The 288,358-nt window shown below is 38.3% G+C and overlaps 1 protein-coding gene across 1 annotated transcript; it reads left to right on the top strand.

The window, feature by feature from the left end:
• Window positions 1-28,480: 28,480 nt before the first annotated feature.
• STPG2 (sperm tail PG-rich repeat containing 2) lies at window positions 28,481-225,147 on the top strand. Its single transcript, XM_070949093.1, has 14 exons — window positions 28,481-28,586; window positions 29,786-29,895; window positions 32,477-32,632; window positions 35,681-35,842; window positions 44,398-44,513; window positions 46,942-47,053; window positions 65,859-65,963; window positions 68,269-68,428; window positions 72,251-72,414; window positions 74,829-74,918; window positions 104,981-105,146; window positions 139,980-140,116; window positions 223,182-223,333; window positions 225,114-225,147. Exons 1-14 carry the CDS (start codon window positions 28,481-28,483, stop codon window positions 225,145-225,147), a joined length of 1,770 nt encoding a protein of 589 aa, XP_070805194.1.
• Window positions 225,148-288,358: the final 63,211 nt, after the last annotated feature.

Here is a 288,358-nt window from a genome sequence, read left to right on the forward strand (position 1 = left end):
TCCATGCAGTTTGTGTTGGAAACATGAGCATTCTATTTCTGATCCTTTTAGAATTTTAAAAAGGTCTTAATTTGTTGATTTCACTTAAGTGCGTTAAGAGAATGCAACTAATTATTTATTTTATTTTTTTTATTTCAAATTTATATATCGCACCTTCTCCCAAGAGACTCAGGGCGGTGTACAGCCAGATAAAAACATACAATACAAACATTAAAAACAATTAAAAGAATATATATTAATTTGGCCCCAGTTTAAAATGACAAACCAATTAAAAATTAAAAATTAAAAAATATGTTAAGCCAGCCCGGCTTGATGAAAAAAGAAAGTTTTAAGGGCACGGCGGAAGGCACCGAGGTCTTGGATTCTCCTTATCTCAGGGGGCAGCTGGTTTCATAGGGTAGGTGCCCCCACAGAGAAGGCCCTCCCCCTGGGGGTCACCAGCCTACATTGTTTGGCTGATGGCACCCCGAGGAGGCCTTCTCTGTGGGAGCGCACGGGTCGATGGGAGGTTGTCGGTAGCAGCAGGCGGTCTCGAAGATAACTAGGTCCTATGCCATGGAGCGCTTTAAAGGTGGTAACCAACACCTTGAAGCGCACCCGGAAGACCACTGGGAGCCAGTGCAGCTCGCGCAGGAGCGGTGTTATGTGGGAGCGCCATGCAGCTCCCGTAATTATCCGCGCGGCCGCATTCTGGACCAGTTGGAGCCTCCGGGTGCTCTTCAAGGGGAGCCCCATGTCAAGAGCGTTGCAGTAGTCCAGGCGAGAGGTGACGAGGGCATGAGTGACTGTGCACATGGAATCCCGATCAAGAAAGAGTCACAACTGGCGAATCAAGCGAACCTGACAAAAGGTCCCCCTGGCTACAGCCGTCAGATGTTCCTCCAAGGACAGCTGCGTATCCAGGAGGACTCCCAGATTGTGCGCCCTCTCTGAGGGGGCCAAAGACTCGCCCCCAATAGTCAGCGATGGAGTCAGCTGACTATATCGGGATGCCGAGAACCACAGCCACTCAGTCTTGGAAGGGTTGAGCTTGAGCCTGTTCCTCCCCATCCAGATCCGCACAGCCTCCAGGCACTGAGACATCACTTCAAGGGCATCGTTGGGGTGGCCTGGGGTGGAGATGTACAGCTGGGTGTCATCAGCGTACTGGTGGTACTTCACCCCAAAGCCACGGATGATCTCACCCAGCGGCTTCACATAAATGTTGAACAAAAGGGGCGAGGGGACCGACCCCTGAGGCACTCCACAAGTGAGAGGCCTCGAGGTCGACCTCTGCCCCCCTGCCAACACAAACTGCGACCGGTCAGAGAGAAAGGAGGAGAACCACCGTAACATGGTGCCCCCCATCCCCAACTCTTCCAACTGGTGCAGCATGATACCATGGTCAATGGTATCAAAAGCCGCTGAGAGGTCTAACAGGGCTAGAACAGAGGAGCAACCCCTGTCCCGAGCCCTCCAGAGATCATCTACCAACGCGACCAATGCCGTTTCCGTGCTGTGCCCAGACCTGAAACCCGACTGGAACGGATCTAGATAAGACGTTTCCTCCAGGAATTGTGGAAACTGTCACGCGACCACACTCTCAACAACCTTCGCCACGAAGCGAAGGTTGGAGACAGGACGGTAGTTGGCCAATACTGCTGGGTCCAGGGAGGGCTTCTTGAGGAGAGGCCTCACCACCGCCTCTTTCAAGGCTGTGGGGAAGTAACCCTCACTCAACGAAGCGTTAATAATTCCTTGGAGCCAGCCTCGTGTAACCTCCCGGGAAGCCAGTACTAACCAGGAGGGACACGGATCCAGTAAACATGTGGCCGCACTAAGTCTCCCCAAAATCCCCAAAATCCAGCTGTACATCTCCACCCCAGAATTATAACTGATTCAGTATTTTGTGCTTAACAAAATCATTGGTATCTGTATGAGGTGACACATGTCTCACAATGCCATCACACACATACATACTCATGCTTTCATCGGACACACGTACACTATGATGGGAATTGTGTAGTGATGTCAACATGGGCATGCCGTCATTTTGACATGATCTTGGTTTGCTGCAGATGTCCATCATCTAACCCGGGACAAGTCAGCCTCCTGTATCTCTTCCCAACCTTTCCCTCAATAGTGAAAAAAACTCTATATCTGGATTCGAGGAAAGGAAGTCAGAAAACACAAAGACCAAAGCAGCTATAAGACATGCTACTACAGCTAAAAATAAAGTGTTATTACCAAAAATGAGCAGCAGTGTCTAGTTACATTATGAGGGATGCAAGTGTGACTATGAATATTTGCATTTGTCCCTCGATAACTTACCATTTGGTTGGTGGCAAGACGATCAGAGCTGACATCAGCAGGTTTTCATATGTTTGTCTTTAGGCAATGGAAAATTGCTGGCAGGAGCAGTGTTTGCCTTTCTTACTTTCTAGGGAAAAATCAAAAGAGTTAGATCAAAGCCTATAGTGCTGACTCTTCTTGCTGAGTTTGGCACTGTTAGGAGTCTGCTTTAGTACTATTGATATAACAATGCTTGCAGGCTTTAGTAGCATAAAAGATGACAAATGCTGGAAGGTCAGGATCACTGGAACGATTCTTTCTGATTAATTCAAACGTTTAACTCTATTTTGCAAGTTGTATATTTAAGAATCTTAAAAATTTACCATAACTGGTAATTATGCACCCCAATGGTTGCAAGAAAGTTTTGGAGTTATTAATAAAGTTAAAATTTTGATATCAAGGTTCTGCAACTGTAGACTAGAAGGGTGCTGTTGTTTAAAGCAACAACAACAACAAAAAAAACCCCAGGTAATCCTCAATTTATGACCACAATTGTCAAGTATTTGCAAGCCATTGGCACATGTGTCATATAGACACCAGTGGAGGCAGAGAGTTTCTCCACCCCTATGTGGAAAGGAGGGGCTTACCCTGATTATAAAACCCCCTCCAACCTTTTCTACCTTGCTCTCTCCACTCTCTCTTTTCATGTTTGTTTCTCATGAGACTTGATCTCTGTTGTACATAGTTAATATGCTTTATCATATGAATAAATACGTTTAAGACATTTATTTATGCATCTGCCTCTGAACTCTTCTATGCTCCTGGGTGTTTCTACGATCCCAACTCCACAACAATTGAGCCCAAAATTTATGTTGCTAAGTGAGAAATTTGTTAAGTGAGTTTTGCCCCATTTTATGACTTTTCTTGCCACATTTTGTTAAGAGAATTGTTAAAATTAGTAATATGGTTGTGGAGTGAATCTGGTTTCACCATTGAGTTGCAAAAGGTGATCACATGACCTCGGGACACTGCAACTATTATAAATGTGAGTCAGCTTTCAAGCAACTGAAATGTAAAACATGTGACCATGAGGATGGTCATAAGTATGAAAAATAGGTCACAGTACCGTTGTAACTTTGAACAGTCACTAAGCGAACTGTTGCAAGTTGAGAACTACATGTAAGATTTATGGAGAAGAACATTGAGTAAATAGAGACCATAGACCAGGGATGTCAAACTCACGTCGTCACGGCATCATCACATGATGTATTGGGACTTTTTTCCCCTTCGCTAAAACAGGCATGGGCATGGCCAGTGTGTGACACGGCCAGCCCATTGGCCAGGAGTTTGACAGCCCTGCCATAGACCATAATAACAAAATAAGCTGATAAAGTAGACAGTCAAATTAAAGATCTAAAAACTGAAGGGCCTCTTTTCCCCAAAAGTAAAGATATAGAAATGAAACCTAGGAGCTAGAAAAATATAAAGATACGATCTGTGAGTGTGCAGAAAAAAGTGACATGTGGGACAGAAGTCCAGCCAGGCTTGATACTATGATGATAAGGAAGGAGAAAGGAAGACTGCACATCATTCAAACATAGCCATAGACAGTTGAAAAACATTGGAAACAAGTGTTTCATAGAAAGCAAACAGATGAAGTTGATTGATTCTCAATAGAATACAAACTATTAATTGGAACCAAATGTGTTGCTTAAGCTAGAAAATCCACCTCATAAAAGGCCATCCTTTTCTCAAAGGACTTCAATGTATAGTCTTTTGAAATCAATTCATTACCTGGAGATCACCTGGAAATTAGTTTCTCCAGGAACATTATCCAAGTTAATCCTGTTCAATTAATTCTTGACTCATACATCACCTTTCTCTCAACCAATCTCCTCAGTCATAATTTCATCACTTTCTTCTCTATCTCCTGTCTTTTTCCTATTAGTCATCTGTAATATCTTATAGCACCACTCAACCATTGCTATGACAATGTAATGCCAGTCATAATTAGTGATACGCTGCCTCAACCATAGATGGCTGATTCTGTAAGACACTGTAAATATTAGCTAATGTGAAAATGGCCCAATTCTCTCTCGCTCTTGCTCTCTTTACACAAATATAGTTTTTCTCCACAAATATTATACCATCACAACACAATGGCCATTTTCATAAAGTGGTTGGGGGTTTATTTATTTATATTTTTACAAATAACTTGAGGCGGAAAACACACACGATACTCCTTCCTCCTGCTATTTTCCAGAACAACCACCCTGTGAGGTGGATTGGGCTGAGAGAGAGTGACTGGGCCAAAGTCACCCAGCTGGCTTTAACCAAAGGCTAAAACAGGACTTGAACTCAGTTTCCCGTTTTCTAGCTTCGTATCTTAACCAATATTCCAAACTAGCTAGATGTGGCTCAAGGTATCATGTACTGTATATTGAGCTTTCCATGTTTCAATAAATTTATACCCACCAAACTACATGATTCCTTCAACAAACGTTGTAGAAAAACAATGCTTGAAGCCATCCTCCCTTGAAGCATATAGGATGACCCCGGGAGAAGAAATTATTTATTGATTCATTAAATCTGTAGCAGATATATCCTTCAATTCACTTTGGCAATTCCCATGCTGTAGGTTGTATCCACTTTTGCCAATAAACATAGTAGATATGTAATTTTTTCTTCCTTCAAGACAGTTTGATATGTGCACAATAGATTATGCTGATTTATGTAAAATGCATGCAGTTATCACGGGTATTTTACAAGAAAAAAGGACAGCTTGGAATATCCTTTTGGAATTAAATAATAATTCTGCTGACATAGCAAACATCTCCAAAGCTTTATTCAGTAATAATATCTTAAAATTGTAACTGACAAGATAGTGATTTACTGAAGTGCAGTTAAGAGAAATGAATAAGTTAAGGATAATTAATTGCTGAGTTCTGGCATTCCAAGTTTAACTTGCTCTGTTGGCCAGATCCCTAGTTACATTATACATCTGTTTTTAACTTATGGACAATAATGTAATGCAACATATTCTAACCTATTGATGTCACATTGCAAAGTCAAACTTATATTGATTAAGAAAAACATATGGGAAAGTATATCATTAATATGTTATTTGATTTACTATTGGATTTTTAAGTTTGTTCCAACATTTATAATAATAAAACATTCCAAATAAAACTGCATTAAAATCAGCCATTAAAATTAACAGTTTGGAAAAAAAAGATGCATTTTTAGTCTGTTTCCTAATTCCCAGGCATGTAGAGTTTCTACAGAAAAAATACCATAGATAGGAAATCACAGGGGAGAAGCCAATTCCTATATACTTAATAGCTGAGCTTTTGGCAACAGAGGCATCCTTTGAAGCAGGGGTGAAATCCAAAATTTTTCCCTACCAGTTCTGTGGGTGTGGCTTGGTGTGCATGGCAGGGAAAGAATACTGCAAAATCTCCATTCCCTCCCCTCCTGAGGGAAGGATATTGCAAAATCTCCATTCCCATCCCACTTTGGGGCCAGCCAGAGCTGTTATTTGCCAATTCTCCGAACTACTCAAAATTTCCGCTACCAGTTCTCCAGAACCTTTTAGAACCTGCTGGATTTCACCCCTGCTTTGAAGGCATCTCCCATTGATCTAAATAAATATGCAAATATATAATGAGAAGGCTATTAGTCTCCAAACCATTTGGAGCTTGAAAAATAGTATCAGCACCTTAAATTCGGTCCATATTTATTTATTTATTTATTTATTTATTTATTTATTTATTTATTTATTTATTTTATTTTATTTATATACCGCCCTTCTCCCAAAGGACTCAGGGCGGTGAACAGCCATAATAACTGTTAATAACTGTTAACTAATAATAACATAGGCAACGGATATAATACTGTGCATTATACAGTATGATCCAATGCCTTGCACCCTTTAGCAATCCAGTTACCTCATTTTTTGCTATCTATGGCAATTTCTGAATACTTTTCAGGGATAGTCCCAATCTCAAGGAATGCTTTAAAGAACCCTATAATGAGGTCATGATGAACAGTTGATTATATATCCACACTAGCAGTTTATTGCATTTTTTCACTTGTTTCTGTGATGACACAGGTCTGATAGGGACAGTTTTTATATATTAACTGAGATGCCTGGATGATCTTACAGGTCTCTGTTGTGAATTGAGCATTAGTGACTATCAGGGAAGAGCGAAAAATTGAAAAGAAATGCATTCCTGGTAATCTGTCAGCATGGATAGAGATGATGGTAGTCCAACAATTTTGAAAGATAATTATTTGGAGAAGTCTGATGTACTGTCTGAAAGCCACTGCATATTCTCAACTTCCACTTCTTCGCAGGAGAGGTATCCTATTATCTCACATATCACTACTTGAATTTTTGCTCTTCAGGTATCTGTACAGTTGTCGACAGTCCGATTAGTGAGCCCAAGAAAAGTAAATATTCTCGGGAATTTTATAATCCCCAATGTAAAACTTTATTGGATACACCATTTTGGCACTGAAGAAATAAAACCAGCTCTGAGGTTTTCCTGCGGAAAGCTACACAGTTAAACATTAGTTTCCCCTCCTACCCATCCATAGTCATCACACTGTCCAATTATGAATCAGTCTCTGGTTTTGAGAACAGTTCATTTCTTTGTTGGACACCTGCAGTAGTGACCTTGATGGGTTCTTGGTTCACATGGTCTATTCTTGGATCGTTTGCATTCCTTCTCTGCAGTTCATTGGCAAGTTGAATAGTAATAAGTGTCAAATGGTTCAGAAGCAGTTCAAACTTGACATGTGCAAAAAGTTCAATTTAATTAATTTTGCTTACGTGCAGGTCACAGGAAACTAAAAGGGCCCACTGAAGAGGCTTCTTAATGACTTTTCCCATAGCTATTTGATCTATATGAGTTATAATGGTCCTTGCTTTTTTAGCTGTTCCTGACTTCTGTTGCAGCCCTCTGCCACATACACATGCTATGTATGCTATTGATTCCCAGTCTGTTTGAGTCCAGTCGATAATTTATGATGGATGCTTCCAATTAAAATAAATCACTAAAAAATACTTAAAAAGGCCAAAATCTTAGAAAATCAACAAATGACCTACAAAGTGATGCTTTCAACAGACTCTGTAAATCCATCTGAAGGTGTCACCTTGCATCTTTTTTAGGTTCATCTTTTTGGATCCTTTGCTGGTTGTTAATAGCAATATGAGCAGGTGGTACCTACTTGCAGCTTGGTAGACTTGAGAGAAGTGCAACTCTAGAGTTTCTAGGCCTTTCCTTGTTGACATTTGGCTTGCACACAATGCCAACAAGGATCTTGTTCATCTTTTGCAATGCTAGTAGTTGTTTGGCTTTATCCACACAGATCTTGACAAGGAATGCTGCTACCCCTAGGAGCTGACAATGGTTTAAAACAAATACTGGTTTTTTTAAATACTGAGGTCCTAATACAGTCATATGTACCATAGTGTCTGCATGTGCCAATTTGCCAATCTCTGACTCCTGTGATGATCCTCAAAATCTTTCCATGAAGTGGAAAGATTCATACGGGGATTCTATGTATCTCATTGGAGAAGCTAAAACCTTTGGATGTTCAGCTCAGAATTCCCACAAGATACTAAGCCAAACCCAAGCAAACCATGATATGGTTTAGCACACAATAGCTGAGCTACTGTAGCTATATAATGTATGGGTTCAATTGCTGGCTTTGAAATCTTATCTATATTGCATGCTTCTATATTTTTCTCTATTGGCACACAACCCCTTACCCTACTAGGCTGAGGTAATATTTAAGAGGTAAATGTAATCTCTAACGGTGACGTTGAGTTTTGATGACATCAATTTGTGCAGAAAAGTCTACAAAATCTAGGAGATTTTTAAACATAATTGTATGGCGATTCAATACTACATATTACACATTGTATAATAGTGTATATTATAAACAACTTCAACAAGCAGGAACAAGGCAATAGAGATAGTAGAAGTTGAATAATTCTCCCCCAGCTTCGTAGAAATGTTGGCTGTGACAAATACAATCGCAAGAGCAAACATGCAATAAAAATACCTGCCTTGAAGTTCCCCAGTCATTTTTAATTTCCCCCAATATCTGTCTTCCACACGTTATAACAGTTATTAGTTGAATTATTGCTTTTTAACAAATAAATTCTAAAGTGCTTGCATGAAGGTTTGAATTAATAACGCCTGGTATTTATCCATTTAAGAGTGCTGCAGCAACACTAAATCTTATACTGAACAATACAAGCAGCCGTTTTAAAAACCTGTTTTACTTAATTAACAGCAAGGTGCTACTCTTTTTGTTTTCTTGATTCAGAATTGTGTCATATTACTATATTTATTTAAATATATATAGCTTTCCTTTGTAGAAAAAAAAAATGCAACTAGAAATCTATCCGGTATTAAAATGACTCTAATAATGCCAGCTTTTAAAGAATTTGTAAAGATTCCATTCATTCATTTAAACTTTCCTCTGAATGCACAGGTAGTTCTCAACTTACCACAGTTCATTTATTGACCATTCAAAGTTACGACGACAATGAAAATGAAAGTGAAAGTGAAAAAAGTTTTCACACTTACGACTTTTGCAGCATCCCCATGGTCACGTGAGCAAAACTCAGGCGCTTGGCAATTGGCTCATATATATGACGGTCGCAGTGTCCAGAGGTCATGTGATCACCTTTTGTGACCTTCTGACAAACAAAGTCAATGGGGAAACCACTCTCACTTAAAAACCGTGTCACTAATTTACCAACTGCGGTGATTCACTTAATAACCATGGCAAGAAAAGTTGTAAAAATGGGTCAAAACTCACTTAACAAATGTTTCGCATTTGGGCTCAACTGTGATCGTAAGTTGAGGACTACCTGTATCTGGTGGTTCTGCTTATGGTTTCAATTAGAAGTAGGATTTCAGTATTTTGGATAGGAAGGGGAGTTTTAACTTTTGAGATGTTTGGTTTCAATCGTAATTTTATAACACTTCATTTCTTTGATGTCGCCTACAGGTTAGAGCTACCATATTTGGCTTGGAGAAAAAAAGCCTGTTACTATTAGATAAAAGCTTTTTGGGATCTACTCGGGGCTAACATATATGGCAGCAAGCTGGGGAAATTAATTCAAGGTGATGAAGTGGTGGAAAGATGTTTAGAAGCTGGTATTCCAATATTCACTTAATGGGAAGACAGCAGAGAAATAGAAAAGCAGTCGGAAAACTGGTATTTCAGAGACTCTGCAGTTTTCTAATCTAAATCAACATCACTCTGAATCAGCTGTCAACGTCTAACCCTTAGCCTGGAGCTGTTGTTCAGTTATTCAAATGCTTTTGACTCTTTATGACCCAATGAATATCATCCCAAAAGGGATCTGTCAGTAATGGCTTGAGTTCTTGTAATTTATGTTTTTGCACTATCAATGATAGCACCTAGCTGCCTAGTCTTCTGGCAGCCTCTTTTTCAATTGCCTTTGTTTTTTTCCATACATCAAGTTGTTCTGCAATGACTCCAATTGTGTCTTCGCAGCAACTAAGCTTTATTTCATGTGAGTGGTCTGGTTTTGGTTCATCTAGTACTGAATGATTTGTTCTTCCTCTACTACCTTGGAGCCGAACTACTATATATGGCTAGCAAAAATCAGAATAACCACTAGAAAGCACCAAGAAACGTATCCAGTAGTAACCTGGATTTTTCCCCCAGGTTAGTTATGATAAAACTCGAAAGAAAGTGGCCACACAAAAACTTAACATTGTAGCAGGAATGAAATAATCTCTTTTTGATTTGAAAAACCCTTCCAAGTATTAGGATGAGACTTTGGAATGGAATATTCAGGCAAAATGTTCAGAAATGTGCATGTTTTATTCCACTTTGATAAATGTCTGAAGCGCAATTATGCTAATTTATAAAGTTTGACTGTCAATCAATTAGCTACCAGGTGCATATGAAGTAGATCCTTCTTAATCACTACTTGCTTTTTTAAAACCAAAATTAAGAACATTGAGAAGCAATATTTAGGGATGATATTAGAGCAAACTGTCAGTTAATATTTTGGTGATGTGTGTTTAATATTGTGGGTATGTGTTATGTTCTTTGTTCAGTGAAATATGATTGGATGACAATTTATTTTGCTGTATAATATCACACGTAATATGTACAACCCAGAAAACAATACTGGGTTGTCAATTGCTTGGCCATAAACACATCCTTATAGTAGCCGTACTATGAATAGTAGCAGAGTAGCAGAGACCTATGGATACTATAGTGATTGTCATGGTACATTATATATAGTTTTGGGGTGAGTGTTCATCAGTATGCTGATGACACACAGCTATACATCTCCACCCCAGACCACCCCAATGATGCCCTTGCTGTGATGTCCCGTTGCCTGGAGGCCGTGCGGATCTGGATGGGGAGAAACAAGCTCAGACTCAACCCCTCCAAGACCGAGTGGCTGTGGCTTCCGGCGTCCCGGTATAGTCAGCTGGTACCATCACTGACAATAGGGGATGAGATCTTGCTCCCCACAGAGAGGGCCCGCAACTTGGGTGTCCTCCTGGATTCACGGTTATCTTTAGAAGATCATTTGACGGCCGTGGCCAGGGGTGCCTTTTATCAGGTTCGCCTGATCCGCCAGTTGCGTCCCTTTCTGGATCGGGACGCCTTGCGCACGGTCACTCATGCCCTAGTTACCTCCCGTATGGACTACTGTAATGCTCTCTACATGGGGCTCCCCTTGAAAAGCACCCGGAGGCTCCAACTGGTCCAGAACGTAGCCGCGCGGGTGATTATGGGCGCAGCTCATTACGCCCATGTAACACCTCTCCTACGCGAGCTGCACTGGCTCCCGGTGGTCTTCCGGGTGCGATTCAAGGTGTTAGTTATCACCTTTAAAGCGCTCCATGGCTTAGGACCTGGGTACCTATGAGACCGTCTTTTGCCACCAATAGCCTCCCACCGACCAGTTCGTTCTCACAGGGAGGGACTACTCAGGGTACCGTCAGTCAAATTATGTCGACTGGCGACTCCCAGGGGGAGGGCCTTCTCTGTGGGGGCTCCAACCCTTTGGAATGAACTGCCCCCGGAGATACGGAATATCCCTGATCTCCGTGCTTTCCGCCGTGCCCTCAAGACCCTGATGTTCCAACAGGCAGGGCTAAACATACAAACATGCAAATGATTTTTTAAATGTTATCTAATTCTGGGTTTTATTTAATTGACCAAACTAAGTAACAATTTTAATTAGCAATTTTATGATGTTTGTGTGTCTATATTTTTCTTGACTGTACACCGCCTTGAGTCCTACGGGAGAAAGGCGGTATAGAAATATAATAAATAAATAAATAAATAAATATATCACATAATAATTAAGCAAATAAAGATTCTTATGTGCATGAAAAAAATATCTGTACCAGAATTGTATCATATGCTTTTAGACCATTCTCTGGAGAAATATGAGCAGAGGTCATTATTTTTACTCTTTGCAGGATGCATCCAGCATAATCAAATTGTAAAGTTATTTTAACATTAAGCTAATTAAACTGATTCATGCACATATTGTGTGCCTTGATTAGATAGTCTGCATTCCACTTCAAACTTGCATTTGAGTCTGCATACATTAATATACTAAAGATGATATTTTCTAACTATTTATACATTATAATTGCAACCCCCCCCCCCCATTTCTGCCATGAAAGTTGCTAGGATCATCCCAGGTGATCATGTTGTATCTGAGCTTGGAGTTTGGACTTGTCATGGACTAATAATTCCTCAGCTGACCATTTAGTGAATGGCCGTTCATTCACACTATAACATTAGTGAAAAAGGGCCTGCCAATCTAAGCATTTGGTAGTATAAAAAGTCACTTCAAGATAAAGGAGGAACAAAATAGGTGTACTACAGGGGTGGGTTCTACTTACCTCTACTACTGGTTCGCAGCGGGGCCGTGCGCACGCTCTTCTGCGCAAGTGCAGAACTGGTGTGAACTGGGGGCAACCCACCACTGGTATACTACCACTATTCCAATCCTGTCAGAAATAATCTACAAGTGCAAGTAATGCCATCTTTACTATATCCCGGTTTAAAACTTCACTGAAAGGAGTCCAGATAATTTGCTTCCTCCAGGACCTTCTGAAGCTGCAAGTGTTTCCCCCAAGGACAATTTTTTCCCCATATCACTGGATGAAGCAATGTTTCTTGAGGATGGAATAGATCACCCTCTCCTTGAATGCAGACAGGACTACATTCTCACTGAAGATGAATCTGCCACTGTCTACGGTAGGCCCAACTACATGTCTTTTTCCAGACTGATTAGAAAAACGTCCAACCAGGGAGAATAACATAGCTGTATGGATTAAACCAACTAAGTTTCATAAAAAAAACCTGATGTAACCATGTATTTCCCTGGAGCCATGGAACATTGCTTTCTTGCATTCTCATTTCTGAATCCCTGATAGAGCACCGCAGTCTGAATGAATTTGAATAATTAGATCAAGTTTAATAGTGCTCATGCCAAAATTTCATAGCAGCTCTATATGATAAATATATAGTTGTTTCCTTGAATTTAAAGAGAAAAGATTTTCAAATTAAGTGTTCACTGGCGTCCAACATCAGGTACTAACTTAGAAAAATTACAGTAGCTCTTAGCATGAGTCAAATGCCAGCATCTTCAGAAGATATTAATATCTTCTTAAAAGGATGTTTGTAAGTAAGTAATGGCTGCATTCATTCTTCATGCTAAGCCACAGTATAGATTGCTTTTGGCTTAATGTGATATGTAAATAATTTAGCTGTATCTGTAAAACAGGCCACTACTTCTTGCTCAATGAATAATTTTTTTTCCTCTAAAAAAGAATTCTAAGTTATCATTGTGGTTGATATCTGCTATTTAAAATGCTTTGAGTACTTTGTCATGGATATTTATTGTTTGTTTGGCTATGCAATCTTTCTGTGTTTATTGCCCCAGGAGACTTCTATGAAATATGTAAAATCCATGTATTACAAGAATTATGTAATTCCTAGAGCCCTTTAAAAATAAAATGTTACAAGTATTAGCAAACAGCAAACAGGATTACCTTTTTTCCAAGTACCACGATGAGGACTCCATAACTATAAAAGTTTTGTGTTGTATACCTAGAGAAGAAAGATAAAGTATCTGAGATTAATTCATACTAGCTGATCTGAGCTGCAAAAATCTGGATGACCACAGGATGGCAGGAAAGAGACAAACTCTTCTCTATTTTTTGCAATCTGTGTTTATGGATTTATGTCTTCTTTAATGGCTGTGAAAATTGGCTTCCTAAAGTTCAAGATTGTGAAAAAAAATTTCACAAATTTTTTTTGTTTTTGACTGTTTTTGTCTCTGTTGTATCCTTGATATCAAATTTCTATCAATTATCTGAAAAGGAGAACTGCACAGAAAGTTCAAAGCAGTAGCCAACCTGAATGTAATAAAAAGCAGACAGCAAAAAGTGAATAGACCGTTCATTAGGAATGCCTGACAGTCAGCTTGTGAGCTGCGCAGAATTGTGTTCAAAATGGGTGGCAGTACAAATATTTTATATAAATAAATGAATCAAGTAATAAACCTAGTTTCATCGTCTTTAATAAAATGTGGAAACATCCCCATGATAGGTTTTGCATTATGATAAAAAGACTTATTCAAAAAGAAGCAGAAAACTTTGTAATAATTAATAATAATAATAATAATAATAATAATAATAATAATAATAATAATAATAATAATATTGTTATTGTACTTGTATACACAGTATACCCATACAACGAAATTCACTTAACACCCAAAGACCAGGTCCAACACACATAGCAATCCCCAAACACACTCCCACCCACCACAATTCCCCACCCCTAAACCACCCAAACATCCACACAACAGACCAAGTAATGCTGTCCAACAGCTCACTGATGGTGGCCTTTTAGTTCATTGTTGAGTGCAATTATAGCTCTGGGATAAAAACTATTCAGAAAACGTGTGGTCCGAGTTTTAATTGTTCTGTATCTTCTACCAGAAGGCAACAGTCCAAAAAGATTTTAAGCAGGATGGAAAGAGTCTCTGAGAATGTTATGCAACTTCCTCAAACAACGAGATTCAAAGATGTTGTCCAGGGCTGGTAGCTGGAGCCTGATGATATTCTGGGCAGTTTTAATGATTCTCTGTAGAGCTTTTTTGTCTGCTACAGAGCTGCTCCCATACCATGCAAGAATGTTGTATGTCAGGACACTCTCAATGGTGCTGCGATAGTAGGACAGAAGTAGATGCTGAGATAGATTTATCTTCCTAAGCATTGAAGTTCCTAGACTTAATAAGATTGCAGGTAGTCCTTAATTTATGACCATAATTGGGACTAGAACATCTGCTGCTATGTGAGGCAGTTATTAAGCGAGCTGAGCTTCCGGTTTCCGGTGCGCCTGTGCACCGGGGAGCTGCTTTTCTAGTTTCCGGCGCTCCCCTGCACTCGGTACGAAAAGGTTCGCTAATACTGCCCCTATTGGTTCTTTAAAATGGGTATTTTGAATCTGTCCAAATATGATGGCTAGAGACTAATGTACTGTGAAAATACCAGCGTTAGATTGTCAGGGCCCTGTTGCAGATACACAAATTTTGGAAAACTTTGTGAGAATTATATGCAATATGTCATTTTTAATGAATGGCTATCCCTTCTTGAAAGAAAAATCTATAAGATTTAAAATTATACTAATAATAGTAAAAACCCTTTGTAAACCTTGAGACCTATAAGAATGTGGGGAGGGGAAACCCACCTTTCCTAATTAAGACCATTTCAAGGAACAATATCTTATCAAGAAGCTTTGGAAACATAATTAAGGTTATGAACTGCCACATGAATACAAAAGACATTCTTTTTTAGTTTTTCAAATCACAATACATAATATGAATGTTATGACTTCGGTTTTGTCTGCTTGCATTTAGATAACTCTGAGCAATGGATGAGTCATTTCTTTTCATGTATGAATTAGTGCTATTGTGTTCCATAATCTGTTCTCAAAGATGAAGACTTCCTAGCTTTCTTTAAAGTTGTATATCTATGTGATATAGTCTCTCTAGGCGAGCTTTCAAAATAAAGAACATTTCTTTCAGAGGTTGCAAAGAACATTTTATTACTCCACTTAGGAAATAAAAGGAGAGAGAAGAGTAGATTTTTTACAGTTTTGTTGGAGCCAGAAATTCAGCTGCTCCCAGTAATAGATGTGCCAAGGCAATATCCTAGAATTGTGGGATTGGAAGAAGTCTCTAGGATCATCTAGTCCAACTCTCTGCAGTGTGCAGAAAATCCAATTAAACCATCCTCAAAAATAGCCTCTTCTTAAAAACCTCCAGAGATGGGGAACTTATAGCTGTAGGTAGACTATTCTACTGCTGCACAGATCTTATTGTCAGGAAATTTGTCATTAAAACAAAATCTAGTTGCAACTCAACTGCCGTTATTTCTAGCCTGAATTCTGTGGAACGATACAGTAATTTGGACGAAACATACCTACAAATAAAAATACATACTGTCAGTGTTTTTAGCAGCGTAACTAGTATTATGAGATAAACCCAGGAGCAAAACACAGCACACAGCACACAGAGCCTTTTAGATAAATAACAGTCGTTTTATCTACAGTTAAATATTTACAGACTTATACGTGGTTAAATACCTTATCATACAGCTACTGACACATGGACAGCAATGAGATACACAATGAAAGAGAACATGAGGAGAAGGCATGAGGAGAAGGAAACACACTCTAATGGCTTCCCTTATATAGGCAGCTTCTTACCCAGTTTCTTAAAGTGGCAGTAACCCTGCTGCCTCATCCCATCAGCTTCCGGTTGCCTCCGCTTACAACCTTCCATCAGCTTACAGCTATTAAATCTGCATACCCTGACACATACACTCTTTCCAAAAATAATTGTGATAATCTAGATGATGATGCAGGCCGCATATCTGCCAATGTTATTCTTCTCACTACAGTCTGCTTTGCAGGGCTGGTTTCTTTTCTTGTATCAGCCAGTGCTTCCAAAACTAGATAATGGAGGAATACCAAAAATAGAAACAGGTGGCTCTTAATTTTGGCACATTAACTTTCTATCTATGGCATGTCAAGATGAGGAAAGTAATCTAGCCACTTGGTTCAGCAGAAAGGGTGTGAGAAGAACCAAAAGATTGAAGTATTTGGCTTCTGGAGGAAGAATAGATCCTCAGAGGTGGAGGCGAAGTCAAAAGCAACCCACTGCTTTGCAGCCACAGAAGCAGCACTATGAAATTGTTGTCACAGCACTTCTTCTGAAGCTGGAATGGATTAATTTATGGAATTAATGAACTCATTATTCATTACCTCACTAAATGTCAATGTTAGCCTTTATAACATGAGTCCTGGTTCCTAGAGCAACTATCTCACCCCAATGGGACTGGCCTGCCCCACTCGTGCCAGCAAAAGGGCATCCTGTGGACCAAGGAAATCCAGCTGGCAGGGTCCAGGAGAAGAGCCTTTTCTGCTATGCCTCCCATCCTTTGGAACACTGCAGTCCTGGAGGTAAGTTCTGCCACCATCCTCTTGACCAGGGCTGTCAAACTCCCGGCCCAAGGGCTGGATGCATCACGTGCAAGCCACGCCCATGCCCAGTTTAGCGAGGGGAAAAAAAGTCCTGATACATCATGTGCCGCCGTCGTGAGTTTGACACCTCTGCTCTTGACCTTCTGAAAGGTCCTTAAAACCTGCCTCTGCCTATTGGTCTGGGGCTTTAGATCGGTGTGTGCCATTCTGGAAGTGGTTAGTGGATTAAATCAAAGATCCCACATTTATCTCATTTTATAGTCCCACATTGTAGCTAATTCTCTGCAGATTTTAATATATTTATTGTGCTTAATATTTTACAGTATGGTTTTATCATGTTGTAAGCTGTCCAAAGTCAATGTGATGGTGAGATGTAAATTTAATAATAATAATAATAATAATAATAATAATAATAATAATAATAATAATAATAATAAAAAATCTCCATACCTGCAACCAGTTTGTCAGATAACCTGATAGGTTCTAAAGTTTCCAGGGATACTTGCTTATCTGCACCGCACCAGTGAAGAGCAACTAGTGGTAATTTTTATACCTGACAGTTAATTCTTGAATGGAGAATGAAGCAAACTCAGGAAATCATCAATAACTTCTTCAATTTGTTCAACATTAAAACAGTAAAGAGAACATCATTCTCCAGCCTAATTATGGAGGCAAAATCAAGACCAACACTAATAGAGCAATTTATGCTTGTATAGGTTTCTGATAGCTCAGATTGGAGGATAGAACTTTTAAGGTGGCCATTTTGCTGGGCCCATAGTGAAAGATATTGGGTTTAACAAGTTCAACAACATTTGAAAGGGCAGGTGTTGTATCTTCCTAAGTATGTTAAATCTGAAAGTCAAAGGAAGATATAATGAGGTGTCTACCATTGTATATAGTATGTTTTATCAATAATGCTTAGAAGGTCTGTGACTATTCCCCTCACAAAGCTTATTTTAATGGAAATGATAATTCTGAAAAAAAAAAATAAGTGAAGTCATTATCAAACCAATTTTCCTGATTATTCAGGGAAGGATTTTGATTTGAAATGGAGATTATATTCATCTATTATTAATGTAACCTAGAAGTAATGTATTATAGCACTGAGTGGAGCTGAAAGGGATTGACTTCAGAGACCTGTTCATGATTGTGCATAGATTCAGCTGTACTGCAGTACTGTCCTCTAGAGAATCTACTAATTCCCTAAACTTAAATTGGATCACTTTATAGATCAAAGGCCAATATGATCTGCTTGATGATTAGTGATAGATCAGTTTCTTCCTAAAACTTTTATTTATGCTTTCATTAGTGAGTAGAAATATACAGCTCAAAAAAATAAAGGGAACACAAGCAGAAGACATCCGAGATCTGAATGAATGAAATAGCCTTATTAAATACTTTGTTCTTTACATACAGTAGTTTATACACTGCTCAAACAACTAAAGGGAACACAAAACTACTGTATGTAATGAACAAAGTATTTAATAAGGCTATTTCATTCATTCAGATCTCGGATGTCTTCTGCTTGTGTTCCCTTTATTTTTTTGAGCAGTGTATATATTCCTGCTATTTACTTCAGTTTTAAGTGTAGTTTGCAACAACAAAAAACCTACAAAATAATACAGACCAATAGTGTATATTTGTATCAGGCAACTTCAAGAAGAGATGGATGTTTTAAGAGACAATGGCAGGAGAAGAAAAACGATCTCCAAACTATAAGAAGAAAAATTCTTTTGCTATAGCCAATAGTGTACCATTGATTCTACATGTTTGTATTTAATTTTATGGTTCACATCTGGCAGAATAGGATGTGGATCAGTGGTGAAATCCAAATTTTTTTTACTACTGGTTCTGTGGGTGTGGCTTGGTGGGCGTGGCAGGGGAAGGATACTGCAAAATCTCCATTCCCACCCCACTCTGGGGCTAGCCAGAGGTGGTATTTGCCAGTTCTCTGAACTACTCAAACTTTCCGCTACCGGTTCTCCAGAACCTGTCAGAACCTGCTGGATTTCACCCCTGACGTGGATGCCTTCTGATCTACTCATTTGTATTTTGAGTAAATTTTGGTTAAAGGCAATAATGAGAACTGGACAGAAAGCTTGTATGCTTTTCAGCTGCAGAGAAATATGCCAAATGGAAAGGCAGTCAGTGTAGGCATTTTAAATGTCAGATTCTATAGACTTTCACTGAAGAGGTGGAGGTCTTCATACATTTTTACTATGTAGACTGCCTTTTAATCGAAAGAATGAGTCACTGGAGCCTCCTACTCTTCATTCACAATTGTCAATATGATACTGTGACTTTTCACAAGTGCAGAACTTCCCTTGGAAATAGGCATTTCTTTACATTTTCAAAATCTGTCATTGATTTTACAGCAATCATGAATAAATGTTCAAAGCTTGAAGTAAAGATAAAAAAGCAGCCACCATAAGCTCAGACTATATAACTACATATGAAAACTATTTCAGGTTTGAACATAATATACCCAGATATAATTTACCAGGAACATTCCTACTTTAATTTAATTTAATAATTTAATTTAATTTAATTAATTTAATAATTTAATTTAATTTAATTTAATTTAATTTAATTTAATTAATTTAATTTCCAATTTATATACTGCCCTTCTCCCTGAGGACTCAGGGCGGTGTACAGCCAAGATAAAAAACATAGAATACAAATATTAAAACATTTAAAAATATATATAAATTTTGGGCCAAAAGTTAAGAATCACAGACCAATTAAAAGAATTTAAAAATTTCTTCTTAAGCCAACCCGGCTTGCTGAAAAAGATGGGTTTTCAGGGAACGACGGAAGGCATTGAGGTCATTGATTCTTCTTATCTCCGGGGGCAACTGATTCCAGAGGGTGGGAGCCCCCACAGAGAAGGCCCTCCCCCTGGGGGCCACCAGCCTACATTGATTGGCTGATGGCACCCTGAGGAGGCCCTCTCTGTGGGAGCGCACGGGTCGATGGGAGGTCGTCGGTAGCAGCAGGCGGTCTCGGAGATAACTAGGCCCTATGCCATGGAGCGCTTTAAAGGTGATAACCAACACCTTGAAGCGCACCCGGAAGACCACCGGGAGCCAGTGCAGCTCGCGCAGGAGCGGTGTTACATGGGAGCGCCAAGTTGCTCCCATCACTACCCGCGCTGCTGCATTCTGGACCAGCTGGAGCCTCCGGGTGCTCTTCAAGGGGAGCCCCATGTAGAGAGCATTGCAGTAGTCAAGGCGAGAGGTGACGAGGGCGTGAGTGACTGTGCACAAGGAATCCCGATCAAGAAAGGGCCGCAACTGGCGAATCAGGCGAACCTGATAAAAGGTCCCCCTGGTAACAGCCGTCAGATGTTCCTCCAAAGACAGCTGCCTATCCAGGAGGACTCTCAGATTGCGAGCCCTTTCAGTGGGGGCCAAAGACTCGCCCTCAATAGTCAGTGATGGAGTCAACTGACTATATTGGGATGCCGGGAGCCACAGCCACTCAGTCTTGGAAGGGTTGAGCTTGAGCCTGTTCCTTCCCATCCAGATCCGCACAGCCTCCAGGCACTGGGACATCACTTCAAGGGCATCGTTGGGGTGGCCTGGGGTGGAGATGTACAGCTGGGTGTCATCAGCGTACTGGTGGTATCTCACCCCAAAGCCACGGATGATCTCGCCCAGCGGCTTCACATAAATGTTGAACAGAAGGGGCGAGAGGACCGATCCCTGCGGCACTCCACAAATGAGAGGCCTCGAGGTCGACCTCTGCCCCCCCTGCCAACACAAACTGCGACTGGTCGGAGAGAAAGGAGGAGAACCACCGCAACACAGTGCCTCCCACCCCCAACTCTTCCAGCCGGTGCAGCATGATACCATGGTCGATGGTATCAAAAGCCGCTGAGAGATCTAATAGGACCAGAACAGAGGAATAACCCCTGTCCCGAGCCCTCCAAAGATCATCCACCAACGCGACCAATGCCGTTTCCGTGCTGTGCCCAGACCTGAAACCCGACTGGAACGGATCTAGATAGGATGTTTCCTCCAGGAATTGCGGAAACTGTTGCGCGACCACACTCTCAACAACCTTCGCAATGAAGCGAAGGTTGGAGACAGGACGATAGTTAGCCAATATTGCTGGATCCAGGGACGGCTTCTTGAGGAGAGGCCTCACCACCGCCTCTTTCAGGGCAGCGGGGAAGTGACCCTCACTCAACGAAGCATTAATGACGCCCTGGAGCCAGCCTCGTATAACCTCCTGGGAAGCCAGTACCAACCAGGAGGGACACGGGTCCAGTAAACATGTGGCCGCACTGTCTCCCCAAAATCCTGTCCACATCATCGGGAGTCACAGCATCAAACTCCTCCCAGATAACATTCTCAAGACTGTTCCTCGTCACCCTGCCCTGATCTACCCAGTCAGAGTCCAAATCCCCCCGGATCTGAGCGATTTTGTCATACAGGTATTGTCCGAAATCCTCCGCCCTGCCTTCTAAGGGATCCTCCCGCACTCCCAGATGGAGCAGGGCGCGGGTCACCCGAAACAGGGCGGCCGGATGATTCCCTGATTTCCCTAGAGGTGAAAAAGTAGTTAGACTTTGCCGTCTTTATCGCCACTAGGTAGGCCTTAATATGCGACCTTACCAGTGTTCGATCAGATTCAGCGAGACTGGCCCTCCAACCACTCTCCAGGCGTCTTTTCCGGCGCTTCATTTCCCTCAGCTCCTCAGTAAACCAAGGAGCCGCACGGGATTGGCATCGGGTCAGAGGCCGCAAAGGCACAACTCGGTCCAAGGCCCCACCAGCCACCCGATCCCAGGCGGCTACCAGGTCCTCAGCCGAGTCATGTGCTAGATCCTCAGGAAATGGCCCAAGCTCCGTCTGGAACCTATCAGGATCCATCAGGCACCTGGGGCAGATCCATCTAATTGGGTCCGCCTCCCTGCGGCGAGGGGTCGTGGTTCGAAGATCTAGGCGAAGGAGTGAGTGGTCAGTCCATGACAAGGGTTCCATGTCTATATCCCCTATAACAAGACCACTCAACCACTGGCCAGAGACAAAAATCAAATCCAGAGTGTGATCTCCCCTGTGAGTAGGGCCATGAACTAACTGGGTCAGGTCCATGGCCGTCATGGAAGCCATGAACTCCCGAGCCACCTCAGACGTTTCACCGACGGATGGCAAGTTGAAATCACCCATGACTAAAAGCCTGGGTGTATCTACTGCCACCGTGGCTATCACGTCGAGTAGCTCAGGTAGGGCTGTTGCCACGTGGCAGGGAGCCAGGTACGTAAGCAACAAGCCCATCTGAACCCCACGAACCCACCTCACAAGGAGGGACTCACATCCGGCTATCTGAGGCACAGTGGTCTCCCTCGGACCCAGATCCTCGTTAATAATAACCGCCACCCCCCCACCCCTCCCCTGGGCCCTCGGCTGATGGAATGCTCTGAAGCCTGGTGGGCACATTTCAACCAGAGGGACGCAACCCTCCGGGCCCAACCAGGTCTCCGTAATACCCGCCAGGTCCGCTCCTCCCTCTTGTATAAGATCGTGAATGAGGGGGGCCTTATTGACCACAGACCTGGCATTGCATAACATCAGCCGAAGGCCCAGATCCTGAGTGTCTAAGCCACCTAGTCTCCGAGAGGAGCCATGGGGACCGGGACAAGCAATTGCTCTCAAACAGCGAGTGCGAGCCCCCAACACATGATATGGTCCCCTGCTCCCGCCATATCTGCCCCTCCCATCTACCGTGCTGATGGTACAGACCTCATAGGTATCGTCCCCCATCCCTTTCCCAGTCCCTCGACCAGCACCTCCCAAATCATTACCCTGTGCCGGGCTCGGCTCTGACCCTGGTGGATTTCCCCCCCCATCCCCCAGAGTCTTCTTCCCAATTTCTCTAGAAAGATCATTACAAACCCCCTCCCAGAACCCCTTAAAATCTTAAAAAATTTCCCTAAAAAACCCTACAAATTCTTCCTTGCTCCATGCCATCTCTCTGGACTTTCTTGGTGGTATTGGAGAAGACTGGGAAGACCTAATTGAATCATGCCTAGATTATTACAACTATATTATAATGTATTAGTATTGTTATTTTTTCCTAGTTACTGTCTATGGATATGATATACTGTGCAGACTCGCCCTTCCTTGATGAAACTCATTTTGCAGTGAAAGGTCTATTCTGAATAAAAAGAAATAGATTCCAAGCTGAGCTCAACTGCTGGTGACTTCGTGACATATTCATATAATGTTCTTTGTAACCACAGAAACATATTTTTTTTCCCTTAGGAGGAAGTTGTTTTTTTTCAACTTCCAATCTTCATATTTGATAGTACTCTTCCATCCAAATAACTTGCAAGATCAGTCAAAATCAACCAAATGTTATAAGAATGCCAATCTGGCAGAAGAGGAGTGTCATGTCAAAAGTTGGGTGTGTGTGTTGTGTGTGTTAATAGGTATATTTACTTATTTATAGTGTTTACAGGCTGCTACGCTTCAAATGGCTTCTGGAGGTTTCCAATATCATAATATATAAACACATAGCACAATAAAACAAAACAAACACAAATATATCAGCAGTAAAATACAGTAGTCTATCTTAGCAGTGATAAGGTGTAAGTAACTGTTGCCATGTTCTCCTGTTCTGGAAAGTCTGCAGCTGGCACATCAGCCAAACTTGCATAGGCTGTCAGTGGCAATCATAGCCAACACTCTGATTGCTTCTGAATTTCAGATCTTGACTAAATACTTGGCATAATTGCCTGCCAGGTTGCTGGGAGAATCCCCAACAGCCACCGGGGTACATGAGTTACTAAGGATTGGCCATTTGAACCCTGTAGAGATAATCAGTGACAAACAGTTTCATTCAGACCAAGAAATGATTATGGCAAAGGATGATGATGAGGATGATTAGGTTTGGAGGACGCTCATTCTAAAATAACTCTTGCTGGTTTACAGTTATACCTCATATACAAGCTCTCACCTCAAAAAACTAAGCAGCCAAGGTTTTGAAGACTTTCAGAACTGCACCAAGGTGGGAGTTACATGGATCTCAGGGAATGAGGGATATCATTCCAGAAGGAAGACTCCTTAAAACATTCTTCATCTTCAGATTGTATATTAACAACTCTGAGGTGAAAACTAAGTCTTAACATATGGTTGATTGTATGAGTCAAGTTTGAAATTTCATGGGATAAGTTGATGGTTTTCATAGAGGCCATGAATTCTTACCCTTCCCAGAACAACCTTTCTGCCTAGGAAGGGCGATTGAAAACCCCAAATAGCCAGGAAAACTCCAAAATCAGCCCAGCAATAAGTTCCGGGTATTAAGGAAGGGATACTGCAATGTAATAGTTAATCTGCAATAACATTTGAGCCTCAAGCTTTGTTAGAAAGAGCAGCAAAGCACAGAAATAATGGACACCTAAAAATAATGGGTAATGATAACAGATCTATATTATAGATCTTTCAATTGGAACATCTAAAGTAGCCTTTATTGGACAGCCTCTACATATTTTGAGCATTAGAAGAAAACAAAAGTAAATTCTTTCTTTTTAAAATTTCCTGTCTTTAATTATTCAATGCTGTCTCTTGTGGTCTACGGTACTATGAATAGGACAGTTACAACTGAACAAGCTGGTCACTGATTTCAAGACACAACCATAAATTACAAACCACAACAATTTGTTCGCAATAGATTTATTATAAAATGTTAACCCAAACACCATCATAAACATTATGATTTAATACAATACCATATGTGAAACCTAGATGACTCAGATGTTATGCAAAGTTATTGCTTATTTTACTATGGTTGATAAATACCGGTAATTGTTTTCTATTATAGTAAGCCAAACACCATAATAAACAATCAATAGCTAATTTCACAGAATACTCTTAAGTTAAAATCAAATAAACCATATTACTACTATGGTGGAATGAAATACTATGCCATAGTATGGTTTGATTTTGCCCTAGTATCTCATGTGATCCAGCCACTGTGGCTGGTAGACCATGGTTTAGGCAAGAGAGGTGGCAGTCACTTCTAGAATTAACTATTTTTGGCTGTTTATAATTTGTTGGGTATGTAAAATCCTTCATCAGTCTGCTTAGAATTTGAAAGCAATGACTGATTCCATGGTGACGTTCCCCATTTTATTAAAATAGCTTAATATGTTTTCTGTTTGCCTTGTAGAGCAGAAATGGACACCAGTGGATTAGCCATCTGGATCATAATGACTTTTGAAGCAGTTCATGATGATAAATGTTGAATGTCTTGTTATGCAAGCATAAAATAAGCCATGTTGTAAAATAGATTATTTAATTATGAATGCAAGCACAGAGGTAATTATGGTAAGCTAAGGTGTCTTTGGGGATATTTATTGGTTTTATTAGCAGAAATTTAGGAAAGATTAGTTGATAACCAAATACACAGAATGAATTCAAGTCATAGAACTAAAAACAACAACAACCCCAAGATTTAATTAAAAGCAGGCTCAGACTTCATTTAATTCATATTTGCGTCCATTCTTGCCACACTGTGTAATGATTTACAGTCCCCCCTCCTTTATCATTACACTATGTATTTAAAACATTTTAAATTATGGCTTCATATATTAAACTACATCACAGGCACCCTAGTATTACTGCAAAGAAACAGGGAAGAATTAATTGCTCTAAGTATTGATTGAAAACAATAGGAATAGATATCACCTACCACTGTGCTCATAATATTAAATGAAGTGATTTCCCCCCACTATATTAAAAAGTGACATCAAATAGATGGTGGATTTTTTTTTAATAGTGACCCTAAAGGCAGCTAGCTGGCAATCTTCCTACTGCTTTTATGAAGGCTAATCTTATTTTGAAGATTGCTATTTAATTACCAGTGAGAGAATCAGCATGGCATTGTGGTTAGAATGTCTGTGGGAGACCTGTTTTCAAAACTCTGCTTGACCATTAAACTCACTGGTTCAGTACTGATCCCTTCCCCAGGGTGACAATAAAATAAGTGGGAAGGAGAAAGTGAAGTATACATATAAATTAGTTTCCTGGTAGAATATAGGAAACTAAATAAAAGATATCTAATAAATTTTCCTTTTGGTTAGAATAGCACATTTTTCATTTACAAAGACAAATACAGATGATCAAGTCATGTATTTTAATTTACTGGACACTTTTCTTGAGAGACAGTGTAAGAAAAGGTGCACCAAAGCATGCTTTTAGTTTAACATTTCACAGCTTAGTTGTGCAAATATGCTTTTAAAGTAAATGCTGAAGGTCAAAGCTGTCCTTTTTTTCTCAACAGCTTAGATTTAAAGAAAAGTATCGATCTATTCCTTATGGAGTCATAACTGAGCACTAGAAGTTCAAATTTTAGATCAAAACAAATAAATTGTAGCTATAATCCTCAAGATATTTGGCAACACATCCATTAAATTCTGAGAGATTTAGTTCTAAATAAACAAGTGTACGATTTTATTGAATTTGAAAAATAAATTTAAATTAATTACATAAAAATTTAAATGCAAAATTAAAAAAGTTAAGCTGAATTTATGGCCAAACTGCCTGCAATGCCAGTTTACAGAGATTGTGCTCACTCAGATATTTCTAAACCCAACATATTGTTTGAACCAGTGATGGAATTCAAATTTTTTTACTACTGATTCTGTGGGCATGGCTTGGTGGGCGTGGCAGGGGAAGGATACTGCAAAATCCCCATTCCCTCCCCACTCCTGGGGGAAGGATATTGCAAACTCCATTCCCACCCCACTCAGGGGCCAGCCAGAGGTGGTATTTGCTGGTTCTCCAAACTACTCAAAGTTTCCGCTACCAGTTCTCCAGAACCTGTCAGAACCTGCTGAATAGCACCCCCTGGTTTGAACCTAGGAAACCAAACTATTCTGAATCAAGAGTGGGACCGTTCTAACCCCAAAATGAATTGCTAACCAAAGTACTTCTGGCTGGTGATCCAATACTGACTAGGCCTAGGGTCACTAATTCACCAAGCATGTGAGACTAAAAATGCAAACTGTCCCATTACAAACTCACCGGCAAGGCCTAGCAGTCACAGGACATGACTTCTAAAGCCTTGACTGCAGCAGCTGGGAAATGGCCAATGGCCAATGGCCATTACTCTTTTGGCACAACAATCATAGGATACAGGTAGTCCTTGACTTATGACCACATTTGATCCCAAAATTTATGTTTCTAAGTGAGAAATTCGTTAACTGAGTTTCCCCCCATTTTATGACTTTTCTTACCACATTTGTTAAGTGAATCACTGCAGTTGTTAAGTCAGTAATACCACTGTTAAGTGAATCCGGCTTCCCCATTGACTCTGCCTGTCAGAAGGTTGCAAAAGGTGATCACATGACTCCAGGACACTGCAACTGTCATAAAAATATGAACCAGGTGTCAAACATCCGAATGTAAATCACCTGACCATTGGGGATGCTGTAATGATTGTAAGTGTGAAAAATAGTCATAAGTGTGAAAAACAGGCAAAAGTCAGTAATGTTGTTTAGTGAATCCGGCTTCCCCATTGACTGCCTGTCAGAAGTTTGCAAAAAGCGATCACACAACCCCAGGTCACCACAACCATCATAAATACAAACCAGGTATCAAACATCCGAATGTAAATCACGTGACCATGGGGATGCTACCACAGTCATAAGTGTGAAAAATAGTCATAAGTCAGTATCATGGTTGTTAAGTGAATCCGGCTTCCCCACTGACTCTGCTTGTCAGAAGGGTGCAAAAGGTGATCACATGACCCCAGGACACTGCAACCGTCATCAAAATACGAACCAGGTGTCAAAACATCTGAATCGGGGTGGGTTCTACTTACCTTTACTACTGGTTTGCAACGGGGCCGCACGCGCACGCTCGCTTCTGCACATGCGCAGAAGCATTTTGATGACGTCGGGGTCGGTGGGCGGAGCCTCCCGCCGGTTTTACTACCGGTTCTATACAACCAGTGCGAACCAGGGGCAACCCACCACTACTGATCTGAATATAAATCACCTGACCATTGGGGATGCTGCAACGGTCATAAGTATGAAAAATAGTCATAAGTGTGAAAAATAGTCATAAGTCAGTAACATGGTTGTTAAGTGAATCTGGCTTCCCCAACCTTCTGCCTATCAGAAGGTTTGGCAAAGGTGATCACACGACCCCAGAACACTGCAACCCTCATAAATACGAACCAGGTATCAAACATCCGAATGTAAATCACGTGACCCATCATAGGGATGCTGCCACGGTCATACGTGTGAAAAATAGTCACGAGCCGCTTTCTTTCAGCGCCGCTGTAACTTCGAACGGTCACTAAAGGATCTGTGGTAAGACGAGGACTACCCGCAAGCCTTTCACCTTGTTAGTAAGATGGTGTACGCTTCCAGCAGCATCCATGAGGTACTGCGACATGAGAGGCCGCCTATCGCCGTCGACTAATCTCCCCCCCCAAAAGGGGCGCGAAGGCAGCCGGCGGGCCATAACGGGGCTTCTCCCTCCCACTCCACCCCCCCTAACCGTCTCGAGGGGGCGGGGCTCGTTTTCGGGCTCTCCTGACAGCGGCGGCGCGTGAGGCGCGCGGTAGCCATGGCGACGGCTGCGCCTGCCGCCCGCGAGCCGGCGGCATGTACGACCGGACTCCCCGCTCCTTCCCTCTGACGGTGGGCTGCACGAGCCCCCACCTAGGCCCCGGCTGCTACGACTTGCCTTCCCAGAACAGGCAGATTCGAGGTGAGCGGCGGGAAGACGGGGCAAAAAAAAAAAAAACAGCAACAAAAAACCAAGCCTTGCCTTCACTCCCGCCCGAAACGTTTATCTTTTTTTTTTTCCCCTCCCTCGCGCGTCTCTACGTAACATGCCAATTATGTAGTGGCCGGGAAGGGTGGGTGGAATGGATGGCTGAGGAGAGAGAGAGGGCTTTGCTACCATTAACCTGGCAACGCGACATCGGTTCCCAAACTACAGTAGCCATCCACTAAAACGGGGGTCTCCAACCTTGGCCACTTTAAGACTTGTGGACTTCAACTCCCAGAATTCCTCAGCCAGCTTTGTTGGTTGGAAACCCCTGCACTAAACTTTAACTTTCAGACTGTGCGAACAAAGGGGTTCCTGGGAGTTGTAGTTCCAGTATACCTGGAGCTTTAGGCTGGAGAGTAATTTCCACTATGCCTGCCATGAATTTAGAGCAGTGTTTCTCAAACTTGGGAGTTTTAAAATGTTGGATTTCAACTCCCAAAATTCCCTGGCTGGGATATACAGGGATATACTTTTCTGTTGTTAAGTGAGACATTTGTGAAGCTGTGGTGCCTTGGGCCCAGTCTTGCGATACAATCTGGAATGAGTTTGAACCGTTGTGTATGTGTGTGTGTGTATGTATGTATACACACACACACACACACACACACACACACACACACACTTAATATAAATAATAATAATTTTCTCCCTGCAGTTTTCCCTTTAGAATTAGCGCTCTAAAAGATCCTCAGCTCTTTATCCTCAGTAACATCTTAGGTGGCATGAGATTACCATCCAGCCTGAGGGACCCCCATCCATGACTATATCATCAATTTGTTCATTTGGTTTTCTTAATAAAATGCAGCTGTGGTTTGATGCTGCTTTCCCCTACCCTGTATGAAATGATTTTTTATGTTGTCACTAAAATGACATTCTGCTTCCATTATCTTCCTATATTTCTGCTGCTCAGAAAGAACCTCTGGGATGACCTTCACACCTTAGGATCTCCCAAGGACATTACATACTCTTGGCATACATGGGCAAAACATTCTTCGCTCATCCCTCCCTTACCACAATGAGGCAGCATAGCAGAACTTGCGGGGGGGAGGTGTCTTTCATATTAATATTATTTACAGTTGAATAAAAAGCAGAAAAATTCTTAAAAATGCATATATGACTTATTTTCTCTTCAGGCGGCTATGCTCCATTTCTTTCCCTGGCAAGCCGTGGGCTTGAAGTTATTTCTCAAAATGATGAGGATGATATGCCGGGGCCAGGAACCTATGAGATTCATAAAATACAGGTAGAGCCATATCAATAAACCTGATATACAAGCTGTAAGATACCAAGGAATAGTAAATGGATTTATGATATAGATTAAAACTTATATTTTTCAAAAATATTTTTAATCCAGGTTTTCTATTTCTGTTCTAAATTAGTGATTTGTTTGGAGTGGCAGTTCTAAACACAAACAATTAGTTGAGTTTTAAGATTATTTTATTTCCTACTTTTAATTTCTCACTCCTTTCTAAAACGATTGCCAAATTATTCTAAAGTATTTTCTCTTATTACTAGGTGACTGGACTAGATGGTGGATATTAGAATTTGTAAAAGAATAGAGTGCCAAGTACTTCAGAGGAGTTTTTAAATTAGTACATCTGTTATACTCTGAATCATCTTATTTTTATACTTTTGAACTGCATTAACTTGTGGCTATAAAATCCATGCTGAAAAAAATTGAATGTTTTGTTTTAGTCGTTTTTTGTTTAAATCTTAAACTTTCCACTTAAATACCTCTGTGACAACAGTTCGATCAATTTGGCAACATATTACATTCAGTCTTACAAACTATTTATCTAAATGGAATATTATTATTTTAATTCACAACATAATAAAGGGAAGATGGGAGTTGTTTGTTTCATTTTTCATTTTTAAAAGCTTCAGTCCTAAACATTATTTAGCATTTATGAAACATGTATCAGCATAATTTTTGAAATATTCTATGAGCAAGCAATAACACAAAAGCATTCATTTTAAACCAAGGCTGGGGGAACTCAGGTTCTAGTCCTGCCTTGGACATAGAAAGCAGCTGGGTGACTTGGGGCTAGTCACCAGAGGTTCTCTTAGCCCTTAGAAGACAGGAAAGCTAAAGCACATCGAAAAAATGTTGCCAAGTAAAATTTCATGAAATTCACTATGTACTCAACAGAAGTTACTGACAAAAACACACACACAAACACACAGAAATAAACAGAATGTTTATGCTCTCTTCTAAAAAGAAAGAAGTAATTGTTAATAAAGTTATTTTTACTTTTGAATTACATTTTCTTGTTTTTCTTTTAAAATCTGTTATTAAATCTTGATTCATTTTGAAATGGAGACGTGAACTGTGTTGGTTGCTGTGTTTTTGCTTAATGAATATTTAGAAACAGGATATTTAAGATTTAAGTTGTATACAAAACAGATTTAAATGTGATTGCTTTCTCCAATTTAAAGAATAATATTAGTGCACAACTCCAACATCAGAATTATTTTTTCTCACTGGGTATTGAATATCCTGGTGCAACATTGTAAGTATGACTTTTTAACAGCCTGCACTAAATGCCTAGCGGTTTGCATACTAAAATGGCACTATAAAAATAACTGGACTATAAAAATTTAGGAACTCTTTATTTTAAACATTTTTGTACTCTTTACTATAAGTTTATCATTACTATGAAACTACACGTAGATAATAGAAATTCAGTTAGACAATACCAAATACAAATAACGCATATAACAATAAGTAGCAGAATTACTAACTAATAATTAGAATTGTTAGGGGCACAATGGCTGGTGGTTAAAGACAGCCTAAATTTGAGACTGAAGCGCCATCTGACAAGGTGAGCTCCCATTATTTGCCCCAGCTCCTGTCCACTTAGCAGTTCGAAAGCATGCAAATGGGAATAGATGAACAGGTACCACTTTGGTGAAAAGCATTCTGTGCCCCTTGGCATATAGTCATGCTGTCCACATGACCATGGAAGTGTTTTCAGACAACACTGGCTCCCTCAGCTAAGAAATGGAGATGAACACCCCCACCCCCCCAGAATCAGAAACAGCTGGATGGGAAATTTTTGCCTTTAATTAGAATTGTAAACTGCCCAGAGTTACTTGGTTGAGTTGAGTGGCTATAGATATTGAAGAAATAATAGCAACAAACCAATTCACAGGAACAAGGCTTCTATGTTAAAAGCACTTGGGATTAAAAACAGCAGCTGCAGTATTTACTGCAAAAACATTTTGAATAACCAGAATTTTTTTATTAGCTTCAATAAAATTGACAGAGTTTTTAAATTAAATAGACTTTGTATAGAAGCTATTTCTAAAAAGATGAATGCATTGTCCTTTATCTTCCGGTTCCTACTGAACTTCAGTTAGTGAGGGAACATCGATCAGATGCTTAGATCCTGATCAGAACATATGCTATGGCATACATGAAAGAGAGAATGATTTTCTAATTCCTAGCCATTTTTGATCTTTTAGTGCTTAAAAAAAAGCTCCTTAAAATGGACCAGGCGATAAAATCCTTCATTTTTAGTCAGGCATGTAGTCAAAATAGTTAATAATTTTAACTTTTATGTAGCTGGAACCTGTGAGATTGGTTTATGATTTATTGTATTGTGTGAATCCAATCTGTTGTATTCATTTAAAAAGTCATGGCAACAATGGGCTTGCATGATTTCTGAACAATTTAATCTTCTTTCTTCTTTTATGAGTTTGATTTGTGTAAGCCACATGATAGGATCTATATTTTCATTCTTGGTAAGTTCATAGAGAGTACAGTATAACCAATGATTACTGATGCATTATGGATGATTTTCCTGTTTTTTTTTTAACTCCAGAAAACTATTAAAGGAGGCAAAAGTCCTCAAAACAAGGAAAAGCGTTTCCAATTTATAATTAATGATACACCTGGTCCTGGAACATACTGCCAACCTCCTTCACTGAGTCCAGAAGACAGTAAGACAAAAAGACAATTGAAAATGCCTTCTGCACGGGTATGGCAACATAAAAATGAATATTGTTGGTTTTTTATATGAACAGTTGACACTGATAGTAACTTTTATGTAAATGTTTTCTGTAGTCAGGTACTTTCTGAAAAATGTCCAGTAAAACACAATACATTCTGAAAATTTCTGTTTTGTTGAAGTTGCAAATATAAGGACTTCGAAGCCTGCATTATATGGAAATGTATTATTAGTTATTCAGATACTTGTATGATTTTTGTTCTTCTCTTGCATACATATTTGAGGGCAATGGGTTGAAAAAAATTACTATTTTATTCCTGTAGTGGTTACCAATACTTCTGTTCCAACTTTTTTATATGGCTGCAGTATGGTTTCTATATGATGAGATTTTTGCTCTGACAATTTTCTTAGAGCAAAATGAACTGATTCCACTTCACTGACAATTTGCTATGCAAACATGAGCCTCTATTTCAGGGTGGTATATATATGCCTGTCACTTTCTTCTTGAAGGGTTTTCTGAGAACCTTGGGCAATTTTTGGCAGAAAAATAATTTCTTTCCTATAAAGACTACTTCTAAAACTAAAACACTATTTCTCTGCATTAGGGATGTGCAAGCCGTGAATCTTGTGAAGGCAAACGTTTTTGATGTAGATAGACCAAAGAAAGAATTGTTTCAAAATGCTTGAAAAAGCATTCTGGATAAAATGTTTTTCAAGGAATTTTATTTGTAGTTAATAAAATAATTGAAACTAATCACCTAGAAAATTGCAAAAACAAGGTATCTTTGTCTTGGAAATGAAATTATATTCCCTTTATATACATATATAGAGATCTATCTTATGGCCACTCTTTTTATCATAAAATGGAGCTACTGTCAGTATAATCCTTCTCCTTCATCAGCAATTTCTTGATTTCATTGGACATTGGAAAGGAGGTTCAGGGTAGAATGGAGACAGTATGAGTGGCTGAATTTTCATCAGACTCTGGATCAAGGAAATCCATCCTGACTCTTTTAGACATCTTAGTGGCCTTTGATACCACTGAATATAGTATCCTTTTAAATAGCTTGTAGGAGTCAGGGACTGGGTCCCTAGGTTGCAGCAGTTTTACTTTCTTCCTTAGTGAATTGTTCTAATCGGTGACCATGAAGCAGGAAAGATCAACTCAGTAGATACTCCTTGGTGGGATGCTGTGGTGTAGGGAGATTCTCTGTCATCTCTTTTTAAAAAAACATTTATATGAAGCTACTGAAAGAGTTCATTCAAAGTTTGGGGTTCAATATCATTAATATGCTCATGACACTTAGATCTACACCAGTAACCTGGTGAAAATGGTGATCCATTTGAGATTTTATCCCAGTGCCTCGAGGCTGGGAGGTTTAAACTAACTCCTAGCAAGGCAGAGTTTCTGTTTGTCTGGAGTTCTTTATCTGCTCTGTCTTGATGGGTAGTTCTACCCTTGAAAGAGGAAATCTGTTATTTGTGGGTTCTTTTGGACTCATAGATGCTGATTTAAAAAAAAACCATGGAAGTCATAGACAGGGGAACGTTTTCCCCAGCTTTGACTGGTATACAGTTGCAACCATACTTGGGTTGGGAGGATCTCTACAGAGGTCTTCATTCTATCTCTCGTTACGGTTTGGTTTGGTTAATTTTATTTTATTTTGTTTTTTATTCATTTTGGAACTTTCATTACTTGTATATTTTATCTTGTAAACCACCAGGAATCCTTAGGTTGTCTATATGTATGATAAACAAACAAACAGTTGGTAATTTATGAAAGATAGACCAATGGGATGCAATCAAGAGAGCCCATTTTATAAGTAAATGTTTTCTGACAAAGATGGTAGTACGTTTATAACAGTATCTTACAAGGCCTTCCACAACTGGTATGTTTTAATAGTAAGAGACCTCATCTCCAGTCTTCCAAGCTAATTTCCAAGTAATTATGCTGAATTTAGGGCAAAACTGGATATTTGTGATAATTGTGGCAATTATCAAAATAGCTCATCTGAATTTTTAGAAAATTTAAAGAAAATGCTTGATTTTGAACCTTTTGGGAGGTAATTAAATAGTGAACTCTCTGAAAATCTGGAACATAAAGTACCAAATGAAAGATATTATTGAACTGGAGAATGAGAGAAGACATTCGGCATGGTCATCAAAGGTGAAGTGTCAGGCTTACTGTTCAGAAACTCAGTTACTATAGCCTTTAAAAGGAAATACAGAAGCTAAGTTCTGTAATAAGATGATTTGTTGATTTATTGTGCCACCAAGTCAATGTTTAGTCTTGGTAACTGTCTAGATTTGGCAAGATTTCAGAAGTGGTTTGCCATTACCTTCTTCCTAGAGCTGAGTAAGAGAGTGAATGGCCCATAGTCATTCAGTTGGTTTTGTACTTAAGGCAAAACTAGAACTCACAATCTCCTAACATGTCAAGTTCACCTATTATGTTTCCTGTGGTTGTCTCTAAACAACTAAATTATAAAATTCCCAATTCTTGCCAGCATTGGCAATAGAACTTGTGCATTCTCTGTAGTTCTTCCATGGAATAGATAAACTATTGGTTCCAAATAAGAAAATTCCTCACTATTCAAGGAACCACTCAGGTAAGAGAAGCACCAGATAAAAGATAACTCCATCCTTTGATAGAAAGAATGGTATTAAGAGAGATTACTACCAATTGATCTCTCAAAAATCTGCAAAAAAATACATTTCAAATTCATTAAGAACAGTTCTTCCCTTAAATTGGGCTGTTGAGGTTCAGAAAACCTGGATGAAATGGAATGGAAAATAAATGATATTTTTATATTATAGGACTATAGTTCAAAGCCAAACATACCCTGTTTTCTTTGTGATGAAATTCAGTTGTGTAATTTGATGTTCCTTTGTAAAATAAATTCCAATCTTGTATTATCGATAGAAAAAAAGATTTGTAGCTCAGGGTTGAACTGTGGGTGTGCTCTGAATCTGGTATGCCACGAAAGTGAGCACCAAGTACCCCACAATCTTGTATTATGATTTATGGTTAGAAGAATGTGTTGTAAAGGAACTAATAACACTTGTTTATTTCCACAGAAAATTGCAGGCTGTATCAAATATTTTCGAAAGTCAGAGGCTCCATCTATTCCTTCCCAGGGACAAGCATTTGGTTATGAAGAAGCTGAAGATGGGACACTTATAAAATTTAGCCAGCCTGTAAGAGACACTACTTTGGGACCAGCATACTATCAAGTATATGTAAGTAATTTTAAAAAATGGGGCACTGTTCTTGGCTCCATAGGATTATAAATTGATACTCAGAGCTTCTAGAACCCAAGAGTCCTAAATTGGGGTTATCAGGAAAAACCATATGTTAAACTAGAAATAAGTGATTTTCTACATTAAAAAAAAGCTTTCCATTTCTTAATTCTTATTATCACTTAATTCTTACTTCACTTTTCATTGGCAAACTCAGTGGCTTTGGACAATTAATCAGTTACAGTATCACCGAGTTTTAGTGCTTGCAGTGTTTAGCTTGAAGTGATCTATCCAAGGTCCTGAAAACTTTGCCTCTTTATAGTACTGTGTGGCTTCACTACTAAATCTTGGGCATTCCTTTACATTTATTTATATGTAATCCTCGACTTAACAACCATTTGTTTAGTGACTGTTCGAATGGTAGTGGCAAAAGTGACTTATGACCATTTTTCGCACTTATGACTGTTGCAGCATCCCCATGGCCACGTGATCAAAATATGGGCAACTGGCACGTATTTATGATGGTTGCAGTATCCCGGGGTCATGTGATCTCCTTTTGCAAACTTCTGACAATGGAAATCAATGGGGAGGCCAGATTCACTTAAGAACCATGTTACTAACTAAACATCTACAGTGAATCATTTAACAACTATGACAAAAAAGATCATAAAATGAGGCAAAACTTACCTAACAATTGTGTTACTTAGCAATTGGTTCAACTGTGGTTGCAAGTCAAGATGTACCTTCATTTTAGGATTTTGTTCACAGATTGGATTCTCTCTATCTTTTAGGTTCCAATCAACTGATTCAACTTTTTTTAGCTGATGACTATCCCACTATAGCTTTATGTTACTTTATTTTAATCAGTAGTTATTAATTCAATTAATATTAATGTTCCCTAATGTTCCCAAGAAGTCGCCTTCTTGGAATGTTGTTTCTGGCATACTATAGATACACATACACATTTAAGTATACACATACTTACAGCCATGTATCACTGGCAAAATTCATAGTGGGCTGGTAGTAGAAATCTTTATTATTAATTTCAAGTAAAATTAGCAAGTATAGGTTGACAAAGTGGGGAAGATAGGAGTTTTATCTGTGAGGGTTTCTCTTTCTCTCTCTCTCTCTGTTTATTATTCATTCTTGCCTACTCTTGATTTAAATTCTGAACCATTTTGCTAGCTATCTCTGTAGAAATACTTTCTGTATATAAATAAATGCTCAGAAAACTTGTGAAAGGCCTTGAAGTCTTGTCAGAGGCTTTGAAGCATCCATGACAAATATTCAAGCGACTGCAACTGTTCCATGGATTTGAGAAATGGATCCAGAAGTCACTTTGCTCACTGAATTATTTTCATAGAGCTAATTATTTCTATGTGCAATGAAATAATTCAAAAAAAGTTTGTAGATATTTCATTGTATATATGTAATTGCTTTCAATATTTAATTTTTTAACCTTAGAACCTAGATAATGTAGAATATATATTTATTTACTAAACGTATATGCTTTGGTCTGATATTTTCTCAGATCTTAAATCTGCATGTTTTTTTATTCAACAAAACATTTTACTCTGAAAACGCACATATTGCATATTCAGCACTTTGTGGAAGTCCTGAGGCAACCGCAAAAAATCTTTCACAAGCTACATCTTTAACAATAGAGAACAATAATGCAACCTTTGTGCTTAGCTAAAATAAATATGATGTCAGTATAATATTGCTTGTAATTCTATGAGCTGAAGGTGAAAAGTAGTGGTGTTATGTTATTCTGTTTCTGTTGCCTATTGTAAAATCAGTTCCAAGGGAGAACCTCTTAAAAGATTGTTCACCAACAGAACTTCATCAGTTGTTTCCTACAACTTAGATTTTAAGTGTCTATGGAGATTCACATTCATCCAGGTCATGGTTGTCCCAAAGGTGTTTTTTAAGAGGCAACTGGACTTTCTGGTTTTTCTTTGAGGATGTTTCACTTCTCATCAGTGGTGAAATTCAAATTTTTTTACTACCAGTTCTGTGGGCGTGGTGTGGTAGGCATGGTGTGGCCTGGTGGGCGTGGCTTGGTGGGCGTGACAAGGGAGGGATACTACAAAATCTCCATTCCCACCTCACGCCAGGGGAACGATACTGCAAAATCTCCATTCCCACCCCACTCTGGGATCCGCCAGAGTTGATATTTGCCAGTTCTCTGAACTACTCAAAATTTCCGCTACCGGTTCTCCAGAACCTGTCAGAACCTGCTGGATTTCATCCCTGTTTCTCATTCAAGAAGCTTCTTCAGCTCTGACTGGATGATGGGGAATGGAAGGATTTACACTCTTTGCAGGCAGCTGGTCATTTGCATTCTTAGATCTTAAGCCATTCAAAACCATTCTTACTAAGCTGCAGCCCATACAAGATGGCTCTGCCCTTTCTCAGATATTGGATGGAAGGCCTATATTTGCACACAATCACCAAATCTGAAGCAGGTTCCAAAAGCCACAAGTTACAGCAGGACAATGATGCCAATATGGGAACCAGATCCTATAAAACTCAGATATCTACTTTGCCCTCATAACAGCACCATTGCAGGCCCCAGCAAGTACATTCACAGGATTAGAGGCATATTCTCCAGCTCTTCCTCCAGTGTAATATGTACCATCATTTGCCAGCAATGCCCTTTTGGATTCCGCATAGGACAGATGGGACAAATTTTTCATAAAAGAATTAATGTACACAAGTTTGACATCAGGATTGAAGCCAATTCTAAAGTAATATTAGAACAAGTACTCAATGGCAAATCCCAAAGTGATTTTTTAAAAAAGAATATCACAGTACCATTGAGCAAGAAATTGTTTAACTTCCATAAATGAAAAGTTTTCAGCAACCTTTGAAAATCCCAACAGACAGAATGGTTTTTTAAGGCATTACAATTGTAACTTGCAACTACATAACCAAACTGCTACACCAGTCTAGCCCTCTGGGCATATGATGAAGTGAGTTGCAGCTCACTTATATCTTTTAATAACATTTATTGCTTACAAAAACTTGCCTCTTAATTATAAGTTTTCAGGCAGTACATTAGAGGGCAGCAGAGTCATTCAATGGAGCTGCATGGATTTGGGACTGTAAAGCATTTTGCTATGAAAAATTGCCTGCATTAGATATTGCAAAAGAAAAACCAAATCTTTTTGCTTTTAAAAATATTAAGGATATCTTATTAAGAACGAAATGAACTATAGATGATTCTATCGATGCATCCATGTTTTATTATGTATTTATGATTTATTTATGTTACTGGCTTTGTTTCCAAAAAACGATTTTTTTCTTTATTATAATATTCCATAGTTATCTTTGAGTATTCTTACTGATTGGAATGTTTATGCCCAGGTTTCATCTTGCTTATTGCCACTCCTTGATTTCAGTGCAGAATGGGAAGAATTGTGTTTGCAAAATATGGAGTAGAAAAAGGTGCTATGATAAGGATGGGACTGCTATGTCTTGAAAATCTTACATGTTATAAAAATGGTGGTCTACAGAGCCTAAATAGATATTGTAGAGTTTCATGAAAAACAAGAAGAAATAGAACAGGCACTTAGTTATCTGTAAGAAACAACTTACCTAAGTTGTTTCAAGTGAATTGTTGTTAGTTTTTTTTTTTAAAAATCAGAACATAAGTTCTCCTCAAATCTGCTAGATCTTAGTTATAAACTCAGGGAGGGCAAAAGTCTAAAATCTGCTAAAGCATCTATGATTTTGTTGTTGTTGTTGATAATGAAGTCAAACTCCAAGAATCACTTCTTGATTTCCATCCAAATTGCTGCATAACCACAAAAATAGACATAAGTATGGTATCCGGATTCTTTTTCTTCTTCTTCCTCCTCGTCCTCCTCTTCCTTCTCCTCCTCCTCCTTCTCCCTCTCTTATTGCAGATTTGTCAACAAGCTGGTTAAAAATATAAATGGGACAGCCATTGATTTGCACTTTAACTGTGTCTGGGTTTAATATCCCTGAAGCACAATGAATTCTACTTGGACCAGGAAGAGCCATAGTTAAATCCTTATCAACCATGGGGCTCAATAAATGAGTTTGGGCAATGGCTTTCTATCATCCCCATCGTATTTCACAAGGTTGTTTGCAACTGTTCTGGCCCAAGGAAAAAAAATATAAATAGGTCATGGAGGTGAAGTTGTCCTCATGTAGCAAATCTAGTATAGTATCATATAATATTTTGATTTATTCTTTTATTGCAGACAGTGAACATCACACTGTTATGAGTATTTCAGGATTAAGAGAAAAGGATAGAATGTAAGGTGTTTTTTTTTACCCTTTTGGAAGACTACATGACATCCAGAATCAGTTTTGTGAGACTGGCAGTTATATAAATTTAATACCTACATAGTTAAAGAATGATTGTAGGAGACCTGCTTCAATTTTTTTTATTAACATATTCTACCCGATGCACCTTATATTTTTTATTTTGTTTTTTGAGAACTGCATACACAGCTATGACAATGATTCGAAGTGCTTGCAGCTGGATGCTTTTAATAATAGAAGACATTTCATATTTCTAAAAGCTTCCTTTCCAAGCATTTTGAAATATGATAAATACTTATTTCCACCTGAGGCAGTATGGGATGTAATCTGAAATCTGTGTAGTCAATCTTACATATTCATGCTAGGAATGCTGACACTGATAAATTACCTAATGTTGGGAACATGCTGGGAAATACCTGGGCTGCTGCTGTAGCACTGAAAAGACAGTCCATTAGTGGCAGAATTAATGCACTCTGGGACTTTTAATTCTTCATGGAATCTATTTCCATATTTAATTACTGGAAAGTCGTGGAAAAAAGTTCTAAAGCACCTTCATCCATTTTTATTGTCAACGGGAGTGTCGATTAGCAATTCTTCAAGTTATATTGCAATGTTCACTTAAAATAATGCACCTCCTTGCTGAGTTTGCTTCAATTAAACCATATTTTATTTGCTAATGACATAGCAAGATGACAGCGACCTTGAAGTTGGGATTGTCAAGATTTCTTGGCAAAAGGGGATGATGATTTAGAGTTAAGAGGGCATCCATTTATTCTGCAGTCTGTGTTTTTAAAAGGTTTTTTTAAAAAATAAAAATTCCATTAGGGATTAGGATTTTATGTGAGTAATGCACAGGTTAGTGAGTTAAGTATCAAGTCAGTTTTATATTGTTTTTAATGCTAAGATTAACCTGGATATAGGGAAAGAAATAATTATATTCAATTTATTGAGTCTGAGAAAGAATAGCTTGTAGTCAGAGTGCCTCTTAAAATTGTTTTCAGAACTCAATTGCTAAATATGCTTTTCGTAAATGTCACAAAGAGATATTGACTGAAATGTTCTTTCATAGATACCAAATTTAGTTATTGGATTTTTAGGTTTGTAATGAAACAAAATACATATTTTCATAACTGCAGAAGGAATCATAGAATCAATCCTTTAACATCAATCCTTTTTTCAGCAAAAGCTGAAGCCACATTTCACAGCAAATAAATGCACAAAAAGCAAATAATATATAATCCATGTTTTTTAAAAAAATCTTTGATGCTCTATAGTTAGCTGCTGCCAGAGAATTGCTGTTAATCTTCTGCTATAGCAAAAAGATTCAGTTATTTTTACATTGCCAAAGCTTGCAACAAAGATGGTATATCTTGTGCAATTTACAGAAGCAAATTTTTCTGTACTACTGCTACTAGTACTGCTATCATTCTATATTTTGGTTTATTCTACTATCAAAAGATAATTATGGCAATTTACCAGTAAAAGTCAAAATAATATACTCAATTGTTCTTTTAATTTCTTTGGTTAGGCTGGTTTTTTTTTTAAAAAAATACACTTCCACAATATTTTTGCAACATAAATATATCTTCTTTCCAATTACCATAGGAAGAAGCAAAGTAGTACTGAGATTTACAAAGAAACAGCTATTAAACTGCTTGATGAAGTTATTGGTGAGGAAACTGTTAAGGCTGGAACCATGATGCCATTTAACTGATCGGCCTATTTGAAGTACAAACATAAGATGAACAATGCTTGATCTAAGTGAGTTGCAGATCATAGCTGAGAAGTTCTGAATTGGTGAAATAGATTTTCAGCCATTCAGAATGCAGAAGGAAATGTAACATTATTTGAATTAACTTTTTATTTTAATTTTTCAAAAAGCCTTGTGTCTCTATTGATGTTTTTTTCATTTAGACACAGTTTTGTACTTGTTATATAGTTGTACTGAATGAGTGAATTATTGAGATGTAGTTTTTCTAAATTCGTAATATAAATCTTTTTACATGTAGAAAATATGATCTAGAAAGGAGCAGGTTAGTCTTACCTACGATAGGAGATAGATCTTCCCCGCCTTTTTTGCTACAAGGCCATTATGTACTTCAGTAGAAAGGGGAGGATGGGGTGTAAGATTGTGTCACATATTACCTATAGAGCTGCAAAAAAAGTACTGCTCACATAACCATGGAGAGCTTTGCCTGCTGTTTCTGCCAGCCTGATTATCACTCTTATCAGGTGATTTTGGCAGAATGAATTTGCTATTTGCCCATTATCATTAGCTGTTTGAAATTAATTACTTGTTCTCCAGCCAGCGATTGCCCTGCTGCTAGTTATTTGTTTTTCAATCAGCATTTTGCAACTGAGTTATTCGAAAGAGGAAGTGTCCTCTCTTCACCTACATATGTGTGAACACATTGCATGCACAAAATACCAGTGCACAATACCAGTGGTGGTATTGACTTACTTCGCTACTGGTTTGCAAATGTGAGTGCGCACACTCTGTGCTCGCGTGTGACACCTCTAGGCATGTGCAGGACCTTCTGCGCATGTGCAGAGCGTCAAAAACGGGACCTGATGACGTCTGGGCGGGTGGGCGGAGCCTCCCGCAGCCGTCTCTACCTGCTCACCTGAACCGGATAGAACTGGCTGAATACCACCACTGCCTCACACCCTGCAATAAGCATTGCCGTAGGGGAAATACGAAGCATTTTTCTCTTCAGGAAGGCAGGCACAACAAAATTTGAGGAAGCTCCAAAAAAGGTGCCTTTCCTTTCCATTGCCCTGGCTTCTAGTCTTTGCCACTATCTCATTCTGAGATTTCATGTTGCTTCAATGAGAACAAATATCCTAAAGTAGTCTTCAATGGCAGCATTTTTTTAAAAAAAAGAAAAACATGTTGATTGACGTCTCTTGCTACTGTTGGCATAAATGGGTTTGGAAAATCCAGTCTGTTTGTAGACATATGAGCACTTTTGAGCAAGTTTCCTTGTTAGCAGCCCTTGCTGAAGTGGCTACATGAACATAAGACATCTCAAGCTTTGTATTCATTTGGAAATAAGTTCCTTTAAATTCAGCGGGACTTATTTTTGAACACACAATGTTAGAACTGTTTATTTGGTGACCCATACAATTAATTCTGAATCTTGTTTTCTTTTCAGATTTGAGTAAAGCAAGGCAAAAGAGAATGTCATGGTGTCATGATAATGTAATCCAGTGTAGAGTAATATGATTATTGGTATATGAGTGGACTGTAAGAGTTTTAATACATCTTGGTAATACAGGTAGTCCTTGAGTTATGACCACAATTGAAACCAAAATTTATGTTGTTAAGTGAGACATTTGTGAAGTGAGCTTTGTCCCATTTTACGTTCTTTCTTGCCATAATTGTTAAGAACAGAAGTTCTTAAGTTAGTAACATGGTTGTTAAGTGAATCTGGCTTCTTCATTGACTTTGCTTATCAGAAGGTCACAAAAGTTGATTACGTGACCCCCTGCGACACTGAAATTATCATAAATATGAGTCAGTTGCCAAAAATCTAAATTTTGATCATGTAACCATGGGGATGCTGCAATGGTTGTAAGTGTGAAAAATGTCATAATGTGCTTTTTCCAGTAACGTAGTAACTTTGATGGGTCATTAAATGAACTGTTATACATTGAGGGCTCCCTATAATTTACTGCTTATTTGGAAATTTCTTAGATTTATGAATATACCTTTTAGAAACCACTGGATGGTGCTCTAATTCCATTCCTATAACGCAATTGTATTTTTCTGTTCTTTTTTCTAGTTTTGAAAGTAGTTACAAACTACTTCATATGTAGCATTGTCATGTACATAGAAAACAGTTGTCTGCTTATCTATGTTCAGATTTATTCAACTGATTCACTGATCCAAGGGAAAAACTGTTGACAGATATTTTCTGCTTTATCTATTATAAATGTATTTGTACCAGATCTGTGGTTGTAATAATGATTGGTTTTATATATGCATAAATTCAATTTACTGAGAAGAAAAATATAGTAGTTGCAGGATATGAATTAATAAATATGTATTTTTGGATTTGTTCGTGTACATAAAATGCAAATTTTCAGTTTTTGACAGTGGCAAGGATTATTCATTTCTGTCTGAATTATGCAGTATATTGATTAACTTTAATATTGCCTACAATTACTGAATTTATACTATGAAATATGTAGCTCAAACCTTGCTTATGTCTTGTGGGGAAAAAATGAGAATAAACTCTGTATTCATTTTTTTTCAGAATGAAACCTATCCAACTTTGAAATATAAAGGAGTGCATTTTGGCAGTTTGAGAGAAAAGCGTCTTGAATTTAAGCCACATGAGGGCCCTGGACCTGCAGACTATGATATCATTCCGTATGTAATTCAACTGGTACTTTGAATCATATTTGCCCCTTGTAACATTGTAATCAACAAATGTGTAATTCTGGGTGGGGTGGGGAGAAGACAGGGATGACACAGTTGCCTTTTGAGGGTTGTTTGGAGGCCCTATTCCAAAACCAGGATAATGAAAAGTGAAACTAGGAGAGTGTTGAATAATTCTAAGTATATAGTTCACAGACTCCTAAAATCGAAGTAATTTAGGGGAAAGAAGCTCATCAGTTCCCCAGTAATTGGTTCTGTTCTTGGACTAATCTTAACATAACTTTTTTTTCCTAAGTTCAACAAGAATGACTCTTGCTCCATTGTATTTTGTCTTGCTCCTCCCCATGTGTGTGTGTGTGTGTGTGTGTGTGTGTGTGTGTGTGTGTGTGAGAGAGAGAGAGAGAGAGAGAGAAAGAGAGAGAGACAGAGAGACAGAGACAGAGAGACAGAGACAGAGACAGAGACAGAGACAGAGAGACAGAGAGAGACAGAACAGATCTAGATCTTTTTCTATTTCCAACACTTTCAGATTTTTTAAAGGTTCTTTCCTATCTCCCTGTCTATTTTGTTCAAGTTAAATACACCCAGGAGTCTCTCTTCTAAGCCCTTGTTCTCAGTCTTTTAAATCATGATAGACGTATGAGTTGGAAAATCTTTTTCAGGTCTCTCACATTTATATCTACAGCTTACAGTGGCTAGATGTAGTCTTAGGGCTTCAAGTTATGCACTTCTCATTCAACCATGCCCCTCATCAGCTTGAAGATACAGCAGCTCCCAAACTTTCTTCTCCCTTTTCTCTATTCTTTCATGCCACGCAATTAAATGGTTCTCAATGGTTGCATCATCCCTCTCATCTCCAATTATCTTAATATTAACTATTGTTTGTTTCAAAGAAGCCAAACTTCGTTATTATCACCTACTACTATATACTGTCAATTTAGTGCTCTGCTAAGTAGCATGTTCTGAGAAATGATTGAAGGCAGGAAATTTGTTACTTATTCATGTTGCCTGTAAATAATGTTAACTTGTCAGCCCATCTGTTTTTTTATGATCAGTGTTACTCACTGATAGTTATCTCCTTATGAGTCCCTAGACTAAATCTGCTTTTTCAATATGTGCATGAAACTCCTTCTAGTCAGAATTTAAAAAAAACCGAAAGATGCTTTTTCTTGATTCATTTAAGTTCTGAGGTCAATCTGCACACGAAGACAAGATATCTGAGTGTTGAAATATGCTGATTCCTCTATCATGGTCATCTTTGAGTTGTTTTTCTTATAGTCTTACTTACTTTGGCTAAGGGTAAAATAACTTTTATGGAGAATAGAAGGGAAAGGAAATGAGGATAGAGTTGATTTGAACTCCTATCTTCTTGTATGGTCCTTTTACTCCTTAAATTACAGGATTCCACAAGAAGAATGCTAAAAGTTTTTGAAATAGGAATGCATTAAAGATACAAAGCACAAACAGATTAGTAATAGTGAACCCAAATAGTTACAGTTTAAATTTCCATAGTTTTATAAGGTACTAATTATTTTAATTATTTTAATTAATAATTAACAATTAATTAATTAATTTATTGTTATTTTATTAATTTGATTTTGATACATCCTGACACCAACTGGAACGGGATTCATCTTATTTAAGTATCTAAACATCTGGTTCAAATTAATCTTTTTAAAAAGCGTGCTATAAATAAAAAAAAAGAAACCTGGGAGACAGGAATCTTGCCTTGAACAATTAGTTATACTTTTTAAAAAACATTTTTCCCTGTGAAAATCTCTGGTTTTGGAAAGTAATATGACCTCAGAGTAAAGCAACTAAAAACACAAAGAAGCTTTTAAATGTTAAGAAGAATGTTAAAAAAAATACTACGGTATTTGTAAAGAGCCGGTTTGGTCCAGTGGCTAAAGCTGGAAATGGGGAGATCATGAGTTCTAATCCCGCCATGAAAGCCAGCTGGTTGATCTTGGGCCATTCTCTCTCAGTCGAATTCACCTCACAAGATTGCTGTTGTGGGAAAAATAGAAAGAAGGTATGTTGAGTTTGTTTGCCGCCTTGAATTATTTGTAAAAAATAATAAAGACATGAATACATAAACTAACCATTGCTAAATTATTGCAAGAAACATGATTTTATTCCATATAGTAGTTACACAGCTTTCTAGGCTTCCTCAGCCTCGACTGCAGTTCGATTAGTAATTTACCTGCGAGAAGAAAACTTGAAAATGAAAAATAGATCTTATTCCATTATATAAGTGGAGGCTAGGCTATTAGTGAGCAAACTGGCTTTTCATTTGTTCTTGCAAAAGCAGCTGTTTTTAATGTTCCTCTTGGGGGAAAAGGGTAAAAGCATTTTGTGCATGTTTTAGGAGCTTAGGCATTTAAAAGGCAACTCATAAATCTCCTCAAATTTTCTAAAGGGAAAGCGCAGTGCATTGTGAAAATGTCAACATCAAGAAGGAAGACAAGAAAAAATGTGTTCTCTATATTCCACGGTATCATGAAGAAATAGTATTACAGGAAGGAAAAAAGGTAACGCTAACTGAACATAGTCATTTGCAATATGTAGAAAATTATTTATGACGGGATTTGAAAGTTCCCGTTCGAAACAGCATATGTTTAAAAAAAAGGAACATGAGCTGTGGAATAAAAATAATTGGTGGGCTTTACAAAGCAGGGCTTTTAGAAGAAGATGAATTTGCATAGACTTAAGCAATCTTTGCAAAGTATGATATATTCTTGTTACATTATTATAGCACATTGTATTGTATGACTTCTGAAAGTCATAGGAGAATTGGAGAAACAGCAGGAGAAATGCTGTATCATATTTCTTCCAAATAGGAAAAAGACAACAGTTTTCACTCTTCTTTTTCAAATATAATCTTAGGATGGTTTTCAGTTTGGTGAGTCATTCCTACAGTTTATGGAGGAGTATCCATTTTTTTTGGGTCTAATTCTTACGCACTCATGCTGTCCCTCTGTTCCGTCTATTTATCTATCATGTCCATATTGCTCCAGTATATCAAAGAATAGCTTGATTTGCCAAGTACTGAGATTTAAGAGGATTATTGTGTAAGAATTATAAGATGAGTAAATAGGCTTTTCTTCTTTTGTTCATGTGGCTCATTCCCCCTTCCCTCCCTTGCTACAGAGAAGCAGGTCTTCTCTGCAGCACAGCCTAACTCTGCAGTGAGGTTTCACCTGAAATTTAAATGGTTCCTGGCATTTTGAAAAGTCCTCAAGATGTGATTCTTTATCCAGGGTTTTGGCAAAGATGATTGATGCCACTTTTCTTCTCTTTTCTTGTTCCCATCTGTTTTTGTTTTCTGTTTTCTTTTCTGTTTGTATTTCCTGAAATGTTACTTATTTTTAAATGTTTTAACAATTTATAAATCGCCCAAAGTTGTTGGAAAATGGATGGCATATAAATTATTATTATTATAGCAGTAGCAATAGCACTTAGACTTATATACCACTTCATAGTGCTTTACAGCCCTCTCTAAGTGGTTTACGGAATCATATTTCCCCCAACAATCTGGGTCCTCAGTTTTCTGACCTTGAAAGTATGGAAGGGTGAGTCAACCTTGAGCCAATGAGAATCGAACTGCCAAACTGTTGGCAGCCAACAGTCAGCAGAAGTAGCCTGCAGTACTGCATTCTGACAACTGTCTTATTATAAACTCTATATATGTATAAGAGTAATGGCAAACCTTTTAGGGACAGAGTGTCCAAACTTTAACCCAAAATCCACTTATTTATCGCAAAGTGCCAACATGGCAATTTAACCTGAATAATAATTACTACCAGCGGTGGGATTCAAATAATTTAACAACTGGTTCTTTCTAATGACTGGGTGGGTGTGGCTGGAGGGGGGTCATGTGACAGAGTGGGAATGGCCAACTCTACATCACTCATGTGGGTGGTGCCTGTATGAGACAGGCAGGGTTGGGGAGGAATCCAGGGATCTCTGGTGGGTGGGGTGGGTGGGGCGGGGTGGGATGGGAGGAAAGAAAGAAAGATCCAACCTGTTTGTGTGTTCCTGAGTGCTCCTGTTTCTGTGTAGCACTATCCCCACAATGCTAGCAGCTGCTGCTGCCCCCTTCTTCCTTTCTGTTCCCGCTGCTGGGCAATCCCGTGTGAAGAAGAGGGACTAGCAGAGAGGGGAGAGTGCGAGGTTGTCACTTCTGGGATGAGAAGACCTGGCAAGCATCTGGGTCCGGCTCACCTGGTTTATCTTCCTCTTGCAGCCAGCTTTTCCAGGCTAGCTTGATGCAGGCTTCCTCCCCAGCAGGGGTGAAATGCTCCTGGTTTGGACCGGATCACCCGATCCAGTAGCGATGGCGGCAGGTGGTTCGGAGAACTAGTAGCAAAAATGCCTGCCCCCCCCATGCCCAGCTGAGCCGCGCAATCATCAGAGGCTTTTATTTTTACCTTTAAAAGCATTTTTTCTACAACCTCTTTGGTTGAAAAAATGCTTTTAAAAGTTAAAAAAAAGCCTCTGATGATCATGCTGCTCAGCTGGAATCGTCAGAGGCTTTTAAAAGCATTTTTTTACAACCTCTTCGGCCGAAGAAAAAATGCTTTTAAAAGTAAAAAAAAAAAAAGCCTCTGATGATCGCGCTGCTCAGCTGGGATCGTCAGAGGCTTTTAAATGCATTTTTTCTACAACCTCTTTGGCCGAAGAATTGGCCACGCCCACCCAGTCACATTACCCCCCCCCCCACACACACACATACCAAGCCACGCCCACAGAACCAGTAGTAACAGATTTTACATTTCACCACTGCTCCCCAGGCCCCCATCCGCTTTCCCTGACAGCTGGACAAAGCTAGGCAAAAAGCCAGCCCTCACTGTCACCCAGATTTACCGACAGCGGGCTTGGAAAGGGCAATGTGAGCTGCGCTGCTGCCTGCGTCAAGCTAGACTGGGGAGGGAGAGAGTGCGAGTGAGCCAGCTGTGCTTCTCTCCAGTCTTCGCCCAAAGTCCGTGCAACACCAGGAGGCTGAAGTTGGAATTTCTGCCCCCCTCTGACCTGCATGTACCTTGGCAACAGGACTGTTTTTCTCCATCCCCTTTTCCTGTTTTGGCTGCTGGATTGTCGCAGGGGGACAATCGTAGCTTTGCTGCCCATTGCGGCTAGGAATCTCAAAGCCAAGCACAAACGTTTCTGATGTAGCCAGCCCAGGTACTAGATTGGCCCCCTGAAAACTCCGTCTCTTGAGGAGCCCGGTTGAACTTTTGCATGTCACTCGCTGAGGCAGAGGGTGGGGTGGAGCTAATAGCTGTCCAAGCTAAGTGCTTGAAGAAATCCAGCTGGCCAGTGGGGAGGCGGGGCATCCCAACACTGGCAGCTCTGCAGGAAATGAAACTGCTTTTTTTTGTCAAGCCGAGCCGAGGCAGGGTCGCATTGCGGCTCTGTGTCGTAATGGGCTTCAGGAGGAGGACGGGACCCCGTCTCCCCATTTGTGAAGCATGCAAGTGAAAAAGTTTACTCAATCAATTCCAACTTTGCAAGATCTTCTTCTTTCGCGAGAAGTTGGAATTGATTGAGTGAACATGATGGAGAAACGCGATTGGAGCTAGGCTGGGGCGACTGCTCTGTGCCCACAGAGAGGGCTCTGCATGCCATATCTGCATGTGTGCCATAGGTTCGCCATCACGGCTATATAGCATTGATACCATGGATAATAGCATAACAAAAATTTTAAGGGCTTTATCAAATTAAAATCTTGACAATTACAAGTTTATTTTATTATTTGTCCATTAAATTTTTTTCCTACTTTTTATTTGTGAGTTCAAGATATGTATATAATGTTTCCCTTTATTGTTTGTCATCATTTCAGTTTCAGAGGCTCTTAAATTTGGGTAATAATCCCATTGCATTTGCTAATTCTTGGTGAAGACTTATTTTTATTGAAAACTGTTCTCAGTTGGATCTTCCTGAACATAATTTAAGGATGGTACAGGTAGTCCTTGATTTACAATCATTTGTTTAGTGACCATTCAGAGTTACAACAGCACTGATAAAACTATCTTATGATCGTTTTTCATACTTACAACCATTACAGCATCCCCACAGTCACATGATCAAACAGTTGCACTGACCTGGGGCCATGTGATGATGATTTGTGACCTCCTCAGCTAGCTTCTGACAAGAAGTCAATGGGGGAACCCAGATTGGCTTAATGACCACATGGTTCACTTAACAATTGCAGTGATTCGTTTAATAACTATGTCAAAATGGTTGTAAAATTGAGCAAAACTTACTTAGCAATTGCTCTGCTTAACGAACGAAATTGTGGCCCTAAGTCGTGGACTACTTGGTTACTGCCTTTGGTTGTACATGAGAAAGTTGTTCAATTAATTTCACTTGACGTTAACAAATAACAGTACATATAACAAATAAGTATATAAGCATGGAACATTAGGGCACATAATTTAAAAGCTAGGCTTTTCCTTTGTACTTATTCTTCATTCCCATGTTATCTATATGCAGCATTCCCACAAAAATGTAGTTGAAGTTTGCTATTGATACAGAATGAAGCTTGAAGAAACAGTATTTTGAGAACCCAAGTACAGTAACTGTATCTATTCTTCAATTAATTATCTTCTAGCTTTTTTGGGGTATTTGCTGATTTGGCTAAGTGTCATACCACCAAATTTTCACTTGTATATTCCTATTCCTGTTGACAGAAACAAATGGAGAAGAATAATTACCTTTCATATTGTGTGCTTTGATATATGCAATCTATTTATCTGGTAGATATTTATATATTGTGATAGCAGGTTAGAGTTTTCTGGAATTCTTTTCTCTAGTATATGAGACATAGTAGATGAGAAGTACAATTATTTTGTATTATTTATTTATTTATTTATTTATTTATTTATTTATTTATTTATTTATTTATTTATTTATTTATTCAATTTATATCCCGCCCTTCTCCTAGTGGACTCAGGGCGGTGCACAGCCAGAACTAAAACACATACCAATACAAAATTTAAAATTATTAAAAATTTATATAACTGTGGCCCAAAATTTAAAACATTGAAACTAAAACCCATTTGACAATTTAAAAAGCTAAAAAAGGCTAAAAAAAAAAAGGGGGGGGTGTTTCACGCCAGCCCTGCTTGATGGAAAAGAAAAGTTTTTAGGGCACGGCGAAAAACCCGGAGATCTGCTATCCTTCGTATCTCCGGGGGCAAATCGTTCCAGAGAGCAGGAGCTGCCACAGAGAAGGCCCTCCCCCTGGGGGTCGCCAGCCGACATTGCCTGGCTGATGGAACCCTGAGGAGTCCCTCTCTGTGAGAGCGTACTGGTCGGTGGGAGGCTATCGGTGGCAGAAGGTGGTCCCGCAAATACCCAGGTCCCATGCCACGGAGCGCTTTAAAGGTGGTGACCAACACCTTGAAGCACACCCGAAAGATCACTGGAAGCCAATGCAGCTTTTGTATTTTCTATTTTGTAGGATAGAAGTGACCTTTGAATGACATAACATACTGTACCTCCATCTTATAATAACAACTAACTTTCTCTCTTATGCTTACAAAGTCTTGATGATTTATAGTTAATCACCATCCAGTTTGACTATTGTAAAGCACGATACACAGATTTATTGGAATAGCTATAGTAACAAAATCTTGCAAGTCTGAATGTGCTTCCCTTCCTTCCCAATTCATTTTCATCTGAATTGGGATGGGAGTTGTATTTGAGGTGTTTTCCTAAACCACTTTCTTGGTCTGGGTTCAAGCCTCACTTATGTGATTGTTGCCTTTGTAGTGGTTCCTCCTTATTTTCTTCAAGGACATCCTGTATACTCATTAGAATAGCCCTCCTCATATACTTGAGAGTCAAAACCCTCCATCTTCCCATGTGGACACAGAAACATGGCCTTATAGTCACACAAAAAGCCTTTCAATTGAATGTTAGAAGAAAAATCTAAGTAAGAGTGTTGTGATAGCAGAACCAATTATCAAGAAATATGATATGACTATATTGAAGCAGAGGCTGAATAACTATTAGGCAGGGAACTTTTTTTAAGTTGGCACCCAGGACAGAATGAAGGTTGTGGGAATTGGGATTGCATTTTCTTTAAACAGTTGAGTGGAAGACAGGTTGGTTTAGATTACAGCTGTATGAGTGGGCCATGATAGGCAAGGTGAAGCATGAATAAAGGTTACTGACTGTGGCTCTACGAACAACTGGAAAAAGAACAAAGCACAACTGGATAAGAAAAGGAAGCAAAAAGAGAGAAGGGAAAGAAGGGAACATTAAAACAGGAATTTGGTTGGTATAATAGGCTCATCGCTAGCCATGGCATGTGGTGGAGATGATGAGTGAGGAGTGATGGAAGAGGAAGAACTCCAGCATTGCTGCAGATAGTTCAGATCAGCCCTGAGATCTGTTGGGTGGTTGGGAGCAAGAGGATGGCTTCAACATTACTGAGCTGTAGAGGGCCTGGAAGCTACAAGACTTTGGCGCATTTTACATGATATTTCCTTTCTAATTTTTCTCACTTCTGTGAAGTGATGTGATGTACAGTACAGTGCATGTTAAATAACAGGGATCATTTTGCAAGCAAATACCCCTACTTGCTCTGAACCCAGTTTATCTGAACGCAGGTCCCCCACAAGATCTTAGAATATTTCTATCATAGATAGGAATTTGACAATTTTAATATGCTATTTAAAATTTGAGTTATGTTATATTTTAAACATAATTGTATATACTATTTTAGTTGTATCTTTTGTGTTAAAATTAATTTTTAATTTTACATTTAATATTTACATTTAACAGCTTTAACATTTTGAAAATAATTATTAAAATATCTGAATATATGTGATTGGCTGACTAATGGATTACTCATTCTTAAAATATAAGCTTTCTCTAAAACCTATGAATAGCTCACCCATGTTATTTCTTATCACTCAGCTATCTGGTTTTTATAATGGTTTTATCTTAATTTAATATTTTATCTTTTTATTGTATTGTCCACATATGTTTGTGTGTATGTGTGCGTGTATATTTGCTGATGCTTTATTTAAACTAAATTTGTATATCAGTGATAGCATGACCTCTGTAGAAGCCATACCCTAAATAATTAAATAAATAGTTTGTAAGAGGCAGTGCAGCAAAGTATGTCTAGGGTATAATTTTTAAATGGAAACCAGATGGAGATGAGACATGAACCTTTTTATTGTAAGTCAGTAGCTGTATGGAGATGTTTGCTGGAAGCACACGATTATTCTACTTTGATGAAATCATAATGACCAAGGAAAGGTGAGAACTACTGCCAAACAAATTACAAATTGAGAAGCTTAACAAAAAATCATCCTGAAGAATATTAATTTTCTTTTTGATGTAAATGAGGATTTTTTTCTCTTATAGACCAAAACTTAAAATATTAATTCAGTTTACAAATTGCAATTGAATTCATAGTTTATCAAGGAGTTCACACTATCTATAATCTAGTTTTGAGGATTGGTTGTGTTCTAATCCAGGGGTGTCAAACAAATCACGTGCAGGCCACGCCCACCCCAGCTCTGTGAATGGGAAAAACGTCACGAAACATCACATGACAACAATGTGACGCGGTGAGTTTGACACCTGTGTTCTAATCAATATATATATCAGGTTTCGAGGTCGTCTCAAATAAATTGCATTTCAAACAAAGTCTTTGAAGGAAAACTCCTATTTATTAAGCACAACATTCTAAATCCCAACTCCATCGAAGCCAACACTGACTTCCAGACCCAAAACCCTCCCTTTCCGTTCCCCACTCCCCTGCACTCATTGGCCATCTTCCAAGTCATTCTACCCCTAATCTACTGCTCCAGCTCAAAGGAATTTCCCACCTCCCATCCCATCTCCTAGGGGATATTATCTCCAGGGAAAATAAGTAGGTGAAAAGTCAAACGTCCCTTTCCAGATGCCTCCGCTTCTCCTTCTTATGTCAGCACTAGAGTAAATGCAGCTTGAAGTGCTGACAATATAATTGTATTCAATTGTTATTCAGAGCATTATATAGGAAGCTCTTTACTGCTGTCTTCCTCACTACTTTATTAAAGAATACACTTTAAGTTCAGTAAATATACTGTGTGAAGAACCTGGGTTGTGCCTAATTATTGCATATGCTGCATAGAGAGCCAATTGGCATAGTGGTTAAGGTGTAGGCCTAAAAACCAGGAGACAGTGAGTTTTAAGCCTCCCTTAATCACGAAAGCCTTCTGGGTTTGGGCCAGTCACTGTCTCTCAGTCCAACCTATTTTAAAGGGTTGTTACTGACGAGAAAATAGGAGGCAGGGTATTGTATACTTGCTTCAGATTTGCAAACAGCAGCACATAAATATTAAATGTGCATTTAAATTTCTAGAAATATGTATTTAACTTTGTGCTATACAGAGGTTATGACAATGTGGAGGTTGTTTATTATTTTAAAAACGTTTTTACTTGGGATCTGCCCAGAATTGTTGGGAGTTGAACGGCATACAAATTATTAAATAATAAAAACCTGTTCACTTAAGGATACACTGAAACATACAATGTGACTAAGGGTGTCTAAAATTTTGCATATAACTGTTTAGCGAATCATGCATTACATGCATAATATTGAACTGTGTTGATTAATATTTTACAAATGTTCTAGAGAAATCAAATTGAAGTACTTTGGGTGGAACCTTGAAGGAGCTAGTAATGGAATTTGGAACTAATTTTAATAAATGTTACTTTTAACTTTGTTACTGAACAAATGTTTGGTGAAAGGAATGGTGGATAGGTAAAGGTATCTGGAACAGGAAACATTGCATTGCAAGTCATTTAACATTGGATTTAGTTACAAATGGCTATTTTTATGTTTGGAAAGACTTTTGATGAAGCGGTAAATTGTAAACATATTGCGCCTGAACGTTCAGCGTAGTAGAACATAGTAGAAAATCTCTCGTTTATTCTCCCACTTGTGAAAGTAAAATTATTATTTTTTGGTATGCTTCAGAATATATCCGTATAAAGATCAAACTGAGAAGGATGACAGGCAAGAGCAAGGCTGTCAGTATAGAAGAGATGTTGTAGCAAGACTGATGATAGTCCGTCGCACTCATCTTAGCTCTTCAAGCTTAACCCTTTTGTTCATCAATCAGCTTAAAGTGGCAGGTAGTGACCATTAGCAGGATTCATTAGCACCCTGCAGCACGTTTGTACAGGGTGACCCACATCTGTCTTTATTAGAAGTTTGCTAGTTGCCAGTAGTGAACAGATGGATCATTATTGTCTATGTTGCCCTTTGGGTGTACCTGGAGGACAAGCAAAGTCATCCTGAGCAGGACACACAGTATTAACACGCAAAGAGGAAGAATTTGAATAATATTATTGTAGGCACTGATGGTTACTGCTGTGGCATAGAACTCTTTCACCTTGGATGAAAAAATATCAAAAGATAGCAATTACCAATATTTGCAATTGCTTCCACAAATGTTGATAACTGTTTTTGCGAGAAATAATCTAGCAGTTAAAAGACGCTTGCTCCTGGGGAGGAAAGCTATGACAAATCTAGATAGCATACTAAAAAGCAGAGGCATCACCCTGCCAACAAAAGTGTGTATAGTCAAGGCTATGGTTTTCGCAGTGGCAATGTATGTGAAAGTTGGACCATAAGAAAAGCTGAGCGCCAAAGAATTGAGGCCTTTGAACTATGGTCCTGGAGAAGGCTCCTCCGAGTCCCTTGTACTGAAAGGCAATTAAACCAGTCAGTCCTAGAGGAGATCAACCCTGAATGCTCTTTAGAAGGCCAGATCCTGAAGATGAAACTCAAATACTTTGGCCACCTAATGTGAAAGAAGGTCTCACTGGAGAAGAGCCTAATGCTGAGAAAGATTGAGGGCAACAGAAGAATGGGATGACAGAGAATGAGGTGGCTGGATGGAGTCACTGAAGCAGTAGGTGTGAGCTTAAACGGACTTCAGAGGATGGTAGAGGACAGGAAGGCCTGGAGGAACGTTGTCCATGGGGTTGCGATGAGTCGGACATGACTTCACAACTAACAACAACAACAACAAATCTAGCAATGAGATGTTGCTTGTTTTGAATGATAAGCCTTCTCCGGAGACTCAGGGCGACTTACAATGCGCTAAACAATAGCCTTCATTTTTTTAACCCAACAGTTGTTTTTTCTACATTTACATTTACTAAAGATGGGACAATGGAAGGAGAAAGTTTTAGACGGAAACTGCAGATGCTGGTGAAAGGTAGTGGGTAATATATGGCCTGTGCTAAAAAATGAGTAGTATTTGTTAAATACTACTCATTTTTTCATGCGGCTGTTGATAAAAATATTATTGCCAATATGATCGCCAATGTCCAATGACGGATTTGGCACAAGAAGAAGAGATTTGTCAAAAGAAATAAAAATGGAAGGGTTCTGCCCATTTTCATATGAGGAAGCGAATGTTGGACACGTTAGGAGAAACACTCGGGTAAATTGAATGGGAAGAGAGTACCTGATTGTTAAAAGAAGACTTGCGGTCCAGAATTATGGATGATCAGTGCATGTAGACTGAAAACAGAGTGAGTTATCCTCAGGTGATATAGAGAGAATGAATAAGAAATGAATTGCAAAAGAAATAATATGAAGGATTAGTGATCAATAGAAAAGGAGGAGGAAAACCAAGGAACGTGTAGCTGGAGGGAGCTGATGACTTTTTCAGAAAGAGAAAAGTAAGAACTTTAAAGAACAAATGTACAGCATGGAAGCAAAATGCATGGAAACAGGCAAAAGATGTTGCATATAGCAGCCATGTGATTGTGGGATGCAATCTTAACCAGGGGTGGGTTCCACTTACCTTTATTACCGGTTCGCAGCAGGATCGCGCGCGCAGAAGCTACAGAATCTCAGGTTTGATCAGGGAAATGTGTTGATGCAATTACAGACATAACAAAATTGAGTGATCAAATTTCCACCTAAATAATTTGTGGAAAAATCTAATTAACTAATCATTGTGAGTTTGGGTGGCATTTGTGTCCTCTTGATCATGTGAATCAGCATAATGCAACCTACTTATCAAATGGCATCATAATACAAATTGCTTCTTTTTTAAAATTTCAAAAGAGAAAAATATTTTAAAGAAACCTTACTTCATCATCTAATGAAATTGTAAAATTGAGTATAAAGCCTGGGTTTTTTTTTAATATACCTGTTAAGGTAGGGTGACATTTATAGCTGTTGCTGGCATTTTCAACTTTTATATCTAGTACCATCTTGTGTTATATTGTCAGCTGTGAAAGTGAGATTTGAGTAATTCGAAGCAGCAATATACAAGAAACCATAAAAACTAGTTACAATGTCAAAGTCACACATGAACAATCTGCATTTATCTAAGTCAATACTTCTTGTCTTTCCTTAGAAGTTGGATAGCAAAGAAGCTTCCTTTATGATTCTTTTCTTAAGAATCTTAATATTTCACATCCACATGAATATCATACTGGGTAACTATAAAATATAACCAGCAGCTAAACTTTACCAAGTTTTTATTTTTTGTTTATAAATATATATTATACATTTTCATGATACATAAAAAAATAAATAAAAAATGCTATATTCTGTCTCTTGTTTATGACTATGTATGTCTTGTTGATTTCTAAGTATGCCTTATTGGTTTTTCAGATGTGATGCTACCTTTCAGGTCTTTAATTTTGATTGTTAAGAATTCCAGGGTTCTGATTTTTCTTTTATACAGTATTCCTACATAGCTGGATAAGAATTGGATATGCATGGTTGTGTCTGTAGGCATTGGGCTAGACCTCCCCTATCTGGTCTTACCTAATTATATGCTGTCTTAATATTACATGTAACTGATTTTTTTTTATTTAAACAAAGCTGTGAGAGGCAAAATTTAGGCATCATATATGACTGTTCTTAACCTGCAAGTTTGCACAATTAGCCTTGAAATTTTGGAGGTTCCTCCTTGTGGATGATCCAGGGGAAAGCAAAAAGCCACTCATGGCATCTATGCTCTGGAATAACCTTTTTCCAGAGATCTGAATGGTATCTTTACTCCTGACCTTTAGGAAAGCTGTGAAAACAGCTGTTTGGAAAGGCTTTGGTGATTAACATTTGTTTATTGGGATAGAAGAAAAGAGAGAGAGAGAGAGAGAGAGAGAGAGAGAGAGATGGACAGATAGAGACAGATAGATATACTGTAGATATATAATGCAGTGCTATATATATCTTCTTCTAACCCAATAAACATATGTTAGTATCTTTATCATGTGATGTATGACTTCCTCAATCTTGGTCCTTTACCAAAAGCCTGGGAGTTTGAGGGTTTTGAATAATATCTTACCTGGTCCTAACACTGCACTTTTCTGAACAGATAGCTTTGATTTTGTTTCTGGGATCTGTTGGAGTCACTTGTATGGGTGTGGTATGTATATCAAATGCATATATTGAAAAAGGTTCAAGATGATATGAAGACGCTTGGAAGAAAGAATTGATTGCAAGTTTAGTAAGCTGTTTTGTGGTCCCCCCCCCCCAAAGATGCCCTCAAGAGGTGTTAGAATTTAACTTGTTTAATCATAATGGCTGAAAATTATAGGAATTGAAATCCTGCATTTCTGGAAGAAACATTAAATTAGGCTAGGAAAATTGATGGCTGTTCTCTACCCAAATAAAGAATTCATCACACTGTCATTGTTACTGTTTTCTTATTCTCAGAATAATTCTGCTCATCTTGTAGATGCAGAATATTTTATAAACCATTTACTATATATAAGTGCCCAGTATCTCTTCTGCCTAAATTATAGCATAAACAAAGGCATATTTACAGGAAGTATTAGAACACATACACATATTTAAACATAAATGCAAGGTATAAAGATTAGTTAGTGTTTTCCATTTTTTAAAAATAGATGGCTACATTCTGAATGTCAGAGAAGAAGGTATATACTCTTTGAATAGATTTAATAAAGAATACAGTTACCCTGATTGTCAGAAATAATATACCTCAGAATGAATAAAACACGTACTTGTAAACTTACAAATGCAGCAAATTAATAGGATAATAAAGGTACACGTTTAATATTTCATGATAGAAGTGATTTATTTAACAGTCACTAGTACTTGGCACATAAAAAGTAGCATTAATTGTTTAACTTGGGTAAGGTGTGGTGCTGAAATTTATTATGTCTTACAGTGTTATTTCAATTGATTAAAATATATTCCACTTATAAATGACATAAAATGTATTTTTCGTTCACTTTACAACTAAAATAAAATAAAAGTTGCCACTGTATTAGAATCACACAGTAATGAACTGTGTTAAATATCAAAATTTAACTGTATATGTTCATATATGAGTCAGATCCTAGTTCTGTCTATTCAGAAACTCTTCGAAACATCAGCAGTGGCCCTCCTGAGGCTTTCTGCTTAAAATTATTTCAACTGGAGATGCTAGACATTGAATTTGTGACCTTTATCATCTCAACTTTGGGGTTAGCCATCGAGCAGTAGTATTGTAGGGGAAAAAAAAGAGGGGAAACATATTGTGACACATGAGTTGATAATTTCTAATGACTGTTAAGCTTATTACTGTACCCCAATATTTGCCCAGTTACACAGTCTCTTATTCAATGTTTTGCAAGATGCAGTGTGAACCAAATAATTATGCCTTGTAACTATGTAACATATAATGCATGCTTTTTAAATTTAAATTTAAATTGTGAATTATGAAATAGAGTAAGTGATTTGAACAAATGTCATTTCTAGCACGATTGTTAATGTTGCTCTTATGTGACATATATCCTACAATGCTCCAAAGTGCTACTTATCTATAATCTTATCAATCTTTAAAGCAACCTGATAAGTCAGTACTTTTTTGTATTACAAATAATCTGGTTAGAGAATTGCCGTAATGAGTATACACTGAGGTTAGTTAATGGCATGTTGAGTTGAATGGGGATCTACCAGTCACCCAGTGGTGGGATTCAAATAATTTAATAACCGATTCTCTGCCCTAATGACCGGCTGGGTGGGCATGGCTGGATGATCATGTAAAATCTCCATTCCCAACTCACCCTAGAGCAGGGGTTTTGAGCCTGGAAGGCCACCTGCACCACTCTGGAAGCCAAAACGGGGCGCGGGGGCGCGCATGATGCCCCCCGCATGCCGTTTTGGGCCTGGAAGGCCTCCTGCACCAATCGGAAGCCAAAATGGAACGCACGGGCGGATTCCTGGGAGGAGTGGGGTGGGTGGGGCCAGCCAGAGGTGGGATTAGCTGGTTCTCCGAACTGGCCAAAAAGTTAACCAGTTTGCCCAAACTGGTGCAAACTGGCTGAATCCCACGTTTGCTGTCAGCTACTCTGCAACTGAATTATTGGAAGATATCCTGTGAATTTGCTTCTGACCTGAACTATTTAGCAGTAATATGGGTAGACCAATTTTAATTCACTTATGCCAATTAATATAAATATCATCTAAATGAATTCACTTCCTCAAATATACGCTTCTCTTTTTTTGATGAACAGATGAAAAATCCAGACTGATAACAGACCATTCCTTTCTCTCACTCTTTTTCTGTCTTCTATGAATTCTCTATGCATAGTAAAGTATATCTGATTATATTATTTTTGACTGTATCTTTTGGGAATGACCCCTAACAATGCTGTGTCCCTTGGCTTAATAATCCAGACAAGGAGCATTTTCTGGTGCTTTTTACATTCTGCTTTTGAATGTTCAATAGTAATATCTTAGTTTATGTTAACATTAAATGTTGGATGTTAATACAAGTAAGCCTGACATGCCAGTACCCTAATTGGTCTGTTATCAATGAACTTGAGATACAGGAAATAATACAAACATATTGACAAGCCATAGAATTTTTCTTTATATTAAAGTAATTGGCCGCTACAGTGCAAGATGTTTTTCCACAAATATTCATATTTGAATTATTTTAAAATCATGGAGATAAAAGTATAGAGAGAGCATAGTCATCAACTGTACTGAGAATGTAAAGCAGTGCTTTTTTTTTTTTCTTTGAGAAAAAGAAATTGAGGCAATGGCCCGGGTGACTGCTTCAATTTTTAACCTAATTAAAGTGACTTCCTTCTGGAGCAATGGAAGGTGTTCCCAGAGGCTCCTCAGCATTGCTGCATGACAATTTTTTCAAATTACAGAAAATTTTACATGCAAACATGCTGTTCTGTCTCAAAGTCTTGCCTTTTGTTCTTTCATAATTGGCTCTCTCCCTCTCTCTCCCCCTCTTCCAATCTTACATGTAGAGTTACATAAGAAACTTGTTATGTGACTTATGCTTTTGATTCTAAAAGCCACTTCATTTGGGACTTACTTATATTCCCTGAAAGTATTTTCAAAGATACGTTTTCCTTTCTACCTTAGTTTGGGATAAACTGTTAAGCCAAATATCTATTGTTACCTATTATCTTAATGATTATTATTTTGTCAAGATAAAATTCAAGTTCATCTTGACAAAATATACTTTACTGCAGAGTTCCCCAACTTTTCCGGCTTTGCGGGCTGTCTGGTGGGTGGGTGGAGATAGGGGGGATGGTTCCATGCGAGAGGCAGGCAAGCACACGTGTGTGCACACAGCTCCATTTGGATGGTTCAACTTCCGTGGCCCAGTTTGAAGGGCTCAAGGCCTGGTAGTGGGCCATGGCATGGGGGTTGCTTTACTGTATATACTTGGGTATAAGTTCATCAATAGATAATACGACCATTGAATTTTTCAAACCACCATGAAAAATGACCTACCTATAAATAAGCCAACCCTCAAATTTTTTGTATGTTTTAACTTTTACGATTGGCTTACCTCTGGGTGGCACATTTTTAAATGGTATTTGGGCTTATATGTGTACTTTACAAAAAAAAAAGCATTACTGTAAACACTCATGGATAAACCCATTTGATAAGATGAATTCATTTTTTGGATGTATTTTGGCACCTAAAATTCTCAGTTTATCAGCAAGTATATGTACACCGTAGTATTTTGACATCCCAAGCTTTCTAAAACATCATTTTATATTATTGTGTGGATCATAAAGAAACTGAATTGTTAGAGTCCTAGTCAGTAAATTAATTTGTGGGAAGATTGCTTTGAAGAAAGGATTGAAAAAGCTATTTTGGCAGTGTCCTCTGATAAGGGATACGTTCACAGTGAATACTCCAAGCTCTCCTTCAATTTTAGGTTTCAACTGGTTTTATTCAGCAGATTAATAGATACAGTCTGTTTTGTCACACATAAGAACATCACTAACCAAACAGGATGGGTTCTCAATGGCTTTTACTGAGTTTTGTATGACACAAGATGAATTCTCAATAAATTGGGGCAACAAGGATGAGATTGTTTTTCAATCCAGAGTTTCCAGCTTTCTAATAGATTATTTCTTAGAAGGGAAATACTTTCAGTGAACAAGACCTCTTTCACTTTTTTCTTTTTTAAAAGAAAAATAAGTTAATGAGTTCTGTTTTTTATTCAGATGACCTTGAATTGGATAGTGTTTTGGTTCCATTAATGGCTTTCAGAAGATGAGAAAAAAGCAGTGATACTGCAACAGTTCTGAGAGAGGTTTAAATGGGGGGAAATGATAGAACTACTGTGAAAGGTAAATAGTAATCATGGTTCATTAGTGATTACTGAGAAAGACTTCTTAAAAAGGATAAAATATTTATCTCCTGGTGGAATTTTCAGTAGGTAAGGTCCCAAGATTAATTTTATTTTGATGCTAATTTTCTTATTAATATTTATAACTTCTTAAGTACAACATTCAATCCCTTTGACAGTATACTTGTATTGGTAGTTCTTTTCTTTTTGTCAAAAATTCCCCATCCAATGAGTTTATCAACCATTCTGTCTAAAATAAAGATATATATCAAGCAATGCTAACAAGCTCTCTATACAAGAAATATATGTGTTCGTGTGAATTCTCCTGGTAGTTTAGAAACATGCTATTATTATACAAGTGTTTAGCACAGTAATCTGAGTGCCATCCTGATATATTAATCTATTTGGGGGGGGGGTTCCTCTCAGGTTGGGCAATTGATGCATATTCCAAAGGCAATATTTTGTACCATGAATCATTCATAACCTAAATCTGAACACATTTTCCCTTATATAATTTGATTGATTGCCACAATATGCTTCAGTCTCATAGCTACATAGCATACATTTTACCATATTTAGCTGATTTCAGTCCTTTAGCATTCAATTACCTTATTTTTGCCCATATAGCATAGGTTTACCTCTTTTATTGAAGCACAGGATACATTTCAGTCTTGAGTTAAGTAAAATTTATGTGGTGATTATATAAATGAATACTGTCAGTTGAAAACTTCGTTATGTTGTGAGGTAGAAGGCATGTTTTAAACAATAACCAACTAAGCATTGGAAACTGTCCATTAAAATTCTTTTTACATCCAAAACTCTCTCATTAACTTAATACAACCTAATCTCTCAGAGCCGGTGAAAATTGAACTGGCAGTCAGCAGAATTATCTTGCAGTACTGCATTCTAACCACTGCACCATCACGGCTCTATGTTGTGGCCCGCCAGCGGCCTGCACGGATTATTGCTGATTCCGGCGATGAGGAGGTTGGTGTGGTGTCATGCCAGGAGCCTGTGCAGCCGGTGCTCGAGTTGGACAGCGAGGAGGCTGAAGAAGATGTGGTGCCAGAGGCAGGGATTCAGCCAAGGCCTTCAGAACCTCCTTTAAGTGAAGAGAATGAAGTGGAGGAGCCTCTTCTCAATGCACGAGCACGCAGAGCTGCCAAAAGGCAGGAGTGATTACTCAAGAGTGATTACTCAAGAGGATTACTCCTTGAGAGTAAGGCTTGGAGCTAATCGGCCACTCCCTTAGCCTATTTAAGTTTGCACACAGCTTGTAAAAAGCTGCAGGAAACAACGTGTGTTCGTCCATTTGTTCGATGATCATTGAGTTTGAACTTTCTCTGCAAACCTGGTTTCTGGGCTATCAGCCAACTCTTGTAGGATTCTATCTTATCTGTGGAATTTCTGGCAGGTTGTTAAGGACGTTTTATTAACAGCTGCATTTGCAAAAGACTGTGTTTTGAAGTAAACTGAGTTTTGTTTGGAGTTTTGTGTGTGCTACATTCCTTGGGTTCCGTAGCTGGGGCAGAACACTCTATGACAGCATGCCATAAATTGGTAGTTGTTACCTCTCAGTGGCTTCATATAAATGTTAAGCAGCAATGATGAGAGGGCCAACATTGTGATACCTCGTAAGAGTAAGGTCATTAGAGTGACATCATCCTTCACTGGCACCAGAACTGCCTTCTAGGGTAGGAATGGAACTCTTTTGCTTCCAATTCCCAATCCTCTTAGATGGTCCAGGAAGACACTTCCAGTGGCAATGAAGGAAGATGTCAATCTAATGGCCTTTCTCTTGTGGGGTATCACAAGGCTGCTCATTAACCCAGCTAGAAAATTTGCCAGTCAATCAAGATGAGTCAAGATTTTGGAGAATATGAATATTTTTCTTGGCAAAATGCTAGTTGAAATGGGCATAGTTGCAAAGCAGGAACAACTCCTAAACATCCCTTCAAGAAGGAATTTACTACACTGAACAATGCAGCTAGCTGACAGTCTGCTGACACAATATGATACTAGGAAGGAGAAGCATTGGCATTTCGTCTCCATTATTGTTATAGTGTAGATTCCAACTTGAGCTTGTATTTATACTGTTAAATTCATTGGCCTTTTGCCATTAACACTTCCAAGTGTAATTTCATCACCTGGAACTTTTTGATAAACTCAGTGTGTGCATTTTAATAAACCAATAATTTGTACACAGAGATTGTTCAGGTGGAAACTTATTGAGAATCCGGTTACCGTCAGTTTCCAGAAACTACCTATCAGATTGCTGAGCCCCAATGCACTCTAGAAGTTCTCTAGGTCCATTAGATGTCTGGGCTGGACTTACCTAATGTTTTCTTCTCAACATTTTGAGAGTTTGTCCACCTGTCTCTTTCTGTTCTATACATGCATGATGCATTAATCTGATGAGAGCTTTTATAGCAAGCCTATACTCCAAATGAAGAGCTATTTTTTTGGGGGGGGGCATCCAGCAAATGCAGAAGAACTATAGCATATGATTGAGTGAAGCTGATTTGGTAACTTATTTTTGACTTGACATTTGCTGATTAAGTTGTATTACAAGTGACACAAATAATAATAACTGTAGATTTTTACTTCATAAACGTTAACAATTATGTTAAAAACTTCACAATGGAATGAGTAATCCTTCAGAATTAGGTCTCCTTGAAACTGTCATACATTTGGATGTTTCATCTATTTATTTATTTTTTCTGTTTTTCAGGGTGTTCCAGGTCCTGGCCAATATAATATAAAAAGTGAGTTTGGGAAGGCAGGTTGCATCACGAAAAATGAAGCTCAGCATGTTCCTTTTCTTTCTCTTTCTGAGGTAAAACGTATTATAGTTTTTTTCTCATTTGCTGCTTTTTAAATATTGTTGTTAGCCTGTTTGGGAAATTTGAAGAATAGTTTTATGGGATTTTGTTTGTAGAGGAATGTCTGCAGTGGTTTATTTGTGATACTTAGATAAAGGTAAAGGTTCCCCTTGCACATGTGTTAGTCTGGGGGGGGGTGCTCATCTCCATTTCAAAGCCGAAGAGCCAGTGCTGTCCGAAGACGTCTCTGTGGTCATGTGGCCAGCATGACTAAACACCAAAGGCACATGGAACGCTGTTACCTTCCCACCAAAAGGGGTCCCTATTTTTCTACTTGGTTTTTTTATGTGCTTTCAAACTGCTAGGTTGGCAGAAGCTGGGACAAGTAATGGGAACTCACCCCGTTATGCAGACTAGGGATTCGAACCGCTGATCTGCCAACCTTTCGATCAACAAGGTCAGGATCTTAGCCACTGAGCCACTGCGTCCCTGCTTGTGATACTTACAAATACATTAAATAGAACACAATGCCGGCAGACAGACTATTTGCACAGAAGTTCTTAAAGATTCTAATTATTCACTAGATTATTTATCAGATCCATAATTATCCATCCATCTCCATAATTATCCATCCTTCCTCTCTATCTCTATCTCTATCTCTATCTCTATCTCTATCTCTATCTCTATCTCTATCTCTATCTCTATCTCTATCTCTATCTCTATCTCTATCTCTATCTCTATCTCTATCTCTATCTCTATCTCTATCTCTATCTCTATCATCTCTCTATCTCATGTGTCCTTTCAAAAGCTAGGAAAAGTTCCTAGGCATTGAGGCTCATCAATCTGTTAATGGTTCTAACTGCTCTTATGGTAATGTTACACAAAAAAGTAGTGTGCTTGCCAGAATTTTTAACAGTTTCTGCATGTATGACACTATGCAGAGAATGGAAATGTCAATTCAAAATGTCAAAAGATTGAGAATTATATATAAATAAGGGGCAGATAACAGAGGAACAAGAGCACAAACAGCTTATTTCATTACATATTCAAAAACAACCCCCCCCCCCCCAATTCTGGAATAGCAGTGGAATAGTAATGCTCTCGAGCATTACTCAGTCTAATTATATGGATTCTTCTTTAGGGTGATGTGTTCTCTTGGATTCAGGTACAAAAGAATTTGAAAGAAGAATATTTTGTTGCTTATTCTTGGAAAGTAAATTCTTTCCAAATTTGGCTTATGCATTGAACGGAGCAGGTTATAAAATATATTTGTTCAATATCATTTTGGTTTATATGGTTTATAATTAAGCTAGGATAAACAGTCAGTGAACTCTGGATATGAAATGTCATGATGAGACGAATATAGTTCTTAGCAGTGTTAGGCCCCAGAACTTGAGTACCAAGTTCTGGGGCCTAAGATGTTTGCTGAAGTCACCAAACATCTTGCCATTTTAAAATTGCCTTAATTTTGCAGAATCTTTGCTCATGCCTGTTTTAATATAATCAGAGTCATGCAGATGAGATGGGTGATATAGAAACTTGATAAATTAGATTGATCAATCGATCGATCGATAGATGATAGATAGGCAGGCAGGCAGGCAGGCAGGCAGGCAGGCAGGCAAGCAGACAAATTTTAATCTCTTGCTGCAATATAGATTTAATAATTATCTTTATGCATCTAACCCTGGTAATTTAGGAGTGGTTGAAATAGCAATACCCACAGGTTCATGTTCCATCACAATGATAAAAACAGAAGTGGTTTTGCAGGATTGAAGTGCAAGCTGTGTCCCAGTTCTCTGGTGTGTGTTCAGTGTCATAATTTAGACAGAAAAGAAAAGTGACTTATATCACAGTTGCAGTGTTGCTGCTGTCACTAGAGTCCCGCTGTCCTCCTAGCAATGCTGGTCAAAATGGCTGGTCATGTCCTACAAAACATTACATGAATTTATATAATAAATATACTTTATGATGCCTCTGAAAGCAAACTTTCTTGGTTACATAGATGAATTATTTGCAAACGTGCAGCTTGCGGCATTCTACAAATAGTCCTCAGTTAACAACCACAATTGGGAATGGCAATTCTGTCGCTAAGCAAGACATCATGTGACTGCAATAGACTTACAACCTCATTTCTGACATGGTCATTAAGCAAATCAGCCATAGTTGTTAAGACATTACGTGATTATGAGTTGCAATTTTACTGCCAGCTTCTCCATTGACTCTGTTTTGCTTATACGAAAATAGACCTCTCTTTACTCAGTAACTATATAAGTGACTTGCCTGCTACTTCTATATTTATATTCTCTTGCATTTTCTTAGAGGTTTGCCCCTCTGAAATCTTCTACTCCAGCTCCTGGCACATATAATGAACCACGCTCTGCTCTTGAATGTCTGAGAAGACCGTGTAGATCAAAAAGCATCCCATTTGGCCATACCTCAGTTCGATTCACCGGTGATTCCAGATTGCAAACATCACCAGGTATATCAGTATATCTTCATCCTCTAATCTGTCAGAAGAGGAACCCTGTAGAGTTGATTGGGCTTCTGATGTCTTTCCCCCTCTCAGTTATCCTTTCGGCCTATTGCCAATGCTTGAGGTTCATAGGTCTTGTAAAGTGGTTTAGGTTTTTGAACTCTGTTGGTTCATAAATTCAAATTTGCTTTGACACTAGTAAAATATCACTTATCCAAATTTTCTTTTAAAAGGAATATGTATGAAATCCATACATACGATCCATTCAGTATGAAATATGATAAATAGGATCTCATAAGGTGAATCTTTTCAGTTATACGGTGTTTCCCTGAAAATTAGACCTTGTCTTATATATTTTTGAACCCCAAAATAAGTGCTTGGCCTTATTTTCAGGGATGTCTTATTATTTTGGGGCATGTGGAGCAAGATGGGGCTCGTCTTGCCGTCTTACCTGATTTCCAGCTCTGTCTCCCTAACCATAACCAGAGGAAATGGCGGGGACCGGCTACACATGCATTTAAAAATTTTCGGACAGGGCTTATTTTCAGGGAGGGCATATTTTCGGGGGGGCTTATTTAGCGCATGCGCTCAAAAGCCCAATTGGGCTTATTATCAGGGGATGTCTTATTTTAGGGGAAACAGGGTACATGTGCAACCTAGCCTTATGCCTTTAGGATAGAAAAAGATGACAAATTTCAAATTAGCAGCCCAGCTTAACAGCTACAACAACACAACAATGTTGTGTTCACTGTAATTTTAGACAATGAAGGTCCCATGCTTCTTCAGTAATCCAAACTTCCAAATCTAGATTTGCTCCCATCTATAGAATTATAGTTAAAGAAGTGACAACATAATTGCATAATTTAATTAACCAATTTTTATTCATGCTGATATTACAAAGGGATCAAAAGAAACATAGTCCTTTAGAGATTATATTTATGTTATAATGCTACTTGTGCATATTGGGAATACCTTGTGCAGTTGACTGATTTGATAGTCCTAATTTGATTTTAATATTTATTTTGCATTGGCTTTGGGGCATTATTTATTTAATCATTACCTGAATAATAATTACTAAATAATAGTTTTCTGTCTCTTCCTTCCTTCCTAGCACTTCATGGCTCTTATCAGAAGTATGCTACTACATTAGACTGTTAGGTCAAACATGACTTCCTGAATGTCAGTTAACTTTCTTGTCATTCAGTCCTTTTCTGATTTCAGAGTTGAATTTCTTACCTCTTTAGCTTGTTACTCCTCAAGGGTCAGATTTTAGTCATTAACCTCCATCTGCTTCTCTCCACATTTTAGTTTTTGTAACACATGGTGAAACGGATGCAACCACTGGGTGCATTTTCCCTTTGGGAAATTAAAAGCAAAATTGGAGGTTGTATTCTTTGCTATGGGGGTCTGCCTGTTTCAGCCGGGTTCTCTTTTTATATCTGTAAAAATGATACTATAAAATTCTTTAATGGTATCTCAATCAAAGGAAACTTTATTCTGAATATCTCCTTGTGAGGGAAATTGAGAATCGACTTGCAATCGATTTCAACTAATTGTGTGTCTTAGATAAGCAGACATTGCAAAAGCAACAGAAAAGTTATTAAAAAGGATACTGGACATTCCAAACTCTATCTCCCTACTTACCTACCTACCTACCTACCTACCTATCTACCTACCTACCTACCTATCTACCTACCTATCTATCTATCTAATTTCTATGTTGCCTATCTCATGTAAGTGATTCTGGGTGGTTCACAAATTAAAAAACAATTAAAACAGAATTAAAATATAATTAAAACCAACTTAAAATTAAAAATGTAAAGGTTGAAAAGTTAAAGAGGCCGGGGGTGGGGGTGGGGCATCCGCAGGATTGCATATCACTAAATTCTAAGGAGTAGATAAAAGATGAGCTTTTAACTGTAGGTGCATAGGCTTTTGATCCCAGAATTTTAAAAGTAAATAACTTATTATTATCCAAGCGTGGAAATATTGTAGGCTACCTGAAAATATGCGACTTTATTTTACATACTTGCTGCAATTGCCAATGTCACATCTTCATACTCTTTCATCTCTGACAAGGTCACCCTTGTTGACAGTCTGAAAGAGCTATTTATCCTTGTGTTGCAGATCATGCTAGTTATCCTAAGATTGTAGAGGTCATCAACACTATGACAGTCTCTCCTAAGACAAATACTATCTATTAATATTATTCTCAAGAGTGCTGTCTTTTTTTAAAAAACAAAAAACCAACAAAGCAATGAGTGAGGCTTGAATAGGTAATCAACTACAGAATAGGCTAGCTGTAGATATTTGGGAAATATTTTGCTGTGAATAAGCATTCCTTCCACTGCTTTTGAGGGAGTCCAAATTCGATCAGATTCTATTTTTTTTGAATTAAGTTTTCATTCTAGAAATGTTTGTCTGCAAGCAAATGTAAATGAACTTTATCATTAAAGGACAGAACGACCTTCCTTTGTTTATTTACCTTGAAAACAGCTTCTGATATATTGTCCTTTCTACATTCTTTTTCTTGCTGCTCTCCTCCTGTGTGTCTCGAGGACATACCTTTGCTTTTGTCCTCTAACCCACAAGAGATTTGTCATTTATCTTTAACATACCCCCCCCCATTTTTTTTTGTGCTGAACACAACATTTATTGTAACTTTGGAAGAACTTAAGTAAGGAATTTCCTGCCCGACAAAGTTGTGTATCACGGGTTCCAAGTAGTTACAGAGTTTCTGCATCGGTATTTTTTATATTTTGATTTATAGTTTTCTTTTCATCTGTTGAAGTCAAGATGGTGTTCAAGGTCTCTGCAGATGGCTTCTCAAGCACGCCTTATCAGATCCAAATCTGTTAAGCTTCAGCTGTTTTGTGACAGTGTAAGCTTTTTTTTCTGTCATGGTAGTAAAGCATAAGATGAGAAAGTCATCTGATCTATTCTTTTTCTAGTTTACATTGTGCCTAGAATTAATATTTCGATGGTCTTTTTTGGTAGTTGGTTCACTTTTAATACTGAAGTTATATAAAGTTCTTTATGGATAGGATTCTGTGGTTCAGAGCAATCTATATAGAATGGGTTCCTAATCGATATTCAAATGAGTATTATTGTAATTTGAAATAGGTAGCATATGCTAAAATTGCTTCAAATTATAATTTAAATTACTGAAAAATTTAAACATAATTTGTACATTAATGTTTACTTGAACCAATATTATTGTACATCGTTCAGAGTCACTTTTGGTGAGATGGGCAACCATATAAATTAGATAAATAAATAAGTATTCAGAAAAAACTCTTTATCAGTATATATGATATTAATATGAAGTATATTTACTTAAGAAAAATAAAAGGGTGAAGTTATTATATTTGACAGGTTTTTAAAGGAATAAATCTATGAATTATACAATTTATTCCATGTAAATGATGGAACACTATAGTTAAAATTATGACAACAAAGAAACCTGGTTCTGTTCAATTCAAGAAAATCTTATGTCGTAAACTTGAGTGGTATTACGGTAGCTGTACCTGTGTCAGCTACTCAGAGTCATATTTGTGAGATGAGTGGCTATCTATTCATTTAAATAGATTTAAATGAAATAAATAAATGAGGCTGCAGCTCATTTCTCAGCTCCTATCACTGTATTCTGATTCACAATTAGCTAATATTAATTCCAATTAATTTAGTCTTATTCAATTATTGAAATTGAATTATATTTATAGGTTTCAGAAATAATGGTAAATGTGTATACCTATCATTTTATTTTGCTTATAATTTTGGTTCAAGTGAAGCTGCTTAATTTAACTAAATTTCATTGTGCACTTGCAGGTCCTGCATTTTATAATATCCTCAATTACAGAATTGCAACACCCCACTTTAAAAATGTTCTCGCAGAGACAAGAAAGAAAGGAGCATTTGGATCTACAGTTCCTCGATTGTTATATTTAGTTAATAGGGAAGCTTTTGTTACACCTGGACCAGCTGATTATCAGGTAACATTTTTTTGTCCACCTGTCTTTGCTGTCATTTGCTCTAAATTAGAGCAAGGTAATTCTCTTCATGAAGAATCGATAGATCAACTACGATTTAACTACGATATGGAAGTCCTACATTTAAAATCTTTATACCTCTGAATGTCAGATATTATCGCCTTCTTAGTTTTCCAATTTCTAATAAGAATTATGGATTATTAGACCACCGATGTGGTCTAATATGGGCTTTGTTCACATTCCTCTACAAAGAAGCAGACACACATGGGGTGATTAGTTCTTCTGAGACCCGTGTAAGCAGATGCAAATTTATTGTTTTGCTCTCATTGCCTTCATTGGCAATGGGGGTGCAGTGGTTAGAATGCAGTATGGCAGGCTGCTAACTCTGCCTTCAGTCTCGAGTTCTATCCTGACTGCCTCAAGGTTGACTCAGCCTTTCATCTTTCTAAGGTCGGTAAAATGAGGACCCAGATTGTTGGAGGCAATATGCTGACAATGTAAACCACCCAGAGATTGCTATAAAGCACTATGAGGCAGTATATAAGTCTAAGTGCTATTGCTATTTAGGAATTAGTTTGTTATTCCCAACTAATTATTTTCAGTCTTATCCTCCTCTGTCCCCATTACCAGAGGTGGCTTTCAGCAGGTTCTGACCAGTTCTAGAGAACTGGTAGTGGAAATTTTGAGTAGTTCAGAGAACCGGTAGTAAAAATTCTGACTGCCCCTGCCCCCATCTATTCTCTGCCTCCCGAGTCCCAGTTGATCGGGAGGAAATGGGGATTTTACAGTATCCTTCCCCTGGAGTGGGGTGGGAATGGAGTTTTTACAGTATCCTTCCCCTGCCATGCCCACCAAGCCATGCCCACCAAGCCACAACCATGCCCACCAAACCACACCCCCACAGAACCGGTAGTAAAAAAATTTGAAACCCACCACTGCCCATTACCCTTCCTTTCTCTCATTACAGATTTCTAAAGACCTACAGGTATGTAAATCCCCACTGAATTCAGTGTAACTCAGTAGTGGAATTCAAATTGTTTTACTACCGGTTCTGTGGGCGTGGCTTGGTGGGTATGGCAGGAGAAGGATACTGCAAAATCTCCATTCCCACCCCACTCCAGGGGAAGGATACTGCAAAATCTCCATTCTCATCCCACTCTGGAGCTAGCCAGAGGTGGTATTTGCCAGTTCTCCGAACTACTCAGAATTTCCACTATCGGTTCTTCAGAACCTGTCAGAACCTGCTGAATAGCACCCCTGGTATAACTTATCTTAAAATTTGTCAACAGCTTTTACACAAAGCTGGGATGTTTAGGAAAGTTTGATATGTATATAGATATATCAGAAGCTAAATAAATAATTGTGTGAAAGTTTAAGAATGAGTAAAGGTATTGTCCATAAAACCTTATGCTGCAGGGTACCCACAATTTCTATATATATAGAAAGCAGTATCTATAATTTGAAAATTCCTAACATTTTAACCTTTGAGAATCATATCCCTCCTCAAAAATGGGGTTGTGGGTGGCATAGTTTGCCTTTCTTAAATGATATATTTTTTAATTAGCATAGAAACTCTTATCTTTCATACGCATACTCTCATATTATCAAACATATTAAGGATGACTACCTCGGTGTCCTTTAACATTCCCTGACAACTTAATTTAATAGAATTATAATCATGTGAAAGAGGAAATGAATACATATTACCAAATATATTAGTTGTAGGGACAATTTTCTTTGGAATATTTCAGATGTAAATACTTTCCCCTTAGATCCTAATCAAGCTGAAGAGCTAATATTATATTATAGATAAATTTATAAATGGGCCTCTTGATAGCAGAGGGTAGGAAGTACTGTGAAAATAGGATCAAAAGACATAAAATATTATAAGCCTTTCTTTAAGAATTATCCAGAACCGATGAAAAGTTACATAAATATTCTCCAAGCAGGTAAAATATGACATAAGGAATATCATATAATTATCAGAAATAATATTAAACATATTCTTTTTTTTATATATATGTACATCCTTTACATTGCCTTATGCTAAGGTATAAATGAATACTATTCAGTTTTAGTTTTATGTAGAAATCCTTCCTTTCATTTAGCCAAATGTAACTAAAATCAGAAATAACTTACACACCTTGGTAGAAGGAAATGAATGAATGTATCACAGTGGGGACATGTCCTGAAGATGGGAGAGAACATCAGATATTTCTTTCTAAATCCTCTCATATACAATATGCTAGTTTTGATGGAATTAATCTGTATTGGGATTTTATAGGTTTTATGAACAGTACAATATTTATACAAATGAATTTACAATAAAATCTAATTATTTGATAAACAATAAAAACTGCGCTGGATTATAAAGGCATATCTGGACTTCAAAGTATTGTCATGTATTCACATTTTAGATGAAACAAGCTGTGGAAGAATCACATAAGAAGAAAAAGGAATTATCTGTTTTTGTATCAGCAATTGAGAGAATTCCAGTAATCCACTCGGTAAGCTATCTTCAGACTGAATTTCTTTCCTGAATAGTGCAGGGAATAATAAAAATATGGAGTAAGAGGTAAACTTGAAAAGAATGACTCCACTGAAGTCAATATTTACGGGAAACAGGAAATTTTTGCAAGTGTTTAATACAGAATGAAGATAAAATGCTATTGAAATGTGAGCATATTTAAACTATACCAGTAGCCTATAAAATAATGTATTTTTATGAACCTGGTAAACACTGAGTAGTTAAAATTATTGTGACATACACATCTAGCATATTTCTTCAGCTAAGAGCTGAAGTGTTAATTAGGTAAACATCTGCCTTCCCAACGGTATATAATCGAGAGACAGGTGTTTAATTGAGGCTATTTAAGATGGGTGTTAATTACACTTTGCATCTTAGTCCTCATCCTAACTTGGATTGAAAGGCAACAATTTATCTCTTGGGTATTTATTCAAACATGGAATTATAAAATGTAACTGATTACAGGTAGTCCTCAACTTACGACCACAGTTGAGCGCAAAATTTCCAGTGCTGAGCAAGACAGTTATTAAGTGAGTTGTGCCTGATTTTACAACCTTTCTTGCCACAGTTGTTAAGCGAATCAGTGCAGTTGTTAAATTAGTAACATGTTTGTTAAATGAATTTGGCTTCCCCATTGACTTTGCTTGTCAGAAGGTCACAAAAGATGATCGCATGACCCAGAACATTGCAACTGTCGTAAGTACATGCCAGTTGCCAAATGTCTGTATTTTGATCATGTGATCATGAGGATGCTGCAAGTGTGAAAAATGGTCGTAAGTCACTGTTTTTCAGTGCTGTTATAAGTTCGAACAGTAAATGAATGGTTGTAAGCCAAGATGTATGTGTAGGAACAATGGTCAAATAATATAGGAACAAAAAAAAACCATGCTAATGGACTCTTTATTTATGGAGATAGAGTTCTAGGATGGATAACATTACATTCTTTAAGGTAGCACATCAAAACTTGATAATTCCTGTACTGATAAATTTGTCAGCTGTTCAAATATTATTATTATTTTTTGCTGTCTGTGTGTCTTGCAAGTTTTAAGGATGTGTATTTGAAAAGTCAGCCATAAAACATGAATCTGTGAGGCCCCAAGCCAAGAATGATACATGGCAATTCTTCAGTGCTAATTTTTTTTATTGTTTCATACCTATAGATAAAATATTGCAAGACTTAAAACTCCATTATCTGCATCTACAATATACTATGTAAATTATTAGGGAGGGGCTGTCTTCACCTTCTTTCTCTCACACATAATTTCTGAGCTGAGTTGCCTCATCTCTGGAATCACCCCATTCTTCCTGGGGATTCACTTCCTCATTACATTCCATTACAGAATCTTTTGACAAATCTGCTAATTCAACAAGAATAATAATGTTGGGTTTTTTTTATTACCGTAAGGGGTTTCACTAAAGCCAGGCTACTTTTTATAACAGGTAGTCCACCATTCCATATAGTTTCTTCTGGAGTGCCGTATTTCCGACCTTCCCCTGGTTTTCTCATTCTGCTATCAGCTTGCATTTTCTAAAAAACTTGTAGACTAATATAGTGTTGTAGACCCTAACCCTTCATTTCCTTATCATGGGACACAACCCAGTCTCTTTACTTTCAAAGCCCAGATTAAAAATTCTTTTCCTTTCAGTTCATAGTATCTGATTAATATTACTCACAAAATTAAATATGATTTAATCTATGTATGGATTTTCAAGATATTCTTCAAATACTATGCTTTGTTTTTTTGAAGCACATGGAAAAATAAATTCTTAAGATATATACATATATCTCTATATCCATATCTATCTATATTTACATCTCTCTATATATTTATATCCATATCATCTATATATCATATATCTTTAAAAAACTCAGGATTGTTTTAAAATTATATTATGAATGATTGCCTACTACTAGAACTTTGTATCTAATGAACAAATCTTATATTTTATTTTTGTAGAATTTTTTCAGATAATGCACTAAAAGTAAAAATAAGATACAAATGAATAAGGAGATTTATAATGAAAACTAAGTACTAGTTTTCGTTATTCTCCATTTCCCATTCTTTCATTTTTTTCATTATTTAAAGCTGTCTTAAGTAGTTTATATGTTAAAACAATATATACTAGGTACCATAATATACTGTAGTGTGCACTAAAACAATATAGCATGTATGTTGTAATCTTAACAGTATTTTCACAGACAGTTCTGGACATGGTTTTCAGGTACTTGATTAAAAATTAAATACTAAAGCATATCAGAATACTGAAAATCAGTAGAGCCAGTATTTCTTTTTGAAGAAAGGACATTTAAACTTAAATCCCATTTCCATGTGCTCAGGTCATATTGTTGAAAAATAATATCCTTGCATTTACATACATTAACAATATATATTAGTATCTGGCCTCATGCGATAAGTTATAACTTATGATGTTTTAATTGACTATTATGAACATTGATGTGATGGTGCATATAATAACATGCCAAAAAAGTAATATGTTGTACCTGATCTCCTATAGTTGTTTAATTAAAAATATAATTTAAAGCTTTTTTAAAAAAACCTAATGCATAAAAACCATTAAAAACCCTGAATACAATGGAAATAGAAGCAAACTCTGCTGTCCCAAAATTAATTAGAGAAAATTGCTATATAAAATTATTAAGATGGCAGAATAGAGTGCAAGTCCAGGAATAATTATAAGGGCAGGAAATTTATTTATCTATAATTTTGATGTATATTTACATTATTAATATTCATAGTACAGTGTTTAAGCACCCTATTTGGATTAGGGAAGCTATGTTCTTGCAAATGGCTTGAGGAGGGAATAGCCTTTTTTCCTGTGATCCTCTAAAGAATAGAACTTCATTATTGCTGTTAATAGCAATTCCTCAGACCATACAAGAATACCTTATTAGTAAAGGCAAGATGAGGAACAGGACTGTTGTAGCCCAGTGGTTCTCAACCTTTTCTTCACCAAATGGACCACCTTTAAATACCGATTGTGGCCATGGACCATAGCCCTGGTCCCCCAAGACTTAACTCAAGATTTAAATAATAACATTTCTTCAAGCCTTCACAGATCCCTTGTGATGACATTGTAGTCCCCCCAGGGTTCCACAGACCACAAATTGAGAACCACTGTTGTAGTCAATTCCTTTAATTCTACAATTACCTTAGGTCCATGCCCTAATTGGAATTGTGTACTTTATCGATTATTTATATGTACCTATTTTTGATGAGTCAACAACAACCTTATGGTCCATGAGGGTACTTTTTATCTGTTTTATCAGTTCTGCCAAAGCAAACAAAACTATGATTGTATTACTTTTAGTGGGTAACGTAATGGAATTCTGTTCCTTCCCCAGGGTTGCGTGTCTTGCATATTTATCTGAATTGGTTGTTCTCAATATTTCTAAAGTATTTCTATAATAAATCAAAATAGTGGAGCAGGATGGTTGAAGATTGGTATGATATTTGGATTCAAGAGCAAACTTGAATTTACGTATATCTCAGGGATTATTGTTTTATCTGCAATATTTTCTCCCTTTTGTTCCCTGAATAAAAGATTATATGCAGCTTGCTGAATGATTTACCATTCACGTCCATTCATAATTGTCATGGATTGAGCAGCTATTTACACAATTGGAAATGAGGAAATAATTTATATTGAGAACATGGAACAGTATCTATATGCATATTTTTAAATCTTGTACAATATAGGAAGCTTCCACATTAACTAAATACACTCCACTGCACAACATTTTCCCCCAAATAGGTATCACCATTTCTTAATACGCACGATAGCATGATAATAAGTTATTTAAACAACATTTAGACCCACTTTAATGAGAGTAATGTTATCTCTGCATACCTTTGGTGAATGTGGGGATTGTATGAAAAAGTTTGTTGTGGGTTCCAGTAGTTAGTCTAGATAGCTAGAATTATTAATAAAATGTTTCTAGATAATTTTCATGAAAATCAAAGTTTTGCTAATCCATAGAATGTGGTTTATTTATTGAATCTAATCAAGAACATTTTTATCAATCAAAATGTATTCATGGTCCAAGACCAAACATGCTAAAATTAGTATTTTTGCAAATGATATCCTTAATTGAATATCTTATTATTATTTATTTAATATATAATCATGACTAGATGATCAAAAATCTGGGTGTTTGGTCTTTCACAATAGCTTACAATGTTAACTGCTCAAATAATGAAACATGATTGTAAATCCAATTGTATTCAGTAGTGGTATTTAACAAAACAATGTTTGTAAAATTGTAACATACATGTTACAATTTTTTACATACACAACATGTGAAAACATACACATGTTGTGTATGAAAACAACCAGCATTTATCACTCACATATTGGTTTGTAATCCTTTCATAATATATATTTTACTGTAAATTAATAGAAGTAAGATTTATTTATATCAAACAAAACATAATAAGTTACAAATTTCCTCTGAAGATTTTGAACCTCAGTACATTAAGAAAATATCTTTTCCTAAAGGCAAATATACATATTAAGATCAGTGAAGTAGTTGTTATAAGTACATTTATTGATAGATGTGAACTGTTCAGTAATACTAATCTCTCTCATAACTGTATCTCTTCCTTCTTCAAATCTAGGCTTAGATGTCTTTTGAAGTTTTATAAAAAAAATGAATGAATACATATTATTTTTATATTATAATGAGCTAATTAATTTTGGGCTGACTTTTAATTGTCACATTTAAGCAGTTTGGGATTTATCTGCAACCATATTAATTATCCATTCTTTCTGTTTGAGCAAACCACTCATCATATATTTTCCCACTCATTTTTGTATTTCAATCACATCCATTTAAAAACCATTTACTTTTAATCCCAATTCTTCCATTTTACCACACCTACTTCTTATCTTTTCTGCTTCATGTAACTTATTCTGATATGCCCAACTTTTACATAACAATGGGTGGAAATATACTCCTATACCTCGCTATTTTAAACACAACTTCCTACTGTAGGTCTTCAATATATTAATTTTCTAATTAGAAATACTTTGCTACTGTTTCAAGCCGCTTCTTCCATACCCTCATTTGTTCTTTTTGCCTTATACTATTTTTTTAAAATTTGATTTATATGCTGCCCTTCTCCGGAGACTCAGGGCGGCTTACAATGCGTTAAGCAATATTTGGTTGCAATTAGAAAAATTTATGGTCTTTAATTGCTTTTTTAGACAGGACTCATATTATTCTTCTTGTAACCATTCTATTTTGCTGTAATTCACTTATTTGTTTTTCTTCCACATCAATTTTTTCCCCCAATATCCATGTTTGGTATTACCAAATAATGGTCTGTCCTATGTTCAGAATTTGTCATCGCTCATGAATCCTTCACTAATCCTTTCAGCCTTTCATCATTAAAAAAAATAATCTTCATTCTGTTCAATTTATTCCTTTCTGTTTGAGCAAACCACTCATCATATATTTTCCCACTCATTTTTGTATTTCAATCACATCCATTTAAAAACCATTTACTTTTAATCCCAATTCTTCCATTTTACCACACCTACTTCTTATCTTTTCTGCTTCATGTAACTTATTCTGATATGCCCAACTTTTACATAACAATGGGTGGAAATATACTCCTATACCTCGCTATTTTAAACACAACTTCCTACTGTAGGTCTTCAATATATTAATTTTCTAATTAGAAATACTTTGCTACTGTTTCAAGCCGCTTCTTCCATACCCTCATTTGTTCTTTTTGCCTTATACTATTTTTTTAAAATTTGATTTATATGCTGCCCTTCTCCGGAGACTCAGGGCGGCTTACAATGCGTTAAGCAATATTTGGTTGCAATTAGAAAAATTTATGGTCTTTAATTGCTTTTTTAGACAGGACTCATATTATTCTTCTTGTAACCATTCTATTTTGCTGTAATTCACTTATTTTTTTTTCTTCCACATCAATTTTTTCCCCCAATATCCATGTTTGGTATTACCAAATAATGGTCTGTCCTATGTTCAGAATTTGTCATCGCTCATGAATCCTTCACTAATCCTTTCAGCCTTTCATCATTAAAAAAAATAATCTTCATTCTGTTCAATTTATTCCTTTTCCATGTGCATGCCTGGAAAGACTATGATTCAATTATATATTTGAAACTGACTCACCCCCCCCCCCAAACAGACATTCAACATAGAATCATAACATTGATTCAGTTTCACATTTTCTGATATCTGTTTCTGTCCCATCTCATTTTCATCCACTCATGTTGACTAGCACAATACATTTCTCTTCTGGATCACATTAAGTTAGAATACCGTCAAACTGTCTTCATTCTACCATTTTTTCTCTATTCCCTGGAGTGTAACATACAACTTTAACCAAGCAACGGATTCCTTGTTTCATATACATCCAGAACAACATAGGTAGTATGATATGTACTTTTAAGTGCATAGCCCAATGGTGAGATAGGTGGCAAATAAATTTAATAATAACAATAATAAATATATTGTATTCCTTTCATTCATAATTCAATTTACATACATGCATACAATAGATATTCATTGCTACCAACTAAGAAGAATAAATTATCTTCATTTAGATTTCTTACACCTCCCTCCCTCCCTTAGTTTCACAATCACACAATTTATCTCTTTTCTCTCCGTCCCCCGAATTCATTCAAGTTCTAATCTACTTACTTACCTGACAGTCAAAGTTAAAACTTTTCTTATTTATTTATTCATTCATTCATTCATATATTTTCTATAGCCATCGAACTCAACCGACTGACTCTGGGCTGCTTACAGTTCTTAATTATAGAATTATTGAAACATTTTAAAACAAGAAAACAATGCCATTGTTATTACCAGGTGGGCCCATAGATATTGACTTCTACCACCTATCATATTTTTGGACAATTAAGGCTTTCACATGACACTTATAGGAAGATAGAAAAGGTGATTACTCCATTACCAACCTTAATCACATCTAAGTTACAGAGAGCATTCTTACTATTAAGGACAGTGCTGATCAGTTCTGGCACATTATTCTGTCTGTCACAAGAATAACCAAAGGCCATCTTTATGCAAACTGTAAGATTGACAAGGCCTATAGAGTAAATTCTTGGATTGCAAAGCAAAGGCAATTGCCTAGAGATGTGGTGATTACTTCACAGATAAAGAAATAAGAAATGATATTGTGCAAAAATCCTTTAATTCTACTCTACAATTGTATGGAAGAAAGATCTGGATATATAAAGAGTTGCCGCCTAAGATGCTAAAAAATAGAAAGAAATTTGGATTTTTGGTGGCTGAGCTAAAGAAACAAAACATCTCATTCAGGTGGGACGTTCCAGTTGGAATAATATTGAGATATCAAGGAGAAAGATATCAGCTAAATGCTGTTGAAAAAGCAGAAGAATTCTACTACAAGGTTCTCAAAAAGCAAAATCAACAAGAGATAGAAATTCAAGATAAGCAGAAGGAGGTGGAAGTAATGGAAAAACAACAAGTTACAGAGGTCTTTGTAGATGAGCCGCTTCTGGATTCTCCTTCAGAGGTCTCAGCTGGACTATTTATAAATACAAGAGAGGCGGCTCTGGATTCTAATGTGATGACTTATCAAGTTACAGACCAGCATGGAAATCAATCAGTTGATATACAACTCATAGAACCAGAATGGAGATTTAAGCCACAAAAGCAAAACCAACAAGATCAAGTTATAGATCAGCATGAAAACCAAACAGTTGATATACAATTTATAGAAAGGAAATCAGGATGGAGATCTAACCCACAAAAAGTCAAGAAAAGAAGAAGCAGGTCTCACAAAAACAAAAACTTTTAAACTAAACAACAGCGTAATGCCAGTTATTTAAGAGATGATTGAATATATGAAAAGATAGTTGAGGCAAAGTATTGGTTTATATTATCCTGAGGAGAGTGACAGACCTCTGCAGTGCTGTACTTTTGGGATGTGAAAAGGGCCTTAAACTGAATGGATTGGAACTATCTTTTTTTTGGGATTCTTTGATAAATGTACTACGTTTATGCTGAGCTACAAGGCGAGAGAGCTATGGAATTGGGGCACGCAGATGATCTGGCTGTTACCCTATTACAGTGGTTGGAATTAATAATTTGGATGAAAGACACCACTATAGACACTATATGGAATACAAATATAAAGTCACTCGGGTGGTGGTTTTTTTTTTTTTAGAAGATATTTGTTATTGATGGGGGCAGATGGTAATTGAAGATACCGAACATAACTGTTGGAATTAGGATGTGATGTTACCCTAACATGGGTGATGGAGTTAACAATCCAGCTGAAAGACATTACAGAAGATATCATATGGATTACAACTTAAGGTCTTTTTTAAAAGGATTTTATTTACATAAGGGAATATTTTTTAGTGGTGTGGGCAGAAGAATAAAGATATTAAGAATTATTAAGTATGGTAGTCTTGTAGGAAAGTGGGTGGAGACAGGTTAGCTTATTGATTGTTTAGTTTAAGAAAAGGGATATTATGTTTAGATATGAATATATGTAAAAGATTTGAGTTAAGAGATATATCGATGGGGTGGAGGAAATGGGTAGACTATGAATTGAATAAATGTTAAATTAGGATTTATTATATAGTCTTATAGCGGAAGGTTGCTTTGAAATGTTATATTAATATACATAAAAGATTTGATTTAAGAGATACATGTATAGGGGGGCAGAAAAAGGGCAGATTATGAGCAGAAATTGCTAAACTGGGAGATATAATAATATTATTATGCTAAATTAGGAGTTATTATATAATGTTATAGTAGAATGTTATTTTGAAATGTATAGTATAAGGGGGATATAATAATATTATTAGAAAGAAAGGGTCAGTATATGGGGGATGGAGTAAGGGGATGGTAAAGTATTATATAATCTGTTATGAATTTGGGTTTTATTTTGAAGAAGCCACAGGGGGAGGGGAGGGAGAGGGGGGGTTAGGGAGGAGTGGGGGGGGAAAAGGGGGAAAAATTTATATTTGAAAAACTTTTTCAATAAAAAAAAAAAGAATAACCAAAGGCCATCTTTATGCAAACTAGAATTTTTAATTGAAGAGATTCTCTTGCAAGCCAATATACTGTTGACTTTATCCAATCAGCTAGCAGATCATACAGCATACTGAGACACTCAAGATAATTCAACTAGGACAGTCAGCAGAAACTAGCAGACCTCATCCATCAGCACCAACTAGCAGTCAGAAGATAAAAACTTCTCACATCACATAGATAGATGCAACCACAGTTTCAACTGGAAAACACCTTAGACCAGGGGTGTCAAACTGGCGGCCCGGGGGCTGGATGCGTCACGTGCAAGCCACGCCTACCCCAGCTCAGCAAAGGGAAAAATGTCGCAAAACGTCATATGGCAATATGACGCCCCGAGTTTGACAGCTGTGCCTTAGACCAAGCTAAACCTATAAACACTACAAAATTTAGCTCTCAGACAGATCAGCCATCAGTAGACACATAGAAATACACATAACTGAAAAAAGATCACAAAAAGCTAAGAAAGTAACAAAAATATTAGAATGCATCCCCTCCATAAACCAACACTCAGATAAACAGGATTAACACCAGACAAACAATTAAGCCAAAAACAATACCTTAATTAAGGAACTACGAAGGAGAAAATCACAGTCACATTAACCCTAACAGGGCAAGCTACTGTATATGAACAATGAGTAAATCCCACATTTGCTAGCACTGATGATATTATCTAGCTGGATAATGAAACATCTACAAGCAAAGAATTAAGCTCAGAAAGCACCAAGGAGCTGAAAGTTCAGCTAATCAGCTACATGTTAATTTAACTATATGATTTAGAAAAATTCTAATTGTAATAGATGTTCTAAAAAAGAGCCTATGTACTTCTTCATTTGCTGTACTAATGAAGGAAAATATATGTTTCTGTCTCTATCTCTATGCTAATTCTGGTTATTTTTCAAATTTCAAAGACATTATATAAATTTACTTATTTTGTCAACTTTATTTTAAAGCATGAAGTGAAGCCCCTTGGAGCTATTATTCTTGGAATACACTTCTTATCTTAGAAATCTCTCGGTTTTTGCTTTCAGTCAATTAGCTATCTTGTACGTATTGCCTTGAATTGATATATTTTTTTGCCTATCAAAGAAAGCACTAAAGAGTATTCAGAAAGTCCCCGTATACTCACCTATGACTTCTATAATAGACAATGATTGGATGAAGGTAGTTCAATTTTTTTTATGACTCAGTTTAATTTCATTCACTTTCAATTATTTCTGAAAGTATAACAGTTTTATGCGTTGTTCCCTTTAAGAATGTTTCAACTTTTGATCTAAATGTCAATATGAAAACAGGAATCATCAATTTTGATCTTTATGCAAAAAAATTCAGCAACATTTACACTGAGGAATTGACATGTGCCTCTAGCAACCAGCTGCTGAAGCTTTGTGCATCTTGCTATTTAGAAAGTCAATTTATTTTTGTAAAACTTATGCACTTATATAAACGAATTTGAGACTGCGGCAAAATGAGACACACTAATCAATTCAAACTCAGCAGTTGGCAGCTATTAATTGCCATTTACACACATTTAAATGCAAGACTTGTGATTGCTTTGATTCATAAAATGTTGAAGATGCTTTTTAATGTGAAAAGAAATCCTGCATTCATTTGGAATTAATGAATGATGTTCATTACTTTTTAAAAACGTGAAGTCAAATTTCTGAAGTATTCAGCAGACCAAGCAGGTCTGCTTATAAATATGAGATAGTAGCCGTGTAGTATGTAATTTGTAATGGATTTATTTGACTGCAGAAATGGGATGATTATTGAAACAGCTTCTATTAATGAGATATTAATGGATTATTTTCTAGAAGGGCATTTTCAAAAAGCATGTAGCTGCTTAATATATTTGCACTGAGAACTAAGTAATATAGCACCTTTCCTACTTACTTTACTGTTGGCCCAGAAGTTGGGGAAATGAAGGATGATCTAAGTAAAGAATACATATTAGAATACAATGTTTTTATTAGCACAAAAGAGTGTAAAAGACAATAGCAGTGCAGTGATAATGATTCACATGATAATGTCTCTGTGAGGGTGAAATTCATCATATATATTATTAGCCTAGAAATTTGTATATGGTTTATCAGAACTAAATGTGGATTTGTATATGTAAAGGAGTGTCAGTTTGGTGTTGTAGTTAAAGCACCAGACTAGAAATTAAGAGATTGGGAGTTCAGTCCCACTTTAGGTATGAAAGCCATCAAATTGACTTTGGGTCAGCCACTCCCTTAGTTCAACCCCTCTTACAGGGTTGTTGTTGTGGAAAAAATAAGAGAAGTAAGGAGTATTAGGTATATTTGTTGCCTTGAGTTATTTATAAAAAAACAACAAAAGTGGTATATAAAAATAATTAAATAAAGCTCAATCAATATTTTTGCATATATCAATTAAAGTTAAATGAGATGGCAAAAAATCTGAATCCTCTTCATGCTTGTCATCCAACTCTTTCCTCTTCAGCCCATAATTCATAAATATAAAATGTTGTTATATTATTATTATATTGATAGATGAAGCGCCGGAAAAGACGCCTAGAGAGTGGTTGGAGGGCTAGTCGCTCCGAATCCGACCGAACACTAGTTAGGTCTTATATTAAGACCTATCTAGTGGCGATAAAAGCGGCAAAGCGTAACCACTTTTCCGCTCTTATTGCATCGGCAGATAACCGCCCAGCCGCCTTGTTTAGGGTGACCCGCTCCCTCCTATATCAGGGAGCGCGGGAAGACCCCTTGCAAGGGCAGGCTGAGGATTTTGCACAGTATCTGCACGATAAAATCGCTCAGATTCGGGAAGGCTTGGACTCTGACTGGGTAGATCCCGGCGGGGTGACTGAGGCTGGTCTTGAGAATGTTACCTGGGATGAGTTCGACCCTGTGACTCCTGAGGACGTGGACAGGATCTTGGGGAGGTTAAACGCAACCACATGTTTATTGGACCCGTGCCCCTCCTGGCTGGTACTGGCCACCCGGGAGGTAACACGTGGCTGGCTCCAGAGGATTATAAATGCTTCTCTGAGAGAGGGTTTCTTGCCTCCCGCCTTGAAAGAGGCGGTGGTGAGGCCCCTCCTCAAGAAGCCTTCTCTGGACCCGGCCGTTTTGGCAAACTATCGTCCGGTCTCCAACCTTCGCTTTGTTGCGAAGGTTGTGGAGAGTGTGGTTGCGCGACAGCTCCCACAGTTCCTGGATGAAACCGTCTATCTAGATCCGTGCCAGTCCGGCTTCAGGCCTGGGTACAGCACGGAGACGGCATTGGTCGCATTGGTGGATGATCTCTGGAGGGCTCGGGACAGGGGTTGTTCCTCTGTTCTGGTCCTGTTAGACCTCTCAGCGGCTTTTGATACCATCGACCATGGTATCATGCTGCGCCGGCTGGAGGGACTGGGGGTGGGAGGCACCGTGTTGCGGTGGTTCTCCTCCTATCTCTCTGACCGGTCGCAGTCTGTGTTGGCAGGGGGGCAGAGGTCGACCTCGAGGCGCCTTGCTTGCGGGGTGCCGCAAGGGTCGGTCCTCTCGCCGCTCCTGTTCAACATTTATGTGAAGCCGCTGGGTGAGATCATCCGTGGTTTTGGGGTGCGATGCCATCTGTACGCTGATGACACTCAGCTGTACATTTCCACCCCAGACCACCCCAATGATGCCCTCGAAGTGATGTCCCAGTGTCTGGAGGCCGTGCGGGTCTGGATGGGGAGGAACAGGCTTCGGCTTAACCCTTCCAAGACCGAGTGGCTGTGGATGCCGGCGTCCCGGTATAGCCAGCTGGTGCCATCTCTGGCTATTGGGGGCGAGTCACTGACCCCCACAGAGGGGGCTCGCAACTTGGGCGTCCTCCTGGACACACGGCTGTCTTTAGAAGAGCATATGACGGCCGTGGCCAGGGGGGCTTTTTATCAGGTTCGCCTGATACGCCAGTTGCGCCCCTTTCTGGATCGGGACTCCTTGTGCACAGTCACTCATGCCTTGGTTACGTCACGCCTGGACTACTGTAACGCTCTCTACATGGGGCTCCCCCTGAGGAGCACCCGGAGGCTCCAGCTGGTGCAGAATGCGGTCGCGCGGGTGATTATGGGAGCGACGTGGCGCTCCCACGTAACACCTCTCCTGCGCGAGCTGCATTGGCTCCCGGTGGTCTTCCGGGTGCGCTTTAAGGTGTTGGTTCTCATCTTTAAAGCGCTCCATGGCTTAGGGCCAGGGTATTTGCGAGACCGCCTGCTGCTACCGATAACCTCCCACCGGCCAATACGCTCTCACAGAGAGGGCCTCCTCGGGGTGCCGTCGGTCAGGCAATGTCGGCTGGCGGCCCCCAGGGGGCGAGCCTTCTCTGTGGGGGCACCCGCCCTGTGGAATGAGCTGCCTCCTGGAATACGATTGATCCCGGACCTCCGGACCTTCCGTAAAGCCCTGAAGACGTTTTTATTTCATCAAGCCAGCCTAGCCTAAATGGTTTTTTAATTGGGATTTTAAATTTTATGGATTTGGGGTTTTAAATTTGGGTAGCCAATGATTTAATTCTTTTAATTATCTTAACTTTTGCATTTGTATGTTTTTTAATTTTGGCTGTTCACCGCCCTGAGTCCCTTCTGGGAGAAGGGCGGTATACAAATTAAATTAATAAATAAATAAATAAATATTATTATACTACGGTAATTACTATTATTAGATTTTTATGACACCCCAATAAGGTGATTTTATATATAAAATGACATTTATTTAGTTGTCCATGTTTATTTTTATATTGTCTTTTGCTTCATTTTAATTAAATATGTTTGTAAGGAAGAGACTAGAAAGAAAAGATATAAAGAAGAAGGGCTATGGCTATTGTTTTTCATATGCAATCAAGTATATTGTCCACTGAAATCTATCTGTACCATAGCAATTACTTTGCATTGTGTTATCCATGAGACTCATATGGCTTTCAGGGATGCTGCCCTGCAGATACCCAAATGTGACATCTTATTTGTAAGGTTGGGGTCCAGTGAACAAATGGAATTACTTCTTCTATGTCAATTTCCTTGCTGTGCAACAGCATCCCTGCCTGAGTGGCTTGATTCAGTTGTTTGCTAATGGTGTTTCTTGGCCAATGTTCTTGGTTTTTGTGTGTGGAGTTGCTCAGGAGTTCATGGCTACCATTGCTATCATGGACTTCTCCCAAATTACTGAAGGTTCAACACACAGTGAGGAGTTTTATCTTGTGTGGTAGTGGTGATATAATTTGGAGTTGAGATAAGTTTCTCTTTATCTCTGGTTGTAACAGTGTACTTGCTGATTGCTTTGGAAGTGTCTCTACTACTTCCACCTGCTGGGAGATGGGACATATTCCTTTGCTCTGTGTCAGCTTCCTGATGAACCCTCAGCAGCCTAGATGTCATGGATCCAGGCTGTTCCTGAAGATTTGTAGTAGATGGCATGGTGCTGAATTGAAGTTCTCTTTTGTCCAGGGCTAGTTCCAGTCAATATTTATGGGGTTGGGGGGGAGGAGGAAAGAGAATTTCCCTTTATGTCCTTGCATTGTGGGGGCACCTCTATGTATGGGGTTCTCCTCCCTCCAATGTAACACCTATATGAGACTACTTAGTCAGTGGCTCAGTAGCTAAGGGCTCAGTGGCTAAGGTTGGCAGTTCAGCGGCTCGAATTCCTAGTGCCGCATAACAGGGTGAGCTCCCGTTACTTGTCCCAGCTTCTGCCACCCTAGCAGTTCGAAAGCACATAAAAAATGCAAGTAGAAAAATAGGGACCATCTTTGGTGGGAAGGTAACAGAGTTCCGTGTGCCTTTGGCATTTAGTCATGCTGGTCTCATGATCATGTCTTTGAACAGCACTGGCTCTTCGGCTTTGAAACGGAGATGAACACCACCCCCTAGAGTCAGGAACAACTAGCACATTATGTGCGAGCGGAACCTTTACTTTACCTTTAGTGAGATCATCCATAGGCAAAGGATAGATATCATCTGTATGTTAACAGTACTCAACTATGCATCTCAGACATGGGCCTTCCAAATGACGTTGTCAAGGTTTTTTCTCAGTGTCTGGATGATAGAGGACCAGATGAAGGAAAGCAGGTTCAGACTCAATGAGTGGTTTTGGACTGTGGGACCCTAGGTTTGGGGATTTTCCATCTTTTGTCCTGAAGGGGTTGCACTGCAATTTAGGGGTTATCTGACTTATCCTACCATAAGAGCAGGTGGTAGCCATAGCTCAGAGCTCCATCTTGTGCATCAGTTTAATGTGTTCCTGGATTGTTAGACATTGTTCATAGTCACTCATACCTTATTCATCTTATGTGCAGATTACTGCACTGCATTCTTCATGGGGCTGTCCTTGGGGCAGTGGTGGGTTGCTACTGGTTCGCCCTGGATCGGGCGAACCGGTAGTGGTGGCAGCGGGAGGCTCCGCCCACTCGCCCGGATGCTTCTGGCCATGCGAGTGAACAGGTATGAGTGAACCAGTAGCGACGGGTTTTGAAACCCGCCCCTGCCTTGGGAGCTTCAGAGAGTTATTTAATATAGGGTTATCAATCTTGTGTTTTTTTATAAATGCAATTCAGAAGTGATCTTTCTTTTTTATAGGTGAATTGCTCTCCCAGGAGATCTGCATTCCTATGAGAAAAAACATGCACAAAACAGCAATTATTAAGGCAAATAAATGATAAAAATTAAGGCAAGTCCTGCCCTGCTGGATAGTAAGGAAGGTGATTATTGGTTAGTTTTTCTACCAGCCATCATCTTTTTACCCCAGCATGAATGACAGAATCTTGTGCCCACATTGGAGTACAATAAACTATGATATCCAGAATTAGGTGTGGAAAGTGTGACCACTTAATAGTTTTTGTGTATTGTCATTGAGTAATCTCAGTTATATACTGTTTGGTTTCTATTAAAGAAAGCTTAAAAGTGGGGCTTGCTTAGAAATGCTGACAAGACTCTTAATGTCATTATTTGAAAAACATAATGATTGAGTATGACCGCTATAAATAGATGAAGCATTTTAGTCATTTGCCATTGAAAGTCATTTAATAATTCCATGCTGATTCCCTTTCAACAAATTTAATGAAAACCAGCATGATATTCTGACAGCTTCTATTGGATTTTTCTGCCATTTTTGTATGCTCTGTGGCATGAGTGATTAATATAGCCTCTATTAAACTAGCATGAAAGGCTCTCCATCTTTCTTGTATCTCCCAAATTGACAGACCTTTTAGACACTTTGGAATCCTCCAATTCCAAAAGGTGTATTCTTTTAATTTTTTCCTCAATTGCCTGGGAAATGACATTGGTAAATAAGAATTTCTGAACTCCCTTCCTTACCTCTTCTAATAACAGTGCAAATTTTTGGAGACTATCTGAGCAAGGAGTATTGAGCTGATTTTCAACTTACTGTGAAATTGTATTAATCAGGGGAGACCACTCTGAAATCCCCTTGATGAGCATGAGAGTAGCATAGCTCTACATCATGTCATAATTTATTGATCTCCTTGGATAAGTTAAGTGGCATTTTAAGCTGGACTACTCCCACAATGAAATACTAGTTTTTGTTGCTGTTGTTTGCTTTTACTTCTCCATACTGTTTATTACTGTAATTGATATCAAACAAGTTATGTTGCTTAATAATCAAGTATATATAGACTTGGACAGAATGTAGGATTATTGCATGTATTTTTATTCTTGATGTTACTTTTTGCGCCTCTCAGACTTCACACCAGGACACAACACTAAATCTTAGCTCTCAAGGTACTTAACCTCTTATTCAGCAATTGGTCTAACTTGTCAGAAGGCTCTTAGACACGACTTAACTAGATTAGAATCTTTATTGAAGAGAAGAATGAAACCATGTATACCCCAAAGGATTTGACTTCTACAGTGTAAAAGAATCAGGGTTTTAGATATGTTTTGACTTAATGGATACTGGATGGTTCTCTTGATTTCTTGGGAGGCAGCTGATCTATATTTATGTAATGGCTCTCTGGAGTCCAGGGATCACTGGCTATCGCTTTGTCAGACTCAGTCTTTACATCACCTCTGAAAAACCATTTGAGAAAAGCGGGCCCATTGAGTGATATGCCAATGCAGCAGAAGAACTATAATATAATGGGAGATTGGATGCCATTGATGCAGATACTGAAGCGACTGGGTCTCTGTGTATAGGATACTATGAATCCCAAAGTATTTAGATATGAACTGATGGTTTCCTTCTCCAATTTCCCACCAAAATTATTTGGCAAACTTTATTTTCACTTTTCTTGAAGTTCTGCAGCATAGCTTACCTCAGGTGGAATTTTGTGACATCATTAGATGTATGTTCTTATTAAAAAAAACCCTTTAGCTTGCTTTAAATCCCTATTGGCGTTGCAAATGCAGTTTTCTACCTTACAGCTCTAAACATTGTAATAGGTGTTATTAGTGCTTCACAGTGAATATTATGATAGAAAGTAAACTAAAAAGTAGTAAAAAACTCTGGTTTTTGTAATCTTTGCAACAGAGATGACCAATGTAAAGTAGTGATTGAGGTATTGAACTAAGACCATGGAGTCCAGGTTCAAGACCTGATTTGATTACAGCAAATCTCACTCTATCATTTTGAAGATTCAGATGAACTTAATTCAGAAGATATTTGTTGTACGATTAATATTGAGGAAGACTCTTATTTATATTACTCTCAGAGAGAACCATGAATATAAAAATGTCAATGTTATAGGATTCCAGAGATCATTGGTGGGCATCTTATCGATTACATATAGTCCTTAGGGTTTTTTTGTAGCCTAAAACAGCTTGTGGGAAGGCTTGCCCACTTTTCCAGAGCGTTTTGAGGATTGGCCTGTTTGAGCTGTGAGGAATAAATTGCTAAGAGCAGTGAGGAACCAGTGATCCTTATATATTGTTATAAAAGATAAAGCCACTAGTACTGGAAACCAAATTTTCAGGAGAGCAATCTCTGAGAAGAAAGCTCCCTTCCCCTCTAAATGACCCTTTAGATGATGTGTGGCCTGTTGCCTCATTTGCACCTTCAGTTTTGGCCTTCCTATGTGCATTATGCAGACCATCCATTGTGTGTCATTGCTTCTATCTCCTCAGGCCTCCTCAAAATCTCGCCATATTAAACTCAGCCCTTGTGTATTAAAATGCAGGAGTTGCTCAGATAAATATCGATGGCGGCTATATCAGTCTTTATGTCTAGTTCATCAAGTATTTTCCTTTCCCCCTGTGGTAGACAGAACTATATTGTACACCTCAGAGTATTACATTCAATAGGGATGTCCTTTGGGTGAAATAAATGCTAACTTGTCCATTAATAAGCAATTGTTCCCAAAGTTGCTTATAATGATGGATGTGTTGCACCGACCTCTGACTACTGATTTAAGGAGCATTGACTGGCATCAGGGGAAATCCCTGGTTGTTCCAGATTTCAGGCAACATAAATCAAAACAGTCAGATGTCATTAAATGCTCTCAATACCAAGAAGTTTAGCTGTAGGCAACAATGAATGGTTCTACAGAGGCCGCTATTATATATCCCAAGGAGTTGTCATCTGACAGCTTTTACTGTTTGTGCCTTGCTTTTTGATAAATTGTTGGCTCTTGATAAAAACTAATTTTCAGATATTTCATGAGAGGGTTCTTTTCCTGCAGCTGCTCCCACCAAGCTCAGTCATGCAAGCTTAGAAATAGAACATTGCTATTCAAATGCGAAGCTGTCTGTATGGTAGTGTCTTTGGGCTCTGTTATAGTTAGGAAGGGAAAATTCACAGTGACAGTTCTCTGTGCTTTTGGACAGTGCCGTATGGAACTGAAAAACAGCGTTTTGTGCCAGAAAGGGGTGTGTGTGTGTGTGTTGCTGATGTTTGGCAGTGGAGGAGGGAGACATTTCTATTACGGAGAACAGAGAGGTTTGGGAAGGAGGGGTTCATTTTTTTTTGACAGCAAGCATCAATATGGGTGGGGAATCTTGCTGCACTGTAGTCTTACCTGGTTTGGAATATAAATTTGTCCAATTTGTAAGGCTTGGATTATATTTATGAGTAGATCATTCTTTCTCACAGCAATTTTTGTCTTCTGGGAATATAAGAAAAGAGAAACAGAGATTATTCATGAAAAGCTAAGCTTTTAGAAGTTCTCATTATTTTTGATTTATCCTGTTGTCTTTTTTCTTACAGAATTGAGGGTATCAGGATCAGTGTCAGCCACATCATTTTATGGCAGTATATACTCATATGTTATTCTGGTCCATTGATTTTGTTCTGACAAATAGTTTAAAAATGTATCCCAGAAATCTTCATGTTTTGTGGTGCAGAACTTTTGGGCAGATGTTTGATATGCATTTTTTTTACACATCTTTCAGAAGTACCCCTAATTTATGTAGGCAACAAATACTAATGCACATGGTTTAAATGCAACTTTTTTTTAGTTGTGTAGGGGCAGAGTGCCAAATATGTGGTATTTATCCCTGTTGTGAATGGGGCCACAGTTTCCCAAACTGAGCAGTTATGTAATTTGGAGGTTCTTCTGAATAGGATTCTCTCTTAGATCCCTGACTGAGATATTAACCAGGAATCATTTTTGTGTCCACTGTGGTTGTCACAGTGACTGCATTTCTTTTTTGAAAAAAATGTCCTTAAAACTGTAGTTTTGCACTCGTGATTTCTAGGGTTAGTTTTTTTTTTTTTTTAAACTGTTCCAGTATTACATTAACTAATTTGGAAATCACAACCATCAGCAATGAGGTTGCTCTGAAACTGTTTCTTAACCTCATCCACTTTTAAGATGTGTGGCCTCCCAACTCCCAGATTTCCCCAGCCAGCATCTTAAAGTGACTGAGGTTAAGAGGCACAGTTCTAGAAGAACGCAGCCTCCCCATTCTGCCTGTGCTAAAAGGATTGCAGCAGCTGCCAATTTGCTTCTGAGTGAATTATGGGTGTGCAGTGATTTGATTTGAAGGGGAAAAAAGGTAATTCAGAACATTGAAAATAGAATGGCTTTTTAAAGTAATTTGGTAAGCAGTCTTGCTTTTTCTTAGAATCCCGCAGCTGGAAATTCACCTGTCTTTCACATGTACACAAGTTTAAGTGACCTCCAATAGATTAAGGAAAAAAAGGGGTCTGGATTTATAAGAAGTCATTCTGGACAGGAGCCACTTACTTGTTTTCTTTCATTCCAGGTGGAGAAGGAAAGGAAACAAATTGTGATTTAAATAATGATTTAAAAATTCAAGACTTTCTGACACGTAGGTTCAGTTTGTGTAACAAAGAATTCAGTATTCATATTCAGTATAATCTTTTTCTTTGCTATGATAGTAACAGAAATCACATGCCTAATTGTGCAAATGTTTGGGATTTCATTGTTCCATTCTTTGCTAATTACACCTAACTGTCACATGTTTAAACCATGCTTAATATAAATTGAATTAGAATATGTGAACTCATCATCATATTTCTCATGTTTATCTACTTCCACCTCCACTTGCCCTCCACAAATTCCCCGGAAGTTACATATATTAGAATATGAATTGAGTTTCTTTCCTCCATCAGAAATCACATTAACATTCCTTATATGCATTTGTTGATATTATAGAAATGTACTATACAGCTAGTCCTCACTAAGCAACCACAATTAGGACTGGCAACTTGGTCACTAAGCACTGCAGTCACTAAGCAGAAAGTCACATGACCACAATGGGTTTATGGCCCTTTGGTTTTTAAGTGAAGTGATGCAGATGCTAAGTGAAAAATCACGTAAGTACAATATAATTGGTCTTCCACTTTGTGGGAGATCATGTGACTGGGATATTGTTGTAAATGTGATGATTACTTGCAAAGTTATTCTTTTAGTACTGTTGTAACTTCGAATGGTTGCTGCTCAAGGCAATAAGTAAACAAAGAATTTATTTGCTCTGTTTTTCCCTATTCACAGAGGTATAATATTGGAAAACATTAATTAATGTAATAATTCTCTTGCTCTTTTAAGTAGTATAGTCCATTTTACTTATTCTGTTGCATGCATAAGCCAAACTTTTCTGGCAGTGTGAAATACCATCAAATGCTAACTGTTTAGATAATCCCAACATTTCATGCACAGTATTATTTTGTTATTCCAAAAGGAGATATTTACAAAGATTAAGCATCTGGGTAGGCAGAATATGCATGCTTTGTTTATCCAGTTGAAACTTCAAAAAAACAAGTGAGTTGCTTGGGATTTTAGTACCTTAAAATAATAAAGGAAGATATTAACTTGACCAAAGGTGCAATCATTTAATATTGTTATTTTCTCTGGAAAGGATGGCCAAGATAGAATACTATGTCTGCTATAATTATATTCTGAGAGTTATCTTCATGGATTTATTTTCTTTACTAGAAGAGACATTGTTAGGAAAATCAGAACAATATTTAATTTCTTTCCTAAGTGAAGATTCATTGTCCTAAAACGTTTAGACAATAATTAAATCTGAAGGCTGCCTTGAATACCAGTATCTTACAGAATGTCGTAAATTACTTTCCCAAATCTCATAAATTGGTAGTATCATTTTAGGACTTTTCTTGATTAGGAGACAAACTCTGTGTGAGCAGATCTTGTACCTGATTTTTCTGCAAAACCTGCAAAGTGGCATTTATAGTGGCCCCACATGGTCGTAGCTAGAAAGAAAAGTTAAGATCCTGGATATAGAGAAATACTTAATGAATACACCTGTAGATTCCTGGTCACAATGTTAGAAAGCTCCAGTAAAGGAAACACCACCTTGTTGGCAATGCGTCTGAAGTCTGTTTTCCAATTCTGTTTTACTAAACCTACTTAGAAGATTTACCAGGATAGAGGGGTATTTTGAGAACTACTTACTACAGGCTTATTTTTTTTAGAAAAATTGGTATTCAACACCTTTTTGCTTATTCCTTTATGGAACAGAGGAGAAAGTTAACATAACAAAATATACTTAAGAATTAGCTCCTGATTAGAGAAAGATGACACGACTTTCATGGGTGCAGGAAATAATGAAGATTATGCTGTAATTTATACTGGTATTTTGAAGTAAATTCATTTATTTGGAAAGAAAAAATACAGTTATTAAGAACCTCATATATTGCTGTTTTGAAAAGATCAGAATTCCAGCTAAATGTGTCCTCCATAAGAGAGTACAAATTCATTTCTTTCCTTTGCTTATTTTGGAGGAACCTGGGTAAGCACGGAAAACAGTGATGGGATTCAAATAATTTAACAACCGGTTCTCTGCCCTAATGACTGTCTGGGTGGGTGTGGCCATGGTGGGCGTGGCCAGGAGTGTGACAGGCAGCACTAGGCCTCTGCACTCCCCTGGGAGCAAAAATGGGGCACGGGGGGGCTTTGCCCCCCCACGGCCCATTTTGGGCCTAGGAGGCCTCCCTGAAGCCTCATGGGAGCGAAAATGGGGCACGGGGGGCGCCTCCCCCCTACGGCCCATTTTGGGTCTAGGAGGCCTCCCTGTACTTACCTGGGAGCCAAAATGGGACGCATGGGAACTCCTGGAAGAGGCAGGGCTGGAAGGGACAGAGCCAGCCAGCAATTTAACTACCGGTTTGCCGGAACTAGCCCGAACCGGCTGAATCCCACCACTGACTGAAAACCAACCAAATAAAGTGATAGCTAATATCCATCCAGTTCAGTTGTTGACTGAAATGGCAGAAAACTTCATTTTTCTAATAAAACAGGGATGCCTCTCCAGGGATCCTAAAATAAGCTGTTTTAGCCCACTTATCAAAATAATTTCTTTCTTACTTGTTTCCCCCTTGTTTGGGGTTATTCAGTATAACTATTTTGTACATTTCTGCAACTTGCAAAATAAATGTCTTCATGCCTTAGCACTTTTTTCTTTTGTAAAACCAAATAGATTGCAGCTGTTTGTTACATGTTAATTCTGAAAAGCATTCTCATTTCGTATTCCATAATAGTGCCCTGGATTTTGTTCTAAACTCTGCAATATTGTTTCATGCATATGTTTAATGTTTGAAGAAATACAAACATTCTAGAATTTGATGATATGCAACTTTGACTATTAAATATAGAAACATGTTAAAAGTTTGAAAGTTTTGCAAATTTAAACACTGTCTCCGTAGCTTTTGCAGTTAGAGTTACTGTGATATGTTAAAATGTAGCTTCTCAGAAATGCTTAATAATGTGATGCTTTATAAAGTACCTCAAACTTCTTCCTTCCTTCCTTCTTTTTTTCTTCTTCCTTCTTCCCTGGGGACAATTAGCCCTCCAGTTGTTAGATGGCTATTTTGATAGTCTACTCTATGAGATGGTTTCCTAGGCACAACAATTCTCTTGCAGTTTGCCGTGCAACTGAAGGCTTGTTTGGGTTCATATATTCATATATTTTGGTTTGCTGAGTTACAGTTGACTGAGGTCACATGACAACCCATGGTTTATAAACCAAAATAGCTATGTTCATGAATTATGCTAAGCAAAAAGCACCTTTCCCGCCCAAAACCCACACTTATTTAGAATTAAATAGAAACATATTACATGCCCTGGCTCAATTATCCATGGGCCATTTTTCATTGTGAGAAAGTATTACAAATATTTTATTTATTTATTTATTTATTTATTTATTTATTTATTTATTTATTTATTTATTTATTTATTTATTTATTTATTTATTTATTGCGATTTATATGCCGCCTTTCTCCCTAGGGACTCAAGGCGGCTTACAAAATGACAACTTCAATACAAATCACAATACAATACCAAATTAAAATCAGTAACCCAATTAAAAACGATTTAAAATTATACCAGTGTACCCCCAAACGGATCAGTTTAATTGGCAGAAGAGCCACGTCTTCAGCTCGCAACGGAAGGAAAGAAGGTCGGGGGCTGTCCTGAGCTCAGTGGGCAATCCATTCCAGAGGGTCGGGGCTCCCACAGAGAACGCCCTCCCCCTGGGGGTCGTCAGCCGACATTGTTTGGCCGACGGCACCCTGAGGAGGCCGACTCTGTGAGAGCGCACAGGACGATGGGAGAACGGCTGGAGATGGTCCTGCAAGTACCCCGGGCCTAAGCCATGAAGGGCTTTATAGGTGAGCACCAGCACCTTGAAACGTATCCGGAGTGCCACCGGTAGCCAGTGCAGCTCACGCAGGAGAGGTGTTACATGGGAGTATCTAGACGCCCCCGTAACTACCCGCGCGGCTGCATTTTGGACTAGCTGAAGCCTCCGGACACATCCCAAGGGCAGCCCCATGTAGAGGGTGTTACAGTAGTCCAACCTAGAGGTAACAAGGGCGTGAGTGACCGTGGCGAGGGCATCCCGGTCTAGGAACGGGCGCAACTGGCGCACAAGACGGACCTGTGCGAAGGCCCCCCTGGTTACGGCTGTCAGATGGTCATCTAAAGACAGCTGAGAATCCAGGAGGACACCCAAGTTGCGGACCCTGTCGGAGGGAGGAAGGGTTTCACCTCCGATCATTAAGGATGGAACCTCCAGATCCCGGGATGCCGGCATCCACAGCCATTCAGTCTTGGAAGGGTTGAGTCTAAGCCTGTTCCTCCCCATCCAAACCCGCACCGCTTCCAGGCAGTGGGACATCACGGAAAGGGCATCCCTAGGGTGGTCAGGGGTGGAGATGTAAAGCTGGGTATCATCAGCATATTGATGATACCTCACCCCAAAACCACGGATGATCTCACCCAGCGGTTTCATATAGATATTAAAGAGCAGAGGAGAGAGAACCGAGCCCTGAGGCACCCCACAAGTGAGAGGCCTCTGGGAGGATCCCTGACCCCCCGCCCAAACAGACTGCAGACGGCCCGAGAGATAGGAGGAGAACCACTGTAAAACAGTGCCTCCTAACCCTATCCCCCTGAGCCGCTGCAGCAGGATACCATGGTCGATGGTATCGAATGCCGCTGAGAGGTCAAGAAGGACCAGGATGGAGGAGCAACCCCCATCCCTGGCCCGCCAGAGATCATTTACTAGGGCGACCAATGCCGTTTCCGTGCTGTGGCCACGCCTGAAACCAGATTGGTAAGGATCCAGGTAGTCAGTTTCCTCCAGGAATTGAGGGAATTGCTGTGCCACCACGGACTCAACAACCTTCGCTAAAAAGCGAAGGTTGGAGACTGGATGGTAGTTGTTAAGTACGTCAGGATCCAGGTTAGGCTTCTTAAGGAAAAGAAGGGAAAGACCCCTTCCTTTAGTGAAGCGTTGACAATAGCCTGGATCCAGTCTCCAGTCACCTTCCGGGCTGCCGAAACAAGCCAGGAGGGACAAGGGTCCAGTAAACATGTGGAAGACCCCAGCCTACCCATAATCCTGTCCACGTCATCCAATGAAACAGGCTCAAACTCAACCCAGATGTCTCCACCGAGACTAGGCCCTGTCACCTCAACGGACTCTGTCCAGTCGGAGTCCAACCCGGTCCGAATCTGAGTGATTTTATCTTGCAGAAACTGTGCAAAGTCCTCAGCACGGCCCTGTAAGGGGTCCTCCCTCGCTCCCTGATTAAGGAGGGAGCGGGTCACTCTAAACAGGGCTGCTGGGCGATTTTCTGCAGATGCAATGAGAGTGGCGAAATAGTTACGTTTCGCTACTTCCATCGCCACAAGATAAGACCTAATATGGGTTCTTAGTTGTGTTCGGTCGGACTCGGATCGGGAGGATCTCCAACCACCCTCCAGGCATCTTTTCCGACGCTTCATTTCCCTGAGCTCCGCGGTAAACCAAGGAGCCACCCGGGATCTGCATCGGATCAGAGGCTGCAAAGGCGCGATTCGATCCAGGGCCCCCACCGCAGCCTGTTCCCAGGCTGCGACAAGGGTCTCAGATGAATCGTGGGCTAAGGAGGCGGGAAATGACCCAAGCTCCATCAGGAAACTTTCGGGTTCCATCAGGCGCCTGGGGCGGAACCATCTTACTGGTTCCACACCCCTGCGACGGGGGATGGCGGAGGAAAAGTCGAGTCTAAGGAGGGAATGATCGGTCCATGACAGAGGGTCAATAGATAGAGTCCCCTCCCCACGATCATTTATCCACTGTCCAGAGAGAAAAATAAGGTCGAGTGTGTGTCCTCCAATATGAGTTGGGCCCTGTACAATCTGAGTCAGGTCCATGGCCGTCATGGAGGTCATGAACTCCCGCACCAACTCAGATGACTCACCAGCTGATGGCAGATTGAAATCTCCCACAACCAAAAGGTTGGGAGTTCCACCGTCAATTCGGCTAAGACATCTAGTAGTGCGGGCAGGGCTGAGGTCACGCAGCTGGGGGAGAGGTACGTGATCAACAGCCCAGACTGAACTCCAGGGTCCCATTTCAAAAGGAGGGATTCACACCCGCCAACCTGAGGAACAGTGACCTCCCTAGGCCTAAGACTTTCCTTAATAACTACCGCCACTCCTCCGCCCCTCCCCTGGAGTCGTGGCTGGTGTAGTATCCGGAAACCTGGGGGACACAAATCTACGAGAGGGACACTGCCCTCCGGCCCCAGCCAGGTCTCAGTGATACAAGCCAGGTCCGCGTCCTCCTCGTCTATAAGATCTTGGACGAGGAGTGTCTTGTTCACCACGGACCTGGCATTTAAGTACACCAGACGGAGTCCAGGGCTCCGCACTCTGTCGCCGTCGGGGAAGCAGGATGAGCTGAGGGGGCAGGAGGGCGCCACTGCTTGAACGAATATTCAATTTGAAGTTGAACAGAAGGGAAGAAGTAGAGCTGAAACAAAACTACAAGATGTCATTTTAATTCAGTCCCAATCTAATCTGAAGTAGAATGATAGAGACCCTAAAACATGCTTTTTCAATATTTTGAACAATTATTTTTAAAATTGCATTTTTATTACATAAGTGACATTGCTTGTTCAATTTTGAATAAATATCTCCAGACCTATATTAATTTTCCCGAGGTGCCATCAATAATCCAGTGAAGTTGGTACAATCACTCTTGCAGTTGGTGTATTATCAAGATAGGATGTAGCCTTTGCTGACCTGGCCAGTTTCAAAAAGCTACTTGAATGAGAGTCTACTTGGAAGTACAGGACTATAGACTAGGTCATGCTGGCTGGGAGCTGAAATCCTCAAATTTTAAAGTTGCCAAAGTTGGACACTCCTGGGCTAGGCTGAGGTTGAAAAATTTCATAGAGGGAACAACTGGTGAGCTATAATTCCAAGAAAATAATAAGATGAGCCCAACTTGATTGAGATTTTCCTTCTATTTGATGCATTGGAACTTTTTGTGGGGATTTCCCTAGCTAACAAAGTCTAGGCAGTTGCCATGTATACATTTTACTGTGAAAATAAATGGTATTATTTACATGTTTCCCCATGCTTAACTGAGTTTATTTTAGAGTGCAATATGAAATGTGGGGACAAGATTCCATAAGGTTAAAAAGGGACCCTGTAGGACTGGGCTCTCATGCTACGTACTTTGATAAGGCAGAAAAATAACTGCTTAAATGAGGGCAAATCTAAATGCAGAATTAAAGTTTAATGGGCCCACTATGGGCTCAGATAGCCCATAGCTCAGAAAATCGAAGAAAAGAATAAATCAATAGAACAAAAAAAGAAAAAAATGATTGGCAGATTTTTTTGATAGGCTGGGAGGAACAGCTAACAAAAACATGGGAAAAATAGAGTTTCTTCTTAGGAACGTTCTTCTCCGGAGACTCAGGGCGGCTTACAATGCATTAAGCAATAGCCTTCATACTTTCGTATATTTATACAAAGTCAGCTTATTGCCCCCACAAACTGGGTCCTCAATTTACCTACCTTAGAAAGGATGGAAGGCTGAGTCAACCTTGAGCCTGGTGAGATTCGAACTTAAAGTAATTGCAGACAGCTGGTGTTAATCACAAATGCTTTTTTTAGTCTGCTGAGCCACCAGGCCCTATCCCATATGTAGATAGTTTTGCAGTTTTTATCTTTTCAGAAAGAAAGACTGTAAGTAAAGTCTTAATAATTCTTTCTTTCTTTCTTTCTTTCTTTCTTTCTTTCTTTCTTTCTTTCTTTCTTTCTTTCTTTCTTTCTTTCTTTCTTTCTTTCGTTTGACAAACATGTACGAGATAACAGGAATAAGTATAAACATGGATATTAATACAGGAAATGGGGACAAATAAATGGGGACAGTAGGACAGGGACGGAAGGCATGCTGGTGCACTTATGCACGCCCCTTACAGACCTCTTAGGAATTCTTAGTAAGAAACATATAGATTCTCTCTCTCTATGCTGCCTTTCTGGTATTTGTCAGGAAGAGAAGATGTGCCTTGTTTTGCTGGTTTTGCAGTGAATAAGCAATGTAGCTTTAGCTTTTTAAGACTGTAAAATGCATAGCTGATTAGTGAGGCAAACTGGCAGTCATCATGGTTGATTTTCCAGGCATGACAATAACCTGTTAGATGAAAAGCAGCTGTTCATTTTACAATAGATATAAAATATTTAATTTTACTTTTGCTTTTTTATAAGATTTTTCTTGTATGATTGATGGTTGTATTTTTAACCATTCTGCTGTGCTTAGAACATATTGAGATAATAATTTAAACAGTTATAAACCTACTTGTTGCACAATGTTAATTGCAATATGACTACTATAAGAGTCACATTATCAGTTGATTTGTTAAAGCAGACATATCTTTTTTCATGGAGGCTTGAAAAAAGGAACTGTTTTAAAGAACAGAAGTACTGTGCTCACACTTGTGCAAGTGAGAATCCCTTCTTTCTCATGCTTTTTGTAGCATCTTCCATCTTGTTTTCTTACTCTCCTGTGCCATTGCTCACCACAAATAAAAAGGTATCCTTAAAATTTCAAGTAAACGACAATAAAAATATTCCAGTCCTTTAAAAAATAACAGTGAAGAGAGTCTCTGTGCATTTAAAACAAAATTATGTCTTTGCATATTTTGATGGAAGGTTTAGGTGCACTTAAAAATTTCATCGGCTCCTTGCAACTGATGATAGTTAATTTAAAATTATTATTGTCATTATTAATAGTAATGTTTCTGTGATGTTGATTAATATACTAATAGAATGATGAAAGCCTAGATGTTTTAATTTAATTAGAAATGATTAAATCTGAAATAAACAGGTTCATCCTTGATAATAAATTAACACTTCAATTGGAATCAAGCAAGAACTGTTCAATTAAAAAATGCTGAGTAAGGAAATACATTATTATTTTGCACTAAGAATATAAACATATATAATCATCTGTCTGCTTCCTAAAACTCTTAATATAAGAATTGAAAATTGTAGTGTAGAAAGAAATTAGCATAGCAGTAAGTGAATCCTAACTGCATTTAAGGCCCTTTTGCTGGAAATACAAAGCTATAGCCAGATCCATGATTTTGTGGCCAATATATAAGAATACTTTACTAAACTTAGCATATTCATATTATTTAAATCTTCAAAGGTCATCATCTGCTTTCTAGTTTATAGAGAGTGACAATATAACTCTCTCTTTAGTGTATGGAAAGGGTACTTTCACATTTGCAAGATTCTGTTAATGTAACTTACAATATAGATAGAGCTTTATCTGTATCCCTGGCTGTGCTTCTTGTCTGGACTAATTCGTAAGGCTAACATCAGTCTTGTCAGTCTCATAGTAACCCTCCCATCCCTCCGTTTTACTCTTCTGAAAACTAGAGAGAGTTGCTTTCATTTCCCCTCCTCTTTCAGGCTCCAGTTTTATTTATCAGGCCGTTGTCTAGGCTGCAGCTCTTCCTCTGGTCTCCCAAGGTCATTCCCACTTTCCATTCTGCTAAAAACTAAATAATAAAAGGGCTTGCCGAAGTGAGTATGCTGCCCAGAGATGTTATCATGATTCATATCACAATTCAAACGGAACAGCATGAATGTGGCAGTTCCTGCACTGTATCCTTTCCTAAACTTTAATTACAATATGCATGTTTTAAATTATCAAGTGCTTTTTTTTTTTAGCATTTTCTGTTAATTGTAGCTTTTCTACACTAACATAATTTGTGATGCCCATTTTATCTTATACTTTTTCTTAATTATAGGCTGTTCCACCTCCAGGTTCTTATGAGGTTCATAAATCATTTGAGAAATCACAGGGTAAGAGTGAATATATGGGTCCACGAACTGTGGTGGCTAGAAGAAGGCATGCATCTTTTCTCAGTGGAACGCTTAGGGAAAATGCATTAAAGATCAAGAACGAAATACCAGGTAAGTATATTACATAATTTTCAAATTGAACTATAACTACATATATTTTAATGATGATGTGTCATCTAAATACTTGTCTGCCTGTTTATCATCTATTATTAACTGCTTCGTAAGATGTCATATTGGCTGTCTTGCTTCTTAGCTGGTTAAAGAAATGTTAGGAAAGTTTAATTCCCCTCAGCAGAGGGTAGCACTTGGCTAAACTGACTGTACGTGGAAGCTAAAAAGGGACAAATACTGGTTAGGCCTTGATGACATTAGGCCCGGATTAGAGACCAGCCAATCAATTTTTGTTACAACCTGTGGATCTACAGTCATATCCGTAAAAAAGCAGACATGACCCGGATGCTGTTTATGGTTGTGTATGATGGTGTTCATTGATCCGAACCTATGGGACCAATGCTAGGATGATGATGAAGATGAAGATGAAGATGACTAGTTGGGCCCTGAATGGAAGACTTTCAAGTAATGTAAGGGTTATAGCCTAGGTCAGGAAGTTAAACAACTAGTAACTTTTTATTGTTGCCAAGAAAAATGCTTGAATATATCCAAGCTATCACTGGGACTTGACCTTGACTTGAATTTTATAGAATTATAGAATTTTAAGAATGTTATTTAAGTAGTGGGATGTCCCTGTCCCCCCCCCTTTTTTTTTTTCCCCTGATTGTTCAGATGAGATCAAGGCTTTTCCAGAAATGCTTACAGCTAATTTATTAGAGTAATATTGATAGAAGACTCAAACAAGTGAATGAAAAATGAGATAATTTTAGAATATTGGTTGCATTTATTTCTCAACAAGCTAATTTGAGATTCTGAGGCTAGTTCCTTATCTCAATCAAGACAATTTTGAGGCTCTGTGGTAAGTGACTTCTTAAGTAGTGCTTTAAATGATACGAAATGGGATTGATTTCCCTATGTTGCCAGATTATGGAATTTTTGCCCTGATTTCTGAATCCCAGTTGGTTATTCATGCATGCAGTCTGCCAGTCTTAAATGAGGCCTTGTTTAAAAACTGCCTCTGTTTAGTGACTGTTTGAAGTTACATTGGCACTAAAAGTAACTTATGACCACTCCTTACATCTATAACTGTTGCATCTTTACAGTCATATGATCAAAATTCAGGCATTTTACAACTGGTAGGGATTTGTGATAATCTCAACTGGCTTCTGACAAGCAGAGCCAATGGAGAAGCCGGCCGTAAAGGTTGCAGTCACAACAGCCAATTGTGATTCACTTAATGAAAAATTGGGCAGTGATCTATCTCTGTCACAATTGCATGATCTTTCACTTAGTGACCATGACACTTAGTGATGGAATTGCCAGTCCCAATTATGGTTGCTAGGCAAAAATACCTTGTATACTTGTCTGTCCTACAAAGTGACTGTTATAGTACTTTCTATGTTTCAGATGACTCCTATTTCTTCTTCCTTGATTACAGATAGTCCTCAAGTTACGACTACAATTGAGCCCACAATTTCTGTGCTAAGTGAAACATTTGTTAAGTGAATTTTGCCCCATTTTATGACCTTTCTTGCCACAGTTGTTCAGAGAATCACTGCAGTTGTTAAGTTAGTAACACAGTTGTTAATTGAATCTGACTTCCCCATTGAGTTTGCTTGTCAAAAGGTCGCAAAAGGTGATCACATGACCCTGGGACACTGCAGCCATCATAAATATGAGTCAGTTGCCCAGTGCCTAAATTTTGATCATATGATCATGGGTAAGCTACAATGGTTGTTAATATGAAAAATGGTCATGAGTTACTTTTTCAGTGCCATAGTAACTTTGAACGGTCACTAAATGAACTGTTGTAAGTCGAGGGCTACCTGTATTGGGTCTTTTGGTTTGCTTAAGATACTTTGAAAATATATTTTGATAAAAACTTCAATGTTCAAAACTTCAAAAACACATGGAAACGATCACAATTTCAACTGGGAAACGGTTAACATTTTAGTTCAAGTCAAATTATTAAATATTGTATAGCCAGCAATCCCCATTCTCCCTCCCACTGATGATGTTATCTAATTGCACAATTAGACTTAGAGTAACTTTATTGTCACTTTAAATGTATACTAATCGGCATACATTAAAATGAAACTTCGTTGCATACAGCTCTCAAAAGGTCACCACCTCCAATATACACTAAATAAACATGACAAAATAAATAAATAAATACAAAATTATGCATATAGCCACATATATTATATGAAACAAAGAAACAACACAGTCTAGTCCAGATGTATACATGTACATGGTGAGAAAAACGAATCTTGCGAGTTTACCAGACAACTGGCATAGGAAACAAAGCTGTTACAAAATCTGATAGTCCTGCTAGAAATACTTTGAAACCTACTCCCAGAGGGGAGCAACAGAAACAGACCGTAAAGTGGGTGTGTGGGGTCTCTAACAATGCTTTGAGCTCTAAGCACATAACGCTTATAAGCAGCATCCTGAATAACAGGAAGAGAGCTTCCTATAATCTTCTCGGCTGTCCTTACCACTCTCTGTATGGATCTTCTATCTGAGGCACTGCTGCCACCAAACCAAAATAACACATTTTCAAGATATGAATAAAACTCAGAGAATACTAAGAACTGAACAGTTAAACCCTGAGCTACGTATATATATTCTATTGGAACTCTAGCATTATGCATTGTTTCAGTTTCAGTTAGCTTTATTGATTAGCCTATAGGCCAGTGATTGCAAACTTTTTTGCCATCACGTGCCAAAAGTGCCCACACCCATAATGCAATGCCTACCCGCGAGCCCTGCTCTCCGACCGTGACCCCCACACACTCCCCCCGCTCCCCCACACATATGTGCATAACCCCTCTCCCACTGTGCATGCGCGGCGCACCCCGCCACCCATTTTGGGCCTGGCAAACCTCCCTGAAGCCTCCTGGGACCAAAAACGGGCTGTGGGGAAGGACAACCGCCAGAACCCGGAGTGTGTCAATGAAGTGCCCCCCCGCCCGCCACCAAGAACAAGCCAGCGCAGCCCCCTGCCCCTTCTGCCAAGGGAGTGCGCCCGCTTCCCGGCTGGCACGTCTCTTACCCTGGCACCGGACAGATGTTCCTTCGGCATGGACTCCGCTCCTGCGGCAGCACTACTTGTTCTTGGTGGCTGGCGAGGGTGGGGCGGCGGTTCTTCTCCAGAATCCTGGGCGCAAGTGGCAGGGTGAGAACCGCTGCGCAGCCCCAGGAAAGTAGCAGGGGCATTGCTGCTTGTTCTCGGTGGCTGGCAAGGGGGGGGCGGCAGTTCTCTTCCAGAATCCTGGGCGCAAGCAGCAGGGTACAACTGCTGCCCTCCCTCACCAGCCACCGAGAACAAGCAGCGATGCCCCTGCTACTTTCCTGGGCCTGTGCAGCAGATCTCACCCTGCCACTTGCACCCGGGATTCTGGAGGAGAACCGCTGCCCCCCCTCGCCAACCACAGAGAACAAGCAGCGATGCCCCTGCTACTTTCCTGGGGTTGCGGACCTGTGCAGTGGTTCTCACCCTGGCACCGGACTGATGTTCCTTCAGCATGGACTCCGTTCCCTTCCAGAATCCAGAATATTAATAAAACTGTAATAAAATAAAGAATGAAAACACAAAATGGAGCTCCATTAAATTTTGACTTAAATCTATTAAAGTAAACTTCTTTGAAGGCCAGTAATAATATGGCTGATAGTTTTCAGTTGGAAAAGAATAAATCACCAGCTATTATCACAAAATCTCTTGTAATGCAAGTTGAAACTCTTAAGTTTGATTTCATTTCCTTTCCCCCTTGATTTTATTTAACTATTTAGCTTTTCTATTAACTAATACTTAATTTAATGAATCAAATTACGTACTTTTAGTTTGATTCTTAAGACCTAATTCAAGGGTTGATCACTGTTGATTTGCAAGACAGTAAGATTAATAAATTTTGATTCCAAAAACCTAAATTCACAAACTTTTCACAGGATGAACTTGTTTGGTTCATTCTATTTAGCAGTCAGTAAAACGATAAGTAAAATATAGCACTATGAATATCATCAGAATACAGAATAACAGAGTTGGACGGGACCTTGGAGGTCTTCTAATTCAACTCTCTAATCGGGGAGGAAACCCTATATCATTAACTGATATACCTATCAAGAGTTGAGTTAATGTCCATGGGGCTTGTCTCACTATCACCACTAAGAATACTAAGAAACTGGAATCTAGTGATAGTTTTTGTCATATGTGACAAGATGAGAAGTTTCTCCATTGTGGGTGGAGACAGCAGCCAGTGTGGGTAATCCTCATCCAATCAGCCTGAAGGACTGGGTCTATCCAAAGTTTAAATCCCGCCCTTGTTGCCGGGTAGACCAGCTTTTGACTCAGTCCTTCAGTCAGGACTGGCGTGTGGTCTTTAGCTGTCTCTCTTTTAGCTGAATTTTAGCTGATTCTGATTGCTGTTGGATCTGTTTTGTTGGTGTGACTTCTCTGGACTATTCTGTGACTACGAATTTGGACATTCTTTTGGATTTTGGTGAATTTGGATTGTGCAGTGAGTGTTTCTTGTGACTGGGGGTTTCCCCTTTGCCTCAAGGTATTTCCTCTGCAAAGGGGGTGGGAAGCCTCTCTGGACTATTGATTTGACCCTTTCCTGCTTAAAGGGGGATCGTTGGGGGCCCTTTGGAACTCTGCCTGGCTCAATCAGCTCCAGCACCCTGGTCCTTCGATTTCGGCCGTTTTTCGCGCCGTTTGAATGGCGGCAGCCATTTTGTTTTCATCGGGGGTGCAGCTCGGCTTCGTTTTCTGACTGCCTGGCTCCATTTTGTTAATTGCTGCCTAGATCGCCCACCTCCTTGCCTCTAAAGACCGGATCCTGCCACAGTGACCTGCCTGTGTTCCCCTATAGCCTGCATGATCGCGCGGCCGCGCGGCGGGCCTCTCTATCACCACCTGTCAGCTGGGAGCAATATTTTTCACTTTTAAGGACTTAACTCTTCCCTGCCTTAAATCACTGGGAGAAACCTCTGAGGCCTGCTTTTAAATCGCTGGGAGAAGCCTTTAATTTAACGCTGTATATTTGGGCAAGCTAATCCAATTGGACCCTATCTAGCCTAATTCATTACTGACGGCCGCCATTTTGTTTTTCATATACTGACACAGCGGCCATTTTGTGGAGTTTCCGCGCTCCCCTTTCAATTGCTAGACTGAACTGTTGGGTGCTGAGGGTCCCTGTGGAGTTTCTGCGCTCCCCCATTGTCATTTGATCACCCTCGTTCTCTATTCTGGTCTAATTCACCATGCCCAAAGCAGCCTCCAAATCAAAGCACGGCAGCAAGGCCATAGCTTCCTTTACTGGCCAATCAGATGACCCATCTGTTACCCCTCCTGTGCCTGCCCAGGCCCCTATTGTGGCTCCAGCTCTGCCCCAGAGGCATTATACAGGGCATAAAAAACATGGCAGTACTTCCTCTAAAGTGGAAAAGCGCCGAGATAAAGTGCTTACTAAACTTTGTGATAAGGCATGTGCTGACCAGACTTCTTCCACGAGGGTGGCACCAGTGGCGGTGGCGGATATGGGGACTGACCAGGATGACCGTCCTGCGACTCCTGACCAGCTATCACTTCGAGATTGTCCGGTGGCAATTTCCACTTCTGGCCTGTGGGGTGCTGAATCTTCTACTTCGACCGTCGTTCCAGTTCCAACCACGACACAGGAAGCAACCATCACTGTGCCTGCTGCTTCTCCTGCCTTACCTGACATGTTATCTACTGACCTGTTGCAACAGCTCATTGAAGCTGCGGTGCAGAAATCCTTGGCTGCGAGATCCCTCCTTCCTAGCAGAGCCGGTTCGGTAAGGTCTGCCTCTCCTGAGCGACATCACTCTACAGAGCAGATGGCTTCCGGACAGCCTTCTTCTCCGCCTGTCTCTCAGGCCACTCAACCGTCTACCTTGTCCGACGTTGATGATGCTGAGGATTCCGGTTGGTCTGATGACGAGGATCTTCCGCCGGACCAACCAGTGGTGTCTGGCTTGTTCCCGCAGGCCTTATTTAAATCCTTGCTCTTTAAGGCCATTAACACGGCCCAGCTATCATCTCCGGTGGTCCAGCCCCCTGTTTCAGTTCCTCCAGGGACTCTAGATCCTTTGTTTGCAGAGCCGGCTAAACAGGTCACCACAATTCCTGCTCCGCCTTTAATTTTGGACATGGTCAAGCGGCAGTGGGCTTCTCCTGGCTTGGCTCCCCTGCCCTCGTCTATTGACAGAAAAAACTTTAACGTCGCTTCTGACCTGGACTCGCTATTGCAACTGCCTTCTGTAGATGCGCCCGTGGCTTCTCTCTTACCTAATGCTAATGTCCCTGGGGGCCCTGATGAAGGATTGCAGCCTGAGGAGCGTCGTTCTGACCTGGTCCTCCGGAGGGCCCATCAGGGGGCGGCATGGGCTATCAAGGCATCTTCTACGGCTTCATTCTTCAATCGTACCACCTAGCTGTGGCTCCGCCAGCTGCAGGAGAAGCTTTCTCCGGATGACGCGTGGATTAAGCAAGACCTCAATAAGATTATTGCAGCTGTCCAGTTCTCTGCAGATTCGACTTTGAGCGCCGCCCGTTTTGCAGCAAAGTCGTTGGCTTCTTCAGTGGCTGCTCGTCGTTTGGTCTGCTTCCGCCACTGGCAGGCGAATGCCAGGCATAAGTGGTGGTTGGCTGCTGTTCCGTTTGGAGGGGCCCGATTGTTTGGGGATGCCTTGGACCCCTTCTTGACCGAGACTCGTGACAAGAAGAAAGTTTTGGCTCCTGTTTTTCGTAGGGGGGATTCCCGTTATGTACCTTATCCTGCACGGCCTCAATCTCGGGCTTCTGATGGTGGGGGTCCTTCTACTTCTTCCGCCTTTTTCCCTCCTCCGCGGCCATTCCACAATTTTGGGAGGTCCCGGGGTTCCCAGGATAGGCTGTCCCGGGGAAAACCCTTCATGTCCAAACGGCCCTTTCGAGGGGAAGGAGGTCGTTCCTACCGGCGCCGTCACTAGTCGCATCTCTGACCCTCCCATTGGCGGCAGATTGGCCCTCTTCGCTGCCATTTGGGAGAAGTCTATTCCGGATGAATGGGTCCTGGCCACTTTAAGATCAGGGTTGGCCATTGAATTCCTTTCCCCTCCCCCGAGCACCTTTGTCTGCTGCCCAATTTCTTGTGACACTGAAAGGAGGGCTCTTATGGCCTCTGCTGTTCAGCATCTCCTTTCCATCAGGGCTATCCAACTGGTCCCTGCTGACGAAATTGGGACGGGATTCTATTCTCGAGTTTTTCTGGTGCCTAAATCCTCGGGGGGGGGGGGGGGTGGAGACCCATTCTGGACCTAAAACGGTTAAATCGGTACGTGGTGTATCGGAAATTTAAGATGCAGACTCTTAAATCTATTCTTGACGGTGTTAGGAGGGGCGATCTCCTTTCTTCTATCGATCTGACTGAGGCCTATTTACACATCCCCATTCTCCCTTCCCACAGACGTTATTTGCGGTTCTGTTATGGGGGGGTTCATTAACAGTCTCGGGCTTTGCCCTTCGGACTTTCGTCCGCCCCCCGCACCTTTACTAAGGTGTTGGCGGCTTTAGCCGCTTACCTCAGGCTCTCGTCGATCAGGCTCCTTTGTTATTTAGATGACATTTTAATTTTGTCGTCTTCCGCTCTCCAGGCTACCCGGGATATTCAGTTTACTCTTAGGACATTAGCTGCCCATGGTTTTTCCATTAACCTGGAAAAGAGCCATCTGATCCCTTCTACTTCCCTGGTTCATTTAGGGGCTCTAATTGACTCCTTACAAGGTAAAGTTTTTCTCTCCCCAGAGCGTCAGGTTAGCTTGCGGGAGTTAGTAGTTAAAGTCGAGGGATCTCGGAAGGTCTCCCCTTATATTTTTTCCCAACTCTTGGGGAAGATGATTTCTGCCATAGCCATTGTTTCTTGGGCGCAGCTCCACGCCCGGGAGTTCCAATGGTTTCTTTTACCTTTTCAGAAGGCAGGCAGAGGCACTTCTTCCAGTCAGATCCTGCTCCCTCCGGCAGTTCGCAGATCCCTTCGATGGTGGCGGTCCCCGGCCCTTTCGGCAGGTTTTCTCTTTCTTGAGCCCCAGAGAGTAGTGGTGACAACAGATGCCAGTCTCCGCGGCTGGGGAGCACATTGTCAGGGTCAGCTCTCCCAGGGTGTGTGGAACGAGATGGATGCTCGCCGTCCAATCAACTGGCTAGAGTTGCAAGCCATCTTCCTGGCCCTCAGGGCGTTTCGTCAACTTCTAGCCGGAGCCCATGTACTTGTCTTGACGGACAATGTAACAGCCAAGGCTCATTTGAACAAATTGGGGGGTACCAGGTCGAAGTCCCTATTGTCAGTGGCTTTGAAAGTCGGTCTCTGGGCGGAATGTCATCTCGGATCCCTTCGGGCGGAGCACATCTCGGGCATCGACAATATTCAGGTGGACTGGCTGAGCCGACAACAGCTGGACAATGCAGAATGGTGCCTCCACCCCCAAATCTTCCAGGCTCTGGCCCGTCGATTTGGGACCCCAGTCGTGGACCTATTCGCTACTCCTGCAAACGCACAGTTGCCTCGCTTTTTCACCCGGTTCCCAGCCCCTCAGGCGGAAGCTGTCGACGCCCTCCGAGTCCCCTGGCCCCAGGGTTTTCTATACGCCTTTCCTCCAACATCTCTACTCCCCAGAGTGATCCGCAAGCTCTTGGACGAACGGGCGGAGGTAATTCTTCTGGCTCCACACTGGCCTCGCAGAGCATGGTTTGCGGACTTGGTTTCCCTCTCTGTCGCTCCCTCCTGGTTCATCCCGATCACAACAGACACTCTGAGTCAAGGGGCAATGAACCACCCAGACCTCCCGTGGCTCAATCTGACTGCTTGGCGGTTGAGCAATTCTCTCTGAGCACGGCTAATATTCCGAACGATGTTATACATATAATTCAGGCCTCTCGTCGCCCTTCTACTAACAGAATCTATTCTGCCACCTAGCGGTCTTTCTGTTCTTGGTGTGACAGGAATGGCATACCTGTACTACAGCCTTCAATAGTGGACATTCTGGTGTTCCTACACCGAGGTTTTTCTGACGGCCTCTCTCCAAACACGCTAAGACGCCAAATTGCAGCCATCTCTTCGGTACTTACCTGCGGGTCCCTCTCGTCTTTGGCGCAGCATCCTCTAATTTGACATTTTCTTCGCGGGGCCACTAACTTGTTCCCTCCCGTTTTACACTGCTATCCCACTTGGGATCTACCTTTGGTCTTGGAGTCTCTCATGGGGCCGCCCTACGAACCCCTACGAACAGCGTCTCTGTGCTTGTTGTCGTGTAAAGTCGCCTTCTTGATGGCTATCACTTCGGCTCGTCGCATATCGGAAGTGGCTGCTCTCTCCACCAGGGCGGACCTTTGCGTGTTCCACTCGGATCGTGTCATCCTCCGTCTGGATCCAACCTTCCTGCCGAAAATCAACTCTGTCTTCCATCGGTCCCAAGAGCTCATCCTCCCGAATTTCTGCCCTCGTCCTTCTCACCCTCGCGAACGTCGTTGGCACACTCTGGATGTTCGCCGTGCCTTTCGCATCTATATTAAACGCACTGCATCCTTTCGACGTTCAGAAGCCTTGTTCGTCTCCTTCTTACCCGTTTCTTTGGGTCTCAAGGTATCTTCTTCAACTATCGGTCGCTGGATCCGGCAAACCATCGCCTCCACCTACGACTTCCACTCCCTGCCGCGACCGCCTCATGTGACTGCCCACTCTACACGCAGTGCAGCTACGTCGGCGGCCTGGGCTACGTAGGCCCCGTTGCTGGAGATTTGCCGTGCGGCCACATGGACATCTCCGGCTCCCTTTATTAAACACTATAAAATTGACTCATTTGCCTCTGCTGAGGCAGCGTTTGGTCGGCAGGTGTTGCAGAGGGTTGTTGCTGGGGAGGCTATTTCGGATCAGCCTGGGCCCTCTCGGGACAGTGAACTTGGGTATGTCCCACACTGGCTGCTGTCTCCACCCACAATGGAGAAGGGGCGTTGGTCCTACCTGATACGCTCCTTCTCGTTGGGTGGAGACAGCAGCCAGACCCTCCCGGTTTTTTTGTGCCAGGCTGGTCTCATTTTTCTCTCTCTAAATTTCTCTTATCTTGACCACACGCCGAGTCTTTCCTTAGTTTTTTGCCAAAAGCTGGTCTACCCGGCAACAAGGGCGGGATTTAAACTTTGAATAGACCCAGTCCTTCAGGCTGATTGGGTGAGGATTACCCACACTGGCTGCTGTCTCCACCCAACGAGAAGGAGCGTATCAGGTAGGACCAACGCCCCTTCTAAATATGAAGAGACATCAAATGCAGAAATGAGAACTATAAATGAGATTTCTTTGTATATTATTCCATAGTTTTACATATGAAAAATGATCCATTTGTTCAGCTTGTCCCCAGTAAAGGCCATGCAAATTGGAAATTATGGGAGTTAAAATACAACATAATGCAATTTATGCCTTATAGTGAGCATTTATTTACAAAACCAATAACCTTATCTTACCATTGAAGTACTGCTGCATCTTGGCTGTGCTACTGTAGAAAAGTCTTTTTGAAGGGTAACCTTGCAACCTGCTCTAGGGAAGAAATATGCCAGATTGTTTAAGTAAATCATTGTAGAGAGCCTAATCTTTTACCCCAAGACATAAATCTACCACTTTGCATTGTTACATTAGAAAACACACACATCTTAATGCATCAGTGGCAATCACTGTTCTGAGACTGAGGTGATAGGATTCATTGTAGACACAGTTTGTCCCAACAAATAAAAGCCTTTGGTACAATGGAAAGATCTTGTGTTTCCTAAAGAATTTCTGGATCTGAGTAAGCATTTTGTTGGTATGAGACTCTTGTATATAGAAATAAAATTAAAATATAGCAATGGATCAGCAAATGTTCATTTTTATTTCAGTAAAATTACTGCCAATATAAAATATAAAGCTACTTTATGATTTTAAGTACTATCTTAAAATATTCAACATTATTATGTATAATATTTGCTTTAAATGTTGCTATAATGAAAGAATAGAGGGGTGTGTGTGTGTGTGAGAGAGAGAGAGAGAGAGAGAGGGAAAGAGAGGAATGCTGCCAACTCTGCTTTATCAGTTAACATTGTGTGTTTGGTCTCATCTATTATTATTTCGGTTACATTGTATTTGGTAGATGATATAAGCTTTGCTTAGTGCAATTTTTATGTGATTGATGTTTAACACTTAATTAGTAATAATGTGAAACAATGTACAGCTATTCATTCATTGCGTTGAATCTAAGAGCTACTGTTCGAATCATTGCTAAAACTCATTATGTTCCATGGCACATTCACACAGGAAATTACTTGAAATAACAAATAAATTTTATTTTATTTTCAAAATTAATCGGACAGATCATATAAAGGTAGTTGTGTCCACTTTTTCCTGTCTCTTTTAACATAACAGTTATTTTGCTGTGGAAACTAATTATATCTTCTATTTAGTTTTTGGCTTGTAACATTGTATTCCAAAATAGCTGAAAGAATTTAAAGCTTTTAAACTGTACTCTTAGGCTGGATGGGATGGGTAGATGTAACCAAGATGAAGTGGTCCTCCAGATTAACCTGGTCCTGTGCCTTATAGATCTTTATAGGTCAATACCAAAACCTTGAACTAAACCTAAGAATATACTGGCAACCATTGCAGCTCATGTCGCTCAAGTATAATGTGTTCTAATGAAAGAGTGTGCATAATAGCATATAACCATCAAATATTGTGCCCACATGTGCTTCATATTACTATTCCTCATAAGGAGACTACAGGATAGAGATCTTGTGTGGGTTTGAACTCTGAGAGATGAAGGGATCAGTCATCAAGCTCACAACCACAGTGGAGCCTTTTAAAAGATACTGAATTTGCTAACCTCAGTTTCTAACCATTTTAGGAAATTGCTTATTTAACCATCTTAAAAGCTATTAGAGATATTTGGAACAACAAGTTTAAAAGGCTACCTAGTGAGCCCATTTTTATTTCTGAACAAAAGAAAATTAACTATAAGTTTAAGAACTTGGAAAAAATTGAAATAAAAGGCAAAAAATTAAGTAAGATTTTGAAGTAAGAATGCAAGAATCAAGACAAATTTGGAACATTAAAACTTTTACAATAAGATTTTGGAACTTAGTATTTGGAAATTATTATATAAAATAAACAGCATTTTATAGGAAACAATTTTTGTCCACTATAAGTCAAAACAGAGATTAAAGATACAAAGAAGCTTTTGTGATGAGACAAAGAATTGAGAGATCAAATGCTATGACAATATTTGAATGAATTAAAGATTTTCAGAAGTAAAAGAAAGGAATATAAAGTTGGTTTATTTGATCAAGGTTAAAATAAGATATGTTTTTATAAAGTGTTTATAAACCCTTTATGGATTTTTTAGAGATACCAGGATTGAAAAGTTAGTATTTTACAGATTTCCATACATATAAGGGATGCATATGGAAGAAGAGATATCTATTTATAATTTAATAGGGGTGGAGTGCTACCAAACTTGTTTAGACTTGTGAGGAAGATTGGAAATCACTTCTTTATATGTTTTTTTTCTTTATCTCACTTTTTTCTTTTCTTTTTTCTTTTCTTTCTTCTTTACAATCTTCTCTTTTTACTTTCCTTTCTATCATAGTTTATAGCGTCCCGATATAGTCAGCAGGTGCCATCGCTGACTATTGGGGGTGAATCTTTGCCCCCCACAGAGAGGGCTCGCAATCTGGGTGTCCTCCTGGATGCACGGCTGTCTTTAGAAGAGCATATGACGGCCGTGGCCAGGGGGGCCTTTTATCAGGTTCGCCTGATTCGCCAGTTGCAGCCCTTTCTGGACCGGGATGCCTTGCACACGGTCACTCACGCCCTTGTCACCTCCCGGCTGGACTATTATAATGCTGTCTACATGGGGCTCGCCTTGAAGAGCACTCAGAGGCTCCAACTGGTCCAGAATGCGGCCGCGCAGGTGGTTATGGGCGCAACTCGTTGTGCCCACGTGATACCCCTCCTGCGCGAGCTGCACTGGCTCCCAGTGGTCTTCCGGGTGCGATTCAAGGTGTTGGTCACCACCTTTAAAGCGTTCCATGGCATAGGACCCGAGTACCTTCAAGACCGACTTCTGCCACCAATAGCCTCCCACCGGCCAGTTCGCTCCCACAGAGAGGGTCTCCTCAGGGTGCCATTGGCCAAGTTATGTCGGCTGGCGACACCCAGGGGGAGGGCCTTCTCTGTGGGAGCCCCATCCCTGTGGAAAGAACTGCCCCCGGAAATACGTAAGATCTCCGACCTCCGGGTATTTCGCTGTGCACTGAAGACCCTGATGTTCCGCCAGGCCAGGCTATCAACATAATAATTTTAAATTGGGGTATTTTAAATTTCTGGGGTTTTAAATTGAGCCAAATTTATTTAATAATTTTAAATTTTTAATTGATGTTTGTCTTGTGTTTTTAAATAGGCTGTATACTGCCCTGAATCCTTCGGGAGAAGGGCGGTATAGAAATAAAATTATACTTATACTTATAGTTTACTTTATATTAGTTTTATTACTGTAATTAAAATATTCATTTTAAAAAAATGGAAGTGTGACAGCAACATCCGGAAGAAGGAGTATGAGAAGCAGGAGAAGTACCAGGACCTGAAGGAGGATGTGGAAAGTAAAGGCCAAAGTGGTCCCTTTGGGACATTGACTCTTAAACTGGGAGTTTTCTGTTCAAAAACTTGCAATGGTAGGAACAGCTAAGCTACTATGCAAATTCCCAGGCCTCTTGTAGAGGATTGAGAAAGACATACCACCCGTAAGTGTCTGAAGAAAATTTTTTTTTTTTTAAAAAAAAATAAGATGGAGATTTTAGATGGCTATTAAAGTAGTAATTATTAGATGCAATATAACATAAAAAGAGCCGAGGTGGCGCAGTGGTTAGACTGCAGTACTGCAGCTACTTCAGCTGACTGCTAGTTCAGCAGATCAGCAGATCAAACCTCACGGGCTCAGCCTTCCATCCTTCCAAGGTGGGTAAAATGAGGACCCAGATTGTTGGGGGCAATATGCTATTTAGTATACTGTCTTTGGTGTAAGCCTCCCAGAGTCCTTGGACAGTGGGCGGCATAGAAATACGAATAATAAATCAATCAATAAATAAATAAACATGGAGAATTGCTGGTGTTGAATGGAGTTCAATTTGAATTGAGCAGCATTATATCATAGCTAATATGATTACAAAAAAAGATGTTATCAATAACTTCATTATGCTATTGCAAAATAATAGCTTTTACACTAGTTCTCAAAACACTACCTGGTTTTGGTCTATGCTTGTAATAAGTGGTCAGTATTTTAATGTCTTGTGCCATGAAAGTACGATATTGTTGGATTTTCTCCTTGCCTAAAACTTGGACTTTAGCATCATGTCTCACCACCATAGATGGTGCTTTTTTTTAATTTCTGATCCTGCAGAATCTGAGCCCATGAACATGCCATAGAATTGAAAGACGCAGGATGACAGACTAAACATCTGGATTATTTTTTCATGGGAGAAATGCAATGATACATAAATTGACTTCTCTTCTTCTAAAGCAAATTTAAGCAAATAAAGCTCTTTTTTTAAAGCAAACCACTGTGAGGTTTTTGCATGAAATGGATTCGCAACTATTGTTCACTAAAATGCTAATCTTGCCTGTATATGAGAGATATCATCAAATTCAGAATAAAACGTCCTATAATACATTGAACAGAGTTTTTGTTTGTTTTGGTTATGTTTCAGATAATAATTCCCTGGTTATTGGTAATAAGTATGCCTTTCTCTTTTTCACTGCATTTTGTTTGGAAATGAAATATTATCTAAAGGGACCTCTATAGTGGATCCCAGTGCTTCCTTAGACTACTGTATCATAACTCTTAAAATTGTAAGTGGAGGCTTGAAAATCTCCAGATACTTGTTAGTTGAAGTAGCATGATCTGAAGGCTCCTGAGGTATTCAAATTGATCTGTGTAGAAACAACTGCCAGAGAAAGCAATTATGGCTTGTTCCTAGCGAACGTTTGAAAATGTTGGCACAGTGCTTTATGCAGTCTTTCTTACATTTCTTTTAGCACAGAAGAAGTTGGGAGAGATGTTTTAAAAATGTGTGCTGAATTCTCTTGAGACAGCAACAGACCGCTTAATATTTTGGACTGTAGTAGTATTAATGAAGAACTCCTGTCAACTGCCTTGTTTAAAATGCTCGTGAACCACATTTAATATGAATACAGATGCCCCTTTCTCTTCCTCTCATGAGAGAACTTCAAATGTTAATACAGTGTGGAAATAGTAAGAAACAGAGAAATAGGAATATCAGATGCAGAATAGGAATATGCTATATAAGAATTCTTTTTTCCTTTAATGCATATAGATTAAGTTAATAATAAGAGTTGCTTTTTTCCAAGCTTTCCATACATGATACATTTTTTTAGTTTGAATAATCAGAGCAACGGAGTCTCTTAAGTACAAAAATTACGTTGTAAATTGAGATTTACAATGTTCCCCAATTTTTTCATTGTTCGTTCCTTTTTTGTGAAATTCTAGATAACCTTCAAGTTCATTTTAATTACCTTACATTTAAAATTACTTTCCTATGATCATAGTTAGAGTGTTAAAGATAGGCATAAATCAGAATAGCCCTAGATCAGGGGTCTCAAACTTGCGGCCTGTGAGCCAGATGCGTCACACATTGGCCATACCCATCCCCGGTTTACCGAAGGGGAAAAAAGTTGTGATACATCATGTGACGACAACGTGAGTTTGACACCCCTGCCCTGATCATTTCAACCTTGCACCTAGACCAGCAGCCTCTAATCTTCTACTCTTACATCTACTGTAGAATAGGAGACTAGATGTTTTTATGATGTCTTCAGAAGACCACAATACGTCTTCTGCAATCATCACTCAGAGAGTTTCCTTAGCTATTATAGTTAGTAGATAGATTTGACTTGTTCCCAAATTGATTAATTGACCACATGACTGCATGCATTTAATTAATGCATGCTTTAGTTCTCATAATTTCTCTTCCTGAGAAGACCAAAATAATAGACAATAAATTAGAATGAAATTCAGATAGTCATAATGTGTATAAGCTTCTAGTACACTTTTGAAATGTTTGCTGAAAACATTGGTGTTTTCATCAGAAAAGAACGAAAAGATTCTATATTTTGAAGTTTTTCTTTACTTGTTTAGTTGTCTAGGGAACTGATTTTCCTGGTAGGAGAGAATCAACACCACTAATTTTCCATTGTATGGCATTCCATGGTTTCCCTTTTATGAGCTCAATAATTTTGCATAATTGGACTAATATTTGTTCTTTCTGATGTTTTTTTGTGGACTTGGCTAAACCTTTCAAAGGAAAAATAAAGACATTTTACTTATTATTCAGCTATGTATATAAGACCGTTGAGGTGTAGGAAACCTGACAAAGAACAAATTGCAACCTAACATTTTACATACTGCAGATAGTATTAGCAAAGGCCATGGAGACAATCATATTCAGGCTCAGCTACAGAAAAAAATTAAGGACTTTGCAGTTGGGTAATTACTATCACAAGAAAGATGGGCATTGAGGAAGGATTGAATTAAGTAAGAGTATTTAGAAGCAGCGAATTATAAGCGTAATTACCAAAGGTGAAGGCCATTTAAGAAAATACATTGATCTATAAGAAGTATTTAATATTTAAAAGCACAGAAATGAAGTTATAATATCAAACATGTCTCTTCCCTTGTTCTCATCAAAGGATTGATAATATAGTTGTTCTGATTCTGAGTAATATGGTGAATATATGTAACTGTAGATGTCTGGGTCTTGGGATACTTGTGGTTGTTTCACATATGGCAAAGTTTCTTACTGAAACATTGTTTCCATGGATGAAGCTTCATATGCATACCATCCTAAGTTTATGCTTATAGCTTCCAATACAGACAAGGACAGGTTGATAACTTGCTGGTGCATGGAAATATGACTGTTTAAATAATTATTTTAAATAATACAATCCTATATTCCACCATCTGCATTTATAATATTTGAAAGAGGATGTAACATATATACAGAAGTTATTTATAGAATACAATCATATAAACCTTTCTAATTTTATCAAGTTATTGTCCTCATGTGTTTGGGCACATGGATATTTCCTTTATTTTTCCCAAAACACCAATCTCCTGAGGTGTTTTTGGTCAAAAGAGAAGGCCCAAAGTTGTCCAGAATTTTCATGGCTGAGTGTTAGTCCTAGCCCAACATTTTAATTAATACAGTATTTTGGGTGTCAAGGAAGAGTTCTAAGGCAATTATAAAGTCACATAATGCAATATATGGTGCTCATATTTAGAGTTTTAGGCCAGTCAAACTTGCTTTGGTTAATGTGATACTATCCTGCAAAAATCTCAATAGATATTCAAAGAAGGTTAGAACTCATTATGCTGTTGAGAGTCTTTTTTGGTATCCCTTAGATTTGCTTTTCCTAAAGTTTTTTTTTTTTTTTGTAGTTCTGCAATATCTGTGTTTCCTTGTGTATGCTGAAATATCCCCCTTTCTCAATATGTAATGCTGTATGTAATGGCAACTTGTCTCTAATAATTCAATATCAGAGTCTGCTACTATAGCATGAATGTTATTTTGGTAAAATAACCAGCCTTTTTGTGGAATTTAGGTCGTGCTTGTCTTTAAATTATGGAGTAATAGTTTTGTCCTGCTGCTGTTATACAATTTTACCTATCAAAATACAGTACATGCTATATCAATTTCAGTTTTTCTTTGAAGTTCTTTGTTTGAAACATTTATTGTCACAGATAGTCCTTTTCTATGACCATTGGCAATCGGTTGTTTTTATGCAGCCTGATTAAAATAATATTTTTTTTCAAAGTTATCTTACAAATGAGATCAGAATACACTTGCACTACTGGTTCAAATAAGGAACACCAGTGGAAGGTGTAGTTGTATTAATAATTAGTAGATTTCTCTATACCAGAGAAAAGCAGGGGGCATTCTGTGTTGGAATTTTAAATGAAACATCAAAGCTAGTAAAACAAAGAACCCAAGAATACTTCTGAAAACATAAAGATCCACTATTCAATCAGACTTTTCACAATATGAACTTAATAAAACCAATTAAAAAAGAGAAGAAATTTTGCTATGAAATCTTACAGTTTTAGAATTTTATACATTGTAATAATTGCCCTTTCAAAATTTGAATATGATATTATAATTTTACAGCAATGTACAGCTTCTGATTTTTTTTAATCTATAGAAAGAGATCTTATGAATTCTTAGAGTAATATATTGTCTTCTTGTCATATATGACCCACAGCAGTGGTGGGTTGCTTCCGGTTCTGTCCGGTTCTTGAGAACTGATAGTAAAAGCGGTGGGAGGCTCCGCCCACCCGCCCGGATGTCATAAGGTACGATATGCGCATGCACAGAAACATGTGTGCGCTCCCATTGCGAACCGGTAGTAAAGGTTAGTAGAACCCATCCCTGTGCAAAGATCTCTGTTTTTTAATGTGGTATATTGGAATGGTCAATTGCTCATGACAGAAAATGTTAACTTTGGGATATTGGAAATAGCTAGTTTTTGTCCTAATTTCCACATATTTTCTACTCAATGATTTTATTCCTCCAAAGTTGTACTTCCTTTGATGATCAAAACAGAATTTGCATTTTTGTGACTGAGGTATTCTGAACTAGAACACATGGATCTGAAAGATTAACAATGCAATTTTCTATTATACATAAATTATTTTATTATTACGATCTCACCTTTTAAATATATAATTCAAGGCGGTGAATGGTGTTTAAGACTTTCATTCTAGTTTAGAATGCATATGCTGATTTCACACAATACTATGTTTTGAAAGAGATTTCATTAATGTTTTCCATTGATAACTTATTCCTTCTTTTATGCATCTTCCCTCATACTAATAATGATAGGTTATTTGCATATAAATAGACTTCAGTATTTGCTGAAGCAAAGATCTAATATGTTTTTCTGTTCTATGGCCATTGTTAAATAAGTGGAGATATTGCAATAATCAGCAGTATACATTGTAGTAATTTTGTTGGTCAAATTGTTTGGAGTTCATCAAAGGTCTTTGAGAGTTTTGAACACCACGGAGGGTTTAAATCTCAATTAAAGGAATAGAACCGTGAAAATATCTCTTTTGGTTCCTATGGAGATGTTTTTATACTAATCTTGATAGGAAAAAAATCTTGAAACTTTAATATGAGCTATTGAAAATGTTGATTATGACTCTCAAGGAATCAGTTCTTAATTAGTTTTTTTTTTTGCTCTTTTCCCTCCTGTGTTGCTTTGCCTTCTAGTATCATATTAGGATTTTCAGAATTTAAATGTCAACAATACTGTGAGAATATTCATTAATAAATGTAGAGAAATACATCCACTCATGCAACAAGGTCTTCTTGTCACAATTTGTTCAGTGGAAAAATCAATCTTAGGAGATCGTGAAATAATTAGTATGAAGCTTATAATCAAAACAGGATTTTAACTTTTTTTTTTCTGAATTGAACCTCAGCCATTCCAATTTTGTATGAGGAAAAAGTGTTTCAGAGTTGACAGATCTATAAAACAATAAGTTGATCTGGTTCCTCTTTTGTGCAAATTTCCTCCCTCCCTTTCTGATAAGCATGCATTTGCATTTTCACTCACAAAATTGTGCATGAATGAATGATGAGAGGGAAACTTTGATGCTGTTTCTTATTTAGGAATTTGTTTTATGTTTCAAATATACAGCTTTGGAGCAAACAGAGTGACGAAAAACTCTCTTGATGAATTCCAAGTCTCATTCGCTTTCTGCAAATGATAGATAATGGTGCAGCTGAACAATAATTTCATAGACTATTAAAAGTTATTACTATAATATAAAATAATAATTATCACCTCATTGGTATGTATGAACATATGTGTACATTCTTCTGACCAGTAGATGTCACTCATTGTAAAGTGAATGAAGTTTCAGCTTTCATGGGAAATATTAACAATCACTACATGAATGAAATCACTTGAATGAAAGTTTTTGAAAACTGTGGCATTTCTCTTGGATTTTGAATTTATGTTCATACATACAGTACAATATGTACTATTTTATAGAGCTTTTATTTAATTACTTACTAGATATATTTTTATACCATTCAATCACAAAGAATCCGGGAAATTTTCAAGGACAGTATATGCCACAGAACATAAATACCATTTTACCCATCAGTAAAAATGAACATCCTACTAACCTAAAACAAATAGCCTCAAATAAATTCCAATGAAGATAAAAGTCAGGACATGTGCTTGCTTTCTAGAATAGAATTTTTTGTACAGCTTTACATAAAACAAGGCCGATGGTTAGAAGAACCTTAGCGGTAAGGGGCTATCATTGAGGAAGTCTGCCACGAGACCTACAATGCTTTAACTTCATGGTTGGGGCGCCAAACCATCACTTCTTGAGATGATAACTGAAGATAGGTGGGTTTTAGATAAAGAAGACAGTCCTGAGAGTAAGTGATGCTGAGCCATACAGGATTTTATTATGGTTGTAAGTCATGATAGTCATAAAGCGGGTCACCATTTAGACCCAATTTTACAAACTTTTCCGATTTAAGCGATTGTTAAGTGAACCTGGTGGCCATTAAACAAACTTGGCTGTCTTTAAGCAAGTGAATTGTTCACTATGGGGTGGTCTTTGCCAGAAACTTGAAGTAAACGCTGGTTTCTAGGAAAACTGTCATAAATCATGATTATATGATGGCCAGGGTGCTGCAAATGGCTGTAAATGTGGCTGATTGCGGAGCACCCAAAATATGGTCATGTGGCCATGGGTGTGTGTGACATTGGAACTTTGGGTCATAGGTAGCTTTTGGGAGTGTCCATTGTAACATTGAACAGTCACTGAGTGACCATTCAAGGACTACCTGTACCATCAGTTTGTGTTAGAACTAGAACTTCAATGTCAACCAATACAGTGTTGTAGCACTGTTGCTAAAGCAGCCCATCCCAAAAGGAGCCAGTATGCTGTACTGAACCAGCTACGGTTTTCAGGTCTTCGAGCGGAAATGTAGATTCCTGACTTAGACGTTCTTGAATTACTTTCGAAGGCAGTTTCTTCAAACATATAAAATATTTTTGCAAAATACTGTCTTTTGCTTTCTAAAGAAATCACTATGGAAGAGGTATGGCATTATGAAATATTGGACTTGAAGAAGGCTTCTTACCACTACAGTTTAGGAATGGGTTTTCAATTGTTTACACGAGCCTTTAAAGATGGTGTTTACGTCTGTTTATTTTTTAAAAAAAATATTTATATTATATTTTTGTAAGCTACTATTTGGACTGAGTATCATACATTTATATTTCTTCTTAAATATTGCATAACTAGAAATCTATGAGCAGTGCTGGATGACCATGGCTATGTCACAAACTAGACTACCATTCTATAAAAATAGAAGCTGTGCTGTAGAATAATATCTGAGATTGTTTTCCTCTATGAAACCTGTGTCTCAACAAAGAAGAATCTGCATGTAATTTATGAAAAATATGGGAGTCTTCAAGGTGCTCAGTATTACAATGGTCATTCATTAATAATAATGGTATGGGGAATGATCTAGGACTACTCAATAAGTAAATAAATAAATGGCTGTATTTATTTTTATCATGCTGATTGTACCCAATAAAGAGTAACTCCAAACTTCTATGAAATTTCTGAAAATGGTATTAAAATGGTATTCTAGTAAAATTAAAATGATCAGTTTTACTGAAAGAGTTGATAACAATAACATATTTTTTATCATATCTCCAAGCACTATTGTTCTTTCTGGAACTGTATTGAAAATTGGCTGAACATGAATTTAGAAACAGTAATGTTTATTTTTTTTATGCCACTAGATGTCCATATTTAATAAGAATTGTATTTCCACTCTTGTGTTAACCAAAACTACAATCAGCTATCATTTTGAGTAGTCCTTACAGAAACATAATTATATGCTTTATCTTACAACCAAAGTTACAGGATAAAAAGTGCAAATAATGGGGAATACTGTAGGTAAAAATGTTGTATTATTGGACTTGGATTATAAACAACAATAATTATAGGAACAGTAACATTGAAGGAAAAAGTAGGGGCATGTTCTAGGAACAAAGAGTCATAAATTAGGGTCAAAACCATACTAGGGTATGAGATCATTGAACAATAATACAGAATAAAGAATAATCTAGGAGGCAAAAATACCTTGTTGCTTGAACAAAACTGAGCTAAAAAAATGAGCAACTTAATTCTTTTTTGTCTAACATGGGGGTCTCCAACCCCTGTCTGTGGACTGGTACCAGTCTGTGGCATGCCAAAAACTGGGCCGTGCAAACAAGCAAAGCCCCATCCATGGGATGCAGGCAGCACATGAAACCATGTCTCCTCTGATCTGTGGAAAAAATCTCCATGGAACCAGTCCCTGATGCCCAAAGGGTTGGAGACCACTGGTCTAACAAGTCTAATCAGTTTTTTCAACATTTGAAGTTACTTCACAGAAGAGCTGTGTATTGTATTATTTTACCCTATATGACCAAGCACACTTAGATCTAGCAGCAAAGTCAGTTATAAATTAACTGAATCCTCAAGGTTAAATCCTGCACTACATTTGCTTCCATATATCCTAATTAATGAAGACTGCACCCAAGTAATGTTGCTTGCTCAGCAGAGATATATCTTGTTTATGTCTCATGTTTATCCCTGGTTTACTGTATGAAGCTAAGTGCTGACAACCAATGATCTCCGTTTGTTTTGATAAACAGAGGCAACACCTAGAAAATGCTTTTAAAAATGAGGTAGCAGTTTCAGCACATTAAAAGCAAGCACCCTGACAAATAAATTGTGCAGAGGGTGACAAAGATGACACAGGTGGGTGTTGCCTTCAAAGTAACTTTGAATATATTATACTACTTTTCAATGTCATGATTTTCTCTTGGATACAGTTCTTAAAGCTCTGGAAATATTAATCGATCGGGACATTCAACTCATTTAAATGTAGTTCAGATACTATGCTTCCAAACATATACTAGTAGCGAACATCTCTCTTTGATTTTTTAATTTGTTTTTGAGGTACATACTCTAAAATACCCCCCAAAATAATAGTATTGTAACATTGATGTATTTTAATTCTCCTACGTGGCTGTTTGAAGTCATGTTATCTATTTGTTAGTCAACTCATTATTATTTGCTGAACTAGTGTCAGCCCTTCAACATAGGTTAGATCAGGGGGTTACAACATTACTTTATTATTGTAGGGTAATGTAATCTTGAAAACCTTCCAGAGTTTCCTTCTCCCCCATCACATACCAAATACAATCAAGTTGAGTTTAAGTTCCTTTCTGCCGCATAGCTCCCAGCGACCGGTAAGATCCCACAGAGTTAGTCTCCTCTGGGTCCCGTCAGCTAAATAATGCCAACTGGCGGGCCCGCGGGGGAGGGCCTTCTCTGTGGCTGCCCCAGCTCTCTGGAACCAATTACCTCCTGAGGTCCGGACCACCCCCACCCTATTGGCCTTCCGAAAAGCGGTGAAGACCTGGCTTTTGTGATCTGGTGAGATCCGGCCACGAATGGCATGAATGAGTTTTTAATGTTTTTAATTTTTTAATGTTTTTTTTTATAATGATTTTTAAAATATATTGTGAGCCACCCTGAGTCTTCGGAGAGGGGCGGCATATAAATTTAATTAATTAAATTAAATTAAATTAAATTAAATTAAATTCACACAAATAAAACATCTAAATATGCATCTAATTATTCAATAATATGAAATTACAAGATTTATAGAAGAAGTTAATATTTTGATTTTGACTATCGTATTATTAAGAAGTAGGCACCAAGGTATTTCAAATCCATCCTGCATTATGTTTCCTTTTATATCAGTTTATTTCTTCCAAAAACTGGTAGACAAATGATAGTTTAACCTGGACACTCATAAAACATCCCACTCAAGTAAGCTTTAGATTTACTTTAAGCTTAAGCAACCACATTATTCATTGGAGGTAATGTAGGTGAAACCTTTTTGCTCTTAGTAAATAAAGATTTTCTGACCTAATCAATTTTGGAAACTAGGATGCCTTCCCATATGGCGGACAAATCTGTTATTATGGAATAAGGCCCATTTAAGTTTGGTCTGTGGAAGAAAGATCTGCTTTCTATTGCCATTATTGAAGAACGATGCTGTGTCACAGCCTATTAACATATGAGAAACTTAACATGTTCTTCTCTATGAATTTTGAAAGCCTTATGGGAGTTGAGTATAATGGATAGCTCCATTTTCTAGCTGCTACAGTGACAGTATATAATTCAATTGGTTTTGTGGTCAGGAAGTGCAACAGTAGGAGCCTTACATCTGTATCTGTGGAGATGACTACAATTTATTCATAACTTCAGCTCACAAGCATGGATGATCAATCTTTTGTCAAGCTATGAGAAAGAAAAAGGACAGAAATCCTTAGTTTCTGATTGGTGTGAAGAAAAAGCCAACAATGAGTTAACTTCTCTTATCAGCCAGCAAGAGATAATTAGGTGAAAAATTTCAAATTAGAAATTTTTGGCCTATCCCTTTGGATGATGATGATGCTGTTTGCCTCTTTTGGCTCTGTAACTTCACCCTTAGTTTTCATTCCACTTTTAAATTCTTTATTCTACCTTTTATCTGCTATTCAACATATTCTGCTGCTCTAAAATTTATTAATTGATTCTTTCCTCCCCATTCTTCTGCTCCCCATGAGTCCTTTTTTCCTATTCTGATTTTTTTTCAAGCACATTCATTTATAACACGTGGTAGCTTTTGAATAACAGACTCCATTTAGTATAAATAATGATACTATATTGTCATTGATTTAAAATACTCCTATTTCTGCCTTCTGCGGAGTGTGAAGGCAGTGAACAAAATTAATAATAGATTATAAGAGGTTACAATTGCAGTCATAATACCTTAAAACATTAGTAAAGTTTTGTGACATTCATAGGTGCTATTCAGAAAGCATTACATTTCCTGTTCACATTTTTAAGCATTGTGCATTGTATGTCTGCCATATAGGAAAACCCTCATATGTACAAATATACCTTTCTTTAGTATTCTTTTATAAGTGTATTCTTAAGTTCTGTAACAGACTTGAATTGGCTATCTCTATTGATTAAACAGCCTGGGTTCAAGACCCAAAGGCCATGCAATGGGGTAAGTTCCTGTTACTTGCCCCAACTCCTGCCCACCTAGCAGTTGGAAAGCATGCAAATGTGAGTAGATAAACAGATACCACTTTGGTGGGAAGGTAACAGCATTCCTTGCACCTTGGCATTTAGTCATGCTGGCCACATGACCACATAAATGTCTTCAGACAACACTGGCTCCCTTGACTAAGAAACGGGGATGAGCCCCACCACCTAGAGTCGGATACAACTGGACAAAAGAAACCTTTACTTTTCCATTTATTTTACTGGCTAAACTATGCATCTTGTGTGAAATAGTTTTATTTTTCCATCTTTAATTCAGTATGACTGATTACTGCAAATGTTCATACATGAATTTGGGTATACGCTAAATAGTGACATACTTCGCTTTTCACAATCGTGGATGTATCCTCCTCAATTGTATCCACAGGTCATATAGACCAGCGCCCACCAACCCCCGGTCTGTGAACCGGTACTGGTCCGTGGCATGCCAGCAACCTCTCCGTGCAAACAAATGAAGCCCCATCTGCGGGATGCAGGCAGCATGCGAAGCCACATCCCCTCCGGTCCACGGAAAAACCTCTCTCCACGGAACTGGTCCCTGATGCTCAAAAGGTTGGGGACCACTGATATAGACCATCATTTTTTGCATGATGCCTAACTGTAAAGGGGTTTCATGTGATTTTAACTGATTCTCTACTTCCAGAGTTCAAGCATCTCCTCAAACCCCAGCCTAACACATGCTTTGTGATGATAAGTAGTTTGAAAATGGCTTCATCTAACTTTTTTTTGCTACCAGGTATCCAGTTAATCTTATAAGATTTTTAACACTCACCACCAGTACACACAAAACAATGCCACTGGGACTGGCATACCGTGACTCACCTTTGTAGCATGATTCCTTTACTCTTAAAATTTGTATTCTATCATATGCCTCTTATATGCATTTTTATCTTTCCCAAACTGGAACAGGGAAGCAAGTAAGTAGGAATATGGTTTGTTCATATAAAGGGAACGAATGAATTTGATTTGCAAAATGTCAGGAACAATAATGCTGGATGATGACAAAGATGATGACGTGTCTGTTAAACAAATTTACGTGTAAATGGGTCAAGAGGAAAGGGAAGATTGAGAATTTATGCTTAAATGGAACTGATGAGATCTTCAAGAAAAGAGAGGCAAGAGGTTCAAAGAATAAAATACAGTGTGTGAAGGAGTGGATAGATGTGGTAGAAGTAAGGATGGCTTGAAAGGATATGGAGCAATATATTGATTGATGTTCAATTACATGTGATTCTATCTTCTTTTATTATCTGGTTCTTTCTATTTCGTTAGCTTATTATTGCTTATTCCCTTTCTGCCATTTTCATAATATTGCTTTCCCTGAAAGTGAGTAATGCTTCCCTCTTGTCTTTTCATGTGGGAAGCTTGAAGGAAGAAAGTCAGTGGGTTAGCTGGCAGGGAAGGTTGCAAGTTGCTTGGCTAAGTCTTTACCCCTCAGTCTCCCTGCACTTGTACTGTGCTAGCCAGTTTTGCACTCTAGTACATCCTCTCCAACCTATGTTGCACCCCTGTATATCCTCCCTAACATGCAGTCTTGCATACCATCTCCGATCTGTGCTGTACTCTCACACATCCTCTCTGATCCTCACTGCACCTGTACCCCTTGGTCTCCGCCCCGTGGCAGCCGCCACTACTGCATTTCTCACACATCCCTTGCTCTCTTTCCCCATTTGGCAGCAGGCAAAATTCTTGCCTTATAATGCAATATTTCATCCAATTGAAGATTATAACCAAACAGTCACGAGAGTTTTAGTACTAATAGAATAACAGAATTGGAAGGCACTTTGGAGGTCTTCTAGTCCAACCCCCTGCTCAGGCAGGAAGCCCTATACCATTTTAGACAAATGGTTGTCCAGTTTTCTGCCAAAAGCCTCTACTGTTGGAGCACCCACAACTTCTGGAGACAAGTTGTTCCACTGATTAATTGTTCGGTTGGGAAATTTCTGCTTAGTTCTCAGTTGTTTCTTTCCTTGAGTTTACTAGTTACTCCTTACTAGTTTTAAGTTTAAGTTAACCTTGCCCCTGTTTATAAATGAGGACTAGTAAGAAGAAACTAGATTTTTTTTTTTTGTATGAGTTGATGTAGAGAAAAAGGTTCATGGCAAAGGTGAACAGTAGGGTTCTGTTCCACAACAGTGAATATAGGTGTCATCTAGCATTAAGAAAGCACTCATTTTCAACGCTTCAATGATCCGAAATGTCAAAAAGCTGACTTGAAGAATAGACTGGTAGACTATGGTGTTGATCTACAATTTAGATGGTTCATGGAGGGACCCTCGAAACCCAAATGGTGGGAGGAATGTGGTCAGTAATATCTGCTGAGGTGGTTACAGCATCAGTGCCGTCTGGGAAATAGTTCTGTATTAACTCTTTGCTAGAGTGATGACCTGATACCTAAGCTGTTTTTTAAAAAAGCTAAAAAGAAAAAGAAAATGATAGAAAGAAAGAAAATTTGCATTTTTTTTTTCTGAAGAATTTTAGACCCAGAGAGATGAATTAAGTCTTCCTGGTAACTTGTTTACATAGTCCTGCATTAATTCCCAGGAGAACATCTGTATTTGCTTTATCATAAATTTACTCATCAAAGAATAACCCTAGTTATCTTGTCATAGAAGGGGTAGTTCTCTGCTGTTTCAGATAAATTCTCTTGACTCCTAGAGGAAACCGTATGCAAAGGTTTTTGCACCTACTTTGTGGCAATAACTGGGCCACAAATCAATAAGATAAATAGTTGTCCAATAAATATTCAATATATATTCAATATTCTTGACACATATGACACATGTGAACCTGCAGGTTAGTGTTTACACTGCAATACAAGTAATTACTCTCAGTACTGTAGGATTGCAGACAATTATCAATTTAATTAATTTATATAGGTCATGGACTTCATGAAAGTTTTGATACAAATCTTTTGTACACCTCCAGACATGTTTCAATTAACTACCATATCTACTGGCCTATGCAATATTAGTAAATCAGTACTAGTACAGGGTAATTATTACACAGTGTAATATATGATTATAGAAATAAGCTGACATGTATGTTGAGTAGAAATTACATATTTAACAGGCCATATCCAGTACAATTCATGCCATCTGGGCTAGTGCAAATTCCATATGAGGTTTAATCTTTTGCCTTAATTTTTCTTCTAATATGGAGGAAAGGGATTTGCATACGTTCAGAGAGAATGTTATAGCAGCCATTAAATTTCTGTCCTTCATCTTTAATGTTGCATAATCACTTTTCTCACCCCCACCATTATTCATATTTAGCATAAGAGCTATCTGGAGAATACCTACAAAATATCACTTGCACAAGGCCAGTGTTTTACTCTACATTAAAGGTCTCCAAGCGTTTCTTTTATGGACTTAACCTAGAGTGACTTAGAGTAAAACGTGATTTCGGAAGTGCTTTGTGGAAAGCACTGCTTTCTTGAAAACTCAGCAGCTTTAATCATATCTTCCTTGCACAGATTGTTGTGAATACTCCATTGAGTCCTATTAACCTAAATGTTTTCCTTATCCAACATTTATAGCGTACGATTCTAGAAAACAAACTCTCTTTGTTGAATTTGCCTTCTAAATTAATGGCACAAGAAAACTTACAAGCATACTTCATCCTTTGGGGGAGACATACTTTATTGGTTTCCAAGACTTCAGTATATAAAAAAAAGTGGAACAATTACCTAAAGCAAATTGGAATATTTTCTTAATGCTTTTTTAACATTCACATTTGATGGTTGTAATATTAAAAAAATAAATTAAAGTTAACTATACATTTGGGACATATCACAGAGAGAACCTACAAATCAGATGATATGTGATACAGCATACTATATATTATAGTGTGTTTTGAGCAAAATCTTTGTGCAAGTTTAACAATGACAGTTATCAATAAATATTAATTTTGCTTACTTATACCAAGATTTCAACATTTATACCCTATGAAACAGAAAAAGAGAATCACCAAAAATTCACCTTGTATTTTGAACTTTCTGAAGTGAAAAGAAATTTGAACAAAAAGAATGTTATTTTGGCAGACCAAGAATCAAAATCTCTTTTTTTCTATTTGTTTGTTTGTTTTTACCATTGCCTTGTTTCGGGAATTACAGATTTGTGTATATAATATAATATATATATAATGCATTTATCATTCAATGTGCATTTGTATGTATATATTTACAAGCAAAATGTAAATAGCAATGAATCAGTCTGATAGTTATTTTGCCCTCTCTCTATAGAGGAAGTGTAACATTAACTATCATGGGGACAGGGGTGAGATTCAGCCAGTTCGGGCCAACCGGTAGTTGTGATCTGCAGATGCCCCCCCCCCCCCGGTGCTATGCCATCCTATTTAACTGTGTTTTTAAAGCTGCACGGATGTATGCAAGCATGTGCGTGAGCAAAGCGCATGCACAGAATGCCATACATGCTCACATTTTCGGTCCTGGGGCGAACCGGTTGTTAATTCATGTGCTGCCCACCTCTGCATGGGGTAAACTGGGCGGGGGGATAGGGGCTCATGTTCGTGTTCTGGGATTTACTACCAAGCAACTGATGTCCTTAGTTTCCCTAAAACACCAATTTGATGAAGCATATTCAGGGTGATTGAGACACCCCAAGTTTTATTCAAGTGATATGTCTCATAATTTGCCATGCAGCATTAAAAAATATTTTCACCTCCTGTATTAATTATTGGAGAGGGCACATCTATCAGTTAACTGCAGCCATCATCACCTGAGGAATTGATAAATTTATGGCCATGTTCAGTGTAGAAACAGTGCAACCAGATTGGAATGCAGACAGTATATGAAAGAGATTTTACTGAATTAGAGGTGGAATCCTAAAGATGTGGCTGTAGTTTTTTCAATTTAGTTTATATGGCAATGAATTGAAATAAAATCAGAGTGGCTTATAACAAAACAAAATAAAATCAATAAAGCCATTAGGATATCGGCAGATCAAAATAAATTACAATAAATACATTAATGCATTAACTGAGAATCAGTGTGGTGTAATGGTTAAGGCACCAGGCTGGAAACTGGGAGATTGAGTTCTATTTTTACAGTAATTTTATTAAAGATTATAATTGCAACAGTAAATACAAACTAAAAAACGAAGAGTAAAAAGAAAGAGTAGATGGTACTGAAAAGAAAAAAATAGAGAAATAGAAAATAACAATAAGTGAGAATCAAGAAAAGAAACATAAAGAGGTGACTTCTCACCCTTTATTACAAGTATTTAGTAATTTATCACCTTCTCCTAAAATATAACAAATGATCTCTTCTTCATGTATCCCATCTCTTATCTATAAACAAATCCATAAAGCATTGTTAATTCAGTCCTTGTGTCTGCTAAAGTCCATTAACAGTGACCATAAATAATATCTATTTTAACCTCAATCAAATAAATCAACTTTACATTCCTTCCTTAATTTCCATTACTCCATTCAAATAATGTTTCAGAAGTTGCTTTATTTTTATTTTATTTTTCCATTGTCCCTTCTCACAAGATTCTTCAGTATTTTAACAAGCCTCTTTTGTAAATCCAGTGTAAGAAAATTATCCAGGTCATCTACATATGCAGAGCTGATATGAAGAACTCATATATGTGTCTACACAATATGAAGTCAAATGGGAACCATTTGAATGTTCATTTCCATATGTATATTGAAATATGTATATTGAAATATGGAAATATAATTTACATTAATGAAGATATACTGTCATGTATTACCAAGTTATTTCTGAGATTAATATTTTTGCTTTGGGATTCCAAGAAAAGGATATTTTTGCATTCTTTATGTTGGACATTATGGGAAGGAAGGAAGCCTTAGAACTACTTGGTTTGCATAGTTCTCTATTGTAATTGAAAGTGCATTAATATAAAAGTGAACTGATAACACAGTGCAAAAGGCAGAATGTCCACAGAAGAGGCAAAGAGTATTAGAAAGGCAAAAGCAGCATTTTGGCATTATGTTGCAAGACCTGATGGAAACAGCGAGAGGCTGCATACTAAAAAAATGGATGCTTTTTAGTATTGTTAGCAAGTTTTGAATGATCACAAGAGCAGTTAGAGCAAGCAGAATCAAACTAAAGTTATGTGGTGCATTACATTTAATGTATCATGGATTTTTGATGGCAAAATCCTACTTTTATGCAAAGATGATTAACACATGAAGCAAAGCTCAAAGTGTTTTTTATTCAACAACCTTAGTTGAGGAAAAATTGGTTACCTATATTATAGCCATATAGGTAGTAACTCATGGTTAATTGTCATTAGTTGCTTCCTTTTTCACAATGTCACAATGAGATACAACTTTCTCCCAATAATTTTTCATTCCCTCTCCAGCAGCAATGTAGTGACATGGTATTCTCAGTATCTCCTGTAAATCCTACCTCACTGGTCTTTCCACCCTTAAACATGGAAGTCCATAGTCCTTTCATCTCATTACTTTACCACTCAAATCTTTCATATAACTAACGACATAAATTCAAGCCTATGCTATCTTAAATTCTTCTTTAAGATGTCACGACTAGGAATTTCCAATATATTTTAGTGATTTAAAAAAAACACAGTTAATTCTTAGCTGGCATTAATAATAAAATGTATCATATTGCATCACATGTATTACATGTATAAAACATACCTTGTCATATCTTATGTATTACATATATACCGGTATGTATAGGTGAAGTATAAATTGTTATAAAATAAACAACTGCATCAAAAGGGGGAAAAAAAACAACCCTTAAATATCACCTGTTTAATTTAGATAAAAGTCCTTTGTTTTTGCAACCCTTGATTGTAGATTATATATAAACATTCTGTTTTTACCTAAAAGTACTAGCAAAATGATTGGCAATTTAATTGTACAAGATCCACGTATCTCTTGTAACAAAATTTGGACAAATGCTTCATTTTGCAAAGAATCATTTTGCAGTTCCCTTTGACTGTAGTAAAAAGGTACTTGGTGAGGTTTTACCGCAAAGATATCCACTTTAAATTACCCATTGTTCATGTTCTGGGCTTGTTTGCCCTGTAGCAGTGGTTGACATTTCATAGAGATTGAACCTGTATAGGGCCAGAATATATATATAATTATAAGAATCACCTTTTCTTGATTTTCCCATTATGTACCAATCATGGGAAAGGCAAGTATTTCTTAGGTGCTTTGCTACAGTAAGAAAAAAAAAAGTTTATTTACTGACCTGTAATTAGAATGTGGCATTTTGGTAAATTAATTGAAGACAGCTTTTGTATAATTTGGTACTCAACAGGTGCTGCAAGATGTGGTAATGCAAGTCTTTGATCACATAATCAGCAGGATATAATAACTGAAGCCCTCCCAGTATGACCCCCAAATAAATTTTCAAAATTTAAATATGCTAAAACAGGCTTTTATTAGGGATTATAACAATATAATTATTTGTTTATATTTAACAATACAATATATTTATTATAATTATAATTTGTTATAAACAATATTTTAAATATGAAGTCAGAATTACTTTACCACTTTTGTCATCTCCCCAATTAATGTAAACTCCAGGTCACATTTTGACCCAATTTATATACAGTAAAGGGTGCCCGAGAACCGCTAAATTTATTAATTTTTCCAGGCTTTGCATTAAACATAAAGGGGCAGGCAATAATCATTATGATGTCAATCACTCTTTCTCAAACCAGCTCATCTCATAGGATGATTGTTGTGAAGCAGGAGTATTAGGTAGGTTTTTCAACTGTGTGTGTGTGTGCGTAAGAAACATCATGAACACTTACCCACTTAGGACCAAAGAATAAAAGAAATATACTAGGTTTTTTTAATTATTAAGCAGTGGCATCTTACAGGACCAAGATGTGCCTTCTTTGTTGTGGCTCCTATCTTGTGAAGCAGCATCACCTCTCCCTTAAATTGGCATGGCCCTGATCCTGTTGCCTTTTCAGAATTTTCCTTTGAATATAGTTTGGGTTGTTAGGTGAGAAACAATATCCTGCCTCAAAATAATACTGTCTTGATTCTATTTGGCATGGTATGATAAGAGTAGTGAAAAACTCTGGAGGCTTTCAAAATTCTGTTATTGCACTCTTCAGCAAAAGTTGCATTTCTGTAAAATACTTGCATTGTCTGTTTCTTGACCTCAGCAGGAAGAGACGCTTAACCTGATGATGATTCTTTCTTCCATTTTTTTCTGCAACACCACTAACCAGGGAGTTCAGTAGCTTCATACAGTTCTCTGTAATTCCTCTTTTGATTAGGTTAGTGGGTTTTCATTACTCTGGCCACCTCTAGTCTATAACCTAATTAAGCACATTGTGCAGAGATTAAGTCTAGGTAAAAAAAAAAAACATTACAGCACAATTATTACTAGTCATAGGGAGGGAGAAGATAGTTTAGGTAGGTACAATCATACCAACAGAATAAGGGAACTTTCTGTTTAATTGAGCAAAATTACTCCTGCTTAAAGAAAGCCTCTTAATGATTGTGCCATTTACTCTAAAGGATTCATGAGAAATTTGTGGAACTCAGTTGGGTTAATATGCAAATCTATTGGATTTTGAAGCTTGAATGTTGTGTTGCACTTTTAATCTCCAACGGGGTCAAGGTATTTAAATTGCATATAATCCTATGCTTTTGATCTAAAATAATGTTCAGAAGTAGCTCCTGTGGAAATAGGTTTGTTCATGAATATCTGCAGCTATGATGTTGCCGAGATAATAACTTATTTGTCTTTTCCTAACCTATAAACATTTCTGACATCGGTTGAGGTTTTACTGCTTACGTCAGTGAATTGTTCAGTCTCAACTATTTTGAGCCCCACGGAGAAAAGGTGATTGTAAATATAATAAATACAAGCAGTGAGGTGTATTTTGCTAAGATCACCGCTTATTGTCACCGCGTACAGTCGTCACATGCTGACCTTTGTTACTGTGAGTTTCATCTTGCAGTTTGAGAGAAAGAAAGTCTACTTGCTCAATGAAATACTTTTTTTTTTTTGTGGTTCTCTTTCTTTTTGCACCTCAGAATTTGATAGACACCTACCACAAAAAAAGAACAATTTGTTCATACCCTGCAGATAATATTTCACAAAGGAAGAAGTTATTCTTGGTAGTGCCTGAGAATGTCTTGCAGGCATATAATGCTGTAGCATTGTTGAGACCAAGTGTGGGTCTTTGCATGGCCTGGTTTGGACAGTAGCGCCTAGACTTCCTAGGTAGTTCTGCTGGTAACTTTCCCTCAAAGAAGTCTATTGCAAATGTAGAAAACATATATCAGCCTGTTTATGGATAATTTAGGTAAAGTTTATATTTTCTAAAAAAAAAAAAAAACCAATATACATGAGATATTACATTCTGATAATAACATAAGGGATTGCGGTAATGATGTGAACTGTTTTCATTTTATGTTACTCTAGAATGCTAACTCTCATAACTTGTTTCTTTGTCACAATCTGTATAGTTTGATGATAAACCTCATGTATGAAGAAAATATGAATTTATCTTTCTGCATTTCCTTTTTTATTTTTAGGACCAGGGACTTACAGCCCAGTAGTTGACCAGCCTACTACTGGAGCAAAATTGTCTTCTGGAATGACAGTCTGGGTTTCTCAAGAACCACGTTTTAAAGATGCAAAAGTCAGCAGTCCTGGGCCTGCTTCATATGAGGTGGGTTGACAACACAATGTTATTTGGCAAATGGTTAAACCTGGTCATCCCTTCTAATTATGTACATAATAACCTGCAATACTGGTGTCATTTTGAGACCTAACATCAGGAAAGCAAAAGGTTGGATTTTTTTTTTCAAGACAGGAATATGGCAACCAAAGAATGTTGTATCTATTACAATGTCAAGTTTGTGCTATAACAGCAGGTCTTTCGAGGGAGTTTGCAGGCTTGGTTAGAAGCATTTGGTCCATGGAGGAAGTGTACAGTTAGTTAAAGGGCTACATATAGGGTTTTATGTTGTTCATGAGATGTTGATAAAAGACGTAGCCTAGAGATCATTATGAAAATGATATGATTGAACATGTTAAAATATGGCTTAAGTGCCTTTTGATTGAGATGAATTGGCTAGAGTAGCTATTTTAATTTGGTGTTGCAGATATGAACGTGCCTTAACTTAAACTTTTTCCCAAAAGGTTAGATCAGCGTTGGCGAACCTTTTTGGCACTAAGTGCCGAAACGGGAGCGTTCGCGTATCTGCAGGGAGGAGGGGGGAGGGAGAAGCACCAGAAACCAGAAGAGCAGCTTCCCGATGCATGGGAGTGTTGGAAACCGGAAGAGCAGTTTCAGCTGAGCTTCTGGTTTCCGGCATGCGCGCCGATCACCTGGTCTTCCGGTTTCTGGCATGCATGTGTGCACGAAGACCATGTGTGCCAAAACCCAGAAGAGCAATGTGCAACAGTTGGTGTGCCCGGAGAGATGGTTCTGCATGCCAGTTCCAGCACGCGTGCCATAAGCTCGCCATCACAGGGTTAGATGATTTCCAAAACTGTCACATAAAGGACCCTAATTTGTAGAATTTTTGATGTTATAAATGTGTGGCATTTTCTGCATAGTGAAGCTAGTCAAATATTATTCTATTTCCAAAGACATTTATTCTTTTGCAGTTAAACTGTGTAAAATGAAATATAGGTTTTGCATTCTGGAGCCCAAGTTATCTTACTTAGATCTACTTGTTACATGTATAGTTTAATCTTGTATGGTATAACCTTTATTGTGAGCCACTAAAGAATTTGGTAAAGAAGTAGGATACGAATTTATGTATTGGTAAAGATTTATTAAGTAGCCAGGGAGCCTTTATCCACCAGTTGTGATCCTACCTGCGATAACACATGCCCCATCACTATTTACTTAATCACTATTTGCTTTTATCACTGCAATATGCATCGTCTTTGAAAGCTATTTGGAAATTTTAAGTAGCCCAGACCACAGTAACCTAGCTGTGTTTGGGCATCCATCATCAGGAATATAGTATATCTGTGTTTTAGCCTCTGCACTTGGTTACTATTAGCTTCAAAGTGAAGCGTTGGCTTAGATTTTTAAATATCTTTGGCCTCAGAGTGCTTGCAGAAATGTCTTCTCTGTTTAGCTATGTCTCCCCCCCTCTCCCCCGCAAGTTAGCACTCCTTGGAGAACCACATATGCCCCCTCCACATTTTTGTAAGAAAAGGCATGACTACACATTGGAATGCCATTTCTCCAAAATTTGATATGTTCTGACTCAACTGGGGTTTCTACAAGCTAAAAAAGAGAGTTATTTCAGGTAGTCAGTGATGGGATCAGCTGCCTGCCATCATACTGACTAATGCCTGTTAATTCATTAATAAATACCCCCCCTCCCCACACTCAATCCATAAGAACAGATAAAAGCTGAAACCACATGGACAATGTGGAATAAAATGATTTAAAAATGCCAGAAATCAAACAAAATAGAACCCAAAAGTACAACAGTATATTGACTCCAGGAAGTAAGGCCATATTTCCCCAGAAACCTAGCACAGAGGGCATTATTCTTATCTCTGGAAGATGCTATTAATTTTTCTAATCCAAAATGTGAGATGCTAATATGGCTATAACTGGTAAATGCCTTTAAATGCTTTTTCATGCATGATAGATTAAATAGTACAGAAAGTATAAGCACCAAACCCCTCGTATTATGTATATTTGTGGTTTTCAGCTTCTGAAATATTCTTTCTCTTGCAAAGTCTTTGTGGCTATTTGCATGTATAATTGCCCAGAAGTAGGCCAAAACTATCCTGATCAAGGAAATCTTGGAAAAATAGCACCAACTGATTCTTTTTTTCCTGGCTATGATTCCAGGCTACCAGAAATGTATTTCCATGCAACTCTTCTTCAATTATATTTGGAAGTTTTCATTATTACAGCTGGCTCTAGGCTAGATAGGAGGTTAATGATATGCTTTCAGAAGACAATGAAATGTTCCATGTATATATTTTATGTGCTTTTTTGTTCTAAAATGCTGTCAGTTTTAATCTGAAAGATAGTCAATATTCTTATTATATCAGTGCTGTTATATGGACCCTTATGAATGGAGTAATCCTCCTTAGCCATCCTGGCATGGCTATGAATGAATGTTCCTACGTTTCTTTTAGACAGAGAGAAGAGAAAAGGAAAGATGAGTGATTTATCCTATACTAGCTAAAATATAGGCATTTATTTAAATAAATTGAATAAAACATTTACTGAATTTTGTTACATTGAAATATAGGCCTAGTTCATACTGTCAATGAAAAATGTGAATAATAGTTCGTATTGCCAAATGTATTCTACCTTTCTGATCTTTTCCAATGTCACTAATATCAAGTATAGCAGAGTGTCTTTTTCACTTAATAAAGACACTTCCAGGTAAATTCATCCAGAGTCATGTTTTTAAAATTAATACACTTCAATTGCTCTGTATGAATACTATTCTGGCAATATCTCTTGAAAGGCACTGCAGGTCATAGCAATATGCACTAACCTCCTCTTCATTTATTTTAGTCAAAAGGCCTAATGCAAAACATTATGTAAAAAACCAATTCCAGAGCTGGTCTAAAATGGAACAAATGTAATCCTTTCTTTAAATCATCTTTAAATCAACCCACAAAAATACAACTCTGCAGATGAACGGATAAATCTATACAACAAACAAGCAAGAAGACATGCATAATAATTTTCTTTATTAGAAAACTCTGTCCAGAGTTTTTCACCAAAGACTTAACTTGTTTAGTGTAACCTTCCCTAGTTGATGTCCATATAGATACTAATGGATAAACTAGAATTCTTAGAATAACCAGCCTACACATGGCTATCCAAGCAGTATAGACAGTATCTAAATCATATGCAAACAAACAAAACTGGTTTTCATCTTATATCTTATTTATTGCTTATTTTATACTTAGCCATATCATTTATTGCTTCTTTTATACCCAGCCATTCATCTTGAAAGTGTTGCAGATTATTAAATTAAAAACTAGAAAGGAATCCTCTTCCCTCAGAACTATATAAAGAGGTTGAAGAAATATATATGTTGATATATATGTAAATATAAATATATAAATTATATATTTATAATTATATAAATTATAAAGATATTATATAAAGATATAAATATATATGTTATATATGTTGAAGAAACGAGAGGAGTAGAGTGGGAAAATACACCAATTCTTGAAGTGTTACCAGTCGTATAATAACTAGCTGTGATTACATGGTTTGCTCAGTGAGACCGAGTCACATCATCAGTCAATAGTAGTTGTTCCCCATTGAATAATTAATCTTGATTGCCTTAGTCAGACCCCCAAGCTTTAAGTCAATATTTTATTATGTCACATGAATTGTCACATCTCTAATCGGGGGCTTTGGGATTAAAGTAATAGTTAAATATTCAATGGGCTATAAATACTAGAGATGGAAAGCAAGTGACTTACAGACGGGTATCCACATACCATTTAAAATAATAGCAATAATAATAATTACACACACACACACACACACACACACACACACACACACACACCTATTAGGCTGTTTGTTTTGGGGTATGCAAGATGTAAAGCAGAGAGTAAAACATTGTAAACCTAACAAAAATTGGGTAGACATTATCATTAAGTTCACACCAGTACCATTCACTGTATCTTTCCAATTTTTTCTATTACATCCTTATGTTCACAAATCCATATTCTGCCCTCTACATTGCATGGTCTCCTTTTAATCTCCTTTCAATTTCAGCATCTTAAATCTAAGCACTTTTTGAAAAACATCCAGCAGCATAATTTATATTTTATTTTTCCCCAAATGTATTTACTGCAATGGTTAATTTATATACTGTACTTACAAATTAGTCTATCATTTAAAACAATTTCTATCTATTAGCCATTTTTACAACAGTTCTGTCATGTTGACTGACTGTCACCTCTTAATTTTGACAATATAAAAGTTGATGTCTTTTAATATTCTGAAAGATCAACATGACTGTTCTTTAATGAACATTTTTTATGAAACATCTTTCTGCTGTTGGAAAATATATTTTTAATTAGGTCTTTGGCTTAACATAGGCTATAATATGAAAACCTGGAAAATTTGACTGAAATGAAATAATTCTGTAGAGGGATATTTTTTCATTTGGAAAGTGTTACTACTTACAGAAAATAGTAATAGCACTTAGACTTATATACCGCTTTACAATGCTTTATAGCCCTCTCTAAGTGGTTTACAGAGTCAGCCTATTGCCCTCAACAATCTGGCTCCTCATTTTACCCACCTTGGAAGGATGGAAGGCTGAGTCAACCTTGAGCCTGGTGAGATTTGAACTGCCAAATTGCAGTCAGCAGAAGTAGCCTGCAGTACTGCACTCTAACCACTGTACCACCAAGGTTTATTGTTATAGGCAATATATTTGAGCTTTTGTTTATTAATTTATCTAATATTTATTCTTAAAACTGATCCAGAAGGAACGTGGGTATTTATTATGTTACATTATATACTACCAGACATAGATCTGTTGAAAAGATAATATTTAAATGTACTTAAATGCTTGAATTGTCAGTATGGTTAGCCATAAGGAAAATTAAGGACGTAGAATTCTAAGCAATGTTCTGCTAATTTATTTATTAAACAAATTTATAAAGCCACCCAACTCACACTCAGGTGGTTTCGGGTGGCTTACAATGTTAATGTACACAATGTAATGTACACTAATGTTACACTAACTTTACAGTAAAACTAATGTAACCTTCCTCATGTACAGCCACACATTTTCATAGTAGAAACTTAATGTGTATTCAGATGATTTAAAAAAAAACGTATCCTTTCTCTTTAATCCTCCATATATATAGTGCCTCTGTGGTGCACCAGTAGTCTTAAACCTGATTTGCTCATTTGCCTTTCATAATCTGTGTGATGGATTACTGTCTGAGAAGACAAATGAGGACAAAGAAATTGGGATTCTGTAGTTGAATGGGCCAGAGCATCTCAGCAAATTTATGTTATGCACTAAATTGCTTGCCAGTTCTCCCATGAACTGCATACACTCCTTTCAGTATACTTCAGATCTTTGAAATGCAGTGACTTTGGTGATCAAAACATAGAGGTCCGTGAACAAATGAATCAGAATTACATCATTGAAAGACTGTAAAATATGCTTTAATGGAATGTACAGAGCTTTCTACATCATCCAAACTGCATATGCTGGTGAGATGTTAGCTTCTGATTTTTTTTTTTTTTTGAGAAAGAGAATAAATTATTAATTCATTTTTCTGGGTGACTCTAATGGCATTCTTCCCCTGACCATTGTTTGCCAAAATGTTGTGGATTTTAGATTAATTGTCAATGAAGCTTCGAAAATAAACCTATCATGATGCTATAAAGACTTAAACCATGAGTTAGTGCTATGTTGATATGCTGAAAGGAAAATCAGCTGAGGCTTCAAATCTCAATTGCTGTTTGTTACAGCTACCACTCCAGCTTATTGCTCAAGTGATAATTTTATTATACAGATAAATAATTTGTCCACAGCCATGCAACATGAATCAAAGAACTATGCTTCTACAATGAGCAGCTGTGATATTGGGCAGAAACCTGTGGGTTTAGATCTACATTAGCAGTCTCTTGCCTTATAATGTACTGTAGACTGTGCTTTGCAAGTGTGATGAAGCCTGGCCTGATAACTTCCTGCAAGTGTGATGAAGCCTGGTAACTTCCTGTTCCCGTTCATGTAAGAGGCACTTCTGGGTTGAAAGAATTAGCCAGTGACATCACCTTTGCCCGGGGGATGCCAGTGGGGGCTTATTTCATGTTCCTCACAAGGAGCTGGAACAAATGATGGGAGCTCACCCTGCCACATACCAGCACATGGGTCTTGAACTTGCTAACCTCCAGCCCAGCTTTCTAACCACACGAGCCACTGTGCTTCTCTGATTGTAACTGAGACTTTTAAACATAGTTTTGATTTTCTTTCACAGCAGGAGTCAAAGAATGAAAAAAAATATGGCTTGCTAGATACTGTACTTTAAAGCAAATAGACAAAGGCTAAAATGTTACCAAATAACTATTTTCATTGTCAGAAGCAAAGGGAATTGAATTAACAGGTAATCTTTGCAGCGTTTTGGAAAAAAAATAGGAAGAAAGGAGATGGTTTTGATGGATTGATCGTGCCCCATCAAGTTGTCATTATGTATCTGAACTGGATCACTTCTTATTACACAAAGACCTAATTCTGATTTATCATATTTATTTTGCCACCCATCACATGACTCTGGGAAATATACAAACAAGCCATAAAAAAGAAAGGAAAGGCCCACCTCCTTGTTCTATCAGATACAACTCCTTAGCAGATGGGACCCACAGTATACCTCTTTAGGTATACTGATGGGATTGGCAGATGTAATCAGCAAGAGGTGATCTCTCAGATAGCATGGCTCCAGACCATGAAGTTGGCAATACACCAAATTGTCAACTGATGCTGCTCGTGGAGAGGTGTAGCACATGCTGCTCCAGGGGCACACATAACTGACCATGGTGCTGCATTCTGTACCAGCTGAAGCCTGTAGATACTATTCAAGGGCAGCCCCTGATAGAGACTGCTTGGGAGGTGACGAGGGCATGAGTGAGTGTGAGCAGAACATACCAATCCAGGAATAGGTCCCATTGATCTATGCTGTGCAAAGGCCCTTTGAGCCACAACTACCGCCTCCTCTTTGAGCAGGAGTCCCAAATCTAAGAGAACTCCCAAGTTGTGCATCAGGTTTGTTTGGGGCAGTGCAAACCCCAGCCAGTACCAAAGATGGCATAGCCCAAGAACCTGCATGCCCCAAACCCAACTCAGTCTTGCCAGGATTCAGTTGAAACCTGTTGTTCCCTCCTATCTCCAGGCACCAGGATAAGGCATCCACAACATTGGATGGCCATGGCCATTGATGTAATATTGAGTACCATTAGCATAATGATGATACCTTCATATAGATGTTAAAAAGAAGCAGAGAGAGCACTGAACCTTGTGTGTCTGGGCCGAAGGGTTGACTAATATCAGCCCCAGAGAAACCCCAGGACAAATACAGTGTCACCCCACCCCACCTGCAGAGCCAGTCCAGAAGATACTACGGTTAGTGAAGCCATGAAAAGGCTGCTGAAAAGCCAGGCAGACCTAGAATGGATGCCCAAGCCCCATCCTGCTCCCATCAGAAATAATTTAAAAGCATAATCAATGCTATTTCTGTCCCATACCCAGCCTGAATCATGATTGAAAGGGGTCCAGATCATATGCTTCATCAGGGTTTTTTGAGGCTGTTGCACAACCAGCTTCTCTAACACCTTCCCTAAAAGGGCTGGGTAGATAATAGACAAAGTTAGTTTGATGATCCACTTTGTTTCTTGGGTGTCCACAGTACTCTCAGAATCTTCTCCAACACCATAGTTCAAAAATGTCAATATTCTATCCCCTTCTGTTTCTTCTAAGTCCAACTTTTATTTCCATAGATTGTTACAAGGAATACCATGGCTTTGATCTTGGTAAACATAGAGCCATCACAGCATTTGAATATATTATCCAAGGACTTAATGGCTGCTGGGCCAAGGAATAAGTCTGGCATGATTCTTGACTGCTTTTTTCTTTGCTATTGATAGTTGATTTTAGGATCAAATACCGTATTTTTCGGAGTATAAGACGCACCTACCTTTTTTGGTTGTTGTTTTTTTTAAAGGTTTTTTTTATTTTTTAGACAAACACACATACAAACATACAATGTATTTTCTTTGAACAGAGTATTTGGCTGGTTCACAAATTTAAACAGTGCTTAGTCATTTCAATTAAATTTACAATTTCTATATTTCCTTTTTGCCATATTTATTCCTCATCTATTTTTTAAAAAAAACAATATTACCCTTCATCCTCATCTCTAATCTTAATCAAATTCAATTTTTCCCTTCTATTCTATATTATACCCCTTCCCATTGTCATCTATTTTTATATCCATCCTCACATTGGTTAATTATGTAATATTACAATTGTTTAATACAAATTCAACATTTTAATATAAATCAATTAATTATATAACTATCTTTTTTGTATATTAATCAATATGAACATGAATATTCCAATTATTTCCATGCAATCTAATTTTTTACAAATCAATTAATTATATTTACCAATAATAATAAACCAAATAATTTCCCCCATATATTCCTCCAAACCACAACTTAACCATTTCTGCTTTCAACACAATATACAATTAATAGTATCTCAATTATTACAATTCCCTAGTTAAATAGAGCTTTCCCCTTATGTTACTCATTTTCACATCTTAAACTCTCCCAATAACCCAAAGTTTTGCCCATATAGAAAAATATTCCAATTATTATTCATTTCATTTTTACAATCATGATTTCCCATTTATTTCTTACTATTATTCATATTTCAATTCTAAATATGTATAACGTCTTTCTCTTTCATTTCTTTTTTTTTTTTCCTTTCCCATTTTTATTTTTGCCTTTTTTCTTTTGTGTTTTAAAATCTTGAACTCCCCTCTTTCGCCCTAAATTTTCCACTGTTTGCACCTACCTTTTTTGGTGAGGAAAAAGAAAAAGAAATCTCTGCCTCATTTTGCCACGTTGGAGCAAAGAGCCTGCTTTACTTTCAGTTTCCTTTTTCAGCATAGCTACGGGAAAAAAAATCTGTTCCAGCAAGCAGCAAGCAGCAAGCAGCAGAGCCCTGTGCAGAACAGCTGAGAGCAAATCAGCTGAGAGTCGGGAGGCCGATCTAATCAACTTGTGCTAATTAACCTATGCTGAAGCTGAAAGGAGCTGTTTTTTCTTGCTGTTTGCTTGCAAGGAGGTAACTGCTAGAGGCACAGGCCAAAGGGTGGGAGCCAGTGGGTGGGCAGGGCTACATTCGGTGTATAAGACGCACCTAAATTTTCACCCCCTTTTGGGAGGTAAAAAGGTGCGTCTTATACTCCAAAAAATATGGTAGGTAGAAACTCTCCACAGTTAGTTATCTTTATTGCCAATTCTAAGGCTGATGTTTGTACCAGTTGCCATGAGTTTGATTTACTTTATTTTTATTTAGTCACTTTTTTCACTTTTATTACTAGAGCTTGCAGATCCTTTACATTTTTGGCCATCAGGGTACTGTCATTGGCATAGTACATGTTATTGATGTTTCCTTCTCCAGTTCTAAAACCCTGCTCATCATCTCTAAATTTGTTATTCTCAGGGGATAAGCATACCATCATTTTCTGATGTTCAGTATGAATTGCATTTTCTAGAGCATTGAGGATTATTTTTGAAGAAGAAAAGAAAGTCAGAGAAAGTAGAAGAAAATGCTATTATTTAACTCTTGGACATCCTTTAGGAATTCAAACAGAAAACCCAAACTATTCTCTCTCTCTCTGTCTCTCGCTCTGTTTGTATGTATCTTAAGAACAGCAAATATTTATTCTTTTAATCTGTACTACAAGTGCAGTTCTCTGAGAGATTACAGATTATATGGTGTACCTTCACGGAAAAAAGTTTTGTGAAGCATCAAATGTATGTAATTTTCTTGTCCCCTTCAAATAAAACATTTGATCAATATTATGCTTTGAAGACAAGGATGCAATTTGGTGGTTCAGTGTTCAGCAGTGTATTTCGCCAATTACAGTTTTGGTATATCAACTATATATTTTTCCTGAAAAATACAGGCTATTCTTACTGGTAACATCCAAGTTATTTGTTGTGATGGAGTATGGATAGTCTTTGAGTGTCCTTTGGGTAATTGATGTAGAACAGAATATGACATATTATTGACAGCAGCTAAATGAGCATGTTTCACCTATAAAGGAACTTGACTCTAATTTCTTTCTACAGCTGGTCATGATACTAGGAATAGCATACCTGAAATAGTAGTGCTTTAATGTGCCCATAGCCATCATTGGAGCCACTGATAAGAAGACACTTTCTATAGCTGTGAAAGAAAGTCTTATATAATTGCTTCCTAACCCAAGAAGTTCATTGGGCCCTCTGATTCTTTCTTTCAAACATTAGAGTTACAGTAATTACAAGTGTTACAATACCTGATTGTTATATTTATTTGTGCCTTGGTTAATTACTGAGGCTCATTGTTCTTATTGAATTTGAGTGGTTTACATATTCAGTGTATAAACTGAATATTAGCTGACAGAGAGATATTTGAATGGCCATTACATAGAAAACAGCAGCCCTTCTCTGCTGTGTCACATGGTAGGACTAAGTCTAATGGGCCTGAGTTACATACAAATGGCTAGCTTTTGATTGTAAGAAAAAAATCACTTGATTATCAGTATGGATAAGATATTTGAATTTGCTATCAGTTCAGAAAACCTATTTGCAATGCAAATGAGTTATGTTTAATATAATGTGAATGTGGCCTTGCCATAATCTTCTATCACACAACTAATTATAAGTAGTTTGGGATATATAATATAAGTGTCTTTGAATTCTAACAGTATGCTTGTTTATTTATTTATACAATTTCTATAGCCACCCATCTCAATCAGTGACTCTGGGCAGTTTACACAATTCTAAAAATGTAAAAGCAATTAATGTGATAAATAAATGGATAAATGCTTTTGTATGGGATGACCAATGGCATTCACTAAAAGCTGACATTGAAGAAAATGTCCTCCATTATTTTACCTTTGCAGGTTCCTATATTTTTGATCATGCTACAATTTAAAAACCAGTAATCATTTATAAGCTTTTATGATCAAGCTAGTTTAATAGCGACAAGCAGTTTTGAACATCTGTTAAGAAAATGGAAGAACTATATAAAAATGACAAATACCTTGTCGATTTAATACCTTTATTATTTATCTGTTTCGTTAAAACATTTTAGCTGACATTCACCTTTATTCCAAAATGCATTTGGTAGCATATGTAGAACTTTTAAAAACTTTATATACTCAAAAAACTTTCAAAGAACTACATATGAATATAGAAATTGTCAGGTCTAATGTTTATCAGTATAATGAATTCATTGAAATACTGGTCATTTAATTTCTCTCTGCTTTCTTATCATTAATGGCTCAGACTATATTTATTCCTAATCATGTTCATATATCTTCTGCTAGAATTGTAATGAAATCATTTTGTTGCAATTTAAACATGTCTGAATACTTGACAACAAAATTTAGGGGTGCTGATTGTGTAGCACTTTAATCAGCCTATCCCTGCAGTAATCTTTTCAAGGATCATACCACATGAGAAGATACTTAAGTGCCATTAATTGTAAAGTAAAACTTTAGAAATTTTATGCTTTAGATACAGGACTTGATTTCTTCCAAAAAATTTTGGATTCTTTGGTCATGCAAGGCCTTCTGATTTTGATGAATGACAAAAGGTACTAGAATTTTAGAAGAAGTACTATAAATTAAGCCAGGTCACTTGGTTCCGAAAAAGGACTAATTGAAAATAGGAAGAAATATTTTTATAGGCTATAAATTATATAGAGTCTGATTCTCAAATGTACTATGCCTTTAGAGGACTGGAGACATACATATAAGGCATACATATCATGGTGGCAATTGGTATATAATTACAAGTTAGAAGAAGTACAGACCTTTTAAGTATCCAGTCCTTAAAGCATCTATTTGGAAATATATTTTTGTATAATGTTTCTTTTGGATTTTTAAATCTATGGCAGTAAGACCATCTTTCTGGTGCCTTACAGATATCTAAATTTCCATGCTCATAGCCAGAGCTTAAATTGTATAGCCTAGTTTATCCTGAAGGCACCAATTATAGGAAGACTGAAGTATCTAGAAGTATTGATCAAAGTCATGGGCAAAAGTATTTGTTACAAAACTGGTCTATGAAATCTGGGCATCAAAAAGCTGTATGACTATTAGATGGCAGTTAAATTCTACAGAAAATCCCAACTTTTGCTACTAACTAGTGGTTGTCTGGAATTTTTGCAACCTTGATTTAATAGCTGTATTGCAGAAAGCTATAACAGAACTGATTCCAGGTTTTTGTAGATGGTAATTTTCCAACTTATTCCAAGGTCCAAAGAATGACTTACCTAAGTCGCCTTACCTAGGGTCACCTATGTTTATATAATAGTTCTTCTGCTTAGTCAGCATCAAAAAGAATTGTGCAGCTAAAGAAAAAAATCTCCTTCACGTTTAGATTCAAAAATTCTGATAAATATAAGCAAAACTATAGAATGTTTTGGAGGATGGCACTGAATCCATCTTCCGAAGTATAGCTTATGGCTCAAAACTATGCACCACTAGGAACTTTCTATATATATAAAAGTTGTCAAGGAAGAGGGAAATACAGAGGAACAAGGGAGCGCAACAGACAATTCCAAATAAATCCATGCAATCAATATCTGCTACCTGAATTAAGTATAGGATTTCAGCACATGTTCAGCGTTGTTTGCAGAGGGGACTATCAGATTTCACACCTGTACTTGGCATTAAATTACAAATTCTCCAGATATTTACACTATTGTTCAGTACTTGGCAAAAGACGTTCAGAAATGATTCTTTCAAATTAGGATGTTTACTTCAGACAAGCCTTAAGCACGGCTGATTGCCAGCTGCAGTGCAAAGAAGTCAGAAACTTTATATTATGCTGCAGGATTTAAATTTTAGGGTGGTTTACAGATATTGGTTTCTTGATAGCACTGGCAGACTGCTGAGAAATGTTTACAAATTATAACAGCTCTCCCTAGTCTGGAAATCATTACTATGATATTAACCTTAAAAGAAATGGGAGACTTTCACAGCTCCCTGTTTAGTTGTCCCAAAGAGGCTTCCCTGCCACTCAACAGGCAACTGGACTTGTGTTTCTTCTCTCTCCTTTGAACATGGTTTACTTCTCATCTAAGAAGCTTCTTTAGTTGTAACTGACTGGTGTGGAATAGAAAGGATTATATGAATCTATATAATTTGTAAAAATTTCCACAGACATCCCTTTTCATTGTGATTAGGATGGCCCTCTTTGTTCTTTCTTTTTCTTTGGACATAATTCTCAGGTTTATAGAAAACGAAGGAGAAGTGAAAACGGGCCCAGTCAAGCAAATGCTCTTCCTTTGGATTTCTAATGGCTGACTCATTTAATGACTTCGTGGTCAAACTCACTTTTCTAAAAAAAAACCTTTTGTTCAATTATCCAGCCTCCGGCTAAATTTCATCAAGTGTGTCACTATATAAAAATGCTTTTATAGCAGAACTTCTCTCTCTTTTGTTCTGTTTCTTTTAGAGATTCAAACGATTACTTCCATTTATCAAATTTCAACTTACCAGATGCTTTAGCGATTGCTGCTGTGCCAAGTGAGAAATTATGCATTGTGATACACAACAAACCATGGCACAATTTGCTAGGTTTTGCATTATATGATGAGTGAATCTAGTCAGTTTCTGTCCCTCTGTGATTAACTTTAAATCAATCTTCATTGTTCAAAATATAAGAAGTCAGTCAATCCAATTTCCTTCTCTTACAGTTATTTTATACTAATCTTTGCATGTTTCCCAGTTTCACAGTGTATGCCATGACCATGCAATTGGCAGGCAACGTGCAGGCAGGATGGAAGCTTTTGTGAGAGGGTATGAGACTTACAAAGGTGATGGGTGGGAAAACACACATTGTGGAAGTGTGGAGTGTTTGAAGCAGAGCATTTGCATGAGGTTTGAGAAGACAATAGGAAGGCTTGGCTGAAGAGAGAGAGCTTCAAATGGGCAGGGGAAGCAACAGAAGAGCTGTTGAGAAGCAGGAGAGAGAGGATCTGAGCATGAGAGCTTACTAGAGGTTGAGGAGAAGATATAATCTGAGTCAGAGGGCCTATAAATAAATGCCACTGAATGTCTTGAAAAGTACCAAGGGAAGACCAGAGACTCGGTCAGGGACACCAAACATTGCCGAAATCAAGAGCAGGAATGCACAAAGCCAAGATCTGAAATTGCTTCCAACAATGGCAGGCAGTCCCTGCACAATTTAAATTTTGTCCCTTCCAAATGTGCATAGCTCAGACTTTCCTTGCTTTCAGTTGCTAATTATGAGGCACCAGGCTTGCTTGCAGAGTCAGCATCTTACCACTTGCTCATGAAGCATTTAGTTTGAGGGGGTGCAGGATTTTCAGGCCAGGGGATTTACCTTGCTTCTTGTCACATGTATTGGCTAAAGAAGGATAATTGCTGACTGACGAGAGACCTGGGAGGGTGTCAGTGTTGGATTCAGTGAATGTAATGCATAATGCAATCTGATCCACTTGGATCTTGGAGCTGGTTCTGAGGCTATGGCACTATACCTGTTTTTCTCATATTAAACATGTCTGTGATCTTGTTTGTTTGCTTGATTGGCCTATCTAATACATGATATACAAACACTCATTCAGCATGGTTCAAATTTAAGACAGTGCTAAAGGGGACTTACAACTAAGTTTCAACCATTGCAGCATCCCTGCAATTTGGTACTTGGCAACACCCACAGTTATGACAGTTACAGCATCTCATGGTCACGGAATCACCTTTTGTGACTTTTCCTGCTGACTTCTCACAAGTAAAGTCAATGGATAAGTTAGCATAATGTTGCAATTTGTTTCCAAATCCCATTGCATTTTCATCTACAGTCCTGTACAGGTAGTTCTTGACTTATGACTATAATTGAGCTTGGAATTATGGTTGTAAATCATTGCAGTCATAAAACATCAAAAGATTAGAGCTGATTTTTGGATAGTTTTTGTAGTAGTTTAGAATTAAACTACTTCAGCTTCAACCACAAGAATACACTTATTTGTATTAATACTTATTTGTATTAATAATGCAATAATTTAACTACTTAAAATAATTTGACTACTTCAGCTTCAACCGCAATAATACATGAGCACACAATAGATACAAATTTAAGGCAAACCGCTCCAAACTCGGTTGCTGAAAATATGACTTCAGCAACAGTAGTCAATGCCTGGAATGCACTACCTGACTCTGTGGTTTCATCCCCAAACCACCAAAACTTTAACCTTAGACTGTCTACTGTTGACCTCGCCCCATTCCTAAGAGGTCTGTAAAGGGAGTGTGCATAAGCGCACCAGCGTGCCTACCGTCCCTGTCCTACTGTCCCCATTTATTCGTATTCATTTCATGTATTCATAATCATGTCATGTTTATACTTATATCTGTTATCTTATACATGCTTGAGAAAACAAACAAACAAACAAACAAATTAAACTATTTAAATTTGAACCAACTCAATCATTGTTTAAGTGGAAAGCTCTTTTTAAAAACGTCCAATATTAGCTAGGCAGATTTGTATTCTCGACTTGGAATGTCTTTTTAACATTTTTATAATAAACATTTTACTAGGATTACAGTTGCACTTCCTTATCAAGCAGAATCCTATGTTACCTGTGATCTGAACAACATAATAAAATGCACTAGGTTGAGTGGAGGGAATAAAGCTACATTTTGTCTCTGTTAGAGCCATTAGCTGTAGTCAAGGTGCCTTTCAGCAGGAAGGGATGACAGATAGATAACATTCACACCATCAGAGGCATCGGGGACAGCAAGAGACAGAGTGCACTGGGATACAGGTGCTCCTTTTCCAGAGCTCTGGCAAGACAAATGCACCTATTGTCATCGTTTCCCTGCCTCCCCTTAGCCATTAATATGACAGCATTGTAATTGATGGCCTGACATGGGACCTGTTCTGAGATTTCTTTTCTCTCTTTTGAAGTTACCCCATGTAGTTTTTGGAGAGCACGCAGTTGTCCAGTGTGTCAACCGATCTGTCTTCCAGTTTCAATCTATATCATCCTAGCAATGATAGAAAATCATACATACTTGTAACAAGAGAGACATTTCATTATTATTATTATTATTTGGGCTTGATGGTAACAGGATTAGTAGTGATGCCCTGCATGGTCTGTTACACCGTAGTGTCTAAGTTCAGAAAGATATTTATCAGCGTAGGAAGAAATCTCAATGTAATTTAACTCATCAATCTATCATGACAAGATATTTTGCATTTTAATGCTCTTTGTCTTATTTAAATGCTTTCTGGATGCATATCCAAATTGGGGTGGGGTGAGAAAGAGGAAGTTCAAAAGCCCTGTCAAAATAGGTGTGGACTACCTTACTCTGTCAGTATGCATTAAACTAGTGAGATTTCCTTAAACCACAGAGCGATCTATAAGTGAAGGTGTGATCCTGAGAAACGCCATTCTGTTTCCATTCTAAGTTTTTAAAAAATACTGGATTTGTGAGAAATTAGCAAGCAAAGTTATTGGGGAAGCCAGCAGGGAAGGTCACAAGGTCACAAGCCATGTGACATCTCACTAAACTGTAATATTTGCTTAATAACCTTGTCAAAAAAAAATAAGGTCATAAAAATCAGGTGCAATCATGTGATGCCTCATATAATCACTGCACCACTTAATAACCAATTTCCCAGACCCTATTGTGGGTGCAAGCGAAGGACTACAGTATCTCTAATTTGAAATGTTAAGCATTTCTGCTTAAGCAGAGTATTTCTTGACTGGTGAGGGTGTTTTATCATGAACAATTGCATTAACACCCTCCCTCTCTTTTTGCTTGTAAATCCCATGCCATCCAAGTAAGTGTCAATATAATTGCTGCTAATAATTGCTAGTAATTAGAATAATAACCGTGGGTTTGCAGTTACAGTGGTATTATTATAAATAAATAAGGGCTTTGTTTTATATTTCAGGAAAACAAAAAGTCCTATAGCAATAATAGGTATGTATGTATGTATGTATGTATGTAACCTATGACTATCATTAAGTGTTGTACCTTATGATTCTTGATGAACGTATCTTTTATTTTATGTACACTGAGAGCATATGGACCAAGACAAATTCCTTGTGTGTCCAATCACACTTTTTATTGGCCAAAAGGCCAATAAAAACTCTATTTATGTGTGTGATGCGTGAGGGATAGGCAACCTTGTGGGATCAGTGTTTTGACACCATATCTTAGGCATACATATATACAAAGAATGCCACTGGAGAAATTCCATGTCACAAGGCATCCACATACCAGAAGATGCGCTCCACCATCCACTGGGACTTTATTTTGGTTCTTAGCAGTGCTGTGAATAAACAGCACATTAGAGATTGGTACTTTGGCAGTTGTCAATTTTCTAATTAATTTAAATAATCCTTTAAAAAAGTCAGATGGAACAGGAAGTTTGCTTGACATCATGAAGGGTATCTAGAGGCAGACTGGTGCGGCCTGCTCCTGGTTTACATAAACTGCTATACTAACTTTGCATTACAATTGTTACGTATTTAATTTCAGCTTTATTTTATGTTTGAAAATTGGCTTCAAAAAGAGCCATAACACAATTTTTGTTGATTTTGGTTGGCTGGCTAGGTAGTTCTCAAAGTAGTTTAGAAATGTACTCCCTGGAGTAGATGTTTGACAACTAAATATGTTTCACATGTTGACATCTGGAACCTCTAGCAACACTCGATAATAAAGCATCTATGGAAATTGACAGCAGGTGCCTGGATGGAATGCTGATTTGGATCAGATGCAAATCTTCAGTGATGAAAGGCTAATAAAGCACTTTATTCCAAAAGGTATTATGTAGTATAAATTTTAAATTCCTTCATAAAATTGTTTTGGGTCTCTCCATCTTCCATCCCAAGGTGGATATCTCTAATCATGCATAGCACTTCGGGAAAAGAAATGCTGACAGATAGCATCTCTGATTTACACTTCATTTTGTACTTTTATTAGGTTGAAGAATTAATTCTAGATGCAAACATTTCTGTACAGTCATATGATGGTATTTAATGCATTTAAGAATAAGAATTAAAAACCGTGATTGATGAATAACAAGTCAGACACAAAAAGACTTTTTTTTTTTAAAAAAAAGAAACCTATTCAATATCTTTCTTACTGTATTAATTCAAGAGATACATTCTGGATTTTCAAAAGCAGAGTGGTATATTTGTCATCTGGAAATGTTTTGACAAAATAATAATATTAATTATCTATTTTATTTATTGGTTATAGCTGAAACTGTAAGAATAGCCATAGACAGCCTGGAAGGGTTGTTTCCCAACTTCCTATGTAAAACATCAGTATCAATTATAGTATCAATTATAGTAGAACTAGAAATAAATAAATTCAATAATCAGATGTTTTGTGTGTGCGTACAATTCACCATTGTATCAAACTATAGTCCTGACAAATCCTTGGACAAGTCCCTGCAGTTTCCGTGGCAACATTTCTGGAACTGGCTCGTGTCTACTGTCAGGCCTGGAAACCATCTTTTGTACTAGGCCTTCAGACCTGCCTCGTTTACTACTGTGGGAAACTGGGAGGGGGGGGGGGTTGTATGGCGCACGGGTGATATATAATCATAATAACATTACTTTCTCAAGAAGTCAAGGACAACTTACCCTGCACTTGGAAGGCTGGAACTGGGAGGCATCTCCAGTTGGAACGATGTTTGATTGGACCATGTGATGGACTTGTGGGTGTTGGGCAGGGACTTGAACTTTCCTTTGGGTGGGGAAAAACCTGGAAACTTTCAGATTTGGGTTTTCCCAGATGTGCCAATATGACATCTCTAATAAAATGTAACTTTGAGGAAACTCAAGCCTCGGAGTTTTCTTTTGTTGGGGGTATTACTTGGAACTCTGACATCTACCTTCTTCCTAGGGCTTATAGATAGGGACTGGCCCATGGTCATCCAGCTATCTTCATATATGGCCATTGGCCCTTTTCAAAAAATTGTTTAGACTAATTATAGTTACCAATATTTTGGATAATCTGGAATAGAAGTTCTTGGTCAGAGAAACAACAGTGTTGCAGTAACTAGACAATGTGATTGGAATTAACAACAGCATTGTTTGCATTATTTATATTAGAATTGCAAAGTAGTTTGTAAAGTTCTATAGCTTTCATTTTTCTTCATTACAGTTTGTAGATAGCTACTGCTTAAGTTGCCTCTGGCAAGTAAAGATTAGCTGTAGGCTCTTGACAAACCATTCCTGGAAGATTTAAATAACCACTTGTCCAGTTCACTTGGTAAGAAAGAATGATTCCAGATGACTGAATTAAGGAAAGATTACAAAAGTTTGTAGCAGTTATACTTTTCCTTATATGAAAAAAAGTTCACATAATAGCTATGTGTTCATTATTAACATCATTTTGAGAGGTAGTAACTTCACATCAAAACAAAATCACATTATTTATAAATCTGGACTAGTCAATAATTCAGTCTGTAACCCTGAATTACTTTCATGAAAGTGGAGTTCCCATTTAATGATATAGTTCAACTATTTATATTTTTAGAGAGCCAGTTTGTTCTAATGGCTAAGGAAGTGGGATAGGAGGGAGGAAATCCAAGTTCTATTCCTGCTTTACTCATGGAAACCTCCTGGGTGACCTTGGGCGAATCACTCTCTGTCATCCCTAGAAAGAAGCATTTCTGGATTTGTCCATGTAGTCACCAAGAGGCAAGACCCAAAGATCCTATGTATCTATGGATGCAACTGTCATAATCAGATAATTCGGTGGAACCTGCCACTCTAGATATATAATAATGTATAGTTGTTTTCTGCCTCTCAGCCCTCTAATTGCCTTGTCTGAGGCTATTGCACTACTAATTTAACATATCATCTATAAATCACTAATATAAAAAGGCAGAGCGTCATCAGCTGGATATATCTAGAATGGCAGCTGGGTCTGAGAAAGATGATTCTATGTTTTGGATCACAGAATAAAGTTATAGCAGCTGCATTCCTACAACTGTATTGACATATATTCCCCTTTCCATTGTGCCTCTTATTCTAAGCTGTGTGTTACTTAAAAGTATATATACTTATTATTGATCCAATAAGATAGTGTGTTGTGCTTCTATATTTTGAGGTATCTGAGAAATACTGGGAAGACTTGCTACATAGGGAGAAAATTTCCTTCCTATTTTGCTATTGTCTACCATGCCTGCTGTTTGCAATGTTGTAAAATGATTCTGACAAGCTTGATGTGTGCCAGAAATCAGCAGGTCCACTGTCGGGAAGATTATTATCATCCCAATATAATAAAACACATCTTGAAAAATACCTATAATATGGACTTCTTTTTGTCCTGGCACCAACAAATCATTATAGATTCTTGGTTCACAGCTAAACTTAAGCAGCTACGTCATTCCAAAGAGGAAGCCTACAGAAAAGGTGATAAAATGCTGTACAATCAGGCCAGAAATGTATTAACAAGGGAGATCAGAGCAGCAAAAAGAAGCTACTCTGAAAAGCTAAAGAATCAATTCTCAACAAATGAACCAGCAAACATGTGAAAAACTCTTAAAAATATCACCGTCTACGGCAAACCTCCTTCCCAGGCTGAAGGAAATCAACAACTGGCTGATGACCTGAATGTGTTTTACTGCAGGTTTGAAAGGAAACTGCAGCCACCTAACTCCAAAACCCCCATCTCAGACACACCAACAACAGCCAAGCCTCCTACAACTGACCCCATCCCATTGGGTTCACAACCCTTAGTGATCACAGAAAAAGAACTGCAAGAACTATTTCACAGAAAAAAGCCAGGAAAAGCTCCAGGACCAGACAAGATAACTCCTTCTTGCTTAAAAGTCTGTGCTGACCAATTGGCCCCTATCTTCACCCGAATCTTCAATAAATCGCTAGAGATGTGCTACGTTCCCTCTTGCTTCAAACACTCTACTATCCCAGTGCCGAAGATGCCCACCATCAAGGAACTAAATGACTACAGACCAGTTGCTCTAACATCTGTAGTCATGAAAACCTTTGAAAGGCTAGTGCTGTCCCACTTGAAAACCATCATGGATCCGCTGTTAGACCCCTTGCAATTTGCATACCGAACAAATAGATCAACAGATATGCTGTTAATATGGCTCTGCGCTACATCCTACAACATCTTGAATCTCCAAAGACCTACACAAGGGTCCTCTTTGTAGACTTTAGTTCAGCATTCAATACCATCATTCCACTAATCTAAACCATCTAGAGGTACCTGAACACACCTGTAAGTGGATCAAAAGCTATTAAACAGGAAGCAGCAGGTGAAGCTAAGCAGAATCACATCAGATACCTGTACAATTAGCACAGGGGCCCCCCAAGGCTGTGTGCTCTCCCCACTTCTCTTCTTTCTATATACCAATGACTGCATCTCTAATGATCCATCTGTTAAACTACTGAAGTTCACAAATGACATATCAGTGATCGGTCTCATTTGAGACAATGATGAATCCACATACAGACGGGAGGTTGAACAACTAGCCTCATGGTGCAACCGGAACAACCTGGAACTAAACACACTCAAAACCATAGAAATGGTGGTAGACTTTAGGAGAAACCCTTCCATACTTCCATCTCTTACAATACTAGACAACACAGTATCAACAGTAGAGACCTTCAAATTTCTAGGTTCTACCATATTGCAAGATCTAAAATGGACACCTAACATCAAAAATGTCATCAAAAAAGCACAACAAAGAATGTTCTTTCTGCGCCAACTCAGAAAGCTCAAACTGCCCAAGGAGCTGCTGATACAGTTCTACAGAGGAATTATTAAGTCTGTCATCTGCACCTCTATAACTGTCTGGTTTGGTTCTTCAACCCAACAAGACAGAGACAGACTTCAGAGGATATTTAGAACTGCAGAAAACACAATTGCTACCAACCTGCCTTCCATTGAGGACCTGTATACTGCACGAGTCAAAAAGAGGGCGGTGAAAATATTTACAGACCCCTCACATCCTGGACATAAACTGTTTCAACTCCTAGCCTCAAAACGATGCTATAGAGCACTGCACACCAGAAGAACTAGACACAAGAACAGTTTTTCCCTGAACACCATCACTCTACTAAACAAATAATCCCCTCAACACTATCGAACTATTTACTAAGTCTGCACTACTATTAACCTTCTCATCGTTCCTATCACCCATCTCCTTCCACTAATGACTGTATGACTGTAACTTTGTTGCTTGTATCCTTATAATTTATATTGACTGTTTCCTAATATGATTTGATTGCTTATTTGTACCCTATGACTATCATTAAGTGTTGTACCTTATGATTCTTGATGAAATAACTTTTCTTTTATATACACCAAGAGCATATGCACCAAGACAAATTCCTTGTGTGTCCAATCACACTTGGCCAATAAAATTCTATTCTATTCTGTTCTGTTTATTTTAGTATTATCCACTAGCACTATTGTGCTGAAGGCTTAGCATTTTCTTTCAAAGTTCATTTTCTGGACCTTTAAAATCAGCAGGAAACACTTTACTTGAGATGAAATGTCGCATAGAAGAATTCTGCCAGGGGCATCTTTCCTTTCCCTTCCTCCAAAATAGAAGATGAGATTTCTGAAAGTTCAATCATTTAATGTTTGAGGTTCCCCCCCCCTTCACATTAACCAGTAATACCAGTAATACCTGAATTTACTTCCTCAAACAATAGTGTTTTTGGCATAGGGAAGGTGTTGAAGCTGACACTTTCAGGCTTGCTCTAATGACAAGGAAATGCAAGGGATGTTAAGTTATAAATTTAATTTTGAGGAAAGGTCCATATATGGTCTGGAAAAGTCAAGAAGATGTAATTAAACTATTGATCTACTTCAGTCACTGTTCTTTGAGTTGATTTGTTTGCTTTATGGGTCCCTAACCAGGGCTGACATGTATACTTTAGGGATCCCAGGTAAAATATACTACCCTGTTTCCCCCAAAATAAGACATCCCCTGATAATAAGCCCAATTGGGTTTTTCAGCACATGGCAATAAGGCCAAGCGCTTATTTCATTGTTCAAAAAATATAAGACGGTCTTATTTTCGGGGAAACACGGTATCTTTATTCAAATTTTCTTAAGTCATTTATTAATTAATTAATTTTTTATACAATTTTTTTTAAATTTTTCTTTAAATTTGATTTATATGCCGCCCTTCTCCGGAGACTCAGGGCAGCTTATAATGCGTTAAGCAATAGCCTTCATACTTTTGTATATTTATACATAGTCAGTTTATTGCCCCCATAATCTGGGTCCTCATTTTACCTACCTTAGAAAGGATGGAAGGCTGAGTCAACCTTTTTTTTTTTTTTTTTTTTTTTAATTTTATTTATATGCCGCCCTTCTCCGGAGACTCAGGGCGGCTTACAATGTGCTCAGCAATAGCCTTCATCCTTTTGTATATTTATACAAAGTCAGCCTTGAGCCTGGTGAGATTTGAACTTGCAGTAATTGCAGGCAGCAGATGTAAGTGGATGTTAATAACAGTGCTTTAGTCTGCTGAGCAACCAGAGCTCCTTTCTGTAGCCACCCATCTCAGTCAATGACTTTGGGCGTCTTACAATTAAAAACATATTATATATTACAATTAAAAATACTAAGAACATTTTAAAACAATAAAAACACTAAAAACGTCCAGATTAATGTGAACAGAGTTGGAAGAGCTTAAGGGTTCTCGAGTATAATCTCTTGTCAATGCAAGAAATCTGCTGCCACAGCATCCCTGTTCAGTGGTATCTACTTAAGCATCCCGTCTAGAGCAGTGGCCCCCAACCTTTTGGGCACCAGGGGCCAGTTCTGTGCAGAAAGGTTTTTCTGTGGACCAGAGGGGGCATAGTTTTGCATGGACCGGTTGCTAACATGCCACGGACCAGTGTCGGTTTATGGACCGGGGGGTTGGGGATCCCTGATCTAGAGATGTTCATGATTTGCCAAGACTGTCTTTTCCAGTATATAAAAGCTCCTATCTCTGCCTTATGAGTTAGGAAATGTGCACGTTTATCAGTGAAGCTCATTTGGGCAATTCATTTCATTGTCTCTTCCAACATGGAATACAGTCTCCAATTTTTTTTTATTTTATATTATTTGTACATATCAATGTGTAAATGGTGTAATATCTGAATTTCATATATTTCAATAAAAATAAACATTATTACACACAATTATTACATTTCATTTTCATTTTTTCAAATTGTTTGCACATATCCTTTACTTCAGTTTTAAACCTTCTTCTTACTCTTCCATGTATCTTAATATATTGGTGTGTGTGTGTGTGTGTGTGTGTGTGTGTGTGTGTGTACTATAATTCTCCTCTTATTTCTATCTCTATTTTAACTTCCCCCCCTCCTATCACTATAATATTCGAAGACGTGATAATAACATTTCTTTTCTGTTCCCTACTGTTACCACAAATAATCACCCATTATTTAATTCACTATCATTCAAATTCTAATTTTCCAATTAAAAACTTAATTCTTCTTCATATCTCTGTTGATATTTCCCATCCTTGAAATTCTATTATTAATACACATGTTTACATTAAAATATATTCTTCCATTATCTAATCACCTGTTATTTAATTCTAACATTTCACTATTAGCCATATTTTTATACATGTTTAACTTCCACACTACATACAAAGTAATTATCCATTATATAGTTCTAATATTAATGCACATTATTGAAATATTTTCATGAAATATCTTTTGCTTTACTTTCCCTTTCTTTTTCCTTTAGCCATCTTCTCTTGCCCATAACCCAATTTTTACTCCTCCTCCTCCTCTTCTTCTTCTTCTTCTTCTTCTTCTTCTTCTTCTTCTTCTTCTTCTTCTTCTTCTTCTTCTTCCTCTTCCTCTTCCTCTTCCTCTTCCTCTTCCTCTTCTTCTTCTTCTTCTTCTTCTTCCTCTTCTTCTTCTTCTTCTTCTTCTTCTTCTTCTTCTTCTTCTTCTTCTTCTTCTTCTTCTTCTTCTTCTTTTTTGGGGGGGGGGGGTTGCTTCCCATTTCCTTCTTTTAATTCTTTTATTTCATCTACATTTAAGTCTACATTTTGGCTACGTATTCTAGCTTTTTCTCCCCTCTCTACCTTTCCCCACTGTCTAGTTTGGAAGCTGTCTGTTCTAGCCCCTGTCTCTTTTCTCCAGCTATCTTCCTGTTTCTCCCATTCCCTTCCAACATGGAATGCATTTAGGATAGCTTTAGGATAGCTTTTGTATATTTGGCCTATTTAGGATAACTTTTGTATATTTGACCTGTTTCAGTGTACCTACTTTTATTCAAATGTTTTTGCTCTTACCAGGTAAACGCAGTAAGCAAATGATTGAGACTCCAGTCTTTTGTCATAGACATTCAACATAGATTTTTTTCCTGTCAGTGTGGATTCCTCCTTCAGCAGGATCAGCTGTGTAAAGACCTTTTTTGAGCGTCAGATGAAATTTATTTATTTATTTATTTATTTATTTATTTATTTATTTATTTATTTATTTATTGGTTCGCTTTATATGCCGCCCTTTTCCGGAGACTCAGGGCGGCTTACAATGCGTTAAGCAATAGCCTTCATACTTTTGTATATACCTGCTTAGTAGGGTCCCCCCAAGCGGTATTCTTTTTTATACAAAGTCAGCTTATTGCCCCCGCAATCTGGGTCCTCATTTTACCTACCTCGAAAGGATGGAAGGCTGAGTCAACTTTGAGCCTGGTGAGATTTGAACTTGCAGTAATTGCAGGCAGCTGGTGTTACTTAACAGTGCTTTAGTCTGCTGCGCTACCAAGACTCTTGAAATGGGTGTTCCACTACACTAAAAAATCTGAGCCATTGAAAAGTCTAGAAATGCTACAGTGGATAAATGCATCTACATTATGTAATTGTGGTGAGATGAAATAAGATCAAGACTGTACATTATCCAAAAGTAGGAACCAAGCATTGAATATTGGGTTACAGATTCAGTTGTGCAATGTGACACTTCCTTGTCTCAGATACTCAATTGCTAGCAAAAGGATTTGGGTGGGTAAGTAGTAGCTTTGTTGCCCTGACATTAGAATGGTCTTTCCTTCTCCCCACAGTAGTTCTGTTTCAGGTTTCACAAAGGGATGTGAACTTGAGTTAGGAACCATATTTCCCAGGTACCAGATATGGTTTGAAAAGCTACTGTTTTGTCTAATTCTAACAGATAAAATATTTAAATCTTATATAGGCTCCGTATAAATAGTGGGCTGTAACTTTCCTGCAAAGTAAGAATACTATAAAGATGAGCATCAGACATTGACATGCTACACAGTTGTATGAGTAAGGCTGGTTTGAAAACCTATGCTCATAATTGTTTGCTTGGAGATTCCATACTTCAGATAATTCCCTGAATTATACTTTGAACTGTATGATTAAATTCATCAAAAACAATTGTCTTTGAAATGAAAAGTCCGAAAAAATAAATGTTCTAATGCTCAAATAAGAATTATTCCCATATATTAATATGGGTGATCCATTTAAAATAATCTGATAATTCCATATGAAAATATTTCTCGGTTTTTATCCAACTAATGTGTGCTCTCTCTTTCTCTCTCTTCACATATACACACAAGGAGGAAGGGAGGAAGAAAGGGAGGGAGGGAAGGAGGGAGAGAGAGAGATGTATATTTATACACATATGCAAATAGCTCTGGATTTAATAACTGGAAAACAATGGATAGCCCTTTGGCAGGTATGCGTTTTTATATTCTCAGAACTGCTTTTGAACATGTGTCACAACAATAATTGCCAACAGAATAAAAACAAAAATTTATTGCCTGGCTTAGTGGCATAAATATGAAATACGGTGTTAATTGGGTGTTGCCTCCTGGATAGCACATTTGCAATTTTAACAGTTATACTTTTATAGACTACAAGTAGGGAAGTCCATTTTTTCAGAGTTTAAAAAATTTTTAGGTTAAAAAATCATTACACATGATAACCAACATATTAAGAGAGTAAGGTTTTAATTATCTCCCTGTTGCCAGAGCTTTGACTTTGTCTAGTTGTGTGCATTGTGAATGTACGAAGGGAGATTTAAAAGGACATACTTTCAATTATATTATGAAGTGGATTGTCCACGTTTGATGTCTAGTGGTTAAGGCACCAAGTTAGAAAGTGGGAGACCATACATTCCTAGTGTTGTCTTAGCCATGAAAGCCAACTGGGTGACCTTGAGCCAGTCACTCTCTCTCAGCCCAACCTACCTCACAGGGTTGCTGTGGGGAAAAGAGGAGGAGGAAGGTGTGTTGAATAGGTTCGCCACCTTGAGCTATTTGTAAAAGTAATAAAGGCAGAATACAAATAAATTTGGGCACAACTTGTCTGCTTTAAGTATACTTTCATAGAATCTCAGATTCATAGAGATGGAAGAGACTCCAGAGGACATCTAATCCAACCCATTGCCCAATGCAAGATCCACTAGAGCGGGTTTCAGCAACCCGCGGCTCCAGAGCCGCATGCGGCTCTTTCGTCCCCCTGCTGTGGCTCCCTATCGGCTGAACCCATCATTGGCTGGCCCCACCCGTCGCCCTCCCCTTCCAGTGACTCGTGTCACGTGACTGGGTGAGAGTGAATGATGTCGAGTTGGCCACACCCACCCAGGTTTTGTGGCTCCCTGTGTTTTCTTTTCTGTGGGAAATGGGTCCAAATGCTCTTTGAGTGTTTAAGGTTGCAGACCCCTGCACTAGAACATCTCTGAAGCATCCAGTCTCTTTGAACAAAAACTCACCACTTAGTCCGTCAGCCTGTTTCACTGACTAATAGCTCCTGACATCTAGCTTGAATGTACATCCTTGTAGTTTTAAGTTTTGATTCAAGTTCTGGGGCAAGGGATAAGTCCACATCTTCTACTATATGACAACTCTTTGGATTTTTGAAAACGAACATATTCTTCCATAGCCTGTAATCTAAACACTTAGATGCTTTAACTATTACTCATTGGGCTTATTTTTCAGTCCCTTACCATCTTGACTGTTCTCCTCTGAATTTGTTCCAATTTCTCACTACACTTTTCAATTGTGTTGCTTGGAACTAGACATCGTTCCACCACCACCAGCACCACCACCACCCACTGTAGTGAGTGACTATAACAAATAATCATGACTAGTAGAACAATTGCTTCCCATGATCTGGACTCCATAATAGAATAACAGAGTTGGAAGGGACCTTGGAGGTCTTCTAGTCCAAACGCCTGCTCAAGCAGGGGACCCCATACCATTACAGACAAATGGTTGTCCAGTCTCTTCTTAAAAGCCTCCATGATGGAGTGCCCACAACTTCTGAAGGCAAGCTCTTTCGCTGTCTCATTGTTCTGAATGTTCCTGTTAATGTATCCTAAGAGAACGTTTACCTTTTTAGCAGCTGCATCACATTGTGTTTCATGTTTAAGTTGTAATTAACAAAGATGCCCTGATTCATCCCACATTTGCTCGTGCCAAACCAGGTTGTGCCCTTTCAGATTTCTTAAACCAGTTTCAGAACTTTACATTTCTTCCTGTTAAATTTCGGTATTTCTCTAAGGATTACCAAAAAAGAAAACACAATGTAGTCCTCTTTAATGTATGCTCTTGAACAGCAAATCCTATTTTCAGTGTAGTTCCTCTTAATAACAACATTTCCAATGTATCACAGTCTCACTTGTCATTCCTGATGCTGTCTTCTGTACTGGTAATGTAAATGTTTATTTGTTTCAGTTATGTTCCATTAAAAATGGAATCTTACATTTTAAAAATAAATGTTCTAAATGCTGTACTTTGTTATGCATTATCTTTACTTTTTAGTCAGTGATAAGTGCAGTTTCACATAAAAAATTTTTAGTAACTACTTTTCTTTGGACACTTACTGGATTGTATTACATTTGGTTTATATGTACTAAGAATGTTTCAATAATATAAATGGCCCCAAACTTTAACTTTTATATAACACTTCTGTAACAGCTTCATGAATTGGTATCCATTAAAACCTTTTAAGCACTAGAAAATAATTCATGCAATGTTATATAGTCACATAGAAAATATTTTTAAGAAGTAACTTGTGTTTAGAGATGCATGATACAGGCATTTCACGTAAGTGAATGATTTTACCATAAAAATGCTAACTTTTAAAAATCTGTATTTTCCTCAGACTTTCTTTTCTATTAGTATCCATGTCATATGTTGTTCAGTCACTAAGTCATGTCTGACTCTTTGCAACTCCCTGGACAACAGCACACCAGGCCTTTCTATCTTCCACTGTGGCCCAGAGTTTTCCTGAATTCATGTTCATTGTGCCAATGACACTATCTAACCATCTCGTTCTCAGCTGTCCCTTCTCCTTTTGCTTTCAATTTTTCCTTATGTCAGTGTCTTTTCCAATGAGTCCTCTCTTCTCATTAGGTGGCCAAAGTATTTGAGCTTCAGCTTCAGTATTTGTCCTTCCAAAGAGGGTTGGTTTTCTTTAGGATTGACTGATTTGATCTCCTTGCAGTCCAGGTGTCTTCTCCAATACTACAATTTAAAAGCATCAGTTCATCGGCACACAGCCTTCCTTATGGTCCAACTCTCACAGCCATGGGAAAACCATAGTTTTGACTATATCCATGACATATACAATCTTTAATTCAATACTTAACAGAATCTGTAATTCCTAGGCAGGATATGTTCATTTATCTCCTGTATAGTAGCAATGAACTCTGTTACTTCAGTGAGACAAATTACATCAGATTACTCTTTTTGTTGCCAAAGCAAGAAAGTTTTTCTTAATGGGCACAAAATATCTGCTGGAACTCTTGAGTTTCTGTCTCCCTTAAGATTTTTTATTTCTCTTTTAGGGGAAATATTTTATCCTGTCTTTTTAAAATATTCCTCAAAATATTTCATTCTTCTAGGAGAGGGATGGGTGCTAACTTTCTACATTATTAAAAAGTTTGTCTTGAGAGTTTAAGTATGAGAGTTAGAAACCAAGGTTCTCTTAACTTTTGGAAAAAGAATGGGAAGTCACATTTTCTCCTTTCTGGTCTCCTTTAAACTTGCTATACTTTTCCATGAACAAAAGAAATCCTTAGCAATCTAGGATAAAAGCAAAAGCAGTGAAATAATGGGCTCTTAAATCTTGAAATAGATTTAATTTTGAAATGTAACAGTTTGATACATTTGAACATTTACCTGCGCACCTTTGTATTCATCAGCCCCGGGTGAGATGAAATTGTCTACAATAAAAGACGTAGCCTGCAGTAAATAGGAAACACACTAATTTTTAAGAAGCATGCTCGTGTACTCTACAGAAACACTTAAAGTGTTTTCTTTTTTAACAAAATAGCGGGGTTTTTGCCAGCCTTTGTAACACAAAAACACTTTTAATTATACATGCATTCAAGCAGCTGCTCTAGCATAGCAGTTTTGCCAGTTTTTGTGGCCACAGATGTCCTTCACAGCCAGCTGTGTTTGTTTAGTTTGAAGTTCTGTGTCATTACTTGTAATTGTGGTTATTTTAGACTTCAGCCTCAGGTTTGTTTGTTTTTTAAATAAGTTCAAGATCAAGATTTTTCTGCTTAAATGGAGAGATGTACAACATCTTTGTTACTTTCTGGGTTATTTTGCCAAATCTTTTTTGTTAAGTGTGACAGTACAGGGTAAACAAATTAACTAGAGAAAAGATCACAGATACTGCTCACAATGAATGGAGAAAAGGAAAATGCATGGCACCTGCCCTGAATGTATTTGTTTGCTGTAGGAGTGAGAGGCCAGCCTGAGCACTTTGGCATAACTAGGCTCAAGCCTCTTGAGTAATGGCTTTTATCAGTTTTCTTTCGACTTTAATTTGACATTTACGCAAATATTTACATGTTTGTACGTGCATAACAAAAAATGTCTGTAAAAATAGTATCTAATGGTACATAATAGAGAAAATTGATGTGTTCAGTAGGACATCATTACCAGCTATTATCAGCTATTATGCTGATAATCTTGGTTGAGAACTGAAGACCGACTTTTAAAAGATTTGCGAAGTTTGGGAAATTATGATCTTTATATTTATCTTCTACTTGGAGAGAAAATGTTGGTGCTAACTCTCCTGTGCCCTGAATAAATGTGTGAATCCATATAGCTATTCATCATTACCATTTATCTCTCAAAAATAAATATGTATAGAAAGGCCTATATATTTGAACCATCCCGACAAACATTCATTAATGCTTTATCTATGATTACAAGTACAAACATATTTTTTGAATTTTGAGAAATATAAAACAATTCTGCTGATAAAAATAGATATGTACCTGGTATATATAAAAATAGATAAATACATCAGCATAAACTAATTCACAAATAAGAGAAAATTGAGATTTCAAGCTAGCTAAAAAAAGGTGGCCTGAAAAAATTTCCTCCTCTTTGTGATAAGATTTGTATGATTAAAAAATGCAGACAGCATTCTTAATAGATCTTACATAGCTGCTGTTTCTCAGAGATGCCAGTTTTTTTTCATAGTAATAAATAATAATAATAATTTCCAATTGGAAATCTAGACTGTGTGCATTGTCAGTGCTGGTAGGTTTAATTCCCAGTAGATTAAATACTCTTGTGCTAGAAGAGGCTTTTTTCCTTTATACTCACATATTTTCAAAGATTTTCAAATTTTCCAAATCTAAATGGAAATGAGAGGTGCTTTGAAAGGGTTTTGTCACTCAAACACCAGCCATCTATTTGTCATAGATTAGGTTCTGTTTTCAGCATACAAGTGGACTACAATGTTTAATGTTTCAGTATAAATTCAATATAGAATATATTATATAGCCATTCAATGAGAGACATCACTAGGCAAGAAGTTTTTCAAAAGTTTTGTTTCCTGAAAAACTTTTAGTGATTTATTCAAACTGAACATCAATATAATGACTGTAACACGTAGGAAGCTTTAGAAATATGAAATTGACTTTTAATTATAATGTATTGTAAAGTATTTAATTGCATAATGTTTCCAGCATGCTGCATAAGTTTAATATGGCCAAAAGTATTTTGCTAAAGATTTTCATTTGTAGTCATTGTCTGATATATCTTGTTGCAATGTTCAACAATAGTCAGCCATCATTGACAGATTACAGTTGCCCTGATATTGTTTTTCCATTGTGGCAATGAACTGATGAAAACTTTCACCATGTTTGCATTTAGATTTTCAGGAAATAAGTCAAGTATGAATGAGAAAATGAATCTTCAGTGACATTTTGTGCTTCGTGGTACTATATGATAAATATCCTATATTTGTCAACCAGCTGAATGTAGTTTGGTGCTCTGTAGTTTCCAAGAAAATTCTCAATGAAATCCTTGAATGTTTTGCAGATAATTTTCTCTGGCCCCACTAACAGATCTTCGAACTGCTTGTCATTGGTGTCGTATTTAATCCACAATCCAAGAACTGATTCTATCCAAGCTCATCCTTAGATATTCTTTTCTCAACCCTTCTTTCATTTGCTCATGGAAGGGTTTCCTCACGCAGGATTATAGAGTGACTATGTTGAAGAAAGCCCTTTTAAAAGTCCACTTGGTTTAATCTGGGAGTGGGAAGCTCCTGGTTTAGAATATGAAATGAAACTCTGGGACTCATGTAGTTGTTTGTATTCTGACCAGAATTTTTAAAAAGCGAAGTATTTCCAAATAGAGACCACTTATGTGCCTCTTGTATTTCTTTCTATATGTTCATTCTTGCTGTACTTTATCATCTTTGGCGTACAAAACTAATAATATGTTTGTTTTCTAAAAAAAAATTATTTGGGTTTTGATAGTTTTTAAAATATTTAATTAATAAAATATCATTAAATGATCTGTAGAACTCAAGGCAGAATGCATCCCAAGTAATAGTCAATCCAGGAATTATTGAAATCCCATACTTGGTTGTTTTCATCAGAGTTGCTCTTCGTTTGAATTATCTTTGTTGCATCATCATCATCATCATTTGCTTTTTACATACAGTCTTTCAGATAGTTGTGACTGGATTTGATATTTTTGGCTGACAAATTCTTCTCAAGGATCTAAGATCGACTTTGACTCCTCCTTCTCCTCCTCTTCTTCATCCTCCTCCTCTATTGGAAAATTGGAAAAAAGATTTGGATATATTCAAGTATTCTGAATCTTTATTCAAGTAAGATTTGATGTATTAAACTAGACAAAGAAGAAGCAGAATAAAAATAGTTTCTAAGCAACTGAAGTGAGATCCTAGAGAAGTAGCTGACAGAGAAAACAAAACCATTTGAGCTGATCTTTTACTCTTTTTTAAATGATTACTTGTAAAAAAAGCATACATACATACATATGTACCCATCATCTTATTTCCTTTCAGGAAAAGTAATGTTATGCAAAACGCAGGTGAGATAAGCAAAATAAATGTGTAAGATAAGAATGGAAGTAAAATTAACTAAATCTAGTTTATAGCAACAATATTCATTATACTTCCCATACTTTTCTATACTTTCAAGGGATGTATTTTATATGGTTTTAAAACACACAATTTTCTTTATCTTTATTGAACATTCCAAAGAATAAATGCAAAAAAATTCCCATCAAACTTACCACATTGGATGAGTAAAATGCAGGAGAGATCAATTAGTCCCATAAGATGACCTTGTCCCAAATTGCCTATTTTGAGCATTCATAAGTTTGTTAATATTGTCTTAGAGATGAATACTGTTTAAAATTAAAAAGTGTACTCTGCAATTATTAATTAACATATTGTAATTTATTGTTAGGTCAACAACTATGAATTTATCATGAATAAATCCTAAAGCCGGAACATGAAATTAAGAGTTTTTGTATATTCCTACCATTTAGAATGTACACGTAGGAATGTGTTGACGATATACTGGCTGGAACTGAATAATTTCTTTTAAAGAGAATGAGTGTAATTTCTCTGTTCTCTCTCAGCTTTGACAGTGAAGCATGAAATAAAGGCATAATGGAAAGAGATCCTTATATGCATCGTGATCTTAAGTAAATGCTTTTTATCTATTAGAAAAAAAAAGGAAACAAGGCAATCGTCTGGCAGATTGAAAAGCTTCTTTGACATAAACATTCAATTGTATTTATGAAGCATTAAAGAAAGTCCTCTTTCCTTTTATATTTCATTTTAGAATGTGTTTGAAACAAAGCCTATTTTTTCCTTGCCTTTTGGGGGGGGAAACAACTTTCATCTGTTTATGATATTACTGTGATGAGTTTCCTTTCATAATCAATTACATCCAAAAAGCAAAAGGTCACAGAATCACAGAATCAAATAACCAAAGAGATAATGAAATAGGAAAATGCCAAAATGCTTTTAAACTTACTCATGTATGAGCAAAGTGAAAACTTCAAATGATAGGATCTCTATAAAGTTCACCTAGAAATAAATATACAATTAGTGCAGCACAATGGGAATCTTTCTATTTAAAGTTATAGGCACCACAGGGCAGCGTGGGACAGGGCAGGGCAGGAGTGGACAGGAGAGGAGAGGAGAGGATGAGATTTGAGACTCAGGTACTTCATGGTTTGAATTGCAATTGGCAACTGGATATGTTTTGACATTGAGGACTGAATTGGACCATCTTGTTACAATCTACTTGACTCCTTAGCAACTGTGTCTGCAGTATGAGACATAATATGCTTCAATCCTTTCCATTTATCCTGTCTTGGTTCCAGCAGGCAAGTGTATGGCTAACTTTTTCTACATTCTGTAATTGTCATTCTTCTCCAAGGTGTTGGACTAAGAAACATTGATTTAGCGCCAGATGATTGTAAAAATATTAGATCAGATGGGCTTTAGACGAAGCTCTAGGACATATTGGTAGAATCATGTTGGTTACATTCCATACAGTAAACAATATTGGTCAATATATTTCTGTTTATTCTTCTGGAATTCTCAACAGCTTCTGCTATCAGTAATTCACCTGGGTTGCTGGGATGAGATGAGACTGGATCTTTATGGAATGAGATTTGACCTGAATCCATGAAAAATAGTTCTGTCTTCATGCAGTAGTGATCTTACAAGGTAGCAATGGAAAATTCCTATTTGATGCTCCAGGCAAAGGATTCAATGTTTCTTAGCTTATATATCAAACTATTAAAAAACATACTTAATTGGCCAGGGAAGATTATAAGTGACTAAGTGACTTTTTATCAGTCTGTTTGAAACATATTCTTCCATGTAAATTTGCTAGATCTTTGGGAGAGACCCCAGTTTTCCTTTTTATTAGAAAAACTACCGATAAATTAGTTTTAATCTGGTAGGTATTGTTATCCCTTATTGGTGTGTGTTGGCATGTGTGTGTTTGTGAGGCTTTAATGCTTATTATTTTACTTATATTTGTGTTTTACTGCTAGCCATCATGAGTGTCTTCTTTGCTTGATACACAAAACAATAGCGAGGGGGTACTATTCCGTCACACATCAAAATGTCTTGTAGCGGCCTTTCTGATTTTGCAGCCATCTATAACCGTGCTTCCAATTTTTCATCATCAGTGGTTTGAAGTGCTCTTTGATGAGAACAGATTGCTGCTGTTGCTGAATTTTTCTTTCACTGAATTCATACTAGAGATACCTTGTTATAGTGATGGCAGCTGCTGATGTTGACCAGCTAAGCCTAATCATGACTTTTTGTTCATTGGTTAAATGCGGAACAGATTTTTTTTTTTACACGGTAGAAAGTAAAGCACAGTCCTTTGCTAAGTAAGAATGTAGCAACATCACTTATTAATGTTATTGTTATTTTCCCCTGTCAGAATAGATCATTCATCACATTATTAAATCACTTATCTTGAACACTCTTTCATTTCATGTTGTTTTAACAACATAGAGTATCTAACCATAGTCCTGCTTTGAAGTCATTTAATATCAGCTCTGTTATCTTTTCAAGCATTGACATTAAAAGACATTAGTAGTATAATGAGTAATTCTTAGGCTGAACCTATCCATCTTGGGACTGTTGAGGCTTACATCCTTAGATTTTATCTTTAGAGATGAAAGGTATACTTTATCTGTATACAATATGGCTTATTGTATTGGTAGCAAAGAAGCTAATTTCTCTGTGCACATTTTAGAGTTCAGTACTTTTAGATCAATATAGCCAATTGACCTAAATATTCAAGACCTTGCATAATGAGGAATCTAACTATGTTTAAAATAAGTATGAAAGAAACAGCTAAACATCTCATGTTTCCAACTATGTAGGCAACCTGTTAGTTTAGGAATATGCCAGTTAGCATTCAGAAGCAACTCAATGTGTGAAAAAGTCCATTAACAGTCACATAAATACATATGCGCCTATATTGTATTTGCAATGTCAAGCTCATAGTTGGTTAAACTGTGTGTGTATGAGAAATTGGCATGTCCTCTCCTGGTTTGATTACAGAGCATCCCCAGACTTGTTATGATGCTTTTATGAGGTTTTTGCAAATATAATTTCTCACATTCAGAGCCATTCTGGATGCCGCCATTGATACAGAATCAGTTACAAGAATATTTATTTTATTTATTTATTTGTCAAACATATACAAGATAGCAGGTATAGGTATAAACATAAGCATAAACAAGGGATAACAAGGGTACAGATAAATGGGGACAGTAGGACAGGGACAGTAGGCATGCTGGTGCACTTATGCACACCCCTTTTATGGACCTCTCAGGAATGGGGTGAGGTCCATGGTAGACAACTTGAGGTTGAAGCTATGGGGGTTTGAGGTTGTAATAACGGAATTGGGTAGAACGTTCTAGGCGTTGACCACTCCGTTGCTGAAGTCGTATTTTCTGCAATCGAGTTTGAGCGGTTTACCTTAAGTTTGTAGTGATTGTTTGTCCGTGTATTATTGTGGTTGATGCTGAAGAAGTCATTGACATATATATATATATGATATTCGGAACATTCTCCAGGATAATTAAATTGGCTCAGTTTCTGTTTGTGTCTCCTGAGGACATGGGCAGGGCCTGTGATGCTGCATGCCATCACTTTTCCTCTGTAGTGTCCGTGTTCATGAGTCCATGCCTGTGTCCATATCTGTCTGTCTGTCCGTCCGTCCGTCCCACATACTCACCAATCTAATCTAATCTAATCTAATCTAATCTAATCTAATCTAATCTAATCTAATCTAATCATCTGAGAGATTGTTTAAAGAAGTAATTATTATACCACTTAGGGAATTCTTTGGAGACAGTCTCAATGTTTAGAAAAATATTGGTTTTTCTAAAGTTGGATGATTGAGTAAAAAGATCATAACAGTGATGGCTTCTCAATTATAGATAGTCCTGGAGAAGCAGATTACAGGTAATCCTCAATTTACAACAGTTCAGTTAGTGACCATTTGAAGTTACAACAGCATTAAAAAAAAGTGACATGACCATTTTTCACACTACGACCATTGAAGCATCCCCATGGTCACATGATCAAAGTCCAGATGCTTGGCAACTGACTCATATTTATGACAGTTGCATTGTCCTTGTTGGCCTCCCTGTTACTTTCAATGCCATCAACCATGCAGTATTTTTCAATTATCTAAATAATATGGTAATAGGAGGTACTATTTTCAAACAGCTATTTTCTATCTTTCAGAACATTTAACTAGTTTTTCCTTGAAATAGATACTTCAGAAACAATCATAAGATGCCTTTTCAGGGCTCCATCCTGTTTCCAATGTTTTTCAGTCATAAGTAGAGCTAGTGCTATTACAATGTTGCTGACATTAAAATCAATTTCTGTGTGACAACTTTAGATCATGATGTATCTCTTCTTAATATCTTCATATTAGGTATGGATCAGGGTGAAATGCTACCCGTTCAGACCAGTTCTCCCAAACTGGTAGTAATAAAAGCTACTGGTTCAGATGAACTGGTAGTAAAAAAATGCTACCGGTTCGGATGAACTTGTATTTCCGATGATCAGCTGTGTTGCGTGATTTATATTTGCTAGAAAGCAGGAAATCCTGCTTTCTAGCTAATCTAAATTGCGCTGCACAGCTGTTCCCCACCCTCACTGTTTTACTTACCTTAGAAAAGCCTTCTTAATCTCCTTTTTCAGAGCTGCATGGTAGGGCCTGTGTGCACGCAAAGCACACACAGAGAACCGGTAGCGAACCGAACCGATAGCAGACTTCGGAGTATTTCACCCCCGGTATGGATGCTAAATTGAAACTATTTCCAACCAAAATGGAGGAACTTAATGTCACAATTGCAGAATAGTAACAGTCTTTTCATTATTTCAATTGCTTTAATTGTTAATATTTTGGGTTCTAATTTTGACTTTTTGTATTATTGTAAGATAGGAAGATATAAAATAAAAAACTACCTGCTACCAGAATATCACCATTTTAGCATTATTATCTGCTGAACCAGTTGATAATATCTTGATATTTAGATTGTTTACTTCTAAGCTTATTGCTGATAAATTTATGGAAGCTTAATATATTCTACAAAGGTGCAAAGATATAATATTGATTCCCTGTTATATTAATTTATATTAAGAGATCTCTTGCATCAAACATTTAAGCTTACACATCACTCCTATCTGACTTGGGCTGTCAATGATAAGATTTTTGTTACAACACAAATCAGGTACTGGTACCATTTTTAAGAAATGATTCAGAATAAATTATAATAAACCTTCATATTTTTTTACATGTCGTTATGTGGAAAAAGCAGGCGCTGAAGGCTGATTTTCAGATTTACAAATAAATAAAACATTTAAAAGTAATGAATATGCTTATATAATGTTCTGTTCTATTTCTCTTTGCTTTCTTAATGTTAATGTGATACAAGGAAAGTAAACCGTCAATAGAGAGAATTACGTTTTTTCTTTTTGAAAAATTCTGACTTTGGACAGTGTCTTTTTGGGGAGGAGCAATAGGAGCAACTACAACAATTTATTCTCCGAGTATGCCTTTTTGTCTAAAAATATGATTTGTTTCTTTTGATGCATTATGGGTTGGGTGGATTCAACATTTTTTTCTTTTTCATTCCACCTGCCTATGTTTGTATGTAGCATTTCAAAATAAGCAAATGCAAAATCAAGGAATAAATATTCAACCTTTCTCGCAGTACATAGTCTCACACTGTCAAAATGTCACAGGTTAATGGTAAAACTGAACTTCATTTATCTTATTCTGACAGCTCAACCAACCTAATACAATCTAACAACCACATCTCTCCTGAGTCAGGTGATTTTTTCCCCCTCCCAGCCTTTGTTCTTCTTCCGTTGAAACTACTTGGAACAATTCAGTGATTTTAAAGAATTCAGGAGATAGTTTTCTGTTGTGTTTCTTTAATTGTTTCTTCAATGGGGGTTGAGAGGACGGAGATAGCCAGGAGAGTGGGAGATGCTAAATTATTTATGCATTGAAATGTTTCAGCATGAAGTCCTTGCTATTTTAAAACAATGGATTTTTTTTTAAAAAAACCAGGAATTGCAAGGAATACCAAGAAAAATGACAGTTATGTATTTTTAATTTCCAGATCTTTCTATTATGCTTCTTTTATTATTCATTAAAGTTAAAAGGCTACTATGTGGAGTTCCAGCTAATTTTGTCCTGCAAAGACTGATAGGATTTTTAATCAAAGCTGTCTGGGACAGGATAGTAAATGAGTTGAAAAGGAATGTAATGCAGACATTTGCTAGTATGAATGTGAATGTAAGAGAATAAGGTGTCCAATTAATGTAACCATGCCCTTTTGTTACAATTTGTGGATAATTGATAAAAGCAGGAGGTCTGATGACTGCCATACCTTTTCTCACTTTTTGGCAATTTCAGTGAGTAAAGTGCTATCCAGTTGGATACATAGCTTTTCTCCTTTGAGCAGCACCCCATTCTTTTTCAAAAATACAATAACAGGGTGGATAAAAATCAATGATTTTTTTAAAAAAATCAAAAAAATCGGATTTTTTTAATTTAAATCGGATTTTTTTGATTTAAATTGAATTTTTTTATTTAAATCAGATTTTTTTGATTTTTATTGAATTTATTTTAATAAAAAACTTTTGGGGTAAAAATCTATCGTAAGATAGTTTTCTATTTAAGTTACATAAATAATTTAGTTTATTCAGCATGAAATGGAGCTTAGTTATGTAGCACAAGGCTATATATTTTGCAACACTGGGACTATCGGTGAGTCAACAGCGGGTCAAAGGAGTAGCAGAGATGACAGTTGCTCTTTAAAAATTATGATTTAAATCGAGTTCATTTAAATCAAGTCTTTTTACTAGTGATTTAAATCATGATTTAAATCAACTCGATTTAAATCAAATCCACCCTGTACAATAATATATAAGAAAATCATATCCAAAGTTCTCTTGGATATTTCCAAATATCCACAATATTTCTTGGATTTCAGCATGTATGCTGAATATATAAGGAAGAGTTTACAGCATTGTCTCACTCCCTTGCATTGTCTATATCAGTAATCAGTTTTACAATTACAACAAACTGTAGCCTATAAGAATGGTGTACCTGTGAGGAAACCAATGGCAAGTCAAGCCAATATGCTAAACCTTTAGGGAAGGTAGTCATCCTGATAATGACAAAATGCAGGGCCAAGAGTGGATAACCAGCACTCATTGCCCAGAATAATGGGATTTAACTTATGAAAAGCATATTCCTGTTCAATATTAATAAAGTATTCCTACAGTACCAGTAGGGATGCGATGGCTCAGTAGCTAAGATGCTGAGCTTGCTGATCAGAAGGTCGGCAGTTCAGCGGTTCGAATCCCTTGTGCCACGTAATGGGGTGAGCTCCCATTACTTGTCCCAGCTTCTGCCAACCTAGCAGTTTGAAAGCACGTAAAAAATGCAAGTAGAAAAATAGGGACCACCTTTGGTGGGAAGGTAACAGCGTTTCGTGCGCTTTTGGTGTTTAGTCATGCCGGCCACATGACCACGCTGTCCGAAAACTTCGGACAGCGCTGGCTATTTGGCTTAGAAACGGAGATGAACACCGCCCCTAGAGCCGGAAACGACTAACACCCATGTGCGGGGGAACCTTTACCTTTACCTTACAGTACCAGTAAGAACAGTTTGATAATGGAACCAGTAACTCAGAAAATGGTGTTTGAGTAGAGGCTAGATAATAAACTGTCTGGCTTACACATGAACACAGTTTCTGGGTAATTTTAATTGAGATTTTTGCATTGAACAGGCTGGACTAGATGGCCTAAATGTCTCCTTCCATCTGTATGAAAAAGATGAGTGACTTCAAGTTAGTCTTAACTTCAAGCAACTGCCTGGAGAAGTCCTTCCAGATTTCTTGGCAAGATTTTTAGAATGGTTTGCTTTTGCCTTCTTGTTAAGGCTGAAAGAAAATGAGAGGACCAAGGTCATCCAGCTGGCTTTGTGCCTGAGGCAGGGTTGGAATTCATAGTCACCTTATTTCTTGCTGGTACTTTTAACCATTACATCAAATTGGCTCTCTGCCTACCTTTACATTAGAAAATCCTTTAGAAAAATTTCAAGCTTGTTCTAAATGCCTTCCTTATTAGATCAATGATGTTTTTTGTTTGTATGAATCCCATGGCTTTATAACAGGGGAAAGAGTATAATTTTTTTCTAAGAAATTAATTAGGGCATTGAAAAATCTTTTACCATGTTTACAGTATTTGCCTTAAAACCTAAATTTATGCCTCTGTGAACCATTACAGAATTTTGCCTATAGCCGTATTTCATTTTATATTTTCTCCTTAATCTCAGCAGGCAATATTTATGCGGTACCGTGTTTCAAAACTGCCCCCTGCAATATAAAAGTTCAGAATGATGCTGAAATTAGGAATAGACATGCTACTGAAATAAATGTAAACATAAATAAAATCAACACAGATGGCTGACTCTTATGGCTTATATAATTAATAATGAAGAATGGAAGGAATATAACAGTAGGTCTCAAGGTGATGTCATGTTTACAGTATATTTTTAAGTAATTTATGTTTAGTATAGATTGAATACATTTTCACTGCTGAATGGCAGCTAATAGAGATCTAGCATAATGGATTTTTTATGACAATAGTTCAAGTAGCTTGAAATATAATATTTCTGCAGATTGGCACAGTAATAATCAGTGTGGTCATTAATAAAACCTAAACAATTAATGAATCAACTATAAAGAAATGCTTTTACTTATTATACTTTCTGTAAAGTGTTCTATTATATTGTAGGGCTGCTGTGAAATTAATATCGCAAACAGATGAAGTTGCACTTAACAAAAAATGGTGATGCATACTAGCATGACTGAAAACTATTTTAATAGAAGAAAATATATGTAGCTCAGGGTTGGGCAAGTCCTATGGCTTTAAATGCTGCTTCTAAGGCTCCAGAGAATTCTGATTAGAAGTATCTGTGTTATAGCTGAGGCTTTTTTGGAGGATATTGGGTTTTGCAATGGATAGTGGGCAGCTGGACATCAATCCAATTGTGGTTGTGCAGTTTGTCCAATTACATTGTCATTCATTGCCATATATCAAAAACATCTCAGAAACAACCAGCAAGCTATTACAAGCATATGGCATCAATATGGCACATAAACAATCTAAACTAAACCTGCCCAAATATCTAAGTAAATAAAAAAAATTCAATAGCGCAAGGAAAAAAAACCCAAGAGTCATCTACAATATACAGAGTAAGAATTGTAATACTTCTAGCACTGGAAGGTCCAATTCTGAAGGAAATAACATTAACCCCACTGTAAGTGTGCATATGTAAAATCAGGCATATGGGAGAGCATATCTTCTACATCAGGGGAGTCAAATTGGCGGCCCACAGACCAGATGTGTCATGCGCAGGCCACGCTCACCCCAGCTCCGCAAAGGGAAAAAACATCACGTGATGGCAACATGATGCTGCGAATTTGACACCCGTATTCTAAATGAACTGCCCCTTTTCCATCACAATTAAACAAGAGCAGAAACAACAATCCTTTAGTTAATTTAAATCAAAATAGTATCCATACCTGTATTTGAAGGTTTTGGCTCATGAAATAGGTCTTCCTTAGTGTTGTAGAAATTGTTTAGCAAGTTAATTAGCGAAAAGCCTGAAACGGAAAGGCCAGTAGCCTGCAATTTTATAACTCAAATTACAATTTTTTGAAAAATGAGAATGAGCTATGGTTGCTTATAACTTGAGAAATAAACTTATTTATTGAACCCTTTGAAAAGTATATTATTCTTTGTTATGTGGACCTTTTTTCCTTCCCTATTCATCTATAAAAATGGTAACCATAGCAATAGCTCCTTGCTTTTCCAATTTTGACCTGCATCATGTTTTCTTGTCAATAAACACACTACATATACTGAAAGACTGTACAAGCAGTAACTTGAGAATGACCCTATAGAAAAATTTGTACTGAAAAATTCAAAGGAAACAAGATTAAAAAGCCTAACACTTTTTAAAATGTTTTTAATTGTCTGTTATTGTTTTTAATCATGGGGCCAAATTTATATATATCTTTTTAATTGTATTTTAATGTTTGTAGTTTATGTTTTTACTTGGCTGTTCACCACCCTGAGTCTTCAGGGAGAAGGGCGGTATACAAATTTAAAAATAAATAAATAAATAAATAAATAAATAAATAAATAAATAAATAAATAAATAAATAAATAAAACAAACATTTTTCAAAACCATTTTTTTTCTTAGAATTCTCTGACTTGATTCAGGAATAGCTTAATGTAACAGCTTTCCTTTTAGTTAAATTTGACCTTAAAAGGTAATTTTTGAAAGATTTCCAACTCTATGAATCTATTTTGTCATAACAGTCCTTACCTCAAAAGAAAATAGTGTAATCAATACAAATTTATGTATGTATGCTGTGTTATTTTTTAATGTAATAAAGTAAAAAGATTAAAATGAAAATGTAGATCAAATTGTTTTGTTTTTTTCTTTTGTCTCTTTAACGAAGATAGACATTACTCCCAGTCGGGTCTTCTGGGATCTTACTTCAGCTGTCTTCTATCCTTTTTCCAGATGTATTTTTATCCATTTTCATCAGTTGTCTAATATAATGTATCAGGTGTCTAGTGTAATACATCAACTCTTACTTGACCCAATATTCAGGTTGCCTGAGCATTTTTCCCCATTGAATTATGCCATACCATTCCCCCTGTCTATGCTAATTTTTTACATGACTATAGCATTTTTCTATAATAGAGAATTATTATAGTTGCAATACTTCAAAAATGACTAGTGTGCAAGCAATTCGGGGGGCCAAGTTTACAGATTATGCTAAATTATTAAGAATGGTAGAAATCAAAAGTGATTGTGAAGAGCTTTGGAAAAATCCCTTTAAATGATGAATTGCAAATGTAATTCAGATTAAGAAAGTTTCAGGTGAGGCACACAAGGGCACAAGAATAGAAACATTGTAGTCTAAGCTATCTGTAATTAACCAGAAAAATGTAAATCCCAGAACATCTGATTGTCCTCATGCAAAACTAATCAGAGGTCAGGATGCCACAATCTGGATGGAATCTGGTGAAACAGACTGGATGCAGGTCAGCAAACATGTAAAACAAAGCTGTATAGTCTCTCCTTAGTCATTCGAACTATATACTAAATATATATTGAGGGAAGATGGATTACAAGAAGACATTGGAGGAAGAAACATCAAGAACCTGTGCTATTCTGATGACAGGGTACTGGCAACTGAAAATATAAATGATATGGAAGCTCTAATAATGAAATGCAAGAAGGGCAGAGAAAAAGAAATGGAGTTAGGATTAAATATAAAGACGACCACTAATAAGCATGTACAGCAACCAGCGTCAGAATTGAGAGTGAAGGAATTAAAGCAGTGGATAACTTCCGCCTTTTAGGATCAGCTTTACTGTGAAGAAGTTAGCAGTTAAGAAATACAGTGCAGGAGTAACAATGATATTTAAGTGCTCGGATGTGTCTATAACTATAAAGATCAGTATATCATATAGGCAATGATTTTCCCTATGACATTCTATGGAACTGAACCAGGGATGGTATTCACTTACCTTCACTACCGGTTTGCAAATGTGAGCACGCAAATATGTGCACTTCTGCACATGCACAGAGTGTCAAAAAAAGGGGTGTGATGACGTCTGGGTGGGTGGGTGGAACCTCCTGCAGCCACCGCTACTGATTCGCCTGAACCAGATATACCACCACTGAATACCACCACTGAACTGAACTGAAGGAAGATGGAAAGTCTATTGACACTTTTGAACTTTGGTGCTGGAAAAGACTTCTGAGAATACCATGGATAGCCAACAGAAGAAATGGAAAAGAACAGCCCAGAGCTATCAGTCAAGGCACAAATGACTAGTGTCTGTGGAGATCCTCAGTCATCCAGGTCATGGTTGTCCCAAAGGTGCTTTTTCAAGAGGCAACTGGACTTTCTGTTTTGTTTTGTTTTTGTAGACGTTTTGCTTCTCATCCAAGAAGCTTCTTCAGCTCTTAAACTCTTTGGAAAGGTGGAAGTAAAGAGAAGGAAATGACCAGTGATTGACCAATGATCAATGTAAATGCACTTAATTACAATAACAATGTTTGTACTGTAGGAAGTTAGCACCCACCCCTTTCCTGGAAGAGTGAAATATTTTAGGAAATATGAAAAAGGCAGAATATTATATTTCCCTGGGAGAAGCATATTTTACAGACAAAGCAGCTCCCACCTTCCTGCCCCCCACCCTTTGTCAATGGGCCATTAAGGCTTGGGCCAGTCTATTCTACATAACAAAGATCTACCTCCTTCAGGCAGAGCCATAGTAGGAATTGCCAAAGATGGGATTAGCTCTCTACACAATAGCAGCAGAAACTCACCACATGTGACCTGGGAAGCACATGTGACCATCAGCCAGCAAGGCCCCACCCCCTGGGAGTCTGACAACCAATCAGGATACTCTTTTGGGGCCCCAAGAAATGCAGAGCCAGAGAGAGCATAAAAACCCGAGGATTTACTGTATCTGCCCCTTTTTCTGTTCAGGAACTCAAGCTATGTGATCCTGTCCACCATTAAACCATCTTTCCAAGCAGTCTCCATGTTTCCAGTGTCTGTTTTCCCCACTTGGAGCAGAACCTAGAAGGATGTTTCTTCCAACAATTGGCGAGCCAGTGGGACTCCAAGCTAACCTAACCAATGGACCAGGCCCAGGTAAGCCTCCCTTGCTAGCAGCAGACCCATTGAGTCTGTGGGTATGTTTTCCTGGACCTTGGCCATTTGGAACTAGGTTTTAAAGGGGTTTTGAGTTTGAGCTCAAAGGCTGCTTGGAAAGAAGGTGAGTACCTCTAAATTTTAATTTTAAAGTATGGAAAAGCATGGGAAATGTGTGTATGCCTGCATGTGTGTGAGTGAAGGCCCTTCTCCCACGTACAGCTGGATCTTGCTTCCTCTGTGCATTTCTTAGCCGCAGAAAGACCAACAGTCTGGAGAGCATGGGGGTTTTGCCAGAGCACAGGACCTTCTGTAAGGGAAGGAGGATGTGTGTGTGTGGGATTCCACCTGGAAAACAGTCTGATTTCACCTCTTTGAGCGACCTCTAGCCGCACCTCTGCCTACTGCTAGCTCCACCGAGCCATGACCGGTAGGATAGAGAAAGCAAGGGGGGGTTGCCAAACGTGGAACTTTGTGTTTAAAAGGAATGGAAGCCGAGTGAAAGCCAAGTGTGTGAAGGGGGGGAATAAATTGTGAAAGGGAAACCCGGTTTTGTCCAGCCCAGACACGGGGCGAGCGTGTGTGTGTGTAAGAGGAGGTGCCCACACCTGGCTGCAGGGGTCAGCAGGTCCTCGCGGATCCCCTTTTTGGATCCGAAAAGTTGTGGTGATTCCCTAGAGGAAGGGGCCCATACTTCGCAAGGGAATCGAAGTCCTTCCCAGAGCTTTTTCCTCTGAAAACTGAGAGCGTGCCACCCGGCTAAGTCGAAGTGATCCTTCCGGAGAAAAGGAAAGGGTCATGGGTAGCGATAGTTCGCGGGTGGCGGGGACCCCAGTAGATGAAGTGCTCGCGGCCTGGGACGCCAGGCGGGTGCCCATATTGAGGGGCATGGATAAAAGGAAATTAGGAAAATTGTGTTAAAAATGGACTTTGCTAAGAGATAACACCGGGAGACAAATTTGGCTAAATAAAGGTACTTAAAAGAAAAGGGAAATATATAAATAGGAATGTTGGGTTTTTGTTTGTTTGTTTTGTTTGTTTGTTTTGTTTGTTTGTCCCTCTGTCTTCTATGCAACCACGTGGTATGTTTCTTAAGATTTGTGCCTTCCCTAATTTAACTGAGATTTACATGGGAATGATCAGTATGTGTGAAATCTCAAGAGTTCTGCTTTCTTCTCTTTGTCCTTCTTCTCTTTATGTGTGTGTGTCTAAGTCTTTGTGCGCCCTCGAGGTAATTGTAACTGTAAAATGTATCTGATCTCTAGAGAAAAGAATTTTAAATTGTTAGAAAAGAAAAGAAAAAAAGGTTGAAACAATGAAAAATGGGAGAGAGAGAAAAAAAGAAAGAAAGAAAGAGCCTTTGCCCTGTGTTTGTCTGGCCAACAAACACAGATTAAAGAGAGCATTTCATTTCATTTCTGTTTTTTTTCTCCTCCTCTCTCTGTATCTTAAAGTAACAACTCAAGTTTATGAGGAAATGTTTTAAGTTTGTTTACAAGAAAAAAATCAGTCTTGCATTTACTGTATGTGTTTAAATGGGTTTACCTGTTCATCTCTTTCCTGAAGCATGTGAATCCAGTTTTTTCTTATTTGTTGTGTCTCCATTTTGTTGAAACTGCATTATCTGTTTAGTAACTGCAATACTGTTGTATTGTTTCTTTTCAAACTCTGCCTGCAAGCTATCTACCCCCCCCCCATCTGTAATCCTGTTACAATGCCTTTCCTGGGAAGATTACCCACAAAAGGGGGGAGGGGACCCTGTTCTAATGTCTTTCAGCCCTACACAAAGGACTCTGCAACCTGTGGAAGCAGAGCACATGGATCCAGATGCTGCCTCCAGAGGAGACCTTCCATCTGATTGAACCAGGAATTGGGTTTGAATCCAGCCTCCACTGAAAGTCATCACAGCAACCAGAGTGGAGCAGATCTTCCCAAACCTGACTGACCAGCCTTACCACCAAGCATGCTACCCAGCAGACATGAAAGAAAAGACCCTGAGATGTATAAGTAAAGACCAAAAGACTCTTTTCAATTCCCAGAAGACAGCTGGAAAGACTATGGGGAGGGTGGAAATTCATTGTAAGGTTTTCTTTCTTGTCTCATTTATATTGTAATCAGTTTATTGTAAGAATTGTTTTTGGGAGTGGTTGCCACAGCAAGTTATGTACACTCTAGATTTCTGTCTGGTGGGGAGGAGAAATATGTCCAAAATGTTTGTATTGCCTGTATTGTAAAAGTAGCTGCATACACATGCACACACAGAGAGACACACCATTCAGAATTAGATTGAAACTATTTCCTTCACTTACCTCTACACAAAGCTTCTCCTAGGTTGATTTTTGCTCTGTAGCACTAAAAGCCCAAGTAGTCTTACCTCCCTGCTAATTCCATGGGGAAGGAAGCAATACCTCTCAGGCAATTCCCTCACTTGAAGAGATAGCAGAAAAGTGATCTCCAAAACCCAAGCCCTGACTGTGACTCACAAATGATGCTGCCCAGTTGCCCAGTAAAGGAAGATATATTGCACTGGTGGTCTCATGAGTAGAAATCCCAGGGCTCATTATGTGTAACACCCAAAAAAAAAAAAAAAAAAAAAGGAATGGATATTGTACACTGGCTAACCTCAATTTGGACTCACAAATCCTGGATGCACTAAACTAAGAGCTAGGACAGGTTCAGTAACCAACCCTTGGAAATGGGCAGCCTGCAATTTAAAGGAAAATCATGGCTGTGAAAAAATTTTGGGACATGTGCTTGCTTGAAACCTGACTGGAAGCTCACAGAAAGTAATATCTGAAGTCTGAAATTAATTGGCATGGAAAATTGGATACTGTAAAATTCTTACCAGAAATTTTTTCCTGGCTGCTAGACCTTCATGGTTGAAAGCTTTTGGAAGCCACTGAAGGAATCCTTTTCTGTTGCCTCTATCAATGCCTCCCCTTTGCATTAGAAAATTAAAAGCACCCATTAAGCCTCCCTGATGTGATCAATTTTAATCTTTTGCCAAGATCTTGTTTCAAAACTCACGTTTTGAAAAAAAAAAGAGTAGGGATTGTAGGAAGTTAGCACCCACCCCTTTCCTGGAAGAGTGAAATATTTTAGGAAATATGAAAAAGGCAGAATATTATATTTCCCTGGGAGAAGCATATTTTACAGACAAAGCAGCTCCCACCTTCCTGCCCCCCACCCTTTGTCAATGGGCCATTAAGGCTTGGGCCAGTCTATTCTACATAACAAAGATCTACCTCCTTCAGGCAGAGCCATAGTAGGAATTGCCAAAGATGGGATTAGCTCTCTACACAATAGCAGCAGAAACTCACCACATGTGACCTGGGAAGCACATGTGACCATCAGCCAGCAAGGCCCCACCCCCTGGGAGTCTGACAACCAATCAGGATACTCTTTTGGGGCCCCAAGAAATGCAGAGCCAGAGAGAGCATAAAAACCCGAGGATTTACTGTATCTGCCCCTTTTTCTGTTCAGGAACTCAAGCTATGTGATCCTGTCCACCATTAAACCATCTTTCCAAGCAGTCTCCATGTTTCCAGTGTCTGTTTTCCCCACTTGGAGCAGAACCTAGAAGGATGTTTCTTCCAACAGTACCATGGGAAGATTTGAAGGACCATGTTAGGGACAGAGTGTCCTAAAAGAAAATTAGGTGGTCAGGAAGAGTTGGCCCTGAACAGATGGCATATTATCATAATCGTTGATTAAAGCAAAGCAATCTGCACCGGGGTCAAATTTTAGTTTTACTTGATGTAGCAGCAAACTATGAGGTAATGAATTAGAGAAGAGATATGGTTTTTTTGTATTTCTGTTCTCTTTATGGGTTTCCTTTAAGCTTTTATTTGGCCATTGTAAGAACTGAAGACTGAACTAGAAAAGTTTTGGTGTAATACAGCTGAATCAGCATTTAACTAACATTCAACTGCCAGACTGATTAGAGTTTGTACATGATGAGAGTATCTTGTTCTTCATCTCAGTGGCAAAATTACTTTGACTGGTCCTGCCCAGTATTGATGGAATCCTAAAGTCCTTTAAAGAAGTTAGAGGTTTTGTAATAAGGGGAATGTAATAAGAAAATATTAGAATGCGCAGAAATGGATAGATTAATGTCTATTATTAAAGACAAAGAAGAAACTGAATACTATTTGATATGGGACATATTTGATCAATAGTTAGACAACAGAAACAGAAGTTAGAAAGGAAGAGATATAAAAAGAGGAAATGTTAAAGACGAGAATTGTTAAAGAAGATGATGTTAAGTATTATTGTTATTATATTATTATGTTAGTATATTATTAATATTATGGTGATAAATACCACAACAAAATGTTGTATTATGACTACTTAAATATAATTGTACCCAGACTGCTCACTGCTTGATGAAAATTGAATGTGATATAAATAAAACAACGAAAACTTTAAAAAAATAATAAAAAAATTAGAGGTTTTGCAGGTAAAATAAATTAAAAATCCATCTAGATCACTGATACAAGCTAACTTTTTAAGATGCTGTAATAATACTGACAAATATAATACCTGATTTTCCCATTTGTGTGCTTTTATAGAGATGAACTTTTCATAGGAAGATGAAATTTGAAGGTTGACAAAAGCAACCCAAATTATAATGATAAAAATAATGAGAATATAATAGGTACAAGGTAAAAAATAAGAAGACCTGCAATTATAATGTCAGTGTAGTGATAATATAGTTTCTGGGGGGAAGGCACAGGGAATTAATGTGCAGCAAATGTTTTCAATAAAGCTATTAACTTGACAAGATTGGAAGCATAGCATAGCATAAGAATTAGCAGGAATGTGGGACAAAATGATAATACTGCATGGTCAACAGTTGTAATGGTATTGGGGGGGGGGAACCTTGGGAGATTGACTGAAGAGAGGCTGTCTAGAGCAGGGGTCTCCAATCTTGGCAACTTTAAGCCTGGCAGACTTCAACTCCCCGAATTCCCCAGCCAGGAGTTGAAGTCCTCCAGGCTTAAAGGTTGCCAAGGTTGGAGACCTCTGGTCTAGAGCAGTGGTCCCCAACCCCCGGTCCGCGGACCGGTGCCGGGCCGTGGAGTACCTGGCACCGGGCCGCGCAGCGGCCGGGGGACATGAACGCTGCAGCGCAAAGGCTCCTGGGCCGTGCGCAAAAGCTCCTGGGCCGTGCGCAAAAGCTCCTGGGCCGTGCGCAAAAGCTCCTGGGCCGTGCGCAAAGGCTCCAGGGAAGAGAGCCCTGCACAGGTACGCACGTGTGGCCCAAAGCCCCCACCCCTGCGCGCGCTCAGCGGGCCACGGTAAATTTATCAAAGGCTGATTGGTCCGCGGCGATAAAAAGGTTGGGGACCACTGGTCTAGAGAACAGTCATTTAAGATATGGCATAGTCCTCAGCTCGATAGTAGGTAGAGCAAGAGGCTCAGAAGGGAACGATCTTCAGACTTGAAAGACCCATATTAGTCTTAGCAGGTAAAACAGACGGAAAACACAACCAGGTGAGTTATTTCGATTTATTGTAAAGCTACATTAATAGACTCCAGCAAGTCTGAAAGTAAAGATCTCCCTCCATATCCTTTACAGCCTGAGGAACTAGATAGGATCCCTTCTGAACTTTTTATTCCATCTATTTGTATAAAAAAATGGACCAACATTTCAAATTTGTATTGAATTTATTCTATGAATTTATTAAAGACCTAAGATGGAGAAGAGATTCAACTATTCGACTTTGACCATTTGACTTCTAAACAAAACTAGCTTTTTTTTAAAAAAAAATCTTCAGCTTGTACTTTTAAATCTCAGTACATCTCAGCATTGGTTCAAGTTGGATTCAATTCATTTAATTTGAACTTTGTGTTGATTGATTGACACTGACTTAATGGCATATAATCAGCTCTTAGCAACTACATGGGTAGATTTTCCCCATGATGATCTGTTCTTAACCTGATCCTTCAGGTCTTCCAAGGGTTGGGCTTTGTATATACAAACAATTATTGTATTCCGGGGGAAATGGAATTGATTATTACACCTAATGTGTCTTTAGAAATACCACTGAGAAATACAGCCCATTAGTTATGAACTGCAAAGGAAAAAAAATCATTTCCTGTGGCCAGGAATTGGATGGTAGATTTAACAGTGTAAATAACTATTTTTCTCATTGAGAGTAGATTGTCCCCTTTATGGTTTCATGCTTTTGTTTTTTCTTGTTTTTATAAATTTTATTAAAAGTTTTAAAATATTACATAAACTATCACAAACTAACAAAAAGCAAAAAAAAAAAAAAGGAAAGAAAAAAGAAAGAAAAGAGGCAACAAAAAAGAAATTAAAAAAGAAGCTTCCAATTTCTTCTGCTGCAAATATAAATACACTTACAGTATTAACTCTCAGTTCATGGTCTTATTTGGATCTCTACATCTTACATTTGACTGAAATGAAATATGTTTTTCATTATATTTACATCCTTCTGTCTTGATACGTTTTTCTCTGGTGCTGCAGAGAACAACTAAAGTACAAAAGGTTGGGAAAGTTATTGGCTATGTTGATTAAAGAAATTGGTGCAGAGCTTTACAGAAATGGCCATATTATTGCAAAGAACATAGAAGCTGACATGTTGAGATTGCAGTCTGTTTGCTTAGTTAAATTTTTATGTAGTGTACTGAATGAGAATTGTAATCTAAACAGTATAAGACATTTGGACAAATTATGCTTGGAGTATGGACAATTGTATTTTTCACTTTCTTTATGGGCTATATATTTAGATCTGTAGTTGCTGTTCTCCCAAAGGTCTCAAAGATGGTTACAATATTATACACATATATAGAAAGGCTAGTTCCTTGTTGGGTTCAAATGTATAAAAGCAAACTAAAAAGGAAATGTGGTAGATAAGAGTAAAACAAAAAGCAAGAGATTAAGAAGTTATGAAGGAAAATATAGCAGCTGCTTTTTCAGATCACTTTCAAATAGATAATTGAGATTACTATTAGAGGTCCTTGGTGCTCTCTGAGCTTGCTTGTTTTCTTGCAGACGTTTCATTACCATAACTAGGTAACATCATCAGTGCTAGTAAGTTACTATTAATAGGCCATATTTAAAACAGTATCTACCTTTATCTGTATAGCCAAGTGGCTGTTTTCAATCTAATTACTTTAATGATTTTGATGGTGTTGATGTTAATAATATATATCCATGAGATCATAAAATTGGAGGTAATAAATAATGATAATGGCTAAGAGGCCATGAAAGCCAATTGGGTGACTTTGGACCAGTCATTCTCTCAGTCACTTTCCCTATAACAATCAACCCATCTCATAAGGTTGTTGTTGTAGGGAAAATAGGAGGAAGAAGGTGTGTTGAATATGTTTGCTGTCTTGACTTATTTGAAAAAAATAAGGGCAGGAAACAAACAAACAAACAAACTGTCATGGAATATGCTTATTCAGAATTTTCTTAAGATAACTACACATCGACACAGGAAAAGAGCAAGGTTGTTCAATGTTTGGTACATACAAATGTATGTACGTTTGGTATGTATGTTTGTATGTTTGGTACATACAAATCCTGAGAAAGTAGCTTTCTGTGAAACAGTAACAGAAATCTTATATTTCAGCTTAGCAGGAAGGTACTTATGTCTAGGTACCTATATAAGTGCAGTGCGCATATGTAGAACTGTACTACACTGAGAAAAATCTAGAGTTGAAATCAGGAACCTACCTAATATCTGGTATATGGTATTAGGTTGCTGGCATGAACCTACCTAATACCATAAGAGTGCAGAGAAGAGCAACAAAGATGATTAGGGGACTGGAGGCTAAACTATATGAAGAATGGTTGCAGGAACTGGGTATGTCTAGTTTAATGAAAAGAAGGATTAGGGGAGACATGATAGTAGGGTTCCAATATCTCAGGGGCTGCCACAAAGAAGAGGGAGTCAAACTATTCTCCAAAGCACCTGAGGGCAGAACAAGAAGCAATGGATGGAAACTAATCAAGGAGAGAAGCAACTTAGAACCAAGGAGAAATTTCCTGACAGTTAGAACAATGAATCAGTGGAACAACTTGCCTCCAGAAGTTGTGAATGCTCCAACACTGGAAGTTTTTAAGAAGATGTTGGATAACCATTTGTCTGAAGTGGTGTAGGGTTTCCTGCCTAAGCAGGGGGTTGGACTAGAAGACCCCCAAGGTCCCTTACAACTCTGTTATTCTATTCTATATGCACTTTTGGGGTTCATATTCAAAAATTATGAAGTTGCTGTTCCTGATTAGTCATTTTCTAGCTGTTTTACGGATAGCTTCATTTGAAGCATCCCCCAAATCTTCTGCTCTAGAGCACAGGTGTCAAACTCGCTGCATCATGTTGCCATCACGTGATGTTTCGTGACATATTTCCCATTCGCGGAGCGAGAGTGGCCGTGGCCTGCACGTGAGGCATCCAGCCCACAGGCTGCCAGTTTGACACCCCTGCTCTAGAGTATTCAAAGTAGTTTTATGCAAGGACCCTTACAAACGAGAGCTCCATTTTTCAACTAAATCTATTTGAAGAGTCTTATGAGGAAGTTCTGACTCCCTGCCACCAGGGCGTGTCACGTTCTTTCTTTGACACGCTTGTTCACTTTTTAACAGCTTAACATGATTTTTAGGTTCTTTCTCTAACAAGCATGAGATTGTTTTTGTGATGATTGCAATAAAGTGAACTTGAAAGTATGTGATCCAGTATGGGTAGATAATCATTAAAGAATTATTTTAATTGAATTAGTAAAAGGAGCTAGAAGTATGCCCTGCTTTTTAGGCAGAAATATCAACATTTAATATGCTCAAAGAAACAAGGATTCTACTTAAAAAACAATCCCTGCAATATTATGTTTCAGTTGCCTTCTGAATTTTGGGAGGACTGCTCTTTATTTTAATGTGTACCTTAAGTTTAAGAACTTGCGTTGATAATTCAATTGAAGTAGAAAGCTTTAGGGAAAAAACCAGACAATGGTATTTAGTTATATTTGAACGTTTTATAGTAGATTGTTTGCTATAATTGCCATTAAAATTATTAAGTGATAAAAGTTAATGCATGTTTATTGATTACTAGAAATAACTACAAAACATACCTTGTTAAGTTTTATATTCTTTAATTTGTTTCTGAATAATTATCAATGACTTTAAATGTTCTGCTGCTCTACAATTTAAAATATAGGCTCGAGGTGTTGTATCTATTTACACATATAAAAGCCAATTTTCAGCATTTCTTCACACACTTGAAAAGTGAGGTATATATCCGTCACTCAGATTATTTCACTCTGTCTGGATTAAAACACTGTAAATTGAATTGGGCACTCAAGAATGCAAATTGTCAAATTTTGAAGACAAGAACCTTCTTTCCAGTATCCTGTGAAATTGTACAATTCTTTTGTGAAACAATCTAGATTTTTTTTTACAGGAATAGGCATATCCAGATATTTTATGACATACTGATATTTGACAGCACAGCTTTATTTTAGACAGCTATATGAATGGTAAATGGCTCAAGGGAAAGAGAGAGAGAGACTGTGAGTGGATGGACTTGATGAGAACCTGAAAAGTAGAAAGATGAAATGTTTAAAGAATAAAAGATAGTATATGGACGCAGTGGTAGCACTTTGCAAAGGCAGACATGTGTATAAAGAAGTATAGCACTGAAGAAAGTTAGCACCCACCCTTCTCCTAGAAGAATGAAATATTATAGGAAATATTAAAAAGGCAGAATATTATACTTCCCTGGATGAGAAAAGGAGATACATGCTCTTGGAAAGCAGCCCCCACCTTTGTTAATAGCCCCAGAAAGACTGGGCCATCCTATCTACAGGACAAAAGGCTGGGCCAGCTTATCTACAACACAAAAGACCTTCACCCTCAGGACATAATAGGATTAGCCACTACCCATCTCACCACATAGCACTTGGGAAGATTACATCACCCAGCAAGATTCAACCAAGTCTGGGACTCAAGACTACCTACAAAGTTATCCCTGTATGGCCCCATGCGAGTCTAACAACCAATCAGAATACATTCCTTACATAGGAACAGGAAGCTCCAAGATGGGTCCCAAGAGAGGATATAAATCTCTTTCTCTTACCCATGTGCTCATTTTTGCCCAGGACTCAAAAAAAACATGTGGTCCTGTCTACCATTAAACCATCTTTCCAAATAGCCTCCATGTTTCCAGTGTCTTTCTCCCATTTGGAACTGAACCCAGGTGGACATTTCTTCCAACAGTACCTTTTCATAGATCTAGGTTAATTAATATCAGTGTGCGGGTGAGATGCTTTAAGTATTGCCAAATTAAGTATTTTGGTTTTATACTGCACATATTCCTGATAAAGGCAGGGACAAAGTTAAGTATGAGTTGTAGTATGTAATTGAAACCTGTATTTCAAAGCTGATTCTAATGGATAAACAATATGAAATAAAATTAAAATATTATAGTAAAATATTAACTGGGAAATATGACATTTCAGTTTAAATAGTACATTTTAAAAACTTAATTTTAAATTATTTAAAATGTTATAGGCACCATTTGTACTTTTCTAAGTTCATTTAAGCAATCTCAGTTCTTAATATTGTCATTTGAATACATGCCATGATTCCATTAGGATTACATTTAAAACTGTCTATGTTCATCACTTTCCACTGACTAATTACATAATATTTTGCTCTAAAAAAAAAAGACAAATTTACAAAAAGACCGAAGAGTGTTAAATGGAAGATAATTTTGTAATAAACTAAGTTATACTATTAACATGATTGTAATTATACTCCTGAAGCATTTCAGAAGTCAGCATCCTGCTTTTTCTGAATAAAACAGCAATTAACTTAAAAACCTTTCTTGCCCTGAAGGAATGATAAATTACATTTCATAGTACTGTACCATGTGGATTTGAGTTTACCACTTCCATTCTCATGTGAAAAAAACACATTATATGCTTGCTGATATTGCCATAGATTGACCTTAATGGAAAAATTTGACTTTTTCTAATACCGTATCTTGAAACTGCTCAGGTAATGTATAATATTGCAAGATGGTTTTATACCACTATTAGTTATTGAGTTTAGAATTAAGCAAGCATCTGTCTCAAAAATTGTTACTGCTAGCTGTTTGGTGAAGCTTTATATCATTCAAAGTGGTATGTTTGCACAATTCTAATGTTCTTTTATAACTTATTCATAATAGGGTTGTTGATATTTCCAAAGGCTATTTTAATTTATTCTTCATCAAATAAATGTCAGTGTTATAAAATAACCTTCCTTTCTAATCACTATGGGTTAGAAGACAATAGATAAACCCACCCGTCCTGTTTTATCCTCAGCTGATAATTTTCTGTTCTGCAATGTCTTTAGATACACCAGCATGATACTACTGGATGTCCTTCAAGTTGCTCTCTGAAAATTTGGGGGGTTCTAGTCAAAACAGAACTGAAAGCTGTAGTTTGGAAATACTGCATGCAGCATGCTTAATCAATCAGATTGACCCAAGATGTATACACCTTGGAGTAGCTTCAAGCAGTCAGTGGAGAAGCTAATTGTAGGCTTAACTCCAATGTCACCGCATAAAATTAGAGCTCTGCTTTATCTTTGGCTTTGCAAAGGATTATGAAGTGGAGGACATTTTATTAATGCTCCAGTACTATTACTGCTGCAGAGAATTGCTCGATTTGGTTACAGAGTTGTGGTAGATGTTTGGAGCGTACATGATTTTCATAACTTCTTATTTACATTGTTTTGAAATGATCTTTAGCTTTTAAAAGGTAAAGCTTGTTTATGAAATTTATATTCCATCTTTCCTTTAGGAACTCAAAATGGCATACATGCCAAGTAGAGGGTATAGAAAGTTTGCATGTTTCAGTGTCAGAGTAAGCAAAGGAAGTTTGCTTAATCTGATACTGGAATGCTTTTTTTGTGAGTCATGGAAAAAAAACAAACTTCTGCAAGAGGTATTTGCCCTCCTAGACTTCCATCCCGTCATGGGTCATTGTAATATTAGCAAATGAATATGAAGCAGACAACTTCGTACAGATAAAATTCCATTTATTGCACTAACTCAAACTTTAAATAGCAAATAGTCTAGGTGTAATAAAGAGTAGCTTTTGACATTGTCATCAGAGTCAATTTCCACTGTCTGATAATATAACATACAAAAGGCAAAAACCCAAAGAAGACCAGGAAAACATAAGAGCCAAGATATAATGGTAGGCTCACAAGTTGCAGCATATAATGTCAGCCTTGAATAATTTTTTTTCTTTGCTTCATAACTGATAATAATATAACAAGTCTTTCACTATTCTAAAATTTTAAATCTAATAAAATTGGAGATAATCAACAATGCAACTTGGTCAGTTGAAATTTTCACTTTGATACAATTGTACCAACTATGGGTATAGGAAAGTAATTCTAGGAAGTGCTTCATAGCAATTGTCATCCATTAAAGAGATTAAGGTAAAGGTTCCTCCGCACATGCGTGCTAGTCGTTTCCAACTCTAGGGGGCGGTGCTCATCTCTCTTTCTACACCGAAGAGCCAGCGCTGTCCAAAGACGTCTCTGTGGTCATGTGGCCGGCATGACTAAACACAGAAGGTGCACGGAGCACTGTTACTTTCCCACCAAAGTGGTTCTTATTTTTCTACTTGCATTTTTTACGTACTTTCGAACTACTAGGTTGCCAGAAGCTGGGACAAGTAACGGGAGCTCACTCCGTTATGTGGCACTAGGTATTTGAACTACTGAACTACTGAACTTCTGATCGACAAGCTCAGCATTTTAGCCACTGAGCCATCGTGTCCCATTAAAGAGATTAGATATATCTGAATGCCATTTGTCTGCGAAACTCTATTCTTTTTTACGTTCATCTTGTTTGGGCTCTTGCTATAACGATTTATACAGCAAAAATGTCAGTGAAGTCACAGTTTGCTGTTTATATATTGACTTTATTCCTGCAATGGCCTGCTGGGTTGGCTGTATTGACTCAGCTGGTTGAAAACATTTGGGATTGATCCTGCTTTTCTGTTGCTTTATCTTTCTTTCAAAGGAAGCCACTTAGGGACAAGAAGACACTTCATTGTAAAAGAGAACATCATTATTGTTCTGCAATTTAAGTCTTTAAACAGTGCAGGGAAAGTAGTGATTGTGGCAAATGTGAGCCTACTATACATGGCCTGATTGTTTTTCTTGATTGCTAAATAGTTTCCTTTTGCTCCTAGTACAGCGTAATAATGCTCTGATTGAATGGGTGAATTTAAAGAGTTCTCTGAATTCCATAAATCACAAAATGCCTTCTTTAAACTGTGAGCACTTTCCCCTGCAAAGTATGGGCCAGAAAATGGCTTACAATATTATATTCAGTGGTTTTCTGGGGTTCTTTGATGTAATTTTGTAGTAAATGGTTTTTATTTAAACCATTAAAATGAAAGTTTGGGGGAGCTGAAATTGAATAACTTTGATTATGACAAAACAGACAGGAAAACATTTCAAGCCATAACAACAAGAAAATGCTGCCTTTTTTAATTAATTTCAAAAATCCTGTGTTAGCATCATTATCTACAAAGAAAAATCTTTTCAGTAAACTTTCTATCGGATGTTACTAACAAATCTCTTTTTACTGATGTTATTTTTATATCAGCTTTAATTCTGACTATCAACACTCTTAAAGATGTGCTAAAAATAGGATTTATTTTGATCAGGCCTAATTTAAATAATGCATAGCAGTTTAAAATTGTATGTGCTGAGAAAGAGAATACTGTTACCTGGTACTTTCAGGAAGTTTCAAAAGAATTCTAGAAATGTTGTTATCAGTATAATTTTAGTGCTATTATTATTTATTAATATTGAGCAGTTTAACGCAATAACATAACCAGTCCAGTATTTGACATCAGAGCTCTGGAACAATTTAAATGCTCTGCTTTTTATGATATCCATGAATATATGGCAAGTTGGATCAAGCAGATCGGATTCCTCTGTAACTTTGCAAATTTGCAAATGTCAGGGGAAATTACAGATTTCCCTTAATACTACATTTAATCCTCTCTTCCTCCTCCTCCTCCACCTCCTCAAAATCAAATCTATTTTCAGGATAGCCAATTTGTATTAGAATTGCTTGCTTTTCTTGGGGTCTGGATGCGGTTGAACTGAGCTCCTTGCCCTGACTTTCCCTTTCCCTCTTCCCCCCCCCCCGACATAAACTACTTTAAGAATAGAATAGGATAGGATAGGAAAGGATAGGATAGGATAGAATTTTATTGGCCAAGTGTGATTGGACACACAAGGAATTTGTCTTGGTGCATATGCTCTCAGTGTACATAAAAGAAAAGATACGTTCGTCAAGAATCATAAGGTACAATACTTAATGATAGTCATAGGGTGCAAATTAAACTGGGAGAAGATATATTTGTTATGTCCTGTTCTGATCAACTAACCTGGCACTATACTATATTTAATTCTATATGCTTACTTCTCTTGTTTTGTTTTTGATGAGACAGGAATCAGTAACAAATGGTTTCTTCACTTAGTCATATAAACCGAGTATTCTTCCAGTTCCCACAGTTCCATATTCCCAGATATGGATGTCAGATTCGTTGAAGATTCATTGATTGCGCTGAAACCATTGTAAATTAACCACTTCCAGCTTTGGAGACATACATTATGAATGCATATCTCTATTTATATGTATTTATTGTTACATAGATCATTGCTGTTACATTGCCTTGAGTTATTTCAGAATGAAAGTTGGATGGATGGATGGATGGATGGATCAAAATGAGAAGGCAAGAATAAATTGGATTTACTATGGATTCCTTAGAGAAATGATCCTTTACAAAGAATAAAAATGTTAAATGCTTTGCTTCTAGACTTTTGCTTAATGTAAAATGTAGGTCACATGAAATTAATTTTTGAATAACACTGCTTCAAATTCGATGAAGCCCTTCCCCCCCCCCCAATCAAATGCAAGGTACAACACAGCCCTAAAAATTATTGTCTCTTTCCCCCTCATTTATCCATCTTTCATAATTTCAAAACATTTTGCTTTATGTCTCAGAGCTGTGCCATAGTAGTACTAAAATCTGCCATACTTGACAGCAGATGACTATGGCAAATGGTACTTTTTATATTACAATTTGTAAAAGAAGTTAAAATAGATGGGTATGCTGAAGACAAGTAGCAGGGATTGCCAATACCAGTGCTCTGTTGATATTTGGAATCAGATTAGTTTGAAGGCCTAATTCACTAAGCAAGAAATATGTTCTCGTGATTGGCATTTAATGACCAGAGAACAGGAAGTGAGGGAGGTTACCTACAGCAGACTCCCATGCATGTCTGCTGTTCATTGGAACTTTTAAAATAATATATACATACAGATATGCACATACACTACACATATATTTGTGTGTCCATGTGTGTATGCCTGTATGTGTTCCATTTTTACGTAGCATAAACTTGAGAGAAAGATTAGACTGTAAATTTAGAGAAAGAAGTTCATATTGCATTTTATGTGACTTTGTTTTACAGATTTTATGTATCCCGAACTTTTATACTGGTTTTTTTTTTTTTTTACTGCAAGCGATAATCAGCCTGACATACAAAATGAGATGTCCTCCAGTTGGATGTATATCATAAGGTCAATACATGAAATTCTTAATATACTTGTATTAGTTAGCAACCAAAGAATATTCACAATCTGACTGGGGTTTTTTTTGATAACAGTTTGTAACATAGTGTAGTAAAAGCATAGATGAAATTTTAATTAGCAGTACATTGTCTTTAATTGAATTTTCGAATGTTTGAGAGTATTTCTGTAAATAATGATATGCTGTGGCTTTTTTTTTTTTTTTTTTTGCATTGCTTTGATTTTCAAAGCCTTAGGGTGCCACATTAAATCTAAAGCAGAGTAATGAAGACAACTGAGACAATAGATGCTTGGCTTCCTATGCTCCTTTATGTTTTATGATTAAATTACAATCTATCATTCAGGATTAATGAGCTAATTCTGGGAGCCAGTTCTGCATTTAAAAGGACCATAGGGTATCATCTAGCACTGTCATTAGTTGTATTGTATTGGAATCACAAACCTTAATACTATGCCACTTTTCCAGTATAAAATAAGATGAGCTCTTGCTACTGATGATCAGCTCTGGTTATGTTATCTCTTGGGGAGAGAAGGTTGATGAGATAAGTTTGCCAATCATTGTTGGGTTCTATTATATTTCATAACTTATCCTCTTATCTATCAAAACTGCAAATGCCAGAATTCCTGTAGTATAAACAATCAGTACGTGTTGTGTTAATATATGTTCTGCATGTAACAATCCTATCATATTTGGGCTGCAAAATGAAAAAAGAGAAGCATAACTTTTATGTCCACGATGATCTAGTGTCCAGGATGATCTAGTGCAGGGGTGTCAAACTTGATTTCATTGAGGGCCCTCTGCCAGCAAAAACAGCTGGGGGGGGTTCGTGCGTGCCCCCCCGGGCCCTGTTTTCAGCCAGGACTGCCTCCTGCAGCCCTCTGCCAGCGAAAATGGAGCTCGCCCCCCCCCCGAATGCCGTTTTGGCTGGCAGAGGGGTGCAGGAGGTTGTCCCAGCTGAAAATGGAGCCTTGGAGGACTGTGCATGGCCCTCCTGAGCTCTGTTTTCACTGGCAGAGGCACCACGTGCCGGTCCTTCGCTGCATTTCTAGCAGGAAACATTCTGTGCTACTACAAAATATGAAAGTGATGGAAGGCCGAGTCCCAGGAAAATTTATTGCTTCCTTGGCAGTTGGTCTATTTAGCCTTGCCAATCATTTCCTCTCCTTTCAGTTCTGCAAATGCATGTAGTACGGTCGATTTCCTACTGTCCAAACAGCCTCTAGAAATGTTTTGCTCAGCAGTAAGTAAGTAAACTTCTTTACCATAATGCATTTCACAAATGGAGTACATTATGGAGTTCTGTGGGAATATTTTCTTTCTGTACTGCATTTATAGATTTATTAAAATTTCTAAAGATAGTGCTCAACCTACAACCACAATTGAGCCCAAAATTTCCGTTGACAACCAAGAAAGTTGTTAAATGAGTTTTGCTGCATTTTTACAGCCTTTCTTACCACTGTTGTTAAGTGAATCACTGCAGTTGTAAAGTTACTAACGTGGTTGTTAAGTGAATTTGGCTACCTCATTCACTTTGTTTGTCAGAAGGTCACAAAAAGTGATCACATGACCCTGGGGCATTGCAACCATGCCAGTTGCCAAGCGTCCAAATCTTGAGCACAATACCATGGGGATGCTGTAACAGTCGTAAGTGTGAAAAACACATCATAAGTCACGTTTTTCAGTGTCATTGTAAGTTCAGATGGTCACTAAACGAATGGTTGTAAGTCAAGGACTACTATATTAAGTTTGTTCTCAGTATCACAGTCCTATAGACAACAAATGAATACTGAATTCAATAGTATTTATTCTCAGGTAAATTAATAGCAATAGCACTTGAACCTATATACTGCTTCTCATTAATGTAACAATTTACAGTATGGTTCATATTCAATATGTTCAAATACCCGTATATTTTTGTAGAGCTTATTTTTAAAGCAGGAATGATAGCATATACTTATCATTTATCCCCTCAATTTTGCATGGGCCATTTATGTTAATAAATAAATTATTAATATTAGATTCCATATATCTGTTCAGCAATATGATTTTTTTCTCGATCCTATTTAAGTACTTGGATGAATCTTTCAATGTGTACAAGAAGGATCATGGACATTTTCCCATACATTGGGGGAAAAAAATACATTTGGCCACATACATTTAACCATGTATGTGGCTAAAACTCAATTGTAGCCATTTGTTTGTGTCTAATAAACCACCTAGAGCATGAAAAGTGTGCTGTTCTCTGAAAAAAAAAAAGCCTTAAAGGTATCTTACAATAACTATAATTATTAATTGCTGCCAAAGTGCTATCATTTTTATAAAACAGAGCTACAGTAAAATAAATTGATATGCAGCAATATGACTTAAATTACCTAATTTCCAAAGGAACATTATTCTTCATACATATTCAGGGCATGTAATAAAAATTGTAACACTATGTTTCCTATGGGAATGCACCTGAAACACAAGCGGATCCTAGTTTCCACATGACACGATTAGGAAATAATTAAACTAATTATCATTGCAGATAATGTAGTTTGAAAGTGAAGAAAATCTAAAGATGAGCTTTTGATAAGAGCTCTCCTTCATGAGGTGATGTCTTCTGTGTTATTGTTGAACTAAACACTGGCATAGACAAAATGCTACAATGTGATATACAGTATCTACTTTTGATTGGCAAACAAGTCAATGTATGTTTCTCTTAGATTAATTCCTTTTCTGGAACAACAATGTCATTCTTATTTTTTTGAAACTGTAATAGAGAGTAAGTGGAAATGAAAACAGAGGGAGCCAAGAAAGAATGATTGAAGGACAATTTCCTACATTTTTTTTACATTACATTATTTATTTGTCGAGTACGTATTAGATAATATATATAAGTATGAATTGAATACATAAAATGAATACAATTAAAGGGAAGATTTGGACAGGGATGGTAGGCACGCTGGTGCTCTTATGCACACCCCTTACAGACCGCTTAGGAATGGGGTGAGGTCAACAGTAGCCAGTCTAAGGTTAAGATTTTGGGGGTTTTGGAATGAAACCACAGAGTCAGGTAGTGAATTCCAGACATTGACCACTCTGTTGCTGAAGTCATATTTTCTGCAATCAAGTTTCACTTTAAGTTTGTATCTATTGTGTGCTCGTTTATTGTTGTGGTTGAAGCTGAAGTAGTCATTGACAGGTAGGACATTGTAGCAATGATTTTATGAGCTATTCTTAGGTCATACTGATGGCGGTGTAGTTCTAAATTTTCTAAGCCCAAAATTTCAAGTCTGGTATTTTGTTGCGAGGAGTGGAGGACTCTTCTTGTGAAATATTTCTGGACATGTTCAATTGTATTAATATCCGATATGCTGTGTGGGTTCCAGACAGATGAGGTGTATTCGAGAATTGGTCTAGCAAATGTTTTGTATGCTTTGGTTAGTAGTGTAATATTACCAGAGAAGAAACTACGTAAGATTAGGTTTACAACCCTTAATGCCTTTTTGGCGATATTGTTACAGTGGGCTTTGGCACTTAGATCACTTGATATTAGTACTCCAAGGTCCTTGACAGAGTGAGGGTCATCTACAAGGTCATGTCCACTTAGCTTGTATTTTGTGTTCTGATTCCTTTTGCGAAAGTGTAAAACAGAGCATTTGTTGGTTGAGATTTGGAGTTGCCAATTTTTTTACCATTCCGACACAAAGTCAAAGTCTTTTTGAAAGGTAGCCGCATTGTTGATGGCATTAAATAGTTTTACATCATCGGCGAAGATGTTTTAGTTGAATGCTAAAGTCTTCCTTTGTTTGTTGTATGGACCTCTCTACTTTCAGAAATGAGTTGCTAGGTAAATAGCATATTCAGTCTTTCATCTTCTTTCCAGTGAAGAACTTGAGCAAGTGAATATTGCTGACAGATGAATAGGAAGAAGAGGCTCACGGGAAACCAGTATTAGGTGATTTTATGTTAAATAATCACAGCCTAAAATAAGTATATAAGAAAAATATAGGGCTGCCATTTATTTTGGTAGCAATGTATTTGTTTGCCAGATAACATCTATAAAATTTTTCAGATTTCAGGTTTGCATTTTATCAGTTTTAAGTTATGTCACACTGTACTTGTCCAATGAACTTTAGGATTCAATAATTCACTTGAACTGTTCTAGTAAATGCCACCTGCTCTGAAATGAAAGGATCTCAAATGATTAGCACCGTGCATCAAATGCTTTCAATTTTTAAATGGTGAAATCTCTGGCAGAAAATCTCTTTAGTTTAGTTAGATCTTCACTAGGTGTACTGATGTGGGGAAAAGACCTTGGGAGACAGGACAAAGAGATGCTTTCAATGATCAAGTAAGAGACGACATATCTATCTGCAGCATAATTCCCCACACTTTTTCATAACCAGTAAGCTAATTCCACTATTCATGTTGATGAATTTTCATTGACTAAGAAAAGAAGTTAAATATGAATGTAAGGCTAGCAGAAAACAACTATGTCTAGAATTTCACAGGATAATTTCCAATAATAATCAGGCCAATAACACTAATAAAAACCAGATTTGGAACCACTGTAGAAATAAAGTGATAAGTAAATTTTAGTTCTAGGGTATGTCATTTTATGTTTTAAATTACAAAATCCCCAATTATATTTAATAGAAACTACATTCTTATCAATTACTGATCTGCCAGATAATTCAGGATTGCTTGGTAAACAATTAAACCATTATTTTTTTTTCCCTAATCATGTACCTGCTTGTTGACATTTATATTTTACCAGTCTTCTCTGAAACTGAAGATGACCCAATATGATCTCAAGGGTGGTAGTTCTCAATCCAGACTGCAGACTTGCTTAATTTCAAGAAACTATTTGCCCTCAGTCTAAACTTTTTGAAATCATATGAAATGGAAAGATCATAAGTAAATGATAGAACATGTTTTGGAGCATAAGATTTGGGTAATATATCTTGTGACCTTGGATTGTTATTAAAATCAGAGCAGACAATTGTAGATCAGTGGGAAATGTGTTTCTGAAATCCTGGATATAGAAATGAGTTCATATTGGTAATTAAATTTATCTAGATATACAAATACAGTAATAATGCACTAGTACATATGCTGTTTGTACTTAGGTTTGACAAAAATGTCAATAAACTATTATCTTCTGGGGAATGAAGTACCAGAATCAAATAAATAATTATAGCCACTGTACATATTTATTATCTTAAATCTATACGCTGTAGTCACTTTGCTGTATTGTGAAGCAGCTCTTCATATTTTGGCTCATTTCATTGTTTCCATTTACTGTATATGTTACCATTTTATTAATTGTGAAAAATATTGATTAACCTTTAATTGTGCTATAGGCATAGAAAATAGGTAAGACTACTCATGTAAAATTTGGTTATATGTGTTCTTTAAATGTCCTATTTGGTGTCAACTAAAATGCTTGGGATTACCTTTTTCCTACTAAATGGGCTAAATTGTAAGAGTGGGAACAATTAACAGTCCATTTTAACTGGCTTTGTTCCACTGATTTCAACAGCACAGTTCCTTTGTGAGCCATTTGTGATTAAATCTTTTTGTGTAATATTAAGAAATCTCCCCACTCAGACTCTTAAAAGAAAGTAATTCCATTTCAGTGCTCTCCATTGCTAGTCTGTGTCATTCTTAAAAGAGTTTGACTTTGATCGTAACAATGGCTGTGCTTTAAGGTCAAGAGCTTAGGCATCTCCATTCTTTCCACTTTCTGAGAGCTGGACCTTGAGAAAGTGAAGTAAATGAAAAGCAAGTATTATATTCATATTTACAATTGAAAACCCTGAACAAAATCCAAGTCAAGAGTAGCTTTGATCTATCTTCAATAGCATGATAATCACATTTCCATCTACGTTCTATAATCAATATCAGCTGATTAGTGCAGCATATTTCTTTTTCATCTGTGTAAAGAAGTATATCAACTGAGTTAATATACACCCAGGAGGAAGTCAGCATGGTTATCGAAATCTCTGAAGTTTTACATAAGACATGTGTCCAACAATGGCAATACTCTTTTCTTTTAAAAAATGCATTCCAAAATATGTAGTTGTTGAAGTTATGTAGTTGAGAAATGGCAATGTATTTGAAGTTCTACCAAAGTGTTGCCTTTGGATCATTTTGGTAAGAACTAACACATGACCTTGAACGAAGAATAACTCATGAATCAGTATTTCCTAAGAAAAAATCAAAGGTGTTTTTTTTTTTTTGCAAATAAAACAAGATGGTCTTCATTAAATATGAATATAAGGTCTTCTCATATATATTTTCCAATATCAGAATAAACATTTTGATCACTATTTTTTCTTTTCTCCACTGTGCTGTACACTAGAAGCCATTTTAAGGCAGTCCAGTAGAAGCCATTTTAAGGCACAACAGGCTGTATCTTAACAGAACACACACACCAAGGAGTGTTAGGGGTGTCTTACCCCCACAGTATTTCAGAGAGTACTTACTCTTACTTCAGAGAGTAAGTTATCTTTGTACCAAGTTTGGTTGAAATTGCTTGAGGCGTTTCAGAGTTATGCTGGAACATACACACATCCTTTTATATATATATAGATAAGGCAACTGCCATATTTGCCATATTTCTTAGAATTTTATCTTTCCATTCTCTTTAATTTTTATTTCCTTCAAATTACTGGAGAAATGAATAGCAGTATTTTTTATTAAAATTAAACTATTTATATTTGCTTTAACTAGGTTATATTATTTTCTCAGAACTGAATAATCTGAGCCCCTAAGGGTACATGTAACCCTACATGTGGCTTTTGATGAATTGAATGAATTCAAGAATCATTACCAAATAATAATATGTAATGTAACAGAAAGGAAATTTATAACGAGCATTAATAGAAAACAATCATATAGTTACCAGAATATTTTTCAACAGAATAATTCTTGATATCACTTCAGTGTAATGTTAGCATTAATATGGATGCTTAACATCATGTGTGACATAGAAAGAGTACTAAGCTGATGATCCAGAATGTGGATGCATTTAGCATGTGGTTTAGAATGCATTGAGATTGGGAATTATTGAATGTTTTAGCTAGTCAGTTTGCTGACTGTTTTGTGGGTTTTGTCAAGTGCGTCCCTGGATGGTATGGATTGCTTTTAAGGAGATGAAGTTTAATAGCAGAGGAGTGGATATGTGATTAGAATGGCAAAGGATAATAAGGTGGAGTGGGCTCCCTCAGTGTCCCTCATGGGTTGAAAAATTCTAAATTAGAGGAAAAATGGAAATCAAAGTATTGATGGAACAAAGGGAGACTAATTTTATTTTATTATTATTTTCAATTTTATCCATCCATATCACTGTCCAGAATGACTACGGGAAAAGGAATAGATTATTTTGAAGGATTGGAAACTGAACATCAGAGTCCAGTTCTCATTTATGATGCCCTGTCCTCAAAGATTGTTGTTCTGATCTAGGCTTCCCCAAAAAGCATGAAGCAGAATCCTGATCCCTACAAAACCCCTTTTATTAAACGAATGTGAATTCCCCTCATTCACATTCAGCAAAGGCCTGGCAAACAGTCTCTTAAAGGTGAATTTATGACCATAGACCTTATCTAGCTTGGAAAGCTGCCACGTAAATATTTTCCAAATGCAATGCTGTGCGAAGAAAGACTTGGCACAGAGTCTCTGAGATTCACGGACAAATCTTCACACTCATGAACTGAACAACTGAACGAACCAATTGTTTCCTGCAAAAGCCCGCTCCTCTTTTATTTCCTATGGGACGGGCCATTCATCATCTATCTGTGGCTTTACTCCCAAGTCGACCCTGATTTCTTAGCTGTTCTTTTCTTCTGGCAGATCTGCGCATGCGAACACTGGGAACAGGCTCCAGCTGTTCCTCTGCCTCACTGCTGTCTAGCTTTGGAGGCAGCTGATAACTGCCAGACGGCCTTGGCCCCCTCTCTGCCTCCGAAGCAGAGCCCTTATCTGAGCCTTCCCCAGTCTCCAGGACTGGCCCATGTTCCTCCCCAACCTCCTCACTGTCCGACTCTGCTGTTAGTTCCACTGGCTGCTGGTGGGCCACAACAGTTGTCTCATTCTAGACCAGATACATACGGTACAAAGAAATTCATTTACAAATGCTTTACCCTTATCATGCTATCACAAGCAATGGCAGGCAGGGTGTTTGAGCAATCACATGCAGTTTTGAGCACTCCCAAATCTCTTGAAAACTTGCCTATGAGAAGTTTCTTGTAACCAAAGTCCAAAGCAGCAGATAGAAGTATCATTGGGCATAGTCCAATGGTCTCAGTATTGTAGGCAGATCATTGTGTAGTCTGAAGTCTAAGGACACAGTTTCTACAGGCAGGAGTCAGGGCACAAATCAAAAGTTTCCCATAAGATGGATCATTTGTTTCCAACAAGGAAATTAGGCCATGTCTTGCGAAGTTATCTAGGCTGAGCATGAGACTATAAGCAACTCCAAGGCCTGCAAAGCCCTCAAAGTCAGGTATGATTGGACTGGTTTATATGGCTAGTAGAGTCTATGGGTGTAGTTAATAAGAGAGGATAAAGGTAATTTTAAAATTCAAAACATGAATATTGCAAAGCATTTAGTAACTTTGGTAGTGTGCAGGATGGGACTCAACAGGATAATCAATAATTTTAGCTTGTGCAATGAAAATAAATCTTAGAGAACTGATTGGGAGAAAAATACAAAAAGCATAATGCAAAAAACAAGTAGATGCCACTGTGCAAGGCACAAAGTATCAGGTTATATTTACCGTAGCTGGTTTGTCTTAGATAATATGGTCATTTCAAGACTGGGCCATTTTTCCTTGTGGGGAGATGCCTTGCTCCTGAGGGTTTGTTGCCTAGCTGTTAATTTTGCAGTTGCATGTGTGAAGAGTTCTTTGGGAGTAGTTCCTTTTAATTAATATAAAAAGTGCCAACAATTAGACTATGTCCATATTCTCTGCTCAAGGTATTATTCTTTCTCCTATAATATTAAGACTTTTGGCATTCCTCATTTTTCTTCATTCATTTCAAGGGATCGCCGAAGAACTCAGTTAATAGGTCGCATTCCAGTTTTGCTTAAATGAAAAAAAGAGGAATATGAGTAGGAATGATTCTCATTTGATTTCATAGCCACTGGCAAACCTTAATTGCTATACTTTCAAAGATTATATTTGATTATAATTATCCTAGGTTAAATTCCAGTGGGGAACTCTGTTATAGTATGAAAAATTATACAAAATCTGCCACTCTTATTATTAGTTTCAATTTATAATGGACCTTTTCATAATAGGTAATCAGGAATCTAGCTTTGTAATTGTTAAGGAACTTACTAGACCATAAAATCTGATATTCTTCACTACATTGTGGCTTTTCAACCATATACTACTGAAACAAGATTAGATGGGTATATATGTTATCATTTTCATGCAACTCTCCCCTTGTTCCATGATTATTTCCTTTGACAGGATTTCTTACATACCATACTGATATCAAAGATTTTTTAAAATCTTCCTGATTATGTGCTGTTGGTAACAAATGAATGCTCAAAGGATGTCTTAATATTTACATACTCCTTTGTTACCATTCTTAATTTTGCTGTCCAGTCAAAGATGTCAAATAATTACAATAATAGCATTTCAGACAAGTTATGTCAGCCTTATGCATACCATTAATGCATTAATGTGTCAAAACAACAGTGAATGACACAGCTCTAGGCAGTCTTAAAAGCTACTAATGGCTACCCCACTCCAAGGAATTGATTTGCAAGCAACCCTAAAGCTATAAAACTTTCTTACTGATATATGGTTTCACAAGCTTTGTACTTACGAGTCACCTCACTTTTGGCAGATAGCTAATAGTTGCTTTAATATGAAAGCCATCCACAGAAACAACATGCTTCATTTTGCCCTCTTAGACAATTAGTAATGAATGTCACTAGTAAAAAGATATCCCTTGTTAAATTCAAATATGCTTTTTGGTATATTGCAAGACAAAATCAGATATACAAAGATGTTAATGTTATAAGGCTTTCTGTATTTTTATTAATTAAGTTCATTTATCCAACTTGGTTAAGTTTATTGGATAACCAAGCAGAGTTAAACTATTTGTAATACTAAAACATTGAAATAACAAGATAAAGCCCAATATCAGAAAATACAGTGGTATCTTGGTACCACTTGGTATTATTAATTGGTTAATTGGTTCCAGTAGATGTGACAAGTACTAAAAATGACGAGTGCCAAACATGTCACATGACTTACCATGTGATCCTTTGTTTCAGCAAGGAAGGACTTCCTGTCTGTTCCTTTTCCTATGTCAGAGATCTTCCAAGCATTCCTGTCTGTCCTCTGCAGCCATCTCCTCCTCCTTTTACGGCAACCTTCCCAGCATAGCCAACTTCCTGTCCATTCTCCACAGTGGTACCCATTTTTCTATCACAGTGTGCTGTGTGCCAAACAAATGATGAGTACCAGGACAACATTTTTATATCAAAATGCATTGAGTACCAAATTCAACAAATTTTGAAGCAGTCGAGTACTGAGGTGCCACTATAATGCTTGTAGACTTGAATGTATTAACTCTTTTCCAGATGATAAGCGGCCATCTTTGTCAGAAAGAAATCGATCAGATTGTAAATGTATATCAGATTTGAGAGCTTTGCATTATGTAATTTCACAGGATTGGCTTCCTGTTGTCACTTGATTCTCCAGGCCAGGGCTATGTAGATTCTTATTCAATTGTCTCAGTATTAATGGACTGCAATCCCTTCTGCTGATAAATCATTGGGGAAAATAGGAGACTGGAATAATTAGGTATGTTCACCACCTTGAGTTGACCAAATGTAAAGGTGGGATAAAAATCTGATCATCATCACCATCATCATCATCATCCATAATTTAAATACCACACATGGAATTGTTGATTAGAACATAGGATAATAGAGTTGGAAAGGACTTTGGAAGTTTCTGATCTCACTCCCTGCTCAAGCAGGAGCCCCTCCACCATTTCAGACAAATGGTCGTCCAGTCTCTTTTTGAAAGCCTCAAGTGATGGAGCATCCCAAACTTCTGAAGACAAGCTATTCCATTGTTCTGCTGCTCTTCTGTTCTTCTGTTTTTGTTCTGTTCTTCGTTGTTCTTCAGTTCTTCTGTTCAGGCCACATGTGAGCCATTACTCAACAGAGTGGGCATAGCAATTATGAATGCCCTATAAGGGAATATGAGATGGGATTAAAGAGTAGGATACAAACCTAACAGCAGTTAACTTAAATGTTTACTGTTTACTATTTTCTATGGCCTACTTGGAATTGTAATATTTGGGTGGCATATGTTCTGAACTCTAAGCTCTAGATTCACTCTGTCTGACTCTTCATAATCCTTCTGCTTCTGAAATATAGTTTCCAATTAAATTTAGACTTATTTTGGATTTCAGAGGCAGAGCCAGGATAATTTAAAAAGAAAGGGGGAAAAAACCCTACCATGTAATTCCAAGTTCAGTGTGCCATCTAAGGTGTGAATACTTTTAGTTAATACTTTCTCTGAGGCTGCTTTAATTTTCTCAGCTCCATAAACAGTAGAATTTCAAGTGCTGTACTTCATTTTCAGTTGGGTTTTGCTTTCAAAAGTGCTGAAAATATAATTGAAAAAAATCAAATTAAAAGTGCTAATTGTTTCTCTGCTATTCTCTTGATGCTATATATGCTGATGGGACAGATTGCTTCTTCACTATTAAAGAAATTTGTCATTATCTGAATCTATATCCCGGAGTCGGTAACCTGTGATAAAATGACAAGCATAAAAGAAAAAGTAAATGATGGAATTAATGTAGGTTTTTTTTTTTTTTCATTTCAAGAATTGCTGACAATTTGTAGATACTTATCAGCTCAGTTCATTCAACCTTTAAATTGTCTCTCATGTTGTACGTAGCTCACATACTGTATGATCAGTAAAATTGTACCATAGTTGTGTATAATATTTGGGAGAGAATATTATTTTATCTGCTTCTAAATAAGTTGACTGAGCCTATTGAAATGCATGTAATATAATAACAGTATTCCACTCTGCTCCTGAAGGTGGTCATAGACCATGGAAACACTACAGAAGCATTCAGGCAATCATTTCATTTCAGGAAACAGTTGAGGTTTATGAATTGCATTTTGAATTCATATAGTGCTTATTGCTATATTGTATGCTACAACAGAGGCATCAAGCAATCATTTAATATTCTGTGCAAATCATTCCTATTCATCATGCAGTAGGAGAGAATCTCAACTTATTTCCTGTAATTTCTCTGGCTAAACAAACCTAGGGTCTATAAAATTTCAATAGATTTAAAAATAGTGCAATGCAGTTTTTTTAAAAAAAAATAATGCAAGGAACCATAAAGTTCTGGGTAGAAACCTGAAGGAACTGGGGGTGGGGGGTGGGGGCAAGTTATGTTTATTTATTATTCCTGTTGGAAGATATGTTGCAGAATAGTCATTGAAGAAAAAGAGCAATATTGAAATTGAACAGTCAGCTACAGAGAGGATGCCGACAGGAGTGATTTGGGTTGTTTAATCATGGGATGTGTTTCCATGATGACTCAATGGCAAAATATGGGATCCATTTTCCAGAACTGGGAAGAATTTGTTTGGAATGTACCTTGTAGACTTGATTTTGAATGAAAAATCTCTGGAAGAGATAAGCGAATTCAGAAAGTACGGTACATTAGGACTGGGTCTGGGTCGGTGTTTCCAGGATGTGAAAACACCCAATATGGAAAGGAATAGTTCAAACTACATAACTTTCACTCCCTATCAAACACCGATTGGAATTGGAGGAAGGAGGTGAATCAGCACAAAACTGGTTCAGCCAGCACAACCCCAGGTCTGAAGCCAACTCAAAAGAATACTGTGGTCAATAGTATTGAAAGTTGTTGAGGGGGTCAAGAAGAGTTGGAATGGACGCACTATCTCCATCTTGCTCCTGTTACTCTAAAAGCAAGACAAATGCCATATGTGTCCATATCTGAATCTGAAACCTGGCTGTAAAAGGTCCAGATAATCTACCGGTATCTCATCCAGGAATTTTTGTAGCTACAGTTACCTTTGTAGTTACCTTCTCAACATGCCATGAGTTTTCATGGGTAAGAGGACACTTGAAACTGGGGCTCCCCAGACCTTATCCAACACCGTTGTCAATATACTACCCTAGATATGGATGGAGAGAGTAAATAAGATGATCTTTGCAGAGATATGCAGACTCTGTTGCCAAGGCAGCAGGATGTGAAACATTTGTGAAAGACCAAATTGTCCAGATAACATTGAGAAGAGGTTCAGACAGACACGTCCCCAATTCATTGAAATATAAGAAGGAGGAGGAGGTATAGCACAGTCAAGAGTTTCAAGTTTCTGTTGTCCTAGCCCTGTGATGGTGAACCTAATGCACGTGTGCCAGAGGTGTCACGCAGAACCCTTTCTGTGGTCATGTGCGCCATCACCAGCTGCTCTTCTGGTTTCCAATGCACACATATGTGCCGGCCAGCTGATCTTTGTATGTGCCATGTGCTGGCCACCAGGTCTTCGGGTTTCTGGTGCTCTGGCACACGCAAAGACCAGCTGGCTAGTCCGCATGCACACTGGAAACCCGGGTTTCTGGGGTTCCGGTGCATGTGTGTTCCAGTTTGGTTGGGCACTCGGTACCGAAAAGGTTCGCCATCACTGTCCTAAATACTCTGTCCTATGATGAAAGAAACAAAAGGGACAAAAAGCACCATACAATTTCTGTTGCAGAATGTATAGATCCCTAGAATATCTGTAATCAAACTCAACATATAAAGAAAGTGGCATTTCAAGCAAGTAAAAGCCTGTGTGTCCTCCCAGCACTGACACATTGCAATAGACAAAACAGAAGGGATCAAAATATTTTAGAAATGTCAGGTTTTTACTTATATGATTGTGCAAAGATGTGTGCGCAATCCGAGTGCCATTTGTTTGTTTATTTATTGAGATAGTTATTACCCAGCCTTTTCCTCATATTCTCAATTGCTTGTAATTAAACTCTGAAGATGAACAAATATGTAAAATCTTATTTTAATTGTTTACACGACAGAAGGAGTATGAATGAGACTCCTAACTGAACCGATATATTCAGCTTCAATCTGCATTCTTCTGCAAGTCAAATTACACAGTTTGTCTTTCCAATAATAAGAAGATATCACCAACCTATGTTTGAGAGACCTTAAAAGCCTACTTCTGCAATTACCAGTATGGTTCCAAATATGAATAATAGACCTTTATCCAAGGCAGTATATTTTATTTCATAAAGCTGATGAAGCATTGGGACAAAATAATAGGTCTGTAGGGGAGGGCTAGAGATAATTTGATTTTTGAAGGCCAATTCAGTCTTATGTTCACCTCCCAAAAACCAAACCAAACCCTGTGGATATTTGTATATTAGTAGAAGAATAGATTTATGTATATGTAGGAGAATGAAGTAGAGCATGGCCAAAAGAAACATTAATATGTATGACCTTTTTTTGCCTTCTATTTTAAATAATACTCAATGGGGAAAAAAAAATTAAACAATTTTAAATTTAAATGCCAAACCATGTTATCTTTTTGCAGCTAGCAGAATTGCATAGCCGAAGGCTATACTCTCAGAAAGGCTACATCTTGCATCCTTTTGAGTTTTTATGAACTGCTTTTTGATTGGCTGCAATTTAATAGGAATGTAGAATATTGTACTGACAAAAGGATCTTGGTGTCGCTGCAGAATCCATTGTATGTGTTACCATTATGCCGTAGTAAGCTTATAATTAACTAATAACCTTTCAGAGCTGTGGAGTCGGGAGATAAATGTTCCGACTCCGACTCCGACTCCTCAGTTTTTTGTACTTCCGACTCCGACTCCGACTCCGACTCCCCGACTCCGACTCCTCTGTATTAATATGCGAATGTATTTTATACATTCCTTGAAGGAAAGAAAGGCAACATACATGTCATTACCACAGGACTACTGGCTGGGAAGCCAACAGTCTACTGTATTGAACAGTTTAAGCAAAAGACAAACACAATGAAAACAACAAAGTTTTATTAATTTTTTTTTATTAATTTAATTAATCAAGTTGCTGGATAGTAGCAGCAGGCATAAACATCAGGAACAGGAACTTTACCAGTTCAAAAATACAAACCACATTATTTGGTTGTTTTAGAACAAAAACAAAGCTTATCTATATGAACCAAAAACAAAATCTGTAAAACCTAGAAATGGTTTATATTAATCTTGAAATGTAGTTATAGGCTTAGCAAATGCAAATCAATTCAATGTAGAGTTCTAAGGAAGAGAATTGCCTCTGCCAGATCCTCTTTCATAGAGGCTCTTAAGTCAGACTTTATTATTTTTAGGGCTGAAAATAATCTTTCGACACTGACTTGGGTGGGTGGCATTGCAGTAACTATTCTGGCCACATCACTAACGATCTCTGGATAAACAAGGATGGCTTCTTCAACAGTAAGTTTTGATGAGCGATCATACTTTTCAACTTCTTTTAGTGCTTTATAAAACTCCTGTTGGAATTTTTTTATTTGGACATTTACTGGTTCTGTAACGCTTATGCGACGTCGCTTTCCTTTAGCAACTTCCATTTTGTCTAAGAAGGAATCAAAGTCTAATTCTTCGTTTGAAGAAGATGATTCTGAGTTACCACTATTGCTTAAAAGAACTCCATCCTCCTGTGGAGGTATTTCAGGTCGTAATCCCTTCATGCGAACTGCTACATCATAGAGGGCCTTTTTCCCAGTAGCAATCTGTTTACTGTTCAATAAAAGTCGGCTCATTGGGTCGACATAAATAGCCGCTAACAAGATTTCATTTTCCAGCAAAAGACTCTCTCTTTTCATCATTGAAGATGCAATGCCCTCAGCTATTAACCCTCCATTTTTGTTCAGGCGATATAACAGGCTCTTCCATTCCAAGAGGAATTTACCCGGGGTTAGATCATCACATTGCAACCTCTTGGTGACAGTGAAGGGGTGAGAAAGAAGGTTCTCCAGCTCTTTTGTTTGTGTCCACTGGCTTGCAGTTAATGCAAGATTTTCATTGTCCATTTCTTCTATGAAGTCTTTAAGTTCAAGCAAACGCTTCACCATTAAATAAGTGCTTCCCCAGCGAGTTGTTTGATCCAAAATGGCTCCTTTTCCTGCACGTCTTTTCAAAATTGCATCTGTTTTTGGGGCCCTGGCTGCAACAGTTACTTGCCGTAATTTGCCAATTAATGTAGCTGCATGGCGATCTTTTAATCCATCTCTTATGGCAAGTTGCAGTGTATGAACAGCACATCGCATATGATGAATAGTAGCAAGCTTCAATGCTTCTTCAACAAAGTTGTCTAAAAAAATGTCAGCATTCTCTTCAGTTTCTAAACTTTCTCTAATACTTGCAGAGCTGTCTTCCTCTAAGTCTAATATCTGTTTGATACCTTCTTCATCTGCCTTCATCTTCTCAATTGTGCTCAACATGTTAGAAGCGTTATCTGTCACAACACATAAAATCTGTTCCTTTTTAATTTCAAAATCTTCTAGAACACCCTCCACTAACTTCTGAAGGTAATCACTGGTGTGATGTGCCTGAGTGTCCTTTACTCCGAGGGTCCGTGTTATTGTTTTGTTATTTTCATCCACAAATCTAACATTAATAGCGAAATAATTGACTCTGTGACGTGTGCATGCATCCATTTTAAGGAAGACAAAACGTCCTTTCATAACTTTCTGTAGTTCTTCCTTTTTACATTTGGCCTCCTCAATTATAAGTTTCCTTATACTTTCTCTTTCCAGAGAAACACCAAGTTTTTTTGCCATTTCTCCATTTAGGCCTAAAAAGGCTGTCTGTGAAAAGAAGGATAGTGGTACACTATTCTTTACTACCATTTCAATAATGTGGTGTTTGAATTTTTCTGGTGTCATCCTTATGGTAACTTTGTCAGATATAAAGAATTTTCTTATTTGTGATTGTTCTCCAGTAGATTTCTGAACATTTTTTGTCACAGAAGTAGATGCAATGTTTTCATTGCTATCTTTCTCATTCACGGCTTCTAACACTTTGGGATGAAAACGCTGTAAGTGTCTTTTCAAATTTGATGCTCTTGTAGGTGCATTTTTATCAGGCCCACTGAAACTGCTAATTTTTGCATCACATTGTTTTTCACCATCATCATCTTTTCTAATACATTGGCACACGTAATGTTTTCCATCACTTGATAATGCAAAGTGCTCATAAACAGTAGACTTTGTTGTGTTTGTTGTTAGCAGTCTTTTTGCCATTGTTTAGGATGCCTCTTTCCCTAAAATATAAAATATGTTATACTAACTGGCATATAATTAGATTTTTAATATCAACATACACAGTCTTGTAAGTTGTACGTACATGGCTTTATACAAACAAATAAGCTATATATCCCAGCACTAAACCTAGACATGATTTGTCCTATACAATATAAACACTTACAGTTGAATCCAAGAAGCTGTTCCACCAAGTTCTTCTAAGCCAGTGGTTCTCAACCTTCCTAATGCCGCGACCCTTTAATACAGTTCCTCATGTTGTGGTGACCCCCAACCAGGGGTGGGTTCTAAATTTTTTTACTACCGGTTCTGTGGGCGTGGTTTATTTTGTGGGCATGGCTTGGAGGTTATGTGACTGGGTGGGTGTGGCTAGCTGGTCATGTGACCGGGTGGCCATGGCTATGTGTATAGAGGGCTGAAAAAAGTCATTTCTGACAGGTCCTCGCACTTTTGACTGGTCCTCACACTTATGACCATCCTCACATTTATGCCCGTGCAGCATTTTTAACAACCATGTCACTCATTTCACAACTGCTTCTCTTCACCATGGTGACAAGATAGGGCAAAAACGTAAAATGTGAGGACAGTCGTAAGTTTGAGGACTGGTCAAAAGGGAGAGGACCAGTCAGAAATAACTTTTTCAGCCCTCTGAGTAGTCCATATACATAAAAGGATACAGCAATAGAGAGGGATGAAGGAAGGGAAGGGAAATTAGAGTAGGAGTGAGGGTAAGAGAGGGAGGAAGAGAGGAGGAGAAGGAGAAAGGAAGAGGAAGTAGGGAGGAGAAGAAGAGGGTGAGGAAGAGAAAGTAAGAAGGAAAGAAAAGAGAGAGGTGGTAGGTTTGAGGAGAAAGATTGCTGTACAATAAAAAAGATGAAAGGGAAGAAAGCCAACCCCAAACAAATATAAAGATATTAAGATAAAGAATGAATTGTTAAACTTTAAAGAATAAAAGAGAACAAATATGAATAAATAACAATAATTAGAAACACACATACAAACATACAATGTATTTTCTTTGAACAGAGTATTTGGCCGGTTCATAAATTTAAACAGTGTTTAGTCATGTTTAAAGTTTAAGCTAACAATCAGAGTTACAAGTTTTTATAGCCTTAGCTGAATGACAGCAGTTTTTCCAATGGTTTACAGCTTCAGTCTTGAACTATTGACCCTCCATTCCCTTCACTTATGCAAGTGTCTCTAGTCCTGCAAAAAACATATTTACTTAATCCCTTATCAGTGAGAGGCTAGGTTACCCATGGGCGCTGCGTTCCCTGTAACAGCAGAACACAACACTATGGAAAGTATAAGTATTGCCACTCCTAATTGTGCGTTGCGTGCCTTATAGTGAAGCACATGAAAAGCATGCTTCTTCACGGTCACTTAACGTGTTCATTTTGCGGTTACGTGAGGCACTGCATGCATTGGTCTTTATTCTTACAGTAGAGAAGTCATTAATTATAACTTTTTGTGAATTGGGACATTTAAACTTGCTTTTTTTAAAATTCCAATCTAAATTTAGTAGGAGTCGGAGTCGGAGTCGGTGCATTGTTTGCCGACTCCGACTCCGACTCCAGGTACCCAAAATTTCCTCCGACTCCGACTCCTCGACTCCGACTCCGACTCCGACTCCACAGCACTGTAACCTTTATCTAAAGAGAGTTTGTGTGCATATGAAAAAGTAAATTTCAGGACTCCTACTGTTTCACGAGATGATGCTTTGTATGGACTCATTAGTTTGAGAATACTGATTCTCAAATATATTCTATTTAAAGCTCAAGGCCAATATGTTCATATTTTTTTTTTGCATATCAGCATCAAACTTCCACAAAATAATGAATAAATCATACAGCATCATATAGCAAACAATTTGAATATTTGGGTGGGTGGACTGGTTCAGCTCATGAGGGGCAATTCAAGGTTTCACTGGACTTTTTAATATGCTTTTGTATAAACTGATATGCAAAATGTTTCTGCTTTAATCAGTAATTACTTCTGATAAATTATGACAAGTGTGAAACCCTTGTTGTTCCAAGGGCTGGTTCCAGAGGTGGTATTCAGCAGGTTCTGACCAGTTCTGGAGAACCAGTAGTGGAAATTTTGAGTAGTTCGGAGAACCGGTAAATACCACCTCTGACCCATCTATTCTCTGCCTCCCAAGTCCCAGCTGATTGGGAGGGAATGGGGATTTTGCAGTAACCTTCCCCTGGAGTGGGGAGGAAATGGAGATTTTACAGTATCCTTCCCCTCCCATGCCCAAGCCATGCCCAAAGAATCAGTAGTAAATTTGTTTGAATCCCACCACTGGCTGGTTCCCTTCAAAATAAATTTGAAAGCTACTGGACTTGAGTCAAAAATGAGACTTTGGAGGAGGTCTGAATCACTTGTTTATGGGGCAGGGGTTTTAGAAAAAACTTCAAGGTCCAAATGCACTTTTAGGATTGTAGCCTGGAACTTTATATGGAAAATCTGGAAGAAAAATTCACATATGGAAAGGTATAACTGAATGCTCCTCCCTTTGAGAAAAGACTTGTAGCATGTGTCCTTTCCTGCTAATCCAATACAGTAATCTGAAAATCTCTCCCATGAGAACTATGTAGTTTCAGAGCTACATTAGAATAGGAGGAGTCCACACCAAGAATATATAGCTTCAATCAGCTTGAGTGCCATCCCAGTGTCGGCATAGCACATCAGATCCTGCTCTTCAAAAAACCACACCATCTGATAAGAGACAATGCCATTTTTGAGGCCATTTTCCTCTATATCAGGGGTGTGAAACTCAATTTCGCTGAGGGCCGCATCAGGGTTATGCTTGATCCTTGAGGGACCAGGATGGGCATGGCTGGGATGGACATGGCCAGCTTGACATCACTCGTGTCAGAGGCGCCTGTGGTGGCCCGAGTGCTCTGCCAGCGAAAATGGGCTCCCAATCTCTGTTTTTGGCTGGGACGGCCTCCTGCAACCGTCTGCCAGCAAAAACAGAGATTGGGAGCCCGTCTTCGCTGGCAGAGGCACTGCAGGCTGGTCCTTCACTGTTTCCAGGGTGGTCCCGCGGGCCACATCCAATCAGAGCACAGCCAAACCCCCAACCAATCAGAACACACATCCACCCAATCAGAACACAGCCAAGCTCCCACCCAATCAGTTCACACCCCCCACTGGCAGTTAAAAGGAAGAAACAGCTGCGATCACACACATTGCTCCTAGAAGCACGAAGCCGAGAATACCAGCCTGAAGATGACGAATGAGACTTCGTTTCTGAGTTATGTGGAAGATAGTTTTGTGCTGACCTTAGACCTAACAAGACTCTGATTCAGTGTGGCTTTCTGATGTTTCTCCATTCAAACAAATGGAGAAACCATGTAGTAGAGAATATGATTGTGGGTATCTTTCATTCATGTGTATTTTGGATTGTTAAACCAGGAGATGATGAGCAACCAACATTCTTTTGTCAAAAATGTATACATATTATAAAATCAGTCCTTTTATGCTTATGAGGATATACTCTGTTTACAAATATTATATCCTTGCAAGAAAAATATATATGAAGTGGTACTTTGGCTAGTCATTTTCATTAGCCTACAGGTTTCTAATAATAGTGTGTTGAGGCAAAAAAATAGAAAAAAATAAAATAACTGAATTGTTGTTATGGGTATATACCAATTAACTCCCAAGAGGTTTAGTCCCACAATAATCTTATATATTCACCAATGTTACTGTATCTTATTGTCAAACAGGTTATTAATTTAAAAATGATTCTATTTTTCCTGCATTCTAGAAGATTCTTAGAAAACGTTTATGTATAAGGTTAACTTTCTTTTACAAAAGTGTTTTCCCCCAAACCTTTCTCATATTCCTCTACTTTACCATATTGATAATTTGCAAAATGTATCTATAGCACAGTGCATGTTTCTTTTTAATTTTCCACAGCTCAGTCCACTTTTAAGAGATACTGTCTTGAAGAGAACATACAATGTTACATTAAATAATCCAGTTATGATTCGAGTGAGAAGTTCCATTTTTAAATCTGCAAGAGGCAGAGAAGACCTCTTTTGTACATCTGATCAACAGAACTCAAAAAAGTGAGTATGGCAGCCTTCTGCTTCTTTGTGTTAACTCTGAGGTGAACCTGGCTGAAGCTATCTTGTGCTGCCTCATAGTTGCTATGAAGCCTGAAAAAGGGAAGGGAGGGGGAAGTAAATAGCCCAGCTAACAGTCAAAAAAAAAGTTTTCCTGTGGGAACCAAGGTCATTGTAACAGGTGGCTGGTGAAGGAGGGGTGGAGCCTGCCAGCTAGTATATTCATTGGACAATGTGTCTGGTGACACCTGGGTGAGGGGAGTTTTACTCTTTTAATTAGGTGAAAACCACGGGAACCTTTAGAGTTGAGTTTCACTGGCTGTGCCAATATGATATATCCAATAAACATGACCTTTGAGGAATCTACCTGCCTCAGAGTTCTGCTTTCAATGGGTGCGTTACTCGGAATGCTGACACTTTGTTTATTGATGTAGCTAAGACCATCTCGAGACATTTTATTCTGTGAGGGAGCTTCAATATATCTGCCTCACTTCTTTCCCAATGCTCTCATTTTCTTCAACCACACAAGTGTCATCACTACAGATGGGTCTCGATGTATGTCCACAATTGAGACCAGAATTTCTGTTTTTAAGCAAGCCAGTTGTTAAGAGAGTCATGCCCAATTTTACAATTTATTTTTGCCACTGCACTTGTTAAGTGAATCATGCAGTTGTTACGGTAATCCATTATTCCCATTGACCTTGCTTGTCAGAAGCTGTCTGGGAAGGTCACAAAGGGTGATCACATGGCCCTGGGATGCTACAATGTTGCAAAGCCATGCCAGTTGCCAAGCATCCAAACTTTGATCACATGATTGTGGAGATGTTGCATGAGCTGTAAATATGAGGACCAGTCATAAGTCATTGTTTTCAGTGTCATTGTAACTTTAAACAGTCACTAACGAAATGGTGGTTACGTATAAATTGGGTTAACAAAATCAGAAATGATGAGGCGATAAGCCGCCTGGGAAAGCCAAGGGAAATCATCAAAACCATTAAAAAGCTAAAGTTAGAATATTTTGGACATGTCATGTGACAACCCAGAAAAATACGGTATACAACATTAATCCTCCAAGGAAAGATTAAAGGCAAGCGAGGTCCAGGCAGAAGAAGAACATCATGGCTTCAAAATCTAAGGGATTGGTTTGGACAAAACTCAACAGCACTTTTTCGCGCGGTTGTTGATAAAAATAGGATTGCCAACATGATCGCCAACGTCTGATGATGGATATGGCACAAGAAGAGGAAAGAAATGGTTGTAAATTGAGGTCAATCTGTGTTGTTCTATATGGATAAGGAAGGGTACTGGTTAATGATGAAGCAGAAAATGTGATACTCCAGATAGCACCCTGCTCTGCCTGGTAATGGTGTGGAGGGGTGGGTGGGGGGATAGCTTATGAAGTCCTGTGGTCACCAGGAGTCAAGATGGACTTGAAGGCATTTTTAAAAAACTTTAAATAAATGGAGGAATAGCTTTACAGTGGCTTACAATGCAAGAAAATACAATTTATTAATGTGAGAGCAGCATAATAATTTTGCTTTGTAATTACTTAAGACAAAGATTCTGAGGCTATTATATGGAAAAGGAAAATATCATAAATTTGAAGATCAGTGCTAAAAAGTATCTTCATACAGTTTTTTAAATAACTAACTGAGCTGGGCTGTTATTTGAGATATGTAAGTACAATAACAAATAAGGAATAAAATGCTCATTCTCATCTAGAAAAGGTCACTGCGGAAAACCATGTTAAATGTGCAATCCTTTTTATTATGTCTCTTTACAGGCAAAATGAAACTTCCATATCTGATAATAAGTGATACCATTGAAACTTCTGTTGTGATTCAATATCTTGCATCAACTGCTCAAGAACAAAACACTGACTTGCATTCTGAGAAGATACTTTTTTTTTGTTTCCAAAGTTTTCTTGATAACAAATGCTACCACATTAATTTTTTCTACATTCCTGATATGTATGCTTGTGTATCTTCAAGAATTAATAAAGAAACCTAATGGCAGTATTCCCTTTTAAGTTTATTCTTCAAGTGTACACATATTGTAGTTTCGAATAGATAATTTTTAAAATTTATTAAATTTATAAGGCCACTTAACTCTATTTAGACTGGGTAGAATACCACATTAAATCATATTAAAACAAAGAAGGATGTCAGGCAGGGGTGGTATTGACTTACTTTCCCTACCGGTTCACAAATGTGAGCGCACACACGTCCACGCGTGCACCCGGCCTTCCGTGCATGCGCTTTGCTGGTGCGCGCGCTCGGCCTCAAAAACGTGCCTAAATAGGATGCCATAGAGCCGGGGTGAGGGAGGGCAGGAGGACGGGCCCACCCACAATTTCCGCTACCGGTTTCAGTGAACTGGTCCGAACCAGCTGAATACTACCTCTGACATCAGGGCAATCTATCTACAACAACTGTCTTCCCATTGAGTGCCAGAATTGATTCAGCTGATCTGGTTGGCTAGGTGGGAATCCCCTTCCTCCCTCATGGTTCTATGTGCATCCTTCCTCAAGTGGCATGTTTGATGGAAGAGGACAACCATGCCAGATAGAATAAGTGTACCAGTCTCTGGTCAAGGGTATACAATAGCTGTGGTTTTCTTCTAGAATCTCCAAACAAGTTCAAAAGAAAAGCAGGCATCCAGGAAAAATATCCCCACAAATTCAAAAAGAACAATATAACACATAAGATGCCACATCTACTCAAGGCCAAAGTCTTGGGGAACAGCAGATTTTAAGGGCCCTTGAACAAAGTTAGGGTGAGGAGCTGAACAAATGTTTCTGGGGAAATGTTGTTTCACAGAGCAGGCATTAGAGGTTTTCAAAACAGGAAAAATATCTGGGGAAGACTTTATTGGACTTGGATTTTCCCCTATTGGGTAGATTGACAAAAGTAGTTTCATAGCTTTAGGTATGTTCATATATTCATATATCAAATTCAATTCAATCTTGAAAGTACAAATTGGCTCATATCTCTAGGTTAGTGAATAGCCAGTCTAGATTTATCCCATGCAAATGCGTACCATTTTAAGAATGCCTAAAAGATCCAATATTCCTGTGAAAATGATTGCTCAATATGAGAAATAGGATATAGCCTTCTTGAAATCAGACACAACATTGGAGTCACCAGATGCTACATTTAGAATATAAATGAAGACATTTAATTTTGAATGCAAATTACCACTAGCCTGCATATACAATAATGTGTTCAGGTTCTTCCATTATCTATAATAGTAGAACTAATTACCATGACACTGTTTTGAAGAAAACAGTTTCTAGCACTTAACAAGGTGTTCGTAGCAATGCAGGATTCATAAGGGATCGACTCTGCAATCTGTTACTGTTGGGCCTTTCTCTTTCCTAGTTTAATGATGAATGAAACTTAACATTTAAATAGGCTGTCAACTGATACAGAAATGAAAACCATTAAAAAAAGACTTGAAACTGTGAAATCTGCATAATTTGTATTCTTGAAAGGAGACTCAAAATGAATTTTATGTAGACAATATACAGATGTAAGTGCTAGTCTTAACAAAGCACAAAAGCTAACTACCAATTAAAAAGCATACTGAATCTATCATTACTATAGTCAGCAATCAAGTGCCTTAAACTCACTGTAATCCTACTGGTAACTTTTTTTATCACATACTAATAAAGAGCTACTATATCACAATCAATTACGAGTCATAATATATGTACGTTGCAGGCAAAATGTGACTGCATCTATACATTCACATGCAAATTCCATTTTAATTAATTAAAATGTGCAACTGGCAAATTACACTGACAAGTATGAAATGCTATCTTGTTTCAAAGTAACTATGTTAAGACAGAATGAAGTTTAGAAAGATACGTCAGGATGTTAAGAAGAAAATGGTTAACATATAAATTACAACAAAGAAAAACAGATACTGAAATTACAAGAGGAAGTATTATATTAACAGATAACATGTCCATGCAAAAAAAAACATTTCATCAATATTATTCCAGTGTGTAAAAAGTAAGTGATATTAAGTGTTTTTTATCAGGGCAACCTGGTCTATCTAAATATGGGACGGAGCATACTGCTTTTACTTAATCTCGCCCCTGGTATAGCCAGGAGAGCCTGTGGCTTAGAGGTTAATAAAGGTAAAGGTAAAGATTCCCCTTGTACATATGTGCTAATTGTTCCCGGTGCTCATCTCTGTTTACAGCCAAAGAGCCAGCACTGTCCAAAGACGTCTCCGTGGTCATGTGGCCAGCATGACTAAATGCCAAAGGCGCAGGGAACGCTGTTACCTTCCTACCAAAGGTGGTCCCTGTTTTTCTACTTAACATTTTTTATGTGCTTTTGAACTGCTAGGTTGGCAGAAGCTGGGACAAGATTGAAGCATGAAAGGTGCCTGAACCAGATGGATTATCAGGTATTTATTATATATGCTTTGAGGACGAACTTTTGCAACCTTTACAAAATATGATGAACTCTATCTACAGAAAGGAAAGATGCCTGAGAATTGAAAGAGGCCGATAGATAGAGCGCTAATAACCAAAGATGGACAAGATTTGACTTTGACAAGAAACTATAGGTCAATTTCATTATTAAATAATAAATACAAGTTGTTTACAACTATTCTTACTGATACTGAAAATAATTTTGCAAGAACTTATTCATAAGGATAAATATGGGTTATCCATCTAAAGGATAAGTAAAAGGCAATATTAGAAATGTGTTGGATATTTTGGAATATTTGAAGTAACATAATGAAAAATAATCTGCATCAATTTTTTTAGATGCAGAGAAGATCTTTGATCATTTTAACTGGTCTTTCTTGTTCAAAGTTTTGGAAGATATGAACTTTGAGAGAACTTTATAAAATGGGTAATACTGATTGTTTTTTTAATGGAAATTCCCTAGCATTCTGGACTTCAGTCAAAACCTCTACTGTTTAAAAGCAAAAATTATACCCTCCAATTTGTGCCATTGAAATAGAATCTTTTTCTACTTTAATCTGTCAGTAAAAAAAAAGAATACTCTTCTCTAATGCAGGGTTCTAATAGGAATTTCTTTTAAGAACCATTACAACTGTTAGCAATCTTCAGATTTATATTAAAATGCTGCTACAAATCTTGATCCCTTGTTTTCTTACTGACAAAGTGCATAATAGCACCTGTTTAGACAATTTCGTGATCTTGCAAATCTTGAATTCATTCTGTATACTTTATCAATTTCTGCCTCTCTATCTGTCTCTATCCAAAAAATTCAAGGATATCTATATTCTAGTTTACTACAGGTGCTCAAACGAAGCTCTGTTTCTCTTTCTTCAATCACGAAATATTCTATCCTTAAAATCCAGAAAAAGAAGGATTATTACACAAGCAAGTGGAATGTAAAGGAATAGTGACAACGTTATAATTATTTTAATTGTCAACACCATTTCTGAAATGGTAGAAGAGTTACGGTAACTACTGTGTATAATTAGTAGATAATGTTATGTTTTCCACAACTCATTTATTTAACTTTTCTAAACTAAGCACACGTCTTAAAAACTGACACAAAAACTACATTCATCACACCCTTCCCAAGGTTATAATTATGAATTACAGCAGGCAGCACATCATAGCATTTACTGTGCTGGGAAGTGTTATCTTTGAAAAAGGGGAAAAAAAACCCCAAACCCACAGACTTGCCCTTGCTTTAACAGTAAAACCAACTATTTTTTATTTCAATCACATATTTGCACAGTGAAAGTGACATTCTCAAACTCTTTCTTCTATAAAGCTTAATTTGTAAAGTCAGTGCAGCATCTAGTTTTGATGACAGGTGATAACGTGTATGTAGCACTGGCTTTTCTTCATTGCTAAAACATTTTGTTCTCTAAGGATATAAAGTGGGGAAAAAGTTCTGTTGACCTTATTTGGACTTATGTCTCAGTATATAGGCCTTGAAGTCTGCTATAATATTGTTTTGAAAGCTCTAAAATCATACTTAATAAAATACTTACAGAACATACTCCGAATGTTAAAAACATAGCAAGGAAAACAACATAAGCACATACATTCATATATAGTCCTTATATAATAAGTGCCTCATACAGTGACTATTCACAGTTACAACAATAATGAAAAAAATACAGGTAGACCTTGACTTACAACCACAATTGCGGCCAAAATTTATCTTGCTAAGTGAGACAGTTGTTAAGTGAGTTTTGCCCTATTTTACAGCCTTTCTTGCCACGGTTGTTAAGTGAATTGCTGCACTTGTTAAATTAGTAACATGGTTGTTAACTGTTCTGCCCCAGCTACAGACCCCAAAGAACGCAGCACACACAAACTCTATACAAAGCTTATTTTACTCAAATAACTTAGTGTTTATCAACCAAAAGTTGTTAATAAACTGTCATAACAGCCTACCAAATTCTAAGATAAGGTAATCACAGTCTTACTAGAGTTGGCAGAAAGCCCAGAAGCAATTTTGTAGAGAATCCAGACGTGAAGGAGAGTGAACTAAAGTTGTTCTCTACAGCTTGTTGCAAGTGGTGTTCCTTCTTAAATAGGCTAAGGGAGTGGCCAATTAGCCCCAAGCCTAACTCTTGAGGAGACCTCCTCCTGAGGAGCAACTTCTGCCTTTTGACAACTCTGCGTGCTCGTGCATTGAGAAGAGGCTCCTCCTCTTTGTCCTCTTCACTTAAAGGAGCTTCTGGAGGTTCTGAAGGCCCTGGCTGAATCCCTGCCTCTGGCACCACATCTTCTCCAGCCTCTTCACTGTCCGACTCAAGCACCAGCTGCACAGGCTGCTGGCGCAGCACCACACCAGCCTCCTCATTGTCGGAATCAGCTACAATCTGCACAGGTCGCTGACGGGCCACAACATTAAGTGAATCTGGCTTCCCCATTGATTTTGCTTCTCAGAAGGTCACCAAAGGTGATCACATGATCCTAGGAGATACAACCATCATAAACATGAGTCAGTTGCCAAGCATCTGGATTTTGATCACATGACCATGGGGATGCTGCAAGCATGGAGATGTCCTAAGTGTGAAAAAAGAGTCATAAGTCACTTCTTTTCAGTGCCATTCTGACTTTGAACGGTCACTAAAAGACTGTTGTTAATCGAGGATTACCTTTAAATGTATGACCAATCCTCACATTTACAACTTTCATAAGTCAGCAAAGCAAAGGAGAGCTGAAGTAAGAGCACAAGCACAGTCATGATTTCACCTAGAGAATGTTTCCCTTAACTACCAAGTTGCCAGTCCCAATTATGGTTGATAAATGATGACTGCATGTATTGTGCATGAATGGTTACAAGGTACCAACAGCCTGATTGCGTCGTATATGAATTATTTTTCTTAACTCATGTCCCCTCACCATAGGATCTAGTAAACATGAAAACAGGATTACAGTTAATGTAACCTAAATTCATGTTGAATTGAGGAAAAAATTTAAAAAATCTAAAAAGTGTAGATAAAATCTAAAAAGTGTAGAAAATAATACATACGTTGATATTTATTGTATATGAAAAATACTGCTGACAATAGGCCTGTTGCAATTTATACTTTATCAGTTATCCAGGTTGAATAGAATTATGGCTTCTACCTCTGATTTTTCATTTTTTTTATTTTATCTGTAATCAAATTAATTTATTACCAATTTATTTACATTTTTATCTGTAAATGTATTAATTTACAGAAAATTTGTCTGCAATCATTTCTAACCTCGTGATTCAATAGCCCTTGTTAATGCACATCTCAATTGTTAAATTAATCTAAGATTTTCCAATGTTGAACAATGATTATTTTACCTGCCAAAATTATGTAAATAATAATTACTCGTATTTTAAACTTAAGATTTGGTCCCACAAACAAATCCAATAACCCTAGCTCTGGAAACCATTCTTTGTTTAGTAATGATGCTTATCTCTCCAAAAAATAATTTTTATCATATGACCAACACACATGAAAGAAAGTTCCTTTTGGTAGACATCCTCTCAAGCATTTGGAAGAATAACTATGAAATAGAAAGTGATACGCCAATCTGAGTAACATTAAGCGCAAACAATTTATAATCTTTCATTGGATTTATGGTGTTCAAAATGCTACTATTCTGCCTCCTCAAAAACTTTACCAACATTAGTACTGTTACCCAGGGGTGGGCTTCAAAAATGTTAGCAACAGGTTCTATGCCCGGTTGCTGGGTGGGCGTGGCCATCATGGCCGTAGCGTAGTCATCCTGCACCACGTGGGGGGGGCGTTTTTGCCCGCCCCAGGCTCTAGAGGCTTTCCTTGCGCCTCCGGGAGGGCGAAAATGGCCTCCCCATGCTCTGGAGGCCCTCTGAAGGCCAGAAAGGCCTACATCCACAACAGGCCGCGTGGGGACTCTTGGGAAGTGGGATTCAGGGGTTCTCCGAACTGCACAGAATCTTAGCTAGAGGTTCTCACAAACCCCTGCGAACCCCCAGCAGCCCACCCCTGCTGTTACCTCATTTTTAAATCAAAAAGTGGATTTTCTAATTGGAATAGCAGCCTATACATTTCTGAAACAGTTTCTTTTGGTTGTTTGAAATAGTAAAGTATTAAATTCTCAAAACTGGTGTAAAGGTATGTAAATGAAGTTCTAATATATTTATTACTCAATAGAGAGTTACGTTGATCCAGAAAAATCATGGTGGCTTGTCATCAACTTACTGCTCTATCTGTTCTTTATTTATAGGTTCCCTATTGCTGTAAAAATATTTTATTCGATGGAGGTTATATATTCTCAAAAGTTTTATTTGAGCCATACCATATTGATTAGCCTGTTCTATGGATGCTATAAAAGGAGTTTGTATATACAATTTACAAGTGCCTTGTTCAGCAATTGCCTTGGCAAATGATTATTCACATTACGACAGTGATGGAAAAAGTAACTTTGTGACCAATGCCCACATTTATAACTTTGGCAGCATCTCTCTCTCTCTCTCTTAGTCACGTGTTCGCCATTACAGTCAGTATCCATTGTCCTGTGCATGACCTGATTTTTTTCTCTGCCTCCTCCTTCAAGTATGGAGAAATTGCTTAAACAAACTTTCTCTTCCTGAGCTGCTTTTTCCCGCGGTGTAGCCTGTCCCCCAAAACTGCTAACTTGCAAGTTAAGAAACTCAGCTCTGTGGCTTCCAGTGGAAAAATGGTGGTTTGAGCCATGAATACAGAATAAATAAAATACAGACTAACAGAGTTGGAAGGGACCCTGTAGGTCATCTAGTCCATCCCCCTGCTCAAGCAGGAGACCCTGTACCATTTCTGACAAATGTCTGTTCAGTCTCTTCTTGAAAGTTTCCAGTGATGAAGCTCCCACAACTTCCAAAGGTAAGCTGTTCCATTGGTTGATTGTTCTCACTGTCAGAAAAAATTCTCCTTATTTCTAGGTTGAATCTCTCCTTGATCAGTTTCCATCCATTGTTTCTTGTCTGGCCTTCAGATGTTTTGGAAAACAGGTTGACACCCCACCCCCACCTGTCCTCTCCCTCAAATATTGGAACACTGGTATCATGTCATCCTTGGTCCTTCTCACATACCTCACATACATGAGTATATGAGCAAATATAAAAATGGCTTCCTAAACTGATTTTGGATTATATTTACTGTATAGGAGTAAAAGGCAAGATCGTTTGATAGACTTTTCCTTTCCTCTCTTCCTCACTGCATTAACTGCCTTTCATTGGTTCATTGTTGTCTTACACCACTAAACCAGTGGTTCTGCTAAATTAAAATTTGGATTCAATGTATAGGATTCAAATCCCTGTCATTCCTTAAAGTAATTATTCTCCACTCTGGAATGATCACCAAATGAGACGGGAAGAACATTTTACTTTTTTTGTGGGAGTAAACTTTGCTTTGACCTTCCTTTCATTTGCTCAATTTTTGGTAGAGATTTCCTCTTCGGTTGCCCAGTGTTTGAAATTTGGTCAATCCACAGACATTTGGATCAGCATTTATGAGCATCTAATCTTTTGCTCATGGGACAGAAAGGCTGAGTGGTTGTTTCCAGGGTAATTCTTCAGCCGTTATCTTCAGCCTCCAGGATGAGTGCGCTGCTGGGTAAGTATGCGGCTAAGAGATATAAAACATATCCAATAGGAATATAGCCCCCAAATTAATTTGGACCTGATGATTTACATGGATATACAGGAGATGTAAAATTTGTGTCCATTGTAATGTGTTTTCTACTCCAAACCTGCCACCAATTAAAAAATATCAGACCTAATATGTTTTTCGAGTAATTTAGGATTTATCCCTGTTCCATTAGAATCAAGCCATTATGTTCCTTGATACAGAAAAAAAGAATAAAGGGTGCCACTGTTCATTGACTAAGTGAATGTGGGCTGAAAATTGGACTCTCTCTGCTCCTTTCACCTTATTTCAGAAGTATTTGAGTTTAGAAAGAAGACACTGTTCGTTGTTTCTGCTGATTTTTTGATGCTCCTGACCCTGAATCACATTGGTGAACTCTATCTACATTTCCATCATCTACGACATTCTGAGATTTCAATGATCTTAAATTTCTGGAAAATGTTACTTATGAATAATTAAGTCATCTGTGATGTCTTTTGTGTGAACAAAATGGCTCCATATTTTTTTCTTCCCCTTTTCCCTTGTCTTTCACTGCTCAATTATAAATGGTGTGTGAGAAAGACCTTGGGAGATGGGTCCCAAAGTTGCTACCTTGGGAGCAGTTAGGTAAGAGACAGTATAGCCCATTGTTCCTCAATCTTGTCAACGTTAAGATGTGTGGACTTCAACTTCCAGAATTCCCCAGCCAGCATTGCCCATGTCTTCCTAGTGGTGGAGCAACAGGCTTAGAAGGGACCCTCAGAAGGTTCTTGGGCTATAAAGGTAACAATAGGAGAATTTTATTTTTAGATTTGCAAGATTCTATCAATGTACTTTAAAAAAAAATAGATATAGTTTATCTGTTCATGTTTCCTGTCTGGTCTACCTGGTAAGGCTGACCTATTGTGTTGAGGCTCAAAGTATACAAACTTGCATTTAAAAGAGGAAGGGCAGTTTATGCTTTCAGTAATTATGACAACTGGACGCGGAACCACTGATTGGTTCAAAATTGGGAAAGGAGTCCTGCAAGGCTGTATACTGTCGCCCTGCCTCTTTAACTTATATGCAGAGGACATCATGAGAAAGGCAGAGGTAGATGAATCAAAATTTGGAATTAAGATTGCCAGGAGAAATATCAACAACCTCAAATATGCAGATGATACCACTCTAATGGAAGAAAGGGAAGCGGAACTAAAGAGCCTCTTGATGCAGGTGAAGAAGGAGAGTGCAAAAGTTGGCTTGAAATGCAACATTAAGAAAACTAAGATCCTGGCATCTGGCCCTCTCAATTCGTGGCAAATAGATGGAGAAGAAATGGAGGTAGTGACAGATTTTATTTTTCTGGGCTCCAAGATTACCGCGGAAGAGGACTGCAGCCAAGAAATTAAAAGACGCTTGCTCCTGGGGAGGAAAGCTATGGCAAATCCAGAGAGCTTACTAAAAAGCAGAGACATCACCCTGCCAACAAAAGTGTGTGTAGTCAAGGCTATGGTTTTCCCAGTTGCAATGTATGGCTGTGAAAGTTGGACCATATGAAAGGCTGAGCGCCAAAGAATGGAGGCCTTTGAACTATGGTGCTGGAGAAGACTCCTGTGAGTCCCTTGGACTGCAAGGCGATCAAACTGGTCAGTCCTAGAGGAGATCAACCCTGATTGCTCTTTAGAAGGTCAGATCCTGAAGATGAAACTCAAATACTTTGGCCACCTAATGAGAAGGAAGGACTCTGGAGAACAGCCTAATGCTGGGAAAGATTGAGGGCAAAAGAAGAATGGGACGACAGAGAACACGATGGCTGGATGGAGTCACTGAAGCAGTAGGCGTGAGCTTAAATGGACACCAGAGGATGGTAGAGGACAGGAAGGCCTGGAGGAATGTTGTCCATGGGGTCGCAATGGGTCGGACACGACTTCACAACTAACAACAACAACAACAAAATTATGATAAGAAAGGTGGAACAGAAAGAGGCGAAGCTTTACTTAGCAAGGAGATTAAAGGGGCTTCTTCATTGCTGGACTAACATTAAAGGCAGAGAAACATGAACAAAAATAAATATATGGTGCATTCATCTCTTGGAAAGGTGATTGGAGATGGTATGCACAATTTTGCCTCTGCTTTAAATCAGGACAGTAGAGAAAGAAGGCATCGCTTTTTCCTTCCACCTTGCAGCAAAGAAACCTTTTTTTCATGATGAACACTGCAAAGAAGTGGTCAAGCAGTTTGACCGCTGTCATTTTACCCTAGTGACAACTTGCTGGAGTGAAGGTGTAAGTTCAAAGTGTCAGCTATCCAAATCATATTACTCTTCCTCATCTAGACTTCCGTTTGCTCCCTGCCCATCTCTGAACTACATAAGGCTGTCTAATGGACACTTAGACTAATTATGGCTAACCTATTATCCTAGCTTAAGCACCAATTTTATCCACCCATTAGTGACAGGAAGGATGAATTTTTATGCTTTTTGTGAGAGAAGGCATTTTGCCAGTTTTCCATTAGAACCCTTGGGATCTCATGTACTCAAACCTATGTACACATCTGGATATGAGGGACACAGTAAAGAATTTTGGCATCCAAGCAGTTTATAACAATAGTACTGAGGGTCATTTTCCATCTAAATCTCCCTGATTTCTATTATTTTGCATATACAATATGCAAAAGATGGCATTAATTTCAAGAACTGATATATTACAAATACATAACAGATTAACAGAGTTGGAAGGGATCTTATAGGTCATCTAGTCCAGGATGAAATCCATCAGGTTCTGGAGAACCAGTAGCAGAAATTTTGAGTAGTTCGGAGAATCAGCAAATACCACCTCTGGCTGGCCCCAGAGTGGAGTGGGAATGGAGATTTTGCAATATCGTTCCCCCAGGAGTAGGGTGGGAATGGAGATTTTGCAGTATCCTTCCCCTGCCACGCCCACCAAGCCACAACACGCCCACCAAGCCACACCCACAGAACCGGTAGTAAAAAAAATTGGATTTCACCACTGATCTAGTCCAACTCCCTGCTCAAGCAGGAGACATGTTTATGTGCAAAGTTGTAACAATGTACAGATAGTCCTTGACTTACAACAGTGGCAAGAAAGGTCGTAAAATATGGCAAAACTCACTTAATAAATGTTTCAGTTAGCAATATAAATTTGGGGCTCAATTGTGGTCATAAGCCGAGGACTACCTGTATTTATATCTAGTTGTGACACCCAGTAATTGAATTTTTCTGGGAAGATGATTGCTCTAGTAGGAGAGACTGTGATGGAATTTGGCAGGGATAACATATTTTAAGTTCATAGAATCTATGAAAATTCAGCATACCAGTTATAACCTCAAAAAAATAATTTAGGAAACAATCTTAAATTCCTGGGAAAGGCGATAATGCTATGGTTATTTTTTCTATAGGCAGAGACCCTTTTAATATAGCAGAGGACACATTTGTGGGCATTTGATCACTAAGCATGCCATTGTGAAAACTCAATTTTTTCCAGGTTGTTGACAAGAAAAATGACTGTTTAAGTCTATAATGTCTGTACATATTTTTGGTTTCCAGTAAAGAACTATTTTTAGGTTCCGTTCCATTCATTTCTTTTATGTATTGTGATTAATTTAACAACAGCAACAATTCCTGATAGGATCAATATTTTTATTTATTTGTTTCCATTTCTATACCGCCCTTCTCCAAATAGGACTCAGGGCGATGAACAGCCAAAGTAAAAAACAGAGCATACAAAATATTGAACACTTTCTGTTATGATCTCTATTTTTATAGAATGAAATGTGAATTTTTCAGTAATACTTACTCCTTTGTTTCCTTTCTGCCACAAACTACATTCATAATGAGTTTAATTAAGCGCAAATGAATGTTAGCCTATAATGTTACAAAAGGTTGCTATGCACCCATAAATCATAATTAAATGTTTTAGGCTAATAGTAGGAGCCATTTACAGTTAGGCTGCTTCCAACAAATGTTAATTGTTGCTTTAACTGACAAATATTCTCAATTAAAAGGCCAACAAATCTGAAACCCATTTTTAAAAACCACTGGGGTATATACTTCTTGAACAAACAGCATGCTCTTTATTCATCAGGAGCTATTCAAAGAAGGGGAAATCCTCGATGGCAGTTTCCCTGGGTTTCAGTTGAAACCCAGGGAATAGGCTGGATTCAATGTGACACGTTTGCTGGTTACTTTGGTAAAAGGTGTTTTTTTGAATGTGCCCTGAATTGTTAAGAAAACATGACCTCTTCCAGAAGTGGTATTCAGCCGGTTCGTGCCAGTTCGGATGAACTGGTAGCTCCGACAATCAGCTGGCCCCACTCACTCACCCCTGCCCTATCCTGTCCTTTATTTCCTGCTTTCTAGCTCATCTCAATCATGTGACACAGCTGATCCCCCCACCCTTACTGTTCTACTTACTGCTGCTGACTTGGAAAGTAAGCAGCTGAGCTTCTAAATGCTCCATTTTCAGCACAAAGCACGAGCTCACCAAACCGGTTATTAAACCGGCAGCATTCCACCACTGACCTCTTCCCAGAAAATGGTATCAACCAGATACAAAAATAATAAACAAAAGACAAAATGATCAGACATGAAGTTTTGGATATCTGAACTTAACGGTTTACTAGTATACAAGGCAGATCCGAACATCAGACAATTAGCTAGTAGATGGTATTAAAAAGACATGATGAATTGCAACCTCTCTAAAATCTTTTGTTTTGTATGAGATGTTTTCAGCGATCATGTTCTGATTTAATAATAAATATAGGCTTCAGGCATTCATACTCTTCAAACGTTCTTAAAAATGTTCCCAAAATTGTGTGGGTTTTCATCCTTTCAGGGAGATGATTGAAGGGCAAGATAGGCGCCTTGAAATTTATGCCTCCTAGGCTGAAAAGGCTAGGATTCTGGTAATGATATATCAACTGCCATAGTCATCTGTGAACTTTCCACTGATGTGAGAAAGCTTTAGATAAATGTGGATGGAGGTGAGGAAAATTGGAATATTTATTTATAGATCCTTTACAGACCAATTTTTGTGTTATATAATACAGTGTAATTTAATTTAATACAGTTTAATAATTTCAGTTGGGTAATACATGCTTGGGAAGGAATGCAAGGAAGTAATTGTTCTTTTATTTCCTTTACTGCATTGCTTTTTGGATGAGAATAAATATTATAATAACTTTAAAGATAAGCTGTTCCTGCTTATTCCATTCTGAAACTTGCATTTTTCCAGATTTTCACCAGTTATTTGGTTGGACCAAGTTTCTGGACCTATCACCTGCAGAAAGAAAGAAAGAAAGAAAGAAAGAAAGAAAGAAAGAAAGAAAGAAAGAAAGAAAGAAAGAAAGAAAGAAAGAAAGGGAGAGAGGGAGAGAGGGAGGGAGGGAGAGAGAGAGGGGGAAGGAAGGAAGGAAGGAAGGAAGGAAGGAAGGAAGGAAGGAAGGAAGGAAGGAAGGAAGGAAGGAAGGAAGGAAATTCCTCACTTTGTTACAACACCTGAGTGAATAAGGGATCAATAAACTCTTCCTTTAGAAAGTATGTTTTGGTTGTCTAGATTGTTTACTAAAAATACCCATAGGTCAGGGGTGGGTTCTACTTACCTTTACTACCGGTTCACAACATGGCCGCGCGCATGCATAGAAGCTTCCTGATGATGTTGGGGTCAGTGGGCGGAGCCTCCCGCCAGTTTTACTACCGTTCTTGCGAACCGGTCCAAACCGGGGGCAACCCACCACTGCCCTAGGTGTATTAGATATTGAAAAGCTGGTTGCTAGCTTTTCATTTAACATTAGCCAACCATTCCTGTCGATTATTTCCTTCTCTGAATGTTTAGGGTTTTGTAATGTTGTTTTCTTAGTTTGATCAATTTAAACTAGGTCTGAGTTTAAGCAGGCCAATTTAAAAAATAAAGAAAGAAACATTTCTTATGTAAGGTACTATGAATCCTTGGGTTCTTAAATAATAAATTACAAATGTACAGATATAGAGAAGGTAATAAAAATGTCTCACAGAGAGTTTTCATATGACGTTGCTCGCAGAAGTTTCTTCCCAATTCTATTTGCTTTTCAATCCAATTATTATCATTGAATTCCAGCTGAATGAACAAGGACTTATTTTTCAACAGTTGTTTGAAAAAACAGTAAAATGATAGGACTGAGCTTTAGCAAAGCCATTTTTTCCAGTGTAAGCATTTTGATTTTCTTGTCCTGAAATTTCAGAATTGTTCTACTTCTTTATTAAAAAGATAATTTTTCTTTTAGCTTTTGTCCAAATAATTCTGAACCACATCAGCTTGAACATGAGTAATGAGTGGATCAAGACACAATTGTTGAATGAGCCTCTTCTGTTGAGTTTATTCATATTTGTAATATATTGGATCATTGGATCATTTGTTGATTAAGCATGTCTGTGAGCCATTATTGTTACATAATAACAGTAGAAAGACTTATTCCTGACCCAGCTGTTCTTTGTTTTATCAGTACAAAAGGGACAACAATGTTCTCGAAGGAATTGAATGCATCCACACCAATCAGGGATTGAGATTAGGCTTGTATGCTTTCTAAAAACTTTAGGTTCAACTCTTGAGCTCCCCAAAGAAGAGATGACAGAAGTGCAATATTATAATGTTACTGAAGAAAAAAATTATATTGAATGCATGGAAAATAATACTAAATGTATTTAATTTCCAGACAGATTTGGCTACTATCTCAGAGCACTTTAAAGATGAACTGATTTATTATTGTGGAATCTTTTGGGATTATAGTACACTTTACATGATACATGGATTATAGAGAAACTCTTTAATTTAGTTGATTTTTCTCTTAACCCCTCCTATTCCATGGCATTTTGTTTTATTCATTCCTAGTATTTAAAGGACAAGTGTGGCTTTAGACACTCACAAGCAAACACAGACACACAAAGATTTTACAACCTGATGTAAAGAATTAAGAATAATTTTAAACATGCTATTGGACTGATTGTTATCCGCGTTTATTGTCACTTTTCCACTGAAGCTTTCAAAGCATCTACCAAAGCAATCAGATGGAAACAAGATTTTAAAAGAATAACATTAAATTTGTACGTTATTTATCTCGTCGAGAGGAATCCTAGGTGGCTTAGAGTTAATACGTAGCTTCAGTGGTACTGTTCATGCACTGAATCTAATACATTAACTATAATCCTAAATCAGCAATATTAATCTTTGGAGATTAAGACTCCACCTCCACACCATGTGCCCCTTGCTCTCTTCCCTTTCATCTTTGATGATTTTAGTCAATTTTAATGTTAATATTTATTATTTTAATATATTATTGTTTTTACCTGGTTTACTTGGTCACCGGGAATCACCTCTTAGTGAGATGGATGGCATTGAAAATGAAACAAACAAACAAATAAATAAATAATAAGTAAAGAAATAAATGTATGTTCATATTCTGAAGCCTCCTCTTTCCATTTTTGTAATGCTTTATACAGTATGTCTAGCTGCTTTTGAAAATGCTCCAGAAATGAAAAAGAAAGAAAGAAACTTCTGGTTAAATTGGCCATGGAATTACCTGAATATCATCCAATTATCATATAAGAGGAAAGGTATTTCTAGGGATGCTCTTTTTAGGTCTTTACATTATTATTTTCCCAGGCACTATGAACTGTTCTTGGTTTTTTTTTTCCAAAGCCATATGTTCATTTACTTTCTCTTCAAATGCATGCTATTATTGCTGCTGTTTGTAGTTTTATTTTACTTTTGTTGTGATGTGTTCTATTATAATTAGGGTTATCTTAAACTTATATTTTATATTTGTACACCACTTTGAAAACATTAGTTCTTAGCTGCTTACACATTCATTAATCGGTATTATTAAAGGAACAAGTCAGGGGTGAAATCCAGCAGGTTCTGACAGGTTCTGGAGAACCGGTAGTGGAAATTTTGAATATTTTGGATAACCGGCAAATACCACCTCTGGCTGGTCCCAGAGTGGAGTGGGAATGGAGATTTTGCAGTATCCTTCCCCCAAGAGTGGGGAGGGAATGGTGATTTTGCAGTATCCTTCCCCTGGAATGGGGTGGGAATTGAGATTTTGCAGTATCCTTCCCCGAAGAGTGGGGAGGGAATGGGGATTTTGCAGTATCCTTCCCCTGCCAAGCCCACCAAGCCACACCACGCCCACAGAACTGGTAGTAAAAAAAATGGATTTCACCACTGGAACAAGTGCCTAATGTACTCCCTGTAAAATCCAACAATTATGAATTTAAAAGAACTTTAGATGTTTTGAGCTATTGTAACATACGGAAGTTACTTCTCTGAGTCCATAAGTGAAATAACATTATTAAATATGTCTACTATCTATCATCCTGCGTTCTGACTAACTATAGGCTGATATTTGTAATTGCTAATACCAACAGGAGCCATTCTTAAAGCAGACTTATAAATCCTTACAAAACAGATAATTTCAGTGCTTAAGAAGGAGAATGGCATAATATGGAGCAGAAAAAAGGGATAAAAATTCCTCAACTCCTATATTATGCAAATTCAGACCATTCAGAATTAAGCTGAAAGCAAGCTAAATACTATCATTTGGCCAAGCACTTTAGCATTTAGCTGCCTCTGTTTGAAACGGAAAACCTGCATTATTATTATTATACCGCCCTGACCGAGAAAGGTTTTATTCATGGATGCCTTACAGATGGGTCAGTGCTTTTCAAGGTATTCTTCCACTTGTGTTCAAATCTTCTTAGATTATAACTCTGTGGGCAAGTATGGATCACATCCAATACACTAATGCTAAAGTCAGCCCTGCGAATGTCCTTCCCCTGTGTTTTTCCAACCTTATTTTTATACTGTTTGAGAATTTCATTTAAATTTAATTAAATTCAAATATTTGAATTAAATGTACAATTTAATAAATTATTACTATTATTTGTCATGACTTTTGAGTTTCATTTAACAGTAGTGATGGAAGAGAGGGCTATTGCTACTATTGCTGTTGTCTGGTGCACCTCTTTCAATGTCTCTGGATAATAGATAAACCAAAGGCACATTTAGAATGTTGAGTCCATACGATGGGTACACACACAAAATGGCTGACAAACTTTTGTCTATTCTCAAAATGGCCACCATCACGGCCACAGTATACCAATTTATCAGAAGGTGAACTAGCTTGTTCAACATGTTCTGTACAACCTCAAAGGCATTCCTATATATAAATGCGATTGCGTTTTTCTTTGTAGCATGCTCACTTTATTTTTCTTTAATTAAACTGCTCTTTAAAAGTCAAATGGGAAAGGGAGCCCGGGAGGCACCAAGGAAAGTGATTGGAGCATACTGCTGCCTCCTGCAGCCTGAAAATTCTCTAGCCTAGCTGCTCATACTTCCCCACCTGAAAAAAATATTTTCATGGTGCAAACCTTTGGATGTAATGAAAGGAAGGAAGGAAGGAAGGAAGGAAGGAAGGAAGGAAGGAAGGAAGGAAGAAAGAAAGAAAGAAAGAAAGAAAGAAAGAAAGAAAGAAAGAAAGAAAGAAAGAAAGAAAGAAAGAGGATGCATACCAAGGGTAAACGTACAACAAAATTCAGATTTATCACATCCTTAGGTCATCTTATAACTAAATATGAAGAAAGCCAGATTCTACCCAAGATTCTCTTCCTCTTTGAGAGAAAGTTAAAAAAGTTTAAAAAAATGGGACTTTGATGTTATATTATGTTGACGGCAGCAAGATTACCTTATGCACGAAAATGGAAGGACACTTTGATTCCCCCAATGGAGGGATGGCTGCAAAAGGTGATGGAGATAGCAAAGATGTCTAAATTGATTGCTTTGATTAAAGAAAAAAAAACCACAATTACTTTTGTTTCTACTTGGAAACCACTTCTGGACTTTGTGCTTGAGGTAGAAGAAAATGAAACTTCGATTTTGGGTTTTACCGATTAGATAGCTTTTTGTTATAGAAATGACTAGTTTATGTCAAAGCAGAAAGTTGAGGTTTGATGGTATTATCTTATTTTACTGCAGCAAAGGAAGTCAGAAGTCAACACCTTTTCTTTCTTTTCCCCCCTTTCTCTACACTTTTCCCTTCCCTTCTCCCTGATTTGCACTCATGACTTTATGCTAAGTTACCCTTTCTCTATAGAAATGTTGAGAACCTTGGTGGCATTCTACATTTGAGACATTCCCCAAACAATCCACCCATGATTTTTTATTCATGAATTTAAAGTTAACATGCTGTTTTCAGTTTTGCTCTTTTAATACAATTGGTTTCTGCTCTGGAATAGATGTAAGTCAGAGACAATAACTTCCAACTTCTGTGTGAATTTGTATTTGTTGTTAGCTCCAATATCTGTGTAGTTCATTCATACTATAACAGACAAAAATGAATTGAAAGGACTTATTTTATGTTTTACACAGGTCATAAGTTTCCCTTCCAAATGCCAATAAAAGAGAACATTTGTAGCTCAGGGTTGAAATGATGGGCCCTTGGTGTTGTCTGAGCTTGATTTTCTTTCTTGCAAATGAGTTTTCCTGCAGACGAGCTATTGCATTGCTTGTTCCACTTATTATGTTTCTTCCATCGTGGAATCTGCTAATTTAGCCTTGAGATAAATTAAACAAACAGGAGATAAACAGGACAAACTCTTCATTAATCGAGTAGATTAGCCTGATGGTAGCATTTCTTTTCTTGTACAATTTGTGCTTTTATCTAAATTCAATACAAGTTTTAATGCATAAAGCTGGAACTGCTTATGGTTGCATGCCTATTTATATTCTTTAACCACGGTTACTTTGAGATCTTTCTTGTGAAAGCTTGAAAAGTGAGTGAGGGTTATTACCCAAGTCTTGTTCTGTTGATGTAATATGAACAGTAGGCACAGAAGAGGCTGTACTTCCTGAGAATGCTCAGGAAGATAAATCTATCTCAGCATCTACTTCTGTCCTACTATAGCAGCACCATTGAGAGTGTCCTGACATATGACATTCTTGCATGGTATGGGAGCAGCTCTGCAGCAGACAAAAAAGCTCTACAGAGAGTCATTAAAACTGCCCAGAATATCATCGGACTCCAGCTACCAACCCTGGACAACATCTTCGTATCTCGCTGTTTGAGGAAGTTGCACAACATTCTCAGAGACTCTTCCCATCCTGCTTACAATCTTTTTGAACTATTATCTTCTGGCAGAAGATACAAAACAATTAGAACTTGAACCACACGTTTTCTGAATAGTTTTTATCCCAGAGCTATAATTGCACTCAACAATGAACTAAAGGTCCACCATCAGTGAGCTGTTGGACAGCATTACTTGGTCTGTTGTGTGGATGTTTAGGTGGTTCAGGGATGGGGAATTTGTGGTGGGTGGGTGGATGTTTGGGGATTATTATGTGTGTTGGGCCTGGTCTTTGGGTGTTATGTGAATTTCGTTGTATGGGTAAATTGTGTATATATGTACAATGACAATAAAGTTATACTTATACTTCTAGTCAAATGGGAAAATTTGTTTTTCTCTTCCATCGATATTTTGCAAATCATTTGTGATCAAGGCCTTGTTCATTTTGACTGACTGCCTCATCAACTCTAATGTTCTCTCAGTGGTATGGACAACATTTAGCAGCAGACAGCATGGAACAAAGGAAGAAAACATGGGGCGCACCAATGTTAATGAAGATTTATTCCAGAGTGACATTTGATCAGAACTGCTGGGTGAATTCTAAGATTTCATTAGTTAAAGACAGAGAGGCGTCTGTCTGATTAAAAAGTGGGAAAAAACCAGTAGGGAACTCTCATAAATTACCACAGCTCAATTAGGTGCAGACAGTTTAGTGAGTGTTTATTACCGGCAGAAATGACGATTTTTCCAATTAGATTAAAAGGTTTGGAAAACAACAATTCTAGTGCTTAGTGATTTAAACCCTTTGGTAGAATAATGCATTGTGAGAAACAGCATTGATTAAAAGCAAACTGATAAGTTATTTGGGCTGCCTTCTTGTTTAGCGATGGAGCTCCTGCTGCTGCAGTACAATTTACCTCTCATGATCAATGCGTGGACTTGGCTAATTTTCTCCTTGGCCTGAAGATTTATATGAATGTAAAGGGCAGCTAAATCACTGTGAAAAATACCAACATGATTTATTTGAGGTAATCATGAAGGAAGCAGAGCTGCATAAATCATAGCCAATGTAGCCCTGCCACACTGAGCCCTTCAGGCTGGCATCTCTGCCCTAGACATGGGTTGGTGGGAAAAATTATCTGAAGGAATCTTCATTCTAGGGGCCCAGAGCTAGACATAAAAGAGACACTCAATCAAAAGTGGGAGTTTATTGGGTGTTTCTGAAGCAATTACTCTCTGTCTCTAGAAGTGAGTAACGTCATTCAGGGTTTGCCGAAATCCCACCATTTAAGTGTCTTTCTGGTATTACTACTATTTCCAGTAGTACAGAATAAATGAGCAATTTTCATACAGTGGGGAAAAAATGGGGTGTAAGAAAAGGAGTTGCTCTATGTCAGCACCAGTGGTGGGTTTCAATTTTTTTTACTACCGGTTCTGTGGGCGTGGCTCGGTGGGCGTGGCAGGGAAAGGATACTGTAAAATTTCCATTCCCTTCCCAATCCAGAGGAAGGTTACTGCAAAATCCCCATTTCCTCCTGATCAGTTGGGACTCGGGAGGCAGAGAATAGATGGGGGTGGGGCCAGTCAGAATTTTTATTACCGGTTCTCCAAACTACTCAAAATTTCCGCTACCAGTTCTCCAGAACTGGTCAGAACCTGCTGAAACTCACCTCTGGTCAGCACCTCAGTGGTTGTTTCCTAAATAACTTGGTTGTAGACCCACATTTCCATGCCAAATCTCTGGCATCCCTAAGAAGTTCTGAGAACATTCCTGTGCAAGCCCTTTAGGTAGTAGTAGAATTATCTATGTCTACTCTTCCATATAGGGGTGGTATTCACTTACCTTCGCTACTGTTTCGCAAATGTAAGTGCTTGCGCTTGCGCGCTCACTCCGCTCGGACGCACCACCTCCGCGCATGCACAGGGCCTTCTACACATGCACAGAGCATCAAAAACGGGATGTGATGACATCTGGGCGGGTGGGCGGAGCCTTCCGCAGCTGCTGCTATCGGTTTGCCCGAACCAGATAGAACTGGCTGAATACCACCACTGCTTCCATAGATGAACAAATGGCTAGATGAATATCTGGTATCATCTTCTACTGAGCAGTGACACACAGCCTGAATTTCCAAGGTCGTGGAAACCATTACCAGAATATAATATCTCCTTAGATGTCTATAAAGATCAGCTCTTCAATCTCTCTAATCTGAGAACTCAAAAAAAGGAAGATGGTGTATGTCACTCATAAACGGTCCATATCCCCATTCTGCAACCTTCGGCATCAATGTTTACAACCAGGGCTGTTCTAGCTTATAGAGTTACATGCAATGTATGAAGCAGAAGGGTTTTAAAACATATAAAGATCTAATACTAACTATGATGGTTGTATGCATCTGATAAGTCCCAATAAGAATGAAGCAGGTTGTATATTGTGTTCTGGTAGTTAGTAATGTGTAAAAACCACAGGAATATATAGTGAAATCCACTTTGCTCATTCCTGAGGTGATGGAGTCATAGAACTTCTAGTATGAAATGTGACATAAGATCAGTTTTATCCTTCTAGTCTGGGAGCTTAAAATGAGAAGGTTTGTGGATATTGGACACTCAAAAATTGCCCAGAAACTCCCAAAGTCATTAATGTAATCATTAATAGAATAGCATAAATAGTTATCAATAGTAATGGAATACACACACACACACACACACACACACACACACACACACACACAGAGAGAGAGAGAGAGAGAGAGAGAGAGAGAGAAAGTATGTGTATGTGTATATGTAATATGTAAATAAATAAATAAATAAATAAATAAATAAATAAATAATGAATGAATGAATGAATGAATAAATAAATAAATAAAGTAAGTAAGTAAGTAAGTAAGTAAGTAAGTAAGTAAGTAAGTAAGTAAGTAAGTAAGTAAATGGGGACAGTAGGACAGGGATGATAGGCATGATGGTGTGCTTATGCACGCCCCCTTTATGGACCTCTTAGGAATGGGGTGAGGTCCACGGTAGACAGTTTAAGGTTGAAGCTGTGGGGGTTAGAGGATGTAACAATGGAGTCAAGTAGAGCATTCCACAAATAATAAATAAATAAATAATAAATGAATGAATGAACGAATAAATTAAGTAAGTAAGTAAGTAAGTAAATGGGAACAGTAGGACAGGGATGATAGGCATGATGATGCTTATGCACGCCCCCTTTATGGACCTCTTAGGAATGGGGTGAGGTCCACGGTAGACAGTCTGAGGTTGAAGCTGTGGGGGTTAGAGGATGTAACAACGGAGTCAGGTAGAGCATTCCAGACGCTGACCATTCTGTTGCTGAAATCATATTTTCTGCAATTGAGTTTGGAGCGGTTTACCTTGAGTTTGTATCTATTCTTTACTGGGGTTCATTGCCACAAGAGTTCTACTAGTGTTCAGAAGAGCACAAAGCAAATAACATTAAGATCTTGTCATTCAGCATGGGAAAACCTTTAGGACAGAGCCAGCATGCATCGGCCTCACTCCACCTTGGCACTTAAGCATTAACTAGGCAACTAACAAACTCTCCTCCTTTAATCTAAGCCAATATTTTGACACTGACTGTCAGCAGTTTTCCAACATCTAATTACAACCATCCAGGGAGATGGATAGCGACTCATTGTCAGATGTGCTCAGGCAGAGTCTGGACAGCTATCAGTCAGATAAACTTTCATTTGGATTCAGGCTGTGAGCAGAGTAGCATTTGGCCTAATGGCCCCTTATAGCTACGGTTCTATAAAACGTCTCAACAGAGCTATTCATTTTCATGCATTATAATGAAGTGGGAAGAGAGGAAACAGATGGATTGTAGTTCCTTGTTTTGCACATCTGTTGTGATACATGAAATGACCCATTTGTTCCATGTCCAAGACCAGTCTATTTACAGTAGCTCATAGATTTTTGCGTCCCCAAATTCACTTGCACAAGCAGAAGCAAATAAAAACTGGCATTATTATTTATTTTTGCCACACCGTGTTCTTATTCTGCATGATTATTTGGCTGAATGCCAAATACGATTAAACAAACGATTTCCCCAAAACTGCCTTGGTGCACCCTTTTAAAAAGTGATTCGATATTGGAGCTTAACATTTCCTATATAAAATCTTTGCAGATACAAGAGGTTGTGGATCTCCGTGCTGCTGGGTCAATGCATTTTTATGCTTCCCTAATTTAGTGTTTTGTACAATTATCAGCTTATCATATAATGAAGCCATCGAATAATAGCAATAAAAAATTCAGCTCATCTGTCTGGAACCCGCACTGCATATCTGACATTAATACAATTGAGAGAGTCCAGAGATATTTCACAAGAAGTGTCCTCCACTCCTCCATTCGCAACAGAATACCTTATACCACCAGACTTGAAATTTTGGGTTTAGACAACCTAGAACCTCTCCATCTTCGGTCCGACCTAAGCGTAGAACATAAAATTATCTGCTACAATGTCCTACCTGTCAATGACTACTTCAGCTTCAACCACAACAACACACGAGCACACAATAGATACAAACTTAAGATAAACCACTCCAGACTCGATTGCAGAAAATACGACTTCAGCAACAGAGTGGTCAATGCCTGGAATGCACTACCTGACTCTGTGGTTTCTTCCCCAACCCCCACAACTTTAACCTTAGATTGTCTACTGCTGACCTTGCCCCATTCCTAAGAGGTCTGTAAGGAGCGTGGATAAGTTCACAATCATGTTTATACTTTTATATGTACTCTCATATATGATTGACAAAATAAATAAATAAAATAAAAAGCATTCAGGCTGACTTGAGGTACTGGGAATTAAGGGATCATGTATCCTTTTCACAGCCATCCATATACATATTCAACACGACATGTTTGAGACAAAGAGAAAACCTAATCTCTTTTCAGCATCTGTACATGTTCTGTCCCCGTCTCACACACGCACACCAGCAGTCAACCAAGAGTTAAAATAAACCAACAGACAAGAATTTCCTTTGATAACAGAATTGGCAGCAACCCAGTGGCTGCTTGCCAAAAGTTTTTACTTACAAAGGGAGGTTTATCTCCTCCAACCGAAACATCAAAGTAAGTCCACAAAAGCCAAAGAATAGTCAAGTCCAGTCCAAAAATCAATCCAAGCAGAGCATATAACAAGGTTCCAGAAATGCAGAATGACTTGCTAGCTTTCAGTTTTGTCCGTCACAAAGTCTGAATGGCCACCACACCCCCTTTTATCCCCTGTGGGGTGTGGTCCAGTGACTCAGCTTAATCTCTGGCATGCCTCCTTCTCTGCTGCGCGTGCTTGTCTTTCCGACGCTGTCGGGGTTCCAGCCAAGACTTATCTCCGTTGCTGTCTAACTGCGGCTGCTCGGAAGTGCCTTGCTCCTGGCCTATCTCTTGGCCTTTGGAAGACACCTGAGGCATTGCCAGAGAGGAGGGTCCTGGAGAGGGAGGCCTTGCCAACTCCTCTCCTTCACTTTTGGAGTCTTCTCCCTCCGATAAGATGGGCTCGGGGATCGGAGTCACAACTGTACAATCTATCAGCGACAAAGGTATGACTAGGCAGAAAAAAACATAATCAAAACTTCCAGAGGCTGTGTGGGTGGCAACAAGAGTAGCCAAAAAGTCAAAAAGAGGTATTTGTGCTGAAATTGCAACTTTTCTAACATTTTGCAACTCACACATCTCAAATGTTTGTCACTTCATTACAGGTTCTCCCCAGTTAGTAGGATGTGAGCAATGGTATGTGGGCTTGCAAGTTAGTTTTTAAATTAAGGATCCCAGTTAATGGGGAGTACAGGTAGCCCTCAACTTACAACAGTTCATTTAATGACCGTTCAAGGTTACAACGGTGCTGAAAAAAGTGATTTATGACCATTTCCCACACTGACAGCCTTTGCAGCATTCCCATGAGCGTGTGATCAAAATTCAGAGGCTTGGGAACTGGTTCATACTTATGACCCTTGCTGTTTCCCAAAGTCGTGTGATCACCTTTTGCAACCTTTTGACAAGCAGAATCAATGGGGAAGCTTAACAACCATGTCACTAACTTATCAAATGCAGAGATTCATTTAACAACTGTGGCAAGAAAAGATTGTAAAATGGGCGAAAACTCACTTAACAAATGTGTCACTTAACAACCAAAATGTGGGGCTTGACTGTGGTTGTAAGTCGAAGACCATCAGTTCTACATGCAGCACAAGTACTGTTAGGTTCAGCTTGCAGTTTACTCCTAACTTGTTGGTCAGGCAATATATCTGTTTCTTTAAGAAACAACTGAGCCACGTAATCAGGGTTTGCTGAACCCTGTAATTAGGCTACAGTGCATAAATAAGCAGCACAGAGAAGCGTTCCTTCTTCCTGCTTCTTCCGGATTGATACCTGATTGTATCCTGTTGCTTTCTGCTGATTGTTATATGGTACTGTATACCAAGAGTTACTAAAGTCTGTTTGCTTTGGTAAGGGAAGATACTTACTGGACTGATATTACTGTTTATGACCTTGGACTGTTTTACTTACACCGAGACTGCTTGTTATCTATAAAGTATTTTTCTCACACGAGCTGTACGTTTATCTCCTTCCCTGTGTGTTTCTGCTCTGCTCGTTGCACAAGCAACAAATACTTTTTACACACACCCTAACAAGTACAATTAAGGTTGATAATCTTGTGTGTGTGTGTGAGTGAGTGAGTGATACATGAATGTGGCAATTGAGCAAAACCTCTGTGGGGCGTAGAGGTATATGGAAGGTAGGAGGAAAAATAGTACAGCATAAAGTAAGGGAAAAAAGAGAACTAGCTATATTGTGTAATTGTGAAACTAAAAGAAAGGGCTGGATGAAGATGTTATGGAGTTAATGAATTGATGGATGGAAGTGAAGTAGCTTTAATTATTAATGAAATGGCTAAAGTGGGTATCAAAAAGTAAGCATTGGTTCATCTAGTTGTTGTAAGTACACATGAAAATAGGAAGCCACCACATGTTACATTCTAGTTTCATGTTGTGAAAACATTACACAACATTCTGAATTAATGCAACCCTAGAAGGAAAAAAATATGTATTTTGTTAAGTGACTTGAATGGATCAGTGGAAAGAGATGTGAGAATACAGAAAAAGTAATAAAGCTATTCAGGGCCCCAAAAATGACAGGGATGGTCCTTGTTGGTGAGTATCTGCCAAAGTCTAATTGTTTCAAGTACATGTTTTAAGCACATTCATCCATATACATGAAAAAGGAATGAATATAAATGTATGAGCTGAGAGACATTGATTGATCCAAGTTTCTCAATAGCCAAATGGATGTCTTGAATATGTTTTCCCTTGTTCAACACCTTAACTGCTATATATAAGTACCATTAATGTACAAATTATCGACACATTTTCACTGTTTTCTTTCTGGAACTCAGAAATTAATGTAGAAATGGAATGGAATCAAACATTAGGTCCATAAAATGAAAAAAAGAAAAAAAAACAAAACCAACAACCAGGCATTCAGCTGATGAGTGACTTTTGCCTCAGCCCTTCTATTCTCCATTGTGTTTGACTTTACCAAGCAACCCTTCTAAGCAATTCTTTTTCTGGTGAGAGTCTCTGGGACAATGGCACTTTTTAATTTTTTTTTTTTTTTTTTTTTGAGCATCAGGTTGGAGAGAAGCTTTTTGCCCATACAAAGGCACTCTTCCACTTCAGCTCTTTGATATACCTTCTCTGCTAATCTAAATGTGGTAATAAATCACATTTTCTTTTGGCTTCGTGTCTTGATGCGAGCAGACAGCAATTCTGTTAGCTTGGGAAGGTTATTATTTTATTTCAGTAGGAAAAAAAGGCCTGTGAATATGCCTCAACCTGATGGTTTGATTGGGTGTCCTGCTCAGCTAAGCAAACTGAGCAAGTGTAACTGTTTTAGCAAGACAATTTGCTGAAAATTCTCAGCCTCACTATAAAATTGCCATACTATGAAACAGCTGGAATTACTCTTAAGGGTCTACAAAAATTTTAGTCAGTGTAAGACTAACCAAGGAAATGGTATTAAACTTACTTTTTTAAAAAGTTTGGATTCCACTCATAATTAACTGGGCCTTTGCCTATGGAGCAGCCAATATTTGATTCCCCCACTCCACCCTTGTTTAAAGCAACCCAATAGAATGGGCTAAAGCCTTCTTTACTGGCACTGTGAAAACCTGAGGTGCCTGGGAGATGTAGTGTTGCATTGAATTTGATCTATATCAGGGGTGTCAAAATCGATTTCATTGAGGGCCACATCAGGGTTGTGTTTGACTTTGGAGGGCCAGGGTGAGTGTGGCCAGCTGTGATGGCCTCTTGCGCACAGTCCCCAAGGCTCTGTTTTCGCTGGCACAGGGCTGCAGTAGGCCGTCATGGTAAAAAATGGAGCCCGGGAGGGCTGCACACGGGTGTCCCAAGCTCCGTTTTTGCTGGCAGAGGCACCACAGGCCAGTCCTTTGCTGTTTCCAGGGTGGCCCTGCAGGCCAGATTTAAGCACCCCACGGGCTGGACCTGGCCCATGGGCCTTGAGTTTGACACCCATGATCTAGATCAGTGTTTCTCAACCTTGGAAGCTTGAAGATGGGTGGACTCCAACTCCCAGAATCCCACAGCCAGCAGTGCTGGCTGGGGGATTCTGGAAGTTGGAGTCCACCCATCTTCAAGCTTCCAAGGTTGAGAAACACTGATCTAGATGATGCCACTAATATCTAATGAAAATGATGGTGGTAGTTCTTTCCATGACTGTTATTTTAGGAAAATAACAGAAAGCAAGCGGGAGGAAGTGGGATGGAAAAACACCCAAACACTCTAATTTGGAATAGCGAAGGAGACAATTAAGCTGAAATCTAGACATTGCCCTGCGTTCCTAGTTAAACGTGGAGGAAGATCTGCTTAATTAGGAACCAAATAAACCAAATGTATCCAAATAAAATCCAAATTAACACATCTAAGGTGAGTTTATGCCACATCAATACCAGTGCTATGTAGCCATATTCATTTATATCAGCTGTTTTTCCTTGTATTGGGAAGTGGCAGAAAATAAACTAATGAGAAATTGTATATCAAATTTTGGCATAATCCTAGTTAAAAACAACTATGCAGATAACCGCATTTTAGAAAAGACATCTTCTGTCTTGTTCATATGTAGCTTTAGCTTTGATTACAAATAGTTGGGGATAGATGGGGAACTCATTAAATTTGCAGATGACACCAAGCTGGCAGGAATAGCAAACACTCCAGAAGATAGGCTCAAGATACAGAAGGATCTTGACAGACTTGAACATTGGGCACTATCTAACAAAATGAAATTCAACAGTGAAAAAAGTAAGGTTCTACATTTAGGGAAGAAAAACAAAATGCACAGGTACCGTATATGTAGTACCTTGCTCAATAGTAGTAACTGTGAGAGGGATCTTGGAATCCTAGTAGACAACCATTTAGATATGAACCAGTAGTGTGCAGCAGCTGCCAAAAAAGCCAACACAGTTCTGGGCTGCATAAACAGAGGGATAGAATCAAGATCACAGGAAGTGTTAATACCACTTTATAATGCCTTGGTAAGCCACACTTGGAATACTGCATTCAGTTTTGGTCGCCACGATGTAAAAAAGATGTTGAGACTCTAGAAAGAGTGTAGAGAAGAGCAACAAAGATGATTAGAGGACTCGAGGTTAAAACATATGAAGAACAGTTGCAGGAAATGGATATGTCCAATTTAATGAAAAGAAGGACTAGGGGAGACATGATAGCAGTGTTCCAATATCTCAGGGGTTCCAAAGAAGAGGGAGTCAAACTATTCTCCAAAGCACCTGAGGGTAGAACAAGAAGCAATGAGTGGAAACTAATCCAGGAGAGAAGCAATTTAGAACTAAGGAGAAATTTCCTGACAGTACAATTTGTAAGTGGAACAACTTGCCTGCAGAAGTTGTGAATGTTCCAATACTGGAGGTTTTTAAGAAGAGATTGGATAACTATTTGTCTGAAGTGGTGTAGGGTTTCCTGCCTGGGCAGGGGGTTGGACTAGAAGACCTCCAAGGTTCCTTCCAACTCTGTTATTCTATTTCTATTTCTACATTCACGATCCTACATGTGCATACAAAAGCTTTGAAGGTGGCAGATCATTTCCATGGTCTTCATCTGCAGCGTATACGTATTAACAGTTAATGCCCAGGGGTGAAATGCTCCCAATTCGGACCGGTTCGGACGAGCCGGTAGCAATGACAGCCAGTGGTTAGAGATCCGGTAGCGATGGCAGCTCAAGGCTCCGCCCACCCACCAGGTTGTCGTTACTGCCTGGTTTTAACCAGGAAGTAACCTGTTTTTTACCCTCTGCTCATGCGCAGAAGGGTTTGCGCATGTGCAGAGGGTCGGCACGTGGCACGTGCTCTTCCGAACCGGTAGGGAAGGTAAGTAGATTTTACCCCTTATAATGCCTATTAGTGAAAAAAGATGCTTAGAGTAATGTCTGAACTATCCATTGATTCAACAGCTCTTGAATAACGTGGAAAGCTTGTTCTGCTTTTTTGCAAGCTTTATGCAAAAACAATGGCATCAATTGCTTCTTTTCTTCACACATGTCCATTCTACACCAAGGACAGTAATCCTTTCTTACAAGATACTGTTGTGATGCAAGAATACATCTCTTTGCTTTATGTTTACATCACTTCACCACTATAATTCATATTGCGTGTTAAATAACCCCATTAAGTGGAAGCAGGAAAAGTGACAAGCCATTTATGGATTATGTGAATGTAATTGAAGAGGGTGATGGGACAGCTTCTTTATTTAATTCAGCTTTAAACCATAGAGGGTTGTGGGGGTGTGTGGAATATTTCTCAGGTCATTTAATTTATATATCTTTCAGAGTCTGACACGCATAATTGATTTTTTCCCCCTTCAACTTAAACACTGGTTTATTTGAGAAGAATATTATTTATTTACTTTTTTGCTTACTTACTCTACAAGAGTTGAATCCCAAGCTTTTGGGCTCAAAATAAATACAGGTTCTTGAAATGTATTTGACATTCCATAAGGGTATGGTGTAATAGTAGGAGAATTGTGTCCCCCTCTATACCCATAGATGTTTATGTATTAAAAACAAACGCAACATGGCAACAGAAACTGGAGGACTGAGAAAACTGAAATTTTAAACTCAGAGAACATATTTCCCACATTCCCTAAAGTCACAGGGAGTTGTGGTCTTATCTGGATGCTTAAACAGAAGAGAACCTTTTCTAGTGACCTGATGAACCAAGAAGTAGTCCTGCCAACAGCAGCTTCAAAGATAATCTTTTGTATCTGTGGGTAATCAATCAAATCATGGATTGTAGTACCTTTCTTAGTCATGAAATATTATATCATCTGGAGACAGTCTCCATCCATTCAGTTATTGACAGACTCTTTCCTTGATAGGTATCCAAGTAACCCTGATTATTTTCCACATTTGGACGTTTTGTAGTTCCGCTATGCAATGTGAATAAGTTCTTCATACCATGTGTAATTAACAGCAGTTTTAGCCATAGGATATGGAAGTTAATAAAATCGTTTTGTTTCAGAGGAAGCATAAATTATATTTAGTTTGCAGAATTATAGATCTGCCAAAAGTAGCTAAAAAATAGAATCTCCATAAATCCTGACAATACACTTTCTATCTTCTGGTAGGATATTTCCTATTAATACAGTTAGTCCTCATATAGTGACCATAATTGAGACTAGCAACTTAGTTGTTCAGTGAAAAGGTGTCTTAGCAAAACTGAAACTGTGCTTACAATCTTCCTTCGGTTTTCCTTTGCTTTACAGACCTGTGAATCAGGGGTGGGTTTTACTTACCTTTACTACTGGTTCGCATCGTGCTCACGTGCTCTTCTATGCATGCGCAGATTGCCTATGATGACATCTGGGTCAGTGGACGGAGCCTCCCGCCGGTTTTACTACTGGTTCTTGCGAACCGGTCCAAACCCACCACTGCTGTGAATGTCACAAATGTAAACATTGGTCACAAAGTTACTTTTTCATCACTCTTGTAATATGAATGGTTGCTATATAAGGCAGTCACTAAGCAAGAATATATGCTAAGGGGAAAGGGAATAAAAGATTAGCACAACATCTAGTATGACAGAGCAAACTTGCAATGAAAAGCCACCAAAAAAAGGTCTCACAATAAAACCACAACATTTGTCTAAGGAACCTGCCATAACATTGTCCTTCTGTGGTTGTTCTGTTCCCTTCCAAACCTCTATTTCACATTTTATGGAGTTTTATTCAAATTTATCAACTCTCACACAATCCCACTACAAAAAGTTGGCTTCTGCATGCACTTCAATTTTTTCACATTTACCATCTTTCTAGATGGTTGTGTCATGTGCATATAGATAAAATTTAGTCAGTGAGAAAGAAATCTCTCTTGATGTATGGTATAATAAATATAGAAGGGAACATAAATATAAAATGGTGAAAAATTACTATGTAAGTGCAAGGCTTCATGTTTTTATGCTCCCACATTATCTCATTACAACCCAGTCATTTTTAAAAAGCCAAAGTCGTCCATATATAGATTTGTAGACTATTTCCCATGCTATATGATTCGTAATTATCTGTCATTTATCTACTGGAAAAGTTCCTTTCCTGCCATTCTTCAGAAGCGAAATGCTTCCTTATTTATGTATATTCCTGCATTTAGAACATGAATATACACTGAATTCTGAATCAAGGACAGTATCTCTTGGGTTCCTGAGTTCTACACTTCAAATTCACATTTCAAAGAGCGATCTGGGCCAACTCAAAGAAATAGATGGGCCATGACAAGATCTGTATTTTTAATTTAATTTAAAATAAATGTAATTAAATGCGGTTGATGTAGTTGATCTCAATATATTCACTATATATACTTGTATACAAGCCCATCTGAATCCCTTTAAGTCAAATCATTTCTTTGAAGCTTTGCACAGCCTAGATGGGCAAAAGGTAGGCAACAAGTGGTGAGTTGCTCTCGGTTCTGTCTGGTTCTTTAGAACCGATAGTAAAAGTGGCAGGAGGCTCCGCCCACCCATCCGGATGTCATAATTGACGATCTGTGCATGTGCAAAAGCTTCCGTTGCGAACTGGTAGTAAAGGTAAATAGAACCCACACCTGGTAGGCAAGCAGGGAGGCAGGCAAGCAGGCAAATGGGGATAGCTTTGGCAAGTAAAAGCTAAGAATTTTTTACAGATTTTAAAATCCATAATGATTTCTTTTGGTTTTTTTAATTTGTTATTCTGTAGGTGAGAATTTGAAATGATTAGTTGGACTTCCAAAACTCCTCATCAGGGGGCTTTTACAGAAGTGGTATTCAGCAGGTTCTGACCAGTACTGGAGAACCGGTAGCAGAAATTTTGAGTAGTTCGGAGAACCGGTAAATACCCCTTCTGACTGGCCCCGCCTCCATCTATTCTCTGCCTCCCAAGGCCCAGCTGATTGGGAGGAAATGGGGATTTAGCAGTAACCTTCCCCTGGAGTGGGGAGGGAATGGAGATTTTACAGTATCCTTCCCCTGCCACGCCCACCAAGCCACGCCCACCAAGCCACACCCACAGAACTGATAGTAAAAAAAATTGAATCCCACCACTGGTCCTTTAAAAATATATTTTTAAACCTTTTTCTTCTTCTGAATGCACAGGGAGGGGCACTCTCCATAAGCTATCTGTTTGGATCCTTCAAGCTGAGGAAGGGGCTTTTATTCCTCATCTTCTCATTGCAAAGAGACATAAGCTTATTCCAGCCTTTTCTAATTTGTGCACTTTTTGTAATGGTCTCTTTTCTTGGACTTTCTGGATTCCCAAGTCTGCAAACCTTGAATTAGCACGCATTCCTTCCCCCTCCCCTTTTGGGGTACTTGTAGTAATCCAACCAGCCTTAGTATTTCCTTCTGTCTCAGCAAGGAGTGAAAAATAATAAGTGATCTCCAAGAGCTGAAAAACAAAGCTGAGCAAGAACACAATGCAAAGACCCAAAGAAGAGATGGATGGAATGTATAAGTTTCCTTTGATCGGTTCTTAGCAATAATTTATCAAAGAAGAACCAGCAATAATATAAAGTTCAGCTCTCTTTCCTTATGATTATGATATTTTTATCATATGCAGCCCTGCTCAGTCACTTGATTTTATCCCAACTCCTCCTCACTCATAGACATTTAAAGAAGCACTAAGAAACTTTTTAAAACAGGGATGTCAAACTCGATTTCATTGAGGGTTGCATCAGGGTTGTGTTTGACCTCTGGAGGCCAGGGTGGCATGGCAAGGGTAGGCATGGCCAGCTTGATGTCACTTGTGTCAGGGGCGCTTGAGGTGGCCTGAGTGCTCTGCCAGCGAAAATGGGCTCCTGAGCACCTTCGCCTGCCCCAGCCTCCTGCAACCCTCTGCCTGCAAAAATGGAAGCACTGCGGGCTGGTCCTTCGCTGTTTCCAGGGTGGCCCCACGGGCCAGATCCAGTGGTGGGATTCACCCAGTTCGCACCACTTCGGGAGAACCGGTTGTTAACTTTCTCAGCAGTTTGGTGAACTAGTTGTTGGAAGAAATCATTAGGGCAGAGAACCGGTTGTTAAATTATTTGAATCCCGCCACTGGCCAGATCTAAGTACCTCATGAGCCGGATCCAGGCTCCAGGCCTTGAGTTTGACACCCCTGTTTTAAAAGATTTTATTTTAAAATATGGATCAGTGAAACCCTGCAAAACACACCTTTTTTGCAGCTGTACTATAAACCTCTTATGGCTGGTTTTCTTGCCTCCTTTCCCTTTTCACTGTTCTGAATTAAGACAAGTCTCTCCCTTCTCTTCCCCCCCCCCGCAATGGAAATGGTTATGCACCCTCACATTGTGTCTTCGCTGTGGTTTTGCTTCCAAATCAACCCACAACTGTGACAATTTTTTTTTCCTGGTTAGAGGTGAGTTAAAACTCTTTTGGCTTCTATATTGTAAAAAGCTAGTTTTCTTTTCCCCAATGCTGATGTATTCATTTGGTGTCCCTAGAAATGTGATGGCGAACCTATGGCACGCGTGCCACAGGTGGCATGCAGAGCTTTCCCTGCAGGCACGCGAGCCATCGCCCACCTCAGCTTCACTCTGCATGAGCATGCGCCTCCCACCGGCCAGCTGATTTTTGGATCTCTGCCATGCATCCATGGGAGGTGGGGCGCATGCGGGAAATGTGTGCACATGTGCAGGAGCAGGGGGGTTATGCGTGCATGTGCGAGGTGGGGGTGTGGCACCCTCACGGCCCATTTTGAGCCTAGTAGGCCTCCCTGCAGCCTCCTGGGACCAAAAACGGGCTACAGGGAGATGGCACGCCCCCCCCCCCCCACGGCCTGTTTTTGGTCCCAGGAGGCTGCAGTGTGGCGTGCTCGGTCCAAAATGGGCCGTGGGCGGTCGTGCGCACATGCACAGGGGGTGGTGAGAGTGTGTGTGGGGGTTGCGCACGCATGCGTGAGGAGGGCAGGGCATGGGGGGGTCACACACACATTGCATTATGAGTGCAGGCATACGCACACACGTGCTTTCAGAACGCAATGACAAAAAGGTTAGCTATCACTGCCCTAGAATCTGGTTATGTTCCCAACTATTAAAAATTAAGTTTGGATGAATGTGGCTATAAACTGTCTGTCAGCGTTCCAAATTAGGCTCTCTTCCAGCGTTGACATAACAAGATGAACTTTTACCTAGTTTTGTATGTACAGATAGTGTTTCCTGGGAGACGAGGATGGGGGCTACATTCCTGTGAAAAGAACGTGCCGGGAGCTAGAGATGGATCTGCATGATGGCCAATGGGACATTGGGGTTGGAGAGCGGAAGAGGAGGGGGTTGGAAGGAGGGGCCAGTTTGGCTGCAAAATGAAATCAGGAATGTCGGACTCGGCTATTCTTAAAATAAAAGTGATTCATTAGAGTTTGCGTTTGAGAATGAAGTTTATTCAAGATAGCACCGAAACCTGACACTGTCGTGGAGAAGGAATTATACTCTCTCTTTCCATGGAAAAGTCTACGTATGCATGGTTCATGCCACATCTAGGCAACAATTGAAATCTTGACGGAGTTGCTCCCTGAAAAAAACCAGTGCTTGGTAGTATGGAATAATGTTCTTCTGTGTCTTAACCTTTTTCATTGGGATTCTAAAAGAACGGCAAGGTTTAATTGTGAACATTGCATGCCATTTTTTTTTCCAATATGATCACTGTCAAGGATCTGGAGCCCTTGGGTTATGACTTGAGATTCAGAACTGTCACAATAAAACTGCAAGAACTTTGTGGAGGCACTGCTTCTTTTGATTTATTGTTGTCAGCTTTAAGGCATTTCTGATTTTGTTCTCACACATGGAACGCAGCAGAGATGCAATCTTTTTTGAGTTGGCAGGCACAGTGGGAGATCTTGGAAGTTAAACTCTAAATACTAATAGGTGCTGCCAGGACAAAAATCAAATCTGATGCCATGTTATTTATATTTAAATGTAATAAAATGTAAATATATTTAATCAAATTATTCTCTGGTTATATGGTCAACAATTTTCCCTTTCTTTCGCATTAAAAATTGTAACTTAGAAACAACCTTTGAAAGTTCTCCAGAGGAAGAGATACTGAACTCTTTCAGGTTTTTTTCTTTTTTCTTTTTCCTTGCTTTGATGGCTTTGGTTCTGTTATTTATGTTGGGGGTGGGGGAGGGAGGAGAAGAAGAAGGAAGGGAGAAAGAGAGAGAGAATATATCATACATATAGAGATTAAGTTGATGGTCTACTAATGGATACTCCCAGGTTCTAGTCCAGTGATGGCTAACCTTTTTGCCATCGCGTGCCAAAAGCTGGAGGAATACGGGGTGGTCACGCGCGTGTGCGCCTACACCCATAATCCTATGTGCCCTGCCCCCCCATGAATACACTTGCAACCCCCCCATGCTCCCCTTGCTTTTGGCATGTAATGGCCCGGTGGCCCGGTAGGCCTGTTGTTTTGCCCTCCCCAGGCTCCAGAGGCTTTCTAGGAGCCTGGAGAGGGTGAAAACAGTCTCCCCCCCCCCGAAGGCCCTCTGGAGGCCAGAAACAGCCCATTTGCCGACTTCTGGTGGGCCCAGAAGGCCAAAAATCAGCTGGCCATCACGCACATGCATGCTGGAGCTGAGCTAGGGCAACGCTCACGTATCCACCAATATGGGTCCGCGTGCCACCTGTGGCACATGTGCCATAGGTTCGCCATCACAGTTCTAGTCCATCCTTAACCAAGGAAGATGCTTGGGTAACTTTGCTCCAATCATACTGCTTCAAAATGGGAGATGAAAAAAATCTACCAATTAACCAACATTGAATCCATGTGGTAGATTAGTTCTTAACCTATAGGTAGTCCTCGACTTATAACAATTCATTTCGTGACCGTTCAAAGTTACAACGGCACTGGAAAAAGTGACTTAGGACCATTTTTCACACAACCATGGCAGCATCCCCGTGATCACGTGATCAAAATTCAGCCACTTGGCAATTGGTTCATATTTATGACGGTTGCCGTGTCCTGGAGTCATGTAATCCCCTTTTTCAATCTTCTGACAAGCAAAGTCAGAAGCCAGATTCACTTAACAACCATGTTACTAACTTAAGAACTGCAGTGTGTCAGGGTTCCAAGTAATACACCCATAGCAAACAGAACTCCGAGGCAGGTAGGAAAGAATATTTTTATTGGACATATCATATTAGTATAGGCTGGTGAAAAACGACTCTGAATGTTCCTACAGTTTTCACCTAAGTAAAAGTTTTTCCCCTTTCCCAAACAATCAGTCACATGGTCCAATCAAGGTGCCATCCGGTTGCCTGGTAACTTCACTCCTCCTCTGTCCACCACCTGTGGAAATGTCCTTGGTTCCCAAGATATAGTATTTTGTTTTGGCTACAAAACCCAGCTATCTCTATTCCCTGCTTTCTATTCCTCGGCTCCAGTGTGGCAACCTTGAAGCCTCAAAATGGCCTTGCTCAGGTCAGATTCAGGCTTGACACAGTGATTCACTTAACAGTTGTAGCAAGAAAAGTCGTAAAATGGAATAAATTTTACTTAACAAAAGTCTCACTGAGCAACAGAAATTTTGGGCTCAATTGTGATCATAAGTCGAGGACTACCTGTATAAAAAGGTCCTCATGCTGTGGTGGATTGATTTGGATTGATATATTCCTACATGGTTAGTGCTTACTCTCCATTTTTTCCAAACTCATGGGCTAAATTGAAGTAAAGGATGCCTTAGGTTCATGTAATTTTATGGGCAACAATACAGAAATAATTTTCCACTGCCATCTTCTGAGAACTATTTTATTTTACAATATAACTTACATAGAGTATGCCCTGGTTGACTCCCATTCAGATACTAACCAGATCTGATTTTGTTGGCTGTTTGAAGGCAGATGGGTGCTGCACTACATTAAAACAGCTGCAACAGGGAGAAATCCAGAGTAGAAAGTATAGGACCAAAAGTCTTACTTCTTGATTTACCAGTTTTCTAATGTAGAAAGTCAGCACCTACCCGCCAGGAGAATGAAATATTTTGGGAAATATTAAAAAGGCAGAATATTATATTTCCCTAAGAGAGAAATGGAGAAACATGCTCTTAAAGACAGAAAGCAGACTCAATCTTTCTTAATAGCCCAGAGCAGAGATTTTCTGCCCATTAAGAAAGATTGGGCCAGCCTATTCAGAAACCAGTTTCCCTGCCCCAAGCAGAAACTGAGGAGGCCAGCTTTTAGAAATGCACATTTGGTAATCCATTCAGAAAGACTGGGTCAAGACAGAAATTCAGATAAGCAACAAACAGAAAGTTGACATGAGAGCGAGGGACCCTGGTCTCCGTCTGGTATATGTGAATGCCAGGTCCATGATGAATAAGGCCCTCCTCATACGAGATCTTATTGATGAGGAGGGTGCGGACCTGGCCTGTAACAAGGAGACCTGGTTGGGGCAAGAGGGGGGAATCCCTCTCTCTGATTTATGCCCCCCAAGTTGACAAAATTAGCTCAGACAAGCACCTAGGATTTGCATTTCCTCTTTTGCCCATAAAACCAGTTATGATCCCTACACAACCCCTACATGACTCCCATAGAAATCTGAAAACAGCCAATAGAATAGTAAAGGACATGTTCTTGCGCAGGAACAGGAAGCTCAAATACAAAGCCCCAAAGAAGGTATAAAAACCACCCATTCTCAACTCCATTTTGTCAGCTGCCCAGAATCACATGTGGTTCTGCTTCATCATTAAACCATCTTTCCAATCAGCCTCCATGTTTCCAGTGTCCTTCTCCCAGCTTGGAACTGAACCAGATGGAGGTTTCTTCCAACACTAGGCAGGTGGAGTTTTTCCTTTGGTCAAGTGCTTGAAGTAAAGCCTGCTTTTTCAGGCATATTGGATTTTATTCTCCACTAAAGATAAAGAAAAAAAGAAGGGCTCTGTTAAAGATACTCAAATCCAAGTAATGCGAACCTTCAGCCCAACCCCCACAATGATAATTTGAAGAGAAGAATACAGAAACTTGGCCTAGGAGAAAGCTGTTTATAAGATCCACTCCTAAGATGATCACCGTCTAATAGGAAAAGCTGTGGCTTGATTTGTGAGTCAATCTCCGTGAGTGCTGTATCATCCCCATTTAGGGAAATGATGCTCTATGAAAATGCATTATTTTAAAAAGCCACCAGAACGGCTGAATACAAATCTCCGCTTGTGAACTGCATAAGGATTCTCAAATCTACCCAACGTCTGATGATTTCTGGGTGTTTCATTTGCTTGGCTGCTTAAGCAAGCATTCTAAATGAAAATGCACTTGACATTTTTTTAAATTTTTTTTGGTGACTAGCTGTAATCAAACAGCATTAGAATTCAGCTGACGTTGTGGAGGATGATTAAACAAATTTCTCACTCATTCAAATTTCTTCTTAATGGGAAAACAGACGAAAAGTCGTGTTGATGGAAATGATCCCCAGATGGAAAATGATGTCTCAAAATAAGTACAGACATGAATGCGTATTTTCCTTCTATTAACATACGCGTAAGGGAATATCCGTACTAGCTTTTTAAAAAATGTTTACAATCAATTAATTCCTGAAGTTTAGCCGTGGTTTCAGGAAAAAAAAAACCCAACTCAAATGCAGATTGGTCCATTCCCAGTCTCCACACAAATAAGGTAAGAAGAGGAGAAGAAGAATGAGAAGAAAACAATTTTTCTGTGCAAAACTGAAAACATCATATTGTCAGAATTAAAGCCTTAATATCTTTTTCTCCTAAGGATATATGTATATATATATCATATTTTTCGGAGTATAAGACACACCTTTTCCCCCCCTAAAAGGGGGTGAAAATTTGGGTGTGTCTTATACACCGAATGTAGCCCTGCCCACCCACTGGCCCCCACCCTTTGGCCTTTGCCTCCCAGCAATTTACCTCCTTACAGCAAGCAACAAGAAGAAACAGCCCATTTCAGCTTCAGCACAGCCTAATTAGCACAAGTTGATTGTTGTTGGATTGGCCTCCCGACTCTCAGCTGTTCAGGCTGCAGGGATTGCCATTGCCTATTGCTGGGCGGGCCTCTGCTGCTTGCTGCAAGGAGGTAAATTGCTAGGAGCAGATTTTTTTTTCTTGTGCTAATCAAGCTATGCTGAAAATGAAAGTAAAGCAGGCTGTTTGCTTTTTGCTGCAATGAGGCAAAATTGCTGGGAGGCAGAGGCAGATTTCTTTTTCTTGTTTTCCTCACCAAAAGAAGTAGGTGTGTCTTATAGTCCGGAGCGTCTTATACTCTGAAAAATTTGGTAACTTATTTCCTGGAGTATTTCACTGATCTGCAATATTTTACAATATCCTCTAGATCAAGGCTGTCAAATTCCCAGCCTGTGGGCCGGATGCGTCACATACTGGCCACGCCCATGCCTGGTTTAGCGAAGGGGAGAAAAAGTCCCGCTATGTCATGTGACGCCACCATGATGATGTGAGTTTGACACCCCTCCTCTAGAGAACTCTGACAAAGGAGTATGGCTTTGTGTTATACCTAAAAATTTAGGCACTGTTTTTGCAGCAAATGAACTCAACTACAGTATATACTCCCCCAAAAGAAATCTCCAAGCGTCTTATCCCCTTTGAAGCAAAAACAAATGTCCCTATTTTCTTACTCATTCCAATCAAGAAGATGAATGAACACTAAAGTTTCTAAATTGTTGGAGGGGCACAAAAAAATAAATGAGCAGCAGCTGCGGGATTGCTATACATATATTAAGTTGGTTTGAAAAGCTTTTCTAAAAGTGTAGGAGATTTGCTAATTAATATAACTTTATGGTCTGATACGCCTATCACCTTTTGGCGATATATACTATATGTCCAATTCAGGTGTTCTTAAAATGGCGACCAGTCCAAGCAAGCTCTACCTCTTAGTGTTAACTTCAATTGTTTCAGCTCTTTCCAGACAACCATTTGTGGCCATTGTCTTCCACCAGTGGTGAAATCCAATTTTTTTTACTACCGGTTCTGTGATGTGGCTTGGTGGGCGTGGTGTGGCTCGGTGGGCGTGGCAGGGGAAGGATACTGCAAAATCTCCATTCCCACCCCACTCTGAGGCCAGCCAGAGATGGTATTTGCCAGTTGTCCAAACTACTCAAAATTTCCACTACCGTTCTCCGACCTGCTCAAAATGTCCGCTATTAGTTCTCCAGAACCTGTCAGAACCTACTGGATTTCACCCCTGTCTTCCACACCAACAATGAGTTAAGTGGAAATATATACAGGTACACCAGGGGTGGGTTCTACTTACCTTTACTACCGGTTTGCAATGGGGCTCTCTTTGCTCGTGTACATATGTAAAATGAGTATTCCTCATTTTAGTGACACATATAGGGACTGAGTCTCTCATAGCTAAATATAGCTTTTAAAGCTGTGGATTTAGTAGCTTTCTTTGGAATCAGCTAAGGTTATTTTTCTAAGCTATGTTTCAATTCTTGGTACTACATCGACGTATAGTAGGTAGGAGCATCATAAATATTGATTATTCACCTGAGACACATATCATACAAAACATCCTTTTACTCACTCTGGAAAGACTGATACAATTATGAGGATAAATGAGAGAGAATTAGCGATCCTAACTGAGGAAGACAAATATGATCTGATAGGCTTCACTGAAACTTAATGAGCTACCTGATACTCATGATTGTATGTAACAATGGAAGGTTACCTTTTTTTGAAAAAAAAGGAGCAGACATAGCAAGAGTGGGGCTATTCTACTGTATATAGAGAAAGATATTCAGAAAGCAGAGTAAAGAAATCCCATTAAAAATTGTTTCTCTGAGAGTTTATTATAAACCTGGGCAGGCCAAATAAACAAATGAGGCTTTTCTGGATCAGACGAGCAGTCTTTCAAAGAGATATGTCATTATAATGGAGGATTTCTACTATCCTGACATCTGCTGGGAATCTAACTCTGCCAAGACTAAATTATTATTCTTGTTTTGCTGACAACTTCATTTGTCCAAAGATGGACAAGAGAGAGGAGGTGGTAGACGGGTGACTATAACTTTGGGAAAGTAATCGTGTTATCCTTGTAATATCAGAGAAGCGAGAACGGAGAAAAGTCAGATCTGTGTACTGAACCTCAGGTCAGTGAATTTGCATGAAGTCCAAGAAAAAAGTATTATCCAATCACTTGAATTCTGAAGAAATGTCCAGGGTCCAGGAAGGATGAGAAATTCTACAGAATGTGACTCTGAACACACAGCTGCAAATCATAAGCAGGAAGAATGCCAGGTATTCTTCAAAAATTATAATAACTCTGTCGAGTACCAGGGTAAAGCTCAGGACGAGCTGAGGCTTTCAAGCGATACCGCTCAAAAAAGAAAAGAAAAGAAAAGAAAAGAAAAAGAAAAAAAAGTTTTGGGATATGTTAAAAAATAAATAAATCTATTGTTAGGAGAATGTTATGAACTGGGAATAGATTACACCAAGAAACACTTGCTAACTATAGGAAGAACTGGCCTATTGTACATTTTTATCAATGACTTTGGTGAGGAATTCAGAGGAATATTAAGTTTGCAGATGACACAAAGCTGAGATTCAAAAGGACCTGGTTAGGCTTGAGCATGGGCTGAAATAAATAGGATGGAATTTAATTAGGAGAAACAGAAAGTTTTGCATCTGAACTAGAACAAAATATAAGGCCCAAGTATAACATGTGAAAGACTGGGCTTAGTACCAGTACATGTGAAACAGTGGTGGGTTTCAATTTTTTTTTATTACTGGTTCTGTGGGTTTGGCTTGGTGGGCGTGGCATGACTTGGTGGGCGTGGCTTGGTGAGCGTGGCAGGGGAAGGATACTGTAAAATCTCCATTCCCACCCCACTCCAGGGGAAGGTTACTGCAAAATCCCCATTTCCTCCTGATCAGTTGGGACTTGGGAAGCAGAGAATAGATGGGGGCGGGGCCAGTCAGAATTTTTACTACCGGTTCTCCGAACTACTCAAAATTTCCACTGCCGGTTCTCCAGAACTCGTCAGAACCTGCTGAAACCCACCTCTGATGTGAAAGTGTAATGTCAACCACAAGATAAACATGATCAACATTGTGATACAGCTGTAAAAAGGCATACAATTAGTCCTTGTTTAATGATCACAATTGGTACTCGCAACTTGGTCATTAAGTGACACAGTCACTAAGTAAAACTGCAACTATGCTTATGTTCTTACTTTAGCTTTCTTTTGCTCTGCAGACTTGTGAAGATTGTAAATGTGATATTGGTCACAAAGATACTTTTTCATCACTGTTGTACTTCACGAATGGCTGCTAAATGAGTCAGTCACTAGACAAAGACTACCTGTACTTTCTTAGGGTATATTAATAAGAGATATAGGTAGTCCTCGCTTAATGACAGTTGCTTAGTGAACGTCAGAGGAGCTCTGGTGGCTCAGCAGACTAATTAAAATCCACTTACATCTGCTGCCTGCAATTACTGCAAGTTCAAATCTCACCAGGCTCAAGGTTGACTCAGCCTTCCATCCTTTCTAAGGTAGGTAAAATGAGGACCCAGATTATGGGGGCAATAAATTGACTTTGTATAAATATACAAAAGTATGAAGGCTATTGCTTAACGCATTGTAAGCCGCCCTGAGTCTCCGGAGAAGGGGGGCATATAAATCAAATTAAAAAAAAAAACGTTCAAAATTAGGGACCCCAAAACAGTTACTTATGACCTGTCTCCAAATTTATGACTGCTGCCCCCTCCAGTGGTCCTGCGATCACATTTTGGGTGCTTGACAACTAGTTTGTGGTGTCCTTTCGCCATGTAACCATGAATTGCAATGTTTTTCAAATATTTGCAGTTTCCAAATATTTTTTTGCACGTTTCTGGCAAACATGCCCATTTGAGAGAACGAATTAACTTAATGACCATGTGGTTTGGTTAAGGATCATATAATTCACTTAACAACTGCAGTGATTCACTTTAAGACAGCTGTCATACCTTGTTTCCCCGAAAATAAGACCCTGTCTTATATTTTTTTTAACCCTGAAATAAGCGCTTGGCCTTATTGCCATGCGTTCAAAAGCCTGATTCAGCTTATTATCAGGGGATGTCTTATTTTAGGGGAAACAGGGTAGAATCGAATCAGATTGCACGGTAACCTGCTTAGCAATTGCAATGACCTACCATGGACATTCTGGACTCAGTTGTGGTCTTTAAGCAAGGACTATCTGTAGAATCCAAATATAGGAACGAATTGTTCAATTCTGTTCTGCCCTGATCAGACCACATTGGGAGTGCTCTGCCCAGTTCTGAACACCACACTTCAAAATTATAGTGCAAGTTAATAGGAGGGTTACTAAGATGGTAAAGAATCCGTAAATTAAGTTCTGTGATGAATGGTCAAAGGATGTGGAAAGGCTTTGCCTACAAAAAAGACAGCAGAGGGCAGATATGAAAGCAGACTTCAAAAATCTGAAGGGTTCTTACAAAGACTAAAGAGTGGACGTATCCTCCGTTGTCCAAAGGGCAGGATGAAAACCAGTGTGCTAACTAAATGTCTATGGAAATTCTCAGTCACCCAGGTCATGGTTGTCCCAAGTCTTTTTTTCAAGACTTTCTCGTTTTCCTTTGAAGATATTTCACTTCTCATCCAAGAAGCTCCTTCAACTAAGAAGGTTAACATTACAATGAAGGAAGCTTGATTTAGACCTTGGGATGGATTTCCTGACTGTATGGGCTATCGGTAAATGGAACAAGCTGCCTTCACGATATGGTGTGTTCTGTTTTACTTCTGGATGCTCAAAGCTGTTGCGATGAATCCTGCACCAAGCAAGGTTTTGGATTAAATAATCTCTAAAAGTCCCTTCCAACTTTATGATTCTAGGACCTCCTGTGACAGTTTACTCCACTGTTGAGTGCTCTTCTTCAGCAATGCCAAAAATGTCCCTAATCTCCACCACAAATCTGCTTCCTTGTAACTTAAACCCCTGATTTCTTGTTCAATCTTCTAGAACAACTATGAAGAATTTCCCCCTGTTTTCTGTATGAGAAGCCGTTAATGTACTTGAAGATAGTTCTCAGGAGAGCAGGGAGCAATTCAATTCCTATAAAACCTTAGACAGCATTCAGGCTTCTGAAGAATCATGAAACTTTAAAAAAACAGCATGTTTAAAGATTACCATGGCGGGCTAGAAGATTTAAGAGAATACTCAATTTTGGATCTCCTAGTGTAATTCCCATAATCCCAAATCAGCATGGCCGCTTTTTAAGAACAGTCGAACATTGGAACATCAAACAACACTAGTTCAGCAGCACTTTCTCACTCCAAGTTTTGATTCCCCTATAATTTAAAACCTAAAGTTATATAATCTTTAGATGATGGATGCCTCCTGTACTGCACCCATTCTTCTGAATGGAATTCTCCTGCCTAAATGCTTCTCCTGCCATTCCTCTCAATTACTACTCAATCTCTCTCAATGTTCCCATAATTTTCAAAACAGTTGAAAAGCACCAGCTGTATTAGTCCATTCCTGACACTTTAGTAACTCTCAGTGAAACAGCAAAGGTGAAAACAGAGTAAGGTTCTGGTTGAAAGGTTATGGCTGAAGGTGAAATTTGCTCTCAAGTGGCTTTAAGAGAAATGTGCTCCATACCTCAGATAACTGAATGAGTCCATCAGGCAATTATATGGTTGGGCAGTTTTTTGAATCTTGTATTAGATACCCACTGGACAGGCATTTCCCCCACAGGAGTTGTTCCAGTCAAGGACATGATTACACAATGTATTCTCTGTGTGTAAAAATGAAAATGCTGATGAAAGGCCATATTGCTGGTGTCACTGAACTAGAATAAGATAGTTCTGAAATGTAGGAACAGCGAGAGGAGCAGCCAAATGGATAAGAAAGAACCAGAGTTAAAAGTTTTAAAAACTCACTATATGAAGCCAGTACTAATGCCATTTTCTCACTGAGTTTATAGCTTTTTTAATGGATATATATACAAGTGTAGTAGAACTGTACCATCTGCACTAATATAGCAGAAACTGGAGAAGAGATTATTAAAGGGGAACATCCTTAAACACAGTAGTTCGAAAGCTGTACCATTAAGAGGGGAAAAAAATTATCTAAAGCTCAAAAGAATTTATCAATAAAGTCCCAGATTACTGGAATACAGATTTTGGTTCAATAGCATTACAGCGCTAAAAGCAGTTCCATAATCAAATCAGTTGCAAAGAACTGAAGGACTCTCTGTAGCTGGAAATCTTAAGTAGATAACTCAAGTGATTTTGGAGTTAACTTGTGCTGAATTTTTAAAAAGCTCTCAATGTTCCACCACACTAAAACTAGGCTGAAACTTACTGGATCCATCTAAAAATGCTGCAGATTAAATAAAAATTTATGGAATCAGACCTGGATGAATCTAGCCACTGTTGTTATATCAGATAGGGTTTATGGCTTTGTGTCTTACAAAAACCCAAACAATTGTGATTTATTCAGTAAAGTATTGCTAACCAAAGTCTGTCTTATAACAGGGTGTGAAGCTAGTCTCTCTGTACGGTACCTCAATATTTGTTACAATTACTTTGCACAAGAGGGCAGTGGAACTGCTATGGTATTTTCATTCCTCAGGATGGAGCAATGAAACTGTATGAGCGCACACTGTGAAGTGCCAGCAAGAGCCGCATTCAACTCACGATCATTCTCCATTTTTGGCCTCAAGTCTGTTAATGCCAAAAACTCGCTCCAAAGCCCCTCTTGCTTACTAGGTCAAAAATCTTGGCTAACAAATCAGCTGCTTCCTTTGTTCCTCACTTTTCTTAGTGTAAGGTTGCTCTTAAAACAACAACAATGCTGTATCACTTCGGAAAGTGCTGGCTTAAATAGAAGAGAGAGAAAAGGAGAGGGAGAGGCTGAACTTTAATTAAAACCAGCTTAGAGGGTCTAACTTGCTATATATAAATAAAATTATTATTATTATATATGCTGAATGTATCTACCCGACGCACATTTTTCTTGTCAGTATAAACCACTACAGTAAATCCTTTGCAGTGTTTGAAATATGTTGAAAGAGGGAGCTGGTGCTTTGCTGTATTGCTTCAAAAATGGCTCAGCTTTGCTTTTCCCCTTGTTTTCAAGTGCATTGCTGTGAGGTTTGTTTTCTCCTCTCCTCCTCTTTTTAAAGAGGAAAAATGATAGTGCATAAGTTTGTATTCTGTAATAGTGTCTGTTTTAAGATGACAAAGCAGAAAACGACATCAGGGGAAATATGTAACACCTTGTACCGAATTGCATATATAATACCTCGTCACTTGTAGCTTGCTATACAAATTTGACATCTTTTTGACATTAAAAGCTGCTGCTTTTAAATTCAGAGGCGTCCATAGGGGGCATAAGAAGGACAAGATGGTGGCTGTGTGGCCGCATGAACCAAGCCCACCCCCACAAGTTTCTGATACTATATGCTACAAAAATAAGGTAATATCTCTAGAATGGCTTCAGTGTATATTTCATCACCTGGATTTTATTTGAACAACTGACAGTACCTCAGAATAAGGCAAAATCTTAACATCCAGGCATGCTTTAGGTGGGGCACTAATCATGCAGATTGAAAAGGGAAACAAGTAATTTTGGAAGCGCAACTTAGAACACTACTGTGTTACCGTATCAGCCCAAATAGCATTTCCTGCTGTGAAAGAAGTCATCTGCCGAGGTCCAGTTAGACCCCACCAATTCAGTCTTTTCAGTTTCCCATTACCACATGTTGCAAAGCACCATTAGAACACCATATATAGCCTAGCTCAGGGGTGTCAAACTGGCAGCCGGCGGGCCGGGTGCATTATGCGCAAGCCACGCCCATCCCAGCTCCACAAATGGGAAAACCGTCGTGAAACGTCATGTGACGGCAATGTGACGTGGCGAGTTTGACACCCATGGCCTAGCTGATTTGTCTACACCCTGCAAACATACAACTGAACTGGCTGTGTTAAGAGTAACATGAAAATCCTGAAAGTAATTATAAATGTGCTGCTATATGAAATGAACCTGTTAATTAAGGCCCACCTCCCGTGTACTGGATTCTCTTTTTTTCCTCATTTCTTTTTCTTCTAACCCTCAACTAAGTTTCCATTGGCTTGTAGTATGTTCAGTTTCTATTGACCTATTATGCATTCCTCTTCCTCCCTCTGTCCCCCGATCTTTGGGTTTTTAATTCAAAGGATTTCATGTACTTCAGCAGACTTTGGAGTTTTGCGGATGGCAAAATTCCAGCTGGTATTTTTTTCCCCATCCTGGTTTGATGTGACATTTTATTATTTATTTATTAGATTTATGTTATGCTTTTCCTTCAAGAACTCAAGCTTGCATACATAACATTCCCTCCCCCCTCCCAAGACCCTCATATGAGGTAGGTAAGGCCAGAGAAATTCTGATTGGCCCAAACCCATCCAGTGAGATTCTATTTGCTGAGGAATAGTTGAATCATGACTCTATCATTAAACCACATTGGCTCTCATTTTAGTTCTGTGTCCAGGTTCCAACAATATGCTTAACTATATCTAGCTCCCCTTTTCGGGGTTGCCTGTCTACTGAATGTCTGGTACTTCTGCTCCCCAGTTTCTCATGTATCTTTTTTTTGGGAATGGTGCCATCTAGGTCGCCTTTCCATATGCCAAATTATTCTAATGTTGATGTAGTTCTTGCTGTTTTTAAATAAGTGTACTTTGTAAAATATACAGTTTAGTAATGAGTGTCTCAAGAGGGCTTCCTTTGAATTTAAGAAGGAAATGGTGTGAAAGTTAATTACCTGAACTAAGAATCTACATTCTCCCTTCAGCAGCCCAGGATGATGATCAAAAGCAATCAGTACGTTGTTTTCTGGCAACCATTTGGCCTTCCTCTGTGGCATTTGATGTAATTAGGGCCTCTCCTCTCTGTCATTAAAAGACAAATTGTTTGTAAACCACTAGCCTTAGAGTACAGCACTCTGTCTTCAGCCTTTTATCATAATTGTAATTCCAAGATTCAAGGAAACCTCCTAAACTGGGAAATGGGAGCTAATTACACAGCTAATTGCTTGATAATGAATTGCTGCAGCTCTTGAAGTAATGTGGCACTTACTATTTTCTCCTTGGTTTCCTTTTGAGGACTTGGGATCAATGGTGGAATAGAAGACACCTTCCTTAAAGATGTTTCTTTGTTTTTGTGATATACACCAGCCAGATAGACAGTTATAGAAATCAAATAAATAAATAAATAAATAAATAAATAAATAAATAAATAAATAAATAAATAAAAGAACCCATTCCATGTTACCAGTGGAGTTCTATCTTTGACTTAGCGTGTGAATTAGTGAACAGGAAGAACTTAACTGGATAGGTTGTGGTTCAATTGTACTGAAAATAGCAATAGCAATAGCACTTTAGACTTACATATCGCTTCACAGTGCTTTACAGCCCAATCTAAGCGGTTTACAGAGTCAGCATATTGCCCCCAACCATCTGGGTCTTCATTTTACCCACCTTGGAAGGATGGAAGGCTGAGTCAACCTTGAGCCTGGTGAGATTCGAACTGCCAAATTGCAGTCAGCCGGCAGTCAGCAGAAGTAGTCTGCAGTACTGAATTCTAACCACTGCGCCAAAAACAGATTATAATGAGAGCAATGTTAGCAAAAGGCTCACTTGGATAGTTTCAGAAGTGCAGGATATCCTTCTGTTGTTTCTATATAATAACAATAATAACAAACGTCTGTTTATTCTAGGCTCTTGGGAAGGACTCAACAGGTGGTTAAAATGCCCAATCCAGTATAAACAACTGGCTGATTATACAACAAACTATAATTTGGACCAACACCCCCCCCCCGAAAACTAATTATTCATTATGCATTATATTGCCATAGTGATCTCGCTAGATTGGACATGCCCTGTAGAAATGGAGGCAGAGATTCACTTCAGGTCAAAAAAATTGTTGAAGAAGAAAAGCATGCATTGGCTGATTACGTAAAAGACAGTCAAGAACAAGCATTTATGCTAGTTAAAAATTGAAATTGAATGTACAGGAAACAAAATATGAATATCAAAATAATGTAATAAAATATGAACAAAATGCTGGCGAGGAAAAACATCACATGGTCAATTTCTACAAAAGATTGAGCAGAAAGTGGATAAAGATAAAACCCAGCAATGGCTTAGAATTGAAATATTAAAAAAGAAACTGAAAGCTTGATTTTGGCTTCTCAAAAGCAATCAAGGCCAGAATTGAAAAATCATCAGATTCAACAGGCACATTGTGCAAAGATTGTGCAAATTGATTATAAACACTTGCCAAAATGATCCACTGGAATATCTGTAAAAATTATCATGTGTCAGTAATAAAAAATTGACATAATGAAATATGGGAAAATATAGTTGAAAAAGTAGTTGAAAATGAGCAAATGAGATGTGTGTACTACACTGTACCTTTCTACCAATATTTGCAAGTCTTAAATTTTCTCTGATTTCTTATTTTTAGTAAACATTTTATCAAAAGACACCAATTTATCTACTTCCTTTTATTATGTTATTCAAGCCTATCAACTTTATCACATGCTTTCCTCTAAATCAATAGATATAAAATAATGTTTATTTCTCATGTTCATATATTTCTCAGTGATCTGCTGAAGAGATAAAATCCATGTTTTATTTTCCATTTCTCAAATTTTTGGTCATTATCATGGTTCCTACTCTTTGAATCAGAATTTGATCAAATACTTTTCTGAATAGACCTAAGAATCTTATCCTTTATAGTTTTTGCTTGCAACTTCACCTACTTTTCTCCATCGCCTAGAAAAACATTAATTGCATTTTTTCAAATGTCAAGTGTAGATGGATCTTCAATCACATATTGAATAAATTACACAGATACTCTCAGAAGAAATCACATTAATATTTTAACATTTTTTCACTTGTGCAACCTATATCTGCAATCTTACCTCTTTTTAAACATTCTTGTAGCACTTATAATTTACTTTTCATGCGTGTGATGAGGAGCCGTCATCAGGAGTAGTTTTCAACAGCTTCCAGGCTGAGAGATTGTCTCTCCCAGTTGGACGGCAACAGGAAGAGGAAATAGATTCTCTTCAGGCAGCTCTCCATAATCTGGGCCATATGCAGAGGTGGTATTCAGCCAGTTCATACTGGTTCAGGCAAACCAGGTAGTAGAGATTGTGGGTAGGCCGCCCCTGCCCCGCCCACCAGCCCTGGCTCTATGACGTCCTATTTAGGCACGTTTTCGAGGCTGGGCGCATGCACGGAAGTGTTCTGCCCCAGCTATGGACCCCAAAGAACGCAGCACACACAAAGTCCGTACAAACCTTAATTTACTAATTAAGGACTACTAATGAGTTTTCTTAGCAGTTGTTCGAACACAAGTACAGTTTAAATCAGTCTTTTCTGAACAAGGGCTGCTAATTTAACTTCATTAATAGCCAACAAGAGTCCAAAGAATAATAACTCAATTCTGAAGCACAGTATTTCAGATAACCGTAATCTTACTGTGGCTGGCAGAATGCCCAGAAGCAATTTGCAGGAAAACTGACAAGAAAGGAGCAAGAGCCAATCAGACGTTTCTGGAATCAAGACACAAAGGAATATGAATGAAGTTGTTTCCTGCAAATTGCCTCAGTCGTCGTCCTTCCTTAAATAGGCTAGGGAAGTGGCCAATTAGCCTCAAGCCTTACTCTCGAGGAGACCTCCTCCTGAGCAGCCACTCCTGCCTTTTGGCAGCTCTGTGTGCTTGTGCATCAAGAAGAGGATCCTCCTCTTCTTCCTCTTCACTTATGGGAGCTTCTGAAGGCCCTGGCTGAATCCCTGCCTCTGGCATCACATCTTCTCCAGCCTCCTCATTGTCTGACTTGAGTGCCAGCTGCACAGGCTGCTGGCGCATCACCACACTAGCTTCCTCGCTGTTGGAATCAGCTACTAGCTGCACAGGCCACTGACGGGCCACAACAGGAAGGCACGCAAGCGAGCAAAGGGCATGTGTGGAAGGCCGGGTATGCGCATGCACGGCGAACCGGTGGTAAGAATATTGGAAACCCACCGCTGGCCATATGCATAGACTTCAACTTCCAAAGTTCCCAAGCCATTGCTTAGAATTCTGACATTGAAAGTGGTACGTCTGAATGAAGTGGTGTTGGGAAAGGCTTCCTCATGATTTACTGAGGTTAAACTGTCATTGATTTAAGTTAATTAAAGACTGCTAGAAACACCCAGCTGAATCACACCAAAGATTTAGCTAAACCAGCACTGCAGAATCATCTTATGGTCCAGATGAATTTGTAAAGCTCATAAATAGGTCAGCCATTTCCTCCGCCACCTCCAACAAGCTCTAAAAACCTACCATTTTAAATGAAAGGCCACAAACTCTAACATTCACCAGTCCTAAATCTTCTTGGCTCAGACAGAGAAACTAAATGTTCATGAATCAACATGCACTTTTTTCATGAAGACACAAGATCACCTTGCTGGACATAGGAACATTGGGATGTGGCAGAAGCTTGCTTTTGTGGAATGTAAAATCTTTTCACAGTCTCAGATTTAGTCGTGGATTTTTCAAGACAAATGGAAATACAGGAAAGAAAGCAGAGGATTTAAAATAAATATTCTAGCCAGAAGTCATATTTACATTTTATTTTTATTTCCTGTTTATTTCTATTTTTAATATAGTTATTAAGGATCTCCTGTCTTATATTTCTCTATCTAGTTTAGGAAACTAAGTTTTAACTCAGTTTTTTTATTCAGAGTGTGCATGAAGATGTAAAGATTCTTTTAGAATCATCTTTCTGCATATTAATTTGGAATTTCTTTGTAGCAGAGTTTCCTCTGTTTGAAACAGGTTTGCTGTAAGATTTATTTCTTTATTTCAATTAAAGTTTCTTTTCCATCACAGGATATTATTTGAAAAGTTCTCCAATTTATCTCTTTCACCTTTGAGAGTTTTGCATTTTAATATTTCAAGTTAAAAGGCATTTTACATTTTTCTTTTTTTCTTTTCTTTTAAAAATAGTTTATTTTTATTTATCTCTTGTGAGATTAGTATGTCTCCTGAGTGTAGGGCAAAAACAAGAGCCGATTCCTCTAGCCACATAATTCAGTGAAATAGAGCCAGCAGCTGATACTATTGGAATTATTTAGCTTTTTAAACTTTTTACTTCAAAAAGGCAACACAGGTTGTGCAAGCTTTATCTTTCTCACACATGAAGGTTAGGGGAAGGCTGCCAAGTAATGCGCTCTCTAGACGATAGGTGGTATATCAGAAACTTCTATGCTGCTACTCCAAAGCAAGAGGTAAACCAGCATATGAAGATGCAGAGGTCTTCCAAGAGAGGGGATATGAAACCTCCAATCTTCCATATTACAGGCTCAAATGTATCCCACTTTGGGAAGCCACCCCCTCACTAGAAGAATGAAATATTTTGAGGAATATTAAAAAAAGGTAGGATAAAATATTTTCCCTAAAAGAGAAATAAAACGGAGACAGAAATTCAGAGCCCCAGCTCCCTGCCCCGAAGCAGATACTGAGCTGGGGCAGCTTTTAGAAATGCAGATTTGATAATCCATTACTCTCTGCAGCAGAGTCTGAACAAAGGCAGAGTGATAGGATTAACACTCACTCAAGATCCAAACCAGGACAAAGCCATTAAGCCATATTAGGAATTGCCCAACACCCTTTCAGGACACAAGCCTCTTCATTGCATCATCTCAGCAGTCCAAACTTCATATGCTGGGAGCTCACACAACCTGGGAGCTCACACAATCTATAGAGCCACTATGACCTATACATAACCCGTACAACAACCAATAGAGTACATGTTCTTGCACAGGAACAGGAAGCTCAAGTTCAAAGCCCAAGAGAAGGTATAAAAACCCCTCATTCTCAAATCCATGTGATCAGCTACCCAGCATCACATGTGCTTGATGGTTCTGCTTATCAATAAATGGACCTTCTTTTCAATCAGCCTCCAGCCTCCATTTTGTCTTCAGTGCCTTTCTCCCGACTTGGAACTGGATCTGGATATTTTTTTCCAACACTACCATAATCCCACCCCAAATGAAATAAATTCTAAAATATCTTAAAAATAAGGTAATAAAAATTAGATTTGTTCCACAAGGAGAGAAAACTTACAAGAAATTCTAACTTGTATTTTCATAAGCAGTTTTATAAAGGCCTTCTGTTCTACATTTTAGTTTATTCTGTGGCTAGTTCCTTGACCTTGCATGACACTGCTCCTTTTTCTATTTTTGATGGACACAGTACATCAAGGAGGGTGGGTTTTTTATTTTAGTTTTTCATAGAGCTTACCATTTACATTGTACTTACAAATCCTTGATTCCGAGCTTCAGGATGACTTTGACATGTGACCTTTGCAGCATTTTCACAGATCTCTTTGAGTCAAAGTGAGTTTTCAGGAGATGAACAAAAAGTAAAGAGGCTTCAAATCAGGCTTAACTATTCAAGGGAAGTATTGTTTCCATAAATTCCACATTTCTGTTCGAAAAGGGGAACTTGAAAAATTTGGATTTGGCTTGAAGTTTCCCATTGCTAACAATGAAAGGAGAAAAAAAAGCTTATCACATTACAAGAGATGGATTTCTGAAACATTTGCATCCACATTTCACCAATGAAGCACTGAAGATTCAGCACTGCAGGAGGCCGTTGTAGCCGAAAATCGATCCCAGAAAGGCAGCATGCTGCCCTTCCAGTTCCGTTTTCTCTGGCAGAGGCACTACAGGCTGGTCCTTCACTGTTTCCAGGGTGGCCCTGCAGACCAGATCTAAGCACCCCATGGGCTGCATCCCACGGGCCTTGAGTTTGACATCCTTGGGCTACATAGTTTTCATTTCTCCCATTAAAATGTCAAATTTAATTTGTGTAGATTAGGGCTCATTTTCATGATTTGTGAAGAATACTAAGTGTCAGGGTTTCAAGTAACACCCCCTGGATACCCGTTAAGGATAGAAAAGGAAGATACACATTTCATAGGGACCTCCTGCTTCCATTTCCAAGTTTAGTTATACTGCTGGAAAATAGCCATTTTGCTGCCACGTTCTGATAGTGTATTTTTGGGAAGCTGGGTCCTGCTTGTGACCTGTGGGCTACAGGTTCATCAGCAATGCCAAGGAAGCACTTCTCCTATTTCTTTATACTAATGTAATTCATAAACATTACATTAAGCAAGAAGAGGGTTTTTTTTTTTTTTTTGCAAGCAAACTTTATCCCAAACAGTATGTGTCAGATTTCAATTGTCTCAGTTAATGATCAGTCCATTTCTAAATCTGGAAGCTCCAATTTAAAAAAAAAAAAAACCAAAATTCAATATGTGCTTGGAGAAGTTGGAATGACATGCCTAGGAGACATAATTAAAATGTTTAGCTACAGTCTTGTCTTGCTTCAATTGAGCTGGTCTTTTGCATTTTGCACAGTACAGATAATGCTTATTTTTTTCCTAGGAAAAAAAACGGAAATTTTTTTTTAGCTTGCAGAGCCCCAGGAAATCCCTAGTGGGGGATTCTATGCAGCTTCTAAAAGGTTATTCCTTCTGTTTATCTAAATGTTATCAGCTCTCCAAGGAGATCACCGAGTGATACTGCCTGGTGAGAAAGCCAAAATCGTTTAAATGTGGGAAAGTTTCTAGGAGTAAATTTGAAACACATTTAACTGCTTCTCTGTAGTGCAACTAGTTACTTGGGTTCCTTAAGAAAAAAATTAAGCGATTAAGCAATCCTTATTAATACAGAATGCCTTTTTTTGAACCAGTAATGGTTTTGGAAGCATTACTCAACTGGTGAAAATATCCCATGATTAAATGACGGAAGAGTGGAATATCTACCCAGAAGCTTTCCTTTAATCATCCACAGCATCATCAGACACTAACATCCATAATTCTGTAGAAGAGCAGAATAACAGAATAGCAGAGTTGGAAGGAACTCTTGGAGGACTTCTAGTCCAATCCCCTTCTCAAGCAGGAGACCTTATACTAGGAGTGTCAAACTCAAGGCCTGCAGGCCAGATCCGGCCTACAGGGTCTTAAATCTGGCCTGTGGGGCCACCCTGGAAACAGCGAAGGACTGGCCCGTGATGCCTCTGCCAGCAAAAATGGAGCTTGCGAGGACCGTGCACAGCCCTCCCGAGATCGGTTTTCACTGGCAGAGGGTTACAAGTGGCTGTCCCAGCCGAAAACGGAGCTCACATGGGCCGCGCGCAGCTCCCGAGCTCCGTTTTTGGTGGCAGAAGGTTGCAGGACACCAGGGGTGGGTTCTAAATTTTTTTACTACTGGTTCTGTGGGCGTGGCTTATTTTATGGGTGTGGCTTGATAGTCATGTGACAATTATTAAGTATTTAGCAGAGGTACTGGTCTACCAGGTTTTTAACTGCTTGCACAGCTGTACCAATCTACTCATGTATTTTTGCAGGCATTGTTCTACTCATTTATTTTTTCAGGCACCGGTCTACTCATTTGTTTTCTTTTACCACTGATCAGCTGTAGGGCGGCCCTTTGAAGTCCCGCGGCAAAAGTTTAAACAGTTTTTTTCCCTCTAGCCATCAGCTGGGACTGAGGAGGCGGCAATAGATTGGGGGTGGGGCCAAATAAAAGGTAAGAATAATGTGTGGGGGTGCGGGGGGGGACAGAACTGGTTTGATGATGTCATATCGTCACCGCTACCAGCTCGGTGGAACCAGGCCGAACCCACCACTGCAGGACACCATCCCAGCTGAAAATGGAATCAGGAGCCTGTTTTCTCTGGCAGAGCGCTCAACACGAGTGACATCATACTGGCCATGCCCACCCTGGCCCCCCGACATCAAACACAACCCTCATGCGACCCTCAATGAAATCGAGTTTGGCACCCTTGCCCTATATCATTCCAGACAAGTGGCTGTCCAGTATCTTCTTAAAAGCCTCCAGTGATGGAGCACCCAGAACTTCTGAAGACAAGTTGTTCCACTGGTTTATTGTTCTCACTGTCAGAAAATTTCTCCTTAGTTCTAGGTTGCTTCTCTCCTTGGTTAGTTTCCAACCATTGCTTTTTGTCTTGCCTTCTAGTGCTTTGGAAAATCGGTTGACCTTCTCTACTTTGTGGAAGCACCTCAAATATTGAAACACTGCTATCATGTCGCAACATTGGTGTACTATAACACAGAGAGTTATCTTGAGTCAAATACTTCAACCTATTGGTTCCGTTTTGTGTACTATCTCCAATACTGGGCACCACATTTTATGAAGATGTATCACAAGCTGTCCACTGAACCTTGAACAGAAACCATGAGTCCAGGGGAACTCCTGGAATGCTACTTTTTCAGCTACTGTTTCATTCCAACAATTTTTCTTATAAGAGTAGTTATGTAAAACAGATCAATTGACTGGATGGAGTTAGATTATCTCCATCAACATCTCTGTTTCAAGTTGAACTTTATTCTATGTGACCATATTTTCCATGTGATATTGCTTCTATACTACATTAGTCCCCATACTGGCCCAGTGAAGGATATTATGGGAACATAATCATATATCAGTAGTCTTGTGAGAGTAGCATTTATGTACAAAAAGGAAGTTACAAGAAAGATGGCTGAGAAGTATTTTCCATAGCCACATATGGCAGAAATAATGGGTATAAGTTCCAGTTAATTAGATTTCATTTAAATTTAAGGAAAACTCTCTGATAATAAGATCTGCACAATAGTGGAACAGCCTCTCTAATGGAAATTATGGACTGTCCATCTCTGAAGGTTTAAAGAAGTGGCTGGACAGCCACTTCTCACAGATGGCTTAATTGGTTTTCTTCTAGACTTGATGATACTTGTGATTCTCTTCAAGTCTACAATTTGAACATAAATATTAATATCATAAAAGTATTCCTACAACTGGGGGAGAGAGACAGAGGCAGGGGGAAAGAGGAACAGAGTTTCAAAACTCAGTAGAGGTTGGATTATATGCTAGATCAGGGGTCTCCAACCTTGACCACTTTAAGCAAAGCTGGCTGAGGAACTCTGGGAGTTGAAGTCCACAAGTCTTAAAGTTGCTAAGGTTGGAGACCCTTGTGCTAGATAGCTTTCATGAATGGTTGTGGAATCTATCCAATTCCCATTATTCATCCCCATTGATTAGGTGGACCAAATTATTGTTTTCCTGATATTATAACCAGCTGCATAAATTGTGCTTGTTTCTCCATGATATGAAATATGCTGTAGATATTTTGGTTGCTGCATCTGGTCAGCAATTGCTCTATTTCACAAAATGCCCTTGTACATTACTGTTTTAGATACATCATTGCCTTAGCAGTTTGCAGAACGCATTTGAAATTTTAAAAAAGTATATGTCAAATTTCCTTGAAGGCAGATGGCTTTCTGAAATTTTGAAAGCACAATATTTATTTATTTTTGTTACTGCGCCAATTCAGAAAGCTCAAACTTCCCAAGGAGCTGCTGATACAGTTCTACAGAGGAATGTCATCTACAGCTCTATAACTGTCTGGTTTGGTTCTGCAACCCAACAAGACAGACACAGACTTCAGGGGATAAATAGAACTGCAGAAAAAACAATTGCTAACAACCTGCCTTCCATTGAGGACCTGTATACTGCATGAGTCAAAAAGAGGGCTGTGAAAATATTTACAGACCTCTCGCATTCTGGACATAAACTGTTTCAACTCCTACCCTCAAAACGATGCTATAGAGCACTGCACACCAGAACAACTAGACACAAGAACAGTTTTTCCCCTAACGCCATCACTCTGCTAAACAAATAATTTCCTCAACACTGTCAAACTAGTTACTAAGTCTACACTACTATTAATCTTCTCATTGTTCCTATCACCCATCTCCTCCCACTTATGACTGTATGACTGTAACCTTGTTGCTGGTATCCTTAAGATTTATATTGACTGTTTCCCTATGACTATCATTAAGTGTTGTACCTTATGATTCTTGATGAATGTAACTTTTCTTTTATGTACACTGAGAGCGTATGCACCAAGACAAATTCCTTGTGTGTCCAATCACACTTGGCCAATAAAGAATTCTATTCTATTCTATTCTATTCTATTTATTTTGAAAATGGCTATTTAAAATTTCTCTTTTTACTATACAGACTTCTATTACAGAGTAAAACATGCAAAATCATATCAAAACGTTACATTTGTTTAGCATGGCATAACATAACTTGTAAATTGCGCAATAGATCTATATATAAGAATATAAATATAAGAATGAATTCAGTAAGCTTTTCATTTTGTATATATTTGAAAAGGTATCAGCATGCATTCCTCTTTTTCTTCTTTATAAACTAATATTAGGTATTCTTATTGTACATTTGACAAATATCGATGAATAAATTACTCCCAAACCATACAACTTTCTTGCGTATATTTTCCTGGGAATAATCAATGTATAGAAGGTGGAACAATATCCAGAATATGTCTGCAGTGCAACAACTTTTTGAGACTTTATGGAATCTTTCCTAAAGAATCTAATTCTTTATTTTATGATCCTTCCTTGATCTACGTTCCATTAACATGGTGTCATAAAGTTCCTGGAGAAGTGACAATTATTTCAGAATGAGGCCATGTGCATCATGATATCATAATGCAAATGACACATGTACTGGCATCTGTTTACAACTCTATATAATTTGCATTATTTATGTGATGACATCATGATATGCAGAACTTTGCTCTTGCATATGCTATCTATATGTATCACCTGACAACCGTCAATGTTAGAGTAATTAATATAGGTTTACAGATTAACAAGTTGGAAGGGACCTTATAGGTCATCTAGTCCAACCCCCCACCCAAGCAGGAGACCCTACACCATTTCTGACAAATGGCAGTCCAATCTCTTCTTGAAAGCCTCCAGTGATGAAGCTCCCACAACTTCCGAAGGCAACTTCTGTTCCATTGGTTGGTTGTTCTCACTGTCAGAAAATTTCTCCTTATTTCTAGGTTGAATCTCCCCTTGATCAGTTTCCATCCATTATTCTTTGGTGGCCTTCGGGTGCCTCACCACGTCTGTGACCAGATGCCTTTTCTTGCTGATTTTCTCTATTTTGATTTAGCAATATATATATATATATATATATATATATATATATATATGTATGTATGTATGTATGTATGTATGTATGTATGTATGTATATATATGTATGTATGTATGTATGTATGTATGTATGTATGTATATATATATATATATATATATAAATTTGATTTATATGCCGCTCTTCTCCGGAGACTCAGGGCGGCTTACAATGCGTTAAGCAATAGCCTTCATTCTTTTGTATATTTTTATACAAAGTCAGCTTATTGCCCCCACAAACTGGGTCCTCATTTCACCTACCTTAGAAAGGATGGAAGGCTGAGTCAACCTTGAGCCTTGGAGAGATTCGAACCAGCAGAAATTGCAGGCAGCTGTGTTAATAACAGGGTGCACTAAACCACTGTACTATCAAGGCTCTTATTTACACCCAAATTGTGCAGATGGTGCTTCCTTTATCCTAATCCTTCCTATGAAAAGCTTCCTTTCCCCTTCCACCCTGAGAATAGTTTCAAAAGCAACTTCTTTTCATCAAGAAAAACTAAAAGGCAAGAAAATTCAGAAAAAGAACCCTCAGCACAGATTAAAAGTTTCTTATCAGCAATAAAGAAGGATATTTGTAGCTCAGGGTTGAAATGAGGGATTCTTGGTGCTCTCTGAGCTTGCTTGTTTTCTTGCAGATGCTTTATTACCCTACGTAGGTAGCTATTGCTCTCTGAGCTTGTTTTCTTGCTGACGTTTCATTACCCTAAGTAGGCAACATCATCAGTGATGACTTTGGAGAAAGGATCCAGAAGCCATTAGGAAAAATCAGGTGCAGAAGAAACATGTGTTAACTCCAAAGAGGAAAGAGAATATTACAAAGAGGTTGAGACAGTGGTGGGTTGCCCCTGGTTCGGACCGGTTCGCAAGAACCGGTAGTAAAACTGGCGGGAGGCTCCGCCCACTGACCTGGATGTCATCATAGGTGATCTACACATTCGCAGAAGCTTCTGCACATGTGCAGAAGAGCAGGTGTGGACGCGGGCATGATGCGAACCAGTAGTAAAGGTAAGTAGAGCCCACCCCTGGGTTGAGACCAGTGGTGGGATCCTCCCGGTTTGGCCCGGTTCTCTTGAGCCGGTAGCAGTGATGATATGACGTCACCGAACCGGTTCTGCCCCGCCACCTCCCCACCCCCCCTTGCCCCCCCACCCCCTGTGTTATTCTTACCTTTTATTTGGCCCCACCCCCAATCTATTGCTGCCTCCTGAATCCCAGCTGATGGCTAGAGGGAAAAAAACTGTTTAAACTCTTGCCGCAGGGCTTCAAAGGGCTGCCCTGCAGCTGATCAGTGTTAAAAGAAAACAAATGAGTAGACCAGTGCCTGCAAAAACACATGAGTAGATCAGTGCCTGCAAAAATAAATGGGTAGACCAGTGCCTGCAAAAATACATGAGTAGATCAGTGCCTGCAAAAATAAATGGGTAGACCAGTGCCTGCAAAAAATAAATGGGTAGATCGGTACAGCTCTGCAAGCAGTTAAAAGCCTGATAGACCAGTATCTCTGCTAAATCCTAAATAATTGTCACATGACCATCAAGCCATGCCCACAAAATAAACCACGCCCACAGAACCGGTAGTAAAAAAATTTAGAACCCACCCCTGGTTGAGACTACCCCTTACGCTGACTCCCTGGGGTTTAAATGGGAGGAAAGGGAAGACATAGGCAGACTTGCAAGGTTCTGTAAGACAATCTGTTTCAATAATGAATAGTTCTAGGTCTCTCTGTGGAGTCAGTTTCCTGATCTAGTCTACTTTGTAGCTTGGCATCTTTTCTCCTTCTTCCTAATAAAGTATATGCAACATGATCATCTTTGCTACACTGATAATCTTTTAAGTGTTATCTTTTAAGTTACAGTTCAACATTAGTACCAGACTTGGGCACTCAATTGTTTGTCCCTGCTGAGCGTCGGTCTTCAATGGAATGGATGGTGATTTATCTGTTCTGCTTTGAAATTGCACAACCCACTCCCATCATTTGCCTGATGCCAAATGAACATAAATTTCTGTTCAGTGGTTATAGATCAACGGTTGCTACACAGAATTATTTTATTTGGGGCATGGGTACTACACTCAAAAAGAACGCTGTTTATTTATATGAATTTGGTAACTGATCACAGCACTGCTACAACCATGGAGGAGTAAATATACTTCTCTCTCTCTCTCTCTCTCTCTCCTTCTCTCTCTTTCTCTCCCCCCTCTCTTTCCCCTTCTCTCCCCCCTCCCTCTCCCTCCCTCCCTCCCTCCCTCCCTCCCTCTCTCCTATCAACTCTATCTAATCTATTGACATACCTACAGAATATGCAGTGTGACATTTTAAAGTCTAACTTATTTATTAGTATGTACTGTTTTGTGGTTTACAGTCCACTTCATCTCAAGCAGTGGTGGGATTCAGGCAGTTCGCACCACTTCGGGTGAACCGGTTGTTAACTTTCTGAGCAGTTTGACAAACTGGTGGTTGGAAGAAATCATTAGGGCAGAGAGCTGGTTGTTAAATTTCTTGAATCCTACCACTGATCTCAAGTATCCTGCAATCCATGAAACTCTATGTGATAAAATTCTGTAGCGTGCTCCAAACCTGTTCGATATAATTAGTAATCCTAAAAAACCCCTGTTGAGATATTGCTATAGTATAAATTTATGCTACAATTTACAACAGTGTCATAAAGTAGTGCAATTTGTATCATATGTCTCATAACAACTAAAGTTCTCATTGTATTTATCTATTTGCCTGTTTGTACCGTCAAGTTAGCCCAAATAGTGCATTATACCGCAGCAGTTTTTAAATCAAAGTTCTTAATATCCACTAACTTAATATTCAGCACCAAGTGTTGAAAACGTGCGTGCATGCGTGCAAAAGCGCAAGTGTGTGCACGCACACCCATAATGCAATGCGTGCATGACCCCCACCCACCCCATCCCGTGCATGCGCGTGTGACCCCCCACGTGCACCTTGCCCCTGCCCCTGCATGCATGCATGACCCCCGCGTGTGCCCCACCCTCACACATGCACGCATGATCCCATGCATGCGTGCGTGACACCCCTGCATGCGCCCTGCCCCCGTGCATGTATGCGCATCTCCTGCATGCACCCACACATGCATGGCAGAGACCCAAAAACCAGTTGTCCGGTGGGAGGTGTGCGCGCATGTGTGATGTAATTGAACTGGGGCGATGGCTTGCATGCCTGCAGAGAGGGCTCTGCAGGCTACCTGTGGCACATGTGGCATTGGTTCGCCATCACAGCACTACCCTAAAGAATAT

Source organism: Pituophis catenifer, unplaced genomic scaffold, assembly GCF_029215685.1.
Source record: "Pituophis catenifer annectens isolate HBS135680 unplaced genomic scaffold, rPitCat1.0.hap2 SCAF_8, whole genome shotgun sequence".
NCBI classification, from domain to species: Eukaryota; Metazoa; Chordata; class Lepidosauria; order Squamata; family Colubridae; genus Pituophis; species Pituophis catenifer.

Coding starts and splice junctions, on each gene's coding strand:
- STPG2 (XM_070949093.1), top strand. CDS start 28,481: ATGTACGACCGGACTCCCCGCTCCTTCCCTCTGACGGTGGGCTGCACG. Junction 44,514..46,941: donor GCAGACTATGATATCATTCC/GTATGTAATTCA, acceptor AATTTTCTAAAG/GGAAAGCGCAGTGCATTGTG. Junction 140,117..223,181: donor CTGGGCCTGCTTCATATGAG/GTGGGTTGACAA, acceptor AATTTTCCACAG/CTCAGTCCACTTTTAAGAGA.